This window comes from Diadema antillarum, unplaced genomic scaffold (assembly GCF_040938485.1).
Source record: "Diadema antillarum isolate AM-2024a unplaced genomic scaffold, OU_Dant_1.0 seq00001004_RagTag, whole genome shotgun sequence".
Lineage (NCBI taxonomy): Eukaryota > Metazoa > Echinodermata > Echinoidea > Diadematoida > Diadematidae > Diadema > Diadema antillarum.
Window position 1 is genome coordinate 875,936 of NW_027271842.1, and position 288,358 is coordinate 1,164,293.

Below are 288,358 nucleotides of genomic sequence, written 5' to 3' on the forward strand. Positions count from 1 at the left end.
CGTCTTTGTTTATTAATTCGTTTATGACTACAACACAAATTGAAGCGGTTTCTGAGACCTCATCTCATAAAATTTTGCAGGCTATACTGCATTTAAGCAATGCCCTTGAACGGAAAGGCGATTATTTCTGTTATGTTTTCCTTTGGTAAATCAACGTAAGTATGCCTACTACTGCCATGCTCGTCAAAACTAAGTGCCACCAAATGAAATATTATGTCATTATAGCGACGCAAGAGGATACGGGCAAAGTCGTTAAATGGAGAGTAAAGTCAAATTTATCAGACCGACCTCTTGACTCAACAAGTGGATTCCTTGTACATCCCTGGACAGTATGTTTATCTATCTTGTCTAATGCCCTCTTGCTCACTCATATACTGTATCTTACGAAAGGTAATTCTGTGATAATATCAATGGTAGGGTCCTCTTCAAGAATGGTGTGTTGACACTGAAACGGCACCGTTCAGAATGAGAAGACAGTATTGATATGACCATTGATATATATCATGATAACCCTTAATAGTATCAACATAATTTTCATTTCACTATGATTACATATAACTATTATTTATCTTCATGACTTTCGTCATGACATTGTCACTGTGATTTTCGTCATCATATTACTATGAAAGACAAGGTTTTATAGACAGTTGCAAAAAAATGAAATAGATTGAATTTGATTTTGTAACGGATGACAGCTCCCTGATAGCATTGATTAAATTCAATTCAAATAATTTATTTTTCATTCTCATTTTTCTTCCAACAAAACATAACACAGAATAAATCAGGAACTATATCAGAAGCATTCATATGAATTAGAATATTCGAAAGATAAACGATAATTAACAAATTGCTGAGGGTGCATCAATTTCCTGTATACATGGGACGTGACATCGAAAACAATTCGTTGGAAAAGACTCGATTATTGTTATCATGAACTGATGAGGAAAATAGATTGGTGTTGTGATTTCCTTTGAAGATGGAGGACAACAGATGACTGATATGCCACTAGGTTCATCACAACCAAATAATCACCATAAAAACCGACATAGGGCACCGTATAGCCAAGAAAGTGAGGTTGATGATATTCCCGAAACCCGGCGGACCATCCATATACCACTCGATCAATCGATCGCATTTATTGGGGTATAAAATAGCACTGGTGTACATAGTGGTTCGGGCAAGGGTGTGGTTCATGATACATTATCGGGAGGGAGGAACGGGGATGGAAGGGGAGGTCTTGTCTATGTACAGAGAAACGAATTCTGAAACAAAATAAAACTGACAAGCTGTCGAAACTGTCTCTTGAACATCGCAACAAAAATGGCGGAATTAATGATGTATTCATCATGCACCTCTCCTCTCTCAAGAACATGACTTGTATAACTTGATTTATATCTATCAGACTTGGCTTCCAAGACTTTTAACGCTACTTGTCAACCCACCCTTTAAAATGACATGGTGTTGGTCCGTCTCACTCTCCCTCTATCTCTCTTCTTTCACGGTTCATTTGATGAGTTTCGGCTCTCATTAGATGCTGCAAGTGACAGACATACATGACGTCCCAGGAGTTTAAGGGCTAGTTAATGATATTAACTGGTCCTTAAACTCCCAGGTCAAAGATATCATCTACTCCGCGTTCAGGTTGGATAAGCGCAGACAATAGAACAGAGAAAGTTCCATGAGAATCTGACACGAGGCAAGACAATCTTGGAATTATTTTACTTAAAATGATGTCATGACGCCAGTGATATACATGTCAGTCATTACCTAAAGCACAAATCCCCCTCTCTTCCTATTTAGTTCAGTTCAGTTCAATTCAATTTAATTTTTGTTTCCAACAACAACAAAAAGTTGTGACAAAATACAGTTTCTCTCTTTTTTTGCCCATAATACATGTGCGATATATATATATATATATATATATATATATATATATATATATATATATGTATATATAAATATATATATATATATATATATATATATATATATATATGTATATATATATACATATATACATATGGTGTGTGTGTGTATGTGTGTGTGCGCGTGCGTGTTCTAAAAGAAGAAATTTTCTTTACACCAAGCTGTTCCAAAAATGTATAGCAGAAAGGACGTAAGGAATAATTCAGAATATAGGAGCTATGTTACCATATTTTATAATACTAAGTATAATACAAAATGATAATGTGAGTGACACCCTATCTAACGTCTATGAATGACAAACAAGGACCTTCATCCATGACAACAATGATTATACCAGGGAGGTGGAAGCTCCACCTCCCCGATTTACACAATGAAACAATGGCTTGCCTGTCGTTGATTGGTTTTTCGAAGATCAATTAATAAGCCACCAGTGAGCAAATGGTATAGGATGTTCTGGTCCTGTTGCAATCGAACTGAAGTCATAAAATCAAACATAAGTCAGGTTTCAGTCAACCCGAATTGAGTATTTAGAGACTTATATTTGATTTTCTGACTTGAATGTGTCTGATCATTACTTTCATGCAACAGGACCCAGGACGCTCTGACAATTGTACTTAGAGGGATGGAACAGTTTCGGTTGAGATTGGGCTTCAGGTTTCCAAAGTTTTTTTGATGATTTTTTTTTTTAGGTAATGAGAAACCTCTTATGAAATATGAAAGAGCATATAATTCCAAGAGGAATTCAAAGTTTATTTGATGAAAATTTGTTTTGAAATGCATGGCTGAGATATCCAAAACAAAACAATCCTAGTAAAAGCCGGGACCCATCTTTTATAAGGATTGCTTTATTTTATTTTGTTTTTTGGATATCTCAGCCATTTCAAAACCGTTTTTCATCAAATAAACTTAAACGTGTTTGACTTCCTCTCAGAATTGTATGCTCTTTGACAGTTCAGAAGTGTTTTCTATATCGGATAAAAAGTTAAAATCTGCATTGCCCATCTCAGCCAAAAATAGCTTATTATCAACAGTATTTAAGAACATCTGAATTTGAGGTTTCATTATTGGTATTTTTGCAGAGGGACTCGACGTCTGAAACAGATTGACTGATTAAACGATCTGGAAAATCCACCGACCTCTTTGCCTCTTTTACCATATTTGTCGTTTTGTATTGACATTTATTTTATTATAACCATGGGGTACAAAACACACAATATTCTTATGATCATGTCTTATAAACATTGGTATAGTTAATGGTCTATTTTTGCTCAAGTCTTCAAACATAAGTCACTGAAGACGATTCATCAATTGACTTGAACATCCATGGACCCCTTTGGTATGATGTTCTCTGTTACTCTGAGCTTTACTGATGGATTGCGTCATTACCATTCGTCGGGAAGAATTCATAGAAAGTACAGTTATATATCATTGCATTCAAAATAGATATGAATAATAATGAAAACATATAGTCTTGAGTCGTGTAGTTGAAGGATGAAGACTGGTTGGCAAGAAAATGGGAAAAACGAATGACAGAGGAACGCACTGTTTGTCGTTGCCATGGTTACTGACATGCTGCTTAAGCGAAAAAGTGTTTGGATACGGATCCTATCTTCTTCTTCTTTACTTTGGAAAGGGTGATGTCTTTTTATTCATTTATTTATTTTTTTTGTTGCTCCAAGCACCCGCAAGATAATCTTCAAATCGCTCGTTTAAGGAGAGAACATTAAGGTTGCAAATCTTGCATTTTGACAGGATGAACCCTACACCTTCAAAGTGAGACAATAATACCCTTTCAACTGCTGGATGGATCCTGATGAGTGTTTGTGTGTGTGTTGTGTCAAATAGTTTAATACATTTTTTTTTTCTAACAATGATAACGCTCGAAAGATTAAATGACCTTCACAATAACGGGTCAATATCAGTCGTTTACATGGCAGTAATTCAACAACTAATGTCTAAATGACAAAAATCCGGGACTCAAGGGATATGACGATAACGTTAAATGGAGAATGAAAGTGCCGTGCAGTGACCCCCGGCTTTGTGTCAGCTCATCTTACTTACCGCCACCATACTTGCACTTTCCTGGGTTACCTTCACCAACATAACGCACTGGCTGAGGACGGAAAGTCGAATACTATATACACACATACACACCTCCCCCCCCCCTCCATGTTATGTGTTTAACCTGTTACAGAAGATCACATTGCGGTATATGTTTGATGTATTGTTATTTGTTTCTTTTTAAACCCAGAACGAAATTCCTTTTTATGAGATGAAAGTCGAGTCATTGTTACGCGATCTGATTGTGACATGCGCGACATACAGACAGGTATGAGTATCTCCAGAATAAAGCGGATACTATAGTAAGCACTTTCCCCCTTAACAAACCCAATAAAAGTTAAAGAGGAGGATGACAAATAGTTCACTTGGAAAGCGATAAACAGTGACAGTTATTGCTTTCTAGAGAATTCTCGGTTATCAGATTATGAAGTTGTATATAGTCAGCGGTGATAGTCAATCATTGATACTGACAATAATTGTATTCGATGAAATGTATATACATTATATATATAAAAGGAAAAGTATTAGAAGTTTCACACTCACAATGAAAGCAACAAGCATTACTGTCATTATACTGTTACTGTTTGCTATAATCACCAGTATATTACTTCTGTTAAACAAAATAAATAAATGGATGTATAATTTTCATTTCATTTCGTTTCATTTATTTTCATTTTCAACAAAGGGTATCAGCTATACTAAATGGCGTGAAAAAAATATGCACATTCTACATACATTGGAATATAACATAGACATATCAGATTGAGAGGGCTATAGATAATGTTGAAAACGTAGAAAATGTAGGCTTGTCTGTTGAAAACCATCATTATCAGCATCATCATCCATGACCATCATTAAATCGCCATTTATTGTGGAAGTCAGACAGTTGACTCCAGTTATAATGAAGTCCTCAGGACCGGCAGTTTTCTCTCATCATATCTAAATTCCGTTATAACGAACAAAAGTTTAATTATAGCCAATAGAATGGAATATATAGAGTGGATAATGTTGCGGCCTGAATTTTAATTATACTTCCTTGTAACCGGAATTTCGTTATAACCGTGTTCGTTATAACGGGAATGTACTGTAGTAGCAGACGTGACATCACAGCGATTAAAGTTCCATCATTTGAAAATGCCATCTTATAATCTATTTTTCTCGCTTTAATATGTTCATGCTTTGGAAGAATATGCAAACCATTGTTTGTGCAAATTTCTTCTGCGTAAATACGATTGATGGATTGCGTACGCCAACAGCCGTCCAATAACAAACGCGCATTGATACGCGCTGCTCAAAGGTACGCCTATTTTACGATTATTTAAGACCATGGTCTAAGTTTTACTAGGTTTAAACCACCTTCGTGAATTCGGGCCAATAATGCGATTTTTTCTCTTTTTTTGCAGGAAAATAAATTCACAATATGATCTGACCAAGTCGCATATTTTCATTAGTGAGAGGAATGTGAGCTGCTATCCTTTTTGTGGGTGTTACAAAACAAAACAAAACAAAACAAAGCAAAACAGGAATATGGTGTTTATACCATTGAACAAAATCTGAATAAAGAAAATATAAAGTGTGTGTGTATTCAGCGCACTTGTTAGTGGCAGGTAGTGTACATAAGATGCACATAAACTTACTGCACATTGCAGGCAACTAAAATCTTACGTGTCACATTTTATTGACTTTGCCAAAGATACGTATAATCCTTTCAAGCCGAAAATCTTTTCAAAACTTTCAAACAGCTTGGCGCGAAACCGTATACATCAGATGGATGGATTTCGCATATCTGTGACATGTCGGAGACTGGGAAATGTGAGCAGACGGCGCAATGTTTGAAGAGATCAGCGAAATTATTTCCCGAAAATGGAGGAAAACAGAACTTGGCAAAGCATGAAAGAAATCATCAGATACCATGGCATACCATGATGATGGATATGGCGATTTCCCTCCAGTTTTTCTTGAGTTTCATGGGTTGATTTAAAATGATGCAACAAAGAGTTCACACACACAAAAACCAGCGTGCTTTGAATCATGTTCTGCCGAGTGTAGTAAATTGGGACTTATACTACGGGACTGATGATTGCCAGGCATATGACATTGATGTTTACGTGTTGTCTTTGTTTTGATAGATTTGAAGGATACGAATGATCTCCGATATACTTCAGTTCAGTGATCGTTTTGCTATTTCTACTTCCAATTATATCTTGGTTTTTACTGTTTACTTTATTGACAGTCATGCCAATATGATTGTAATTACATAATCAATGTTATGTCATATTATGCCAGATGTATAATTTATGATATATTATATATCATTATATATCTATGGTTTATTTTTTCTGAAAAAGAAATAAGGTTCAATTTTACGAAGGTTCCTCAGAAGGCATCTATTTTCATTTTCAGATTAACAAATATCTGGCATAAAGAGTTTTTGTGTTTCGGAGTAACGAAGCATAGGAATAATGAAGATCACCCTTGTATGTCCATCTGCCTATCTCTCTATTACATTATATATTCATATATCATATTCATATATATCATAATTATGTGTATATATGTAATGATTTTTTGTAATCTATCTATATTTTGTAATGTGCGTATATGAAATGTATGTATGTAGTACGTAAGTATGTATGTCGGCCTATATATGCCTGTTACTCGATCTAGTAACATGACATAATTTTAGGAGCGATAATGAATTCTGCCGAGGATTCATCCTGTTTACATTATCGCTTAAATATCACTGGAAAAAAAAAATCATAAACCTGTTTTTCTTCGAGACCCCCGCGATGCGAATCAATAAGACCATCGATCGTAAATTCACGAATGTTTGTGATCCTCATAGCTTACATCCATCCCCTATGGATCGTTGGGAGGGGTAAGGTCGCCGGTGCTTATCCCGGTGACGCTTTCGACTCCCCCTATAGTCGGTTTAAAGTCTTCTATAGTAATAGTCGGTTATATGCTTCATTTTTAAGCGATCGATTTTTATGCCATTTTCGATTTGATTCACCTGTCCCTCCTCACCATAGTTACGAAATGAATCAATTGCACATAATGTAGTGGAAATTATACATCAGACCGGTCATGTTACAAATTATCGATGGAATTCATAGAATAAACATTCCTAATATTATAATGGTCAAACTGAGCTGAACATAAAAGAATTATACGCTTAATCAGATCTAGGGGGTGTTTCATAAAGCTGTTCGTAAAGTTACGAACAACTTACGAGCGACTGGTGATCAGTTCTGATGTGCTATACTTATCAGAATTTCCATAATGCAGCACAAGAACTGATCACCAGTCGCTCGTAAGTCGTTCGTAACTTTACGAACAGCTTTTTGGAACACCCCCTGGATACAAGGGAATGATGATGTTCTAATTACACCGAAATCTCGAGAACATTTTTAAACAGGGAATGGTTTATGTCGGGGAGGTCTCTTTCAAGCTCCCTGGTTTATTAAGTACCTGACTTTCATAATCGTATTGTTGGGCGCATAATTATATTATTGCTTAACTTCTTCATTGACGATGGCTACATGCTTGTATACAACATGAAAGCAGGGGAGCAATTTCTTTGGCAATATTACTATCAATGTCAGTGTCAATATCCATATCAATATCTTGGGACTAGTCATTCTACGTCTTACAAAGTAGGCCCATGAATCAAAACATCAATGATCTCATTCTGCTCGAAACCCTTGTTGACGATTTGCAACGATAGCAAGTATTATTAGTGTTGTTGTTGTTGTTGTTGTTTTTTGGTCATGTCAAGAATAACACTTGTATTCTTTGGAAAAATGATTAGCATCGTAGACTGACTTGTACAAAGATGGTACATTTGGCTACTCTGACATCATGGCCTGTTCCTTGGCCTGCTCAAGATCAAGATCAGTCTGAATCCGAGGGTGGAGCCTCCCTCGCCTCCCCCTCGACAGAAATAGCGTATAGTGTGACCGAAACACATTGATACTAATGATAGCTGTGATACTGGATGACCTTACCTTAGACGATTAACGACTCATAACATGGGTTATTCCACCGTAATCGGACACCACGGATCGAATGGTCTATCAATGCGTTATCAATCTCACGCCATTCTAATCGCTGTGATTGGAAAAAGGATGCGTGCACATTATTACGCAATATCGGATGCTGCAGTGTAAGTAAAGAGCTATCGAAACCAAAGACGAAAGCGGCAATTAGGTGCTGGGCGTCGCCCTCCAATAAAAAACCACAATCACCACAATCACTACTTGGCGTAAACTCTTCTTCATGTGAAACAAGTCATTTTAATATTACACATTGCTGTGAAGCGAAGGAGAAATAACACATTCTCCCCTGTGGCACAGATTTTGTCGATATCGTTTGCTTTTTGTTTGATTGTTCTGGTTGATTGTCTTTTTTTCAACATTAGGACAAGCATCATGCCTCTGCGTCTTTTGGTTTTTCTGTACGCAGGATTTACAAAAAGTAAAAAAAAATAGTGTGGGGAAAATTCCTATCAAACCAGGCCACCGACTCACATTAACTCTTTCCTGAGAAGCGTATATATAGAAATGTGCGTGGACAAAATACACATTGCTGTAGACTAGCAGTAAATGCAGCTTTGATAGTAATGTGGCATAATAGAGAATGCGGAGCACACATTATTCTGCTTGAAACTGCGATTGGATCCTAATATAGTGAATGACATGTCCTCCCTGATCTTATTTTTTCGTCCAAAAACAAAAACAAAAACAAAAACAAAAAAAAACCAAACACACGAACTTTAAATGTATTTTGACTGCAACTACCTTGGTTAGAAGTAAAAGCAGTGAAAGGGCATTGGCTACTTTAAAAGTATTTGCTATCGTCGTATATAAGCTACAATTGAATACAATGTCACCCTTTTCCTCTGTTTTATGTCGTGCAACAGGTCAATATCTAATTTGTGAACCATAAAACAAAGATTATTCCCTTTGAGTGTTAAGTGTCTGCTCTGACTAGAATCCCAGAAATTGCGAGTAGACAAGTTGCCACCGCCACGAAGGATGTAAAGACAAATGAAGCATATTAAAGAACATAAATATAGTTCAAAGCGACGACAGATGAGGTGACATAAAACCTTATTGATATTCCATGTTCCCATCTCGGCCCATGTGGTGTGTTGTATTGTGATACATAATTATATTGATGTTTTCTAAGGTATGAATGAAGAGAATTCTGATTCATGTATAAAATCATGTACAAGAAAATAAATCAAACAAGCGAATAAACTAATATTCTGTTAACACTGATCCAGGGGGTAAAAGGGAAATGGTAAATATAGGTTAGACGTATAATAAAAGCGTGAATCCTAAAGTCTCGATATTGTGTATAAAGGTACAGAGGGTAAGAGTATACAGAGATGTGTTATATTCTTAAAACAAAGATTCAGGTGGGTAAAAGATGCCGTGTAAAGTGGAGGGTGAAAAGAGGGTACATGGTGTATTCCAAAAACATTGATTCATAGGGTAAAAGCTGAAGGGTCAACCGTAAGAGTGTAAAATAGGCTGCATTCCTTCTATATACAACACCAACTGCTGATGTAATAAACGATTGACGCTGTATCTCATCTCGTGTGACAGCAGTACGAGTGAACTGAAGTGTTGGAATCTGATCTACCAAAACCAACTTTAAACAATTATTTATGAATTAGAATATCAATGCGCAAGGAACCTAACAGCATTTACTTACCGGAAACAGCTGTAATGAAACCGAATCCTGACATACCGTAAACATGATGGATGATTAAACTGCCCTTTGTCAAAGTGGGTTTCATGATTTCCAATGAAGCCTTCTGAAGCCACTCACTTTGTATGCAAATTGTAAGGCCTGTTTAAAGGGTTACAAACTGTTTTGATCGACATAATAATGGTGGGACCTCGATAGGATAAGCCACAAAATAATGTTTGCTGTGGCATACATTCAATTTCGAATAATTTCTCTACTGGAGAACCTATTGCATTCATACACATTTGTAAACTGTCCTCAGGGATGATTTGTCCCAATGGGCAGCCGACTGATTTCTATGGCCCATTAGCTTTTCTTTGACAGTAACTATTCTTCCATGCCGTTTGTGTGCTTGTAAGCCTCAAACGCAGACAATCAGCGTGTGCATAACAGTTACATTTTCGCGGACACTGCAGACAACGAGCTGCAATTCAGCTCAGGTTTCCTTGTTGATTGTCGTTTGGTGACACAACATTTGCTCCTGCGACAATTGCACCGGTCTTTATATAGTTATAAACTTAGGGTATGGGTTACGGTTGTGACATAGGGCTTTAGGTTTAGTTTGATGTGAGGATTAGGATTAGGGTTAGGGTTATGTTTGTGGGTAGACTTTGTGTTTGGCGTAAAGTGCAGATATTTCATGGGAACAATATTGTCGCAGAAGCAAATGTCATGGAGCCTGTTTGGTCAGACAAGAGAGATGAATGGATAAATGGAGAGAGGGAGAGAGATGGAGAGAGGGGGAGGGGGAGGGAACAGATTTAGAGAAAGTAACGGGAGGTCACGACTCAGAACTGTCACTCCTGCTGTCTGCTGGAATAGAGGGAGGAGATCAAAAAGTGTGTGGTATGTTCTTCTGCTGTTTGCTTTCATTCCATATATGTGCAATGAGCGTCGGACTGCATAATAATTATGTTATCAAATGTGAGAAACGCAGTTAGGTGTGTATAAAGCCACGTGGGGTTGATATGATTATGTGGGTATTAATCATGAAAATTGATATAAACTGGGGAATAACTCAAAGTCTCATATGTCTGTTTTCGTTTCATATGTATGCAAGATGAAGTTTACTTGACAAATTGCTCTTTAAGTTAAGGGCATAAGTTGTTCTGGTCCAAAATTTACGAAAGATTTTAATTGAGGGGTATACTTTAACAAATCCATTAATTGTAAAATGAGTTGGTTAAAGAGATTCCAAACTTACAGCAAACATGTCTTGTTTAGTTCCAATCGAACGTTTTCGTCGCACCATCATTATCGAAAGAAAACAAACGACTGGGATCAGTCGACATGCAGAGACTGCGATAATCGGATCCTGTGATGACGAAATGAAAAGTATGAACAAATCTGCACACACAAAACTGCAAAAATCCGGGGGAGATAGCCTCTTAGACTATATTACATCCTGGGTGTGTAATATTCTTGTCTTGATTAACAATGCTAGACACACTTTCATGAAATTCCTCCCGGGACATTAGTTTGTAGGATCGAGATCTGCAAAAAGCGTCAAGTACTCACCCATAGAATCGAGTCTTCACGACTAATCTTCCGAAATAACACGAATGATGACGTCAACACCAAAACAGAAGCAAGTAACACTAAGGCAAGAATCTACACGGCATCCATTCTCTATCTTTTATACCAGACGTCGCCGCGGCTCGCGGGTAGTATACTAGTAAGGTAGTAAGGTACTGACTTTACTTCACTTTCTGGGGTAGGCCTAGGTATACATCTGCTGGACCAGGAGCTGCGCAACGAGAGTGTCCCGTTTGTGTTCGGTGCGGGAGCGTTTTCAATGAGCGAAAGGAAATACGTATATCTTCCAGGCATTACAACTCATACTAGTACGGTGCCGTACGAGGTCAACCAATGATGTGTATCAGTGTGTAAAACCGCCGACCTCAAGCTTTTCTCATGCTGTCGTTCACCAATTCCAATCCTTTTTTTTTTCCAGTAACGCATGACAGAAGTAACTGGGAATCATATATCCATTTCATCTAAAAACATTCATATTATAGTGTCAATATAAGTAGATGAATAAAAGGATGAATAGACAAAGGAATAGATCAACATAATATATATAAAGTAATATATATGACATACGTTTATACGTATATGTTTATGTTTATACTTCGATTCAGTTTAATCAAGGAATCATGAAAAACTAAACATGAAAGCAAAAAAAAAAATAATATCAAGAACACACATTAACAAGAATGAGTAATATGATGTGAAGAACGCCAAGACAAAACAATATATTCATGGAAACAGCTTCAGATGTGTATATACGTATATCTCAATATGTGCATATATTTATATATCATTCATAGATATTACTGATATATACACCGCACTTGAGACTGATGATAGCCATGGTAACATATCAAACTATATTAGACTGTTATACTTCTGCCTCTCTCTTTTTATCTTCCATCTCTTTTCTCTTAATCCCATCATTTTTTTTCAGACCCTCTTCACTTTCACTTTCATCTATTTAATTGAAAGCAGGTGTAGGGCTAATCACACTTCTTTTACACACACACACACACACACACACACACACACTACCACATATATACACACACACACGCAGCTACGCACAAACGCATACACATGCAGTCGCAGGTATAATACGGATTCATGATGTATTATACGAGTGTATGTACCACAGGGTGACGTCAGCGCTGAATCAATATGCGTTAAAGCGTCAAAATACTACCACGGAAGTCATTCAACCCATATCTGCTCACTTATTCAGAACCAAGGAGCTTCGAAGCTCCTTGTTCAGAACCACACAAAGAAGGAGCCAGGAGTACATAGTAGTTCAGTCTGTGACGCACACTCAGTTTGAAAACGGGGGATTTTCGAAAGTAAATACTAGTACCTGAATAGGACATTGCAGTACTTAGTCATGAAATTAAACATTGTGCATACATGTGAGTACGTCAAAATGTGTTTGCTGACGTCAGCATGACAATCAATTCATTTGGCCAATCAGATTGAGAGAAAACACAACGGGTGACCGCCAAAATACAAAACAAACAAACAAAAAGAAACAAACAAAAAACCCCAAACAGAAAGGATGACATTGCCTCGTTGTATGGCTAATGCTACTGCATTATTCTTGTGAATGTGAGGTATTACAAAATCAATGTGCGTGTTTTTGTTTTTTTAGTGTCATTATATATTTCCATACAGTGACGAAATATAATAGTGTTTATGAAATCCGCGTGTAGAGAGCAATTCTGTTGATAAAAAGCAGTTTTTGTGTCACAGACACACAGACACACAGACACAGACACACACACACACACAGTTAATATCGCTGTAGGTCTTGCATGGTCACAGAGATAACTCATTGTAAATTGTTTGACGCGCGAACAAGGATTTTGGCAATGGGTTGCCAAATGGGTTCACTTAAAAACCATATCAACAAATAGAACCTACGTTCTACGTTCTATAAATAGAACCTAGCTCACGGGAATGGACCACTTCCGTCTGACACTTGACCTTCTGACCCTCTCGGAACCACTCTCGTCGAGATGTCACATTGACACACTTTTAAACTTACAGGTTGCCGATAGTAGTGACAGAAAAATCCAAATTATCTGAGATATATCACAGACCCGGCCTATCCTTTAGTCCTTCAGCCATCAGGTTGTGGAGTTGGAAGTCAAAAATACATGTAAATACATTCCTCGGTTTTGTTTGTTGAAGAAGGCAGGGGCGGGGAGAAAAATAATTGACCAAAGTTTGTTTGAATTGATGTGTAAAAATAATAATGTTAACATGCCGGAGAGTATTAACACGATCATGGGTAACAGATGATGAACTAAGAGAGCTAATCGATCATAACTGGCGGCGGTAGAAAATTCTGTCTCCCTAGAATTTACCTGGGCTCAAGTTATTGATACGACAGCACCTTCTATTTCGATGCTACAGTCGGATCAAAAGTGAGAAAAATCAAAATTTGAAATCAAGCTAGTCCTTTAACTTCCTCTGCAATACTTTCTTTTTAAAAACAAAATATGATTTCAGCAAATTAATGGAATCTGCGTAACCTCTAACCGTAGGTTTGGTTACTGATTACTTCCATTTCAATGATACTATATACAGTTGTGACGACAGTGACAGAAATCAGAATTAATCATGCCAGTTCTTCAACTTCCTCTGCCATACTTTCTTTTTAATGAAAAATGTGTGTCTCATGATTTCAGCAAATCAATGGGATCATCGTAACCTCTAGCCGTGGGTTTGGTTACTTGCTTCTTGATAAGTCAATCGTTTTCGGCTCGATCAAAAAAAAAAAAAGACAGACAGACAGACAGAAAGAAGTATCACGTAGAAATATCATCATAATGTGATAGTTACACGATATCGTTTTCATTACACCTTTGTCCACGACAGTAATTCAGACCGAGAACTTGGTTTATAGTATCGCCTAACATTCCTGTAGCCACGAGAGGGGTTCGCTGGTCCCTGGAGCGCGCTCTCCAGAGTATTACAGATACAAAGGGTCAAGCTGCAGAGTGAAACGGGAGCAGCAAAAAACAGCGTTGACAGTAAATGACGGAACAATCGATGAATCAATCCCAGGTTTACGGTCATGATGCTTCAGGCGACGGTATGCGAATAGGAAACAGATGTTTAAACTTCCAGGATCACATCAAAGTTGGCATCTTCAACGGAAACTTTCTTGAATTGGGTTATACAGGACAATGCGACGGACGGGGGATTAGTGTGGATGGATTTGGTCGAAAACCCCTTCAAGCTGAAAAGAATGCCTGAAGTTGAACATGATAGATTCGGTTATGTGACATTGTTAACATTTAAGAATACAAATCATCGCCTCATGGTTGTCCCAGACAGTACATACTCGAGTTTCCATTTCATTTTTCACTCTGCGCATAAAAGGTTCGTATGCTAGGCCCTAAATGTATATCGACCATGGACCGACTTTAGCTCAGCGCTGCCATCTGAGACATGTTTACATCTTGCTAAAATATGAAACAGGACTCCAATAATGTATAACCTAACCAGAATCTAGCCCTGAATGGCTGAAGACTTGTCTTCGTCGTTGAATTCTTTATGCCACGGCACCATGCCTTGTTTTGAGAAAATGAACGTTCGATTCAATGTATAATACATTATGTTTGCTGTCAATGAAGAAATGGAACACAAAACTTACCTCGATTTCTTATTGTTGCGTTTAAAATATTTCGTTTATACGTGAAAATTTCAGAATCGTCAGCCAAGTTCTCAGGCATTAAAAAAAAAGTAAATATTAATAATATGAAACAAAATACACTTTGTATTGAAAAGAAAATTGCTGAAAAGAAAGGTAAAGTGAGTAGTCATTTCAAGAATTGACCATAAAAATTGGCTCTCATTGATGAGGTGATATCATTTATGCAATCATTATCAGTTTTCACGAGTGAGACAAACCCCTCCCCCCCCCCCCCAAAAAAAAAAAAAAAACAGAAAAAAAAACTAGAAATGTCGCTATGGCGACAGGTATGCCTCCGCCATAATGCATGATTCTCCTAGTAGGTCTAGATATCACATATGGACAATGTGTGATTACATTTTCACAAAATTGGCAAAATAGTAAAATGACAAGTTTGTCACAAATGTGTTGAACGTTCACCTTCCTTGACCTAGGTTTAATTGAATGCATAGGAGAGCATGTATTTGGGGAATTAAGGACTTTGACCCATTCATACATTTACGCATTGAGTAATTTTCAAGGTATGGAGAAAAAGTGCAATTTCTGTATTGAATAGTAAATTGTTACCATTTTCATCTGGCCTTTGACCCTAAAATTCATTAGATAATCACTGTCAGGCAGAACATGTATAAATATGAATTAAGTTTCAAGATAACTTGAGCCACTTCCGAGATATGGAGGCAAAAGTTAACTCAGCACTTTCACTTGATCCTTGACCTTTTGACCTTTGAGACAAAAAAAAAGAAAAAAAAAACCTTCCAGAGAATTTCTATTACGTTACACTGTATGCGTACACCAAGTGTAAAAAGAAATATAATCCTGCTGGCATTGCATAAACATGAGGGAAATAGTAAAATTTTGAAGTGTTGCACTTGACCTTTGACCCCTGACCTTTGACCCCATGAACCCTACATTCTCTAGATAATCACTCCCAGTCAGTACATGTATATACTATGTTCCATGAAGATACCTTGAACAATTTCCAGGGTACGGAGGAAAAAAATGAAGTTTTAATATTTTTACTTGACCCTTTGACCTTTGACCTCATGACCCAAACTTTCACCAGATAATCTTAATTGGGTAATACACGTATACACTAAGTTTCAGGAAAATATCTTCTGGCATTGCATCGATATGGTGGAAATAGTGAAATGTTATGTATTTGACCTTGACCTTTTGACCTTTGACCTTGAGCATGTGCATCCAAAAATTGATAGGCACAACTTCACCCCCTAATACACATACATGCCAAGTTTCATTAGGATACCTCAACAGGTTTTGATAGTAACCTTGTCCACAATATTCATTACGGACGGACGGACGGAAGGACGGATGGGACGGACGGACAACCCGAAAACATAATGCCTCCGGCACCACTTCGTGGCAGAGGCATAAAAACAGAGGGCTTTCATCTCTTTACAACCTCCCTTTATTTTGTGCGCGCTATGTCCTCTCCAAACTAAAATCCATATCATACCAAACACACATGCAGACGCACATGCGCGCACGCACATACCTGCACACAAACAAACATACATTTTCATCCTTGCTCAGACTTCTCCCGCCATTAACATGGACATGGCATAGATGAAACACGTAACAGACAAACTTCGTCGAGACAGGCGTAAATATCGCAAGTTGTATTATTCACTTACAGGGATGACTTCCCACACTGGCACACTTTGTCTCAAGGATAAGTTACACAGATCATCATCGTACAAAATTAATACAATTATAGAATGATGCACATACATACTTAAAGGGGATGGCTAGTAACCGATCAGTGGGAATCAGTGGGAATGCTGAGGGATGATTGTTCCAATCCTTGTGGGATTCATTTAAGAGTACATTATATATCTATTGTTGTGTGAAAATTATTTGCTTCAGAACGGTCTCATATTCAAGTAATGTGCAGATTAATGCCCCGTCACTGACCAGGCACGATAACCTGGAAGCATTAAACTGCACATTACTTGAATATGAGACCATTCTGAAGCAAATAATTTTCACACAACAATAGATATATAATGTACTCTTAAATGAATCCCACAAGGATTGGAACACTCAACCCTCAGCATTCCCACTGATTCCCACTGATCAGTTACTAGCCATCCCCTTTAAACAGTGAATACACAGGTTTTTCACAATTTCTCTCCAGTTCCTTCACACATGTATTCAACTCTCAGATACTTGTGTCTTCCGCACCACATACATTTCAGAGCCTAGAAAAAAAAAAAACAACAAAAAACAACAATGCTTTTGGCGACACTTCATGGCGGGGGCATTAAAACACCAAAATATACTGACTTTAGATCATGATTTCCACTCAACAGCCACTCCGCCATAAAAGGTTTTATACAACGTATGACAGCAGTGGCATGATGGAGGCAAAACTCGGTTAAAATTTATGAGAAATCTGACAAAAAAAAAAAAAAAAAAACCCAACCCGAAACAAACAAAATAGCAGGGACTATGATATAAATAACGACAAAGCTGGTAAAGGCTGGCTACGCTTATCATGAAAAAAGAAAGAAAACTAAAACACCAAAGAAAATAAAGAACAAACAGAGAAGAGTACAAATGACAGTTTATCCAGGCTATACAGGTAAAGTCTGTCCACTGAGGGAGGTCAAGGCATAAATAAACATCCAGTTTGGGTGCCAGCAGTTTAGACTGTAACACCACAAAAGAAATGTCTTTTCATTATTATTCAGTAAACCATCATGGCTTCCATCTCCCTCAAAACAAAGATTAAAGGGATGGTATAGCATTGGTTGAGTTGAGGATTGAGCTTTCAACATTTTGTGAGATACATGTACTAAAAGAAACCATGTGTGAAATGTTACAAAGCATACAATTCTATGAGGAATTCAAAGATTATTTTAAGAAAATTGGTTTTGAAATGGCTGAGATGAAAAAAACAGAGTAAAACAAAGAGATCCTAATAAAAGGTGAGTCCCACCTTTTATTGGGATCCCGTTGTTTTGGATAGCTCAGCCGTTTCAATCCCATTTTCATCAAATAAACTTTGAATCCCTCTTAGAATACCATGCTCTTTCATATTTCATAAGAGGTTTCTCATCATCACACACACAAATGTTGGAAACCTGAAGACCCACCCCAACCAAAACTACACCATCCCTTTAACTCCATATTACATGTGTGAAGAAGACAGCCCATCCCACAACCCCCCCAAAAACAAAAACAAAAAAAAACAAAAAAAAAAACAAAAAAAAAAACCCAACAACAAAAAAAAAAACAAAAAAAAAACACCCACAAACGTCTGAGACAGTAATAAAACCCCTACAACATAAGACTTTTACTGGACATAAAACAACAACAACAACACTTAACACATAATAGAGGAAATTGTATGGGGAAAAGAAATATACCTATTCTTCCTTGGTCAATTCCACTCAGATCATTTTCATGTAACAGCACTTTTGTGAACTGAAAGCCGTTCTTTCTCTTTGCATGAATCAATGTACACACTTGTGTATACATATACCACATTCAGTGTATTGAAGGCTCACATGCAGTGTACAATATACAACATTCATACACAGTACAAGTATTATACACATTCATAAGTGTACACTGGCCTAATAAAGTACCGTTAAGTAGTATGACTGTACATCTGAGAGTACACTGTTCTGGAGCACAGTTCAAGTTGTATTATAAATACACAAAGGGTTAGATCCTCTACTTTCATATAATGATGGAAAGGTCCATGACATATTCATGAGTTTCCTTTTGTCCAATCTGAAGGACTCTGAATATTTTAGTGGCGATAACACCTCCATGGTTAGTCTTCGTTCAAGGCATTTGAGGTTGCAGTCCAAATTGCCAACTGACTCATTTTGGGAAAGGTCCACATAATCATCAGTCACTCTGTATAATTTGACTTGCGATAAAAGCTTATAAGTCAATTAGATGTATTAGATCGGGAAGTTAAAGAAATTACAGGCACATTCATGGGATAACGCATCTTATGGCTACATAATAGTGACGAAGATTCATCTCAAATGGTAACAAGTTCATACAAATCAAGTCTATAACTCAAGTGTGGTGAAAATTGTGAACCGAAGCTGAAATGATCTGCTGACTTCTGTGGACATATAACTAATAAAGCAAATTGTACATTAGGTTCTTCACTTCCCTTTAAAGCAAACAAACACTTGCAGGCACTTCAAAACATTTAAGTAACTCTCCTGCTGGAATAAATGCTAAAACAGATTCTTTTTACCAGCATGAGGGCCCTTTTAGACATGGGCACTTTTGCTTGCAAGTATCGCAAACATCTTAATGAAGAATGATGAGCTGCGACCAAGCCTCAAAAACTTTCTAAGCCTCATATTCCATTTCTACAGGATAATAGGCAAGAATGTACGAATGAAGACATTACAGATACACTAATGTTTACACCATGTATTTTGCAGGGTTTTTTTTCTAATATTTGTGAATTTTGCAAGTTGGGCGTTATTTGCAAATTTAATGACAAATAAAAATATTACCCATAACTCTATTCCCCACACGAATGCAATATGCACGCATATGTACACTGGTACGCAATACACAGTACATCAACAAGGTGCCTGTAAACTAGAGTTTAGTATATTGCAGGTTTATGTCTTGGCGCACCTACTGTGTGAACGGATTTGCAAATTTCATCTTGAAAATAGGTGAATAATACTGATTTCTGTCCATTGCTGTCACTCTTCAATCACAAATTTAACCCCTCACGAACTGTAGGGAAGTCGCATTTCGCAAAATATTGAACTCAACTACATTATGGTGTATACAGTAATCCTTTGATGAGAACAGATAGAGTAAACCTACATGTACTGGTTATACTTTGACAGAAAAAGGTAGGTACATGTAGTAGGTAGGTACCACGGGTAGTATAAGTATAAATTACATGTAATACTTCACTGCTTGCAAATAGTATACCAAGCACACAAAAATACAAAATGATGGCTGAGCTCTCTGAATGCAATCTCACTTCCGTATTACCATGCAGCTTGTGCAAAATACAGTACATTGATGCAGGAATATGATGATCTCAAACACGCCACAAGATGGCGCTCTTTGAGAAGAGAGGATGTACAGCAGTTACACAGTGAGTGATTTCAAGTCTGGTGCTACTGCTAGTCTGACTTCTCCATCATGTGTCAAATATTGAACAGTCATGGTTTTACTTTGTCATATTTGACTTGAACCAAATTCAATTACCCTTTCTTTGTGGATTTCTAGCAAGATCTCGCCGATTCTCGTGGTTTAATGTGTGGAGGTAACACTAGCTGGAGGATGGACAGCTATGACTGCTTTTACTTGTGCTAATCCAACGGTAAGTCAGTGTTGCAGCTCGATTTCACATACAGGTAGCTGTTTTGCAAAAAACACCAACACCAGCACATAATACACCCGAACGTGGAACTATAAAGTGTTACTGTGATCATTCCGGGAGTTGAAGGCTCCACACCAAAAGAGATAAACATGTTATGGATTTCTGCAGATAGAATATATTCCTTCTGGCCTCCTTCCACTGCAGAGGAAAGCATATCAATATTTCATTTTTCTGTAAAAATACAAATCATCATATTAAAGGCTCAGTGTGTTTGGACAGGAATATTAACGTGACACAAAATGACTCACAAACAAACCAAAGCTTTCACACTCTTGTACGGCAGCGTGTGCATCAATGGAAATTGAAACAGATGGAAACAAAACATTGGAAAATTGAAAAGAAAACTTACTTGAGGAGTGAAAGATTTTGAAATATCAAGACAAGTATTGAGGTTTAAAATGCTTTGACTTACGATATTATGCATGTTAACTCAAAGATACTACAGATATAAAATTAACTGCTCGATAGATTCAAGATGAAATGCAGCGCTTGTACACTACTGTTCCACACTGACCAGGAAATTACATGTAGTTAAATTCTATGATAATAAAACTTTATCTTATACACACTTCAGACTGATGCATGAGAAGACAACATAATGCTTCGTTATTTTTAAATTCTTCAGACTGTTCAACAGCCCCAACTATTAAAAATACAAATATCCAAAATGCCGCCACTTATTGTCCTTCCCAAGTCAACATATGAAAACTTTTATGGTTTTTATCTAGAAATGTGAGCTATAAAGCATGAGATGGAAAAAAAAACAACAACAACAACACAATTATAAATCAAAGCCAAAGAGAACAAAGATGAATGTCATTATATCTTTGATAATCTGAAAATGAGACAAGAAAAAAACAAAACAAACTTGAAAAAAAAAAATGCACTTTCCTATCAGGACAAGCAGTCGCTACACATACTGGTAATACAATTTTTACTTTGCTGTATCTGGCCAATTTCATGCATTACTTGTTTTTTTTTTTCTTTATTTGTTATTTTAAAGAATATTGAAAATAAAAACCAACAGAAAGGAACAAGTGCCATTTTATAATGATATTGAAATTGTCTAATGATGGACCAGCTCTAATGTTACATCTGAAATTCAATGATGTGGGTGATGAATCTAAGATTTTGTGCGCTTCTACTTCCTTCTGCAGAGCTACACCCTTTGCTGGGCCCCTGTTAGTTGAACCACAGGGATTGAACCACTGGGTGTAGACCAAAGAAGATGCATGGGACTAGTGTGCACACAACAATGCAGTCGCTCGGAGCTTGACTCCAAAGTTGGGTCCGTAGTGACACTCCTACGACACGCTTGTCGATAGTGGACATGCACACCATGCAATTGCTTAACCGAATCTGCCCACAAGATACTGGGCAGCACGAATCAAGCACGTAAGGAGAGTGGCAAGCGTATTAAATGCCACAAGGCATGACTGTGCACAGGAAAATGTTCACAATGTCAGACGCGATGGTGAGTGAGAGTCAGCTATCGGTCTCCTGCAGATACCGAATAAGATCGATCCGTTTCCTTGACGACAAGACAGAGGACGCTCCTCGAGAAAAAGACACAAAAGCATAAAATGGTTCTCTCTCTTATCCCTCACGCTCTCCATGGGGAGTAAGAGAGCTACTCCTTCAGTTCGAATTCCCATTCAAGCTTCTGTTGAACTCCTTGTGCAGTTCCTCTGTTGCAGACGGCTCGGTGGTGCCGTCCTCGATGTCCGTCGTCGTGGAGATGCACTGAATCCTGCTGTCGTCTCCGTCTTCCTCGGGTGCGTGCTGGCCGCCGGATGCTGCCTGCTCGTTCTGGAAAAGGCTGTAGGCTCCCGCTGAAGAGGCGCCCTGCTTGGTGGGCTTCAGCGAGTACACCAGGACACCAACCATAATCACGCCAAAGCCAAAGAGGTACAGGCCCGAGAACTGGAAAAAGAAAAAAAAAAAGATTGGCATGTATGCATCGACAGGTGTCTCAAATTGGCAACAATGCTGCTACGACTAAAACTGTACATAAGTATTGTACAACCAGAAACATTCGCGGCATGAAACTATTGCATATTGGAGCCGACCATCTTTTCTCCGGCATAAAACTTCTGTGAATTGCCACTGGCATTCAATGCATTGGTGTTGGCAAAGGCTTTCATGTGCCTTTTACTTTCTGCAAATCTTGGCTCCTCATAAAATTCATGAAAATTTCACACACCAAAATTTCTGGTTTTATAGTATGCCAGCATGACGGTCAAGAAACATCTTCGAGCATAGTTGGTGCAAAACTGAATCATTATCTGGTAATTATAGTGTTCAAAGATATTTAGGCCAGGTGAGGTTGTCTAGAACCCGTTTCCATGGCGATGAATGGCTGTGACCTCACACTTTGGTACTCTTCTAGGTAAATGAATGTAACACAGATCATAATGAAAGCAGTCACATGTACATGAGAAAGGTATGTCCATTTTTTGTTCGTGCTTTTGTGCCTTTTTTTGTGCTAAATTTGAACCAAAGATGTAATTTAACTCTTTATGTGCCACGTTCGCAAGTCCGAGTCGGTCGATGGCGTGCCAACTTCGCATATTCTGCTCAAACACACAAACCTGCCCAAACCGATCGATAAATCGCCAAATAACATAGTAAAATAAAAGCGTTTCTCACGATTCCATTCCTGTGGCATGAAGCTTGCATTTTACGTGGTGAATGACTATCAAGCAGTGTCCTACTGGATTTGCAAGTAAATTTCTGTCACTGTTTTGTGTGCGAAAGTCATGCCTTTACAATGATGGTCATTACTACTGGTCATTGGACAAAAAAGCGATCACAGATTTGTCAAAAGAATTTACATTAAAGCAATGCTTGACCCTTTTTCTACATATTTCCACATAGATTTGAAAATCAGAACGTTTTCCAAAGCATGACCTGCGTTGCTATCTCTGAATAATGTGGCACACAGGGGATTTACATCATGGCACATAAAGAGTTAAACTTTGAGAATTCAAGCATGTACGATTTCGGCAAAAGTTGTTAAGGATTGTAGAAGATTTTGATGAGACGAACGTACAGCAAAGTGGAAGACGAAGAGGCCAATGAAGAGAGTGTACATGTCGGCCGTGAGGATGGAGAGGTTGACCACGGTGGCGCTGCTCCACTCGATGACGACGGGGAAGAGGGAGTAGAGGAGGAACATGCAGGCAGCGAAGGCCAGAAGGAGGAGAATGGCCTCAATGTGCCACGAGAAAGTGGACAGCTCCTGCCTCTCCAGGACAACCCTGGCGAAGACAAAAAGGGTGATTGAGACTAAATAAATAACAGGGTATTTGAATATATATATATATATATATCATAATTACCTCCGCCAAGGGAGGAGGTTATGTTTTTGTTACCGTTGGTTTGTTTGTCTGTGTGCAAAATAACTCAAAAAGTTGCTCACGGATTTTGATGAAACTTGCAAGAAAGGTTGAAAATGACACAAGGAACAGATGATTAAATGTTGGTAGTGATCCGGAAATTTTTAATGGATTTGATGAAGGATTTTCGATATTTTGGCAGGTAGGGTCAATGAACTTGGGAGTTCAATTTGCGCATTTTTAAGGTTTTATATGCGCACTAAAGTGCATGCTCTAGTTTCTGCTAGGGTGAGGCGCGCCGCGCAGCTGAGGATTTATGACGTAACAAAGGCTTCTATATTGGGAACACCTGGGCGATTTTTCAGCATGGAAATCAGTGATCTCTATGGAAGAGCAAGATCATCGGTGGAAAGTAGCTTCTTGGCGGAGGTCTGGGCTCTAAGAGTGCTTTTCTAGTTTATACAATGAATGATTTTAATAGATAAAACTGAAACAAACAAAGTGAACAAAGAGATAAATTAGAAATTTATAACCAAAGACTTAAAATGAAATTAGCAATTAAATAATCAAATGAAAAAATACATAGATTTCTCTCTCCATTTCTCATCTCCCAGTGCAGGAAAATGAACTACCTAATCAATCTAAACAACCTGAGGTACTCAACCAACAACGTGAGGAACCAACTAACAGCCAGCCTAACTACATTGTATATAACCCAAATCAAACCCTGATGATCAGGCTGACAGTATCAGGCAAAAATTGATTCTTCTAGTTGCATAAGCTTTCCTTCAAAAGTGCTGCACACTAGCCCATTTTTTCTACTGGTCGAACCTGTCTGTCGGACCTGTCTGTCGGACCAGTAGGTCCCCAGTTTTTCCATGTTTTACTGGTCTATTCCTGAAAAAGTTACTGGACCGACAGTGATTTGCACTGGTCCTGGACCGTCGGACCAGTGACAGTGTGCAGCATTGCCTTCACTATGTATTTAATGTATAATGACAGGGGAAAATGTTCCTTTCTTCGATGAGGCTGAAATTTGAGACTAGGGGCGGTCACCATCTCAAGGCAAGGTTATTTCCTCCTTGTGCCTGAAAGTAGAAATTACCTGCATGCCTCAAACCCACTGACCTTTGCTCAGAACAATAGCAGTGCCCTGGTGTTCCGGAACACCGACCAAATGACACATGGTTATAGTACGGTGCACAGCTTTGGTTAAATAAGCTCATTGCATTTCCCACACGATAGTGGATGCATGCTTTATTTCAAGAAGGGTGTAACCAAGCAAAGAGCACTGTCTTCAAGAATCAAAGACAGTGACATGATGTCATTGGTGGTAGAGTACAAGTATCGGATCTGAGTGAAATCAAAACAGGCAGAAGGCTTTAATGCTTATATCACAAAATGAACATTAGGATATTGAAATCATTATAAAAATAGGTGTGAATCTTCACGTCGATGTGATGTCATACTGAGAAGTCCTCATATCGCTGGTTTTAAGCAATCTCTTGAATCTAATCTAAACTATTGGCATCACTTGCATTTCACATCAAATTCCAATCTACATTGTATACAGTGTCTCACTGTGCGATGTTTAAAGGGGATGGCTAGTAACCGATCAGTGGGAATCAGTGGGAATACTGAGGGATGATTGTTCCAATCCTTGTGGGATTCATTTAAGAGTACATTATATATCTACTGTTGTGTGAAAATTATTTGCTTCAGAACGGTCTCATATTCAAGTAATGTACAGATTAATGCCCCGTCACTGACCAGGGACGCTAACCTGGAAACATTAAACTGCACATTGCTTGACTATGAGACCATTCTGAAGCAAATAATTTTCACACAACAATCAATATTATAATGTACTCTTAAATGAACCCTACAATGATTGGAACAATCATCCTCCAGCATACCCACTGATTCCCACTGATCAGTTACTAGCCTTCCCCTTTAATGCAACCCATGTATTCAAGTGTGTGTGTGCCTAGAGTATCAATAGACACATTATTTAAACTGCTTGTGATTAGCCAGTTGTGATGGATGTGTTGCTGATGCACTGGGTAATGTTAAAAGTATCAAAAAAGTCATAAATACATTACCCTTTTTGATGACGTTTACAACTGAATTCACAGAGAAATCTCACATAAAACAATTTTTCTGTCCATTCACACTCTGACTGAAGATTGTAGTTCTAGTTTTCCCTCTTTTTAAAGCGCAAAAAGGCCAATATTCATCAAATGAATTGGAAATTGATGTTTGAACTTTTTCAAACTTTATAGTATTCTTGCCATTTATGGGAACAGGGATTTGCGCACCCCTTTGAAGGATACCATAAAGGAGATATGCAATCTAAATTGGATGCCGACATCCTAAGGTTTATGTCACGCTTGATGCCTCACTGTTTGCCGTACAAACAAGAGGGGATGTCGCCAACGAGAGAAAAGTTCCTGACATGGAGTGAACTTACAGAGAGAAAAAAAAATGAGTACAGTGTCATGCACACAATTGTGGTATTTGTTTTTTTTTCTTTCTTTTTTGCTCTTTTTAAAAGAAAAGAAAAAAAATTGGGGGAGTGCAAATCTTTACCTTCTAAAGACGTACCACTCTGCTCTTTGGCCCCTGTACATTGTATATTAAACACTTAAAATAGTCTTACTAACTTAAAATTACAGTCAATTAAGTCAAAGTCATGCGAAAGTCAACTTCAACTTCCTGAAAGAGCTTGAAATATCCATATTTTCTCCAAGACAAATCGGCTGGAATTAAAAAAGCACTAGGATCAAAATTATCATGACGACATCTCGAGTCAATACACAAGTCAGCAGGCACTGAGGTGCTTAGATTAGATTAGAAGCACACTGTAAATTCTCCCATAAAAGTGTAATGTTGGTAAACATCAAGCAGAAGCAGACTAGTGTTGGATCAGAAATTGCAAAATAACTATAAAGAATACCTGTTAGAATCATTATATAATTAGGAAATATTTCTAATGGAAATTATATACATCTTCTTTTCACTTTCAAATTCAAATAAGAAAGCATTGATAATGTTCCTTTAAAACATGTAGAAGAAAAACAAATGGCAGTGGTCAGGAAATCCATAGAATGTGAGCTCTTTCATGTGGGACCCAAGAAACACTTTAAGATATGCCCACAAAACAAAACAGGAAGCCATACTTACAGCTGTATGCCAGAGATAAATGTCCCGAACAGTCCGACCATCCCCAGGAATTCCGTACGGGTGTAGTGCCTCACGATGTACTCCTGAGCCACGTTTGAGACGCCATAGAGGCTCGCCCCGAGGATGCAGAATATATCTCCCAGAACTTTGTTGGGCGGGGCATTCTCTGGGGGAATGGAAGTGGAGAAAAGGGGTGAAAACAAAACAATGAAGTAGTAACAATTCATAATTGTGTTGATGAACAATGAAATTCATAATCATAGTGTTATCTTTAGCAGGTTGTTGAAATCCATTACATCACATCACTATAGTAATGCAGCTTCAATAGATATAACGAGGGGTGGAGAGGTACATCATGTGTATAAACAAAACAGCGATATTGTAATGATTCATAATCGTGTCTAGCTTTTGAAGGTTTAATGATTAACAGTGGGGAAAGGGGGATTTTATACAATAAAGTTGTAAAAATTCATGCCACACCTAGGTAGGATACTATGCAATTTGTAGCTTCTATAGGTATTATGGTGGTGGGGGAGGTGGGGTTGGAATAGATGATCATGGTGTGTGGTGAGGAAGGTTAAGTGTAATACCATCACACACATGTATGTAACTCGCTGCACAACATTGCATGTGACTCCTGGCTAAAAAAAAAAAGTCCAATATGGCATCAAGAATGTCTGATCTATTACACAGCCAGCATCCTTCATTTCCCATACAACACTTATTTACCCACTCTTGGCTACAGTCTCAATTAATTAAAGGCATCATTTACCATTTGCAGATGAAACAAAAACCCAGCTTTAGTGCTTCAAAATAGTTCTAAAATGTGGGTTAAGGATAGAAACAACTAAATGTAAAAATTTGAATCAGTATTATAATCAATATTGATATTGTGAAATATACAAAATGTGAACAATAGTTATAATAAAAATGTTTCTAGACTAAACCGTCTACAGTTATGGTTTATTGAGAAAAAGCGTGATATCTCCATATATTTAATGCTTTGTTGGGAAATGTTTATATGGTAGGATTTTTGTGATACAACTGACCTACACATACATGTATGCAACAAACGTAATATCTCGAACATTTTTTAAATCACTGCTCCCAATGGTAAACCGTACCATTAACCTGCACTTCAAACGTACAAGCTGTATCCAGCACATTGCATCTGAGGGGAATGATTCAAACAAGGTACATTGTAAATGACATCATCAAAACTTTAAAGAGTTATGGAACATCTGTTTCCATCTGTGTGCCTAACCCTGGCACCAATAAAGGAAATACTGCACTGTAAGTTTGGTATGTTAAGGAGCACTGAGGTTAATGACTTTGGAAAAAACAGTTTGCAACCTTGGATTTTTTTTTTTGGAAAAAAACATTGGCCGACCCCATACAGTGTAGGCAATCATACAAGGCGGATTTTTTTTTTTTTTTTTCAATAAGCATATATGGAAAATATATAGCAATTTCAATAATTTTGCCCCCTATAGCTTCTATTTGAATTTTTTTTTTTTTTTTTTGCTTTGTTATATGTTGTTCACCATGAAGCCTTACAGGACTTCTAATTACACCTAACGGAATGAGCAAAATGTAGAAAACTAGATTCATAGTTAAATGCTTATTTTGATTCTTCTCACTACTCATGTACTATCAATACAGGACATATGCCGATACTAAATGTACGCATGTGCTATACAGAATCACAATCTTAACCGGCTGAGGACGGACTGATTGTGCTACAACACTCATTTCCCATAGACATCTGCCTGAGTATTCTCGGGACTCGTCTTCAATGGGTTAATCAGCATTGGTCCCCATCAAAAAAAAAAAAGGTACATTGTATAAACTGTACCTCTCATTTAAGCCATTTCTTATGGAAAACATTTGTTTTCATTTTTTTCATACCACTGGTTGATCTCCCAGTTAGGGCGTCCGCGCCAATCAATGTTCCTAGCCCGGCCATGCAGATGACCACTCCAATGATGTGAATGATGCGGTATCGGACTCTCAGGATGAAGAACGAGAGTAGAATGACCACGGGAATGGTGATACAGTCCAGCAGCTAGTTCGGAAAAGGAAAAGAACAATGAATGAGATTTGGAACTCTTACAAACATTGCCAACGAAAATAATGAAAAAAAAAAAAAAGCATGGTGACCACTGATATGGTCCTGTACTGTAAGTTTCTATAACTACCACGTTCATGACAAATTGTAAAATCTATTGCTACTCCGTCCACTAACTTACACTTTACAAATGTATATCACCACTCGACACTCCTCCCTGACGTTACGACTGGAAATCACTGTTTTGGGGGGGAAGGGGGGGGGGGGAGTACAGGAGAAAAGTGACCTTTGACCTTCATCCCTGACCTTTCATCAATATCAAATTATCATGCATTCATTTTAACCCATCCTTTGAAATCATAATTCCATTGGACATTTTTTTTATAAAGTTAGAGCTGATCAAATGCTATTCCCAAAAAAAAAAATTTGACCTTCAAACTTTAGGAATTTGTGCCTACACTCTCATCTTTCCATCCAATTTGCCAATTTTCGTACCTACGCTACATGTAGGTACCAATGAAATCCACTAGATGACGATGATTTGTTATTTTATTTCTTCTTCTCTTCTTTTTTTTTTCAAATCAGGATAACAAAGTCTTTGCCGAGACTGATAGACAATCTGAAAAACATATCACCTTTGGCAACTTCCTTAAGAGGCATTAGAGTCCCGATTTGTTTTATACATTGTACATCTTCAGAAGACACCAATCACTATCACAGACCTCAGCTGAACATTACTCATAAAAGTTAAGTGTTAGTTGGCTCTGGAAGGAAGACGTTCTTTGGACTCTTCGAAAACGAATCCTCTGATATCCATCCTCTAAAAATCGCACTGACATAGTCAGTTACACACAGACAAGTTCCGACTGGTATGGTACTGATAAACTATAAAGGTACAGCCAGGCAAGGACTTTGTTTTTGATATACATTGTATGACAGATACATCACTCAAAAAAGATACTGTAAAAGTGGAAATTTTCGCGGTGTTGAAATTTTCGCGCATTTCGCGCAACCAGAAACTAGCCGGAAAATAAAAGCACGCGAATATTTTTGCTTGCCATATGTTCCTGTGCGTGATGTCTTGATTCCGCGGAATCAAAAACAGCCGAAACTCTTTTTACCCGGCCAAGCGTGAAAAATTAGTCTAGCGAAAATATCCACTTTTACAGTAAATAACAACTTTTTTCCTGTAAAGAATTACAACCTGCTACAGATCAGTGCAAGGGGCAAAATTTATGTAATTTTTGCTGGAATAATGCCCCGTGACGATACAGAACTCAATGTAATCCACGAACGTAGAGTGATATTTTGCCAACTCTGGCAAGCACCAAGTTGCAACAAACATGGGTGGGTGCCGATGGCTGCATGATAATATAGTTGGCCTATACAAACATGTACAGCATGTAAAAGTAGTATCGACACTTGGGACATAATGGACAGAAGCTACTGTATAAGCTTAAATGCAAGCATTACACGTATCATTAAAATGCACAAACAGAGGAAAGTCGTGCAAGGAAATCATAGCCATGCTCCAAACATTTCATTAGCATGTGTTTTTGAAGTAAAAACACAAAAAGGATTCCACAGCCTGATATTCCCCTTTAAACGACAAGGACCAATATGGCACCATGCAACCAGAGTACAGAGTACATACTTTGAACACACAAGATATCCACCTGACTGAACGCAAGTCCCTATACTGAAAAGCTTCCCTTTGTTACGGGATTTCATGTCACTCTCGCCCTTATGTCTCTTGCTCTTTTGTGGTTGATTACTCATCTTGAAGATTCTCAGGGTCTACGCAATCTCAGTCTTCCCTGCTGTATGTACACAAGTCTCTAAGCTTGCTGCACAGGTAGTGTAGTGACTACACAGGGTATATGCACGGCTGATAGTGTTACCCCTAAAAGGTACTACAGTAGGGAACCTGCAAAAGTGTATCTACTCTACACTCTATTTCTAAGGGGCCGTGTCGACAGCAGGTGCAAATAAAACTTTCACACAACAAGAAGCACTGTACACTCATAATTCCCTTGAGAATGACAATATTTACCAATTAAGTCCACCTGTCATAATTTTGGATGAATATATGGCTATAAAGACTGAGTCAAATTTGCAATTCAAGATCCTAAGATGCGAAGCTATACTACCTGATGATTAAAAATGAGAGGCAGTTCCCAAAATGACAACTGAAAAAAAAAAACCCAATTGGATAATATATGAAATATATATTTTTTTTGAACTGGTAATGCTTGACTCAAATGCAAAAATGGCAGACATTTTGAAGTTTTCACTTGGGTGCCTGAACCCATGCTCACAATTGGTTCTATAGGTACCATTTTTACAAGGAATTCTGAGGGGGAAGGGGGGGGGGGAGTTCAATAAAAGAAGAGCAATATGACATACACAGTGGATCCTCATCAGCACTTTAATAACACTAGACTCTCTGCCACATGTTTGACATACTGTACGATGACTCAAGTTTGCATAGCCCATGCAATGCTTACACATGACTCATAACCTCTCTTATGTCTGAACAATAGCATTCTTTGGTCTGGACAAAGTGTATGAGGCCATCAAGCTTCCTCTTAAAAGCAAGTTCTGAGCAATATATTACACTTGCTTGTACCTCATCTTTGAGAGGTATTTTACTCAAATGCAGTCCAAATTGCATCTTAAACAATTGCAGTAAGCTAAACGGCATGCATTGATCAAAGACAACTTTTATATCAGTTTTTACAACAGATTTTGTTAATTCTAAACTTTAATAGGGACTGACATGTGTAATCAGAATTAATACAAACATTTTAACAGCATCTTTTAAACCATAAAACAAAACAGACCAAAAGAAAAACAAAACATAATAAAGCATAATTGCTAGCCCATGTAGCAAAAAAAAAGAAGCTTCATAATAATAATCTGTCATACTGCCAAGAAAAAGCTTTTTAATACACAAATGGCTTCCTCTACTATTCACTGAATTGTGCAGTCTCAACATGAATAATTTTATCCATTTGATACAGCAACCATTTTCAACCTGGCATTCACATCAAATCTTATGAAAACTATATTGTATATGCCAAAAAAACTCAAGGTTTTCATTTTCGCCAATTTCGCGAGTCAGGTGTCATTCGCGAAATTAAAGACATGTGAAAATATTGACTCTGATCCTGATGTGGATGTGACGTACGCATGTACATCATCTCCGTTCAGCACAGGACTCCACGATCGCGAATTTAACCACTCGCGAAATCGTTGAGAATTCCCGATTCACAAAAATTTAGACTCGCGAAATATATGGCATACACAATCAGTACAGTACACCGTGTGTTTGTATGTCTCATTTACATGGTCCCTCCTCCAATTAAAAATGTACGTTTGTATGTGATATGTCACAGAAGTGTGGTATTCTCTTGTTAAGGCACTGCTCCTATCTATCCAACTCCCACTTGAATGAAAGCCACTGCATTCATATAGTTTGTACTCTAGGTACATTGTACTTCAAGTCAAATGACCTTGTTAATAGCTTTTCCATGGGCCTGAACCCTGTGAATCTTCTTTACTTGTAAACCGTTCTAAGGCTAAAAATATATTGATGCTTCGTTAACTATTGTCAGTATTGAGTTTTCACTGTCTGGCACTTTCAATATAAAACAACAACGCCACTTTAAGCAATTACTGTAAAAGTGGATATTTTCGCGCGACTAATTTTTTGTGCTTGGCCGGGTAAGAAGAGTTTCGCATGTTTTTGAATTCTGCGGAATCAAGACATCAACTACTGGGACATATGGCAAGCAAAAATATTTGCAGGCTTGTAATACTTGCGCTAGCTTATGGTTGCGCAAAATGCGCGACAATTTCCACTTTTACAGTACCAAACAACTTTAATGATATGTACTTGTTCCCTACACCATGCGTGCATATATACAAGGTATATGTTTAGTTGTTTATTTTTTTTTGGGGGGGGGGGTGGGGTATGGAGTAGGGGTAGGGGACGCAGTGCATTGACCTCCTCACTTCCCAATTTTACAACTGTACACTCCATCAAAAGTAATAAGAGTTACAATAAAGTTTTGCATCAGAATTTTAATACATGTTATAAAGAACTTTTAGTACAATGTGGAAAGTGTAGACAAGACATTTTAGGACCTTATCACAATGGAGTGAATCAGTGTATCACTCACAAATCATACAAGAGTTGAAATGTTTTGAATCTTGTGAAATTCCATTTGCCTAGATCCATACAAATACTTTCCATGCCAAAATACAACTGCAGATGCTATCTATCAGTCCAATATTGAAATAATCTATACCCACATTGAAGTTTTACCTTGGTATACCAGTTCCAAAAAAAACAACAACTATAAAAGCAGTGACTGCCATGCAAAAATAAAGAAATAATGGAATGAATATTTCCAAGTGCATTGAAAACAGAAAAATAATACTGACAATCAATCCACACCTTAAATCTTTTTTTTGTTTTGTTTTTTGGTTTTCAGTGAAAATCTGCATATATATCTTAAATGGCACTTTATGGCACCCTTTAAATTACTCCCCCCCCCCCCATTTTTCCTCTCTCTTTCATCTGTCCGTCTGTCTGTCTGTCTGTTTGTCTCTCTCTCTCTCTCTCTCATGGAATACCTGCACCAAATTCTTGCAGGATCTTAGGATTTTGGTGTTTGCATTTATCTTTCCTTTTTTTAAAAAAAAACTGTTAATAGCAGTCTAGTAAAACCCTCACCTGTATGCTTGTGATCGTGGTGTACTGATAGGCTTTGACCACCAGGTAATTCGCCTCCACGTCCACCGCTGCAATCAGAATATACTTCCACCATCTCTTGGTGAAGACGGCGTAGAAGTTCTTGTCCTGGGACTTGCGAAGGCAGAGGAGGGTGCAGTAGACCAGGGCCAGGAGCAGGTAGTTGGCGAAGCTCTGCGTTGTCGGGGCCGACACATGGTGCGAGTCGTTCAGGATCTGGCTGGTCACCCCCGTCCCGCAGATGAGCAGGGACAGGGCCTGGCCACCGAGGAATACCTTCAGGAAAGATCTAGCGGTGGAGAGGAAGTTCAACAAAAGCCATGGATGCAAATTTAAGATAGCATGGAAGCTTGTAGCTTAGCCATTAATACCAGTGTCATGGAGAGGGTTAATGAAAAAGTTGTAATTTTTGCGTACAGATATTTTCACAAGATGTTGTTTTCCCAATTTGACACCACGGCTATGCCATGGCAGGTGCATGCCTTTCTACCATGTAGACCAAATCTACATTGCGATATTTTCATGTGTTGTTTAATTTGTCGCCAACAGTGACTTGCGACCATCGAAAACATTGAATCCCCACAAAAATAACTGCTTCTTCAGCATTTCTTCGTTTAATCCTAGTACTTCGGAGTTGTAACAACCTCAATCCCGTCAATGACTTCAAGTTCAAATTTAATCTTACGACCGATTTGTTTTTTCAAGCGACTTTGTGAATGATGTGTGAGTCTGTGAATGATACCATTCATTGTGATAGGATGGGAGGTGCTAGGTGGGCACCTCTGAACATTTCTAAATATTTACAGATACAAATCTAGACCCTACTCAATGAAAATGCTGCTAGACTTCCATTATCCTACAAATGTCATTTTATCATCTTCATTTTCTGCTGTGTCTCAGATTCAGAATCAGAGACTTAACTGGTCATATGCGACGAGACTCGCACAGCTCCCCCTGATTAACTGAATTGTTTTCTCAAGTTTTTGTTTCTGAAAATTACTACCACTACTAGTTTTTAACGAATGTCAGAGATAAAAAAGGCGAAAATTGACAGAGCTTGGAAAACCATTTAAAAAAAAATGCACATTTTAATTTATGCAACAAGTTGAACAAAAACAGCAACAAGTTGAAAAAACAAAGAAACAAACAACGTGATGATGTTTGAAGCTCCTTGGTCAGAGAGAGGAGCTCAGCACCCTAACCCCCCCCCCTGCCCTAGCTGTCTGTTTTCTCTGTTCTGTCCTCACCCTTTTCGCTATTCTTCTTTCATCCCGTCTCTTCCACGATGTCTCTGCCTACTAGGCTAAACCTCATAACTTAACACCTAGGCCGATAAGACAACTAGAGGCGCCTGCCCCCGGGAAAGACCAAGACATCACCGGCGTCGGCGGGCGGGTCCTCCTCTACCTGCTTTGCCGATGGGAACGGCGTATCCCTGCATTTTGGTGCAGGAGTAGGCAGGTGACATCATTTCCAAAACCCTGTCCCCTTTCCTTCCTATGTAAATATATCACTTGTAAATATCAAAAATAAATGTGATTAGGTTTTTTTTTTAATAATTAGAAGTAGTGTAGGTTTTTATAATTGAATTTAAGGGTATATTTGAATAATTATATTTTTTGGAGCAAATTGCCCACCCGGCAGAGAGCTCCAGAAATCTAAATGAACAACAAGCTGAGCATCCCTGCCATCCATGGCATGGCCTGCCCTGCAATCCTATGATCCTACTAATTACTATTCCTACTCAGTTGACAGGGCTGGTCGGGGGGCCAGTGGTAGCCGACCAGCAGACGCCGCCGTGCCGTGCCCGATCACCACTCACTGCACTGCACCCGTTTACTGCCACTGGGCAGCGGGGGACCCATCCCATACCATACGCAACGGCGGCAAGGATTGCAAGGATGGGGCACGTGCGGCTTCGAAACACATGTCATTGCTGGCTTTTCTACTCACTTGGTGAACAATGGAGAAACAAGTTTCTTCAGTTTTGCCCGGTAGTTCGACGGTATCTCCTCCGTCGTACTAACGTAGGGGACCTCGTTCCCATGAACCATTTTGTCTCCGAGATCAAGTAAATTGCTTCAAGTTCTTTACACAATCTACAAAACTACACCATGTGTGTACCACGCCGTATTCGCTTTCTGATGATGTCGTAGCGTTCGATCTTCTACTTTTTGTTACCGTCCCCCGTGCGCATGCATGCGTATAAGTATGCGTAATGCATGAAGCATGCGGTGGCGCCGCGGTCGTAAAACGTAGTCGTCGTATGTGTGTAGCACATTTAGCGAAAAGCCACCAGCCAAGTGTATCAAGTTGTAAACGCAGATATCACGGCGTGATGAAGAGAGAGAGAAGAGAGTGATAGACAACACACTTTTTTGACAGGAAAGTTTAGCCTCTCAGGAAAACCCTAGCGCGACTTTTCCCCATTTTATTTTCGTACCCTGCACTGCACTGCAGTCACCATAGAAAGCCAAATATTTGTTAGGGTCATTTAATTAACTTTTCATCGTGAGAGATGTTGTTTATGTTTTATTTTGTTAGAGGTTGGTCCGATCGTAGAAAAAGAATCTACTCATTGGTCATTAGACGAAGTAAGGTAAATTCTGAACCAATCACAGTGGACGTATTAAGTCAACTACATTGGACCCGACCCGGAAGTGTATTGTCTTCATTTTTAAAGGTTCCGAATTAAAATTCTGACTGAGTGGAGCTGACGCTCGAGTGCACGGCTTCCCACACCGTGCACCGCACTGAACTGCAGTGCAGTGCCAGTCGTAGTCAGTCGACGGCGGTGTACTTATCGTGTGTGAACTACGGCACATTGTGCACGAGATACACTAGTCGGTCGATCCGCGCGTTTTACTCACAGAGCTGAGTGTGTGAACAGACTGTAATTCATCAACTTCGGCGTTTTCTTCTCGTAAATTTCCCGTCAGGAGTGTTTAGGATAATGCAGCTATGGCGACGTCTTCTGAAGAGTTAGCAGGACTACCACCAGAAGTGATTTGGGAGTACCAGTTTCGCTTGATTTTAGTCGGGGACTCGACAGTCGGAAAGAGCTCCCTGCTCCGTCGATTTTGTGATGGCAAATTTGTGGAGGTTTCCGACCCCACAGTGGGAGTGGACTTCTACGCTCGCTTGATCGAAGTTGCGCCGGGTAGAAGAGTCAAGCTGCAATTGTGGGATACTGCAGGGCAGGAGAGATTTAGGTAATAACATACATACCTTGGATGTGGGCGTAAAGTTATACTTAACTTATTTGCCCCTCGGTGTCGTCATTACATGACATTAATAACTTTTAGTTAGGCGCTGTGCAGTATAACATGGACAAAAAATATCCCGTCGGGGTTGTATTTGTTCTTGTCTTGACTCCAGAACCTCTCAAAGTTAGACTTGAAACTATTCACGGATGGGCTGTCGACTACAAATGATTGCAACTTATTCCACTCACTAATAACTCTTTGAGAAAAAGAGCACTGTCTCACTTTGGACTTTACAAATAAATAAATAATAAATACAGTGGACTTGTGTGGCGATCTAACTGTTAGACCATGTAATTAGACCCTAACTTTAGAGTAAAACTAACAGTTTTCGAACGCTTAAGCTTTTCTGCAATATTTGTTCAGCTCAAATAATAAATTTACATAAACTTTAATATAGTTGAATTACACAATTCTATAGTCTAACGCTAGACCCTATCTAAATTTACAACTAGCTTTTATCTCCATGTTGATTTTGTTAAATACATCATAAAATTGCACAGAATCCCAGAGAATATTATCACCCATGGGCGTCACCAGGGGGGGTGTGTTGGGTGCGAACGCACCCCCCTTCAGATCCTATTAAAAAAAAAAAAAAAAAAAAAAAAATCAGTCTGCGAGCGACCTCAACGCCGGACGCTAAATAATCATTCTTTTCTATTTTTTTTTTTTATATTTTGCACCAGGGACCAAAAAAAAGAAATTAAAAATTCGTTGGCAAAAACAATTCGCACCCCTGGTTCTGGCAGCAATGATTTTATACATATCTACTATTTATCGACCGTACTGTACTTCCGTACGATACGGAGCAGGGGATGCTCTATCTGAAAGTGCAGATTTTGGACATCCTTCCCCCGCTTGGTCACTTCGACGCCACCTCGCTAGTCATACCTCCCCCAGTCATGGACATAAACCGACATCCATGACTACCAGTGGCGGATCCAGGGGGAGGGGCGCATCGGGCGTCCCCCCCCCCCCTCCTCTTAATTTCCAAAGCGAAAAAATATAGCTTCAAACGGCAGTTTTTGGACTCTTAAATGTCAAAATTTTCAAGCTCGCTCGCTCCGCTCTCTCGCATTTAGTCGTAATGCCATTCTCCTGAAGTTGCTCCCAGTAATTGCCGGCAGTTGCACCCGGTGCGCCCCCCTTAATTTCCAAAGCGAAAAATATACCTACAAACGGCAGTTTGGGGACTGTAAAATGTCACAATTTTCAAGCTCTCTCGCTCCGCTCGCTCGCATTTGAATCTCTTGATAATCCACCAGAATCAATCAGTCTGCGCCCAGCTCCCCCTTAATTTCTAAAGCAAAAAACAGATATAGCTTCAAACGGCAGTTTTGGGACTGTAAAATGTCAAAATTTTCAAGCTCGCTCGCATTTAATCTTTATGCAATTCTTCTGATGTTACTGCCAGTAATTGTCAGCAGTTGCGCCCGGTGTGCCCCCCCCCTTAATTTCCAAAGCGAAAAAATATAGCTACAAACGGTAGTTTTTTACTGTAAAATGTCAGAAGCTCAGACACACGCTATCGTATTCAATCGTCAATTGACAATGTTGGCGTACAAGCCAGTTGGCCCAGGCCCCGCTTGATTTCCAACGCTGACTGTAAAATGCAGCTCGCTCCTTCGTCGGCGCAATCGTTTGCAGTTCACCTGATGTTTCATGCAGTAATTGGTACGTTGCGTCTGGTGCGCCCCGTTTGTTCCAAAGCGAAAAAATCTGGCAAGTCGGCACTTTTTGGACTGTAAATGTAAACTCACAAGCTCGCTCTCTTCGCTCGCTCGCATTTAATATGTAATTCACCTGATGTGCTGCCAGTAATGCCAGCAGTTCCCCGTGCCCCCCCCCCCTTATTTCCAAAGCGAAAAAATATGGCTAAGAACGGCCCCGAGCTCGCTCGTTCCCTTATAATCGTTAGCTCTCCTGATACTGCAGTAATTTTTTGCAATGCAACGCGAAAAAATGAAAGCAGACTGCGGCAAAATTCGCTTGATTATGTCCATAAAGCTTCACTGAAGTTTCATAGTTACTCACGAAATTTGAGCCAAATCGGTTTGGGGCATCATATGTCACAATTTTCATGCTCTCTTAAATGCGATGTTAAAACGATTCACCTGATGATTACTTGCTGCCTGTAAGTGCCAGCAGTTGCGCGTGAGTGCGCCCCGGCGGCGCGGTAATGTTTGAGTGCAGACGTGGCGACTGAGTACGGAGACTTTTCGTACTCAGTCGCCACGTCTGCACTCAAGCATTGCCGCGCCGTCATTCGCGCCTGGCGACACTCACGCCAGTAATCCCCGCTTGCTTTCAGCTATTCGCATCGGTCGTTTTGACATCGCAGTGTAAGAATCCATAGAGTTTATTTAGATATGATGCAAATTGTTCAATAACAATTTGCTCAAAATGTACTGATAACTTAAACTTGTGAAGCTGTTTCAAGTCGATAATCAAGCAAAAAATTGCATCAAATTGCACTACGAGTATTTACAACATCAAAATGCAAAAAGTGCTCACCGTGGGCTCGTTACATTTAGTGTCAAAACGCATTGAAAAAAAGCGTGACGCCCCTGTCACCTTGAATCTCTTGATAATCCACCAGAATCAATCAGTCTGGCCCAGCCCAGAATCCAGGCACGCTATCGTATTCAATGTCAATTATGGGCGTACAAGCCAGGGCCCAGGACGCGGCCGCTGAAAAATGCACCTCGCCATACCTTGTTGGCGCAAGGTTTATAGGTTTCATCAGGGACGTTGCGGCACCCGTTTGTGTCCAAATTCTGGCAAGTCGGCACTTCCATTCAACCCCTGCAGCCCTGTTAATAGTCACTGATCTGAATCAGCACCAACAGAGATTTTTTTTTTCTTTTGACTTTGTGTTTTTGAGGATGCCATCACCCTCTGACCTTGCTATCACGTAAAAGCAAAAATCTTGCAACAGAATGGCATATTTCTTGATTTTTAGCACTTTTTCGGCCTCCCTGATTCCTGATTCTTATCGTGGGACTTAATTTGGGTGCGCTTTGGAAAAGTTGCACCGATTCTGCATTTTTGATGGCGAAATTTGAGATTTGAGATGGATTTTTTAAGGTACAGGGACCTGAATATGTTCATGAAATACAATTTTGTAGGCCTAAATGGGATGGGTTTTAAGTTTCTTTTTGAAAATGTCAATGGAGGTAGTATGCTGTAGCGACACCTGTGTACAGTGACGGGCTGTTTATAGTTATGAAGGTGAAGCAGGACTGAATATGAGTAGGGTAGAGAGGTTGTTCCAGAGAAAGGGTCACAAACAGAGAAAGCGTGGTCACCATATCGATTGTGGGTGCGAGGGCCAAGTTTGAGCTGATGCCTGAGCTGTCGTAGTCTGATGTAGAGATGATGATCTTATGTCCATGACTCCACACGTTAGTTAAGCTGCAAACGCAAGTGGTGAGGATATGTCCAAAGAACTTCTACTTCTACTCTGAAAAAGTCTATATGTGGTACTGTGTGATTGATTTGGCCAGCATATACATTTTTTTTTTTTTCGTTTGGAGAAGTACAACTGTACAGTACAATTAGCTTAAACTTGTATTTCACTCTTACCGCAGGTCTATAACCACATCCTATTACCGGAATTCGGTCGGTGTGATGCTGGTCTACGACATCTCAAATCGGCAGAGCTTTGAGAACCTGCAGGAGTGGCTGATCGAGGCGCAGGAGAACGTCATCTACCCGCACAGCACCACCTACATGGTGGTCGGCCACAAATCGGACTTGAACGACTCACGGGAGGTGCACCGAGAGGAGGGCGAGCGCTTCGCCCAGGCGTACGGGATGCGGTTCATCGAGACCTCGGCCAAGGCGTGCACCAACGTGGAGGCCGCCTTTTCCGTCATGGCCAAGGAGATCTACGTGAAGCTCAAGGAAGGCGAGCTGCGCATCATGGAGGGCTGGGACGGCATCAAGGGCGGATTCACCGCACCCCGCGAGACCCTGCGGTTAGAGGAACCCATCGAGAAACCTAGGATATGCTGCTGAGGCAATGCACAGATGTTTTTATTTTGTAGTAGGTATTAGAAGAGAGAGAGAAAAAAAAAGAAACATCAAAGAAAGAATTTATCTTATTGGATGTTATATTGTTCGGTATATTTGCAAAGCAAATGTGTGTGCTTTATGGTTTCACATGCAGTTGTATGTACACACTTCAACCTTTATCAAACCTTGCATATCCAGTAAAAATTCTGTCCTCCGTAACTTCATTGTTACATGTGTGTTGACATGTTCATGGATGGATATGGTTGTTATTGTATACAACAAATCATTTTATTCAGTTTATGTTAGTTATGTTCAGCATCAATGAATGAGATATTACATCATTGCCAAGTATTTCACAATCCACATGCTGCTGATCAGGTGAAGTGTACATATGGATGTGTAGGTTACCCTAATAGATGATGATCGGCAAAAGCAGTGAGGAGCCACAATCATAACTGGCCTTTTTATTGCATCCTTTCGCTTCAATGTATGTTATGTTACATGCTGAAATCTCTTTGCCTAAGCTGTCATTGTCAATAGTGCATCCATTTAGATCTCCTTCATCTCATGATTTTGATGACAACGAGGGACAAAATGTACAGATACAGCACAGCGTATATTTGTGAACCCTGTGCTCTCATACCTTAATATAAAGTACTTATAATGGCTACATACTTGGGAGTGAGGTTTACGAACTGTTTGTAAATCTTGATTCTCATTCACATCTTGTTTAGTGTGGGCATGTTCAAAAGCTCAGCGATAGTGTGCCCACATGTCTTTATAATGATACATGATCTGTATCTCATAGATCCACAGCTCCTGTTTTGCAACCTCACTGGTGGCAATATGAGTGAAGACACTGATCCCTTTAGACAAACTTTCTCAGATAGGAATACGTTCCATGGGTACCTCTTCGAATATCAGATGAATGACCAGATATCCTGTTGAGGGCATCTCATGGTAAAACACATCAAAAACATGCCCCTTATAAGCTGAGTTGGTCAAAGGGGTGCAAGTGTAATACCACCTACAAACAGACGTCAATTTGCGGTTCATTTCGAAGGCGTGCTGTCACAAGTACTATGGTAAACTCTTTCTGCTGACAGTATTCCTTTGTCCCTGACTTTGGAAATTGTCATGCAAAGCCAAAACTACATTGTACAGATACACGTAAGGTCTTTATAGCTCCCTAAAGCAAACAACACCAACCAAAAAAAAAAAAAAAAAGCAACAACAAAAAAGCAACAACAAAAACAAGAAAAAAATTCACACCTCTTTCTTCTGATTTCATTTTTTCCCCTTAGTTCTATAACTTGGACGGGAAATGAGATCAATGCTAAGAAATCATTAAAGATTAGAGTATTATGTGTAATTGCCAAATCAGGTGGTAAACTACATGTGACAGGTCCATACTCTGCATGTTCATGTCATACCCGTGTTGTTTATATGATTTGCCTATAGATATTACACATGCCTTGTTATATCACATTTCAGAATTTAGCAATATTATTCGTTTGTTTAGTACATGTCACCTTAAATTAGCAGGGATGGGATCTGTTCAAATACAGATAATGACTTTTGATTATAAAAGAAAATTAAAATTGTTTATTGTAGGTGACATCCTTCTCACATGCTATGTACAGGTTGTACATTGTATTTTGCGAATTTCAGTATTGTTTTGACGAGTACTTGTAGTTTCCTTTGATTTTGCGAATGTACTTACTGTAATTTTCATTTGCATTAATTGTGTTCGAATATATGTGGTATATTTTGTCTCCAGGCATGTAAGATAGAATACAAAGTTAAGATTTATACTGTGTTTCTTTTATTTTCTGTAAATAGGTGTGATGTACTCTGATCTTCAAATCTTTTCACTCTTTCAATTAAGAGAACTGATTTTCTTCTTGAGTTCCCTGCCAGTGGAGAATTCCAATTGACATAAAAATTTGTTTGCATTTGCATGATTATTTTTTTTTTGTCCAATGAAACTGTGATAAAGAAAAAAAAAGAAAGAAAAAAGCAAGTCATGCCATAGGGTTTGTTTTATTACTGTACATGTACATGCAACTTTAGAGTGATTCCCAAAATGGTCAAATTGGTGTTTTGTATAGAATTCCTATAAAACAGTGAATGAGATGCATGTTACTCTTAAGCTTATTTTTTAAGTAACGTATTACAATGTGCAATACAAAACTTTGCTCAACTGCAAAAGAAGATATAAAGCAATGTAATATAGATTTTAGCACGAGAGGGCTGTACATTGTTGCTGTATAATTTATCCGCAGATGTTCTGGAACAATACGCCGTTCTCAAGAAGTTCCTGAGCTATGTGTAGGATCTTTGTGGATCGGCTTTGGAGTAATGCTGTAAATATTTGCCATTAACTGTATTTGGGTTTGTAGTTGATGTGCATGGACAATGCATAATTATTGTATCAAAAGCATTCATCAACATTTCTGAAGAGGCACTTCCTGTTACATATGTGGACATCGTGTTTCAGAGGTTTGTACAATATTGTCATCATAGCAGACATACGATGACTTGTATTTATTAGTTCCCAGGGAATAATTTTCCAACTCAAATTTGGGGCAAGTCCAAGATAAGGTCCCCTCAGAAGGCAAAATTTCATCTTTGCTCAATATTGACATGTTTGGTATCATTTTGAAGCTTATGAGTTGAAGTTTTGATTTCCGTGGAGGAAAAAATGATATTATGTAAATTTATGCAAATTTCAAGGGCTTCATTTGCATATATGTGAAACACAACGTTACGTATGGGACATTTATAAAAATTCATATTAATTCAAAGGAAAGCAAATACTATTTGATTGATATGTGGACATAAGAAGTTCATCACATAGTTTAACTTGGTATGAAAATTTAGGGATTATGCAAATGATTATGCAAATTAGCTCGTGTCCTATCATGCGATGTCCCATACGTAACAAAATGAGGTCATTTTTTTAGGTTTTTTCTAAAATTGCTAAGGTTATTTTAATGCCCTTTTGGAAAGTTCTAATTTATTGTTTAGAGATATTAAATACCAGAGAAAAAAGAAAAAAAAAGTAAAAGAAATATTTTTATTAGGCATTGAAATAATGTTACGTATGGGACAAATGCGTTACGTATGGGACATCCTCATACATATTGCATGTGAATGCATGTTGCTAGCTGGGAAGGTCTCTCAGTACACAAATGGTCAATCATCCTGAAGAAAGCATCCCAACATTGTAGCTACTTTTTGAGTTATAGACACTTGAAACAATACATGAACTTGACTGAACAATTTTCAGAAAGGGGGAGGGGAAAATGGCAAAATACACAATGAAAAATCAGCATTAAAGGGATGGTATAGTTTTTTTTTTGTAGAAATGGGGATTCAGTTTTCAACATTTAAAGAGATGATTGGAAACCAATTATATGAATTACTTAAGAACATAAAATCCTAAGACTAGAGGAATTCAAAGTTTATGTGATGGAGATCCAATTAGAAATGGTTGTGATATATAGAAAAAAATAAAAAGTAATGATTTTTTCTATTGCAAGTGATACACAAATTGTCCTTATTCAGTTCTCAGTAGTAGCCACAACAAAATTCATGGGTATATACATACTGAGGTGTGACTCAAATCAATGACCTGACTGCTAGACAGACATCATATATCTACTCGATCACTGGGGTTCCACGCACCAGGTATTGCTTACATTGTATCAAACTTAATATTTCTTGTGTCAAGTTGTTTTTTATTGAAACTAAATGGCAAACTTCCCTTCATCAATGGAAGTAAACACTTTAAACTATTCAATTTTTTAGTAGTAACTATCCTGATAAAAATAGGGCATACATACTCAGGTTGGTCATAAAAAATATAGAATATGACTGAATATGATTATGATGGTAAATATTTAGGGGATGTTGTTCCCGTGACAATCTGGATCAGTATTTGAGTAATTTCAACTGATTCCACCTCATAACTATAAATGCAAAAATTTGTTTATGGGTATTTTGCAAAATTATTTTGCAAAATACCCATAAACATGCTTCTCCACACACTAAACGAATGGGGGACAAAGGGCGTGCATACCCAGGTTGGTCAAAAAAATATAAAAATATGATTGAATATGATTATGATGGTGAATATTTGGGGAATATTGTTTCCTTGACAATCTGGATCAGTATTTGAGTAGTTTCAACTGATTCTACTTCAATAATTATGCAAAATACCCATAAACATGGTTCTTCACACACTAAATGAATGGGGGACAAACTGTCCCATACGTAACGGTCCCATACGTAACGCGTCATGTCTGTCTTTAATTAGAACCTGTAATTAGACCTTTTTGCCTAATGACATGAAACTTACCTGTGATAATCTTGAGTGTTGTGACTTTCATCACAGTGAGTTACAAGTTGTAGAATGATATACTTTCAGAGAGTTTTGAGGTTGAAAAAAATGTTCAAAAAAACAAAATTTTTCTGGTCCCATACGTAACGGCACATATTTTCTCTTCTAGAATATAATTGTCAAGGTCATTTTTCTCAATTTTTTACATGATTATACTTCTCCTAGATATCAATCACCATGATGAAGTTCAATATGATCAAAGGCCATTAACACTATTTTTCAGGTCATAAAAGTCTCTGAATGTCCCATACGTAACGTGCGCGTTATCTTGGACTTGCCCTTTGATTAGCAATTCCAGCTGATGAACAATATTTCAAATGGTATCATACTTCTGTGGAAGTAAACTGCTACACTAAAGATAGTTTGTGTAGCAGTGGTGTAAAAATGCATGCATAGCAAATTGCAATGCGATACCAGGAAAATTATTCCCTGGTTCCTCGTCCTACCTCTGTGTGATTTGCAATCAGAAGGGAAAATGCTTTAGATGTATTTCACCCTGTATTGGCATCGTGGAAACTGTGCGTTGATTATATGATGGTTTACCAATTTCCTCTGTATGTATGACGTGTCTTATTCTACGTACCGCTTAATATCCCAGATCACATCAGAATACAGATTATTGTACTGTACATACTTGCTGGAAAGTACAAGTCATCATACTCTTTGACAAGTGACATAGTCTGGATTTTTTGATGAGTAAATTACATCTTGTACTCTTGCAAATTCATCCAGTGATGCTTACAGTAGTTGTCAGTGGGGCTGAAGTGATATTTCTCTGCCCTTTAATGGCCACTTTGTGGTGCCAGAAGTGTGTATACAGTTGTACCAAATGTGTTGTCCATCCGTCCTCTGGTATTAGTGGTAATCTTTTCTTGTTCGCACGAATGACGCAAGAATAGATGAAAGTCTGTTTGTTTATAAGGAGCATAAGAAAAATTGCCTCTGTTTGAGTTAGAGATTTCAAGTCAATGGCTTCCTATGAGGTCATAAGGTCATGGTCAAAGGGCAACGTTATACATGTATACACTGTATTTTCCAAGTACAATGTACCTATATCTGAAGTGATAATTCAAGAGACATTAACTAAAATTTGATCAAACATCGTAGCTACAGAATATGAAAAGCATTCGGCTTGTTTAATCCATGGGAAGATTTGCTGCAAGCCAGAGTTGCATTTGAAAGTTAATAGTTAACTAATTTTACATACTACTGTCAGAACAGTTCACTGGATACACTAGGTTTCGGATTATGTGATAACAGTTCATTATCAAAACCATAAAGCATGTGATATTTGCGGTATATAGTAAGATTGTAAAATTATTATTCATGCTTACGATTATTCTGACTTATATGACAGATCAGTTCGTGTGACAAAGCTCAAGGTAAATATGCATACAATGTACACTGTACATAATGTAAATTCCAAATCAAGGGATTGATGGACAAGTTCAACTACCAATATTATTGTGTGTAGAGATATAAGTGATAACTCTAGAAAACACTTAAAAAAGCAGAATTATGATGCGATACTTGAATTATAAGTATGGGGGTTCAAACAGTTCAAACACTTGGAGAAATCATTCATTTTTAACTAGATGGGACTTGCTGTCCAGAAAGGGCAGAAATCATTGTCCAGAGGTCAGTGTACAGACTTTGTGGAAGAATTTCACTGATTGGCTAAACATTGTAGCAGGAGGGAATAAAACATGGGTGCTGTAGATCAGATTGGCCTTTGAGTTCATGGCCGTTCTGGAGATCAGAGAGATGGCATTTTAGTGTCCGCCAACTTTGTGATATATTCAATTTTTTGTAGTTTCCGGATATGTGAGGACTTTAATACGTTTGTTGTGTCTGCAATTTAGGCATTTGCGTCGACTCAAATGAAAGGCTGAAATTGCAATTTGATCATGGGCCACGCAGTGAGTGTGTCATCGAGGTCCTTCAAATTGTGAGAAATGAGGCTAATGACTGTTGTTGTTGTGAGAATTTGGCGCTTTCACAGATTCCCCTCAAGCGTCAATGGTCAAGCAAAGTTCTGACACCCATTGATTCTATAGAGTAGTTTTGAGATTGATAGTAGCTAGCTTTTCACAGAAATCGTCATCCCTAATCGCCATGTTCGTAGTGTACAATATATTTCCAAATTGCTCATCATGCACACATACAACCGTATTGTGCTTGTATACTCCATGCATACAGTATACAATGTACCAGTGAATTGTAATACATTCTAATGTTCATTGTATATTAAAAGCCAGATAGTATTATTTCTCTAAATTAAGAAAAATTCTATGTACAATGTACAAGATTTAAGGCTTGCGATTCACACAGGGTGCAGGGAAGTTCAATAGCATGGTTTATAGGTCTCATTGCAACATCATTACTTCCATTTATTAATACAGAACATATAAACAGAGCCTAATTGAGAATTAGATTCGAACACTGTACTATGTGATTCTGTACTATCTGTATGCACACCATGGAACAGAGAGGCAGCCGTGGACAATGTAAACACTGTCAGCGCTTTGATGCACTGTCCAGTCAGAATGGCCCTCCTATAACTGTAGGCCCGTTATCTGGTGAAGATAACAAGCTATTTGCCGAGTTTCTCCATGCGCTGTAGGGAGGCTTACTTTAAGCAGCTCTTAGGGCTCCTAATAGGAATAGCTCAAGATAAGAGATATGCAGACCAATCATACCAAGCTGTGGTAAGTGGATTTTTTTAAAGTATTGAAGACCAGTCAATTGTTGTTGTTGTTTTTTTTTTATCTCAGTTTGAACCTGCAACATTAATGGCCACCATGTATCAATGTCACATTTCAACAGAAAAAAAAAAAAGATTATATTGTGTGATGATCAGCCCAAACGACATTCAAATTAAGACACAAGTTACTTTTGCGACTCTAATGTTAGATATCCCAGATGTCTTTTCAGTGGAAGTTTGTGCACATTGTACACTTGAGAGTAAAAACTATGGATGCCATCTGATCATAGGGCATCAATGTGCCAAGAAAGATGATAGTTCTGAATTTCTTGTCATCATGTCCAAGATATATTGTGCCATATGCACGTAGAAATAGTCAAAGCACTCTCTATAAGTTCCTGTTTTGTATGTTGCACTTGTTTTGCTGCTCTTATGTACCTCGTATTATATGTGTTTATATGTATATTATACATTATTTTTCTCCATATCAGAGCACATGTTTGCCACTTGTGCTTGAATAGTCTCTCACGTTTGATTTTCCACATGGATGTGTTGTTACGTGTTCTTCTGTTAATCTGCTACATTCAGCACCATATGTCCCAACAGCAGCATCAATGCCAAAAGTGTATCCCCAGATCAAGATGTTGCTTCAGACATTTCGTTGACCGCCGTTCGTAGGATAATTTCTGCCTTGGCCTCGAGGAATCCAGAAGCAGAAATAAATTGGCATCAAATTGAGATCATTGTTTTTTAGTGGTTCACTGGTAGACCAGACCTACCAAGTCTCGTGGCTGTGGCATGAGTCTCACTCCCCAGCACTCATTTTCTCATGCCTCCTAGAGAAAAAAAAAAAATACGGCAGGGAGATCAATAGTAAACATTGGATGAGAAACCCACTTATGCTGGGTTGAGTCTACCTTCCTTATTCGCTTTGTTGGCTGGAGGATACCTACATGGTTGTATCTTACAGCTATATTTCTTTCTGTTAAACTAGATAATCCAAAAAGGTCTCTAAAATGTCAGTCATACAATCTAGACTCAATTTACCCTTGACCAAAATTTTTGGGGAAAAATGCTCAAAATGCTATCTTGCAGAACTATCTTCCATAACAAAAAGATGAGAATTATGATATCAGAATTATGAGTGTGTCCCAAATTGTACAATTTATTTCGTATTCCAAAATGAAAAAGCTCAATACAAGGGGGGGGGGGGGCATTCACTCCCCCACCTATTTGGTTACGTCGTTAAATTGCAGTTCCTCACTCCCAGCCAGTTGAGAAACTTCACATCTATGGTAGACATCCCATCCCTCCCCTACCACCTCCCCTTCCTCCACCCCCCCCCCCCCCATCTCCTGGAAAAAAGAGTATGTTCTTCCATGGACTTGATTAGATAATTTGGCCTGCATTGCCTGTAAATGAGACACTCATCAGAGAGAGAAAAAAACACAAACACACACACACACAAAAAAAAACACCCAGATACAACAAGAATGAAACGAGGAATAGCGCGTGAGATTGGGACTACCGTGTTTATGTTGGTTGTTGCCAGACACGTAAAGTACATGTACGTGTGTTGATAATACCAAACCTTGGGGCACTGCATGGCTGAGATAATTAATGGTGGAGAGAATTATATATCTCTCTCTTTCTGCGGACATTTCTCCAAAACTGGCCTGCGGGCTCTGTCTGCAGACGACCTGCAATCTGATTGAGTAACTTGTGTTTCAATAGTTTGTTCTAGCTCTCTCCCAGAACACGTTCAACTCTGGCTCTCTTCTCAGGTACATGTATACTGTACACGGGTTGGATGAACATCCCAAAGTAATACTGTGCACAGCAAACTAAAATTGTGTCGGCCGGTCGTCATATTCTGCAACAAATTTGCAGACATTCTCCTCGGTAGTACATGCATGGAGGCTTTGTCAAGTTTTTGTAGATGGAAAATGGTGTTATAATCAGCCGTGATGTTATATTGCCACAAGTCTGCGGAGTCAAGAGAGAGCAAAAGAGAGAAAGAGAGAGAGCGAGGGAGAGATTCTTGTTGCGAAAGACAACTTGTGAAGTTAATTGTATCTGGTCCGGTTTATGTCTTCGTGCTTTCTTGTAAACATGGAAATGTGATGACTTTTTTGTAAACCTATACTGTATTTATATCTCTCTGCATGTTGTGTTGACTTCCATGTGTGTGTTAAGCTTGAATAGAACTGCTAACTTAAATCTTTCTGACATTTGCACTGGTATAGAAAAATATAGATCTGCCACGAGCATATAAGTATGCACTCTTGCATCTTGTCTTTAAAGACGATTAGAATTAATCACTCTGTTTTGTTTGCTCTGTGTGAATGAATACTGGTATAGACAATGAAGCCTTTGGGTGACAGTTTGTCTGTTTTAGAATGATATATTACTGTCATCAACCTTGATTGCTGACAAGTGTTACAGTTCTGTGTTCAGATGAAATTGTGTGTGTAGTCGTAGTCTTCCTTCATTTTTTAGCACGACATATTTGTTTTTTTATTTTATTTTAATTTAAATCTGACATCTCCATTCTTATAAGACTTCTTGTATCCTTTCTTCTTGTGTGTCCCACATTATAGCAAGATACTTAGTCCAATGTGATAGGCAGAGGTCTCACTAGAAGTATTTGTTCATAATTCTTGCTGTAACAAGTGTAAATATACATTCATTTATGTAACAGAAACCAAAATAATTGCAAAGACAATGCATTATCTTGCCTTGTGGCAACCAAAAATGTAGAGGTGGGTCGTAGCAGTTGCAGTTGCTGTCAATTTTTGAAGATGTTTTTGGTATGTGAATTCTTAAGACATATATATGACTTCGTTTTATATTGTGCACAAGTTAGGGCATTAGCAGTTAGTTTTGTTCCCTCCTCACGATGATAAAACCCCCACAGACTTTGAACATATATCTGGCAAGATCCTTTAGACGATGGGTAACATGATTATAAGCTTTGCTTTGTACAAGTATCTTTGATGACATACATCAAGAACTTCAAAGTGTTATCATCATAGAATTTATATATTACGCGCGACAGTTCAGTATAGCCACAAATAAAAGATATTTGCTTTTTTCACGGCATGTGCGATATCATTAGACTTATGAGTACAAACACTCATGTAGGATGATATGAGAGAAGAGTGCATTCTCTTAGCATAATTGTGAATTCTTGCAACAGCCTTATATATCTATATATGCTTTTGGGATAATGGCAAGTAGGTTCGTGATGTGCTTTCCAATTCAACTCTGTTATGTGTTTCCAGCAGTACTGATTGATGGTATGTGATCTATCTGAGGAGAATACAGCTATATAGCTTCAGGCCTTTCTATTGTGATGTCATCAGGTTCACTGTATAAGCATTGTTGGTGCAGCTATTCACAGTGTACTTTGTTCAGTGCTGGAGGTGGCATTCGGGTGAAGTTTTCACCATTTGACATGTGACACCAAGAGGAAATGGTGACAATCCACAAGAAATATGTACATGTATATACACAATACCATGTGTATATATTTTCTTTGAAGGCACTGTTCAATATATCTTTCCTCTCTTTGGCCTGAATTCCCAAGAGACGCGTTTACATCTACTATTAGTCTCGAGATTACATGCAGATTTTGACTGCCCAAATGTGTGTGATGCATATATAGAGCATATACCCCAACAGACAACATTCATGAATGCATGCTATAACAGGCACATGCAAGGTACGCCAACATCTCGCTTGTTTCAGTTCATATGGTCTAAACCTTGACCATCAATCATGACCATGGATTTGATTCAAACTACCAGGTACATGTTTGTGAATTCAGACAGTTTTTCGGTCCAATTATGAATCCACACAAGCACCAACGAACTCAGTGTCGATCTAGTTACACCTTGTGATATTGCGTTGCTGTTATATTTCTGTTGCAATTGGTCGACTTCAGAGTCTTTGCAAAATGAGAACTCGGTCAAATAAGCACTGCGTGACTGTGTAGCAAGATATATCCTGGAATTTTGTCAGAGGGAGCTTGCAAGTCCAGGTAGTCCCCTATCAATGTGTTAGTTTGGATGTCCAGTCTCTACTAATTAGTCTGAGGTTTGCATGATTACTCTCATTAAATCCATCCACTGCTGATACCTCTAGCGCACACTCAACAGTCGATGTAATACATCCAATCACTTTAAGTAATGTCAAATAATATACACGTACACCCTCTCTCTGGTTTTTCACAGAAAGACTGAATGAACTTTGTCCTTTTTTTTTCTTCTTTTCTTTTACTTGTCTCCTATGTGTACACATCCAAAAAGTCATTTAAATTAAGATTTGAATCATAAAGATAAGTTATCTAGTATACTCTGTGATCATCTAAAGCATTTTGTCCTAGCTTCGAGATCTCCAGAGTGTGACTTACTGTTGTGAGATGAGGTGTCGCCTGACTAGGGAATTTTCACTTTCTCAAACTGATTATTGAGCCGCACAAAAATATATTAGTCTGCAGAGATCTGTGGGAAATTAAAGATTCTTAGGTCTGATTAAAGTACAAACTTGAAATTTAACAGAGAGAGAGAAAAAAATGATGTAAAAGCTTTGTGTTTGTCACAGCAACATGAAAAATGCATCAGCATGAGCACTGTTCCTTTTTCATTGGGTGTACAGTACGTTCCTGCAATCATGTCAGTCATTATGTCAGCAGTGACATTTTCAAAATATAAGCAGAATTCCAGCCATATGAGTCTATGCATGATGCAGCCTACACACATTGATTTTTATCTTTTAACCCCCTCTTTCTCTGTGATATCCCCTTGTACTGGTCTCTTAAACTGACTTTCATATCATTGATACAAGCATACATGTGTTTGTTGAGGTTAAAACAGCTCTATACTTCACAACTGTTTTGATTGCATTACCAATGCACTGGGCATGTGTTTGGAATAACAGTGGGCTAGTAGCCAATCATTGCATCAATTGCATATTTTTGTTTAAAAATCTGTTGTTATATGGTTTTGATGGACCCATTAGCTACATGTACAATGTATAAAAGGAAAAAATAAAGAAAACATACACACAACCCCCCCCCCCCCCCCCCCGCAAAACAAAACAAAAACTGAGCCAAATGGAAGGGTGTTTGACAATGTGTAAGCCCAGAGAGTACAGTGTTGTGTGCTATGATGGCTGATCTTCTGTATGTAGCGCTGCAAAACGACATAGATTTTTAACGGTGTAGATTTTCTCCACTTACCTGTTTGGTACTCCATGTCTGAGATCCTGCAGTTGAAACTACAGTCTGTATTTTCTATTCAGATGGAGAAAGCACAGTATTTTGCATGATGGCAAGTTCTTCAAGATCTAGAATGTTTTTTTTTTAAAATTTAACATTTCATCATTTGTTTTTGTTTTTGTTTTGTTTTTGATTTTACTGGGAAGTATGGCACTTCTATGTGATCAGTGAGTAGCCACCATGGAACCTGTGCACATCGCACAGGGTTGCCGTTAAATATTGGTATACATGTATGTCTTCAAATTTTTAGATTTTAAGTATGTGTGTAAGATGACAGTGCTTGTTATTGATGAGTGTTTTGTATGTATTTCTCTTTGCTTTCTTATGGCTTTGTAGCTCAATAATGCGACATTGAGCCAAACTCAAACCCTCGATCATTATTGTAGTCAGGTCCCGAGAGATGGCAATTTAAATGCATGATATTAAATATACCCCATCTAAGGTGTGAGGTCTAGATATTTTACCAGAGTATTCAAGCAGTGATAGATTTAGCACAAGGACTCAGGATTCAAGATTGCGCTGTTGGATTGCGTGATGGTTGCCTCCGTCTTCATTTAATACAAAGATGGACAATGTATAAAGACTAGTTAAAGCTTTTCATCAAAGTAGATCGCTGGTGCGTATTGCATGCGCTCTCTTTACGTTAAAGATTCAATAGATCAATTTGCTGTGTACACTGAACCAGGAACAGCCAAATCGAGGCAAACTGAGATATTAATTGGTATTATTTTGACCATTTTTGATGTACTGACCATAGGAATAAGTTTCATACAACCAATCAACCAACATACAACCAATGTACAACGAATATACGACCAATCGACAAATACAACTAATCAACCAATATACAACGAATATACAACCAAACAACCAATAGATATACAACCAATCAACCAATATACAACAAATATATTACCAATCAACCAATATACAATAAATATACAACCAATCAACCAATATACAACAGATATACAACCAATCAACCAATATACAATAAATATACAACCAATCAACCAATATACAACAAATATACCACCAATCAACCAATATACAACAAATATACAACCAATCAACCAATATACAACAAATATACTACCAGTCAACCAATATACAACAAATGTACTACCAATCAACCAATATACAACAAATATACAACCAATCAACCAATATACAACAAATATACAACCAATCAACCAATATACAATAAATATACAACCAATCAACCAATATACAACAAATATACCACCAATCAACCAATATACAACAAATATACAACCAATCAACCAATATACAACAAATATACTACCAGTCAACCAATATACAACAAATATACTACCAATCAACCAATATACAACAAATATACTACCAATCAACCAATATACAACAAATATACTACCAATCAACCAATATACAACAAATATACTACCAATCAACCAATATACAACAAATATACTACCAATCAACCAATATACAACAAATATACTACCAATCAACCAATATACAACAAATATACTACCAATCAACCAATATACAACAAATATACTACCAATCAACCAATATACAACAGCATCCTTTTGAATCCCTGGTCAGTGTGCTTTTAAGTTTTATATGTATCATGACATGCAATGCATTATCTTTTAGTAAACTGAAAAGGGGAATAAAGCAAACTAAAGAGTAACGTTATGATTGGGCATGCAGATATATCCACGGCATTGCAGTCTGTTCACTGAATTTGTGTTGCAAAAGCTCCATCATTTTCACTTTCTCTCTTATATATAAATTGCTCGAAACTTTACCTGTGACAACTCCAGAGCCTGCCGGCAGCTTGCCCCTCCTACCACTGATGTAGTGACTGCTTTACACTACAGTGTATATGTGTATTCTATCCTTGGAAAGGGAAATAGACAATTTGTATAATGGCTGAAATAAATTTGGCTAGTTGACAGATAGGCATTATGCATTGAAGATTACTGTATACATACATGTACGTGGATCTGCACTTTAAATTGAATATTTTGTGTAGGCAATCATGTCATTCCTGATTATTTGTGTCAGAAATTTGACTTTTTAAAAAACGAAATCATGAACACTAAATGTAATGTACGTATGAGGTGAATTCTTTCCCAAGGAGGGTGTTTTAATACCCATAAAGGGAGATTGACATTGTATTTCTTCAAATTGAATGGAATAAATAAAGCATAATATGACAGAAAAGTTGAGTGAAATGGAACAAATATTACAAATTCAAGTAATTTAAATTAAAGTAATGACGCAATGAATGTCTGTGTATTTAGAGTCATCCCGCGAGGTGTTCAGTGGGCACCTTGAAAGATTAAGCATCTTGGTCGTGTGATGAATGACATTGTGTGTTTCTCCCTGTTCATTTATGCTGAGGCATGTACAGTATACTGCGTTACTGTAAAAGTGGATATTTTCGCGCAACTAATTTTTCGCGCTTCGCCGGGTAAGAAGAGTTTCGCGTGTTTTTAATTCCGCGGAATCAAGACATCACGCACAGGAGCATATGGCAAGCAAAAATATTCGCGTGCTTTTATTTTCGCGCTAGTTTCTGGTTGCGCGAAATGCGCGAAAATTTCAACACCGCGAAAATTTCCACTTTTACAGCATACTAAGATGACAAGTTTCTTCATACAAGATGTGTTCATTCTACATAACTCTGTATGAAATATGTTGGTTGATCTTAAGCACTACAAACATTTGCGTCAACACAGCAGAAAGAATTAGGACACGTACTGTGATATACCTCTGTATACATCATAATTTTAGGGTCTGTTGCTGGAGGGTAATTTGTTGACTCTTGAGCCATTTTTTTGTTTTTTTTTGCTTCCTATCCGATATCAGCGCTGCTGTGATTCTTAAATGTACAACTGATTTCTGCCTGAAAATGTGTTGATCAATGGGATTGATTTTGGTGATGTCATTTGAGACAACTTTCTCAATGTGGTCAATGTCTATCTTAGATGGTGCTGATAATTCACCCAAAGTTAACTGGCCCTAAAGGCAGTTTGATACCCCAGGGGGTGCATATTATACATTGAACACTTATTAGCAAGGACAAGTTAAGCCACATGCTGTAATTTCTGCTGTACAAGATTTTGGGTGTGCCCGCGATGTGGTAAATCCCGAGTATTGTGAGTTTTCTGCTCTGTGAAACACACTCCAAAGTAGTTTGGTTTTGTGAGTTTAATACACTCAAGTACAAGTATCCAGTTTTGATGTCTTCTTCATCTGTGTGAAATTGAGCCGTACGTACATGTAGAGGTTATTTGGTATACTGATGCATAGACTTGACGAAAAACCAAGATGTGTACATGTTTCGGAACGTCCTGCCGTAGATATGCACGTATGTGGTGACCCACAGAGAAAAGTGGTTTAAATAGTGTCTGTGTGACAGTGTCGTGTGCATTAAAGTATTGTTCATAAACTTTATTGAAATAATTATGATACTATGTGTTTCCATGAATGTTGAGACAAGATTAAAAAATGCATTATTAACTTACACAATTGAGGTCGGTTACTGTGTCATTGCTTGTGTATTTCATAATTGATTTAGAACCTACGAAACTTGGGAGTACATTACTATTAAGTGTTGTGTGTATCACATTGAGAGCTATGAGTGAGTGTATTTTTAAGAGTATTCCAAGTGTGCATGCAAGTACTACTAGTAGATTTGGTGTTAAAGGGATCATATAGTTTTGGTCGAGACCTAACGTTGGGCATATAACATTTTTTGGTGAGATAATGAGAAACCTCTTATGAAATATGAAAGAGCATGTACTTTCAAGAAGGATTCAACATTTATTTGATGAAAATTGGTCTTGAAATGGCCGAGATATCCCAAAAAGCGATCCCAATAAAATCGACAGGCTACGACTTTTATTAGGATCTCTTTGTTTTACCTTGTTTTTAGATATCTCGGTCATTTCAAAACCAATTTTCATTGAATTATTTTTTGATTCCCCTTAGACTTGTATGCTCTTTAACATTTCATAGAGTGGTTTCTATACATATATCTTGCAAAACATTACAAGCTGAATCCTCACCTCAACCAGAACTGTACAGTCTCAATGTGTATGTTTGTCTGGTTAACTTTCTGATATGTGTGTTTTGGTATTACAATGTAGTAAAAGGGGATGGGGCTGTCATTTTGGACCGAGTTGCATGTCAATAACCTGCTCACTTAACTCCATTTCTTCTCCATATTTCCACCCTGCAGTGTAAATTTACAACTTTTTTTTTTTCATGCCCTTGTATGTCTCCTTCTCCAGGAATATTCTTCTTAGACTTAAAGACTTTTGATTGGCTGGAATGTCAGTCATTTTCTTACAGTGACATCAACAGTGTATCCTATTCAAGGTTTAGATCGAAGAGATTTTACAGGGGTACGAGAGTACGCACTCGCCATATGCGTGCATATATGCAAATGAGACGTCAAAAATTGAAGAGGGAGCGCATGCGCTTATCTGAGAAATATCACAGTCTACGTGCAAGTCATATCTTGTCATATCACATCGAGTGATTTTTTTTTGTTTTTATGACACATTTTATTGTTCAGAAATGCAATGTATTTTATTGTTTAGATATTAGTTTCTATGACAATATATTTCCTAGTGTCGAGACCTTTTTGTTTTTCACAAAATAGACAATGGGAACTTGAGAGTGGACCAGAAGATAGTTTCAGCGGTACGACATTTGTTTCGCACACATACTTTGAATGACGACACTATAAAATCAGACGGCAACAGCAACATGATGACATTTCAGCATTATGATTCCTTGAACATTTTGACGCAACTATAAAACAGCACGTGGCTGACTGCGTTGAACATTGAGTTGAGCATATTTAAATAGGGTGCTGCCACCTATTGTTCAATCACTGTACAGGATCCAGGCAAAACAAGTGCCCACAACCCAAAATGGCAGCTCCCTCGCGCAGCCTCTTTCCTCTGGACTGTACCCTCTAGCATCTGTAAAAACCTCTTTGTTTAGATAACTAACTCACCATTGATTTATTCATATATCACGACACTGCTCGATCACACACAATTTCTCTCTCGTGTCCGAAACTGAGATGGTCTCAGCGTTGTCTCTCAAAGCAAGTGAAGAACAGAAATCTCCTCCCAAAAAAACAAATAAACAAACAAATAAATAAACAAACAGACAAACACACTTATACACACACACACTTACACACTACTCACACCAAAACAAAACAGTCTCGCCAGTCAAGGAGTTTACATGAGACCATTTCATAGCCATTTATTTTCTGGAAAATATTCTCATCATAGTTTTCAAGTCAGGAGCCATTCAAATACATCAGACAGGGATACTGCTACATGATACCCACTAATACTGATCATTCAAAAAGGATACAATTAAAAAAAAAAGAAGAAGATCTTTAATTTGAGCCAATACATTTCATTCAGGTACAAAACGATTCTGGCAAAAGATATTATATAACACGAGTTGTATACTGCTATCAAAGCTAAGAACAGCTAATGTATTACCTTGCATTACCACCTGAGAACAAACACTTCCATGTATTTGTAGAAGTCCATCGTCAGCTGAGAACAAGAAGGGCGCTTTTGTGTTCTTAGATTTGAGGGAAAATAAAAACGAAACAATCAGTTTCCATGAAATGAAATGTTTCTTTAATCTAAGGTGGGTAGATTTTGATACAAGTTGTATCAGCATTGTTTCAAATACAGAGTGAAATATCACCCCTGTGGTTTTAATTTTTAACATTTTACTGAAAATGGCAATATTTTAAAATTCACTCCATAACGTAGATGAGATTGAGCTTTACAATATGATACTGTACCAATATGAAACTTAATACTCCTAAAAATTGCGATAAAGCCCTTATTGTTCTCAGCCGATGAAATGAACCTTGGCGAACATGAAACCAATTTTCATTTGACTTCATTTGTATGCCCATGTTTAGCTAGAAATGAGAACAAAGACACAGTTTTTTACAAACACCAGCTCTGTCACCTAATCGCAAACGACACACCAGAGGACTGAATTGATTAAATAGCATATAATCTTTGTTGCTGATACACGCGGATTACATCTACCATATCATCACGCCAGACTTTGGGGTTAATTTGATCCTAGTGGTGATAATGGGGGGGGGGGTGGAGGAGGGGTGCAGAAAAAACTTTCTTTTGATTGAGAAGACTATAAGAGCAGCAGGAGAGGGAAATGGAGTAAAATCCATCTCAAAATGACAGAAATCATACCCAATGCTCAATTTGTTTCCAGGTGGCAATTAGCTTCACATGCCATTAGTGTCAGAAGATTACACTTTCTATTTGCATACAAGATAAATGGTACAATAGCATGAAGAGATGGTGATGTCGACTTCGTAGCTTGTGGGTTACCGTCTATTATTGCCTATGAATCTATTGCTACAAAGACATTAGATAAAGTTGTCTTCACTATATGCTTTTCCCCTCGCTACAAATTAGCCTCTGACATAACAAAAAGAAACAAAGACTGGAATAATGGATTTGGGTACTGTGCATTAATTTTTGCATGTGACACATCTAACTTTATCTCTAACCCACTCACAGCCTTTCAGGATTTCCATTTATTTGTTATCTTCTTCCCTCCAAGCCTATACAGCTGTAACTGTGGGAAAAAAAAGAGACAAAATAACTACTTCGATATGATAAAAACAAATTTACAGAGGCAGTTTTACTTTTAAACATTTTTATGCTCTTCTGTAGGAGACCAACACATTGAAACTGTCTACTCACTCTTTGAGCTTGTGATGTGTGCCACTGGGACACAATACTGTGCACATGTTCGTGCAACCGGTCTTCAGTTTGCAGTGGGGACCAGATGGGAGAATCTTCCTGTTTACGATACGTTCGGGGTTGGAGTCTCTGAACATGAGGCATGTAAGACTTACAGTACATCACGGATAATATTATATCAATGCATGAAATCCTGTTTTGACTTTTGATATTTAGAAACTCGATATATGTTACATATGACTTGAGTTTTATATGTTCTGTGACCATTACTTGACATGTACGATACGATTTATTGCTTTGCATCCAATGCATGTGGGCTTATTGTAACCATAGATACTACTGTAGATGTTCTTAAAATTTGTACTATAGCACACCTACAATGGTGTTCTTTTATAAAGACAAGCATTATACATTCAAGATTACGTGTAGAAAGAAATAGTTTGTGAATTCTAGTGAGTACCCCATCACAAGCTGATACTCTACAGGTAATGTGTTGAGCTTTCAGGACATTTTGCATACTAGAGACTAGGAAAAGTTTTGGGAAAAGGATCAGAAAAAAAAAATCCAAACTATGACTTTTTGCCCCCTAGAATCCCACTGAAAAGCGACATCATGAACTGAACATTTCCACAAACTACTATGAGGGCAAACATTTGACAATCAAATCATTGGAATACTATTTCTCCTATATCTGATCATGTTTCATATGTGAAATGGATTATTCCAAACCAGCATAACTGTGTCCATGCTGAAATACTTGTTCTCATATGCTCGCATTAGTTGTAATAATATATACTTTCTTAATGTTACATTTTCTTCAACACTGTTGGATGTCCACACATCTGACAACGCGTAAGAATGTCAATGTTCCATTTTACTCTAAAGCTTATATGGCCAGGTTCTCTCCGATTATATTTCCATTATCAAACAAAGTTTTTCACAAAATTAGGAGCTTTGATGGGGATCAGCAGAACCAAGCATGTACAAGTGTATCTGAAAGCTCTACGACATCCATGCAGGCAAATTCATGAGCATATTGATTGGAGCATTGGGTGCAGGCATAGGTGTAGAAGTATGGAAATGAGATACATGCTCTTGTTAGTAAAAAATACATTATAGGCCTACAGATATACATCAATGTGACTTTCGATAGCAATCAATTCTACAGCCAATAGCATGATGATACGTGGGAATTTATTTCTAATACAAGTATTCACTGAGATTTCTGGGTAGTTGATATTTGATACATTGACTTCAATTTTTGTGCAATATCCCATGGCATCAAGTTTCATATCATCTCATTCCAGCCGACATTATGCTGCCTATTTTAACATAGTCTATCATTGTATTTCTATTGGCAGCACAGGAATAGGAAACCAAACAATACACTGTAGGTGTCATCTTTTGTTGGACATTTATTGTGCCAACTGGGGCAGGGCCTTTGTTAGCTTCTGGCCTTTTTTGTGCATAACAGGGTCCTACTACGGTCAATGAAACAGAGGTTACCGATTTCAGCTAGTAGTCTCAATAAAAACTCTCGTGGATCGAGGACACATTCTACACATTTTCGCAAAGAGTTGATATCAAAGATATTGAGGTTACTCCACTATTACAGATTCGAATTGTAAAAAGAACGAACCCATCAATTTGAGCTTTGCTAAAGACTGGGGCTTTGTTGGCACATGATCACGATGAATGGAAGGGAAGACGGTCTGTCCATTTTTATAGCTATCCCAGGACCACACCCAGCCCAGGGACCACACCCAGCCCAGGGACCACACCCAGCCAAGGGACCACACCCGGCCGATGGACCACACCAAGCTTAATACTTATGATTTAAAAAAAAAAAGTAATTTACAAACTGACAGATTTAGAAGCTACTATCAAAATGTACCAGACAGTCCTGTGCCTTTAATTCATGAAGGGGAACATGTTTCGCCTCTATTATACATGTCTCTAATCAGCACCGCTTGCAAGGACCATTGGCCATGAACATCAAAAAGCAAAGACTCAGGAAGCCTGTTAATATGAGAATAGCTCTACCTCCACCGAAGACACACAGTAGCTCCTGGTCCCACTGTGAAATAGTATAGACAGAGACAGAGTGTGTGGGTGATCCGTAGCATTCTGAACAGTTTGAACGAATAGTTGCAGAAGGCATGGGCAGCAGAAATCCTGTGCACACACTACAAAGGAAAGATTTCTGCACAAGAAACTGAAGTTAACGTTGCGTTGTTGTTTGTTTTGTGTGTGTGTGTGTGTGTGTGTGTGTCTGTGTCTGTGTGTGTCTGTAGGAGATTATATCAGAAAGGCATGTGGGCCAGCTGGATTGATTACTGTATACGCCATATACTTTGCGAGGCTTTTATTTTAACAAATTTCGCTAGTTGGGTGCTATTCGCGAATTTAAAAACACACGAAAATATTAATTCGATCCTGACATGAATGTAACATGCACACATACATTTCTCCGTTCAATATTGTACTCCACAATCACAAATTCAACCACTTGCAAAGTTGTCAAGAAGTCCAGATTCGTGAAAAATGAGACTCTCTGCATATATGGCGTATACAGCATTGACAATCTAAAGATCGCTCTGTGTACAACACTTACAGACCACAGGGACAAACTTTTCTCCAGAGGAATAGGAACACTATGGGGTTTAGTCATCTCTTGACTCAGTAGGGTTTTTGCTATGATATGATTCCTCTACACACCAGCATCCTATACTCTCCTATCACATCAACTATTCTATTCTTTATCACTTTTTATCGTTTTGTGGAATGATTATTATACTGTTCTGAAAACAGAAACATTAAAACAAGACAAAGGATTTCATAGAGCTCTTTAATTATCAACATCCACTACCAAACTCTGAAAGAGGAAAGAAAGAGAAAGAATAATCGGTAATAAAAGAAATGAAAGAGTTACAGATTGAAAGAGATCCACAATTTGCCTGCAGTCCCTAAACTTCAAAATGAGACATGCATTTCTGTCAACAGATGCACCATGACCAGCATTTACATCACGCATCTACATCAGATGCACTCTTACAGTTTGAATCAAACTGACTCATAAAAGTCCCCCTTTTTCAACTCCACAAACAAATTTGAATATATTTCAGCACAATCATTATCCCGTAACTTCACTCGTCATTTGCAAAATATGAGGAAAGTATAATTTTTTTCTTTAGTCTTTTCTGATTTCATTTGTTAAAAACATGAGAGAATAAACTTGATTATTTGAGATATTTCTGCATCATTCTATCCAATGCCACACTTTCACAGACCAAGGAAGATACACTACATATGAAAAGACACATATCTCCCCTCCGCTCCTCATAAAACTGTACATTAAACAAACCAACAACAAAAAAGAGACAAATTTACATCTTCATCACCATAGCAATGCGATTCTTATTCATATACACTCTGATCACGACAGATTATTTCACATCTTGATCTTGGCAAGTTAAAAACGAACACAGAGGTCATGATTGGTCAAAGAGGTGGAGGGTCAACTTGACCTTGACCTCTCCAGTGGACACTTCGTGGAGCAGGAGGCTCTTGATGACCGGTCCCCGGCCCTGTGTCTCCTTCAAGATGTCCGCGACTCGCACCTCGGTCCTGCCCAAAAAGTCTGTGCATGGAAAAACAAGGAAAAGTCATACAGCAAAATCAACACCACAGAAATAAAAGAACATACAGTACCCCTCACGACTGCCATGTGGAATTCATCTGATCAATTCCTTACCCTCTGACGATGGCGTCTGAGATGCGTTGCGAGGCGTACACCTGTATATATATCTATATCTTTGAGCATTACATTTTTAACAGGCCTTGCCGAACTAAAATCTGTAATAACATGACAGGAGAAGTTGGTACACAATCAAGCACTGTGCTCATCTTTGGTGAGACAAGTTTGCATATTTTTTTTTTACTAATTGCTGAGATTAATTACGGGAAAAATGCTGTGGATTCTCATGGATGACCACAACCAACAAGCAATAATCAGATCCCTTTTCAAAAGACAAGTAAGCGATTTCCAAACTTGGATACAATATTCGTGTTTGTGTTAAAAGAGGCAATATTTTCACACATTCTCAGTTTCACAGACATTGCCTGAGTAAAAAAGCATCAAGAAATATGCAATGTAAACATTCTTGTATAAAAATATGACCCGCAGAGTTTAACACACGCACGTATGCTCAAACACGAAGACAAATATGTAGGACTACTGTAAAAGTGGATATTTTCGCGCGACTAATTTTTCTTGCTTGGCCGGGTAAGAAGAGTTTCGCGTGTTTTTAATTCCGCGGAATCAAGACATGACACACAGGAACATATGGCTAGCAAAACTATTTGCGTGCTTTTATTTTTGCGGTAGTTTCTGGTTGCGCGAAATGTGCGAAAATTTCAACACTGCGAAAATTTCACTTTTACAGTATACACCAAACGTCTTTAATGCAAATTAGCTCTTTTACCATTCGGTGAGAAGAAGTCTCTGTCATAGACCGTGATACACAGGACATCTTCCTGCAAGTCGCGGACGATGAACTGCATGGACGAATCCCAGACAGGGTTGAGGTTGTCCGGCACCACTCTCGTCTTGTGCTCCTGCGACCCCATGCTGACCTCGCAGTAGGGGTCGGCGCGACCTGAGGTCAGAGTTCAGATATTGTTGTGACATTTGACTTGCATGGAACAAATTACTCTACCTGTATACAAAGTTCTCACTGCCCCCCCCCCCCCAATCATTGCTCTGTATCATTTGTTGTATCATATTAATGTTTTGATAGAGATCAGGGCCCCGTTTCATAAACTTGTATAATATTGATAACAAGTTACAATAGCTGTTATAAGCTATTTAACTTAAATTCTTGCATCTTATTGGCTCAGAGCAAATTTGTCATAGAAATGTGGCAGTTGTTACTGATAACAGGTTTTATGAAACAGGACCCTGGTACACTGCACGATCCCATGAATTCAATAACAGTCTGCTGAAGAACACCAATGCCAATATTAAAAAGCAGTGAAGCAAGCTGGCAAACACATTAACCAGTGAAAACAGTACTGAGTGGATTAATCGGTAGAGTCCAAAAACCTTCTGGATGACTGACCTGTGACAGAATTTGAAGGCTTGAGTTCGTAGCCCTCGATGATGACCACCATGAGACGACCGACGCCTTTACTCCTCTGCGAGCGAGCTGTGGACGTAAAATTCGGGGACAATACAAGTATGACACATGTCAGAGACTGTACTATTGGGAGCATTAATGACACTTCCCACTGAGCGGTTCATAAAACTATGGAGAAAAGGTCTCCCTTTTTAGAAAGCACACCCTTAAATCATCGTGGAGTGTCCCCCCCCCCCCCCCAAAAAAAAAGCAATCAAATTGTTGGATCATATCATGATACCCTAGCTTTATTACAAAGGAAAAAATGTAGCTACAAAGTGAATAGAGAGACTTACAAAACGGTTCAACATTAAAACTTTGAACATATTCAGATGATGTCGTATCCTTGTCAAGAAATGGAGCAAAAAAAGAAACTAGGAAAAGTGGGCAGACAGGGACTAGACATTTTTAGAATCTTTGGAATATATTCTGTGCAGACTCCAACACAGATTGTCGTATTTTAAAAGCGATGATCTCAGCATACCTCTCTGGAGCTTCTCTCGCTTCTTCTTTTCCGTCTCCACGTAGTTCTTGGATGCTTGCTGAATCCTCTCCTGCCATTTTGTCCTGTCGATAGAGAGGATGATGAACAGACATTGAGACCCCTCATTGCATAATTGATCGGAAATCATAGTCCTATCGAAAGACATAAATTTCCCAGTATGGAAGAATGTTCACTGATCAGTGACATCTCGAAAAACTTTTATCCAGGACTGTCACAGACACTACAAGCAATCAGTCATCTTTCATTAAAGATGTGGCATTTTTTTACAACTGTGCACTTTTTTTTAGAATCACAAAGAGTCATTAGAATATGTCGCACACATTTTCTTTTGACACAATATGCTTCCCCAAAGTTGACATACATGTAAGAGTGCTGTACATCCTTTTGAGGCATCCTCAAAACATTGTAGTATTGACTGAAGAATGGTGGTTCTTGATTTCAACATTTTAACACAATTCCTGTAGAAATGAAAGGGTCAGCACTTTTCTATAAAAAGAACACACACACAAAGTTTGAAATACTGAGCATCTTATATATGGGGTGGGGAGTGATATTTCCTTGATACTATCAACCTTCCACAACAGACTGGAATAATGGATGGATGGATAGACAGAGATATACAGACATAAAATGGATAGATAGACAGAAAAAGATCAATAAATAGATACATTGTAGACAGACAAATAGCTACATTTAGGCAAACAGATAGATAAAGATAGATAGACATAAAATGGATATTCAGATAGATGAATGGATATATAGACAGATATAGATAAATAGACAGACAGACAGACAGACAGACAGACAGACAGACAGACAGACAGACAGACAGACATGTAGTTGAGGACAGTGAAGGCAGAACTGAAGAGTCTGGGGCACACATGGTGGACCATTAAGTGGCTGGCCCAGAACAGATCTGAGTGAAAGGTGATCGTCGCTGCCAAAATGCCCGCAGGCATTATGGGCAGCACGATACCTAAATGAATAAATAAGGAAGTAAACAGATAATTAGCAAGAATGGAGGAGAGAGAAAGAAAAAACGGCTACATGCTGTGTACTTGCTGGGCTCACCTGTCTTTCTTGCTCTCTGCCTTGAGTGCGTACACCTTGTCAATGTGGTTGATGTGGAAGACAAAGTCATCTGGAGCCGTTTCATCCGGGATCTTCACCTCCACTTCATTCAGAAACAGTGGCTGTGGTGGTTTCGGGGAGAAGAGATCATTCAATATATGGACATTTCTGCCAAATAACTCAAGTATGCTCATTTTCAGAAACGATATGTGTAATTTTTTTTTTCTTTTATTGCAACTGATTGACAAATTGCACGACATCAACATAAATAAGCACTGAATTAATCAATGTTTAGTAGCTTGTAGATGTGTCTCAAAAAACAATAAAACTTGATGCATGAATTTGATTCAATCAAGTAAGCGTAATATGTAGCAAAATGCAAAACCCAGCAAAGAAGATGAAAAACACTATTAGAGCTGTACAAGCCTTCCAACTTATCGACAAATGATCTCTTTGATTTGTTCTTGTAACCTTTAGCATGACTCATTAACTTCCTGCAAACCACAAGGAATGGAATGATCCAAATCCACATGTACTAAGACTGTAAAAGAACAACAATAACAACAACATGACCAAACATGAAAAGAAAAATATCTTTGGCTATCAGGAATGATATTCAGTGAGCACGCTTACATGTTTGTACATCTTGTACTCGATGGCAATCTTGGAGTCCCCCGCCAAGAAGGGTGCGCGGAGCCCAGGCTTGACGGGTTGGGTGAATAACAAAAAGTCGTTGAAGAGGAACACATAGAGCTCCTTGTTGCTCTTAGCCTGGTGTGATGCGGGATAGAAGTTTGGAGGGAGATTTAAGATGAGAAAATAAGGATATTAATTCAATTCCATTCAATTCAATTCAATTCAATTCAAGTCAATTCAAGTCAACTCCATTTAATCCTATCCAATTCAATTCAATTCAATTCAGTTCTATTCCATTCCATTCCATTCAATTCAGTTCTATTGAACTGAATTGAATTGAATTCAATTCAATCCAATTCAGCTTTATTTTTTGTTAATATCAAAAAGGTAATACACAATACAAAGCATATAACTGTCAATTCATATCATTGTTGAATGATTTGAAAGAGATGATTTCATACTCTTTTTTGTTTCTTTTTCAAACCCTTTGCTGGAAGAGATGCATGCCTACAGTTCCTGAAAAGGAAAAAAAAATACAGTAAACCCCTATAAACCTATAATGGTAACTTTTTTTATATTGTATCATTAAGAGCTCTTTATTTCTATTATCCCCTTGAACCACAACAGAGAATTTTCATTAAAATTTTATAAGTGCAAAATTTAGATCGTTCACCAGTGGTAGAACTCTGAACTCATAACCCTTCCTTTGTACAGATGCGCTGTGGAAGTATTGGCATACATGTATATGTCACTTGTAACATGTTCTTAAAGTACGTGTATTTAATGATGTTATGCCCAAAATCAACCCACATTACAGCACTTGTACTTCTGCAACTCTAATGAAACATGACAGGTATGACCTTTGACCCTGATGAGCATAATCAATATGCATGATGTCATGTAGGTCATGAAAGTTGAATTAAAAAAACAAACAAACAAACAAACAAACTTTCCTAAGATTTATTTGAAGAATTTAATTTTGTGGTTTCATTTGATACAAGTCATGTCAAATACATAATGTGCATGAAGGCGCATGTGCCTCTATGTCCATGTGACTATTGTCCTTAATAACTCAGTATTCTTACTTTGACTCTGGCTAATGTTTAGGAAGACGCTGAACCTCTTCCACATCATCTTCATCAACAGAATACCCAGACCACATTTTGAACAGTCACGCTTTTGATGTAATTATGATTTCAAGGATACCACGAAGTATGACCATTTAATCACCACCTACCTTGCCAATGAAATTTAGAGGCATTTCGTCGAGGGTTCACAAGTTTGAAAACAAGGGGAAGGGGGGGGGGAAGAGAGTATGTGTGTGTGTGTGTGTGTGTGTGTGTGTGTGTGGTACATGCATACACGCCTATTTGTGTGTGCATGAGTGATTAAATAGAGCAGCAATAATGTCATCGTTTTGGCAGTTGTTCATGCTGCTGCAAACAAAGTCCAGTCATGTTACTCACCACTTTCAACTTGTTCTTGCAGTGCATCTTTTGACCCTAATTTGCATGAACAAGATGACTTTGTAGAATGTGGGCAGTACTACAAAAGTAAAGCAGCGACCCGATAAGAACTTTTAATTTCTCTATCTGTACAAGATTGGCAGTGTAGTGTATTTTGGTTGTCAGGGATATTGTAATACATGATACAAACAAACGGGCAATTTATGTGTGTTGTGTTTAATGATAGCGTGCGTGTGTGAGCTAGACTGCATATGTGAGTTCTGCAATTTGATACATGAGCAAGGGAATTCTTGCTGTCGCGACCAAAATCAAAACTTTTCACTTGCCAATTCAAACACAGCTTTCACGTTCTAAACGCATCTGCTGATACAAACTGTGAATGGCGTAATAATGCACACTACAGAAAAAGCAGGTCATCCAATTCTGACTTTTGCGGGAAAAATAAAACATTCATCAAACACACACAAGAGTGTGTGCTTTATCATAAAATGGACAACTTTTGAAACAAAGGGAAACAAAATCAATACGTTGTGTGAAGAATAGCTTTATCATGCTACACCAGCAATGTGGAAATTTTGGCATGCAAGCAAAATGAAATGTGGACAAATCAATTTGAAAATTTGGTGTAATAAAGAGCAGCTTCACAGCTTTAGCAGCACTTGCTTATTAAGGATCAAACTGAATAATGCTACTCTGCCCACATTTAAAACATAATCTTTGCCTCAAAAAATTTCATTATAGTTGTGAGGTTCTTGAAAAGCAGAAATATGGTACCTAATCCTTTGATACATGTATTTCACCATTGCATTCAAACATACAGTCAACCTTGCCTAAAGTTGAATCTATCTGGACTGAAGAAACAGCTTTGACTTGACTTACGAGGGATTAAAATCAACAGAATATAAAGACCTTTGACTTGGGAGATTTATTATTTGACTTATGTGAGGTTGACTTAGGCAAGGTTGACTGTACATCTACAATGAAGTGAGATTTTGAATACCATTACATAATCCACTGAAGATTTATAACTTTTTCAATGTTTCTAAGAAATTTTATCATAAATTGGTGAACATGTCACAGAAGCAAAGTAGTCTCTATTGCATTTAATACAAACTTTTCACAAGACAATTACTCTCAAAAAGATTTTCCAAATTTGTAGAAAATGTCTGCTGGGTTTTATAAACACATTCTATATTTTCAATGAACAGCAGCAGACTGTTCCCTTTTATTTTTGGCTTGAATGCAGTTAAATCAATCAAGTTTGGAGTATTCACCTATTCGCATGTACATATATTTCAATCAAAATGTTGGCCCTATTATTCTAATTGTACATTTCAGCTGAAATCAACCAAGACATCTTCAACAGCTTCCACAACTGCCACATCCAAGACACCATCAACAATGAAAGTTCACATATTGATTTACAAAATGGGATCACAGTGTTGATTTTCTCCACACTGGTGCCATACAATCATATTTGAGATATGCAATGGACAATTTTCACTCCAGAGGTAACAGAATTTACAACTCCTGAAAAATTATGAGGTCATACATACAGTGATGCATATGACCTACAACATATCTATGAAACACTAATTCCCATTCACTTTTCCTACATAATCATATTTCGGATCACTTCCATGAATTTTCCTCAGCAATTTGTTGGTCGCATCTATTAAACAGCAGCTGTACCTTCCAAATTTGCAAACATGCCTAGAGTTTTATCATCATCCATATGCTCCTAAAAATCCTAGCTACTACAGTGTATGTTAAAGACAGGAAACATGAGAGCAAATGTACAGTGGATTCATTGTTCTGTGTTCATGAGCATAATTTTTTTTTTGAGTAGAAAATGAAGTACTTGAGTAGTGTTATCAATTTGTGATCATAATTGTACGCTGCTTCAACGGCAGACATAAATGGCAGCTGTTTTGAAAGAACCAATCAGGAGTGAGCACTCTCATCGTTCCCATGGTAACTGCCACCTACAGGACTGCTGCCAACATTTACGCATCTTGACATCCAGGAGGTTCAACAGGAGCAGTGAGGGAGATACTAATATATTATATTTTTAAAAAACCAACCCCAAAACACAACCACAAAACCACCATCCCCCCCCCCCCCAAAAAAAAAGTCCCAAATTCAGGGAGGAATTTATGTTCTCTTGTTTAGAATTGAAATACATTTTTTATTTTTTTTTATCAGAGATCCTCCTGAGAAATCAGGTAGACTGGGAAGGTACATGTAGGGGGCTTTGCTGCCATTATTGCCAATGAGAATGATTGCAAACATCTCTGTGTTATGCAGTCCATATGAATGATTCTTACTGTACCTTGTGCAGCTTTCCAGAGTGTAGATATTTCCTTGGGCCAAGGCAATTTGTCAGAGAGTTGAATATCAGCTCCTGCATGGACAACAACAATAACAAAACAGAACAGCATTGGTTTTGAATAGTCCTCAGACAATGACAATCACAGAATTTGTAAAATGACCTTTGTTTTTCTTCCTTTGCTCATTATGTTTGCTATCAAGTTGTTCCCATGGTAACTGTCATCACAGGGCCACCAACATCCATGCATCAAAATCTGGGCAGTTACTGGTCTTACACACGTCTCAATGGGGTGAAATATATTCCATAATCTGAAAGTTTTCATATCATTTCGTAGGGATGATGATGATGATGATGAAAAGCATATTTCATAAAACCCCATTTAACGTCTGAATAAATGTCAAACTTCATACATTTCACATACAAATGTTAGTTACCTTCTTTTTTTGCAATTTTTTTCATCTATGGATCTGCGACTTTACCACGGTAGCACAGTGAAAGGTCAAATACCTTTGAGCCATGTCAGTCAAATGCTGACATCATGGTGGTTACTGTTGTCATGCCAACAAACACCTCTACGCATATACAATATATACCTCGGCGAGTCCAGTGCAGTCCACATGGTTTTGAAGCCACTCCAGCTTGTCGGAGTTCTCCTTCTCCCGCACTCCCTCGTTGACCTGCTGGCACAGCTCCTCCGCTTTCTCCGTCGCCATCCTGATGTTCCCGTAGTCGGCATGGCCCTCAGGCGTGTACTTCAGGATCTGCATACAGAGAACGAAAATAGAAACAAGGGTCTTATTTTGTGTTAATCACTTTACCCATTCACTGTAGTTGGATTCCACCACTCTGTCACATTTTCCCCAATCAACAAAGGGAATGTGGAGTGTCTTAACTTTCACAAGCACAAATTTGGGATATGAATTATAATTAAAAAACAAAAAACTGTCATATAACTGATTTGTAGATGATCACTTTAATGTGGTATAATTCTGAAGGGCAATCGGGGCCCCCGCAAGCTCTTTGAGGTCATTCACATTTGAAAATTAACAGTAAAAGTCCCACTTATTATAGTGCAAAGCCGTGTTAGTGTAGTGAAGCATGTGAATGGGCCAGTTCATTGGGTGATGGTCAAAGTCCCCTTCAACACAATATCAACAACACTTTTCTTTACATATTGTTTCATATGGGTACATATTCAGTCACAAAACAGGGCCAAAAAAGGTAGACACTTTCAAAACAATTACCTTCTGCAAGCAACTTGTAATATCTTATGAACAGATTTCATTCACTTTAGTCTCTATTATATTTTTCAACAGAAACTTTTTTTTTCAATTGTCCATGAAAATTTGCCTTTATGTGACATCAGGTGACTGTCAAACTACATGAAAGGCTAGAAAAAAATATCTCTGCAGCGAAAAGTAGCCCAGTTGCAAGACTTTGCAGGGCGGGGGGAGGAGTTTAGCTACACATCATGATCAGGTCTGTCAATATTCACACAGCAAAGTTGGGAAGATTCAGATTGAAGACTTTCCAAGGAGTTACTGATGTGCTATAATAAAATGTACATTTCAACAGGCGAAGAATAATTTCTAAACCAGGGAGACTTGCATACTTAATATGCCATATATTTCACAGGGTTTAAATTTTCACAAATTTTGCCAGTTGGATGCTATTCACAAATTTTTAAATGTGAACAGCTATTAACGCTGATCCCAGCATGAATGCTATGTGCACACATCCATCACATTTATCATCCCATTGTTACATTCCGCAATAAATGAACCTCAACGTAACCACTTGCAAAATTGGCGGGAAGTACCGACTCGCACAAAATTATTTTTTGCTATATATATGATATAAAGAATAGTACTCTTTCTTGTCAGGTGGTGCAGGATAAAGAGAGACTTGGCAGCTCTGTGCGTTTGTCATGGTGATGCGCCTGCCTGACTTGCATGAACGGTATGTCACGCATGTCCAGAAGAAAACTATCAAAGTGGTGATGAAAATGGATAATCATGCCAGGAAGGAGATTTTCCTCTCCTAGAGCAGATGAATGTACAATTGGTGTACACAAGGATTTGAATAATGATATTGATTGCATTTTGATATACGTCGCTTTATACGGGCACTTTTATTCAGCGCACTGGTGCTACTGTATGTCCGTATATCTATTTTGGGTTGTACAAACCTTCTGGACCAGTAGAGGGTATCGCGTGATCCGCTGCATGGGTTTGATCAGGTAGCTACTGACCGGCATTCCTTTGGTCCGCTGGTCTGAGGCGAGTTGCTGGTTGGAAGAAAAAAATTGTACAAAGAAAAATTTGAGCGTAACGGCCGGCTGACAATCCGTTGAATACTGCTAATGGCATATTCCATTATAAAACTATACTCATTACTCATTGTGGGGGCGTTAAATTGTGGAATAGTGGTTAAGTCCACTCCCGACTTCCAATTGGAGGACCCGAGTTTGAATCCCGCCCAGTGCTCACGTCCTTGGACAAGATGTTCTTACCAAAAATGTCCCTCTCGACCCAGGTGCATAAATGGGTACCTAGCAACACTTGGGTAATAATAATAGCAGGGCCCTCTGGTAGAGCAGTGGCAACATGGAAGAGGCTGCCCTGGGTAAATAAGACATTATTATCATTATTATCATTGTTGTTATTGTTGTTGTTATCATTATTATTCTTATTATTCTTATTATTTTTATCATTACTATTATCATTATTATTATTATTATTATTATTATCATTATTATTATTATTATCATCATTATTATTAGTAGTAGTAGTATTATCATTATCATTATTATTATCATTATTATTATTATTATTATTATTATCATTACTATTATCATTATCATTATCATTATTATTATTGTTATTATTCTTCTTCTTCTTCTTCTTCTTCTTGTTGTTGTTGTTGTTGTTGTTGTTGTTGTTGTTGTTGTTGTTGTTGTTGTTGTTGTTGTTGTTGTTGTTGTTGTTGTTGTTGTTGTTGTTGTTGTTGTTGTTGTTGTTGTTGTTGTTGTTGTTGTTGTTGTTGTTGTTGTTGTTGTTGTTGTTGTTGTTGTTGTTATTATTATTATTATTATTATCACTATTATCATTATACTCAGCAGTGCATTGGAAAGCTGACAATTATCCACAGTGCTCACTCCACAAGCCACAAATTGAGGATATTATATCAACCATCCTCTGGACCTTACCTTGACATACTCCCTGAAGTCCGGGTCATTGTCGATCTTCTTGGACAGCGTGCTGGAGGCACTCAGCTGACAGCTGCAGAACCGAATATACGGCGTCATCCGAGGCAGCTGTGGATTGGGGGTTTTAAACAGCATGCAAAATTAGCTTGAAAACCATCTTTACAGGTGAATTATCCATTATTTTTTACTTTTCAGATGGGAAGACCAGCAATATGGGCGGTGCCATTGATACAAGGTGATCAGAAATGCAACTTTGTGCCCGCAAAAAGTCTATATGTACAGGGGGTTTACCATACTAGAACATTTTGGTATAACAGAAGTGCAAAAGTCACTGCATACAGTATACTTCAGAGAATTTTTGTCTGCAAATTTCTCAAATTAACTGATACCAAATAAAGGACTCACAAAAATAATGCCTTTCATATCACCGATGCGCTATCATCGTCAAGGTGAACATCAATAACTTTTGAAAAGAGATTCATACATATTTCTCATTCCGCCATTGTGGTTCTTGATAGCAAATTTGCAATGATTGGTGTATTGTCCCACTAGTCCCAATTCGCATATCATTATGCACACAAGTGTATAGCATTTCTTGAAGCAGCATACTGTAAAATGAGAAATGTTCACATGCATTTTAATTTTGCCAATTTTGCAATAACCAAGATTCGCGAAATTAAAATGCACACAAAAGTTCTTGTCTACACTGTATGCATTGAATGCCATTGGCAATTCGCAAAAAAATTTCATGCCGCGAATATATCATGTTTTACAGTAGGTGGAACAACATATACTACATGGGTATATTGAATGATATTTCCACATTCTATAAGCTAAGAATGGCAAGTCACTTTCAACATGTAGTTCCCACCATGGACCTTGGCACATGCATTTCACTTCAAGTAGCTCATTTCCATACAGGCATTTGCATTTAGATTTAGGTGCTCTAAAAACGCATCTTGAGAAGAGGAACGAAAGAGCCACAAGTGAGAAAAATTATTGCGAAATGACAAACTCTGGAAATTAAGGTATTTTGAACACATCTCTGTAATGCAGAAAAAAAGGAACAGTGAAAGGAAAAATTAACCAGTGTTTTAAATCAAGAAAATGGCCAAAATATGGAATTAACTGTTTCTGCGAGGGGAGTTTAGTGTGTGAATGTGTGTGTGATGGGGGCACAATATGGTATAATATATGAGTCACTCTTTGATTTTACTTGTCACTTACTCTTGTCTGTGTGACAATAATAGCACAATCAACTTTTGCAAAGTCTACAACCTCAGCATTCATGTAAAACAGGGACTACTTTCCAATGCGATGCAGCGATCAGATAGCAAGATGCTTCGATGGCCAGCTGCTTTCTGACAGACTGACCTGTTCACACAAGATATCGCCAATCATGTGGACAGGCTGCTCCTCACCGCTCATCTTTTTCCTGACTCTCAGAGCTCTGTAATGAAGGCATGAATTCATTACCATGAGAAATAATCAAAACTTGGCGTGCGTTCGAGCGCTCTCCTAAAGTGAACTGAATCGTACCGTACCTGCGCCAGAGGAGCACTTGAATGCTCCGAAAGTGTACTGTACTGAACCGAATTGAGGCAAAAGTGGAACACTTCCCGATGTGCTCCAAAAGGGTACCAAAAGCGAAACCAAACTTCCCATATGAGAATGTGTGTAACATGCACATACGTCATAATTCAAAGAGTTCATTGTGTTTGTTCGGGACATCTGTAAGTAGTGTAAGTGTGCCAGGTGAATAACCTTCTTGCTACAAAATGCGTGACCCCCTTGAAAAATAACTCATGAGGTATGCTTTCTCAACAAGAGCGGTCGGACACTCCAAATCTGGCCCAGTTCAGTATGGTACAATAATGTACGCTCTGGCTCAGTTCGCTTTGGTTCGATTTAGAACGCTCGAACGCACCCAAAACCAATGTCACAGAGTGAATGCTGCCTGGATTTCTACATAATGTAAATCATATGAAAACAAACAGAATGTGGTCAATTCATACTCGGAACTCTAGAAATAGCAAACTCTTGAATAACCTTGTATGGATAGTAATGTAACGTGCACTCCATCTATTAAAGGGGCTGTACAGTACTGGTTGAGGTGGGGATTCATGTTTTTTACATTCCTAAGTGAGAAAATTAGAAACCTCTTATGAAATATGAAAGAGCATGTAATTTTAAGAAGGATTCAACATTTATTTGATGAAAATTGGTTTTCAAATGGCTGAGATATCCAAAAAAGTGATGATAATAAAAGACTACAGGCCACAACTTTATTAGGATCTCTTTGTTTCATCTTGCTTTTGGATATCTCGGCCACTTCCAAACCGATTTTCATCAAATAAACTTTTGATATGCCCCTTAGAATTGCATGTTTTTTTACATCTCATAGAGTGGTTTCTGAATATCTCGCAAAATGTTATAAGCTAAATCCTCACCTCGACTAGAACTGTACACACCCTTTAAGCTTGGAACAAATGAGTGGATCACTTTGTGCTACAAAATCAAAATCTCGTGAATTCGCGGTGCCCGGTGGACATCACCCCTTTCATAGCAGCTTCATGCATGGAGGTGGCACCAATTAACCTTTAATACCAACTTCAGGGTGAATTTTTGTGTGAGAAAGTGGAGCAAATGACAGCAAAACTGTGACAGAGTGAAGTAAAGGTAAAAACCCCTCACACATTTTTGTGACATGCTGAAAATGTTGCAAAATTATCAGTAATTTCCGGTGATCTGAAAAATGTATTACCGGTATTGTATTTGAAACATTACTGTCTATAAAGTTGAAATCATCGTCAAAGTAGCTTAAATTTTTTTTTTATTATCTTTCCCTTATTGCTGAAAATGAAAAATATGTTAATTCAGCAATCCCTCTTGACTGGTAAGTTGAAAATAAGAAGGGAAAAATGAATGCAAATGTTGATTTAGCATGGGTGAAGTGAAGTCGTGTCTTACTTGAGTAGTTTGGTATTGCACTGAATGAGTTCCTTCCAGTTGACGAACACCGAGGCCATCTCTTGGACCGACATCATGCCGGAGTCCAAGATGGGTCTCTGGAAGACCTGCGTACATGACACAGATAGAGACAGAACATCAATAGAGCCTTCACGGTCAATCAGCATGCTCTATTTTAACTCGGGAGTTTCAAAGGAAGAACTACTGTGGTTCTCACGACAGAAAATGATTTTCCACTGAGACATGTGTTTGACATATGACGTCAAAAAATTGTGTAAATTACACAAAAGATTTCTTTTACTCGACTGCTAAGAAGGCACAGAATGGGACCAACAACTTTTAAAGGCTAAGTTTACTCCAAAGGAATAAGCGATAAGGATAAAGTGCCTTGCCTAGGGGCACAACCACTGTAGCCAGGGGACTTGAACCATGGACCTTGTGATTGAGAGTCTGTGGTATCAACCACTGAGCCATGACAGCTCCTCACTTCTGTCCTGAAATTTGGGTTGTTGTTTTTTTTTTCTGATGAAAATTTGATCACAGATTATACTTTCATGACTCAAATTTTTTGTAACTCAAATTCACATAGCATACTCGAATATGCTATAAATACCCACCATAGTAATATTCACTTTGTGAACAATTACACAACCAAGCAGAGTAAGACTATTGTTAACATTAAGGTGTTTTCTTCACGAAGACTAAAGTGTTGTGATATGGATAAAACCCTAACCCTTCCTATTTTCCTATTGGGTGTGCAGTGTGATCCACTATAGAACCATACTTATATAGCTACCTTCCTTCTTCACAATACAAACTGTAAATGAAAAGACAAAAAAAAAAGAACAAATAAAGAATGGGACTCTTCTTAGGATATCTTTTTTTTTTTTTTCAGTACATTACAGCGAAGACCAAATGGGATGGACGTACAATTCTCATATGTACAGTGGATGTGTGTGTGTGTGTGTGTGTGGGGGGGGGGGTGGTTTATAGGCGGCGAGAGTTCACTGACCTCCACGGCGAGCTGCATGTCGTCCACGTACTTCTGCTCCGTCTGGATGAGTTCGTGGATGCGACCCTGGCGGTGTCTCTCCATGTCGCTCATGCTCTCCAGGACGTGGAGGTCGCGGGTCCCTGGATCGAGACAGAAAGGAGGGATTATATGGCGAAAAGAAGATTGCATTTGGAACGTTCTAGGGGGGATCGAGGGTGAGAACACCGCGGGCCCACAGGGTGGAAATTAGGAGCATGGCAAGAAGCCTCTAGTTAAAAAATGTCACATACATAGAGAGTGACAGAGAGTTGGGGGGGGGGGAGGTGAGAGCAAGAGTTAAAAAGTACCTTGAGGAAGATAGTTGATAGACAAGTGTTTTTTGGGTTTTTTTAAGTTTTAAAAAAAACCCACCACAAATCCCTTGAAATTGGTTACTAAAGGTAATGGATAAATTGAAGAAAAAAAAAGAATCGAAAAAACAATAAACAAGGGGTCGACTGGAAAGAGAAAACAAAATCTTAATATGAGTTCATGAATAAAAAGTGATGTATGAAGGGTATTTTTCACCTTACAGATAGCAATATCTTTAACAAAATCTCTTTCATGGGGCTTGAAAGGTTTATGGTACATGGATGGAAACTAGAGAATTAACTTGGGAGTCGGAGATGTCTTGATCTCCAGGTTGAAACAGGAGGAATCAAAAGTGGTGGTTTTTTGTTTTGTATGATAAAACAAAACAAAAAAAAATAGCCAAAGTGGGGACATTACAGATAATGGGTGTCTGGATAAAAAAATACAAATATGTAATTGCGAATGTAAAACATCTTGTGGTGTGGAAAGTTTTGCCTTTTTCACACCATGTGACACCAATTTCAAAATACAAAGGTATTCATATTTTGCTTACTACACTTTGCACCTAGCTGTCAATGCCTGTTCCTAGTAATGGGTCAATAGTCAGTGGAACAAAAAAACCATGCAAAAAAATTATGGAACAAGTTCACTTTATATTAATAGGCAGTACCCCTGTATGAAAGATCTTGGTGGAAGAGGTATTGGCGAAACTTCAAGGCCTCATTTCATTAATAAACAGTTGCTATGGTAGCAACTCTTGCTAGAATGGCAAGTGTCATGGTCATATTAAACAAGAATTCTGCTTCCTGATTGGCTGTTGCTAGGAGAAATTGCTTTAATTTCTAACAAGAGCTCCTATCCTATTACATCTTTTATGAAATGGGAAAGAGGCATGAATTTGGTCAGGATTTTTTGCTCTCCCTAAAGAACAGCAGGAATTAAGAGTATTTATACTGACTATGTCCTTGAATACGCAGTGCTACAGTGCTTGATCTGTTTATGTTAATTTGGATTCTGACCCTTGATCTTTGAAAGATGTCTGTAATAATGATAATTAAAACAAATCTCCTTGGCTTGTGAAAAGCACTAGGTTGGAAATGTTAGCGATACAATGCACTTTCTGCAGAAATTCACTGGACAATAATAATGTGAGTGATGTTCTTGGATTTCTGTACCTACAATGAAACCTAAATTGAATGTCTGCTTGTATGAATAGTGTAACCCTACCTCTGGGAAGTGAAATGTTGTGAAGTGTGTTAACCTTAGCGTTGACTGATATATCCGAGTGTGTGCTGCTGCTTTAAAAGTACCCAAGGATACACATACTGTATTTCTTTTTTTGGTTCAATAGTGCATGTACACACCCACACCCACCCATCCACCCACACATATATATACACACACATGATGCACACACATAATAATAAACACACACACGTAATCTCAGCACGGTAGTATCTCTTTGTATAAAAACAAGGGACATAAAAAAAAAGTCATGATCATGACATGAGTTATTTCCACACTGGCACCCAAGCTAATTTGGTTTACAGACAAGAGCCCATTCAAACCACATATATGCATGGAATGGTGTGTCTAGAAACCTGGCTTTCATACAACATAATGAAAATTTGTTGTATGACAGAAGATAATACACTACATGAAACCTCAAAATGGAAAACATGGCTCTAACTCTCTATGTGCATTAACAGCAATGTGAATATATTGCACAATTTACAATTAATAACCAAAGTGCCCCTGTGCTTTAAACATTATCCATGATAATCTGTTGTTGTTTTTTCCTCTTTTTGAACAACAGATTACAAAAAAGAGGGGCTCACTGTGTACATGTGTATGATTTAGGCCCAAACGAATCATGTAATACATTATGACCAAAAATTGCTGCTTCAGCAAAGATATAATCAAATTCAGGGTGGAAAGATTTCATGTCTAGGTACACTGTAAATACATGTGCGGCATAAACTGTCATAGGCAACATGAGATCAATAACCCTGAATGGAATTTGTGAGGCAAAATCAAACAAATAAACAAACAAAACAACAAACACATTCATTGTTTTCGTGTTTTTAAGAGCATAACCAGTGATGGTACAAAGACATTGTCCGAGAAGGAGTTCTTTATAAACATGTTCCTACCACATTCAACACGTATTTGGGAAAGAATCCTTTTCAAGCACACACATCGCTTTCTTAATCATTTCATTTTAATCAAGAATTGTACACATGATGACAAAATTTGTACATGCACACATTAGCTCATCATAAATCACATAGAGAAGAATTTTTCTACTCATTTTTTCTTTTTCTATAATATACTGTAATATACTAAACATTTTTGTATATAATATGTAAGTATAATATATTCATAGATTTCCGCATGCAAACATGTTGGTCAAATCTGGTTCAGTTTTCGTTAGAATACATTAAAAACTTTCTGCTGCCGACAGCAAAAAGTTACACAGCACCGTGAGATCAAGAGTCGTAAATAACGTCACAGTTCACAACGTAGACACGACTGTTACACGAAAACTCCATGCAGCACATGTTTTACCGCTCCTTCCACGGTACACGACAGTAACGATACCTGGTGAACTGTGATACTGTTTTGTCATTACGCTGCACTGATGAAGAACGTTCTATAGGCGCCCTATCATTTCACAAATCTCTACAATGCCTTTTTTAAGTACTAAGTAATAAACTGAAATCATTTGGCCAGCATGCAAATCAAATACTTTTCACCAATAACAACATTTTTATGGGGACACCAACCCACAATGAAAAATATTCAATATGATTTATCACTACAAGCCTTATAATCATGTTGGGATGGATTCAAAGCTCAGACACAAGTACTGAAAAAGGAAATGAGGCAATATATGCAAATTGTATTTGATAAAATGTCCCAAAAAATGTGTGCAGAACAACCACACCTACAGTCTATCTCCTCCATTCACCAGGTCAACAATGCTATACCACAAACAAATGCAATCAGTGGTTTTATAGAAAAGAAAAGAGGTAAAAGGCGATTATTTTTAATATCTAATACACAGCCTTATCTGCTTAAAAACAATGGCTAAAATTTCATCTTAAGCTGTGGCTTTTGTCAGGGACTTTTGCCGGGAGCTGAGCATTCTGATTTTCTGTCTTTATTAGTTTATTTTCAATCTTTAAAAATTTTAGAAACATTCAGTTTGTTAGTTTGAAGAAGACACTTATCAATATAAAAATAAAATATGGTTAACATGAATATATAATGTAAAAGTACAATAGTATATGTGTATACAAATAACAACAGATGCTCATTTGTAGAAAAAAAGAAGAAGATTAAATCCCATTATGGACCGGGGGAGAATGGCTACAAAACCTTGTCCACTTTAAATCCCAGAGCTTATAGTCTTTGACTTGTATTTTAATACTATAAACTACTATTCATATTATATGAACTATGTTTATGAGGGGGAAAAAGGCAAAAAGGACTTATTATCACCACTGCCAGATTTCTCCAGCAGACTTAAAACAGGATAAATGTACTTCATCTTTTTAGACTGGAGAAAACATGAAATAATTTAACATAACGAATGCACATGACATCGTGTATTCTGTAGCGAAAGGTCAAAAAATAAACATCCATGTCTAATACAATTATATTTATTGTAGCGGTTATATTATATATAATGGAATATATGTTTTTCCCTTCCAATAATCACTGAATACCAGCCAGGGTGTATAGCATAGACGATCACATTACTCTCTCTGGGATACACAACATCTCACTGAACTATCTCAATGCTAGAATATACCACGATTCAAATGCTAGCTATCACGAATACCAGACAAGCAAGACTTCTCCATAACGTTTGCTTGAAAAGGCAGCGCCTTTAAGAACATTTGTAACGAAACTACGGAGAGAGAGATTATATGTCTGCAATCGGCAAAACTGGCAGGAAAACATACACACAGTATTGTAATACCTACATACGTTGTAATATATCACACTCACACACGTACACATCATATTAATGGTGACGGACATAAGTCGGAAATAGCAGTGGCCCGGGATCACTTCGTCACAAGGTTCAAGCTGCACGACACTACTACAGAGTTCACGAGAGGTTACACCGTCTACACTGTAAAGTCCCAGAAAACCATTTTGGGGGAGTTTAGTGCTGTGTCTTCCACAACAATTTTAACTAACCATTGTTTTCACAAGGAAAAGTGACATATTGTTCATTTGGGCCCTTTGTTGTTCATGCATTCATATTTGTTCTCGTTGCAGAATTTCCAAAGGCTTCTTTATTGCTACAGTATCTCCAGAACTGACCATAGGATTGGCTAGGCATCTTAGATCAAAGACCCTGTTTCTCTCAGAGATTTTTTGCATTCAATATTCCGATTCTGTACAGATTTCATAGAATGGTCCAGTTCGTAGAATCTTTCTCCAATATAACTTGTGCTGTAAAACAAGGAGGTGCCAAATGAATCAAATGACAGGTTGATCATATCTGCAGCGAAGTTCCTTCCCAAGACTACCCCATATATGGCTTTGAGCAGAACAATACTTTTCTACATTGAGGTTTAAAGTATGCTTGTCCCTTTTGTAACCCTAAAAATAAGATCCCTTTCATAAGCTGGTGTATTGTAGAGGTAGGTAACTCAGACTTTTCCTCAGAATTATACAACTGGAAACTCCTTTATAATGTTCAAAAGAAATTTTTTCAGACCCATAAAAAAAAATGTGAACCGTTATTCTTCGTATAAAAGGGGAGTATATTCTTAAGTGATATGGGGGTAACCATTTTTCATTTCTTTTTTTTTTTAAATTGTTGAGGTATCTTACCATAAGATTTCATACATGATATTGGGAGACATAATTCTTCAACCATGCAAGATATATGACCTTACGAGCTACTATTTGAAAGGGAAAACAGCTTACAATAATCACATTCACGTATGGACCCAAGTGGCATAGTGTATGTACTGTTTGTAATGCCATTACTACCTCAATATACTGTTTCGAAGCAAGTTCACTCATATATTCAACCATGAGCATCGGCTGAAACTAAATGTAGTTTCATTCCAGACACTTCACATCGACATCTTCTAAATCCCATTATCTCACTTACTATTCTCATATTATCCTATTTCCCAGTGCAATTTAAAAGCTCACAGAGCTTCCATCTGAGCACGAGTGCAGTGCATGAATGCTTGAAAGTATCTGTGGTCAGACACCCTGAATAACATTAAAAGTGAGTTTAAGAAAGGAAAACAAAGTCCATATCACACCACTCTGGTTGTGACAATCTAGAATAGTGCGTTCATAACCACAAAGACATGTTATGCGTCATATCCCTCCTCCATTGTCTGGATTGCACTCGTTTTCTTTATTTCCCTCCTTATTTTTTAGTTATTTTTTTTTCCCAGAAGAAGTGTGGCAGTGTATAAGTACTGACCATGAAATATATTTGAAGTGAATACATAATTCACAGATTATCCCACTTGACATTTGGATTTATATTATTGCATCCTAAATTAAGACACTTGACTATGATTAACGATGATATATCTTATTTGATCATATTTGCAAATTCTGCACAAGTCTGAATAATAATAAGAATTGCCACTCTTCTGGTCCAGTTTGCAAATGGCTGACTTTGAATTGACAAAAGAAAGCAACAACTTTCAAACCAACGTTACACATCTCTTAACCCCATTCATTACGGAACCTAGTGGCTTGTGTATTAAGTCTATGGGGATTTCGGAATTCAGTATGGAACGGGTTAATCATCCAATCTATTCGGAAAGAATTGAACTCAACAGGACGAGCAGCAACTGATGTTTGAATTAACAAATATACATACATGTAGTGTACGCCTGGCTGAATATAGCGAGCTTTAGAACTGCGGCGCGAACGCTATTAAAGACGACACCAATTAGGCCAAAAAAGGTGTTCTGCAAATGCCTGAGACAGCCGTTTCCATTGTCTAAACCTGGGAGGCTGCGTCCTCTTTAAAATAGCGTTCACATCACAGATCTAAAGCTCGCAATTTACACTATCACACATTTGACATATAATCCACTGTGCACAGTTTGGGGTTTCAGTGATGCCATGTTTTTTTCCTGCTAAAAAGTGTGCCCCATTTTATCACCACATCACACAGGCCAAAACAATGTGATTTCCTTGATTCAAGAGGGAGTTGGGGGTGGGGCTGAATTTTTGCAGCATATTGGAAAGGTCTGCCTCCTGGACACCCTATCTCTCCATTCCAAGACCGGAGACGGGGGAAGGTATCAATGCCGGGCATCAATGCCTGCCAGCTCTTTACGGCTCTACTTATTTCAGAAGTCGTCTCAACTACAGTAGACGTAATCTAAAACTACAATGGTTAGACTTCAGTTTCACTGTTTAATATTACGATGCTCCAATTTACATATCGCACACACTGCATATTTTAGGGTGGTTTCTACGAAGTGAGAATTTTTGTCTGCCGACTAATATTTTTTTTTTCTGCGACATGGACAACATGACAAAATACCATCTCCCGTATTGAACACGTGGTTATGATATATGCAATGCATATAGCTGCCAAACTGGGAAATCACTAACTTTGCTTTTTGTTTAAGGGATAATACTCATTTCTCATTCTGTCCCTGAGGTTGTTGATCGTCAATCTAACCACTAACAATTTTGTTGTTCATGTCCTGATTTGAAGAATAAATCGTGTTCATAAAATATATGATACATACATACATATATAGAGAGAGTATACCCTTCTAGACACTTGTGAATGCCATGCACCCCCTCCCCCCAATAATTTGGGAAAAAAAAAGAAGAGAATGATTTCTGTGCTTTTCCTGTATATAGTAAGAAATAAATACATGGATATGTATACAAAAAGATAAACAAAAAAGACAGGCATCTCTCAAGGAATATGAAGTAAAATTTCCTGTTCATTGCTATGAGCTATACCACAAACCATGTACTACGGATTCTATTATCCTTAAACAAATGTGCACACACAAATTCGAAATACCCTGTCAATATATCAGAATCAAGATCACAAAGAAGAATAAAAAAACAACTTTGCAAATCAAAAGATCTCAAGGCATTACTGATTTGCTGTTTCTCCTCTGAACTAGAAAACCCTACACAGTCACATTAATAAACCATGCAGAATCTAAGGGATGTATTGATATCATATAGATTAACATTAAAAAGCAATTAAAAAAAAAATATTGAATCACTGCATTGTCTTAAAAAAATCTCTTATCCATGAGGAAATGTGGTTTTCAAGTGTAACTTGACCTCTGACCTATAAAACTTAAGAGACTATACCCCAGGTCAACAAACTCTCTAAACGCATGAGCACTGAATTGATCAGTGTTTTTGTAGTAGCCAAATTAAAAGATAGATTTGTCAATCAGTTTCAACGGAAACATCTCGACGGAAGAATTTCGTGAATTTGAAAAACTCTCTAAACTTGATCGTCACATCAGTGCGTCAAGTTGAACGAGAGGACACTAATCAAGCTTTTGCGGACAAATACATTTCAAACTTCTGACTCTAACTACTACCTTTATGCTGCAAATCGAACGCATAAAAGTTTAATCACATGTGCAAACCCACGTCAACATGTTCCCTTTCATTGGAATGCTCTCATAACTACATGTGATCTGTCCATTCAGGATGCAAATCAATGACGCCAACTACACTATGCACTAAGGGCCTACCAACGGCGTATAAAACTTACAAAATACTCAATATTTGGGACTAGTACAAAAAATGATGGAAGACAATCATGCACACATTGAAACGAAGAAGAGTTGGCCTAAATGTGTCAAGTACGAAATGAAGTGGAAAGATGGCAGATCAACTTTGTTTTAATACTTGCTACAACATATCCTGTATAGAGATGCAAAACCATTTTAGCATCAAAAGAGTGTGCAACTGCATTTTCTCCTTGCAATGAAGTCAGGTTGGGGCGCGTTTTCTCTTATTTACGGTGTTCTCGACACCAGATTTGGCAGTATTGTGCAATTAATGCCAGCATTATGGATTAAGATTTGTAGTGCCACTGTAATAATGTTGTTGTTGCTGATTTTGTGGGGACACAAAAAGACACAACGTATTAAACATGGAATTGAGGACATCACACAGTGCATGTGCAGGGGGCAATTTTTTATTTTTTTTCCCCGAGAGAGGTCCCTACAAGCAAATTGGTGCTCCCGATTGTTGTGTACACCTGTGACATGGGTTTCATTGAGATACAACTTTCCTTGTCACTCTGTAAATTGATGGGTGGCAAGCATCCATGGCTATGACCTCGCGTACAATCGTACGGTGCATACGGCAGTTAGTGTCTATCAGTGACCCGTTGTCTTATGGCTGGGATGAACAGCTGGCGTCTTCCTTCGTGAGAACATAAGTACGCATACATTGTACGAATGTCACTCCCCCCACAGTAAACACATCTCTTTCCAACGTCTCAACATCACATGCTTGCCAACAATACAAACCTGGCAAGCAGTTTGTCCATTTACCCTTATATGTTCTGACATAAAATCTCTGAACAGCTTCTCAATGAAAACAAAAAAAAAGCTTCAAAGAGTATGCATAAATGATTATCATTAGGTTTTTTTTTTTTTTGCATTTAAGCAGTCTTCCTTGGTGCACACATTAAAAAGATTGTGAACACACGATCGAAAGGATGTCGACCTGCTAGAAGACATAAGAAGAGGGCTAACAGCTAAAAACTAGTACAATCATTTTGGTATGGTCAGGTTTGTCACAGTCCCATATAAACTATTCTACTGCAGATTATACTGTACATGCATTTAATATATTCATATCAATATATTATGTAAGAGAGAAAGATAGAGAGAGAGAGAGGAAGGAAAGAGAAAGAAGAAACATCCTGATTTTAAAAAAAACAAGATTACTATCACAGTTTGTACTGACATAAAGCAGTGAGTTGAAAATCAGTCATCGACTGAACAATGTATCATCACCTATTGCATCAAGATCGTTTGTGTCATTTGCACATAATATAAATGAACATCTCCATGGTAACAAACACACTTACAGTGCTAGCTAGCCTCATAAACAAATAAATATTGAGACTTTACCAAATTCTCATCAGCTGAAGGCAATCGATGGTAGTGGGTCTAGCGAGCTACTTCTACAGGTAAAGATTTCAGTGCGTGAACTTCAAAGAGTGTTAGGCAGTAACAGCTTTATAGCAGACTCTCACCCTCGCATGAAATGGACAGAGAAAGCAACGCCTTGCATCGTTTGGGAGGGAGAAAAAGGACTAAAATGTTTTGTCTACGATCTAGCGTACGCACGAGGAAGATTGAAAAGAAGCAAGTGAAGACCCACTACCAAAAGCTGCCTGGTCCATGCGCCACAGACGCAAAGGAGCCCGCGTTGCACAAAGTTCCAATCAAACAGAAAGAACAGAAATATGGGATTCACAAATCAAAGACCGCCTTGTCCCAGCTGTTTAGACGAAGCTCCCTCCCTATCAAGGCGTCCATCGCTACGATGACTTCTTGACTTCGGGGGGCCTCGTATCCGTGGCAAGAGTGACGTGAAATCCAGATCTCTGTACGACAAGCAGCGCCCGCGAGAGACTTTTTTTTTTCAAGCGAGTCTTGGCTTGTCGACAAAATTTGTCCATGGTTCAAGCAGATTTTGGTAGTGAGTCTTAATATGCTTTTTGTTCTTTTGCGCTTCTTTGGAATAGGCTTATGCGAGGTCCCTATACCAGTGTCTCTTGGTTCTACAGAATGTGGGAGAAAAAAAATTGGAAAGAAGGAAAGAAGAAAAGGTTGAGAGTGTGGTTCATACGGTGGGGACTTACAGAATCACAAGTGTGCAAAGTGTTAAGGTGGACAGCTTGAAAGGGTGTATCTCACTTACCAACATCCTACACTATCTCGAGGGACATGATAAGCTTCAGTTCTATCATGTTCTCTTCAATACTACTCGCAAGGCCTTTCATAAATTCTTCTCTCACACGTCCTTTGCAATTAACACCATTGGTGCATAAAATGTTCTTGGTTTTTCCCGTTGTCTCCTGTTATTACAGTTCGACCTCGATTATCCGGCCATATCGGTACCGGCGCTCATCCGGATAAGCGAATTGGCCGGATATGGGGGACACAGTGTTAATGTACATAATAGCTGCCGTCCAAGCTGCCGTCCCAGTGCACTGGCAGCTATAGGCAGGTACATGTAGCATACCCCGCAACAGTGGTGTAATCTATGCTAGCCTGCGCAAAATTGTAGTCCCTTCTTCACAAAAATAAAGTATATCTCAATGTGAAAATCATACATGTTTTACCTAATCAGATATTGAGAAATATATCATGCACATCTTATGAAATTAGTGAAACAGATCCATGAAAAGATGGATAAGTCACTGCTTTTTCTCAATTTTTGGATGAAAAAAAAGTCCTTCACTGCGTGAACGCGTTCGGATAATAGAGATTTCCGGATAAAAGGAGGCCGGATAATCGAGGTCGAACTGTACAAGTTCCATAGTGTCTCAGTATGTAGTGACTGCTTTGATGGGAACCTGATTATTGAATACGTACTGTGACATTCATTCAGCAAATGCAGCCACGAAGCATGGCAGACAGACTTTGAATAAAACAAGAGAGGAGGCAGGCATGACAATTTTAAATGTTTTGAGAATCATGACTTGAAAGACAAATTATGGGAGTGGTTGAATTCCTGATTGCGTACCCACGGTGAGCAAAATAAGAAGCATTCTCCTCTTTCGGGAGAGAATTTGAGAAAAAAAAATGATTTCCCCTTTTTTGCTTTTCATTCAACAGCATATTTCACTCTTCCAAACTTAATGATTTTGCAAACACCAGAAGACCTGCCAAATTTGCAAACTATATGGCGCATACAGTTTGTCCCCTGATAAAGGCCACATTACCACACACAAGCTACATTGTATCTACCTGCCTTCCCTGTTTAAAAAACAAACAAAACCCCAAAACAAACAAGCATACAAACAAGAACAAACAAAAGCCAAATGGATTGTACATATATAAGCACCTGATTTCCAATGCCAATCAAACACACTCTTTACCCAACCACTGACCTGTGCAACTATGTCAGCTCAGCACTTCCTCACGAAAAAAAAAACAGCATTCACACCCTCTCACACTCTTAAAAGTGTCTTCTTGTTTTTGCATGGATTGAAAGAGAATCTAGCTGCATTTTCAACCAAAAGTTGTACATTACCTCTTTTCTGCTATGAGGACGAGTGGGTACAAACAAGCCTCAGCAAGATTCCTGTCATCTTTCATTATTCTTTCTCTCTCTTCCCATTCAATCCTCAAATCATCCGCTGAGAACCAGAAGGGCTTTTATCGTAATTTACCCCAAATTCGGAACAATGCTTATAAATCTACCGACTTTTGATTAAATCTAACTTTTATTTCACGAAAATTGATTGTTTTGTTTTCATTCATGCTCAAAAACTGCCACTGCTCTCATCGATGGATTTCTGCTCCCAATTGCAAAAGCAAATTTTAAACACCGAGTAGCTTTTCACCGCAACTGCAAAGTGAGAGAAAGAAGGAAGGAGAAAATCGTAGCACTACTCACAGTCCGTCGCCGGCCCGCTCTTGCTGTCGCCGATCTCCTGCACGTAGTTGGACGGGAAGACGCCCTCGGAGCCGTTGAGCTCGCCCCGCCACCAGTCGGGGTCGTCCTTGTTGAGCACGTTGATTACCATGCCCTTCTGGAAGCTCAGCTCGTCGTCGTTCTGCTTGGCGTACTGGTAGAGCGTGATCACCTGGCACACTGCACGGAAGGAGGGCAGCAGAGAAAAGAAAAATTACGACAACTGTTAAGGCCATTGTAATGCCTCCCCTCCCATCCGAGGGGTACAATCCAGTTCGCTTACTGCATACACCACATCCTCCCTGTGGTGACAAGACCAAGTATCTTGATCGGCATGTGAATTATATCCAAAAACCTCCTGACTTAATTTTGCATATCAGAAATACTGAGTTGAGTTTTAAAACATTACAATCATTTACTGTTCTGCAAACAGTGTTTCTAAAATTCAAATTCTTGACAATACTTACAAAATAGAAACATTGAAGAGTATATGAGGTATACAACATGCATCAGAAAAACAAATACAGGTACGACATGCTACTCACCCATATCAATGCCTGGTGTCAATCTCTGTTCTGCTTGCTGAAAAAGCAAGATATAAAGACGAAATTACAAGATTAGTAGGAAGTGATCACTTTACATAAGAAAATAATAATGTGTGTATGAACTAATGGACTGCAAAAGTCCTTATCTTGGTACAAGTCTCTTTGATAAAGACACTGGAAGTTGTAGGTCGCAATAGGTGTTGTTACCACAGCAACAAGAGAACCTGAATGCTACAAGCTGATTGGTTGTTTCATGGGTTGTAGCAGGGTTGCGAACAATATTCACACTTCGAAATCCATGAGATTCTAAGGAGCAATCACGGAGCTACTGTACTTGTGTGATACACGCATCTCAAAAGGCAAAAACAAATCCCCAAATCAGGAAGATCTTGGTATTTTCTTGTCAGGGCATGAAGAGATATTATATTTTTCAGGGAGTCTCTTGCCGAATCAGGGAGACTCAGCAGCCCTCCTGTTGCCGAAGCAAAAACTGAAGAAAATCACAACTGTCATCATGAAAACAGGCCCCTAATGAAATGTTTCCTCGAGGTGTCATACTGACCATTCTTATAAAACACTCATTTCTCATAAATAGCCAGAATAACAAAAGTATTCAATAAAGAGCCTCGAAAGAAAATGTGTCTATTTTCTGAATGGTAGAGCTGGAAAACACTGATTACTCCAAGGAAATGACGTGTCAGAGTTTTTGAACGGCAAACTGAATTTGGTGCACAACCCAAAGGCGCCCTGAATAAATAATCAGTCTGTGGTATTCAAGGGAGATCTGTGGTGTGGGATGTCTGGCATACTGGGGATCCCATCTACACGAGTTCATCAAATTCATCACTGCAGCATTGCATTACTTATAAATCTATCACTGCAGCACACTCTTATTAAATTGCTGGAACTGATTTGAGCTCTTACAACTACAGCACACAATTTCAGCCCTCTTACTAAGGCAAAAATTTCCAAACACTCACTGTACAGCAATGACACATATTCTACAAGACGGTGGTAGGATAGCTTACAATGATGAATCAAATTTTACGGCCCCATTTCATGATCACCGAAGTATGCATGCATCATTAGACATCACTGATGCAAGGGAAGAGATTCTCAACTTTTCTGTTCTTTCTAACACTCACCGAGGGTGCGGCTAGACCCAAGTTTGGTGACTTGCTGGGGTCGCTGGGGGTCGGTGTGAGTCTGCCTCCCGACTCCATCAGCTTGACGTAATTTGCAGGGAACCAGCCCATCTGACGCTTTTTGCCCCTCGCCTGGGAAGATGTAACAATGAAGTCGTGTGATGCAAGTGCATGTATCATGAATAAAATCACTTCCTCATGGTAACATTACACTTGAGAGTTCACAGGCTGGTGAAATATTCACATAGCACATCCATCATCCCTTATATTAATCCTCATTCTTTCATTTTTTTTAAAAAGTTAATGCTGCTTTTTTTCTAAACATAGTTTTGATAGCATAGAGATAGATACTTAGTTATGGGCTTCACTCCGATTGGTCTTATTTGGGCTTATCATAACATCTGCACGTTATCATTTCCTTCAGTATGATGCATTATTCATTGTCAATCTACAACCTCATCTATAGCCTTTGCATTCCCACTTTCACAGATGACTGTGCTTTGGTGTTGACGATGTAACACGTAACTATGCTATATGGATGATGATTATAATGAAATGGCCTGAATTCATGAAAGAAGTTTAAATCAATACATGGTTTGAATTCAGCTCATGGACTAAAATAAGCATGAAATAGACATACTTTCCAACAAACGAGTATCAATGCACACTCATTATTGCATATCTGCTGACACCTTTATGCCATCTGTCATGTGCATTTAAGCAGAAGAAATTTGCATAAACCAGGGACTAAATGTAAACTCCCTTCATGAATTCCAGGCAATGGTCATGTTAACAGAAGATCTCTTGCATCCTTTAAAGAGGAATGTGCGTCGTGGGTTTTGAACCTATAACCTGCAGAAAACACCCAGACCACAGGACCATTGTGGATCATCATCTCACCTGCAGCTCTCCCTGCCACCATCCACTGGGGCTCTTCTTCCTCACCATGATGAGCTGGCCCGCCTCCAGACTCAGCTGCTCTGTCCCAGTGGCTTGATATGAGGCTATCACCTTAGCTATCTCTGTTTGGGGGTGGGGGGGGGGGAACCAAAAGGCAAACTTTGGTATAGTATACAAATAATGTTATGGTCACGAGTGTGATGGTACAAGATTTCGCACGAGGTGACAGATAGAGGCGCTCTATTCAACGGGGCAAAGCCAAGTTGAATAGTGCTCCTCATCTTTCACCGAGTGCGAAATCTTGTTCCATTGCACAAGTAAAGACCATACACTGTTACAACACCTCGATGGTTGACAGATGTGGTCCACACAGATTCTTGAATTTAGCACAGAAATGGCAACCATTTTTTGTGAAAGATGAATGAGTAGCAGCACAGTCACAGTCACTGTGTACGTACATATGCGAAACCATACAGACACCTGCCTCAGTATACTCTGGATTAGTCTCCAACAGGCTAAGGTAACTTGTAAGTCCTCTCTCATGAACAAAAGTAATTACTGTGTAGGCTACAGAGTAAAATATCCTGTTTAGACTGGTAGTCAACCACGGTTAGCAGCAGATACGCTTACTGTGATACATTGTATTAAGATGTGATGGCTTCTGATATGATCGTTCTGTGAAAATGCCGCAAATAAATTCTGAATTCATTAACTTCCCTTTGTTTACATAATTCCTATCTTAATGGTTAGTCAAGCTTGCCATTCTCTGCAGCTCAAAAAACATATCCATGCACTGTGAGAACAAACACATTTCTAAGACAAAATTGACTTTTGGCTTATAATTGGAAAATTGAAAAATATAAACCTCGCGAAATATTCAGCGTATACAGTATTAAAGCATACTGGAACATGGTGCAGGGAATTAGACTCCAATGTACCTGGCTTCTTGGAGAGAGAGCCCGTCTTGGCGGCCGTCTCAGCAGGGACGATCTGGGGGGCTGGAGGGGCCAGGCTTTTGGCGCTGGGCGGCGGCTGACCGGTGGCTTCAGGGGCCGAGCTCAGCCGGACGTAGTTGGACGGGAACATGCCCTCCCTGTCCCCGATGCGACCCGTCCACCACTCCCCCTCCTTCTTGACCACCGTGATGGTCTCGTCCGCCTCGAAGATCAGATCCCCCGGCTCCTCCGATGAGTACGGGAAGAGCGACACGCAGACTGAGGGATGGGATGGCATAGGGTGACAAAGAAGAGATACTGTAAAACCAGAAATTTGTGCATGCATTTTTAATTTTGCAAATGTCGCAAGAGCCAAGATGCATGAAATTAAAATGCATGTGAAAGTCCTTGTGTACATTACTAAATACATTGAAAGCCAGTGGCGATTCCCAAAGATTTCATGTCGCAAAAAAGGCTGTCGGCTCCAATATGTGAAAACTTCTGGCTTTTAATACAGTACATAACATTCGTTTCGTTTGCACGGGCTAAGGAATCAGCCACACTGGTGACATTGGAAGGTACTTGTTTTTTGCATGAAGTACAGCTGTATAAACAGAATCCAGCTAAAAGCACCAAATGTAATCATGTTTATCACAATGTAAAATCACTATGAGCGCCATGGCATAGAAGATGGCACTTAAAAAAAACGTGTTTACAGTGTGTTGTGTGTGTAAAGTGAAAAAAACAAACAGACAAACAAACTGAAGGATATAATCCACCATTGAAAAAAAACAAAAAACAAATTGAAGGATATAATCCACCATTGAAGGAATACATTAATGTGTGCATACTTTCATACGACTCTGCGGATACAGTCTCCTGTTGCTGTGGAATGTTGTTCTCTTGCAGTTGTTGCGAGGGTGATGCAGATGCCGTTGCCACTGGTGGTGGTGGTGGCTGTTGCTGCTGCTGCTGCTTCTGTGGTTGTTCAGGCGGCGGGGTGGGCTGCTTCGTGACCTTGGGCGTGTTGGCGTACAGGGCAAAGGCGGACTCCTGCGGCGGCTTCGGGGTGTTGGCGTAGATGGCGAAGGCCGACTGGTCCTTCTCCTGAGTGAAGGTGTGTGTGCTACCTTCTGGTGCCACACTGGGAGAAAACCAGAAAGACACAACATTCATCTTAAAAGGGAATTCTAGCCTCGTTGAAAGTTAGTCTGATAGCAAAGAGGAAGATTTTATGCACACATCAGTCAAAACCTAATCAAGACTGGATAAAAATTAAGAAAGTTATGAAATTGTGAGATTTCTCTAATTTTCATAGAACAGATCTTAAACATTCAATATAAATATTCAAATGACTGGATGATGTCATCACCTCTCAACCTGCCAAATACAGTAGTTTGTACACAAAATCTTGAAATCATCAGGGGGTTTTGTTGTTGTTGTTGCTGATATGCAATTATGCCAAAGTCTCAAATCCTAAAATATCTGACTGATCATCATTTTGGACTGGACATGCCTATCTACAAACATGGAATATGAATATGACACATACAATGTATGTGTACCTATAAGCCTCACATCATATGTAACAATTAACAACATACAAACAAATGGACAATTGTTTAATAAACACACAAAACAAACAACAAACGAACGAAGAGATTTAGCAAGTGAAAACAGGTGGGGGGGGGGGGGGGGGGGGAGTGGGTGAATAGAGGGGCGGCAGACTCACTCATCCAGGAACTGGACGTGGGCCTTGGGGAACCAGCCTCGGCGGCCGTCGATCCTCCCCAGCCACCACATGTCCTGTTTCTCCAGCACCGTGATGACGTCGCCTGCCTTGAAGGACAGGTGGTTCTCTTTCTTGGCATCCCAGTCGTAGAGTGCCTTGACCTCCGTGCCCTCTGGCTCCTTGACCCCCTGCAATGTAAAAGAGACAATGTAGGCAGGCTCCCTTTGGATGCATTTTCTTCACTCTTTCTTTTAGAGTATGGCATAATGTTCTCTGTTAGTCCTGTATATGATTTCATACATATAAGGTTTAAAAGATGAATCTTTCTTGTGAAGCTATTAGAAATCAAGCTTTTAAATCAAATTTGGTTTTTTTTAACAGTTCTTGCCAACATAGTTTCTAGCATGATGGAGAAGTCATTTACAACAGTCTGCACTAACTAAAAGCAAGCTGGATGTGCCTCTCCCTTTGATTTTCTTTACAAAATAAAAGAAATAAAGAGAAAAGGTGAAAGGGGAAGGGTGCGCCCCCCACTTTAATTCTTTATAAAAGTGGCACCAGAAAATTGCGCTTGAAGCCCTTTTTCTTGCTTGTCAGATGATAAAACCTGGAAAAGGCATCAGAAATATTTTTTGTGCCCCCTTCCCTTTACGGAATTCCTAGATCTGCCCCTGAACACACAAACACACACATACACACACACACACACACACACAAACACAAACCAAGAGCAAGTGGTTTCCATGGCAACTCCTCCACCCACCTGATTTGGAATAGGTGATGATGTGGGACCAGACTGGGGCACGACCTTGGTGAATGACGAGGCACTGGCCGGCGCTGCTGCTCCCAGGCCAGGAGAGGCGTTGACCCGTGCTTCTGCCTTTGGCTCTTCCGCTTTCTGCTCCTCCATCTTTGGTTCTTCTGCTTTTGGTTCGTCTGTTTTCGCTTCTTCCACCTTTCGCTCTTCGGAAGTGTCTGTGGGCGCAAAGATGGGTTTGGGCGAGCTGACCTGCGGGACGGTGCTGGCTTCCGCAGCAGCCGTGAAGGCCGCCGCCAGGGCCGAGACGGAGTGTTTACTGGGTTCGCTCTTCGGCGCGGGTTCGGAGGCTGGTGGCCCTGGGGTGGGCTCCGGAGCGGGTTTGGGAGCCTGTTGTGGGACGGGCGCTGGGCTCTGTTTGAGTTCCTGCCGGGGGGCCGGGACTGGGGTTGGGGTGAGGCTTGATGAGGCTGGAGGGACAGATGCAGCAAGACTTGGAGAGGGGGCCGATTGCTGCTTTACCTCTTCAGTCCTGACAGGAATAAGACAAGGATGACGATATAACATGCAAAATAATCTGACTTCTTCTCCCTCCTTATTTTCCTTTAACCATGCTGACTTGTAAATTAAAATTTGCTGCAGTTAACTGCACTGATTGGTACTTCTTTATATATGATCTGATTTCTCACATCTTTTCTTTCTTGTTGTCTTCTTCTTCTTCTTTTTTTTTTCAAGCCAGAGAACAGCTACTAGAGTTGTGACGATGAAATGACTGGTAAAATTGGCCTGTGTCTTCACCACTCTAGTATTCATCGCTAAATGCTTGCCATCTCAGTACTGCAATGAAGAAATACAAGAGCTTTCTTTAACCCTAAAAGGGTGGGGGGGGGGGGGGTCCGCCCCCTTGATGTTTCACACAATAATTCTGTAAGATGACAGATCTTGCCGTGAGGTTTCTTGACATTTTTTTTTCAAGTCTCGCGCAACTTTTGAAACCAAATTTGTAATGTCTGTGTGTACCGTTATGAAGCCACGTCCATTTCTATAACGGCATGTCAACCCAAAATGGGCACAATTTTGGGATTCTGTGTACATTTCCTATGGAAAACAGTACTCTGTGATGAAACTCACAAAAACCTGACTATTTTTACTATTCATCAGTTTGATTGATTAATTTTATGCTAATTATGGTAGAAAAGTGGTCCATGACAATTTCCACTGAAAAAAAAAAGAAAAAGAAAAAGTTAGAAACAAAGAAATACATAAGAAATTCCAAAAACAATAAATTACGTAAGAATTTAAAAGACTTTTGGAAGTTTTTATAATGTACAATTGTACATCTCAACATCGAACACAATAGCCCTCCCGGTGCTCACTTCTTGATCTGCTGCTCGAAGCCGCCCCAGCTGGGGACGTCGCTCGTGCCGACGACCAGACCGTTCTCCGCCGGGGGCTTGAGAGGGGTGGTGGGAGGGGAGGGGAGCTTCTCGGCATAGTTCTCGGGGAACCATCCCGTCTTGCCGTTGAGCTCTCCGCCCAGCCAGCCGGGCTCTCCATTCTGGTTTTTACCCACCTGTGGGCAGCAAGACAGGAGTCAAGTCCATAAACAGGTATCAGATCTGACTGCAGCAATCACTTTTAATAGCATTTAGACAACATGCCTACATTAGGAAGGAGGATTGTCTGCGATGACTATAGTGGCTCATCAAATAATCTTTCATTCATGGTGATTTTAGGACATTGCCTTGGTTTAATAGCTCAAATAATCATTGAATAGGTGGGCACACCATGGCGTTTTCACGACATGTCGCGAGTTGCATAATAAAGTTACCACTTCACATCATGAAATCAATGCAGCATTCCATACACTGGATTAGCTTGAAAGTGGCCGAGAGGAACGTGTATGTATTCGATTCGCATAAAGAGACAAAGATAGGTAAACTGTACCTGCTCAAGACCATAAACACCCTTAACAGGCATGCCACATACAGCTGTACAATATCATCATTCAGTTTTGATCATGGTTTGTTCCCGAGAGCAGGAGTGGCCGGATTTACCTCTTTCTATCAACAACTACACTCATACCCTCTCACCAGATTTGGGGCATCCTCCCACATTGTGCCCATGTGGCGTATCTGTCAATTCATTTAACAAGAGTGAATTACAAAGTACTGTTAATCCATGTCATCTTCATTTCACATGCCAGATCCTGATGCTACAAAATTACATGGGTACTTCAGTCACCTTCAATAGACACTGTTTTAAGTCATACTCTTTCAGGCAAGAATTTCAGAGGCAGAACAAGCATTTGTTCAAACTGTGCCATGGCATGAATCTAATAGAAGATAGAGACGGTGTTGTTGTTACCTCATTATGCCTATGTTGCTTTGTTATTATATCACAACTGGCAGATGATGTCTGTGACAGCTAACACTCACCAAAATAATGTCTCCCGGTTTGATTGACAATTCGTCCGGCCCTTCCGCGTCAAACTGGTAGAGGGCCTTGTACTGCGACAGAACCGACTTCACGTTCTTCGGCAACGGCAGCACTGGCGACGGACTCTGATTGGTCGCGCTCTGCACGGACATCGCTGTCGTCGACGCTGCCTCCTGGTTCGCGGCGGGCTTGGACTCCACGGCGGCCTGCAGCGAGGGTTGCACGGTGAGTGGACTGGGTTGCAGGGGCTGTGGCGAGGTTGCTGGCTGCGGAGTTGGGGTGAGGGAAGTGGCAAGAGTGGCAGAGGTTGTTGCGGCAGGCGTGATACTACTGGAGGAGGTTGCTGCGGTCATCTTTGTCGCCGAAGACGACTGCTGCTTGAAGCCCGAACTGAAGTCGAACGTCGAGTTGGAGAAGTCTGGACGATGATGAGAATGTTGCATTGAAAGAGAAGAAGTCATCGAGAGACACAGCCATGTCACAATATACTCACAAATAACACATTAGGGCTATGCATCACATGTTCAAACCTGCTGACCTGAAACAAGAAGAATGACCATGTAAATGATGATGACCATGCAACAGGACAAAAGTATGTTACATCATGCAGGTTCCAGACAATACCAAGAAGAGTGCCTCACCAGCACGTACCGAAAATGGCATCAATACGCTACAGATTTTTTTTTTTTTCATGAGAAGAAAAAATACAACAAAAGCTAAACCCTCACAGGTTGGTTGCTTCATCTTGTATGTAGAAGCATTGTATGATAATAGATTCAACATACTAACTTGTGTAGTAGTGCAAACACACACTACAAAATCTAGCAAGGTAACTCATACAGTACCCTAATATTGCAGGGATAGGTAATGGCACTACATTTATTTTTGCTTGTTAGTGGCTTTCATAATTTCTTGAGAATGGGGGTAGGGGAACGATCTGCTAGTGCCAACCATGTTTCCAATCTGCTGGAAATGACTGCACTCACCAGCGAAAGCTGCGAAGGGGTCCTTCTTTTCAGTGTCCGACTTAGCAGGCTGCGCTGCTACACTACCAGCTGTGGCACAATGGGTAATAAAAAAACAAACAAAAGAAGCATGAGATTTAAAAAAATCCTTGCATTCATATGCAGATACATCGCACTTGGATTTTATTGATATGTACATTTTGTTTGTCATGCAGGATGTATCTCTACAGTACCTGTTGGCCATTTCGTGCCATTTTTTAGCCTTTATTTTCAGCAAAGTTGCCAGTCTCATAAAGATCTATGTGCATGAAACAAAAAGCCATCACAGCACTTACTTTTTTCTTTTTCTTTTTTGAGGTTTCTGTTGAGGTTTCTACCTCTTTTTTACGAAAAAAATGAATATTTACAGAAAAGTTCAAGGAGACATGCAACACACAGCAAATAATATCACAGTACACTGTACAACAAGTCACTTTCATGCTACATAGGTCAATAAAACATCCAACACTTTGCAACGGGGCGTGAAAAGTCATCCATCATCATTTTCACTTGTGGTACTGTGAATCGACGACAAGAATCTAATACAGGAGGTAAACACAACCTTCAAGAGGTGAAAGTGGAGGTATTTTCACCTGAGAATGCAGCGAAGGGGTCACTTGGATCACTGGACGATGCCGTTGTTGTTGTTGTTGCACCACCACCTGCAGATACAATCATGGATACTTCCAATCATTATTGCATGAAGCACATACTGTAGTAATAGTCATCCAATTACAGTCAAGGCATTTGTTGTTTAATCATGACTTTATTCAAGTTCAAGAAAGTGTTAGATTAACATGTATACAAAAGAACCAGGTCCACCGTTTCATTCAAAACAAATGGCAGGTTTAGACACGTACATGGGGTACAAAAAACAATATTGGAGTTTACATTACTGCAACAATACAAAAGAGGGTGATTCGCACACTAGCAAAATCATCAATTTGCAAACAAATTCAGAATGACAGAAATCTCACCTGAAAATGCAGCAAATGGGTCACTTGGATCTTTGGATGTTGTTGATGCACCATCTGTACCGGAAAAGAGCAAAATTTGAAATGTGAAATGACTGCATTTTTTTTTTCTTAAGGGCACGACCATCTTCATTATCAAACTCTCTTTACAGTCACAGCTTCTAGTTTATTTTGTCTTTCTACTTACAGATCTATATGTGAGATAAGCACAAGCTAAAGCGTTATATAAAAAGCGATTCTTCTGCTCAAAGAATCTAATGTACAGAGAATTATCACTGACATACCACTTTCCATATTCTTGTTGTCTTACTACAAAATCTTCAGCACCTGGGGTGTGATGGCAGATATCAACGAACACACAAAGCAACAGCACCAACAACACCAACAACACCAACAACACCGTTCATACTTACTATCAAATGCTGATGCTGATGTAAAGGGGTCACTGGCACTTGATCCTGTACGCAAATAAAATGAATATGAGTCGAGTATGATTCTTACTGGGATGGGGAACAGCCGCCACAAGAAGTAAGAGTGATCTTAGAAAATGAAGTTGTAAAAAACAGTCATATCATACTAGTCTCTCCATGGTAATACATTGTATCTTCATTGCCTAGACTTGCAAGTTCCAGTGTTGTTGAAAAGTGTTGCTTGATGAGAATGTACTACTAATAGAAACTGACCAGCATTTAACTACTTTGCAAAGTTTATGTCAGTCACGTGGTTCTTTTTGCTGCGAATGTGAAGTGAAAAGGACAGTTTGCAGTAATTATTTTATTACCAGGGAATGGGGATTGTGTTTTTCCAAAACTGAACATGGGCTTTGACGGTGTGATAATCTTTGAATATACGGAAGAAAAGACACAAGTTGTACTTTGATATTGTTCTAAGGCTTCTGGTTTTGAGACTGAAACTTGACAGGAAAAACAAATAAATTAACAATATCACATATCAATTAACTCCAGTGTGAGTACTTGAGTCAAAGTAAAACTGAAATTCAACGGCCTGGGAAAATAGAAGTGGGGGCAAACAGACTTCTTGCCTCCTTTGCTTTCATTTCCTTGAGAATTTCTGTCCTACTTCTGGATTAGAAAAGGGTGAAGTCCTTGGTAGAAGGAGGGATTTAATTATAATATTATGCCTTCTTTGCAAAGAAATATTGTTTGGGTTTCCTTTCCAGGGGTTCAAAAATGTTTGGAGTGCTGACGCTTCCGCTCGAGAAATGAAAACAGGAAATGACATTTGAGCCATCCTCCTTGCCAACAATTAGTGTGCATTGCAGGGTACCATTACTGGAGTGCAGTCTCAAACTGATACACATAAGGAAAGAATGCCTATAGCTACACTTGTACCTACAGGAAAGAAATGTAACAGGACTAATGAGAAAATGCAACATTACATTCAATGTGCACAGTTTTACCTCGAGCACAAGTCCGGAACACCTTGAGGCATACCCCTTTTGCAAACGTCATAAAATTTTGCATGGTTGAAGAATAATGTCTCCTAACATCTCATATGAAATTATGGAGTAAAATACACCTCAGAGTTTCTTTTCTAAAGAAATGAAAAAGTAACCCCATGTTCACTGATGTCATTTGAGAGTACGCTCCCCCATTGTACCAAGAAAAATGGTCCTTTTTTTTTCAGTGTCTGAATAAGTTCACTGGTAATTTCTAGTATTTATTACCTCCTCCAACATAAAGGAGTTTGCAGTTTTATTACTTTGAGGAAAGGTGTGAATTACCTAGTACATGTATTATTTCAAAATACCAGCCTATGAAAGGAATCTGATTTTTAAGGTTGCAAAGGGGACACACAAAACAGCTACACGTTATCGGCTGCAAGTATCAAGATGCAATTCACTCAACTACATGTACCAAGAAGTTCATATGTAATTCACTTGTTTAATGTTGCCTTTCTTGCTGCTTAATGGACTGGTAATTTAGCATAAGGTGAATGAAAATGTGACATCACAGACTCACCAAATGCAGCAAAGGGATCACTATTATTTGCACTTGTTGTTGATTTCTCCTCCCCTTTCCTCTTCAGCTCCTCCTCCTCCTTTCTCCTCTTCTCTCGTTCTTCCTTCTCTCTCTCGGCCTGCTGCTGGGCTATCCTGATAGCCTCGAACTGCTGGGACTTCTTCTGCTTCTCCTCTTCCTCTTTCTTCTTGTGCAATGTTTCATGTCTGGGGGGGACAAGACACATTCAGCATAGCATGACCTACGAATTGTACCATTTTGCTCTACAGCCTTGGACCGAGGCTATCGCATGTCGTACATTGCCAAGTCCTGCCAACATATACAGACTATGTATACACACAGAATGGAACTAATTGGCTATCTAAACAGAGCCATTAAAGTTGATGTATATCGCCCTTGAGAGCAAAATTTATTGGACAGCATGAATTAGGTCTAGCAGCCAAGTATTGCTTGTTGAGGAGTCAAGAATTGCAGACTGGAGAGAGATCGTGACACCAAAAACTTTCACTGAAACCTCTACATTAGGTCCCACACAGCAGTACTGAAAACATGCCTTGGTATATGATTAATGCAACAGCTGGGAAACATTCACTGATGCATTTCTCACAATATTTCTGTTTTTTCAGAAGTTATAAATATATATATTTTTTTTTTTTTTTTTTCTAAAGATTCTCTAATTTGGGAGTAGGAGAGGGAGAGGAGTCCTGGGGGTATTATGGTGCCCGTTTGAACAAACTGAAATCCTATCGCCCTTTGGATGCTACCTGCCAAGTTTGTTTGAAAATCTGTCATGGGATTTGCAAAGAAAAAGCTTAAAATATAAAAAGTTTATGAACATTGTACGCCGGATGATGAATGATCCCAACAGCCCACTTGAGCTTTTAGCTGAGGTCAGCTAAAAAAGGCATTTTAAAAAGAATGATCTCGAGTCAAAATCTAATGTCAGCTCACGGACAACACTTCCGCAATGAGGCATGGGAAAAACAAAACCAGGGCCCCGTTTTATCAAAAGATATAATCGATTATAAATGTCCTTTCCACACAGGCTGCCATAGACTTACCATAGAAATCAACTTTATAATCAATTATACTGTATACGCCAAAAATTTCGTGAAGTTTTTATTTTCGCGAATTTCGCAAGTCAGGTGCTCTTCGCGAAATTAAAGACATGCGAAAATATTGACTCTGATCCCGATGTGGATGTGGCGTACGCGTGTACATTTCTCCATTCAGTACAAGACTCCACGATTGCGAATTTAACCACTCGCGAAATTGTCAGGAATTCCTGATTCGCGAAAAATTAGACTCGCGAAATATACGGCGTATACAGTAACTCTTCATGAAACAGGGCCCAGAAAGAGAAACATTTTTTTTGTCCCCTCCTCACTTGATTCTCTCGTTCTCCCGATTCTGAGCCACGGACTGCTTGAGGAGGGTTTGCCTCTTCTCCTCCTCCAGACGCTTCTTGGTCCTCTGGTAGTCACCCATCTTGGTCTGGTACGCCCTCTTTAGTTGGTCAAGCTCCCCTTGCTCCCTGGCTAGACTTGCCTTCAAGTCCTGCAATGAGAAAGTGAGGGGGGGGGGGTACAAAGGATATAAGAACAAAATTAATTCATAATTTGTGTTTCCGTTGTCACACTAGGGCTTGTGTCACTTTCACATTTCGAATGTAACAATCGCAGGGATACCAACCTAAAGATTATTGCAGTATTCTGAGGGCCGAAAAATTATATTACTGTATACACACTATTTAAAGGTATTCTCACACAGATTTCGCAATATGCCAACAACACAGGATTAATCACCAAGCAATGCACTGGCAAAGTTACAGCAAACTCACCGAAAGTTTGGAGTGATTACTGTCCGTGTCCTGCAGGCTCTGCGCCGTCTTCTTCTCCACGTCCCGGAGGGCCTCCTTCAACTTCTCCAGGGTCTTCTGCTTGTTGCTGTAACTCGTCATCACGGCGGCGTAAGTGTCGGCTTTGGGTGTGGGGATAGAGAGACAGGCCATAGAAGCCATCTTTATCACACTGAGATGTCACAAGATAGACCCATGCTTTCAACGCAGGTTCTTATGATTCTAGGGGAATTACCCCCTGGGCAATTACCCCAGACCCTTCCCCTGACCCTAACCCTAATCCTGAACCTAATCCTAACCCTAACCCAAACTCTAACCCGAACCCTAATCTTAACTCTAACCTTATCATTTAGCAGCATTTAGCTGGGAGGTAATTGTCCTAGGGGGATAACTGCCCTGATACAGGTCCTCACGCATATACTGCAACGTGGACAATTTCACAATTCATGTGTTTGCCCTGGGTCAACGTCAGCAAAAGCCTAGTTTGTTCACGAATTCGCCAACAAGAGCATTTCTGTACCATATCAACTATCTCTGGAAAGATCTATGTTTTTTGTTTGTTTGTTTGTTTGTTTGTTTGTTTTTTAAGACAGAACAGCATAAGTTCTGCAACAAGGCAAGACAATATTGACATGTCAAGTTTGGATCTTGATACTGAAAAATAAACACGGCAGCGAGCATGTGCGCATTGTATGACACTATTGTATCTCTTAAAATTAACCAAGAGTCCAGTTTGTAATTACACACAGCAAAGTAGCTAGCCTCAGATTGACTCGAAAATAGCACAAAAGTTTAATAATTACAGACGTAAATCTTCTAATATTGCAATCTCCTTGCAAGGACGGTGACAACTTTATGTGGGGTACCAAAACAAGTCAGACTTATAAATACTGAGTGTGTGCAGAAATTCTGAACTGTTTCACGTCAAAGCATGCACACCAGTACAAGCTGTTGGAGACAGTCAATGTGGTAAAATCAAGAAATACAGCAGAAATTCGTAGATTGCTTGTGGATGGGTTGAAACTTACAGACTTGTAGATTGATGTTGAGTTTCTTGGCCTGCACTTGAAGCTCTTCTTTCTGCTGGGCTCTCTGCTGCTTGAACTGTCTCAGCTCCTGTCATGGGTCAAAAGTCAAAGGTCCGTTATTACCATGTTCTTCATCTCTTTTCCTCTTTTCTACGTGAGGATACAGGCTCTAATACACCACTTCCACTAAAATGTAAGACCAAACACACCAGGTAGAATATGCACAATAAACTAAAAGAATTTTTCATGCAACCTGTTCTAATTCTTAATTTCAAGATTAAGTTAGATAAAGTTTGCCTCTGTTTTATGTTGACACATTATCAGTGATAGGATAAATGAACAAAGACAAAATAACCAAAACACACAAACTATGTCACTTCTGCATACTAGATAGAAGAAATCATATGACAAGTCAGCAAAGAGTCATAGGCCTCATCATCACAGTACATTAACCATTTTGTGTGCGCAAGTGTGTGTGTTTTGACCACATCAGCATTTCTCCGCTCTTTTATACAGTCTGACCTCTTCTATCTGGCTTCCCTTTATCCAGATTTCTCTGTTATCCGGACGTGATCTTGACATGTTTTTTTTTTCTCTCTTTTTTCCCCCAATCTAATAACTACCGGGAAAAGGGGGATTTCAAACTCAAAACAAAATTCCTACACAAACTCACTTGAATTAAGTATTATTCCCAGCATGAGCAACATACATTTGCAACAAATTCATCCAGATGAGCATTGGTCCCGACACGTCCAGATAGGAGAGGTCTGACTGTCCTAGAGAGGTGAAGTGGGTTCTTCAACTTGCATAGGATATGACTCTCTGACACACAGGACCAATGACCTGGGGGTGTTTCATCAATTTAGTGAGCGCTGACAAGTTGTCAGTCACTGACAATTTCAGCAAAATCCTTGGTTTTGATTGGCTGAGATGCTCTGGTCACTGACTGTTACTATGGTTACTGTCAGAGACTGACAACTTGTCAGCGCTGACTAACTTGATGAAACACCCCCCTGGAGTCTCCTCCAAGAGACTTGGCTATGAGGATAAAGTGCCATGCCATAAGGTACTACAGCTGGGCAGGGACTCTAATGTAACCTCATGTATATACAGAAGACCACAGTCTTATCCACGTGGTCTTAAACTGCCAAGCCACGACAGCTCCCCTGATAATCAACGCTAATAAAACGAATCAACCATGCAGCTCTACATTCATACAAAGACTGAATCAACTATGCAGCTCTACATTCATACAAAGACTGTGGCTCAAGGCAAGACAGACTTCAAAGTGACAGACCTGGATTTTCTGCTGCAGCTGGTCGATCTCCGCCACCTTGGCGTCCCGGTTCTGAGACAGGAGGATGATGGAGGTCTGGTGCTCCTTGACAAAGCCGTTGCTCTCGTTGATCTTCTTGTTCAGCTCGTTCTTCTTGTCCTCCTGGAGTATGAGCAGAAGTCAATGAAGAACAGAACGGATGAAAAAGAGAGGGCCACAAAATGGAAAGACTTGAAATGGTTGGTATTACATACCTGCTAACCCTACAATTCAGTTAATAGGAATAAATGGGGAAAAGTGATGGGAGTGTGGGAATTTTTACCATCACCAAAATATCACTATTAGCAGGTGCTGACAAAATTAGGAACACAAGGTTGAATGAAGTTTCTTTTTCCCACGAAATAGGCATTTTCCTGTTAAATGGGAACAGTTGGCAAGTACGTCAGGTAAGCACAGGGTTGAATTTCATGTTGAACAAACATATGTCTGAAACAATCTCCAGCAGCTACAGCCAATGAACTAAGCAAAGATTGGGTCTTTAGAACTGTTGCTATTGTGTTATGTTCAGTGTTGTGGTTGTCTAAACACAAAGACACTTTACTATATAAAGTAGAGGAACAGGAGAACTGCAGCCCTGAAGTTTCTGTGCGTATTAGTCAGATGAACTCATGTGGGATTTTGTCGAGTTTATCACAGGTCTGAATGCTAGAATCAAATGTATCTGAGAGCAAGTTCAGATGCGTGCTTGAAACTAATGTCCAAGATTTTACCTCCGAGCATTTCTAAATATTCAGTCATACAGGAAGTCTATTGTCACTTAGCTAACTTTTTTACTTTCAATTTCATTATCATTACTTGCTTGCGATTCTCAAAAAAAAAAAAAAAATCAAACTCTTACTCAATTCTGTAATGTCCGCCTACAGTGTTATCTCTAATCACCAGAGTATTGCTAACTATTTTTTGATGACTAACAAATAACAAAATCATCAACTGCAACTGATTGAAAAATTGCCCTACATTTGACATTACAATAAGAACAGCTAGACACAAGAATTTCATTAATTTGAATATAATCATCAATGTAAAACCAATGGGGGATAACACATACAGTCAACCTCGCCTAGGTGGAATCCAAAGGCATCAGAGATATGACTACCTTAAATTTTGACTTCAACAACTGAATTAACATACATTTATATCTATTGGGGGGGTAAATTTTTTTTGAGGTTGACCTATGCGGGGTTGACTGTATATCAAATCGAATGCAGGAAGGCTCTCACCAGAGTTTCTATCTCACAGGCTAGCGTCTTGCTGGTGGCTTTCAGGTGGCAGACTTCCTCCTGTGACTTTATCCTCTTGGCTTCAAGCTCTTGTCTCTTCTGTCGCTCGATCTCCAGCTGGCGCTGCCGCTCCAGTTCCCTCCTGGCAGCCTGGACGAGCAGATTTAATCACACAAGCAGCACAGTGTCACAAACCACAGTGAGATAAATTTTCAATCGCACACGCAGCACAGCGTCACCGACCATAGTGAGATAAATTTTCAATCGCACAAGCAGCGCAGTGTCACCAACCAAAATAAGATAAATTTTTAATCACACGAGTAGCACAGTGTCACCAACCACAGTGATATAGATTTTTAATCGCACAAGCAGCACAGTGTCACCAACGACAGAGATTAATTTTTAATCGCACAAGCAGCAGTGTCACCAACCATAGTGAAATAAATCTTTAATCGCATAAGCATAGTGTCACTAAACACAGTGAGATGAATTTTCTTTTCTTGTACCCTACAACTTCAAACCTTTTCGGATCTGCAACCTTTTGAGGAATACTGGTCTCAACTACTGTTAAAGTGGAAATTTTCCCCGTGAGGTAATTTTCGCCCATTTCGAGCAACCAGAAGCTAGTGCGTAAATAAAAGCAAGCAAATATTTTTGCAAGCCATATGTTCCTAGATTTCATGTCCTGATTCTGCAGAATTAAAAGCATGCAAAATTCATCAAATAAGGCCTAACGCAAAAAAAAAGAAGGAATTACTCCCGCGAAAATATCCACTTTTACAGTACAAGAAGTGTGTCCAGCAAAGGTTGCCGGAGGTACTGTGGGAGAGTTAATCTACATCACATGGTGTTTAAAACCCTTTCTCTGGAAAACAAAGAGTATATTCTTAAGTTCCACATCTTTCACATGATAGGTCCGCTTCAATGAAACCACCTCTGAATTTTTTCACTTAAAAAAACAAATATTATTTCTACTTAATCATTACAGCCACCTGTTGTGAAATTGCACTTTTGGGGGGACATTCTTATTCAAAAGTTACTGATAAAACTCCCGGAATTCTTTTCTTGTGTTAGTCTCATATTCCTCTCTAGCTGTACATAGTGTGACTCAGTGGGTGATCCACACAGGCACGATGTATGCATTACATCATTCTTTGAATAATCATGTGGTTCTCAGGAGGTCTATTCCAGGGTTGCACACCGACTCATTTTTTTCTACTGGTCCGACCTGTCTGCCTGACCAGTAGGTGCCCAGATTTTCCATGTTTAACTAGTTTATTCCTGAAAACGTTCCTGGTCCCACAGTGATTTTTACTGGTTAGAAAGCATCAGACCAGTGCCAGTATGCAGCCTTGTCTATTCCCAAAGAGCATCACTATGGCAATGATTGACAGAGAGAGAGAGAAGGGCTAGGGTTGACTGACCTCCCTCTGTTCCTCCATCTTCCGCCTCTGGGCCTCCCGCTCGGCCTCGATCTCCCGCTGCTTCTGCATCTGTCTCTCCAGCTCCAGCTGCCGTCTCCTCTCCTGCTCCATCCTGCCAGAAAGAGAGATGGAAAGGGCTAATATCTCAAGCAAGCAAAAATGGGTCAATTTTTGTGGTTTCTGACATCTCAGCTTGAGTTGCAGGCACGCTCAAATATTAACCAACTTTTCTGGCTGGATATGGTGCCTATCAGTATGAACCGTTCAGATCGAGTTGCCAGTATACACATTCAGTACAGCTGAAGAGCTCAACATTAAATGGGAAGAAGGGGTCTAGGGCAATTACCCCTGATCCTTCCCCTAACCCTAACCCTAATCCTGAACCTAATCCTCACTCTAACCCCAATGCAAACCCTAATCTTTACTCTCACCTTACCACTAACCAGTATTTAGCCTGGGGGGGGGGGGGGGGGGGGGGGGGGGGGGGTAATTGTCCTCGGGGGGTAATTGCCCTGATCCTGATATGAGGAAGAAGTGTTCAAGAAAGGTAGAATCACAAGTAGAATTCTACATTCAATCAGGAAGAATTACCTTATCCTGTCTTTTCTTTCTTGTTCCTGCTTCTCAAGCTCTCTCTGCCTCTCCTGAGGACAAGAAAAAAAAAGAAAGAAACAAAGCAAATGATAATTACAATATATCACCAACAACAGTTCAAAACACCAAGACCATGGGTGTACACAAAGCAATGGCACAATTTTTTTGTCATTATTACTATATTTTCAAAGTTGGTCATCTTTTCAAATGTGATGCATGTTGTGCAGAGCCACACTGGAAATAAACACCATTCATGACTGAATTACTACCTCATCTCAAATGAAATCACTGCGACTGAACGTACTTGTGAGTGAGTGGGAACCTGAGAATATCAGGGGGTGTGTAATGACAATCCTCTAACGTTGCCAGTGCAACAGTGACACAGGTCACGAACACAGACGCAAAATGCATAGCGGTAATAATGGCTCCACCTCGTAATTCTCCCTTTTTTTGTGTACGTAAAAACTACATGGACGCTTGTGGCCATTTTAGGTCATCTTATCACAAAGACAAGTCCAACTTCATTTAGCAATCACTGTTTCACTGTTCAGTGATTGTACCTCGAGGATGATTTAATGCGAAAAACTCCTCACTCTTTTGGATGAATACATAAAGATAAAAACCTTTTTATGTAAGACTCCTGAAATGATAACATCATCACTGCATCTAATTTGCATAAATGTGGGTGTAAAACAACTGATACTTAAACATCTTCGAATCGTGTCATTTTGGAATTTTTTAGAGTCTGGATGAAACCTTTACTATACATGTTGCGTGATTTGACGTTATCCATCTCAGGTAAGGAAAACAAGGCGAGAATAGTTCCTTTCCCATTTTTATTTTTTTCTTGAATCAACCCCGTTGCCAATGGCAACTGTGTTTGTCTTACCTTCTCTCTCTCCTGGACCTCTCTCAGTGCCGCTCTCCTCCTCTCCAACTCCTGCTGACCTTTCTCAAAGTTCATCCGCTTCCTGTCCTCAAAGGTCACTGAAAGTTGGCAAAACAACGGCAAAAGGTTTCAACTCGCTTTAGGACCATTCACAGATGTGGCTGCTTCTATTCACGACAATATTTTTAATTCAACAAGATCAATAACTGAATTTTGTTCCATTCCAGTTGGGAAAGGGTAATACTTAAAACCTTTATACTTGTTTTTACTCTATCCTAAAGACTTGTAGGAATTTCCAAAACATCAGTTTTCTTGTGCACATGTATGCCCTTCAAACCTAGTGCATTGTTCATTACATCATGTTCCACAGGTAAATAATTGTTTCTACATTATCTTGCAACATAGATAATTAAGCAACATGTATGATGATATTTTTCGAAAATTTAATTCTTCTATTATGGCCTGTCTGTCAAGATTTTCATACATATATACATGTAAGTCACTAAACTTCACTCACTGTGCATTTCAATCTTTCAATTCTCACAATTTGTAGCACTTCGTAGAATACTATACAATTTTCCATGTCTAACAGGGTGAAACAGGCAGAAAAACCATGAATTACTTCAGCTTGAACATTTGGATTATCCAATGCGATCCAGCAAAAGTAAAAGGAATAATTACATTTTGTACAAATACACGAATACAGAGTTAAACATGAGCTTGACTATTTTGCGCAGTGTAAAATGAGATTAATGAATCATGTCTACAGCCCTACCTGGGGTAAACTTCTTCTCTTCCTCCGCCGGGGGCTGCTGCTCATCTACACTTCCCTGCTTGGCCATCGACGGAGACATGGGCATCACCAGGCCCCCTACACCTCCACCCATTGCCGGCATGCCTGGCATAGCACCCACGCCAACCCCGCCCATCATACCTCCCCCCATGGGAGCGCCTCCCATGGGGGCACCTCCCATGGGGGCCCCGCCCAGTGGAGTGGGTCCCAGGGGAGTGGGCCCCAGGGGAGCGGACCCCATGGGACCGGCACCCATGCTGGCCATCATGCCAGCAGTGGGCATGGCGGGCGCGGGGGCCGGGGTCGGGGGTACCCCTACTGCCGTGAGGCTGGAGGAGCGGCCGCGCCTGTACGACGGAGGGACGAGGTCCGGCGGCAAGGTCTGGGGGAGTGTCTTGCCCGACTTGACCATGTCCACCAGGTGCAAGGCCAGGCAGAACTCCTCACAGGTCAGTCGACCATCATTATCAACATCGGCCAGACCCCTGCATGTAACGAAACAGTTTGTTATTCCCCTGTATTGTGTACTTTAGATTACTCACTAGTATGAAGTACTATTTCAGTTATACTCATCATATTGTAAGAGTGGAAATTTTCGCGCATTTCGCGCAACCAGAATCTAGCGCGAAAAATAAAAGCAAGCAAATATGTTTGCTTGCCATATGTACCAGTAGTTGACGTCTTGATTCCGCGGAATTAAAAACACGCGAAACTCTTCTTACCCTGCCAAGCGCGAAAAATTAGTCAAGCGAAAATATCCACTTTTACAGTAGTAATCGTCAAAGAGATTGCCAAAAGACAAATTGCAATCACTTGCACAAAACCCACAGTAAAGCTACTGAATGCCACTATCATATACCACTTTGGTAGACTCACATAATGACAGAACACCTTCACTAATGCATTTTCTGGGCACATCAGGCTCCACAAGCTGACATCATTGACCAAAAAGAAGGATTTCACATTAGAAGTATGATACAGAGGACTGCCACACTTCAGGGAATGTTCTATAAGGAGCACTCAGAGAGATACTTGTGTGGTATGTACATGCAACACAATGTGCAAAAAGTCATTTCAAAATCAGAATGGCTTTTATCATCTTTTGTCAAGGCTTTAACCCTATTCTAACTGGGGGGGGGGGTCAATTTGACCTCCCCCCTCGACATTTCGTGCCGCAAGTCCGCAACGTGCATAGATTTTGCCGCGTCGTTTCATGACTTTTTTCTTTGAAGTCTCCCGCATATTTTGAGACCAAATTTGTGATGTCCGGGTACACTGTTCTGAAGTTTTGTGTAAGTAATGTTTTGCGTATGCATGTCAACCCGAAAATGGCTCAAATTCATGATATCGTGTGCAAATCCAATGCAAATTGTGTTTATTGGTTAAATTGATATAAATTAGATTATTTCAACTTTTAACCATTTAAATTAATCAATTTTAATGTAGATAAGCTTGAAAAAGTGCCTGCAACAAATTTTGGCCAAAAAACAACAGAAAACAAAAGGTCAAAAAACAACGAAATACATAAGAAATTAACAAAACAATAAAAAACAAAAGAAAATGAGTTTGATTGCGCTATTTTTTTACAAGAAAATTGTTCAATGTGTCTTGAGGAACTCTTACACCAAAATTTAGCAATCATTCAGTCTTTTTAATGGAGTTTGCGACCATGTAATCTTGTAGTTGACATCCAGCTCTATATTCAGGCAAAATTTTGCGGCGATCGCGTGATCGGCGGCCGAGATCTGAAGGGGGGGGGGGGGGGGGTCAAATTGAGCCCCCCCAGTAAAAACTTGGTCTCAAATAGCCCAGTTAGAATAGGGTTAAGAAATGGGTTTTTTTTAAGTTTTCAGGGGGTCTCGTGCCAAATCAAGGGAGATTTGGCAACTCTGGCTGATGCCTATGTACTCACCAGATCTGAGCAAGGTGTGCCTGGCCCAACCCAGACTGGACCAGGACGTTCCTGGCTTGGGCTCCCGTCAGAAAGCCGCTCCTGGTCCTGTCCTGGGTGTTGAACATCTGGGTGAACTTCAGCTTGGAGTTGTGCGGGACGCTCCATTCTCCGCCGATGGACGACGACCTACCCCTGCTTGGTAAAGAGGAAAGTCGAGGTGAACTACGATACGACACACAAAAACGTGGCATTCGTTGCACACGCTACAGCCTTGGCATACCGGATGGAACATTACAGTGACTAAAATCTACCATGCCAGCAGATGGGATTATGAAATTACGCTAGTGGAAGATGACATATACACAACCTAAGATGATGCAGCCACATTAACAAGAAGAAACAGATGAAGAAGAGATCCATGTGCATGGTGGCTTGGAGCTTGCACTATCTATCAATATATCATTTTTCACTGTAAGGCATAGTCATAAGGCAATTATTTAACCATGAATGAAAGGTGATGAAAATGTGCAAGCAAGACTGATGAAATGAAAAAAAAGTAAACAAACTGTATCTTAACCTGTTGAGGATGAGTCCCGAGTGTACCCGGGCAAGCGTCTATTGGAAATGCATGTTATAGCAAAATCAACCTGTCCTCAATGGGTTAATCTGCCTGCACTGCAGATGCCATATGAAGCATTGTGGTATATAGATATGTTAAACATTGAAAATGAAATAGCTCACAGTTATAATTTTTTTTTTTAAATCATCTACAGTGAGAAAGAGATAATCTCTTCTGCCAGTAATGGACCTACATTGTAGCAATGTACTGCTCTTTTCCCCTGCAGAAAATGGCAATGGAACTGATAGCCTTGTTCAGACCAAGAATGGTTATAGCACATCATTGTATAACCTTTCTTATTCTTGTTGTTGCATTTAATAGTGCCCTACATAGTCGTTTTTGTGGCTTTGACCAGGATAGCCTTTCCTCTTGTACAGGTATCTACAAAACACAAGGGGGAAAAAAGTCTAGAGACTTTTGAATACATAATTACGAGCATTATCTGTTCAAAGAAACATACCCAGCATTTAATATCCCGAACCATGTACAATATGACTCTCCAGAGCTAGGCATTCAATACCTTAGAAAATCATAGAACATCCATGAGCTTTGTGTCATTACAATCATTAATTACAAATTTGTGTATACATGTGAGCAGTTTATTTGTTTCATCCATATCTGGAAGCGTGAATCACTTGATTTGCATGAGGAATGAGAGATGGTTTGTTGATGGAATGAATGATTGATAAGGGTGAGCTGCTGAGATGAATAAATGCGGGAGGATAATGAACGTCAGTCAAATGAATGGAACAGCCACTGCCGAGTGTAAAGCGGTGTTAAGATGGGAGAAACAGCACAGCTGGTTGTAACTAATCTGTGCTAGTTCTGCTCTGAGTCACTTTTTTTTTCTTTTTTTTTTTGCAATGACAGACAGCGGTTTCCAAGACAACAAGATGCCTCAAATCCTCAAGTCATGGCAGTCACTGTCGTGCAACCTGGTGTAGGCCTCGCCCACTGCTCCTTAGGATGCAAATATCCGTGCACCAATCTGGCTACTTAATATGATCCAGTGATGCAGTGCACGCATTCGTTGCTGAATTAATCTGTCAGTAGCTAACGTTTTTTTCCTTCCTGGCTTTGTAAATTTTTTTATTTTTTTTTGACAATACCTATTCTGTCATCTTTTCATGCTGCAAAATGCAATAAAGAACCCCAATATTTCTGGAAATATACATTTCTGAAGTATGCTGTCATTTAGTATTCTAAAGAAAAGAATTTGGTCACAGGCAGTATTTAAAGCTGTTTAAGAATTACTCATGCAGTGCAAAACGTAAAATTGATCTCAATATATAAGGTGAGTGAAAACAAAATTTTTATGATTCTCTCTACACGTGTATATAAGGAAAGCACTGGAATAATATAAGGCAACATCATCACAACCTCATCTACTTTGCATATCTAGGATTGTGTTTGAAAGCAAGTGCTTTTTGAATGCATGTGGTAAACTCGAATTTCTATCATGTTCTGAGATTTGTCCCCATTTCTAAGGAACCATCACTGATCTGCCTGCTTTGACTTTTCTTCTCCAATCGAGTTTAAATTGAACGTTGGGAGGGGGAATTCCCTTATTACATCACTAGAGTAAGCCAAGGAATATATACTATATGTATACTAAGGTGCAGTGGGGAGACCAAGCAAGGCTACCTTGGGTAGTAGTAATACATTCTTGTGCTGCCGTAACCACCCAGGGTCAGGGACCGAAACATCCTGGCACAAATGGTGGAAAGTTTGAAACACACACATACATGTGCGATGGGTGTACATTCCACTGCTGTTGCATTATTCACACACTCGTCTAAATGAGAACAATGAACCTCACAAAGGAAGAAAGCTTCTGACACAGTATGAGAGAGAAATCACAAAAAGGCAACACACTTTTTCACAAAACTTGTAGCTACGTATATATCTAATCATGATAAAATGTGGATCAGGGGGATCATATGGTGGCATTATCCCTCTTCTTTTTTTTCCTTTGCTTTAACAGTATAAAAGCAAAATTGCTATTGATGCAAGGAAACAATGCTAGTGGGCACAGGTGTCATGTTGTTAATCCGTCATGATAGATTAGCATTTTCCTCTTTGCTACACAAAAACAAATAATGCTTGCAACAAAACTCTAGCCTTCGAGCACCTGAGGTGAAATCACACTAACATATTCACACAGTTTGAGTGGCAAGTATTCACTGGATGAGATTGCTCACGGTAATGGCTGATTTTATTTTTTGTTTTAGATGGAAATTTCTGCTTTACGCTGCTACTACAAGAACAGCATTATGTTGCATACTGTTATGTGTGTAAACCTTTGAGCAACAAAGACAAAAATAGTGATTATGACATAAGTATACTAGTTAACCCTTTATCCACGACCATCTACGACAGAATAATTACACTTAGTTGTACATTCATCATATATATTTGTAAATAATGAATCAAATTCAAATTCAATTGAAATATGTACACACAAAAAAACTGAGCCACATTTTCAGGGTAGGCAAAACATTTACCTGATGAAATTTAGTATCTATTAGTGGAAAATTGAGCAAAGAAAATGGGATTCCATCGGGATTTAGTATCAAAACAGTATGACAATTTTTTAGATCATTTCTGCCAGTTTGGCAGCAATCTAAGGCCCAAATTCACAAAGGGTGTTTAAATTCAAGTCAGGGTTTATGCAAATTTCTTCTGCATGAATACGATTGACAGACTGTACATATGCCAACAAACATCCAGTAATAAACACGCACATCACTTTAGATGTAGGTACGCCTATTTCACGCTTAATAGTCCATGATTTGAATTCAAACCATGGTCTAAAATTTAAACCACCTTTGTTAATTTGGGCTAATGAGTCTAAAAATTTTCTTTGCATTTACAACGTTGTATCCCTGTCCATCCATTAGAAAAGAATTGCCATTTTTGGCTGGGTTTGTTTGTTTGTTTGTTTTTAATATTTGTTGGGAAATTCTCTTTGTCAGACACCATGGCTGCTTGTTTAAAATCAGTGCTCTACGATAATACAGACAGCCTTCAGACAACTGAAAGCTAAAAATGAGGTTTATACAGAGGCAAACAACTTGTTCAATTTCCAAAACTTATCACTTGGGAGCTTTCGTTGAAATGACAGGACGATATCTTAGTATAAAAATGGTAGTATGGAAGAAAACAAGAGATTCATTTATACCTTTCTGGAGAGGACTGCACGGAGCTGGCGCGAGCCATGACGTTCTGCTGAGCAGGAACGGTACCGAAACCTGAATGTTTGTGCGAGGAGGGAGAGAAACAATGGACTATTAAAGAGGAAATCCATAGGGGTGAAAATGACGGGAGCAATTTACTCTTGAAGCAAACAATGGCACAGTGGAACCACTGAGTCTACACAGATTATATGAAGTCAACCACCCCTAGGTCAATCTCACACGAGTCGAAAAACTGGCTTTTAAAGTCAAAGAGAAATTATACCGCAGAAGGATATAAACATGTGTCAATTCAATTGTGTCAAGTGAAATGAGTAAAAGTCACAGGTTTGTCATGACTGAACAAAAAACAAACAAACAAATGAACAAATGCTGGTTTGTACCACAATGGGGCAATGCAGTACTGTAAATATGCAGTCCTACAGTTGAGAAATGTGTGTATTTCGTGTAATATTAATGTTATTTATTGTCATCATTAAATATCAAAGTTGACAAACAGATTTCATAGGAGTGTGAAGAATAACTCAAGACAGGACGACTGATGAACTCCACGAGGACAGGTTACACACTTTATCACATTATCTCCTTCTGTGCCTAGGACTTTGGATAGTGTCACTGTGTACAAATGCTATATGGGGTTTTCTGCACAAATCTGCACTCAAAGCGCACAATGGGTTAAAGCCCCAAAGTACCAACTCACCTCCGATGCCACCTGTCCTGCTCGGCAGAGGGTTAAAGCCCCCCGGCTGCACCCCGACTCCACCCCCTTGCACCCCCATCTGCATCCCCGGCATGGCCCCGAAACCAGACATGGGCCGCACCATACCTGGAAGGGAGAATTCAAGGTGTCAAACATTCATCACTCGACCTTGAAAATGGATATGCCACGCTGATCAGAAAATTAGGAGTAATTAAGAAATCATTATTATTTCACAAGAATCTCATGCCTCAAGTGTCAATTCTTGAGGCGCTGATGATTATAGACGACACCATCAGTGATACCCCCTCCACATGAAAAGTTATCACTGTTTGGTTACAACAATACAACAATTTACTATGATGCGAAAGACACATATTTTTTCATTTCTATATCATATCAAAATGTGAATTCAGTGAACCTCTGAAATCCTTGTACTTGTGATGTGTAATTTTGAATAAACATCTATTATTCTGTTTGTGCGATTTTAGTCTATCAAGCAAAATTACCTTGAACATGGGAGTGGATGCACTTTAAAGGAAAATTCTCACCTGATATTGCAAACATTAGACCACAGACAGAACTTACTCGCTGAGAAAGACATACAAAAACGTATTTTCTCATCACTAACAAAGAACAGGTCTGAAGAAAATTTTTGTCAGAACAAAAACTAGAATTGATTACTTTTTTTGTGTACAAACCAAGTGGAGAGCTGTGCAATACCTACATCACACAGAGATGCCAATTTGTCTAAACTATTAATCAATATTAAACTATTAATCTATCTAAACTTTTACGGTTCAGTCTTTTTGTTCAAAAATTTCACTGATCTACTTCTCTGGTTTTCTTCATACAAAGGAACAAAATATCAGCATGGAATTTCCCTTTAACTGTTTGCAAATTTCAAGTCAGCCTATCAAAAGCAAAAATACAGCTTCATCACCCGCATCATACACATCTTGCTTAAACTGCCAGCTACAAGTAAGAAAGCAAACTCCATGCTGGTGTGCGATTTTGAAGTGACGTGAAATGAAAGTGGGTGCGACCTAGTGTATTCATCATCTTACCCATCGGCTGAGCACCAAAGCCCCCCATGGCTGGGGCTGGAGTCTGCTTGAGGCTCTGGGGTAGGGCCCGGGGCAGCTCCACCCCGCTCAGCTTCTTCTTGATGAGGAACATGGCGATGGAGAACTCCAGCTTGTCCAGCTTGCCATCAGCATTCATGTCAGACAGAGTCCTGGAGGGGAGGGGAGGGCAAGAGGTATCATTCAGAGGGGCTTCTTTAACCCGTTGAGGATGAGTCCCGAGTATACTCGGGCAGGTGTCTATTGGAAATGTGTGTCATAGCAAAATCAGCCAGTCCTCAACGGGTTAATAGAGCTAAAACACAGTTCTCAGAAGGGCTAACTATTCATCTTATCACCATTTGGAATTTACTTGCCATCCGTCAGAAGGCTCTACCCGAGAAACTTGTCTGGCTGATATGATTTGCTGGGATAATGAGTTGTTTTGGAGTATTTTTAGACCAAAAGTGGGTATGCAGAATGCTGCTAGTGAATCATGCTCTAGGTAGCAATAGTGTTGAATCACACATATGCAGCTATATACATGTACCAAGCTGCATGCAATTCACTTTGGCATGATGGATACAGCTATGACCTGATATACTGCAGTCAAGTAATAAAATATAAAACATTAAGTAACAACCATGATTGGGTATGCTCTGAGACTGCATTACTTGTGGTGAACCCTTTTGGGTAACATTCACATTTTCAATGCCGCCCAAGTGAAAATGTGTCATTTTAGCGTTATTTCACACATATCCAATGCACATGTATACATTTCAAAGCAAATGATTCCTATATACCCCCTTCAAACTTCGTTTGGCGGGGGTATAAAAAATCTACAGTTTTGCAGGCAATATGTGAACTATGTTCTACCATTAAAAAAGAGATTGCCCCAGGCAACATTTTGTCTGTCCCTCTAATACCCCAAACACTGCCTTCATTACAGATAGCCACATTTTCTCGGGTGTGCATGCAATGGATATCACTGGTGCTTTCTTTGTGTTAGGCGTTCGACATCTGGAGCGTATTATGAGACAGGTATTGACATACACATCACTACAACCACATGCTGGATGTACCCCACCCCTTTATAGATTTCATGAGCAAAAACCAGACTGTACACAGATAGGCACACAGAATTCGACCAGACAGCCTTGTTATGTTTTACCATAAAATTTGTCTCCAACTCTTTTGCCTACTCCTTTTAAATACAGGGATGGTATAGTTTTGATTAAGATTGTGCTTCAGGTTTTTAACATTTTGCGAGATAATGAGAAACCACTTCTGAAATATAAAAGAGCATACAATTCTAAGAGGAATCAAAAGTCTATTTGATGAATATTGGCTTTGAAATGACTGAGATATCCAAAATTAAAGAAATCTTAATAAAAGGTGGGACCCATCTTTTATTGAGACCACTTTGTTTAACTTTGTTTTTGGATATCTTGGTCACTTCAAAGCCAATTTTCATCAAATAAACTTTGAGTTCCTCTAAGAATTGTGTGCTCTTTAATATTTCCGAAGTAGCTTCTAATTATTTCACAGAAAGTTAAAATCTGTATCCCCCATCTCAACCAAAACTATACCATCCCTTTAATATTTATGATCAAAGCTGCTGCATGTATACTCAAAACACTGTACAAAAACAACTATGGCTGTATTTGTAACAGAACATCACAAGAAATGACATACCAGATATGGCCGAGGACCTGCTGTGGCAGGCCTGACTGAAGGAAAAAGCCCCTTGCAGCATCGCCTGAAATTTGAAAGGAGAAGAACAAACCATAAAGAAGAAAAAAAGAAAAAATGTGAAAGAAACATTTAAAAGTTATAAGTAACTTCAATGACTATTCTTTTTTTTATTTAACCTATACTGAATCATTCTTCCCCTGATCTGCTGAAAATTGGCATTTTGCAGAATGGAATTCCAGCTATGATTAAATAGGTGTATCCATATGGCTGCAATGACCATGTACAAGGTTTTGTACATTGTAGTTTGTAAACAAACACATCAGCAATGTTCTGGTAAACACATTGTGTGTGCTTTACCATGCAATTTACAATATGTCTGTACACTTTGCAGCTGCAGGAGAGAAAAGTGAGAGTTAGGTGAAACCAGCACAGGAAATCCTCTCATGATCTGATTCTGAAACAGTTGTGTCACATGATGTCAAGGTTGACTTCGACAGATACAATACTAGACTCACATTGCACTAATCAGAATGGTAGAAGTAGCATACATTACACAAGTACGCTTTCAACGAATGAGAAGCGACGTAGATGTACAGTGTACTATGCATTTACTATTTGCACACATTCAAAATCCATTTACCACCTTGTCCCGTCTTTTCGAATTTACTACCACCCAGCATTCCACATTCATAATCTAATACGACACTTTAAAAAAAACAACTGAAAATATTTCTCCTTGGTAACTACTGTACAACGAAGAATGTTCACATGCATTTTAATTTAGCAAATTTCGTGAGAAAAATGCATGTGAAAGTTCTTGTCTACACTCTATGCATTGAATGTTACACTGTACAGGCAACTCACAAAAATTTCATGCCATGAATATATTGTGTTTTACAGTAGTTTTAGTTGATCTCACACTTTTGATCCAACACCTGTGATTAACCATCCCACCTTGGCAGTTTGTTCTATTCCTCGGTATAAATCAACTCTTTTCAATCTGGTGGTCCCATCTCTGCAAACTTATCATGGCTTTTATAAGATACATTTTTTCTTTCGGTTTGCTACACTTCTTTCTTTTTTTCTTTCTTTTAAATAGCTGACATGCTAACCACTTTATGATCGTGACATAAGTCATCCAAATAAAATGTCAAGTGTGAAATATGCTCTACAATAATGTACTTCACTTTAATTGCACAATGTACATGTACATGTACATACATGTATTGTAAACACTGAAGGAAAAAGGACAATTCTTATGCTCTCAGTGATACTTGAACAAGTAAGCTGCAATGATTTCAATTACATCGATAGCCAACACCTCTGCTGAAGGTATTTGAAAAAAAAAAAAGTCAGCACTTTAGAAGTCTTCCAGCAGATACATTAGTTACTGTTTTACCACAAATGTAAATGTTGGCTATCAGTAATGAATGTTCATAAAATTATCCCCCCCTCAAAAAATACTGTCACAGAACATTTTCACAACACATCTTTGGTTCTCTTTAATTGGAAGGAATCAAATTACATAATTGTACATATTTTATGTGGAATTTGACAGCAAAATGAGTTAAGTGCCACTGTAAAATAGTTAATAGTATAAAAAGTCCATCATCAGATAGAGCAAAATAAAACTTTTCCAATGATACAATACATGAAACTTCTCTTGAAGATGTGATTAAATATACCCCACACTTTCTTTTTTTAATTTCTTTGGTTTTTATTGTTTTAGCAGCTTGTTAAAAATTGCAAAATATCAAAAATGAAAGACAATGGAGTTAACTCATTTTGTGACCGAACTCTTGATACATACAATATATATGGCCTTTCTACTCTATAGAAAGGTTGACAATCAAGGAGTGTCTCGTAACTGTTCATGTTACGTACAGGACAGAGTTTCACATTATTATATTAAATGTGTATTAACCCATTGCTGGAAACAGGGAGGTGGGAAGCAACTGTTCACTTGGAAGGGTGTGCCATAAAGTCTGAAGTAATTGCTACTCCATTCACTTTAAAAGAGCAATTATGTTTGTTGCTATGCATGCTACTGCAGACATGTGAAACACCATCTACATGTACACGTAGTACCTGTATGTCTATTCAAACCCACATTCAGTCTACATAGCACTTGAAATACTTTCATCTACACTGTACATGTCTGCATACCTGAGTACACAGAATACACCCTGAATTGATGTCAACATTTAGCCTTTATGTCTGATACCAAAGACTGATCTACAGTATGCCTGTTTGCCTCTTGTGAAACTATGCATAGAGGACTGTAGTTTCAATAGATTTGAAAACAAAACAAAAAAAATTTGACAAAACAAAAAATGACAATAAAAGGCATTTTTTATGATGTGGTATCAAAAAAGAAAAGCTTTTGTGATCAGTGTACATACACATGTAGTAGAAAGAGGGTTTTACTGTAAATTACAGTATATTGTATAACCTTGTTTTGATATGGTACAATTGTATACAATCCTTCAAAGGATTATCAAGATACAACTGTATATGGATATAAAGAAAGGTGAGCAGAGAGTATAAAAACGGTATTCGCTACATTGCAGCTGCAAATTTGTTCTCAGCAAAACTAACAGAAAGTCAACAACAGGTGAAGAGAGAACGAGTGAAAAGTTAAGAAGAAAGTGTTTTTGGTTGTGTGTTTGTTTTTTACTTGATATCTAAACCCTATTACCAGAGCACTGTACAATGTAACTGTCACTGGATATTTGAGAGCCCTTCTCAAAATTTTCAATGTAATTGCACGTGATGGCCCAGACTTCGGCCACGGCGGGACGTCGCTGTGAAGTTCTCGGACGGCCCTCGCATGCAGTCTCTGCTAATAATAAATGGTTTCCTCTACTCTGCCAGGAAAGAGCTGAGGACGCGGGCTGATAATTACATCCGGCTGAGCCCCCAACAACAGAGGTTGGGGATGGGGGGCTCTTCAGGTGTCTGGATGACGAATCCAGAGGTGACTTCTTTTGGCCGTCACTCAGACAAGTGGATAGGGAAAAGGGGAACCTTGTATTAAACTACAGAGTGGTGTCTCTCTTGGGGTATGCTTGTTCACATGTACAACGATGCACATTATACCTGATTTGCACTAAAAATAAAGATGGAGCTACAAAGTGCAGTTCAGTCATGCTTTGTGGCAGCTGTTCAATAAATGTCAGTGTCTACCCACTACGCAGTGTTATACTGTTCCTGTGTGAAATGCATTAGTCAACATGGGGGGGGGGCCTTCTATTTTTATGCAAGGTCATGTTCAAGGTATTTACTTTAGCAACGCACAAATGACACAGCGTTATTAATAACAACAATCTATTATATTGTGTAAGTAACCATGGCTTTGACAGAGAATGTCAACAGCCATGCTAAAATTGTGATACAGATTCACAACAAATGACAATGGTCACGATAATGCTTCAACATCATATGAAGCCCTTAATTGCAAAAACCTATGATAAGTTTATTGTTACATTGTACATTGTACTCTGTATTTAACTTCCCTAAATATTTTTTTTTTCTGTTAGTTATTTGTAGTACAAAGTAATTCTGATTTTTCCTATGATTTATCTTAGCATTTCATGACTGCCTTCAAACTTATTTCATGTTTATTGGACTGTATGATCAAATCTATTGCAGATTTAAGGAAAACGATGTGATTTCACTGTACACACATTTATAATTACATGTATTTCATATATTCAGCAATATACTAATGTAAGAAAATCACTAAATTAATGTTATTACGTAAAAGGCAGTGAAAGTAGCCATGGCAACCGATAGACATCTCCAGAAGTATTCTGATAGAACATCAAAGCACATTTATGATACAACTTGTAAATCACAGAAAATATTGCACCCTGGCCTGTTGTACCATTTTTAAAGACTACTGTTAATATTAACTGGCAACAAAAGCTCAGCACTCTTCAAAACATGTTCTCTGATATCTACGTAGTATCTGCTGTTGTGTATTCACTGTTAAAATGTGTGCTTCTCACACTCGGCGACTATCAAAAATGTATTGATTACTGTTCAAACTTCGCCACCTGTTTCACACACACAGATTTTTGAAGAGCTGTATGAAATTCACTTGTTATGTGCCATAGGCACACTTGCCAACGGCATTGGAAACTCAATGCCAAGTAGAGGAATAATTGTATGCCAGCAAAATGTAATTTTTTGTTGCAGGCCTGTTGACCTGATTACACACATGGAGAAAAAGTATGGGTACATCATTTTTTTTTTTCTATCTTGATTCTCTATATCCATATGGCTCATGCATAAACCGAGGCAGCATTGTAGACCAAAATTTAATTCTCCATTCATCAATTTATTCAGTTAGAAAAAAAAAGGCTTTAACCTTAATGAGTAAAGCAGCAAACCACCATTGTCATTACTGTGCATGCATTTAGCATGCCTCGGGCTGGGTGATGAACGGAATTACGCGCTGGGTAGGATGATAATTGAGTAGGCTCCCTGTGCATTCAGAAAGCATCAATCCACGTTTCTAAGGGCAGGCGGCAGAATGTGTTAATAGCCATTTTGATACAGTTTGTACATCATACTCTGAAGGGTACTGCCGTGTACACTGTAAGGACTATTTTTTTTGTGTGTGTGTGTGTGTGTTTTTTTGTGGGGGGGGGGGGGGGAGGTCAGGGGCTAATATGATAGATCATGTTGAACACTGCTCAAGATCATGTATTACATCTATTTTCATCACACAAATTCGTACTGACCCCATAAAAGAACAATTTTTGTGCAATCTTTTGCCATGGATGTCGCAGGGCAATGATACAAATTTATCACTGGCCCCTAATGTGCATCAACTCACAACCACCATGCGTGAACGCATGATAATTTAACGACACATTGAAGAATATACTGTACATGCATGCCTGTGCCTTGAAGCACTATCTGTAAAAAAACATGCTCCTTGAAATTCCCTGTGTCTCTGCATACACCAGGATGTACAATATGACTCGAAAGATTGTTCCCGTTCACATAACCCTCTTTACATTAAATTCAGCTTGTGATTCCCAGTATAAAAATGATTTAATAAAGAAATGACGGCCTGGAAGTGAGACTAGCACTGACCTGAGATGTAGCCACTGATTGGTTTGAGCTGCAGGAACTGAGCGTCATGTTTGGCCCGGTCTTCTGCTGTTATTCTCCATTCTGCCAAAAGAATCAGACGAATAGATACGGCTTGCTCATATCACAACCTGAAGGCCTATTCACTGAAAACAACTGATAGATACGTGTTCATTACACAGATTACTTTGTACAATCATGAGAAAATCAAAGGCAGATACTTATTCCATAATCTTGTATTCTATCATTGTTTAAGTATCTGTATACACTGTACATTAGGCATTGATTTCTCTTCTAAAAGAGATAGCACAGTTGTATGTAATGTATATGAAGCATGTTACAAACATCTGCTACACAATCTAGCAATTGAGACTATTTCTTTTACATGATCTATTTCAAACAGTCATGTCATTCATGTTTTAAATCTTTTTTTTTCCTTTTTTCTTTTTAGGGGTGGTTTCAAAACCACAAAAGCTGAAATGCAAAAACTACATGTACACTGTTTTATCTTATCTGTGAAAAACACTATTTGTGGTTTATACATTTCCATGAACTATTAAAGTATACATAATGCAAGAGTTCAAGTACTAGTACACTGGGCACACAGCAGGATATAATATCGGAGCCTGTGGCAGGCTGTCTAACGTGGTACACAGATGACATTTCATGCACAATGTAGTCTGAAGTTATATGCCACTGAGCGTACAATGCGATAGGTTGATATGTTGTACAGTATGCCCACATCCATGGATGCCCTCCAGAGGAATATATTTGCCCTCAGAGAAAACAGCATTCTATGTTACTTTTAAAGTCAGTGGTGCGGGCAGAGGAGAGAATCTTTTATCTTATGTTGCATGACTAATAACTAGATCTAGATATAAAAAAAATACACAAACAACAAAATGGCATCTATAGACACACTATTGCATTACAGACTAGTACTTCACATGTTATGGTACTTAATCAGCATGACAGCAACCGTGATAAGGCACTAGATTTTTTTTTTTTAAAGCATTTCTGCTTGGTAACCATGAGAGCTACCACTGGTAACTTTGTTGGAAGTTACAATTGTGGTACCAAATGGTAGTATCTTATCATGTGCACAACATGGTGAAGCTGTTGATGTTTTTGTTATGGGATAACATTAGGAGTATTCTAACAGGGAAGTTTATATTCAATTTCATGACAAAACAGTTTAAATAATCACACAACTTCAGAGGCATCCTATACAGCAGATGAAATATCATATTTAAAAAAGACCTTGATCTTGTCAGTGGCATGAATTTCACCTAGAATCAATTTCCAACATTATTTAAAGTCAGCATTCTATTATATGGCAACTTAGTACCTCCTTTTGCCTGCATCTGTAAATATCTACAGTACCTACATGTACAGACACTTGAGGATTTAAAGGGTGTGTACAGTTCTGGTCGGGGTGAGGATTTAGCTTTTAACGTTTTGCGAGATATTCAGAAACCACTCTATGAGATGTCAAAGAACATATAAATCTAATCGGTATCAAAAGTTTATTTGATGAAAATTGGTTTTGGAATGGCCGAGATTTTCAAAAACAAGGTGAAACAAAGAGATCCTAATAAAGGGTGTGGCCTGTCGTCTTTTATTATTATCACTTTTTTTGGATTTCTCAGAGATTTGAAAACCAATTTTCATCAAATAAACGTTGAATCCTTCTTAAAATTACATGCTCTTTCATATTTCATAAGAGGTTTCTCATTATCTCACTTAGGAATGTTCAAAACATGAATCCCTACCTCAACCAGTACTGTACAGTCCCTTTAAAATGTTATACATCTCTTCTTTCCAAAACGTAAGGGATAAAATATCCACTTACCTTGATGCATTCCGCCTCCTTGCATCATCCTGTGGCGATAGAGTTTCCACGTTCCTAGCAAGCACATGATAAAATAAGAGAAAGAACGGTCAGATCACGGAATAATGGTTGACTCCGGGCCAAACTGCAGACTCGCACACGACAAGAGTGGGCAGTCTTGTCCGTTTATAGGAAGGTAATGGGGCTCCCGCTATACACACAGTTGATAATCCTCGAGCTTGCCGGCGGAATTACCCACACACGATCTTGTGACTTTTGTGTCCAAAGCAAGCGTACTGTTTATGTCACCTCCCGCGAATGACTAAAATGTGATCGTCATGGGATGTGAGGTCTCAGTCCCAAGAATACACCCAAGAAGGGCCTCCGTATTTATAACATTTACTGGGCCATCCCTGGGAATGCCAAGCATAGCGGATGACTACATGGTATATTTCTCCTGTGCCTATCACAGGCGTTTACAACAGCGCATGTATGCTCTAACACAGCACTGGCCTGGCAAATGTACAAGAGTCACCCAGAATCGGTAGCAGGGTAATCCTTCTAATGCTGACAATATGGGTAGCTCTGAACTTCATCGGAGGGGAACACTTGCTAGACCTCCGCTCAACAACAGGTGTTGAACTTGTTTACGCGAGGTAATTAGTAACGCTCATGCCACCCCAGGAACTGCAACACTGCTGTAAAGTAGCCTAATTGTAGCTGCGGGGCGACACTTGAAAAAAAGGGGGCGACGAAACTACGTATTAGCACCCCTCGGTCGATGATACACGCTTGAATGACAACTTATGAATCAGCAATGTAACAGCGAGACTCATGTACATGGAAACATGAATTGTGCAGTAGTAATGAGCATAAAGACAGCTTATGATACTTCAACAGTGGCTGATCATAATGATGCTGAAGATAAAAGAAATAAAAAATGTAGAACAAATAAACCAAAATGGGTGACTAATACTTTTTTTATGTGTATGGTGAGGGGTTATCACAAATTTGCAGGTGAATCTTTGAGGACATAAGCACTTAAAGTGAGTGTATCAGAAAGAAATTCCATTACAGTAAACTGCAGTTTAATTATCATGCCTTGAGTTGGCAGTTTAACAACATCCTGAGTATTTTCCCCAACATCTTGCCTCAAAGAAAACAAAAGCCCAAAGGTAAATGTGGATTGAGTGAAAGCAGCAATAGAAGTGTTCATTGCACATCAGTGAAAGTTTGACGGTACGCGGGCAAGCGATTTAAAGTTACAAAATTTCAAAGTTTTGATGCCTTCACTGCTGGAGAAGACGACTGCTACAGTTCATGATGTCATTTTGGACAACAATATAGAGATTTTTAGAAAACTACAGAGAATTCCACAAAATTTCAATTTTCATGAAAAGTACACATGCCACTGACTTGTTACCGACATAAAAATGCAAATTTTATTCCCCCTGATTTTTAAAAGAGATAAGTCCAGTGCTCTTCATTAGACTAAAAATGTGAAAATATGTTACATTTTCTCTCATATTTTTCTTTGTATTGTTGTCCATATGATGTCATGAAGTGAACCAGTCTCCTCTAGCGATGACGATACCAGAAATTTAAAAAATCATATCTTTCGAAACACTTTTTTTCCGGTTTTCCTACAACTTGTATTTTGTGTATCATGCAATGCTTTCACTCAATTTACATTTATATTTTGGCTTTGGTTTCCTGTAATGTAAGATATATTTTTGTTTTAAATGCAGGAAATTGAAACAAAATGTAGGGACTTTCAGTAACTACAAAGGAGAACAGGAGAGAACGTGACTTGACTCTGTGGAACACGATGGGGCCAGTGTCTGTTGATGGCTGGGTTTGGAGCCCCCGTGTGGCGCAGCGTGCATTTTCATTCAGGAAGGAAGCGTCTCAATACTGGGTTACATGAGTAAGCTCCATGATTCCTCATGGGATAGCTCTAAGGAAAGTTGGATGGTACGCACGATGGCATCGTTTGTATATAACCCGACAGTATCAATGCCTACACAGATGACTACATTGTGCCTCAAGAACTTCACCTTTGAATGTGCACAATGCTGGCTGTCAGTATTTGTTTTTAATAATAGTATTATAATACCATGTAATATGAAAATCAGTCTGCACTGATCACATGTCTTCTATTTTTGTCATCAGATAAAAGCATCATAAAACTATATCCATCTGTCCATATTTCAAGTGCATTTTTTTTCTTCTCTTTATTTCTTTTTTTTTGTGTGTCGAAACTTTTTCTTCTCAAGCCAAAGGACTAAGGGTGCAGTATAAAAGTATTGTCATGTAACTTTGAATCATTATTGGACAGAAAACAGAAAAAAAAATATTGGAAATTTTAAGAAAACAAAAGACTATACTTGTAAAATTGGTTTTAAAATCACGGCCCCATTTAATCAAAAGATATTTAATCAACTGTAAATTCCCTTACCGCACAGGCTGGCATAGACTTGTGATAGAAATCAACTACATGTATATAATCAATTATAACTCTTCATAAAGCAGGGCCCAGAATGCAAGTCTAAACTTGGCCTGAAGAGCACAATGCCTGGAGGGTATTCCAAACTTTGATTCATGTTGTGAAATGCTACCACTTGTGGTATGAAAATACAAAAATATATGTAAGGTACAGTGTGCACTATCCAGAATCAATGCTGAGGTCATGATGTGCAAGGATTGTGTCCTGATCAACTACATGTATGTGTATAAAGTGGCCACGCAATGCTAAGTATAATCCAGCCCTGTGAATTCTGCACAGCAGCCAGCCAGGCTCAGTAACACACACAGTTAAATTCAATGATTACATATTGTACATTCAACATCAATGGCAACTACTTAGAAGTACAAACTGAGAATAACTGTATCATTTTCACACTTTATGCGTACAGTAAATAGGAAAGAAACGTTTATTCATATCCTGCACGAACAAATTACATGATTTTGATATGAATACAATATAAACATCAAGTCTGCTGTCCATGTACAATTTGTATGTACTGATACTACATTCTAGCATTTGAGACAACAATGCATATATATACTGTAGGTATGACACATTTTGGTTCTGGTACACTGTAGAGGGAGCTATTTGCCCTCTCGCCATGCATGCCATTCCCATCTGATAATACACAATGGGTCAGTAAAGTGCAGTGAAAGTGAAGTGCAGTGTCAAGGGAATGGAAGGGGAAACAACTGGACTTAGGACAGGAAACACACCTGATGACTCAATGGATGACACTATTAATATCTGTCTTTAGAAACTAAAACCCTTCACATGGGACTAAAATTGTAGTGCACATTTTCTAATGATATACAGTAAATTAGCAACTCACCAGTCAATGGAAATATGCCATTGGTACAATGTATGTACACAGCTCTCTGGACAGATTTTAAGATCATAGACAGGTACAAAATTGTATGGGTAAATGACATAAGTTGTAAATTAGATGGACAAAAAATAAAACTTAAAACATCTGGAATTTAACAGTGAATGGACTAGACTGACATACATTGTACATTGTACAATCTCAGTTAATACTACAAGTACAGTTGGATAAACTTACACTGCACATATGCAGCACTAAAAACCCCAAAGTTCTCAGTGCAATTTCAACTTATCAATTCAACTTCTCAAGTCATTGAATAGCAGATGATTGGGATTTGGCCTTGACCACTAATCTCTGACCATTATCCCTACAATCTTACAAAGTATTGAATTTGACTGTCCTGGGCCCAATTGCATTTAACAAGTCCATGGTAACTTTTACAATTAACAGTAACTCTGCAACTGATCAATGGAAACCACCATACCTGTAGCAACACTATTCCATAGCCAACCAAAGCCGAAAATCACTACAGTGAACTCCCGTTATAACGAACACGGTTATAACAAAATTCCGGTTACAACAAAGTAAAAATTCAGGCCGCAACATAATCGGCTCTGTGTTTTTTTATTGTCTATTTGTTCGATTTATGCCATACCCAAATAAAGGAAAACTGACCAGATATGAATATAATTTATTAGTGGAATATTGAGCAAGAAAATGGGATTCCATAATAGAGAATTAAGGGTTTCTACAGGAGGAACACTGTATTAGGGCTTTCTATAGCTCAGTCAGTAGAGCACCAGGCTAGCAATTTGGAGGTCTCGGGTTCGAATCCTGATGAAATCCCATTTTCTTTGCTCAATTTTCCGCTAATAAAATTTTATGCTGTGAAAATTTCATGCTAGGTGTTTTTCACATTTTTTAAACACTTAATTTTGAGCATGTTGCCAATATTCAAGGATGTTGCACAGCATGTTGCTGGCTTTTGAGGGTGTTGTATACAAGAATTTGAGCATGCTGCTGGCTTTTAACCCATTGAGAACGGACTGATTTTGCTATATAACACGCATTTCCCATAGACACTTGCTCGTCCTCAACAGGTTAATACGGATGTTGCACAAGAATTTTAGCAGGCACACAATGACATGCTCAAACCCCTCATGGACCACCCTGGCCCAGGTTGAGGGATAACAGGAAGTAGGGACTCATCTTTCACAAATGTTTTGAGGTGAGGAGGATTCTATTATATGTGATCTGTTCCTGTCCTGTTTTTAGTCACTTTCATAATTCATGCACAGCCATTTATGATCGACTCTACTAAAGCACTGTTGGTATAATCATATGGCTAGCACAAAAATATACACTCTGAAAGTCTGGCATGGCCCAGGCCTCTCTAAACTAGGGCCAAGCAGTGAGATATTCTAGCTGCCGCACAAACTTCTCAAGAACATAGTCTCTAAAATATGTAGTATGATTACCAGTACCTGCCACAGTACATGCAAGATTCCAGCAATCCAGGGGTTTAAGGGTCATTACTGGGTCAACACACAGTTTTTAACTCAAAATGACTGTAAATGATATTTTGGACGACAGAATTATATTCTCACATGTCTTTTGAGCATCTCTTCCATGTTATTACAATGCAACTTTGGCCATAAATAATGAAATTATTGCCATAAACATTTCCGAGTGCATCACATGTACACAAATAACGAATACCAGTTTGAGATTCGCTCGCTTCTCATCGCATGTACAGTTTGTATACCTGGTATAGGAACACGTTTTGCTGAATTGGCCAGCAAATACACGGATTGAATTGTCCCGAGTTTAACCACTACGCTACACTCGTGAAGCAGCGATGCATTGGAGAGCTTTACTGAAAGTTTCCTCAAGAATTTTCAATGGTACCCCCTATCGTATTTGCTGTATCTACATAAAGTAGATACAGCAAACACGCGAATGGCAAATTTTCATCATGTGAGGGCAGCATACAGAGTATTTATTCACGATCAAAGACAGGCGTGTATTGCGGCGCGGAGCCCGGCGAGTTAAGTTGGTCACGAAAATTATCAATTTTACCTCAAGTGATTTCTTGGGCATAAAGTACACTGGACTTATATTTTGCCCCTCTGCCTTCTCTTGAGACTTGCTGCAAGTGTTATTTGCACTACTACTGTAAACGTGGAAATTTTCGCGGTACATTAATTTTTGCGGATTTCGCGCTACGTTCGGCTAGCGCAAATCCAAAAACGCGCGAATATATCTTCACAATTTTCTATGCACATTTTGAACGGGATGAACTGTGTGCGCTTCATCGATGATACTGCTACGTAGTACAATGTACAGGCATGTTTACGCTACTAGTACTGTGCGAAGAGACGATAGATTGCTGTGTATTATAGAATGGGTAGCGAGAATCCTGCTATCTGATTGGTCGAGAGCTATGTGTTGATTTTTACTGGCCGCACGCTACGTACGCTGAGTCACAGTGGTAAACATGTTATCGCGCACTTGTAGCAAGAGTATGCGAACTTGTAACAAAGGTTTGCGCACTAAGCAAGCGTTCGCGCACTCAGGTTGGCCATGCGTCCAGTAAATACTGATGCATGGCTGGCCGTGCGTCCAGATAAACTGGTGAAAAGAACCAAGGCAATGGGGTAATGTATATTTCATTTTTTATTGTCACTGTATTTATGATGGAAATTTACCCATGGTTTATTCGTGAAGTCGCCGTATGTGGCAATAGGGAGTTGTTCGTGATTCTCACTTTAGCGAAACTGCGAGGTAGCCGCCAGGACCCCGCCGCAACGCTGCACGTTGGGGCTGGTCGCAGTTAGCCCATGATGTGAGTTTATACAGATCCTCCTGTAGATTGTTATTATCGGACTCTTTGTGTCGTGAGGCATACAGTTTGGTGTCGTCGGCAAATTATTTAACCGTGGAATTTGTAGATCTCAAGTAAGTCAGTGATGAAAATAATAAATAGGATTGGGCCTGTAACACTTCCCTGAGGAATTCCACTAGTTACTATACTTTCATGTGAGCTGGCTCCTTCTACCACTACACGTCGAGTACGATTGAGGAAAAATGCTTTGATCCAGTTCAAGATTTTCCCTCTGATTCCATATCCATAAATTTTCTTGAGCAGTCTTGTATGTGGTACACAATCAAAAGCCTTGCGATAATCTAAATAAATACAGTCAACTATTTCTTTGACATCAAGAGCAGCACTCCAGTCGTTTGTTACTTCAAGTAGTTGGGTAGCGCAGGATCTGCCCCTTCTGAACCCTTGTTGATGCAATACAACAAGCTTACAACAATGGAAGCAATATGACGGCCCTTTCTGTGGAGATTATGAATAGCGACTTAAAAGGTACAATAGGCTGGTACAGGTGACGTTAATCTAAGAATATCAATACGAGATTACGACAAAAAGTCACTGTTAGTCAGTGTCATTAGTCAGTGTCATCAGGTCATTGCAAGATCATTCATAACTCTCAGTAGTGCGCTAGTGTGTGGCCACTGAACCCCTGCCCTGGCTGGATTGCCAAGATTCCTTTATACACACAATATATCCATTATCATCAATATCAACATGCAACATGCACACACCCACTAGTAGGGTGTCTGAAGGTAATTTACAATATTGCTTTGAGATGTCTTTCCGAGATTTTGCTTACATATTTGATAAGAGATATGTCTAAATACGAAATGTGCCAAATATCATGGCTTATAGATGTTTTAATCACGAGATATAAGCTTCGAAAGTTGATGCCAGATTAGACTATTTTGGCCAGAATCGCGTGAAAAAAGTGGTTCACAGCGCGAGTGCGAGCACGTAAGATTTGCCCGCACAGCCCGGCTCGCGTGCGATCAATTGATGAGCGTACAGAGGCCATTAATACGCAACCTTCCATAGCGATTCCCGGCTTGGATACGCACTCGTTAAGTCCCGCCCACTCTAACGTACGGCGCACGTTACGATCTGCAGTGTGTACTGTATACTGGACATAAACACGGAAGCTGTATGAGCTATCTCGCCATGTAACCATCCATCGGCCTGGCCTGCATCACTGGGGCCGGGGCCGCCTAGGGATGGGCCTGCAGATCGCGCCCGGTCGAACGCATACTGCCGGCATTAAACACTTACGAAGAGCCTGAAATCAGCGCTGATCAGATCGGAAAGGGTGTGTAAAGTGAGTATGATCGATATTGAAGTATAGTTTGACCTAAATTGTAAAATCAAGAATTCAGAGTCGGCGGTGTCTACCTTACCGATATGCGTTTTGATTCCACTTTCATACACGTGGCCGGCTTCTACATTGCTCAGTGTACGTTACGCGCACATGTGTACCTGTACAGCAGTACGAGTACCGACTCAGGATTTTAGCTATTATTGCGTTGAAATTTGGAAGCGCAAGCACGAACTTTGCGCAGCTTTTTTTTTTTTTTTTGGTCATTTTAAACACTTCTCTACATTTTCCTCTTTCCGTTTAACAGTATATTTTATTGATTCTAGTGGTCTATTATTTTTCCCGTGAAAACTGTACTGCTCTGGTAATGCTTTTTCATACATGTATTCCCCCTTTCATTCATTACAAGATATGTTTTTATCTTATTTTGTTTTTCCATCTTTTTTCATCCAAACTCCATCGCCTATTTGTAGCTTTCCTCACTCCTTCATTGTCTTGTTTTTTCTTCCAGGTATGCTTTTGATTTCATCAAGGTTCCAGGCTCTTGGTTTTCATCACATCTCTGCAGAACGGAACACGCAGACCTTTTTATAAAACGGACATTTTTTTTTAAATTTATTCCATGATTAACATTTTTAACGAGTGTTTCAATATGCATGTTTAGTGAAATACACGTGAATAATCAGCCAGTCATGTAACTAAGCTTATACATGTATATTTTTGTGAATTTGTATTTGCTTCAAGCACTCAAACAATTACATCCACGCTGTGAAGTTTCACGCTATGAATAACTTGTCTCCGCATTAAATGTTGAATGGATGTAAAATTCAAAATGCTAAGGCTTCCTTGTTATCTCATCCCTGTATTTGTATGTCACTCGTTGAGATTTATAAAACTTAGAAATACAGGCAAAACGATCAATTCTTCATAATTTTGACGAGAAACAGATAATGAAATATTCACATCCTCGTATAGGCCCTATCACACACATTAATTGGTGTACTCTTGTTGCAAAATATTGTACAGTGATAAATTTTTGGAAAGAAATAATGTGAGAACAGTAATATGTCCATCATCGCATTGTTGCTGATCGAGTATGACGTTCGATTTTCGTTTGCTCTTGGGTATAATTTGTGAGATATGGAATCAACATTTACGGAAACGGAACGCTGTTATCGACTACCGTTATCGCCGGACAAACGAGTGTCTAAAAATGAGAATATCAAATATGATTATGACTGGAAATTAATCAGAATAAAAGCAAAAAAAAAAAAAAAAAAACCGGAACAGATAGTTATGAAAGAAATAATTATTGCGTCTTTAGGTTGATTTGTTGTCTCTTGTTTTACGTCGCGACGTGGTCGAAGCAGATGATTATGAACGGATGTAAACGGAGAATAATCATTCCTTTATGCGTATTTCTCAGTTGGCGTGAGTTTGTGTGTGTGTGTGTGTATGTGTTTGTGGGGATTTATTGTGTTTTGTCATTGTTTATCTTTTGATCAGTGCTACATGATATCGCAACTCCATCCATGTGTGTCATGAAAACGTGATGCCTCCGACTTTCTAGAATATGCGACAGTCATTCTTCCGCTGGAAGCAGTAAAATGTATATTTCGAACAGATAGTAACCATCGTTTGGAACCGTGAAACTTGACTTCGATGTAACAGAAGTGGAGAGGTAAGTTTTTTTTTAACCTATTTTATCAGGTTTCCGATTTCCCGACACACTAAGAAAGCAAATGCAACGGAAATTTGTCTGCATTGAGCTGTTCATGCGATTGAGCGACACATTTGCGCAAGAAACAATTGTGGACAGATTCTCTCTTGAAGGAATAAGATTACACAGATTACAAACGTTAATCAAAACAAATACCCTGATTTTTTTTTCTTTCAATTAGTCATTAGTTGCGGTTGAAAAACGTTCGCATTAGCGTATTATACAAATGCTTTCAAAAATAGCATAAAACAAAATAAAAACAACCCTTGTGTGCGCAAAGTCATGCGTATGCCGATAAGGGAGAGCAAAATGACAAATATAAGATATGCATTAAATTATCTACTTTGTAAAAATATTATATTGACAAATATCAAAATTTGACATTTGATTAAAAAAAAAACCGGAATCCCAGGCGGAAACGAAAACTTGAGAAAACAAGACTTCTAAAACGTAATTCTTGGCAAGCTAGTTTATTGTTGATCGGCTAAGTGCAGTCATGAGGAATGAGCAAGTATTCATAATAATAGGGTGTCTGATCGCGCACTGCTAACCCTCGACCAAAACGCGCCCCTATCTCATAACACGCAAGTCCCATAGAATGCAATGGAGCCGCGCGCCTACGCCGTTTTGACCCAGCATTTTTGAGCAAAATTTCGCCTTTATTGCCAAATCCCCAGACCATGCCATTAACGAATCCTAACAAATTTGGTATCATATGAAAGAGGAAGTTTTTCTCCATATCCTATCAGAACGGCGGTAATGAATCCGACGATAAATTGATGTAAAAATCGATAGAAGCACATCTATCCCCATATCTCAGCGTCTGCTTCGGTATTTGTATTGCCGTGAGACATACTAGTAGTTGAGGACATGCTGAATCCGATGGTGCCGCTAGTTTTTCGCTAGCTCCACGCCTAGGTGTGGGGATATCGCCTTGAAGATACCCCTTGCAATAATTTTTTGGTCACAGCGAACGTTTTAGGCGGGGCTTCGTATGCAAGAATCCATAGTAACTTCGCGCGAAGGGGCTAATGCATATGTAAATTTGATTACGCATCGCCGTCTAAAACCACATGGCCTCTACGGTTGTGTGGGGATGGATCGCGTGTGCATGCGGCGCGCGCCAGATGCTGCCAGCAGAGCTAGAGAGCTACCACTGTGTGTGTGTCACTACGTTTGTGTGTGTATGTGTTGTGTATGATGTGCATATCACGAGGCAGGAAACTGGGCTGTCGCTTGCGATAGCTCCTACAACACGCATCACATAGCGTGCACTCTGTACTGTACATATCGAATACAGTCACGCTCACAAATCACGTACGTCTTGCAAAACAACCAGACTCTACTAAATTTCTGTCTACTACTATTAGTTTACTTGTGGACTGGTTATGATCTTATCGTTGTTCATTTATATTTCGAAAGTGCACTCGCAATGCTCGAGTCACTGGCACTAAGCCGAGAAATCGGTTGTGAATACAATCATGTCCGCTTAGCCAAGTGCGAACGAAGTAGGCCTTAGCTAACGTTACTGTGGTGGTAGCGGCAGCGGTGTATTACGAACACCTGATCGACAAAAAGGGCGTGGAAAAGATTTCGGAAGACTCTTATTTGGCCATTTTTGCATGTACGAATAGTGGTAATGTGGCATCAATTCCAAGCCTGTGGCTGTAGAGGTTGTAGCTTGTGCATTTCACGCGAGCTGCGTGCACCTGCTCTCGACAATCGATTGCATATTTCTTCGAACCATGCTCGCCATGCCGGCTCCCCTGGCCTACAATCGCGATGCTCTCCGCTCGGCTCCCCGAACTTTACCGGCGGGGCTGCGCTAGCTGCCTAGCTGCTGCTAGCTAGCTGCGCCTGCATACATACGCGGGGTTCGTACGTGTTGTAGGGCGCTCAATACGGTACATGTGAATCGAATGTAAACTGAATAACGAGCATGTACGTACGCACACAGCGCACACAGGGTATGACAAGACATAGGGGGAGTGGCTTCTGCGCTTGTTACGCGTATTTTCTAACCGCTGTACGCTCATTATCTGATCGCTGGAGATCCACACGCGAATGCAGCTTTTCGGCGTTGTTTGCAAACATGATTTGGGTCACATTTTCATGCGTGCTCGTAAAAAAAGGGGGTGATATTGCTGTGATTTCAAAGTTAAATTTCTCAAGATAGAAACATCATTTCGCCATGAAATTTGAAATATGTCTTAATGATGTAAGTCTCTTTCATATGAAATAATTCACAATTCGTTTCTCACAGCATTTCAAAAGTTACAAAAATGCTCCAGACACCCTAATAATAATGTGAAATGCTTTAATAATTAATGAATTTATTATTTTCTTTCATTTTTCAATGTTTTATTTCGCGACTATTTAACCTCCGTTACCTTACACTTTTGATGAGTGCTACGTGTGCTATGTTATGCATGTCAAGTACTTCACACGTATCGGGCGGGCCGGCTCTGTATGCATTACGCAAAGCACGTGCGGGCCTAATCTTCGCGCTGGAAGCGTCATTGTGGCTTGTTTCGCGTAAAATGCATATGCATCAGTCCGCTTTACGCGTTGTCGCGCTGAAGTGATGAATATGCAAGCCACGCCTCCTCCGTTCGCTGAGCTAGGGAGTGAGTGATATGGGTACTTTCAGCACACTTTTATAATATGATCCCGTGGGCCGTGGAGCTAGCAAAAAACTAACCGTACCAATGGATTCCGGATAGCCGAAACCTCTAACACTCAGTCAGCATTGCAAATAACGAATCCGTCTCGGAATAACAGCTAAGTTTATGTTTCTTTTGCCGATTTTCCCCAGAAATACTTCGAATTTTGAAATGCTGACTGAGGGTAGTATGGAGCAAACTCTGCCCTTTCAGATGATACCTAACTTGTCGAGATTGTTGATTGGGATCAACCTAAGAAATTGCTGGAAAGGTGATTTTTTAGCGGAAAACCGTGACCACTTTTTGATGCGCGCGCTCGCCATTCATAATACACGCAGCGCCACGCAAAACCTATGGGGAGAGATTTAGGGCGACACAACTCGGTGCGCGATCTGACACCCTACCACTAGAATTCTTCTACCACAATTACCCCCACCATTGCACCAGCATTCAATTCCCAGCAAGCAAGCAAGGCCAACGTAAGGCAATCATTGCATTGGCAAGGGGTATTCCAACTCAATTCAACCCATGCCATGCATTGACCGTGGCGAGGAGGTGGCGCTCGTGAAAACGCCGAGGCTCACTCATCACAGACTCACAAGAACATCACGCCTACTGGTACGTGTACCGTACTACGATCTTCATACACGCCTCGCTGGATCGCCTGCGGTCTACACTACGAAACATAGGCCTACATACACTTTATACACACCCAGTACGTTACGAGTAGGTTCTATAAATCTAAAATTTAGAATCGTCTACATGTCCACTTCAATATCGCAAAAATGTACCTACACATAAATCTATAAGGACTATACACACCTTGTCCTCTAATATATCCGCATAGACATAACTTCTTGGGTAAATCTCAGCTAGGTTCCAGTGCAGTGTTAACGACAGTTGTGATCACTCATGAAACTCCTTTCCCACGGACTCGCCCATCGGGCAGACAGGAAGTTGTAAGGTGAGAACCATTTCTTTTATTGTTGTCATCTATTGGTCAATACCCAATTACATTTTTTCGTTAACGGTTTCCTCAGATCATGAATTTCCAATCACTTTCCTCCAAAATATGATAAACGTCATTTTTTTGTAATTGTCAAGTTGTATTTATGTTCAAAATTTGAAAATTACTCTTGCATCGGGGAAAGAATATGACGCGTAAAACGCCCTTCCCATAACTGACCAATTAAATTTACTGTTTGATAGACACGGAGATTGAAGGGAATTATGGGTAGCAATAACCTTTGACATGCGCCAACTAATTTCGTCTGCTACCGTCTACCCACCATGTCAACGGAGCTGTAGCTGTGCTGAGATGAGCGGAGCTGAGGCTGAGTAACTTTTAGTTGAACTTCTGCATGCTCCAGGCTGTATTTCAGAGGATCTAAAGGCTTGAAATCGTTATTTTCAAAGAGTAAAACATGAAAGCAGTGTACTGGTCTTTGGCGGCAGATGGTGCATCTTTTCACAGAGATTTACTTCTTATCAGCGATGTGAGTTGATCGACACCTGTTGTCAGTGTTGAGAGCATACCACAATACAAAACCGCCGACTAGCTAGGCATGGCACAGGCTGCAAGGCCAATGGCAATGCAATGGCATGCTGTGCTGTATTTCGGCGTGTAGTGCATGTGCAGCGAATTATTCTGTATCTGTATGCCCGCGGTGGAATGCTACTGACGCTGTGCAGCTGTGGTGGTGCTGATATTCCAAGTGTTACACAGCTCACATTTCAGAATCAGAGACCTAGACCTCTTCTTAATTGATGTCTTGACTTATGAAATAAGCAATATGCAATCTAGCAAATCTAAGAAATATTCGAAATTGTACAAAGACCAGATGTAGATGTACGTACATGGCCAGCGTGGGGTGACAGGTCTTCTGTTCACACAGTGTGGGATCCTCTCTCTCTCTGGAAGACGTTTTGGACTCAGCCTTGAGGCCGAGGGTCTACAAATTCATGCTAACTTAAAGAGACTGTACAGTTGTGGTTGAGGTGAGGATTTAGCTTTTAACGTTTTGTGAGATATTCAGAAACCACTGTATGAGATGTCAAAGAGCATGCAATTCTAAGGGGAATCTCAATCAAAAGTTTATTTGATGAAAATCGGTTTTGAAATGGCTGAGATATCAAAAACAAGGTGAAACAAAGAGGAAAGAGATCCTAATAAAAGGCGTGGCCTGTCGCCTTTTATTATTATCACTTTTGTTGACATCTCAGCCTTTTGAAAACTGATTTTCATCAAATAAACGTTGAATCCTTTTAAAAATTACATGCTCTTTCATATTTCATAAGAGGTTTCTCATTATTTCACTTAGGAATGTTTAAAAAAACCTGAATCCTCACCTCAACCAGTACTGTACAGTCCCTTTAAAAGCTATAGTATAGTATCCCCTCAAGTTGATTCTTTTGGACAGTCACCAAGGTCACTGAAACACATCTATAGAGGTTATGTTATTATTAAATTAGTCAATAACTTCATTCCTTCTTTCTTTCAAACTTAACAGAATCTTTCTTTCCTCCATTTCTTTCTCTCTTGAGTTTTATGGCATTATATGCTGTGTGAGAGATTTTCGTGCCCTTTGAGTGCTCAGACTGAGTGCAATGGTTTGCCTTTTATTAATAAATACCCTACTATATTATTATTACCTCTGCCAAGGAAGGAGGTTGTGTCTTCATCGGCATTTGTTTGTTTGGTGGTATTTTTGTCTGTGTGCAAAATAACCAAAAAGTTGTGGATGGATTTGGATAAAACTTGCAGGAAAAGTTGATAGTGACACAAGAAAGAGATGATTGAATTATGGTAGTGATCAGGGAATTTTTATGGATTTTTGAAGAATTTATCTTTTTGTAGATAGGGTCAATGAACTTGAGAGTTCAAGCTGGGTGTATTGTTTATTTTGAGATTTGCATACGTAAGCGCTCTATTATGTGCTCTGCTGCTTGGGTGAGGTGTCGCACAGCTTGAAGCTGATAACGTAAACAAAAGGCTTGTCAATTTGACGATTTTAACTCTAATTTCAGCATTTGGCACTATGGCACTATGGGTGGAAATTAGCTGCTTGGCGGAAGTCTGTGCTCTCACAGTGGTTTTGTCATTGTTATTATCATTATTATTAGTATTATTATTATTATTATTATTATCATTATCATCATCATCATCATCATCATCATCATGATTACTATTACTATTATTATCATACTGTAGTGATTTACACAGAAGACTGGATAAAGGTCAAACAGGAGGATAATATTGGAATATATTGGGAACTCTGGGCATTACCTGGTAGTGAGTTCTAGTATGTTTTCTTTTTTTGCATTTATTTTGTGAGGTGTGCAGTGGGGTGGTATCATTTGTAGAGTATGGTATCCATGGTAACCAGTCATTATTAGACAGCATTTAACTCTAACATCACTGTCAGTTCAATATGGTGACAATAGAAGCATCAGAAGCTTAAAGGGTTGTGTAAAAATGTAGAGTCTAATATTGATAAATTCAGAATGTGCTGTCCAGAATGCTTTAATAACTGGGGAAGCTATAGGGTATAGATCTAATAATGAGTCACAACCTTTGATTAAAATGACTCTTACTGATAATTTAGGTTTTAATACACTGGGTTTACAGAAATGTGTTGGTACATGTGCATGTTTCACTCAGCTTCTCAACAGTGTCACAGTAAATGACACCCCTAAAGTCCTGGATTGCCTAAGATATATGCAGTAGCTTTCAGATTCTAGAGGTAGGGCCTATATTGGCCAGGACCCAATTTTGAAGGCAAGCATTTGAAGTAGTCTAGGTGCATGCTGTTATCAATTAATTGACCAGTCCTGAGCACATCCTAGTTGCTGAACAGGCTTTGATTAGAAGCACCATGGAAGTAGAAGTAGAAGTAGATCTAATGCCAGGTGGGCCAAAATGGATGAAGTGTAAATGTATGCAATGAAATTTTAGAGCAATTTAAAACTCTAGTCTAATGTTGACTTGTGGCGAGTGGCAGTATGCTTTGCAATGAAGCCATATAGTTGCCATGGCATTTTGCTCAGGTGACTGGTGAACTTCACATTGTTATTGGATAAAGCCCATAAGGAACTTGTTACTCTCAGGTTCTATGCCTTCTCCTGAGCATATTCTCAAAAGATATTCTCTTTATCTTACTGAGGTGGAGACATCTTGACCGCACCTTTTCTACAATGTCAGTGCATAGTGCATAATAATTTAGCTGGTGGGCTCCAGAGCATAGATGCCTGACTACATTAAGGACTGGAATAATGGGGGAAACTCTAGACTCTTCAAATCTAATGAAACAGTGTCTTACGGCAAACACTCGTTTTTAGTTTGTTTTAAATATATGCAGCTACACATATGCATGAATCGGCTGAGTTAATTGTTGAACACAAGATCTTTCTGAATGGTTATTTCTTGCAGGTTGATGCTATAACGGTATATTTTATTTTTGTAGAAGGAGAACATCACATTTCATTTACATACAATAATTCGAACAGCCACTATTTGGAATATGCTGTAAATGCATGTGCAATGAGCTTCAGAGTTAATCTGGCAATGATCGTTAATTACCACTAGCATACATTTTGGCGTACAATCGTGTGTATGTCAGAAATTGTGTCTGGTGTACACCATGAATATACAACAGAAATAGGATTGAGCCAAATATTGATCCCTGCAATACACTGCTCTTCATCTTTCTCCAGGACCAAACTGTTTTTTATATAAAATCATCTCTATTCCTGAACTCTTTGAAGAGTATACAACTCAATCCAAATTTTGAGTTACTGACCACAATTTCTGATAGTTTTCAATTGATGCTTAAATGCATTATAAGGTGAAATGAAACTACTATACTGGTATAGGACCATATTTTTATTACGGTAAAGAATATCCCTGCCTTTATTCTGACGAATGTCTTTTTCAATCTGTCAATCAAGGGTTCCATCCCAGAAGCAGAAGGGACTAAAGTCCTGGTTCGTGTCAAGGCGTGCGGCCTGACGGACATTGATGTGGAGCTACTCCAGGAACTGGGTTTATTTCGGCAAAAACTTCCTTGCGGCACGCAGATTTCTGGAGTGGTGACCAAAGGTATGTTGGGCGAGACAAAAGTGCCCATACTTACGATATTCTACAAACATGAGTGTATGTGTTTGTTATGTGCCATGTTGTAAACCCTGTCTATGCCACATTATTCTTTATTCTGAGACAGCGACGTAGTCATGCTTTGAGAAACATTCTGTTTTTCAAATCTAGGATGTAACTTTCCTCGATTTTTGATACCCTGGACATGTAGTGAGCAAATTTGTAGAGAAGTAGCCAAGCTTTGCTTTGATGTAAATTGTATGACAAATCTATGATTGCTTTTCATTCAAATGACCAGTAGCTACATTATTGTAGAGGCATGACTTTTGCACACAAAACAGTGACAGACATCTACTCGCAGATCAAGCAAGGAATGCGGCTTGATAATCAATCACCTCATAACATGCAAGCTACATGTGACAGGAATAGAATCGCGCAAAGTGCCTTCATGGTACTGAGGCATTTGGGGATATATCGATTGGTTTGTGGTGGGTTTGTGCTTTTGAGCAGATTATGCGAACTTGGCACGCCATTGACTGAGTCGGACGTGTGAATGTGGCACATAAAGTGTTAAGACGAACATATTTTTCGTGGAGTTGAAAAAAAAAGGGCCTCCAAAAATGTTCTCAAGTACGAACTTGTGCATCATGGCCCCATAGTATAACCATCAATTTCAGGAATCGTATGAGTTGAGAGTAAAAGATATCGTTGTCCTTTCACTGAGGAATATTGTTCATCCATTGACATGGGAGAATATGTTTTCCAGTTAAATAAAGAATAGGATTTCTTTTTTTTTAACCAAAATGTGTCACATATGTATGTGATTTGCATTCCAAATTGAGATTGATTCATGCAACTACTCGTAGAGCAAGTAAAACTTGATTCAAAAGTAAATCTTGATTCAATGCTATGGTTTATAATGAATGACCATCTTATTTCTTATGATATTAATGTTTTGTTTTATAACAGCAATGGTACAGAGTATTACCGTGGTTGGAGGCAGTAGTGCTTAGGGGATTATTGGTAGTTAAAGGGATTCTTGTTACTGTACGAGCTGAAATTTTCGCGTACAGATATTTTCGCGAATTGCTACATGGAGGACATTTTCGCGTGTTGTTAATTTCGCTGTTGCAAGGGTCTAACTGAACTTAGCTATTCGCGTGTTTTTTTTCGCGTGTTGTTATTTTCGTGGTTCAAAGGCGATTCGCGAAATTCGCGAAAATGAAACCATCGCGAAATTCGCGAAAATGAAACCACCGCGAAAATTTCACCTCGTACAGTATATCTTACAGTGATGAAGAGCATGTCTCATTTTATGGAGAAACGGAAAGAAATTGACCAGGAACTAGTTGGTTTTAAATTCAATCTAACTTGTTTGATGTCTTAATGCCAGTTTTATATATTTTTATATATAAAATGACATTTTGTAGAAATCCATTAATGGCAAGAAAGGAGATGAATAATAGCCATTAGTTTTTGATATTTGAGCAGTAAAGGTAATGAAGACTATGAAAAGATCATCAGCACTTTTGATCACTAGCTGTGACATCAATAACCAGATTTTCATCAGCAATAATCTGTACTCACAATTTTCCTTGTTTTGTTTCAAATGTTTTGTTGTTGTTTGTTGATGGTGTTCAAATCAGAGATTACCTTTTCCTTTTTTTGTTTTCATTTTTGTTTCACTCAATTTTAAGAGCTTTGTCTGTATGTTTGGCTCTTTTTGTTTAAACTCATAGTGTTTAGGCAGGATGTTCAGGTTATAACAATCCAACCAATCCATGTATTGAAATAGCGCCCTCTTTCTGCTAATTGCATATAAGAGCTGGACACCTTTGTCAGAGCTGCTGAACAGTGATGGTTGCTAGCAATGTAAAGCATTATGCCTAAACTTGTGATGTCACTGTCAGTACGGATGTGTATCTTGGCTAATTTGCATACATCTGTCTTTGTCATCTACCTCTCTATCTTTTTCTTTTTCGCCTGATGTATACCTATAATATATATCTATCTAAAACTCTCCATAATCTGTGTATCCGTCTATATATTTTTCTCTATTATCTACATGAATTTGTTTATCAACTCCTGTTCATCAAACTGTCTACCAATAAAACCTTTTATCTAGCTAGCCAACCATCCATGCACCCATTCAACTATATAGATCTATCTATCTACAGTTGTATCTATCTATCTATCTATCTATCTATCTATCTATCTATCTATCTATTTATCAATCTATCTATCTATTTATATATTTATCTATGATCTATCTATCTATCTATCTATCTATCTATCTATCTATCTATCTATCTATCTATCTAGATCTATCTATATATCTATTCATATGTCTCTACCCATATACCTGCCTATTGTAGATCAATATATTCATCTATGTGCAGCTCTATATATGTGGCATATTATTTCATGTTGATGGGTATTTGAAATTGGATTAAATTTGTGTTTTCTCTGGTTATATGCATGTGTACTGTTTCAGTTGGCTCAGCAGTCACACGGTTTGCTGTGGGAGATGATGTGGTCGGCGTTCTTCCACTGGACACAGAGTACGCAGGCTGTGCAGAATACTGCCTTCTCGAGGAGTACAATCTAGGTAAAATTCTGCCCACAATGCATCAGATCAGACCTCGCATGTTACATCCTGTTATGTTACACAATGATATGTTACGTGATGGTATGCAACATTTTGCTGGTTTTGCAGGGGCATGTTGTCACGAGAGAATCGAATAAACAGAGTGAGATATATGTTGCATCAAGAAACTGTGTACAAGAACTGGGAATTACTGAAGCGCGGTTACAAGTAAAAATGCAAGCGGAAACCTGCTATTAAAATTATGCTGTCAAAGGTTTCCTGTATAGTACGTGCTTTTGGCACATTGTGTTCAGACTCGGTATCAGTGTCTAAAGACTGATATGGCCCAATGATTTGTACCTTTGTTCTGAGACACAATGTCAAATGAATAGATCATGATTCTTTTCAGAAGGAAAATACACCAAGCTACATGTACCATTGAACCGCACAGCGTCATCCTACTTTAAGTTTGCTGAATTATTATTCAAAGACAGAACTGGGTTAAGTTCTCTGATTATGCTTCAAAGTATGCAAGTTTCCTTACTGTGAAATATGTTGATGTTGTTGTTATTATCTCTCATGAGAATACTTCTTTTGTTTGGGGTTTTTTTTTCGGGGGGGGGGGGGGTTGTTGTTGTTGTGGCAGTTCATTCCATTTACATCAAAGGAAGTATGTGCTACAAATACATGTTGACTTGTGCTGGTTCATGATACTCTGAACACCACTTTACTTGTATGTGGCAAAATGAATATGTGAATATGTGTCATTAAAAGTGCTTGTGTTTTTGATCAGATTACTTGGGTATGCCCACAAATAAAACCTTCTACAGTAAACTAATGTTCTGTCAATGGCCTCACTTGTCAATCACTGCTAAAGTACTAAAACGTGTTATTTTCTGAACAAAGCTAGACCTTGGAATGCACCTTTCCCTAAACTGAGCAAGAGTCTGGTGATTTCTATGTTACTAATATGTCTAACAAAAAAAAAAAAAATCATTTCAGGGAACGTGCAAGTTATGCTCAGTCCAGAGCACGATGCATTTCAATGTCTTTTACTATTCATATTAGTACTTTACAAGTGATTGACAGATGATGTCATTGACAGAATTTGGTTTGGAAGGTTTTCTGGGTTTTTTTTGTGTGTGAACATATCCAAGTATTAAATCAGAATAGTAAATAGCGGACAGAGTAAAGACATAGGGCACATTTTTCTTTTGGCCCCATAAGTGATGATCACAGTATTATGAATCAGTACAAGTCAATGTGCATTTGCATTGCATTTTCCCTCTGAGTAAAATGCTGATGTCTTCAAGATAATTTTGCCAAAAAAGTTATTCCTGCACCAAAATAAAAAAAAGGAACAAATTGCTGCACGAAAATTGTGCACCAGGGTTCGTATTTCCTAGGTCTGCGTGCAGTTTGCGGCGCCAATTTGGAGTAACAACTCTTGTTGCAGAATAATTAAGATAATCGTCACGCGACGTCAACCGGATGTTTGCATTCTTCACAGAAGCCGGAGACAAAACATGCAGCTAGCTTCCGAGGCTATTGTTTGTATGAATGCCACAGTTTATATGCAGCAGACTGACAAGGCAATCGTGCATGCATGTTCTACTGTGACAGTACTTGGCTGAAACATCTAAAGGGCTTTTTACACTTGCAAATTTTTGCTTAGTCCTGTACCAACGGTGGGGCTAAGGGGGGGGGGGGGGGGCCTTAGCCCCACCGTTGGTACTGGACTAGCCCCACCGAAAGTCCCATACTATCTGGCCCTGCAAAATAGCGGGGTTAGCACCGCAATTGCGAGCGAGTGTAAACAGAACGAAAAAATAATTTGGGGCTAAGTGATGGAGACGAAGTCTGACCCCCACTGACCAATCAGAAACAAGGAAATCAAGTGCTGCCGGTGCATGCATGTACGTGTACAGTGGACAGCTTAATCATGAATATTCATGTGGTTTGGAAAGTACCAGACTAAGAAATACGAGTGTAAAAATGTTGATTTTCTCCTTAGCCCTGGACAAGAGCTTAGTACGGGACTAATTGGCGAGTGTAAAAAGATGAAAAGATTGGTACGGGACTAACGATAGTCCTGGGTCAGAGAAAGTACGGGGTTAAGAAACACAAGTGTAAAAACGGCTTAAATTTTCCTGACTGGGATAACTTTTGGATATTTTGTTTTGTTTTTTGTTTTCACTGCAGTGTGAATGGCAAGGTCAGACATGGGGATCTTTAATGTTACCTTTACGGTGAATCCAAACATTCTTCCCTATATTCAGTGTTTTCTTTCCTGCCTGAATTAAAAATAGAAAGATCATTGGCTGTAGTGGTTCAGGTATCACAAGTCATCCTTGCCCTTCCCTTATCTTGTGCTCCCCAAAGGGAGAAAACGAAACAAAAAACAGAGAATAAAAACACCTGATGAAAGTGCTTGATAAAGTCTATTCAGTGGCTTGATACTGTGACCACATTTCCATTGTCATTCATACAGAGTTTTACCAGATAGAGATGTTGATGTGACATACATTTGTGACCCGCTACAACAAAATGATCCTAAAGTCGGGCGAGGTCGATTATTTGAAAATTGCATGACACAATTCCCTAATCTTTCTGCTTCAAATTGATATATAACATGTCTTATAAAAATAATCGGTTCCGGAGATATCGATGTTTAAAAGAGAGCATGTCAAGACGTCTGGAAAATCACTGTTTCGAGAAAAGCGCCCTAAAAGTTCTCCTTGCGACGCAATCACAATCAAGAGACACGGAAGTCAGTATTCACCTCCGGACAATAGAAGTTAAGCCCTAGCAACCCCCGAAATGCTCATTCAAACACAGCGTTGGCGGTCTCCTCACCGACCAATCAGTGACCAGGATGTCAGGAGAAGCGGCTAGGCATAGCGCAACCCGCCCGCACGCACCAGTCGACTGGGCAGTGTGCGAGCTTCACGCTTCGGTTAGCGGCAAGCAGCAAACTGACCAATGAGATCACTCTGGTCGTTGTTAGGGGCGGAGCCTATGTGTGGCGCTCAATCCAAATGTTCGAACCAGTTTCTGCTTCGTTGAAAAGCCAAAAAACATGGCCCAGAAAAACGCTTTTTTTTGGTCTTTCCTTTCATCATTTTGCTTCAAAATTTCGACAGATGATAGAAGACATGTCAGACTCTAATAATATGTCAAATTCAGAAAATCGTAATTTTTATGCTCTAACTTCAAACTCGATTTTCACGGCTTCGACCGTGCGCGACTTTAGGACCATTTTGTTGTAGTGGGTCACATTTGTAAAAATAGTACACTGGAGGTAGCAAGGAACAGTTGTGTGTTTATTGCTTTATATTAAGTGCTTCAAAAGATATTTGTAACTCATAGTGTGCGTGAGGAGCAACTGGCCACAGTGCACAATCTCTCATGCTGTAAAAGTGGATATTTTAACCTGAGTAATCTTGCACGCTCGACCGGGTGAGATGAATTTCACATGTTTTCGAGTCCGGAATCGCGGAATCAGGACATTACTGCACATATGACAAGCAAAAATATTTGCTTGCTCTTATTTTTGCATTAATCCCTCATTACTGTCATTTTATGGTGGTCATCGTTCTGTACATGTATGTTTCTATTCTTGATACCAAAAATATCACCATAAGGTATTAATAGCTGAATGTATGGTGAGGACAAGATACATTCAGTCAAAAGTACAGAGTTCTTTAATACCGTTGATCCTTTTGCCACCCCACCCCCCAAAAAAAAGAAAATCTGTTTGTGTTTATCATTTCTGCCAAATCACTCTGATATTGGGCAGTCCCACCTTTAAAGATAATAAAAAGTTTTGGTACCTCAAAAGCTTCCCTGAATTTCCTTGTCTTGGTTTGTGTTTCAGGTTAAAGTACGTTGTCTGTGAGAATTACTCGCCCCTAAGTGCTCTCATGTCTTAGTAATCATGCAATAATGGTTTCGTACCTTGGTACCAGAGCCGACGCTGTACAGCGTCGATAAATATTGTACGAAACCACTGACTGCGACCAGCAGCGTGCAGCCCATCGTACGCATAGCTAACTGCGACCAGCAGCCCCATACGCATAGCGTGATGGGGCTTCGCATTGTAGCATTCAGGATCATGACAGAATTAGTATCGCGGGTAAATGTCAACTTAAAATACAAAAATTTCTTCGATTTGAAGACTTACCAATTAAGTTGAAGTATTGAAAACAGGCTTCGAACAACGTTTGGTTCTGCCAGTAGTCCCTTTCTGTTCGAATTGATGACTGAATGTGACTCGGTCGAGAGGACCTTGGGAGAGCTACATACACTGGATACCATGGCCAGCGCATGCGCACACAAACATCTTATCCGTTCGTGGATTTGAAATTTGTGTGCATGCGATGTGTTCGCATGCACTGGCTGTAGTATTCAGTGTACTGTATGTAGCTCTCCTAAGGTCCTGTCGACCGAGTCACATTCAGTCATCAATTCGAACAGAAAGGGGCTATAGGCAGAACCAAACGTTGCCCGAAGCCTGTTTTCAATACTTCAACTTAATTGGTAAGTCTTCAAATTGAAGAATTTATGGGATTTTAAGTTGACATTTACCCTGCGATCTGGTACTAAATCTGTCATGATCCTGAATGCTACAATGCGAAGCCCCATTACGCTATGCGTATGGGGCTGCTGGTCGCAGTTAGCTATGCGTACAATGGGCTGCACGCTGCTGGTCGCAGTCAGTGGTTTCGTACAATATTTATCGACGCTGTACAGCGTCGGCTCTGGTACCAAGGTACGAAACCATTATTGCATGATTACTAAGACATGAGAGCACTTTGGGGCGAGTAATTCTCACAGACAACGTACTTTAACCTGAAACACAAACCAAACCAGGTTAAAGTACCTTTCATATAACTAACACTGTGAGACTTACTCGCCCCATAGTGCTCTCATGTCTTAGTAATCATGCAATTAACTGCGACCAGCAGCCCCATACGCATAGCGACCAGCAGTCCCATACGCATAGCGTAATCGGGCTTCGCATTGTAGCATTCAGGATCATGACAGATTTAGTATCGCAGGGTAAGTGTCAACTTAAAATCCCATAAATTCTTCAATTTGAGGACTTACCAATTAAGAAGTATTGAAAACAGGCTTCGGGCAACGTTTGGTTCTGCCTATAGTCCCTTTCTGTTCGAATTGATGACTGAATGTGACTCGGTCGACAGGACCTTAGGAGAGCTACATGCAGTACACTGAATACTACAGCCAGTGCCTGCGAACACATCACATGCGCACAAATTTCAAATCCATGAACGGATAAGATGTTTGTGTGCACATGTGCTGGCCATAGTATCCAGTGTATGTAGTTCTCCCAAGGTCCTCTCGAACGAGTCACATTCAGTCATCAATTCGAACAGAAAGGGACTATTGGCAGAACCAAACGTTGTTCGAAGCCTGTTTTCAATACTTCAACTTAATTGGTAAGTCTTCAAATTGAAGAAATTTTTGGATTTTAAGTTGACATTTACCCGCCATACTAATTCTGTCATGATCCTGAATGCTACAATGCGAAGCCCCATTACGCTCTGCGTATGGGGCTGCTGGTCGCAGTTAGCTATGCGTACAATGGGCTGCACGCTGCTGGTCGCAGTCAGTGGTTTCGTACAATATTTATCGACGCTGTACAGCGTCTGCTCTGGTACGAAACCATTATTGCATGATTACTAAGACATGAGAGCACTTTGGGGCGAGTAATTCTCACAGACAACGTACTTTAACCCGAAACACAGACCAAGACAAGGAAATTCAGGGAAGCTTTTGAGGTACCAAAACTTTTTATTATCTTTAAGATTGTCATTTTTGTTCCGATTCTAATTACATTCGTAACTTGAACGAAAAATAGTTTCCCTGTATTGGTGTAGCCATTGGTGACACAACATTTGCTCAGCTGCGACAATTGCTCCCGTCTTAATTTCTCCATGGACTTGTAGGGTTGAATAGGGTTTTAGGTTTTATAGTTTGATGTGATTGTGAGGATTAGGATTAGGGTTAGCATATCATGTCTGTTGGTAGAATTTATGATTGGCTTGGTGTGCAGATATTTCATGGGAGCCATTGTTGCAGGAGCAAATGTTGTGGAACCATAGCCAGAACATGCACAGTAGACGCTTGACAAATTTATGATAACTATTACACGGAGGCTGTGTCAGTCATGATGTCAGATGTGCCGATGAGAAATATATACAAAGATAAGTAAAAACGTCCACTGCTGTAATACATGTGTTGCATGTAGTGCCAAGGGACAGCCTTATACCCCGTTTAGAGTCCTCGAAAAGAGGGCACAACCTCTAGAAGTTGCACCATGTTTACCTCAGACGATGTACTCTAAACGGTTACGGCACAAAGCACAAAGCTTGAGTCTGGAGTGAGTCTGGCGTGAATGTCGTTCTAGGCAGCCTAGCACGAGTCCGGCACAACCTCTAAAGGTTGTGCCATGTTTACCGCAGATGAAGGGTCTCGGCATGAACACGGCATGCAGTTCTGGTATAAACCTGCACTGTTTGTGGCAGAGTGTGCATATGTATGTGCGCACAAGGAACTGCCCGGCTCTCTCGAGGAGAAACGTGCACCCACCAGTACCGGCTGGTTTCCATAGGAACATATGCCCACCCCTTGCTAGATGACCTGAAAACAAAAACGAAAAGACCTGTTTTTACCCAAAAAAAAACACAGCAAAAAAACGCTTATTTCCGTCTGGCGTGTCCTCCAGATGTCCTCCTAGTACGGGGCTCTAAGTAGGGTATTGATCTCCTAGTGCCCTTCAAAAGTTCTGAGGGTGAGGTATATCAAAGGCACCATGTCACAAGATTGTTGTGTGGGCAGAAAAAAAAAATGTCTGTGATATTCCTATTGCTTTATTTTGTCTCACAGATTGTACTCGGGAATGCATGGAATATTTGTCATGTTTTGTTCCAGAACAATATTTCGAAAAAAGGATCAGGCACCTCCTGGCCCCCCAAACTTGAATAGAGCAGTTTGTTTAGGTCCTCATAGTACAGACCCAATAATGGTCGCGATGGAGGCTGTCAATCTGATCATCCTGATCATATTGTATGTGTGATCAGCCATGGGATGTTTTCTGTATGACGTTACTCGTATCCGGTGTTGTCATGACAAGTAGAGCAGGGAATTCATAAGAGATGCATAGTTCCACGTCTAAAGTGTGTCAATACCCTAAAAAATTAACTTTGTGACATATGGAAGAGCAGTGTTTTAACTCTTTATGTGCCATGGCGTAAACCCACTGTGTGCCACTTTAATATTCTGAAACAACAACATATGTTTACTTTGGGAAAACATTGTTTTTCAAATCGATGTACAAACTCTTATAGATTTTTACCGCCCTGGACATGTAAAGAGCAGAGTTGTAGAGAAAATGGCAAATTTGCTTTGATGTAAATTGTATGACAAATCTTAGGATACCTTTTAAGTGCTCTTCCATGACACAAAGTTCATTTTCAGGTTATGGAGCCACTACAAAGGGGAACTTACCTCAAAATATATGTGTGTGGACTACTGTAAAACGAGGAACATTCGCATGCATTTTAATTTCGCCAATTTCTCGTGAGCCAAGATTTGCAAAATTAAAATGCACACGAAAGTTCTTGTCTACACTATATGCATTGAATGTTAGAGGCAACTCACGAATATTTCATGCTGCAAAAAAAGGCCGTCGGCTCCAATTTTCGAAAATTTCATGCCACAAAAATATCGTGTTTTACAGTATTAAAGTGACAGCAGCAGTATGAGCAGAACATATTGATCAGTGAAGTTAGAGGACAATGAAACAATCTGTTAAAAAAAACAGAGATGCCAAACAATACAATTTGATAGTTGTGATTAGTATAACAGAGTGATATACAATAATGCGATATGGCCTCTTGAAAGTACAACTTTTCATCTTTCAAATAAAAAAAAAATGAAGCCCTTATTATAGACTGTAGAAAACTGAAGAAAATGCTTTATCACATAGAAAGATGTTTTACTAAATTCCAGCAACCACTAAAAAAATGTTGGATGATGAGCCTACATGGACAGGAAATATGTGGATGCTTTACAATTTTCTCATCAATGTTGATGAAGTAGCAACATTTTACTTGCTTGTTCTACGATACTAGGGAAACATTTTTCAGACATTATACTGGCCCAGTGCCAATGGCCTAGTTGTGATGTCAAGATAAGAAGATTTTATTTTCCTCTCAAAAATCTTATTTTTTAACCATATTCCATTAGCTTTTTTTTTAATGTTATGAAGTTGGCATTTCAGAAAATAGTTGGGTTTTTTTGTTTCATTTTTTTTAAAGTTTCAGTACCAGTATACCACCTTCACTGGATAGAAAGACAACAACAGTTTGTGATGTCACAGTAGGACAAAGAACCCTACAGAAGTGAAAGAACTATAATATGAAATGTATGCTTGAGATGTTAGAATATCTTACATACAACAAATTTGCACTATGATACTCAACATTCTTTCCATTGATAACCTGCCAAAGTCTGGGGGAGATGTACAGACAACAAGATATGCTTTATAGTCACACACAAACCTAATCCCATGCCTATCACAATGGGCACTCACAACAATTTTATTTCATTTTTTCATGTGACATCGTTGGATGAACTTATCGGGGTGACAATTCCAGCTCATCCAAGCCTACACAGACTTTAAAACCTTTAACTGCGCTTTGTTCACCCATTTTTGCAAACACTGGAGTGCTTACTTCGCCTAGTGGCTCATCAGGGCCCCATTTCATAAAAGATATTAGGATGGCAACTCTTGCTGGAATGCCAACTCCCAAAAGCAACAGCCAATCAGGAAGCTGGATTCTTGTCGTTAACATGACAATTGCCATTCCAGCAAGAGTTGCTATCATATCACCTTTTTATGAAATGGGGCCCTATCAGATGTCTGAAAACTAATAGCCAACAAAAAGAGATTACCTAATCCTCCTAATCTCTATTGTGGATCATCATGGCCTCCCTGGTGAACTTGGGGGCACATTTTGTACGCATGGGTGGACTTGCTAACTTTCCATCTAGGTCTAGGACCCCCATTTGCAGTGAGTGAAAAGGCCGGGCTTGGCCCAGGCCGGGCTTGGCCCGGACCGAGCCTGGCCTTCCTTTCGCTGTATATGCTCAAAAGGCCAAATGCAGGACCCAAAATGGTCATGCGTTTGGCCAAGCTCTGGAGGTATAGTAGTCTTGGCCCGGGCTCAGCCTGGGCTCGGCCTTGCCCCCATAAATTTTCTCACTGTAAGCACAAACTGGGCCAAATGTGGCTCCAAATTGTGACCCCACAAGTGCAAAGATTGTGACATGATGTCGAAACCTCACATTTAGCAAATTTCTTCGGCCACATGCTATAGAATCATCATCATTACCATCTCAGTACAAGGAAAGGTAGCATTTCCAAACTTTTGTTTAAAGATTTAACTTATCATCGAATCATTGTAACTGTTCTGCATCGTTTCGTTCATCGTTGTCTGCATTTTTTCATTCTTGTGCGTAGAAAACAGATAATCAATAAAAGGAAAGAGCAGCTGTGAGCATGATGTTCGCCCTGTATAAAAACTGAAGCCCTTTGTTCATCACGAACGGCCCGTGCCAGCGCCTCCACACTATGCTCCGCCGCGCTCCCAAATAATCATTTGTTTCTCAAATACGAACAGAGCGAATTAAACTACAACAAAATATTGAAAGGTTTGAGTTTAGCCCTGGCCGAGCCCTCCACTGTAAATGTACAGAATTGCCGGGCCGAGTACCGCGATTGAGGCTGGGCTCGGCCCAGCCCTGCACTCAAAACAAGGTCTAGGTCAAGTGTGAATGTATTGCTGAATGCCGATGAAAAAGCTTGGCATGTTGAAGCTAAGCACCAGGGCACATAGAAGGTTAAAGATTATTACACCCCACCCCAGTTTGGTACACGTGCGGTGTATACATGTGGCACTGTGAGCTTCAGGTTGTCACGGGCAGTACACATGCTGTGCCTCACACCTGCCCGATGTTTTAAATACCGAGAATGCGAATCTGAGAATGCTTCCAGCTCTGTTTGTGTGTTTGTTTGTTTATTTGTTTGTTTGTTTGTTTGTTTGTTTGTTTGTTTGTTTGTTTGTTTGTTTCATTTCTATCTGAGAAGATGTCTGGATAGCCCATATTCAGAGCTGGTCTTCCATTGGGTCCAGTTGGTTGTGAGGCGGGACCACTTCACGGCCGTGTTAAACACCCTGCTCTTTGCGATGAATAAATGAATCAGGATCCTTTACGTGCATGAATTGTTACTCTCTCACACACGGCGAGAGACAGAAGTTCAAATTAATGGTACTGATGGCGAGTTGCTTTTATTGCAGCCGATTGACAAATTGTTTAGATTGTTTACATCAACAGTAGTAAACACCAGTTATTCAGTGTTTTAGTAGCAGCCATGATAAAAAGTTACGGGCATACATACTCAAACCAAACCTGTGATCATTGTGACGTAAAATTGTAATGTGAGATCTGTATCAAGACTTACACATTCACGATGTGGTGAAACACATTTGGCCCAGGCTGTTAAATTTCTGGGAGTATATTTCAAAGTAAAAGCGATTGGATTTTCCCTTAGATCAAGTATCAGATATTTGACTGCAGTTTCAACTCAGCCAAAAATATTTTTACAGATGAATGCATGACATGAGGGCAAATCTGGACTTACTCAGGCTTTCAAGGCAATTTTTGGCTCATGCACCTACATTGTATACAACTCGGGTTAACTGTGAATGAAAAAGTTAGTCGTATAACCATGCAGTATGTCAAATCTTTTTTTTTTTTTAATGTCTTTGCCTCTGTGGGGGCCAGAGGCATTATTTTGATCTTTTGTTCCCCACAAAAAAAAAAAAAAATTCTCTGATTCCATGAATTTCACGCTGAAGGAATGAAGCGTACACTGTACCAACAGAATCAAAGCTTGCATCAGTGGTGCCTTTGACCATGGAAGCATCCATCGTTGCTTCATTGGTCGAAAGCTGTGCCCCGGGAAACGAGAGGCCTGAATATCAGTTGGAAGTACCATTTAATGAGAGAAATCACAATTTGCACAGAAAAAAAGATAAAATATTGTGAAGTGAGAAATTTATACCATAAAGTTTTCTGCCACAGTGATGTGTACGTATAAGTTGTTTGGCAGTATGCTGCACGCTGTTTCCATTATGATTAAAGAATAGCCCAGGAGGCTGCCTGCATTCTTTGTGTTAGCAGGACTGGAATCAAATACTGTATGTATACGCCAAATTTGTTGCAATGTTGTTATTTTTGCCAATTTTGTGAGTCCGGTGCTATAACTTCATGAATTTAAAAACACACAAAAAATATCAGCTCTGATCCTGAATTGAATATGATGTTCACACATGGATTTTTCTCTTCAGTATTGTACTCCACAATCGCAAATTTAACCACTCATGTAATTGTCATGAAATTCTGATTCGTGAAAATTCAGACTTGCTAAAGATATGGCATATATACAGTATCAAGTAGCAGTCAAGGGACAGCTGTAATCGCAATTTTTCCAAATTGAGCAAAAATGGCATTCTGGTTCTGCAATTCTTGCAGTGATGTTTTAAATGGATACATTTTGGCACAGTTGCCTCACTGCTTTCAGCAAAATGTCACAGTATATCTAAAATTGTGATGTTCGCAATCATAGCGTGATTTTTCACGAGCAGTGTGAACGACCCCCTCAGAGAAGGTCATCGCGGAGAGCAACCCCCTTCAAGGTGGCCCCTAGCTGGCATATTAACATCGATCCCACGGCAGGTTTTCCACTTCGCCAGTCAGCTTTATGCTTGCTTTCAGAGTGTAACATGTTTTGAAATGTGTTGACTGTTTGATATATTCACTGTGGATCCTCTCATGATGCCCCCCCCCCCCCTTCTTTTTTGTTTCTGTTTGTGTTCTGTGCAGTCAGTAAACCTCCAAAGGTCAGCTACAAGGCAGCGGCAGCATGCATCGGAGAAGGGGTAAAGATGTACACGGCCCTGAGGTACCTGGGCCATGTTTGTGGGGGAGAGACAGTACTCATCATGGATGGAGCTTGGGTAGGGACCCCTTTCACACTTTAAAACTTCTGGTACCTGTTTCAGATTCTCTGCAAAGCATCTAATGTAATGACATTGATCTATCCCTTTCAGACTCTCTGTTGTACGGCCCAAAGTGGGTCACTGGGCACCACTCCCCCACCCCCATCTCCATTTCGATTCCTCTATTCATCTCTTGTCTCTTCATACTGATAATTTAAGGTCTGACATCCATTTTATGGAGCTCTCTGCAATTGTAAAGTGTGACAATTATGATTACTACAGTGCTCAGCAACTTAACTATCACTGATATGTTGTGTCATATATGACTGCCACCACACAGCTGGCCGCAATTATTACAAGATGGAATAACTTCAAGCCTGTTGATGAAATGGGCCATTAATAGGGTACTTTGCATTACTTGAGACCTGTTACCATGTTACTGCAAAACCGCAGGCATCAAACATGTTTCTTTTTCAAATCCTGCAAAACAAAGTGACATGGTTGAAAGATAAACAAATATAATAAGAATGAACAAAGCTAATTTTGACATTCTTACTTCCTCCTTTTGGGCTTTGGAAGACTAAGGAATTATTTTTATGCCCTGATGTGACATTAGAGCATCACAAATAAATGTTCCAATATGCTGATTCAATTTAGGTGAGACAAAGATAGGCAGTGTACTGTAAAGTTTCAACAAAAAAAATAAGAATGATATAAATAAACATATAGCTGTTGTTGTATCTAGTCATAGAAATATACCAAGTGCCATCTGGTTCATGATTCAGTGGTTGTCTTTGTCAATTTCTATTTCCAATTAGTGCCGAAATGTTTCTGACGCAGTTATTTTTGTTATATTTATAATTATAATAATAATTGCCAGTGCTTATATAGTGCATAACACATCTAGTGATGATGTGCCTATGTGCTCAAAAAATGGAACGATTATACAAAAACACACAATTTTAATTGCAGTGATGGTACCGAGTTTCATGTTAACAAACAAAAAATGTGTTTTTCAAAGCAGACTTGAATCTATTTTTCAGTGATTAGTCGTCGTGTCTGGGGTAAATTATTCCATAGGTTAGGGCATTGAAAGCAAATGTTCATTTTCCATAAAATTGTACAGTAATACCAACTTGAAATGTTGTTTTTGGTATCATTTGAATGGGAGTGAATAGATATTGATGAAGAAAAAAAAAATTCCGGTCAACAATCTCTATTAATTGCTCCTTGTACAGTGTCATGAATCTGTAGTGGTATGTAATGTGACATGTTGATTTTTTTAACTTAGCCTGCAGGCTTTATAGGAGTACAGTTGGCCCAAGAGTGGGGGTCAAAGGTCATTACCACTGCCTCATCAGAGACAGCGAGAATGGTGCTGGAGACTGTCAAACCAGAGATAGGTGGGTATGGGAGAAGTAGAGGGATGAGTTTGGTACCCAGTCTGTGCAATGATTCATTCAATTTTGCCAAATTTTTCATGAAAATCTGAACTCCTTGTCTTAATCTGAAGCTCATCTTTCTCATTCCACTTCTGGCCTTCTTCAGCTGACAAGCAAAAAAACAAAACAAAACAAAAAACAAAGGAAAAAATAGGAAAAGAAAAGAAGGCATTAACTGCTAGAGCAAAGCCAATGCGTCACACTTCAAGGTTTCTATCTATTTCTTTCTAAAGCGGTGACACCTTATGTATTCCTTTGTATGGTGCAAAAATTAAAAAAAAAGTGTTGGGGCCTGAGCCCCCCTGTTCCGCCAGCCATGAGTTATACGTGTATGCTGTGTGGGTGAGCGTTTAGGTGTTTGTCTGTACGTATTGCTGATTGTATTACAGAAAGTTAGACCTGCAGAACATAGTTATTTATTGGTGGATTCAGGAACATTATTCTGACAGTCATGATGTGCAGTATAATTATGTTTCTGTTATTACATCGACTATCATAGCTACGTTGTTGTTTTTTTCCTCTAAATATTTGTTTTTATTATTCCAGCTCACGTGGTTGATAGGAGTGAGAGGAAAAGATTTGCCATCCTCAATGAGTGCCTGGAGGACACCGGAGGACTGGGTGTGGACTGCATCATTGATGATGGAGGTAGGAGATACCAGGGTGTGGCCCTTCATCCCAGGATTCTTAACGGTGCATAGTCCCGGTAGTGCAGAGGTAGTGTTGATGATACTGCCAATCACGTTAGCATTGATATGAAGATTATCAAAGTTGAGCTGTCATCAAGAGTAAAGTGCGTAGGTGTTGCTAAGTAACGTTGCCTTCGTTGTCTTCTTTGCGCATCACGCAGTCTGTAGTAATGCCAGGGCGCGTGCATATGTGCTTGTTATTATGACATCAAAAAGAAGTTTGCTAAAGCTGTCATCCCCCTCAGCCGAATCATGAGCCGAACTGTGATCGGACCACTGACTACAGTGAATCGGACTTCTTCGGACTCGGGGAAGTGGGCCAAAGCGTAAGCGCTAAAGAGGAGTCGATAGCGTAGGTCTCTATAGGAAACTTGCGCCGTGCGCCCGCGTACGCATTTGACTAAAACACCGGGACCATGCACCTTCAAATGTAACAACCCTATGTGTGCTTTGAGTCACACATTGTGCTGTTCCAAGAGCATTAAGTGCTAAACTTGAAAAAATCAGACCCATGTCATACCTTGACACAATCCACACTTCTCTGTTTAATACCACTTAACCAAATTATTGGTAAGATGTTATAGTTTTAGGTCCTTAGATACATTGTAGCTTTCAGACAGTAATAATCATATTGAAAGCTATCGATGTGAAAATCTGATTCCAATTTTGTGAGGACTTGCTTTATGTGATCCAGCATCACAAAGCCAACAAAAAGTCACCATACATGGATTTTTAGTTATGAGGAGCAGATTTTGAAAGAGCAGATTTTGAAAGAGCAGATTTAAATCTTTGAATTGATACATAACTCAATGCAATGGACTCTCATAACCTATCAAATAATGAAAATAAAGCACACATGCTGGAAAAATCTGTACTGAGAAAGGAGGTTCTGAAGTGCAAGGTCTGTTCAAGCTCCTAATCTTGTACCAGGCTGTGCTCCTTGCAATGATGTGAAATTCCATGGCAACAACAATGAAGGGATTATCAGATTAAGCTGTACTTGATCATGCTCTATTAACACATTCTATCCATGACTTCATGCTCTATTAACACATTCTATCCATAACTCATAAAGATTTCAAAGCAGTAGCATTAGCCTGTACAAAATCATTAGAGTTGAAAGTAACGAGTGTGTAAAGGGTTTTCAAGAAATGAAAAGGGGACTTGAAGACACACCTAATAACACAATTCTACACAAAAAAGAAGGTGTACAGGAAAAACTGCTAAAACACAATTTCCCATCCATTTTGTGATCCAAAATTTTACACTTATAAAGAAGAAGTATTGCTCTTTCAGAAACTAGGAGACACTCATTATTGACTATGTTGACCAGTTTGACCTACTTTGAGTACCCACGCAAAATCAGTGAGTGTGACTTTTTGTTGGTTTTGTGATGCACGTTCACGTATCAGTGGCAGATCCAGAGGGGGCGCAAGAGGCGCATGCCCCCCCCCCCTTTATTTATTGTTTAAAACAAAAGAAATAAAAAGAAAAAAATGAAATGAAACTCGGAAGTGGCACCAGAAATATTAGTTGCACCCCCCCCCCCTTTACAGAATTCCTGGATCCGCCCCTGCATATGGGACCAAAAAAAAAATATATATATGCGTTTGGGTAAGCCTGCAGAAATTATTGCATGGTAACTTCCATGTAAATGTGGTTAGACAGGCTTCATGCAGCACAACAATAGGCAAAGTACTCGATAGCCTGACTGGCTTTATTACTATAGATTCATTCTCAATTTGTCAGTTTGCCACAGGTAGTAGTACTGAAATCACATGAGCAAGATTTAATGTGTTTTTTTTTGCAATGAGAATTCTCACTACAAAAATCACAATGGCAAAGTTCTAGCAAATTTCTTAAAATCATTCTCCCATGAGCGAGTTTTCTCCGTGATTTTTTTTCCCCCTCCTTTCCGTGGCTTTGTTTGGGCACAGAAGCTTGGCAACCGAGTCAAAAGGTTTCTAACATGGTGCAGTTCCATTTATTTTCAGTGTGGATGACCTTATTTTAGAGATACAAGATGTACTTGTGGCCCATTTCCATCATGTGGAATGGATCTTGTATCCAAGCGTGAATGATATGTTATGCTCTAGTATGGAGATCTTCCTTTTCATAATTCATCATCCATTCAAGATTAGTGCTTAAAATAACCTCCAAAGCTCCACATATTGTCACAAAATTTCAAGTGTACTGGTCCCAAGTGTGAATGATGCTTTGTGTGCAGGTGGGAATATTTACTTTTGCAAATAATCCCTGTGCTCATTCAAGATGGGAGCTTAAAGAGATAGTATAGTATTGGTTGACAGGAGGATTCAGCTTTCAACTTTTGGTGAGATACACACACTCTATGAAATATTGAAGGGCATACTATTCTAAGAGGAATCCAAAGTTTATTTGATGAAAATTGGTTTTGAAATGGCTGAGATATCCAAAACCAAAGTAAAGCCAAGTAATCCAAATGAAAGGTGGATCCAACCTTTTATTAGGATTGCTCTGTTTTTGATATCTCAGCCATTTCAAATTTAAGCCAATTTTCATTAAATAGACTTTGAATTCCTCTTAGAACTATTATGCTCTTTCATATATCGTAAGAGGTTTCTCATTATTTAAAAAAAAAACTCAGCATCAAAAATCATGTGAAACCTGAAGCCCATCTCAACTAAAGCTATGCCAACCTCTCGGCTTGTAAAAAAAAAAAGAAAATGAGCTCAGTACCTACTTCCCTCTCCAGGCTCATACACGTTTTCCGTGAAAAACGTACATTATTTGGTATTATGAACATTATTTCAGAATGTGCAATGCAAATGCATCGCATAGTACCTTGTGAAATATATCGCTAATACTATGGTATTTAGGGCAGTAATTCAAACTTTGCGTGAAATATGCAAGCTAGTTTTCGGTGTGAATCGTGTAATGCGATATCACCCACCGCACTGCACGGATACACCTGCTGTCTTCCCCAAAAGGAGATATGCATAGACACAGTGCTTATCTCAAAGATGCATAGGTACTTTCATGCCAGAAATACCGTGGTATTGTAGTGGTAAATGAAAACAGTACCATCTGAAACAACACGGTATCTGATACGGTGGTACATGTAGAATGCCAGTGAGAACTGTGGTAAACAAAATACTGTGATATTTAATGCTACGGTAATTCTATTGAAAAATGCACCTTCTGTCAACCTGTCTTAATGTCGATGGATGTTTACGTTTTATGTACGACACGTGCAACCGACCTTGAACTCCACAAACAATGCTGCAAGCTCTCCGTAGCCCGGCAGAAATATGTGGGCTTTCGTTTTCCTTTACCTCTTTCTTTTTTTTTCTTTCCCTTTATGTCTTTTGTGACAGCTCTTGAAATGGTATGAAGTTTTGTTTGTGTGTATTGTCTGACGTGGAGCAGGTTGTCTTTTTACTTGTGTTGTGGGTGTGTTTGATTTCTCTTCCTTTGTACCGTGACAAGTCATGTTTGAAAGCAAGCGGAACCTTGGAGTGTAAAGTGCGTGAATGCCTTCGACAGCACACTGTCAGTCTGATTGAGTGAAGAGTGGTTCTGTTGATAAATGAATACCATACAGTATGTCCCAAAAAAATACAATCTGATTTCCACATTGATTACTTTCAATATGATTAAACTGCCTAAATGCTATTTCAGGGTCTAAAAATATAATATCTTTGATACCTACATGTATATTTTGCAGAAAACCCCTTTCAATTTGGTTATAAAGTGGTCACAGAGAAATGTGGATCGTCATAAAGCAGGTGGTGGGTCTGATTCTTCCAAGTTTAGCACTTCGGTGCTCTTAGAGCTGCATATTAAAGGTAGGGGATACCTTTTACAGACCTCCCAAAATACAGCAAAACATTAAATATGAACCTCAGGGGACTTGTTTAGGCCACTGCTGAGAAATTTGGAAGTCAACAGTTATCTACAATTTGAATAATGCACAAAACTCAACTACTCAGTAGTTCTGTGTGTCAGCCACACTTAAGCCTTTTTGTTGCAGTCTTCTGTATTTTTTTATCTATAAACACACATCTAAAAGTATAAGAGCTGATGTAATAACATATAGAGTGTGTGGCAAGAATGTATATAGAAATGTTTGTAAGTTTTGATGAACTTTCTTCACAAAATATACATGATAGACACACATGCAGTGCATGGGTCTGCAAAGGTAGCCTAGTAATGTACTGGAATTTACGGTGAGCCCTGAAAAAAATTCAATTCAAAATCTAACGGTCAATAAAAATGTACTAAATGTTACCTTCCACTTTCAATACTTTATGGGAGTTTCTAAAATGATACTCTCTTCAACATACCACTGTATTTATACAACTCTTCATTTAAGGCATGCAAATGGGATTCCCTACCTTTAATGTGTGAACACAATATTGACAGAACTTGGAGGGAAGGGATTCCTGACATGCTCTACAAAGATCCTAACTTCTTTTTGACCACTGAAGCAAATCAGATGGGGTTTTCCGTAAGATGTAGGTAATAAGGAAATTGTATTTGGATTGATTCTCTATTTTTAAAGTTATCATTGCAGAGGGTCCCATTTTGTAATTTTTTTTTTTTTTTTTGGGGGGGGGGGAGGGGAACCTGTTGTATATTGGAATTGATTGACAACTTGCCCTTTATTGCTGGTAATACACACCAATTATTCAGTGCTTTTGAGTAATATACATTGTATTAAACCATGATAAAAATTATGTGCATACATACTCGGGCCGAGGAATTTGAATTGACAGCTTCCTGATTATCGGACAGGTGTCATAGCCACTAGACTATACCAAGCAATATAGAATAGAATAGTAATAAAGAATAATTAATTTGAATACTAACTATTTCTACAATGTGTGATATATGTTTGGTTATCTACATTATGTATGTTTGTCAGAGTCAAATAATTTTTATGCTGTTGCTATTGAATGATAGCAATTTAACATCAGGTTTCCCCTTTGTAATCTGATGTTTTCTTCATTTCTTGAGGGTAAATGCTATAACTCATTAATACTTGCAACTGATAAACCACCAGAAACAATTAAGTTCCAGTATGTGATTTTGTATCAGTTTAGCCTCTACGTCAAATTCGGTAGCATGCAATGATGGCAAATACTGGTACTTCATTCAAAATTGATCAAGCATTACCAGAGTCCCTCACCTGTTCACGTGCCAGTTTGCCAAACTATTTCAGGTTGAAGATGAATTGCATTGAGCGAAATGTATCTTCAAACAAACCTGTGTGGATGTACATGGCACATTTGGGGCTACACATTCAATGATTTTCCTGGTGCTGTGTTGCACATTGCAGTGCATGCTTTTTCAAACTTGCTGCACAATAGGCACAGTCATACTGGCAAAAGATTGAGAAGTTTAAGATCGTGAAGTCTTCACGATCTTTGGTCGTGCAGTTACACTGGCAAAAAGATCGAGAAGTTTGGCTGGAGCGGCACAGGGGGAAAATATCCCTAATTGGAGTGCGAAGTTTAGGGGGAAGTTTTGCGGAATGTTTTACGGGAAATTTGCAGTCACGTTGGCAAAACTTCGAGATCTTGTGCCAGTCTGACCACTCCTAAAGAGTGAGTTGTTTACTACCCTTTGTCCATGCACTCGTTTACATGCTTTAAAGTGCCACATCACACCATCTGCAAGTTGACTTTTGATTATGAAAATGAACTATACAATGCAAGTGCATGTTTACTTGCGTTGACTCATGATACCCTCTACATCATTTACATGTATCTGGCAATATATCTAAATACATGACATATATTTATGACAATTTTTTTACTACTTTTCTTCAGATTACTCAGATATATCTGCAGAGAAACCTGCCAGACCAAGATTCTGTCAATGACACAATCTGTCAGTTATTGTTAAAGTAGTATTACGCGGTGAACAAAAGACAATTGAATGTGCTTTCCCCGTGACCTTGCATAACTTGGATGTTTGCCTGCAATGTGTTTTGTTGAGAGGAAAAGGACCATTTCAATGTCTTTTGTTAATTGTAGATAGTACTTCAACAATGATTGACACACGATGTCACTGACTTTGATGGTTTTATGTGGGCTTAAAGAGATGGTATAGTATTGAGTGAGATTAGGATTCAGCCTTAAACTTTTTGCAAGATGCTGTAATAGAAACCACTTTATGACTTTGAATGTAATTTTAAGAGGAATTCAAAGTTTATTTGATGAAAGTCGGTTTTGAAATGGCTGAGATATCCAAAATAAATTAAACAAGACCATTTTGATATTTAAAAAAGTTTGGTCCCGCCTTTTGTTAGGATTGCTTTGTTTTGGATATCTCAGCCAATTTTCATCAAATGAGCTTTGAATTTTTCTTAAAATTATATGATCTTTCATAATTCATTAGAGGTTTCTCATTATCTAAAAAATTATCATAAAAAAAATTGGAAACCTGTAGCCCCATCTCGACCAAAACTGCACCCAATTCCTTTCAAAGAATCTTGTGAGTTGATTGCTTATCCTTTGCCCTGCTAATTTGAATATACATTGTCACCTAGGTTTAAAGGACAAGTTCACCCTCATAAACATAAGGATTGAGAGAATGTAGCAATATTAGGAGAACACGTCATTGAAAGTTTGAGGAAAATCGGACAACCCGTTCAAAAGTTATGAATTTTTGAAGTTTTTGTGTAGTAACCGCTGGATGAGAAGACTACTGCAGTGTATGAATAACTTTATGTCACATGCGTACAACAATATAAGGAAAATATAAAGAGAATTTCACAAAATTCCATCTTTTGAAAAAAGTACATATTCCCTTGACTCGTTACCGACATATGTTAGGGGTAATATTATTCCCCCTGCTTTTAGAAAGAGACAAGTCAAGTGCTCTTTTATTATGCGAAAAAAGTGAAAATATGTTGAATTTTCTTTACATTTTCTTTATCCTGTTGTACGCATATGACTCACAAGCTGTAGTAGTCTCCTCATCCAGCAGTTCCAACACAAAAATTTTAAAAATTCATAACTTTTGCATCGATTGTCCAATTTTCCTCAAACTTTCACTGATGTGTTCTACTAATATTGTTGCATTTTCTAAATCCTTATGTTTATGAAGGTGAACTTGTCCTTTGAAAGCATAATAGCATGTCACTATAACTCACCAGTTTAAGGCCTCTTTTTGATTACTCATTTTTTTGAATTCTGTATGTTCTTTACCTCCTTCACTTTCTCTTCCTTTCACACCTAGAGCACTCTACAGAGTGGATTTGGTGCTATGTAAATCATATCAATTATTATTATTTATTATTATTTCTTTGAAAGCAGGGGAAACTCCCAAATCCTGTAACCTTTCATGTTTTAGGTCTGAAATAATGAAGCCATCGTCATCACCTGATTTCTTTCACTCCATTGATCTGAACTTAATTGATTGTGATATATGAACTTTCTCTTGGAGCTCTTGGTTGCTGGATGGCTTAGAGTACTTGTCAATATTGGAGTCCTATTCCATTGAACTGCCCCCCAAAACAAAAACAACAACAAACAAACAAACAACCTATATTGTATTTACCACAATGTACAGACATATGGTTTAATGAATCTAAAAATGTATAGTATTGTATCTTCACCACGTACACACATAGTAAAATCATCCACAAACTCCAAAAGATATCAGATATGGCTTGAAAAAGCTTATCATTCTCTGAAATACATAGTGTAGGGCCTACACATCTAGATGAAATGAATCATTTGAAGAAATAAGTACAGGATAACAGTATTACACAATCTTCTTTTGCCCCTAGCAATGAGGCTGTACAGATTCATTATTCAAACTTTTGAACAAATAGAGATTAAAAAAAATTACATTAGTTGTTAAAGGGAAACTTTACTGGAAGGAAGGAGTTACTTAATGAGTTACTTTAATACTGAGGGCAGACTGATTTTGCTACAACATGCATTTCCCATAGGCACCTGTCCGAGTATACTCGGGACTCATCCTTTACAGGTTAAAGGTGCATAGTCCCGGTAGTGTAGAGGGCGCTGTTGTTGATACTGCATATCACCGATAGCATTGATATGAAGATTACCGAAGTTGAGCTGTCATCAAGAGTAAAGCGCGCAGGTGTTGCTATAAAGTAACGTTGCCTTCGTTGTCTTTTCTGCGCATCACACAGTCTGTAGCAATGCCAGGGTGCGTGCATATATTCTTCTTATTATGACATCACAAAAGAAGTTTGCTAAAGCTGTCATCCCCCTCAGCTGAATCATGAGCCGAACTGTGATCGGACCACTGACCACAGTGGATTGGACTTTTTATGACTCGGGGGAAAGTGGGCCACAGCAAAAGCGCTAAAGAGGAGTCGATATCATAGGTTTCTATAGGAAACTTGCGCCGTGCGCCCGCGTACACATTTGACTAGAACACCAGGACCATGCACCTTTAACCACAGCTGCCATCACGCATTGTTTAGATCCAATCCCATAGTCCACTGTAGCATGATAAGTCTTTGTGCATTCCTTGCTTCAAATCTCACAGTGACCATGTACCCTAACGAGGTGGAAGAGAGCGGTCAGTCTCCCAACGGGGACATTTCCCAGAGCAAGAGGTCACTACCTGAGAAACATGAGGTCATCTCAACCCTGGGTATCGGAGGTCGATGGGTGACCTCCCAGAGGAATCTCCAGGTGTGTGCACAGTGAGCTTTTTTTTTATGCCTCCGCCACGAAGTGGTGCCGGAGGCATTATGTTTTCGGGTTGTCCGTCCGTCCGTCCGTCCGTCCGTCCGTCCGTCCGTCCGTCCGTCCGTCCTTCCGTCCGTCCGTAATGAATTTTGTGGACAGGGTAACTATCAAAACGATTTGAGGTATCCTAATGAAACTTAGCATGTATGTGTATCAGGGGGGTGAAGTTGTGCCTATCAACTTTTGGGTGCACATGCTCAAGGTCAAAGGTCAAAAGGTCAAGGTCAAATGCTTAAAATTTCACTATTTCCCCCATATCTATGCAATACCTGAAGATATTTTCTTGAAACTTAGTGTATACATGTATTACCCAATTAAGATTCTCTGGTGAAAGTTTGGGGTCATGAGGTCAAAAGGGTAAAGGTCAAAGGTCAAGTAAAATGTTAAAATTTCACTTTTTTCTCTGTATCTTGGAAATTGTTCAAGGTATCTTTATGGAACAAAGTATATATGCATGTACTGACTGGCAGTGGTTATCTAGGGAATTTGGGGTTCATGTCGTCAAAGGTCAGGGGTCAAAGGTCAAGGGCAATACTTCAAAATTTTACTATTTTCCTTGTATTTATGCAATGCCAGCAGGATTATTTTTTTAAAAACTTGATGTATGCATGTATAACCCACTAGAGATTGTCTGGGTTTTTTTTTTTTTTTTTTTTTTTTTTTGCCAAGAAGGTCAAAGGTCAAAAAGTCAAAGATCAAGTGAAAGTGCTGAACTTACTTCTTTCTCCATATCTCGGAAGTGGCTCATGTTATCTTTAAACTTAGTACATATTTATGTATGTTCTGCCTGACATTGATTCTCTTATGAATCAAAGGCCAGATGAAAATGATAACAATTTACTGTTCAATACAGAAATTGCACTTTTTCTCCATACCTTGACAATTACTCAAGTGTGTAAACTTATGAAAGGGTCAAAGTCGAAGTTAAAGTTCTTAAATCCCCAAATACATGCTCTCCTATTCATCCAATTAAACATAGGTCAAGGAAGGTGAACATTCGATACATTTGTGACAAACATGTCATTTTAATATTTTGCCAATTTTGTGAAAATGTAATCACACATTGTCCACATGTACTATAGACCTATTAGGAGAATCATGCATTATGGCGGAGGCATACCAGTCGCCATAGCGACATTTCTAGTTTCAACATGATGTAACTATGCATACTGTAAAACATCATATTTTCACGTCATGAAATTTTTGCGAATTGGAGCAGACGGCCTTTTTCATGGCATGAAATTTTCGCGAGTTGCCGCTAACATTCAATGCATTTAGTGTAGACAAAAACTTTCCAGTGCATTGTAATTTCGGGAATCTTGGCTCTCACGAAATTAAAATGCACGCAGACATTCCTCATTTTACAGTACATCCCCGTATTATAAAGTATTGTGACAGTTGTTATCATTGCTGTTGTTGTTATCATCATCATTGTATTATTTCTGTTTACAAAATGTTCTAAAAGTGACAAAAATTAGATGTGACATTTTGAAATTTCACCTTTCTTCAGAAAACGCTTCTTGACCAGTCCTTATAAATATTCAAATGAGCAAGTTGATGATGTCATGCCCTCACAATTTTTCATGTATTTTATATATGAAATTCACACACACAAAAAATAAATTGCTAATACGGGTAAAAGCATATTCCCATACCAAAATAGATCAGATTTAACATTTGTTTATTTTCTGTCCTGACTCAGCTGGATCCACCAGACTCGCGCCTCCTACAGCTGAAAGGAGCGAGCGTCTGTTTCCTCAATGACGCCACCTGGACGCTGGCTTCTCACAAGCAAGGGAAATACCTTCGTATCCTTTTTTATGATACTCACAGACTTCTCCCCTCCACCCATTCCCCACCCACACCTGCCCTCTATACTCCCCCCCCCCCCACTCCTTCAACCTACTCCCCCACCCATCCCACACTCCTGAATACACCCACCATGTCCAAAGTGGTAGATCCAAAGATGCTAATATAATGATTCTTCTTTTTCTTTTTCTTTTTTGAGTGATATTCTATTTGAGACTTTACTTAACCTGTTGAAGACGAGTCCGGAGTATACTTGGGCAAGTGTCTATGGGAAATGCTTGTTGTAGCAAAAGCATCCCATCCTCAACAGGTTAAACACCAACAAAGGAACAGATGGCCATCAGCCACATCAAATGTTTCTTCCTTTTCTATTAAGTACAGTATTTCACTCAAGTTTGCTTTGCTGTATATGTATTTGTCCAATTTTTCATAAGTACCAATCTTTAGAATGACTATGTTCTGTTGTACTTCTGTAGGTCTAATATCTGTCGCAGGCAGTTTCAATTTGTCAAGTCCTTTTTTTCTTTTGTTAATGTGATATATTTCTCCTGGTAGCTGTCATTAATATTCATGTCACAATCAGAAATCCTGAAAGAGAGATGGAGTGCTTGATCAATCAGAAATTTGCTGTTTCTTTCCTGACCTGTTGCCATATATTAGATATATTAAGAGATATCATGCAAAAGTTGGAGAAGGGAACACTCAAGTAAGTAAATGTATTGTTTCTATCTGTCTCTCTCTCTTTCCTCTGCCTAATGATGTTGATGTTTGACTAGCTTTGGCGTTACCATGGCAATGATGATGTTGAAGTTGAGAAGATGGCATTAATGTGTGGGACAGGGAGGAGTAATATGATGGGCCCTGCAGTTGATGATGTAGATGTTAGTTGCTGTTTACTGATGGCTGTTGCAGGAATGGCAGTTCATTCAGTAAATTTTTGAAGGTAGTGGAAATATACTGCAGTTATGATTATAAAGCTACTATTCAAATTGATGTACAAATGGTCTTTGTGATGGTACATGTAGGTGTTGAAGATGACAATAATGATGATGATGCTGATAATGATGATGGTGGTGGTGGAAATGGTGATGGTGATAATGATGATGATGATGGTGGTGATGGTGATGGTGATGGTGATAGTGACGGTGATCATGGTGGCGGTAATGGTGATGGTAATGATGGTGGTGGCAGTTGTGACGGTGTTGGTGTCAGTGACGGTGTTGATGTCAGTGACGGTGATGGTGATGGTGGTGGTGGTGATGATGGTGATGGTGATAGTGATGGTGGTGATGGTGGTGGTGGTGATGATGGTAATGGTGATGGTGGGGATGGTGATGGTGGTGGTGGGGACGGTGATGGTGGTGGTGACGGTGATGGTGGTGGTGACGGTAATGGTGGTGGTGACGGTGATGGTGATAGTGACGGTGTTGGTGACTGATGGTGACGATGATAGTGATGGTGATAGAAGTGGTTGAGAGGGTTGATTCACTGAGGTGACTGGATAGTGTTGATGTTAAACTTGTTGGTAGTGTGTTGACATGTTGCATTGATGAATTGATGATGCTATGTAGAAAAATTACTGAACAGTTTTCCATAAATAAAAGATATAATGTTATTGTATATCCAGTAGAACATGAGCCGTGTGATTTTGCATACATGGCAAGGTCAGTACCTGTTGACTGTACCGTACTCATCTAGAGGTACAAGTTGTATGCATACATTGTTTGTAGTCTGTTCACCTGTGCAGAATGAGATAATAGAGTGTTTGTCTAGATGAGTTGCAAGGAATCTTAAATAAATGTTTAAAGTAGAGCCCCCCCCCCCCTTTAAGATCTAGGGTATGCAAATATGACACTCAAAGTGTTGTCTATGAGATGTGATGTTTGCTGCTGTTTTCTTTTGTAAGAACCAAAAATGTTGGCTTGAATTCAAGGATGGCACGAAAGGCAAGAACAGTTTTAATTTATAGCTTATTACAACGTATACGTACCCTTCTGGTTCTGTAGGTGGAATCCAATTGCAATGCAAGTATTAACCCCCCCCCCCCTTCAAATCATCCTCTCTTTTAGTTCTGATGTTATTAAAGTATATCAGTCACTTAGAGAGAGATTACTAGAGAGAATTGCAAACTTCCAGAGCAAGAATTATGCACTGATAAAGTTTCATTTTAGATTATCAGTTAATGAGACTTCATGGAAAATGAAACACACTAGTGGGAGACCTTTGCCTTTGTTTTGCAGAGATGTCTAAACTCCCCATCTTTGTTAAATTTCTTTGTGTTTATATGTTTGTTTGTTGCATTTTTTTTTTATTTTTTGTAAGCGGGGTTGGTTTGTAGGTTGGTTGCTTGCTTTGCATGTGTTTGTGTTTGCATTTTGAGATGGAAACATAGAAAGGACTTGCCTTATATGAGTTGTTGGGTCTTTTGTGTGTTTGTTGTTGTTGCTGCTACTACTACTGTTATCTAAACCCACTATGTGTTCAAGGGACTTCTGACAGTGCGTACAACCGTATGGGGTTTTCTGTGCAAATCAAAACACATAAAGAGTTAGAGTACATTCTGGTTTGTGTGTTTTCTGATCCTTGCATGGAAGGATATCTTCCTCCTCTTCGTCCCCCCCCCCTTTTATTTTTCGTTGAAAACAAAAGAAATACAAAGAAAAAATATGAAATAATAATAATAATAATAATAATAATAATTGCATTTATATGGCGCTTCATACTGACGTTTCTAATAAAACCCGGAAGTGGCACCAAAAATATTAGTTGCACCCCCCCCCCCTTTACAGAATTCCTGGATCCGCCCCTGTATCCCAATATGTGTACCAATTTGGTTACAGACCTGCAAATAGCGGTAACTCCCCTTTGACCCACGTGTAAAAATAACCAAGGAAAAATTATATGAAATATGTCTAAAAGATACTGTGTGTTTCATGTCACATATCTATGTAGACCACCTTTACTTCAGTCATGAAATTTGTAATGACATTGTTTCTGCTTAAACTTAGCTTTAGAGGGCCTTGGAGAAAGACTACAGTTTTACCATGCAAAAATTTCATGTGTTTTCTGAAGCTACTTCAAATCAAAAATAGTTTCCCTAAATATAAACGAAAGCATGTCCATCCTTCAAATGAGGCGTAATTTGTAGAGAAGTTCCCTCTCATCAACCTATCTTATTAGTTTTATGCAGACTTGTATTGCTTAATATTTTCTGTGATATTTTCCAGATCCGTATCTTAGTACCTTTAGTTTGAAAAAAAAAAATAATGGGACTTGGGCTGGTCCACTCACACAATACAGGTGCAGTACCTTCTGTGAGCAAAACTGGAAACTTGAATAGTGCCCTCTACTGATAAGAGAGAATAAAGCATAATAGAACTAATGGCATGAATCATGTGGTCATTCTTTGCCAGCCAGTGGTCAGTTGTTTTCATGGTCAAGAGCCTAGCCCGACAGCGTTCAGCAGACGTGCCCTGCAGTACACATATGCAGCTTCAAAACTTGTCTATGTCAATTTTTCCAGTGTGATTCTTGCACCCTAGGAAATCCTGCCACATTGTATACTTACATGTAAATATAAAAAAGGAAAACAATAAGAAAGCAGTAGGAAAACAGTAAATTTTGCAGTTTTCCTTTGAATACCATGGATTTGCCCAATGGCTGCTCACTGGTAACAAAAAGAATCAGGTAATAAAAGCAATCTGTGTGCCCTTTCTCACGTGAGTTTTATTTTGCAAATGCTGTGTGGATGCATGTGAGGAAAAGAACATTTATACTTGAAAGGAGACTAGTCCATTTTATTTTGGTGTTGTGGCATATTGATAGCTAGTCTTTGTCAAAGGTGCAATCTGTTACAAATCCAAAAAAGACATACAGTATGAAACACCATGAATGATAGTAGGAAAGCACATCCTCCCTACCTCATATTATTCTGTACTGCTTTGTCAGATAACACCTTCCCCATAGAACCAGCGAAATACAGTAACTGTGGTCACCAGTCTGAAGCAGATTTGTACAGATAGTGTCTTTCTCGACGAACATGCTGGAGAAATAATGGGACTATTTGCCAATTTTTCTTTAACAAACAAGAGTAGCACACAAAAGGTTTCAAGCTGTCTGATCAAGACGCCCTCATGATGTTCTTGCAGAATGCAGGAGAGTGAGTCACACACATATACATTTTACTTTTTACAATGTATATGCTGAGTATTACATGGTTGGTTTATTTTTGTTTTTTTTCCAAGACTTTTCACAAGGGGACAGATATTTGCAAAATTAACAACTCACAAAATTATTGCCTCCATTACCACAAAAGCACTGTGCATCATATCTAAGGTTGGAAATGGTTTATTTTCATTTTATTAAAACATATTCAGGATTGCTTGATCAGCATGAGCTGTTTTTCATCAAGGTCCTGAAATAAAACATAAAAATGCAAACAAAAATCGAATCATTACAAAGAATCGTCATCAGTATAAAATCCAAATCAACTGCAGTAATTGAAATAACAAATCAAATAAGTAGGTAATCATCAAGAGAATAAAATTCATATCTTCAGATTTGTTTTTGCAAATCCTTCACCTAGAAGACTGCAGAGAAAGACAAAGAAAAAAAAATCAGAATCTAACATCAGAGGACATGTTGGCATAAATGCTGGGATGCATTAACATTTTTCAATGGCAGTAAATGACTATACGCAATTTAGCACACACAGTCATGAGCACACATATCCACCCACTCTCGCACTCACTATACAAGCCTACATGTTAGTGTATACCATATTTTCATCTTCAAAATCGATATTTTTTTTTTTCTCACCCTGTCAATGTGGTTATTTCTATGCATGCATGTACTTGCATGCGCCATCAAGGAAATGAATAAGAGGCCCGGTTCTGCTCCGACTCTTCTGCACCCATGATCGAAGGAAGCTGGATTTCCAAAAAAAAAAAGGCTCCAAAGCCATGACTGGCCAAAATTAATAGGAAAAATACCCCTAGGAGAAACATGATTTAAGATCCAAACAAGTCTTTTCTTTGTCTGACACCAGCAATACTGTAATTTGTCTTTCTTTTTTTTTCTGACAATAGTGTGAGACAGATTTCTGGGAACATACCTGGGAATCCAAAAGTTATTCCACATTGATATGTTTGATGCCTAAAAGAGAGAAAAAGAAACATTATTAAAGGAGGATGCCTTTGTAGAGAAATACCTGATATGCATCGATTTCTTGGGGCCAATCACAAATGTCATTGTGTTCAGTCCATCAACCAGTATATCAATGTCAAGAGTCAAGAGAGCTATTTCACTACTGTGTGAGAGCCCAGATTTTCCTGGTTTCTAGATGTACAAAAAACAAACAGGAAAAAGAGTTAATGAAAAGACGAGAAGTTCATCTGTTTTCATAGCATACAGCATGCCAATTTTATGTTTTTGCAAGCTGGAGAGCAATTCCATGTTTTACATATTTATGATATGATTTCTCTGAGAATGGAAATGTTGAGACTGATTTTGTTGTTTTCATCAGAAATTCCAGTCATTCCCCCATCACACGGGCCTTAAAGGGACACTCCAGACGATTTTCATAATTTCACATCATGTAGTACATTAATCGACTACTCCCTGTATAAATTTGTGGAATTTATTGTGGTTCTTGAGCAGAGAAACAATACTTTGAAAAACCTTAAATAAATTACACTGAACAAGGATGATGACATAGAAGGTTCACATATTTCAGAAATGATAGCAGTGTAATTGCATTACAATACCGCTTGCTTGCGAGTTCACCTGTCTATAATCTATGCATGCCTTATTCTTTTGTTCTGCTTCCTTGAGCCCCAACTCATGCATTATTATGGTGACTCTGCCATGTCATCATCCTTGTTCATTGCAATTTGTTCTATTTTTTGAAAATATTCTTATTCTTCATCCCAATTATCACAAATTCTGAAACTCTGTCCTCAGTATAACTAATTCATAGTTGTACAAATGTAAAAATCTGAGAATCACCCGGAGGTCTCCTTTAAAGGGCTATGTTAAAGGTCTTGTTGGCCTTTGGGAGCAGTGATTTTAAAAATATTCAAGATATCACATTTCATGCATATGCATAGGTTTGTTGTACCACAAAACATCCTACCATATAACATTTTCACAATAAAGCCCAAAATGTAAGGAGATATCAGTATTTTTCTCAATAAACCGTAACTGTAGGTGGTATAGACTGGAAATATTTTTATTATAACTATTGTTCACATTTTGTATACCGGTATATAACAATACTTTACCTCGATTTCACTTATTCAAAGTTGTATAGTGGTTTCTATCCCTGACTCATATTTTAGAACTATTTTAAAGCACTAATTCTGGGTTTTTGTTTCACCTGCAAATGGTAAATTATGCCTGTAAAGGTAATATAAATTGTAAAAACAAACCAAAAACATACATTCTCTTTTCTTTTTTTTCTTTTTTTTTGGGGGGGGGGCAGCTGGGAGAGACCTCATGAAGCAAACCAAAGGTCCATGATGAGTTGATCTATCACTTGGTCTACTCCCACTTTGTCTAATAGCCATTTACTCTCAACTCACATGGTCTAATCCTGTTTCATCTACAACCAGTTCATCTGATTACCATTTTGTCTGATGCCCGTAGTTTATCAGACAAAATATGGAAAAAATCAAAGGAGTCAAAATTGCAAAATTTAGACCATCTGATCATTAGAGGAATGATAAGCCAAACTGGACATTAGACCAAGTGAGGATTAGACCAAACAGGCATTAAACAAAATTGATGGTAAACCAAATGAGTTTAGCTGTAGGGATGTTAGGGTAATAGATCCCGTTTACAGTGAGTGAAAAGGCTCAGTCCAGGCTCAGCCTGGCCTTCCTTTCACTGTAAATGTTCAAAAGGCCAAATGTGGTACCAAAAACAGCCGCGCATTTGGCCAAGCTCTGAAGGTAGTCTCGGCCCGGACTCAGCAGGACTCAGCCTGGCCTTTTCTCACTGCAAACTGGGCCAAATGGGGTACCAAATTGATTGTGACTGGCACGCTCCCAAATGATTATTTGTTTACAAGCAGAGTGCCACTATAACAAAATATTGAAAGGTTTGAATTAAAGGCCTGGGCCGAGCCCTCCACTATAAATGCACAGTGTGTTTTTATTTCTGCATAATCAAGACATCAGGCCCCTGGGAGCAACTTTTTTCACAGGGGTGCTGAACCCCTGCCCCACCCGTTCGATTGCCGGATCATATTAGCAACGTTTCAGTAAATGGGGGAGGGGGGGGGGTGGCAGGGGAGGTGAAGGGAGGGGGGTGGGGACATCGAAACGACGTGAGAAAGCCCTCCACCACACAGGGAAACTTTTCCACTCTTAGTGAAATTCAACACACTTTATGTGGTAAATTTTGAAATTCTTCAACCCCCCCCCCCCCAAAAAAAAAAGTGAATACTCGTGGACTATGTTCATGGATAAGTGACTGTTGAATGAGGTATCTGTTATCTCTTGATTTGTGTATGTGTGTGTCTTCACTTTGTATAAGTCCACGGAAGGGGACCTACGGGGGAGGGTATGGGAGGGGGTATCCCCCTCCCACACTGGAGAGATTTTGAAATTTCATACCTGAAATTCAGCGATCTGGTGCACACTTTTAGTGAAATTTCTTAAAAAGTATGAAAATAAAATATTCACAGAAATGTGAATGACCAATAAATTGGGTTACAATCAACTCTTGTTCCGTGTGCGTCATCACTGTGAAATAACTGTATGGAAGTTGATGAGGCGGGGATGGGAGGTGGCTACCACGTGTGACAGAGCTTTTACATATAATACAACGATTATGATGTACAATCTTGGTGGACTTTCCCCATATTTGTATCAGAGAATCGTTTGTTGGTCTTTACTTTGTATAAGTCCATCGAAGGGGACCAAAGGGGGGAAGGGTGTAGGAGGGCATATCCCCTCCCGCACAAGGGAGATTTTGGATTTTCAGACCTGAAATTCCGCGATCTGGTGCACACTTTTGGTGAAATAAAAAAAAAAAGTATGAAAGATAAATAGGACCCTATATTCACAGAAATGTGAATGTCCATTAAATCAGGGTATGATCAGGTCTTGTTCTGCGTGTGAACTGCATGGAAGTTGATGAGGCGAGGATGGGAGGGGTATAAGCCAGGCCCCTTCCACACGATTGAACTTTTGCATTTTTAGAATTGCAATACAATGATCTGATGCACACTCTGGGTGGAATATTTCGAAAGTTGTATCAGTGTTCATGTGTGTGGATCTTCATTTTGTATAAGTTCATGGAAGAGGACATAAAGGGGGAGGGTGTGGGAGGGGGTATCACCCTCCCACACGAAGGAGATTTTGAAATTTCAGACCTGAAATTCAGCGATCTGGTGTACACTTTTGGGGAAATTTTTGAAAAAGTATGAAAAAATAGGGCAAAGTGATGTGTTTGCATACAATAGCTCCCATCCAATATTTCTATTCCAGGATTGATGCTATTTAATACGAGGAAACTGTGGCACTTTTAGAATCCAATTGACATTATCTCGCAAACACATTTTGGTGGAATTAGGGAAATCATCAATCCACAAAGTGTACTGCTATACTCAGGCGTCTATGGGACGTATGGAGTGGAACTAAGCACGGAAATGGTTAGGGCCTAAATGAAAGGAGGATATTATATTCTCACACGAGGAAACTTTTGAATTTTTTGAACAGAAATGCAGCTCTATTGATGAAAGAATCATTCGGAGATATGTCAATCTTATGGGAAAAGACCAAAGGAGGGGATGTGGAAGGGGGTATAAATCCATTATATTTTCAGAATTGAACTGCAACAATGCCTTGCACAGTTTCGGTAAAATATTTGGACAGTTTTCCATCACAAAAAGCAAGAAAATCTCCGACATCCCAAAAATCACTGGGAGGGGGGTAATATCATGGCAACTGCCCGGCACCCCTGCATACGAGGAAGCTTTTCCATTACCGTGGTACTCTAGAATAGAAAGGAAAATATTGTGAGAGGGGGTATTTCCCTTCAATACGAGGGAGATTTCGCATTTCAGAATTTAGTGGTGCACACTTTGTGTGAAGATTGGGACAGTGTCGAATAAAAAAAAATCCACATCTTGGAAATTACTGGGGGGGGGCAAAATGATATGCTGCCCCCTCCATCGACGCTCTCCTGAAGGGGGTACCCTCTCCCTAAATGAGGGAACTTCTGCATTTTTAGATTTGAAATTCAGCAATCAAGTGAGCCCTTCAGGTATTATTCTATTAAAAAGAACTGTGATCAATAGAAAAGTAGGAAAAGCAAAATATCCAGGAACAATGAAAATGCTTTAATAGTGCTGTTTGCATGCACTGTAATATAAGCTTGGTCTGCGTGGGAGGGGTATCCCCTTCCCACGCTGTGGAGATTTCGCATTTTCATGAAGTGAAATTCAGCAATCTGATGCACACTTTGGGTGGGATATTTGGACAATTTTCTATAGAAAAAAGCAAGCAATTTTCCCTGCAAAAAGATATAAGCTAGGGGTGCAGAAGCACCCCCAACTTTCATTTTTCACAGGGGTGCTATGCCCCCCTGCTCAAAAAGTCAGGGGTGCTGCAGCACCCCCAGCACCCCTGGCTCCCAGGGGCTTGCAAGACATGAACTACTGGAACATATAGGCCTAGCAGAAAAGTTCATGTGCTTTTATTTTTGCAGTGGTTTCTAGTGTCACAATATGCACAAAAATTTCAACACTGCGAAAATTTGCATTTTTACAGTATGGCTAACCTTCCTGTGCCAGGGACTTTTGACAGTGTGTGTAATACTGTGGAGTTTTCTGTGCCTATCAGCATTCAAAGCACACAAGAGTTAAACAGAAAAGAAACATACATCATATTTGGAACGCTGTCTTTGGGTTCACCCTTACCAGTGCTACCTCGAACAGACTGGCAACAGCTGACTGTGGTGATTTCTGCACAGTGATGACGATAAATCCCATTCTTCTCACCTTGAACAGGGCCGGCTGCGTTTACTTGGTTTGATGGAAAATATCGATCAGATTATATGATACATCTTTTGATTCAATCATCTGTTAGTCAGCTATCAAAACGATGAGCCATTTTTTTTTTTACCTGTGGAAGATTTTTTTTTCTTTTGTTTCTCTTTTTTTTCTTTTGTTTCTCTTTTTTTTTCTTTTTTTTCTCTTTTTTTTTCTTTTGTTTCTCTTTTTTTTTTCTTCTCCAGGGTAACTGGTCTTAACCGGATGATAACATTTCACAGAAATGTAAACTTAATTGAGAAAGTTGGGGGGGGGGGGGGACCTCTAATCCATCTTTAGACACATGGTAAGACACGAGGTCAAAGCGACCTAGATTTAGGCAGATTACGACTTCATGATTTTAGCGAAAAAGCGCTCGACTATTGATGGGAGTGCTTTTGCAAGGCTTGATCTGAATGCAAGTGGAATGTGCCTTCGTAGAAAAATGAGACCAGGATATAGGCGTGTATGTATATTCATAACGACATTATTCATAGGGCAAGTCATGAAATAGGCCCTGTAGTGTGAGTCAAAAATTTTCTGCAATGTCCATTTTCTGTTGGATTTTTCTTTACACGGTTTGGGTCAAGCCGGTCAGTTGGCAAGTGATTTATGGTCAACTTGTGGTCAGGTCTTTGCTGTTACAGCACTGCTAACTGACATCTAGGGGAAAAATATATCTGTATCATTTTAGCATCTCTTTCGTGGCTGTCAGTTCAGGAGCTGGTGTTGTATTTTTTTTTGTGAGAAGAGATTTTAAGCACTGCTCCTACAGTGCTCCAGTTTTGCTAGTATTGCTTTGCTCCCAGACACTTGGCCCATTGATATGCCCGAAATGAATGGTTTTCAAAGACTGATTTTTTGCAACATGATGCAAAAACAGCTGATTTTTGTTCGTGAACAGACACACACACACAAACACACACACACACACACACACACACACACACACACAAAAGATCACTAATTACAGTGCACCTCCATTATAACAAACACAGTTATAACAAAATGTTGGATGTAATGAAGTAAAGTTCACGGCCCAAAATTATCAGCCAGATATCTTCATTCACTTTATTTGTTCGAATGTAACGAAATGTGGACACAACGAAAGAAAACTGCTGGTCCCACATACTTCATTATAATGTGAGTTGCCTTTATCATAATCTGCATCAAGTTGCATGAATCAATCCATCCTGATTTTGTTGATTTTTTTAAAACCCTTGCAATGATTGTCTTGTGTAGTTTGTGTAAAATGCACATGAAAAAAAAAAACTCCCATGATGCACCTCACCACACTAGGTTGATGTGAATGTCTCTAGTGTCATGCTCAGTTCATTGTTAAGGCATGCACAGCAGTTTAGATTGCAAGTATTTTCGTTGTTGACTGCATGATTTTTTATTACCTCTGCCAAGGGAGGAGGTTATGTTTTCTTCGGCATCGGTTTCTTGGTTGGTTTATCTGTGTGCAGAATAACTCAGCCAGAAAGTTGTGAACGGATTTGGATGAAACTTACAGGAGAAGTTGAGAATGACACAAGGAACAGATGATTACATTTTGGTAGTGATCCAGGAATTTTTATGGACTGTAGGAAGGATTTTCGGTATTTTGGCATTTAGGGTCAATGAACTTGAAAGTTAAGCTGCACATTTTTTTTTTTTTTTTAGGTTTGCATATGTGCACTAAAGTGCATGCTCTAGTTTCTGCTAGGGCGAGACACGCTGGGCAGCTGGAAGTTGATGACATAACAAAGGCTTCTATATTGGGAAATCAGGCAATTTTTCAGCATACATATGTGTGGTGGAAATCACTGATATCTCTAATGGAAGAACAAGATCAGTGGTGGAAATGAGCTGCTCGGCAAAGGTCTGTGCCTTCAGAGTGCTTCTCTAGTTTATTTTTGTTATTCATGTGTTTGCCATGAGTAAACAGTGGCAAACAAAAGCGTTTTTCACTTTGCAGTTGAAAAACCAATGACTCATGTGTGCGAATGTCCCTTTTATAACAAATATTTTTGGCTCTGGACAGGTGTATTGAAAGTTCTGTGCCAGCTGTACTCTATGTCACCACACTTACAGTGTGAGGCAAGATTGATATCGTTGCTATATGTTATAGAGAGTTCTATTTAGGTCAATATTTCTGAAGAAGAATGTGAAAGATATCATTTTAATCGACTGGGAACTGGTAGGAGAGGGTGTCAGTAATATTTTATCACATCTTAATGAGATCAAAACACTTTCTGTGAAATTTAAGGCATCATTGTCCAGCTACCTGTCTATTCAGGATGTGGTTGTCTAACTAGATCACTTTAATCTGGTATTTTAAAATCCTGGAACTGTTTTCATATGCTGATATGTTTCCCATTGTCCTGGCTATGGGAGAAACAGCAATATCTTGGGCTTTGGGGGTCACAGCACATTCATTATGTGGGGAGTGGCATGCTTTCCTTGAAATTGTTTTATTTCTCACATACCAGGTATGTGAGAATAATTGCATAGGTTTGTCACGGCTTTTGTTCGTAATTTCTGTATATATTGCGTGGGTGTGTGTGTAGGCCCTACGTGTTGCGCTGTCATCGTGTTACTTGCAGAAATGTTTTCCACTATGTTTTTTTAGTTATTGTTATTCATTAAATAGCCAGTGTGTGTAGGTAGGGAGGGGAATTTATGATTATTACAGTTACGAAAATCAGCAAAATCTAAATGCTAAAATTGACTCTGACTGCATTTAACTCGAGAGAGAGAATCATGTTTCAAAATGTGTTTCGAATGGTGTTTACAAATAAAACGAGCATCCTCCTTTAGTTGTGTGAAAGACCCCTCCCTGAATTAAATCGGTGGAACCTTAGGTTCATGGTTATACTGGGGTTCCCACTGCCGCGTGTTCGTGGTGATCATATCAGATCGTACCAGATCTTGAGGTCAGTCATGGCAATCACGTTAATTGTAGACAATTTTCTTTTTAACTTTTCTTCGGTTGCCGCAATTGCCGCTACTGACCAGTCCTTTAGATTTGATATGATCTGGGACATTTACCACAATTACTTCTTGATTGATAGCAAGACTTCTATCGCAGCTGATATTGTGATAGACATGAATGAAAGTTCCACGATCAGCTACTAACGGTCAATCATGGCGTGCATAGTGGATTGTGCGACAGTGGGAAACCCAGCATCATATTGGGAGCTACACGAGACTCAACGGGCTGTCAGCTTTGAACGAGCACAAAGCTCTGATCAGTGCTACTTCTTACTTGATTTTCAGAGGAGAGAAGGATCGAAATTCTGTGCAACAACTTGCTTTGTCTTTACAATACCCTGGTTATGTTCATATCCCAAGCAGCTTTTCTTTTCTCTCTCTCTCTCTCCATCTCTCTCTCTCTCTCTCTCTCTCTTACTACAGTTTATTCCTCTTTCTGCTTTTTCTTCTTCTTCTTCTTCTTCTTCTTCTTCTTCTTCTTCTTCTCATTTTCCAGCTTATCTTAAAGTAGTACTGTTGTGAATTCATCATGGTCACTTAATTTTGTCACATTTTCATCAGAGTATGTAGAGATGTGATGCTAAATTATTTGTTATTGAAAGAGTACAAATGTGACCTAATTTTCTCGTAGTGAAAGTAGCAGCTATAATTCCTGCAGTCATTGTAAGATGAGATGTGTGAAAGGTCATAGCCTATGATGGGATTCAAGGGGGAGGAACTTTTAGCTGAAACTAAACTAGCAAGAAGCAAAGATCTGTGTGATTTTGTTTATGTCTGTTAATCCCTAAATGTATAAGAAGGCATCTGCAATTTTTATTTTTTTGAAAATGGAAACTGAAGTCTTGTTTATCGTGTTGATGCTATTTTCTTACCAAGAACTGGAGGTAATTTATTTATCCTAATAGTAATTTTGAAGTATAAAAAATGTTGATTCAATTTCAAGAAAAAACAGATAATGATATGCAGTTAGATTACTGCCTCAAAAGAATGCTGATTACATAATATATGATTAGATAAATGTACTTCAGTCAGCTTCATGTAACAGCATAATTTTGTCCCTTACCAGGTGAATTTTGTGAAGGGGGTTGGGTATGGTATGGATGACATGAGATCAAAGGTCAACCGTAATGATGATAATAATAGTAACAACAACAACAATGATAATGATTATAATGATAATAATAATAATAATAATGATAATAATAATAATAAAAATAATGTCAATTATAATGATAATGATAATAATGACCATAATAATTATTATTTATTTTTTATTTACATTATTATCATTATTATTTACATTTTTACCACACTTAGTACAGAGTTTCTCAGCACCTTACAAATACTATCATGAATTTTACCTATTCTACAGAGGCTCAGAATTACATTTTTTTTTTGGCGGGGGGAATGGGTCTGGACCTGCCAGAATTAATTGCAGTTGCAATTACTGTGGGGCTGTGCTCTAGTTTTGACCATGGAGCAGTAGAAACATTCCGTCCTCTTCTTCCCCATCACATCTCTAGTAGTAGTAGCTCTCTTTTTCTCCTTTTTCTATCCCCTCCTCACCCCCCTCCCCCCCCCCCCCCCCCCCCCTCTCTCTCCTGGTTTCATTCTTTCCCTCCCTGTCTTTGCTTCGTCGTCAAGGTTGAGGCAATTACCCAGCCGAAAAGTTTGATTCAGTGACAATGGCCGTGGATAATTGAATACGGTCTCTGGCAGACCTGGGATATTTTGCTTCCCTCGGCTTTCGGTGAAAGATCTGGTTGTGGAGAGTAAATGGATTTTGTTTTTGCTCTTTTTTTTTTTTCTGGAGCCTGGTGAGAACAATGTCATAAGGTTACTGGATTATGGTGATACAGTTTTGTTTTCTTTTGTTCTGGTCATGTGGATGACAGCCACCTAGATTTTTTTTCTCTCTTCGACATGTATATAGATATTTTTATCTCTCTCTCTCTCTTTTAAGGGTGGTGCAGCAGTCAACGTGTCCCCAGTCATTAAACTGTACACATGCCCCTTGTGTGACAGCTTTGTAGGAAACAGAATATCATGTAATGGTATACTAATCACAAGAGTCTGCAGCTTTATGTTCCTCTTTTTCTTTCTTCTGTGATGGGGAACCAGGTAGGGTTAAGGGGGTTAGGGGCAGGTATTATGGTGGAGGGGAAGATAAAAGGAGGAATTTTATGTGAGGTGAACAACAGGGGGGGGGGGGGCTGTGATATGTGCTCTCTAATTCCTGTCTTCTGTAATCAGTTAAAAAATCAGCACAATGCTATTGTACTTTTAAGTGAAAAATGCAGTGATGTAGGAATGCAAAGCCATTTATCTATAGTAGAGATGAATGAAATGAGAAGTTGGTTGGCATTAGTGTCCCACACCCCATACTGCCCCTGAATTTTATATACTCCGTATCCATCCTTCTGTAATAGTTAATGAATGATGAAATTCAATTATGATTTGTCTGTTACATGGCTGCTCAAAGTCGTCAAAGGCAACCACAGCAGCCAAAGCTTTAAAGAGATGGTATAGTTTTGGTTGAGGTTAGAGGGATTCAGATTTTTACTTTTTCCGATATAGTTAGAAACTTCTTCTGAAATATGAAAAAGCATTCAATTCTAAGATGAATTCAAAGTTTATTTGTTGAAAATCAGTTTTGAAATGGCTGAGATATCAAAAAACAAAGTAAAAGAGGTAAGGTGGTCCTAATAAAAGGTGGGTCCCACCTTTTATTACGACCTCTTTGTTTTTGGATATCTCAACCATTTCAAAACCAATATTCATCGAGTAAACTTTGAATTCCTTTTGGAATTGTATGCTCTTTCATATTTCCCATTTTTCTATTTCTCATTATCTCGCAAATAAAGTTTGAAACCTGAAGCCCCATCTCAACCAAAACCATACCATCCCTTTGAAGTCCTTTCTCCTCCCATTTATTAGGATCAGCCACAGATATCACTGTAGTGCAGCTGCCTTTAGCAGATAGAAATGCAGACAACTAGCCCAGATTCTGTTAACAGTAGTCATGAACAGACAAAGGAGTCATATTTTACAGCTTTTACTCGCAAATCTAGTTTTGATAGAAACCTGTGAATTTTCATATCTCAACCTATTACATGCTAGATTGGTTTTGTGAACACTAAATATTAGTGGTGAGCAGTAGCTCAAGGACTTCACCATTGTCCGATAGAATTTACTTTTTAAATTCTTGTCTTGGCTTTCGTCACAGAATATGATATGGTCTGCAGAAAGTAGAGCGTAATCATAGTGTATGATTTCGAGTGATGTGCCTTCCATGAAAAATTAGTGATAAATGTATTCCTTGTTTTCTTTCTTTTCTTTTTCATTCAAGATTTTGTTTTTCAAATTCTAAGTCACAATAATTCTTAAGTTTTTAGCTAATACATGTATGTTTACAGGTACCGGTATTTCATTTCTTTGCTGTCTGTGTTAATCTCCATGGTATGATGGTATTGCAAAAAAAAGAAACCCACATTAGTAAAAAATAAAAGATGAGAGCTAAGCACTGCAGTTATTAATGAAGATGTAAGTTCATTAAAAAAAAAAAAACAGCACCGTAGGCCGACTATCCAGCACTAGCTCTGGCCAGGACTGTTACCTGTAGTATAGGCTAATTCTCGTATGAATTACTTTGGAAAGACAAGGAAACTCAAATTAGTAATATCGTGTCTCTTTTGTAATAAGTGAAGAAGTGTTTTGTTTTTGTTTTTTCATTTTAACCTTCATGAGCTAAGGCTTGCTCTAAAAACATCAAATCAACAAATCACATTTGCACAGTATCACTGATGGTGAAGGTGCACAGAAACATCGATGGAAAGAGTAAAGGCAAACAGGAACATTAATTGTAAGAATGGAGGTACACTGGAGCATTGATAGTGAGAGTTAAGGTGCACAGGAGCCTTGATTGTAGAAAATGAAATGATGGTGCACAGGAGCATTGACAGTGAGAGGGAAGTTGCACAGGATCATTTATTGTAAGAATGAAGGTGCACAGGAGCATTGGTTGTAAGAATAATGGTACACTGGAACATTGATGGTGAAAGTGAAGATTCACAGGAACAGTGATTGTAAGAATGAAGGTGCACAGGAGCACTGATTGTAAAAATGAAAGTGCACAGGAGCGTTGATTGTGAAAATGAAGGTGCACATGATCATTGATGGTGAGAGTGAAGGTGCACAGGATCATAAAGAATGAAGGTGTATAGGAGCATTGATTGTAAGAATTAAGATGCACAGGAACATTGATGGTGAGATTGGAGATGCACAGGATCAGTGATTGTAGGAATGAAGGCGCACAGCAGCATTCATGGTGTGAGTAAAGTTGCACGGGGTCATTGATTGCAAGAGTGAAGGTGCACAGAGAAATTGATTGCAAGACTGAAGGTGCACAGGATCATTGCTGGTAAAAGTGAATGTGCACAGGAGCACTGATTGTAAAAATGAAGGTGCACAGGAGCATTGATTGTAGAAATAAATGAAGGTACACAGGAGCATTGTTTGTAAAAATGAAGGTGCACAGGAGCATTGATTGTAAAAATGAAGGTGCACAGGAGCATTGATTGTAAAAATGAAGGTGCGCAGGAGCATTGTTTGTAAAAATGAAGGTGCACAGGAGCATTGATTGTAAAAATGAAGGTGCACAGGAGCATTAATTGTAAAAATATATGATATCTTTTCATTTTTGAAGCGCCATGAGCACTGAAAAGTAGACCTGTGCGCTATACAAGTATCATTATTATTATTAGAATGAAGGTGCACAGAAGCATTGATTGTAAAAATAAATGAAGGTGCACAGGAGCAGTGATTGGTTGTGTGAATGTTTGCACATGCATGTTTGTGCTTGTACATGCATGTGAGTGAGGGTTTTGTGTGTGTCTATGTGTGTGTAGGAACATCCGCCATTCCTAAGACCATTTTCACATAGTACACCTTTGTCTCTACTTGTTTTCCCTCACCTTTCATCTGCTCCATATCAGGCCACCTGAAACACACTCTCTCAAACTGGATGAAGTTAGCACCAAGTTAAAAAATCTGCTCTCATCACCCGGGTACCAGAAGATCATCATGGAGATGTGAGAACTTCAGTCAATGGAGTCGATGGAGGTGCCTTCACATTGCCATTTTTCTGTGATGATCACATAGCTGTGGCAGGCTGGATATTGCTGCAGTACATCATATTAAACACTCCTTTGAAAACTCCTTCAATGATGAGACCAATGCATTGATACATGTGTACATATGCTGGAATATATTATATACATGTACAGTGTATATATTATATCAGGGCTAACATTAGCAATGTTCTGGTGGTCGGTGGTTTGAGCCACTAGAAATTGCTGTCAGGCCACCAACCTTTCATTTAATGTCAGCTTTAGGTAGCCCCACTGGGCAACTTATATTCAAATTTTATTTCAGGCCACCAAAATTTCAATTTGTTTAATTTTAGTAGCCCAAATGGACCACCAGAGTAAAAAAGTTTAGTGATGAACCCTGATTATGTATATTCTGTATATGTGTGTGTGTGTGTGTGTATACATAAATACATTGTATAATTATGTATGTATATATATATATATATATATATATATATATATCTATATATCTATATATACACATTGGCATTTTCCATCAGTGAATGTTTTCAAATTTTTTCTCTTTAATTGCAATTGCAGACCAAAAGCTCATGTTTTCCTACCCCACCCCCATGAAGGTTAATGCATGTAAAATGCTTCAAATGTACTGTAATGTGTACATATATGCATCTACATTATTACAAAGAGACACATATTTGATAATTCATTTACCATGAAGATCATCATAATCATGCTAATAGCTGTTTCTTTTTAAAAACACTTTTCAACCATGCAATGTCATTTTTAGGATTAATGAACCGTAAGAATAACAGACCTTTATTTCAATTTAAGAATTCCGAACCTTAGGAATAACAAACATTCAGAATAACGAACTGTAACCAACCTCAACACCTACGTACATGCAAACACACACACACACACACACACACGCTACAAATGATTAAAGATTCATTATAATGCCTGATTCAGAAAAAAGTCATTTATTACCCTTTTTCATCTTCCACTCCCTGGCAACTGGTGAAGAGGGCTTAACTTGTTTTCTGTAAACGATTCGGTGAAGTTTTGGCTAACTCCTGATAGGGTGTCATGTTTTGTTTTGTTTTTTAGCCATTTTATTCTTTGTATTGTATTTCACATTCATATATGCAGTGCACTCCCATTTTAACAATCCTCAGGTCAATTGTTTTCTTTTGTTACTCTGAAGTTTCATTGTATCTGAGCAGAAAAGTTTGTAAAGATATGTAGATGATGATTTTGGGACAGTCTCTGAATTTCTACTTCATTGTAACATGATTTTCGTTGTAACCATGCTAGTTGTAATGGGAGTGCACTGTAGATGGATATACAGATATATATCTATTTTAACTTCAAGTCAGAGTCACTGGTCTTTTTGCCATGCATATGCTAAAAAGAGATTGTTTTCATTTATATCTCATGTAATATGCATTCCATTATGTAGGAGGTACATGTAACCACACTTCTCTCTGTCAGTAACGTAAATAACTTTGTTATTCAATGCCAATAATGTAGTCTAGTATGTCTGTGTTTGGACAGTTTTAGCATAAAGTTGTGGGAAAATAAACAGCTTCTCCATTGAGCACATTCATCAGAAGGTGGGCAGTTTGCAGAACATTGCTGTTGTCCGCGCGCATGCCCATATATTCAAATCAATGAATATATGATTGTGGTTCTCAAAAGGTAAGATAGCATAACACATTGACTTGATTTACAGTTTTGTTTTTGTTATGTTTTTGGTAACGCAAAGAGAGTCAAAGCACACAATTCAGCATCAAGTTGTGGGGGAAAAGAAAACAAAAACAGCTTTCTAGTTGAGCAAGTTTATCAGAACAAGGGCTGTTTACAGTATTTTCACTGTTGTCCCAATGATATATATATATATATATACACATTAGATGTAGATCAATGAAAATATAATTCTCTTCTCCTTGCTGGACAGATGGTCCAGTACTCTGACAAAATTAATGTTTTTATGTTACACAAAACATAGCAGCACTTTTGGGCAATAGAAAATAGACAACTTATTGTAATCCCTATGGATTTGCCTCTTGGATATGCAGGCTTGGGAAGGTTAGATTTGCCAAGAATATCACTTCGTCATGACTGTAAATCAATTTCTCACCATTAATTTGTAAGCGTTTGGTCCATTTCCATGATGATTAATACACTTGATGAAATGCTTACATGGTAAACAAGCTGTGAATTCTCTAAACTTTTTTTTTGGGGGGGGGGGGGGGGGGGGGGAACAAAAAAGACTTAGATGGATTGCCAGAGAACGTGCTTCCAATTTGTGTCTTTATTAAATTCAAATGATTTAACTCCTCCAAACAGGTTTGTATGATGCTCCGAGTCTTCAATATGAAAGAAATTACCATATATTATTTCATCTTAACAGGAAAGAAGGCAAATTATTTGAAGCTGAGAGCAATTTTTTCCTTTCAAAACAATTGTTGTTGCCTACACATGCATATTTTAAGGCAGAAAATGTATAGTGGGAAAAAAATGGCCCCGGCAATTTTTTTGTGTAAATATAGACTTTTTAGGTAAACAAGCTTGGAAGCATAATCAAATTATACAAATGTATGAAGTAAGAACGTCCTATTTTTGGCCAGCTGAGTTTGTTGCCGTTCCGTTTCTTCTTTCTTATTTTTAAATCAGCTGGTTTTCAAATCCCTTGCAGTTACATCAAGAAGCCCACATGCCAGTATTTATGGAAAATGAATCCCACTGGCATTAGCATTGATTCACCCTCCCAAAGTACCTCCTACGTGTGAAGTAACTTGCCTGAAATTTGCCCATCATGAGTTATTTATCATGGTTTGGGGAAGAAAAATAATTGCAAATGTCAGTGAAGTGGCAAGTCCGTATTGTGTCTCTATCTCTATCTTTTTGTGCAGATATTGTAAAGAAAAAAATTAATATCGATGTATATAACATTTTTATTGATATAACATTTTATAGAGAAAACAGGCACAAAAATGAGTTTATTATTGCAAATGATTTCTTATGTTTCATTGGGTTTTAACCCTGTGGAGTTCTGGGTCATGCTGTTTGCAAAAGGAAAGAAGGTGAGTTGAAGAGCCTTATTATTTTGTTATTTGTATTAAAATGTATACAATGTGTTATAAAGATGTCATTCTGCATCTCTGCACACTGTATACTCTGGAGTAGCTGGCCTGGCTGGTGCTATGAACAGTATGTGAAATTATGAAGTTATGTTTGAAAATGATTGCCATTATTAATTTCCACGAATAAATACATACGTATCTTTTAAAAAATATTCATCTAAGTGCTGTCTGTGTATTGTGTGCACATTCTTGGAGCAGAAATATTGTCAGTATAATCGATATGTTTTATATTTTGAGGTGATAATTGTGCTTGTCGATTCTAACCAGATAGACAACATTGAACAAAATTAGGCCCTACCCATAATATTTTATTTTTCCTAGCTGCATGTTATTTGGTATTCAGCTACAAAGCTTCCTGGACTGATAAAAGGAACAAAAGGAACAAAATATAGGAGCAACTTAATCCTCAAATAATGGACATATGGAAAAAATTAATGAATTATGGGTACAGTATACATAAACACTGCATTGTTTTGCATGGCAATCATACAGTTTTAGGTATAATATTATGAAATAATGATTTACACAAAATGAAACACTTTATACGTTGCAATCATTGTTCTAGGTATAATCATATAAAAATACGTGAGTATGTTACACAATATGAAACACTTTATACGTTGCAATCATTGTCTTGGGTATAATTGTATAAAAATACTTGAATATGCTACACAACATGAAACACTATACGTGCAATCATTGTTTTGGGTATGATCATAAACATACATGAGTATGTTGCACAATATGAAACACTTCATACGTTGCAATCATTGTTTTGGGTATAATCATATAAAAATACATGAATATGTTACACAACATGAAACTGCATACGTTGCAATCATTGTTTAAGGTATAATCATAAAAAAATATGTGACTATGTTACACAACATGAAACGCTGCGTACGTTGCAATCATTGTTTAAGGTATAATCATATAAAAATACATGACTATGTTACCCAACATGAAACGCTGCATACGTTGCAATCATTGTTTTGGGTATAATCATGAATATAAAAATACGTGAGTATGTTACACAACATGAAACACTTCATACGTTGCAATCATTGTTTCGGGTATAATCATATAAAAATACATGAATATGTTACACAACATGAACCACTGCATACGTTGCAATCATTGTTTTGGGTATAATCAAAAATACATGAATATGTTACACAATATGAAACACTTTATACGTTGCAGTCATTGCCTTGGGTATAATCATATAAAAATACATGAATATGTTACACAACATGAAACTGCATACGTTGCAATCGTTGTTTTGGGTATATTCATAAAAAAAAATGCATGAAAAAATTATACAACATGAAACACTGCATACGTTGTGATGATTGTTTTGGGTATAATCATATAAATATACATGAATATGTTACACAACATGAAACTGCATACGTTGCAATCATTGTTTAGGTTACAATTATATAGAAATACATGAATATGTAAGACAACATGAAATACTGCATACGTTGCAATCATTGTTTACTCGTATGAAAATACATGAATATGTTACACAACATGAATCCTTTCATACGTTGCAATCATTGTTTTAGGTATAATCATATAAAAATTATTTACACAAAATGAAACACTTTATACGTCGCAATTATTGTTTTGGGTATATCATAAAAATACATGAATATGTTACACAACATGAAACTGCAAATGTTGCAATCTTTGTTTTGGGTATAATCATTAAAAAAATGCATGAAAATGTTATACAACATGAAACACTGCATACGTTGCAATCATTGTTTTGGGTATAATCATATAAAAGCGAAGAAACAGAAAGTTTAGTCTGCCAGCAAAGACTGTTTGTGCCAGAGACTTTGTTCTGCTATGTAACACATTTATTCTATTTTACTTGTTCACAGGAAATTAGTTTAATATCAATACATGCATTACTTTTGGTTGTCAGTGAAATAGGAAAAAGTGCGAAAATATACAAGTATCTTGATGTGTACACACATCGTCTTGATATAAAAACATCATATTTCTCATTTTCTGTCTCCCTGTGTGACTGTCACGCATTGAATATCTTTTCCTTAATCTTTCTATCTTTCTTACCGTCTTTATGTTAACATACTTCTTGACACATTCATCTGCTCTTCACATTGAAGTTTACTCTCCAGGTAGATTCGGTTCCATGACATCTGCTCCTGCGACAGTTGTTCCCATGAAATATCTTCACGCTAAGCCAAACATGAATTCATAAAACCCATAAAACCATAAAACTCATAAATATAACTCGAGCTCTAATCCTATAATCTTCACATCAAACTAAACGTAAAACCCTATCACAACCCTAACCCTAACCCTATAGGTCCTTGGAGAAAATAATGCCAGAGCAATTGTCGCATGAGCAAAAATACCGTGTCACCAGATAGATTCATTTTGCAGAGTGACCTTGTCACACTAATTCCCATAAGTTGTTATTAAACTGTTTTCAATATTTCAATAAGCATTGATTAAGTATTTGTGAATACAGTTATTAAAGTGTTCACTATGTAAATGCACATTTAAAAGGAAAGAAGATTATCAATCTTATGACGGACACCGTTCTTGTTCTTTTTAAATCTTTTTTTTTTTTATCTTTCGATCAACGAACTGCCAAAACATGGTCAAGATTACGGCACACTTTTGGCTCGTCCAGTAATGTAGATCGGGTCAGTACCTTATCATAGCCTTTTTAAAAAGCGATCTTTTTTTGTAATGCAACGCAATGGAATCCAGGGTCCACGTTAGCAGGTCACTTCTACTGGTCAGCTGGTCTGGTCACGTGTAATGCATGTCCATCTTCCAGACCTGTAACTAGGATTTATATGGGAGGGTTTGGAATTTGAAAAAGTAGATCTTCTTGTTCAAGTTTTTGTTCCACATGGGGGGGGGGGGGGGGGGTATGTACAATGTATATATAATATTCTGGTGCCACTTCCGGGTTTCCGCAGAAGCATTCTGATCCATCTATAGTTACGGGCCTGATCTCCTAGCCATCTTGTGAAGAGAGACGGATGCATTACACAGTTCCAATTCCCTCGCGGTGGCTGGTCAAGGGTGCATGGCTCTTGGGACCACGAACACCCAGGAAGAATGAAAATGAGACAAAACTTCAGTTTTTATTTCATGAAGAATGAACATGTGACTTCAGGATCCATGATAACTATCATGAATGTTTTCGTTCCATTATCTGAATTATTATCACTCATTAGGAGCCCTTTAGCTTTGGAAGCAGATCCGTGTGATGTCTAGTACTTTACCAAAGTTTGGTTAACATTACGGCCTGTTGCGGGAAAAAATTACTTGTCTTCATAACTTATTCTTACCATTTGTCTTCATTGCGTAATAAATATAAATCTCACATTATAAGACTCACAAAGATAAGATGAAATGGACGCTTAGCTTCCTCAACACTGAAATGCAGGCATAGCAAAGGTGATATGTCTATACATGTACCAGTAGTCTATGAAAAAGAATTGTCTTCAGGTTACAGCGAGAGGACCGAAGCTGTCAAGCGACGAATGATGAAGAAGTTCACCATAGCTTGAATTGTCAGCCTGACGTTTAGTCTCATAGGAACAGCCTGTGATAATACATGTCATGTACCTACATTTTGTTGCCTGAACGGAAAATGGTAAAGATATTGTACCATTATTAGAGCCGGCATGCGCCTACGTTAATGTACCCCGCGATTTAAGATTCGATGGCGGATCCAGAGGGGGCGAACCGGGCGCGCGACCCCTCTTTTCTTTTCTTCGGTTTTTTTTTCCAAATGAAAAGAAATGAAAAGAAAAATGGGGGAGGGGCGTGCGCCCCCTTTGATTTTGTAAAAGCGTCTCCACTTTATACGGAATCCCTGTATCCACCCTGAGATGAGCGTGTTAAATCAATATCCATTATAATGTTTCTTGTGATTGTAACAAAAACGTATCATTATGGATATAGTGCAATATGTAGATCCCTATTCATTTTACATAAATTCTTTTAATAATAAGATATCCATCTGTTAGAGATCAATGTTACAATCATACGCGCATATCTTGAGCAAACGAAAAAAAAAAATCATGACTCACTTTATGTTATTCGAATTTTATTATTATCCCTTGCTTGCCCGTGTTCTGTCTCTTCATCTGATGGAAGTCATGTAGGGTCCCGACGATGTTTTGTCCTTTACTAATATATCAAGTAGTCATTATTTCGATCACAGCCATATACCTTCATAATATACGGCAAACGAGTCACCGACTCAAAGCTCTATAGGGCGAGCCTCGATCCCTTGGCGGGCTCCCATGTTTTGAGGGGCTGTCTTTTTGGCATGTCGAGGCCGTTTTATTTTTAATACTAAATTGTCCTCATAGCGGCAACACGCTCTCTTTCCGTAAGATCATGCACTTTATCGTTATACAGAAGTCATCATTGTATTGTAAGCGTTTACCACGAGCTATATTTGACGGGGACCAAAAGAACATGACAAAATGATTGATAGTCCAGCAATTACAAATAGGCCTTGAACTGCAATTGCCCCTGAAACTGCCCGTAATTCCACAGAAAATGCACGGTTGGATATATCAACTCTAATCCCTGTCCTAATTCGTGTTCCAAGACGTTGTGATTCAATGTTTGCGAAGGCAACGTAATGTAGATCATGAAAACGCTTAAAGTGTATCAGGAAGAGCGAGAGCGTCCGGGGCATCACATGTGTATCACACAAGTGCAGTGGCGGATCTGGACATTGGCTTGGTATGGCGTGGTGCATGGTGCTTTTGACGCATTGTGATGGCACGTGGCCCAGCAAACCATGCCGCAACGCAGCGACGCAAAGTCAATGACGCGATATCCTGGTAACGGTTTGCTTTAATCAAGGAGGTACTCCGATACTTATATAGGCTCGCCTAGTACCTCCTTGCTTTAATTATTTAACACCGTTGCCGGACATTATTATGCCCCTTTCGTTGCGTTGAGTCCTGATGAACCCGTAAGTGTTTGTGTGTGTGTGTGTGTGGTTTTGATTTGTTTTGTTTTGTTTTGCTTTGTCGTGTTTTTGCATCGTACATTAGCTAGGGATTTCTAGGCCTCAGTTACTAAAGTGTATTTGGGGTTACCGACCTAGTTTGACATTGCAATGATAATCTCTTCGCAAAATGCATTCTACTTATAAATGAAAAATGCCCCCCCCCCCCCCCCCACCACCACCACCTCCGTACCTGGGAAAGTGATGACACGAAAGCAGCCAATCAGAGAAGACTATGGAGAGAAACCCGACAACAGGAAAAATGACCACTATTAAAAGCATCTTGGAGAATCCTTTCATGTGTCATGGCCAACATGATGGCGCTATGGGTGAACCCATTCAAAGTACCGCTTAGGTCACGAAGCTGTTAAAAGTGCACAAAATGCAACATCTTTTTTTTTTCTTCAAAAGAACGCTTGATGGTCAACTGCCAATGTAATGCATATACGCGAGCGCACGCGCGCACACACACGCACACACACACATATATATATATATATATATATATATATATATATATATATATATATATATATATATATAGATGAGAGTAAGGATGAGACGATAGACGTAGCTTGAATCCTCACAATTTGATTTTTATTCTCGAGTTTTCGGGCCCTGCCCTTTATCAAGACTGAGACAACTGAAAACACACCTTTCACACTCACTGTATATATATATATATATATATATATATATGTATATATATATATATATATATATATATATATATATATATGTCGGGCCGCCACTTTTAAAGAAATGATATGTTGTGAGTGTGTAGGCCTGTATACGTTTCTGTTCTTTTATCATCTATAACTAGGGGATGATAACTCGCAAATCGGTGCTTGATAACGGCACGCATTTCAGGGTTGCCTGATCGCCTCTCGTCCTCATGGCCAAACACGGTCTATTTTACGACCAACTTCCGCCAAACTGATTTCTCTAAATCTAATTTATCCATAAATACATCTAGGTGTGTACCCCTTTTATATAAGATTACTATATGAATATGTGATTTCATCGAAAAAAAATTCATGTTTATGCCTCAATTCAGATTTAGTGAACTTTGTCAGCCGCTTGTAGTATTTGAAGTCCTTTATCGTGCCTGCCAATTTTCAAAAAGGATCATGATTTTATCATTTATTTTTTTTCACATTATTCCATATTTTTATATTTCTTTACTTTCGAGGGCCATCAAATTTCGTTGTCGCGCCACCAAAGGAAATTTCATGACATGTGGTCTAAAGCCTTTAAAATGCTTGTAACATGATTTTTGAAATACTTTTGAGGGACACCTTTACATCATGTGCGAGTGTGGTCTACCCAGGTTTGCATCATTCCTTTTGTTTCTTATGTAAACCTAATGTGCAATATATGTTATGTCCGTGTACATGTATTTGTGTTTCTTATACTTTTTTGCATGTGGAATAAATAAAATTGAATTGAAAAAATATATATATACTCGTCAGCTGTGAGCCCCAAATTTGACATATGCAGTGCTGATTCTAAAAGTTGTATATCTCCTCAAACGGGAGGAACATTCAGAAAAAATTGATAACCTATAAGTATACAAAATATAGGTCAATGAACTATGACTTCTGTAAGTCCTGTCAGTCTAGTTCTGGCAGGGTCTTCGTGCACTTGTTTGAAGCCAAGGGTGTACGCAGAAGTAGAGAGAAAAAAAAAGGATTTTGTTCTTTCCCCTGGTTTTTCCCCAGGTCTGTTCAGCGACGGTGCTTATCAAGGCCTACAGCTAACCTACCTTCAGCGAAGTAAGTCAGACACACGATCACACTATGAAAAGGCGTTGGTAATCGGGCAACGGTTGTTAAATACTGTCCTTGAAAGCCTATATTGTACAACTTCGTGGTTCAAATGGCAAGAAGAGAAACAATATCGAATGCGAAAGGATATGGGGAAAAAGAATCGCCTGTGTCTTTGTGCAGATTTGTATTTATCTTAGACGAGGGCAGTGGGACAGGACTTCGATCGGCTCATCAAGGAACTTGTCCAGCGCGGAAGGATTGACCTAAATATATATCGTCCAGCAATGTCCAGTATTAATAGACCATATGACAGGGCTAGCTCGGTTTACAACGACGCTGAGATAAGTTATTGTTATAGTCACAGCAGACGATGCATGTATATATACACGTTGAAGATATTTAGAGTGGTCACATGTTGGCTGTTCCCAAGCTACGACCAATGATGACTATTCTATATACACTGGGATTGAACGTTGCAATTTGTTGTAACGTAAAGTTTGCCGAAAAGTTAATCCTGAAATGAATAAAGATGTTCATTACTTCGAATGTACTTTAATCCGAAAATAGAAAAAAAAAAGTGCGGTATAGCGAAGGTTCATTAATTTGAAAAAGAAATCGGTTCGAAATTCCGAAGGTTCGTCAGTATGCACCTTCTGTTTTTGATTTCAGACGAACGAACCTTCGGAAAAACGAACCTTGTTTCATTTTTGGTTTACATAATAAACCTCGTAATAGCGAACCTTTCGAAAAATGCCAAAAACAAAATAATAGTCGGAAGTTTAGAATAACGAACGCTATTTCATTTTCGGATTAACGAACATCTATGTACAGGGTTGTTGTTGTTTTTTTTGTTTCGAAAAAAATGAGCATTCGGAATAAAACAAATCTTATTTCATTTTGGATTAACGAACCTTCGGAATAACGAACATCACCCGCTAAAACAATGATAATTGGAGTTTATAAAGCCTTTATAGTGATAGAAGACTGCATTTCTCAAGATTCCTCAATTTACTACGCAAATCTTTGATTTTTACACGCGGCAATGCATTAGTACACGGTTTATCGACATAATCATTGTGTCGATATTATGCATGCATATATATACATGTATCGAGATATTTTCGTTTGGAGTTTGTCGTTGATGCACTACAACTTAAAATCGTTACTCAATTCCTGTAGTACCCTAAGTTCGTTGGTAGACAATTATTCATGAGATTACACAATCATTACTCCACCTATAATGATTCACATCGTCTCATGAGAATGCGTGAATTGGGTTGGTTTATTCAATCCTGGAAAAAAAAACACATAATACTCACTCTTTGTAAGTATATCATGCTCTAAATCAAAAACATCAGGCGCCAGTGGTTTCAGTCTTGTGCTGTACTATTTTGAGAATCAGATGCTGAATGAGAACTCTTTCCAACGCACTTCCTATACCAGCCGCTCCTGACTACTAGTATCTTCGTCTAACCTGAATTCCCCATACCTCTTTAAAGCGCTAACATTATCAGATGAAACAAGAAACAGCTTTGGTGCTTCAGAAATAGTTCTAAAATGTGAATTAGAGATAAAAAAACAATCAACATGAAAATGTTAATCAGTCTGTTTGTAGAATAAACCATCAACGTGACGGGTTTTGAGAAAATTAATGATATCTCCTTATTCGACTTCATTGAATTTTTTTATTAAAATGTGTAAGATGTTTTGTGATGCAACTGAACTATACACATGCAACAAATGTGATAATTCTAACACTTTTTAATCACTGCTTCGAATGTTAAATGGTGGCTCTAAGCTGAAAATATCATTCATTATCAGTTGGACTGCACTGCTCTTTAATACTGCTAACATGCACGTTCTCTGCTCACTGAAGTCTTTCCCAAGCTTGTGTCTGCTTAAAGGGACATTCCAGACGATTTTCATAATTTCATATCATGTAGAACATAAATCAAAAACTCCATGTATAAATTTGTGGAATTTATTGTGGTTCTTAAGCAGAGAAACAATGCTTTGAAAAAACCTTAAACAAATTACACTGAACAAGGATGATGACATAGGAGGTTCACATATTTCAGAAATGTAGCAGTGTAATTCCATTACAATACCGCTTGCTTGCGAGTTCACCTGTGTATAATCTATGCATGCCTTCTTCTTTTGTTCTGTTTCCTTGAGCCCCAACTCATGCATTCTTTTGGTGACTCTGCCATTTCATCATCCTTGTACATCGCAATTTGTTTTAAATTTTAAAAATATTCTTATTTTTCACCCAAATTATCACAAATTCTGAAACTCTATCCTCAGTATAACTAATTTATAGTTGTTCAAATGTAAAAATCTGAAAATCATCTGGAGGTCTCCTTTAAGGTTCTGACTCATGTACGGAAGACCGCTACAGGAGGCTTCGCCGAATCACTCAATTAGCTGCATTGTATACCACTAACCTTTCCTTTTCTTGGTTAGACAGAGGTTCAAGGTTAGGTAAGAGAGTGGACGAAGTAAGTTCGAACAGTGACTTGACTTATGTCAACATTGTGGCAGAATGTTTTGCCACATTTTGACAGGTCAATGGCTGAAGAAAAGGAAGCAGAAAGGTTGAGAGCGTGAGAGGGGGTGAAAGAGTGGAAGAAAAACGAGTCGCTTATCAATGTAATGATGTCCAAGCCGTCTCGAGGAACAACGCTTTAAAAATACTAAAAACAAACATGAGCCGTGATCTCGGGCGACTCACATAGGGCCCTCTGTCCGCAGAGCTTTCCCTACCACGAATAACACAAAGCAGCGATCGAGGTCGACGGGACTTCCTTCCCGGTACCGTCAGCCTGCCTCTTCGGGGTATTGTACCACGGTCGGTTCTCGTCGGCTGCAAGGAGATTGGAACGGCCGGTTTGATCCGCCGGCGTCGTAATTCTAATGGCCATTCACCCCTGCTTTAATTGCTGTTGAACAATGTTTCTACTTTTCATAGGGCCTACCGACAAGTTGGCAACAGAAAGGACGACAGATCATTAATACAGAGTTAAATAGTGTAAGACAATTGGGAGAAAGTGATATTATACAGTAACAAAATTGTAAAGACTGTTTTCCATGTTGAATCGTTGTCATCTAGTTCTGTTATCGTAAAAAGGGATTGAACAACAACCAAGAAAGATGGGACAATTAACGGTAATATTTGCATGGTCATTTTTGAACATTGCTTACTGGAAAACGTGCGAAGCTGAGAGAGATTTTCGGAGCTGGACTGACAAAAGAAGTGAGAAAAGCACTTTCTCCGTGTTACACTTAATTTGGACAACAGTCATACTTAAATTGCTCTTAAAGTGTCCAACATCTCAAAATCAATCAGTGATGTACATAGATAGACATGAATGGACAGGTTTTTAGATGGTTTCTTACTTGACTTTGAACGGTATAATTACTTCTAAAACCTTGAAGGTTTTATGAAAAGTATACACTTTCCTTTGACTTGTTACTGATATACGTTAATAATGTTGAAGGTACTCTTACTCCCTCTTCTTTCTGAAGGGAGGCAAATCAATTGCACTTTCATTATGGCAGAAAATGATTTTTTTTTTAATTCTATTTTCTTTCTATCGTTCTTCTCCCGTGATAGAATTGTAGTCGTCTCATCCAGCGAGGGCCGCTCCGAAATTTTAAAAAAATGCATGATTTTTTTTTTTAAACGGATGGTCCGATTTTCTTCAAACTTCACTAATCAATGTGTTCTACAAATATTGCTGCTTTCACTCAATCTACATACATACTTGGGGGAAGTTCCCCCTTAACCTATTCCTACTCAAGGTCATGATTATGAACTGTGTAATAGCAATGGGATTTTAAGGCAGTGGTTCTGAATATTGCCCTACTTTGGCAAAAGGAGGCAAGTGACAAAAGTGACATTTCTCGTAAAAGAGCAAAATGTGTCTGTCATTTACATTGACGTCAGTGGACTATCATGATGTCTTATCTAACATATCTCTTAGTAGGATGAGTGTTTCTGCATGAAATTTGGCCTGGAAGAAGAGCTCATTATGTGAGTTATGAAAACATGAATAACTCAAATTCGGATGGTATGTCACTTGCTTCCTTTTGCCAAAGTATGGGGGCAGAATAGGTTAAAGGTGCGCATTTTGGTGGAAAGGACATGACCGCCGCTGTCTACGCCCCTGTATAATTGGTGCAAACACAAGTCAATGACTGACAGTTATCTGCGGTAAATGGTTATATAATATGGCTATGACACCCTTTTCCCTTTGGTCTAGCTATCTGCGTAAGACATTACATGGTCTGATTTAACAATGTTAGCCTGATGCACCACTAACCATAGATGGTCATTGGTTTGGTTAATGTCTACATTCGATCAGTTTTTGCTGCTAGTGTGGTTTCGTTTTGACATCTTGAATGACCACTGTACGAATTGATTAAAAAGAATTGACGTCATGTGTTTACATTGAAACAATCATCATTTACCAGCAATGTCGATGACATTGTTACTTCCAAGCAATGCTAATGATCTTGTGTAGCCATCATTTCTAGAATTGATAATGATCGTCAGTGGAAAAGATACACGTCTAAATGCCAGATTTCGAAAGTCCAAATATGCAAGGGTTACACGAGAAACACCCTGACATAAACTTTCCGAACACTGCAAAAAGTCTGGTGTTAAATATGAAACACCGAGCTGGTGTTAAATTTCCGGTGCTCATTCATGGTGTTAGATTAACACCTCCGGGTGTCATTTCAAAATTTAAAATTGTTTTTTGAATAGTTTCTTAGTTACTGCACTTCTTGTTAATTTTGAACTTTAACAAGACGATAAAGAATTTTCCGATAAAGTACTTGATTTTTGAGAAAAAAAAATCTGTAAATACATTTACACCACAGAAACACCAGTTGGTGTGGTCCCCTATTGAGGCTGGACGGGTGTTATACCATTGCAATTAACACCACCAATATTAAATCAACACCATGCGGTGTCATTATTGAATTATCTCTAGCGCAATGTCAAAAATATCACCAGCTACAGTGTCAAATTAACACCACGAAGTGCCAGGCGAACACTTTTTAACACCGTCACAATACATTTTCTACACCTGTGGGTGTGGTCCTCTATTGAAGTTTGATCGGTGTTAGATTCAACACCCATGGTGTTAAATCTAACACCGATGTTTTTACAGTTAAGAAAGTGTTTCATCCATCAATAAGTATAAATTATCAAAATCGTGACTTCACGTATACGCTGAGTTTTAGTTGGTTTACCTCTTACGCCATAGTATAACTATTCTATAAGAACAGGAAACCTTTGAATCTACATGACTTTGTTCATCTTTATTAATTTCTTGTTATCTATACTAAGTCTCATACCGCACACACAACAAAATATTAACTCCCTCCCCCAAGCAAAAATTAACTTTTTGGCGAAAAAAAAAGTTTTCGGCAAAATGAATTGCCAAGGGTATTTCTACTTTATTCACTAACTTTAAGTGAAAATTAGAGTGATCTGTTGCGGAATGCACGAATGAGCACACTTTTAAGACAAAATTGTCATTTTTCAAAAGTCACCGTATAGTCATTTTGGGGTGTCTGTGAAACATGCTGTTTCTGATGTATGTTCGAGTGCTGTAAAGTTGTTATTTGACCGCCTCACACCCACTGTATAGCCTGACTTTTGGAGCACAATTTTGCTGAGTGAGCATGATTTTAGGGGGAACTGACTGTGTTAAGCCCTCATAATGTAACTGCAAAATCCAGATTATTGAAAGAGATAACATGAGAATATTAGTCGTTATGTCATGGTTGAGTAAGCACACTTTCAAGATGGAGCAAGAACTACTAAAATGTATTGTATACTGTTGATATGGCATAAGGTGCTCAAACAATGGATGATAAAACAACAGCAACCTTTAAATATTCGACAGCAACACAAGGCTTCACAGACCCACAAATGTAACTTTTGTGACTTTTTAAAAAGTTACTGTTTTGTCTTTAATATTGTGCCAACGCATGCATGATTAAACAGATCACCCTTATTTTCATACAGAAGATAGACAATAAGTGTACAAATAACACTTTTGCTCAAAAAAAAAATTTACAGTTATGATAATTCAATCTAAGGGGATACTTGTCCTTGTGTGTATGTGACATGATTTGATAAAATATACTGGAGTATAAATTCTCGTTACTTACCGGCGTAATGCCTGGACAATGGCATCTTTTATAGGGCAGTTTGATCTCATTTTCGGGCAACTGTTAATATCCTGTTTGCACTGGTCGTCTTCATTGATTAAAATCGTACTCTTATGCTTCGATTTTATCCTCTCTCTTTTTTCCCCCTGCCTCTTGAACGAGTGGGAATTATGAGTCATGATATTCAGTCGAAAAGTTCACTACGAACCAGAGTTTCTGCTAAAACTATTAACGATCATCCAGTTAGTTTGTAAGATTTAACATAAAATAGCACCTCACATTCATCACTTTGTTGGTGATTCCTGGAGTTTTCCCCCTTTCAATCCGGAGTGTGGGAGTTGATAAAGCGAAAAACGAGTTGATAAAGCGAAAAACTCAATTTCGACGAACGAATGACGTCAAACATGACTGCAGGGGGCAGGGAAATGCTTGGGAAACGTTAAATGTAATCATTCTCATCGCGCGTCATTCATGACCGTGAGTTGTGCATGGACTGGAGAACGGGAATTGACGGAGTACTATAACAGCTGTGTATTCTTGGGATTACGAACAAGGTCATTGTGAATTCTATACCTGCGAGACGATGTCTAGCACATAATCGAGTACACTCCTTTAACATGAATCATGCTCTCAAAGTCCAGTTTTTCTTCTTTCTTTTTTTTTGCTTGTTTGTCCTGTGTTACATTTTAGTTTTTTAAGTACAATGTACCTGAAATGGACATTATGACACGCAACTGAATGACATTTTCAAATTGGCTACTCGGCTGCTCAATCTCCTAGGCCTATATCTTTCAAGGCTTGAGAAACAGGTTGTATGATTTTATTAAAATAGATGGATTTGCTTATATTCCCAGCATCCTGTGAGATACGAACAAATATCAGTTGAGTTAAGCCAGTTGTGTATTAACAGAAAATAATTAAGAATGGGTAAATCTATTGAATACATTACATGATATACCACTTGATTTGTTTCTGTTTTGCTTTGTTTTTGTGTGCTGGTTTGCTACCTTATTTTTGTTGTGAATAATCGCGACGCTCTTGAAACCATGACACCAAGAAAGATGATGTATTCTGAAAAATGTAACCCGGTGCGTAACCATGGTAACCCGGTGAAGTGGGTCATCCCAAGTACGTACGAACGGACCGCATAAAGGCTACTCTCTGCATCCGTAGAAGACCGCAACTCATGCAGCTGAACATGGGCTATTCAGCCCTCTTGCCCGATGGAAAATGAAAACAAACAAACATACGTAGCAATAGGAAAATGCTGATTTCTGCATATTATTATAAGGCTATACCCAAACTTAAACTTACTGCCCATTTGAAGAGAGTATTAAGATAGTCCAGTCAAAGAAGAAAGGCAGATAAAAAGCTGATTCTAAAACTTGAGATGACGCGCTGACAATGAAAATGACAACACTCTATTGGTGAGCTGTTGTTACACCGAGAGAGAAGGCTGCTGCTCCCACATTCCAAAAGCTTGTGACGTCATGAAAAGAACAATGGGAAGCCAAATGAGACTGATTACATTCTCGTTGGTTGCACCGCGTAATGTTTTCCACGAATGCGAAGAATAAGTATGAAGTAATGGAAGTGAGAGAAGCAGGGGGGGGGGGTGTAACGTCCTGTGCCTTTGGGACAAAATTGGGACTAAAAATCAAGTTATTTCTTTGATCTTCAGACTTTCCGACCCTCGACGATCCAGAAGTTTTGCAGCTTACAACATATTTCATAAAATCTATGTTTCTTCTGTCATTGTCATATCATGACTGTATTCCTTTATCATATACTGATGATTTTGCGATACTAAATTCAACTCTTCAAACATGTGACTTCTTACCACGAAAGTATTCTTTAACGTTTTTACTTTTCAAAGATATAATACGAGATGTATGCGTGTCACGCGTCCCAAGTATACTTATACCCTACGTCATATCATGAAGGCATCTGAAAAGGCGGTACAGAGAGAAGAGAGATTGTGTCTGCCTATATCTCTGAGTTTGCGTGTTTATGTTGTGTATACAGAGGTGAGAGTGGTGTTTAAAAGCAATGGACTCTCACGTAATGGCTATGAGGACAAGCAGCAGTACGTGATGCAATGAACGAGCATAAAATGGCGTTTTAAATACATGTAGTTGTATATACAATAATACAGCATATATTGATATTATTATAGCATACTATCAATATAGCATAATTGAAGATGAGATGAGGAAGAAGAAGAAGAAGAAGATGATGATGATGATGATGAAGAAGAAGAAGACGAAGATGAAGAAGAAGAAGAAGAACAAGAACAAGAAGAAGATGATGAAGAAGATGATGATGATGATGATGATGATGATGATGATGAAAAAGAAAAGGAGGAGGAGGAGGAAAAGAGGAGGTCATCGCACTTCCAGCATGTATGCACATTTGAACGCTAATTCAGTGCTGGCCTCACGGAGATATCATGAACTACAGGTGCGACACCTGCAGGATTTGAGTCAATGGAGAAATCACAACTGCTCATTGTATATCAAACTATAAAACAGATACTCCTTTTGCGAGGGTTTGGAATAAGTCTAGAATTTTGTAGGTACTTGTAGATTGCTGTGACACTCAACGACCGTAAATACAAGCATTCAATCAAAAATTTGCTCAATTTTAGTAGAACATTGATTTAAATGCAGATGTTGAAAGTTGAAGACATACAACATATGGACTACGAGTGTACTAAATGAGCGAGTTATTTAAAGATTTGTGACTAACTGTATAAACGTAAGTTGTCTGCCATCTATCACTAAATATATAGGCCTATATTCTGAATGAGCTAAATGTGGAAACTTACGATCACATACAGAACAATGATGCTGTACAAGTAGGCCTATAATTTCCATGCGGAGGGATTAAACGCACTGGCATCATGATAGCAATTCTTCTAAATTTCGAGATTTGACAGTGATAACAATAAATGCTCATTATGACAATGACTGGTTATGTTATCATCATCATAGTTGTTTGTTGTTGTTTTTGTCAGTTTTAGGTGTTTTCCCATTTCAAAACCCTATTCCACGCGATGAAGGAGAGCTTGAATAACATGAATTGCGTGTAGCCTACATTTTTCCGCTCTACTTGTTCCCGCAAACTGCCATTTTGACTCTGTTCATTTTGAGAACTATAGGCCTACTGATTAACAGCACAGTGAGAACAGCATGGGTCATTGCTCTAAGAATAAATGACTTTTATGTATCCGACAAAATGAACAAAGTCGAAAAAATACACTTGTTTGGAAAAGTAATATCCTCACGTGAAACATTCCATCACTGAAGAGTGAATAGAGCGGGTTGTCACGCGAGTGTGACGTTTGTGTGTGTTCCAGTTGCCTTTTCCCTTCCTGACCTTTCTTATACTTTTGCAGTGAGAATCAAAATGATTATCAAGGCAATAGTCATGATTTGATAGTAGCAAAGTGCTCGTGCTACGGTGAATTAATACGAGTTATGTGTGGTCGCCATGAACACGTTCCACTGCATAAGAACGCAATACAGGAAACAGAAGACAATGTCATGCAATACTACAGTCACGTTCCGCGAACAGACGTCCAGAACTTTACCACTGGATTTCATCTTTCTTTCTTTCTTTCTTTTTTTCTTGGTCACCGATTATCAACCGTGCTAGGACAAATAAAAACAAAACAAGAAAACCAAGTACATGTGTACAGTCGCGGCGCCCAACGCGAACATCTCCGATTGCGTAATGTTTCTCGGGGACGGGAGTTTTTGATTTGCGTGTTGCGATTCCATTAGAACACCGAAGCCCGTCGTAAACATTTTTTACATTACCACCTCGCTATTCAAAGTAATATAAACACTCAGGGTTGCATGTGACATTCTCCACATTTCACCACGGACAAGAAAAAGAGGTAAGCCTATAGCCAGACAGTCTGAGCTATCGGATAAAACCGTCAAATTCTGCACAAAGGATGTCTGTCTCTTTTGTTCGAGATGAACAAAAGACATGTTTATTAGTTACACTTCAAACGACGGGTTTTCAATCCAGTAAGTGATAAAGGTCTCACACATCACCTGCTCATGGACAAGGTAACCTGCGTTGAATAGAAAATGAGGGTGATAAAGACAAAATGCCGATACCTTTATGGTGTTGTGTGCAACACTTGGCAGAAAGCCAGCTGTATATATAGGCCTAATGAACGTTAGACAAAAATGCAAAAAAATTGTCTAAAGCTTTGCTGTCATTATTGGGACCGGTCAATAACTTTTATTATGCATCAACTTTCTGTGAAGTGTTACAAGCCTTCTGGCATATCAGTATTATCATTAGGTTTATAAAAGTTCATGTATCCGTTTGCAACCCTAAAAGAATTGGTATATTGTAGAGGTAGGTAATTCAGATCTTCCTCAGAATAACTAATCTGGGAGCGGTCCAGTCAGCATCACATATAAACGATCGAATCATCCCAACCTAAAGTTTTGAAACACTGCTTAGGAAGGTCAACATTTTGGACAATCACAATGCATGTCTTCGCAAGATTACATACCGCAGGAGAGACGAGGGGGGGGGGGGGGGTGAGGTATATCAAGAAGGTTATACCCAAAAATAAATGCAGTTGCATAATAACAGCAAAGAAATATAGTGCTTCCTTTCTACAGCGACCCTCTTTTTGCCAGACAGCATTGAAAATGGCTTACCGAAGGATGATGTAAGGTCGAAATTTTAAAGCGTTGCGAGATTGCCACGCACAATCAATACTATGACCCCATGGCGATTTGCAAGCACTGAAGAAGACTTGAAGAAGGTTATGTAGAACAAAGCAACTAAATAATCCTACAGACATAAGTGTAAGATTGTGATTGCTCGGACATCAGGCCCTAACCGCTAGATTTTAAGCCAACGCTTTACCCCTGGAAATGTTATTGCACCCTGTCCAATTGATTCAATTCTTTCTTCCTGTGTTTTTTCTTTTTTTTTGTCTACATCAACGACGTTTGTTAAGCAGGTATCTCACTGAGCGGCGAACGTTTGCGAACGAAGCGAATTTGAGATTCGCCATCTTTTCTGACGAGTGTTTGCGAAAAGTTAGGGTTCGCTTCTGCCATTAGCGACAGTTAGCGACTTAAGACGATGTTTAGCGACAATTGGCAATGCTTGAGCGAATGTTTGCGAAAGTGTTTGCGAAACACAGGTGGCAACTATTAGCGACTGTTAGCAAATGTTAGCGACAGTTTTGCAAACATTAGCAACTGTTTGCCAATCTCTTGCGACAATTTGCGAATGTTTTGGGACTTGGACAAGTACCAGGCGATTATGTATAGTCAAACCCATAAAAAAGCATACGACCCTCCACTGCATTCAAATCTTTTGTGACCACCGTTCAAGATTGATTTCCAGAATATGGAAATGAATTTCTGCCAAGTAGAGGCTGCTATCCTCGAAAAGCTGCTTTGAATGGCTGCTGCTACAGCTATTATGCAGCGTAAGAGAAAGAAAGAAGATGAAGAAAAACAAAGAAAGAAAAAGAAAAGAAAGACTGTTTGGGTCAGAGAGTGGTTGTTGCAGAGGAAAGACTTTGGTCAACATGTACTATGCTTATGCAGCAATTACATGATGGAGTTGTCAAGAGCTTCAAGAACTTTCTATATAGCAAATTTCTCTCAGGTGGGTCAATTTTATATAGGAACCATATGGTTACTTGTTCGCTAGCAGTGGCGAATCATTAAAAAATGTTAGCGACACCGTATTATGACCGTTTGCGAATTCTTACGAGTGTTTTGCGAATGTTTGCAACCATTAGCAAAAATACAAATTCGCAAAGAAATTTTGAACATGTTTAAATTTTTTTGGCGACAAGAAAAACTGCTTGCGACAATAAAAACCGTTTGCGAACTTTCTTGCAACAGTCCTGTTAACGAACCTTTTGCAACCCTACGAACCCTGGCGAAATCCCAAATTGCTATACGGTCGCAAAAGTTCGCCGCTCAGTGAGATACCCCCTTTAAGGAAAGAAATAAGATTTACTCGAATAATCAAGAATATCAGTGTGAAGATCATTAGTCATCCGTGGTGGCTGAGAAAGGTTGAATTCCTCTTCAAAATTGTCTCCCGGGCACCAGTTTTTCCTCTTGGTGTAGTGACAAAGTCTTGTCCAAAAGTATGAAAACGGCAATTAACTGTGCAGTCAGGCATTACAGGTCCCAGTGCGTTCAACATTCAACGTTTTTAATTTTTACTCCTATGATCAATATACATCCAAACAAACGCGTCAAACACAATGACTCTCCTTGCTACCTCTATGTGATTGCAACTACTGTATAAGCTGTTATTTTTGCGTAGAGATAATTTTCGTGAGTAAGGAAGTCACAGACATTTTTGCGAGATGTTGTTTTCGCGAATGATACTGCGGCTACCAAAGATGCGCTGTTTCCCTCGAACAGCGCATTTGCGATATTTTTGCGTGTTGTTACAGACGCGCCCCAACTGTGATTCGCGAAATTCGAGAAAGTGATAGTTTATAGTACACAAATACCTCCGGTGCCTTAATCGGTGCACTTGCTATACGTTTCGTGTTTGCAAAATGCCCCGAAGATTTTGGAATTCTTCCCTCTCTCCAAAACAACAACAGCAGCAGCAGCAGCAACAACAACAACAACAACAACAACAACAACGAATTAACAGAGAATAGCAAAATGCCGGTAATCTCAAATTTGTAACCTGTATCTTTATTCAAGTCATGTGATGACTTCGGTGATAACAACACTTAAAGTCAGCTTTGAAGGCTACAAAAAAAAAAAGTAGAAATGTTCCTGACCCTCTCTTTTACTTCTTACATTTCTTGTTCTTCGCAACAATCCCTAGTTCTATCTTCTTATCTATCTACCTATCTTTCTTTCTATCTATATATCTACCTATCTATCTATCTATAATAATAATAATACAGGGTGCTTATAATGCGCCAATTCCAAATAACTGATGTGCTCAAGTCGCAGTAGAAAAAGTGAGTTATGAAGTACAAAAATCATTACACAAATATGCACATGAAAATTAATGACACAATAATGATGATGGAAAAAAAATCATAATACACAACTCTATACCTTGTATACTGGAAAACAGTTACAAACAAATGAGTCTTGAGGGCAACTTTAAAGGAGTCAACATTCGAAATGTAACCTACCTACCTTTCCACTCGTCCTCGCTCATTGTACATCGTTGTTTTTATGTACTTCTGTCCTCATTTCTTTCAATCATATTGAGTCTCCCTCCTCCTTGATAACCTAGTTTCCCTCCGTCTACTCTTGTCTCAATATACAGGTGTCAGAGCAGTCGATTTTTACAGCGATTATGTCTCACCGTTAACCTTTGCATTTATACCATCATTATTTTGTTTTCAGTTCTATGAGTCTATTGACATCGATATTTACCCCGCTTTACGTCTTTGCTTGTCAACGTTTTGCGCTTGTCAACGTTTATCTTATTTATGGAGAGCCGCATTAACCTGATTCATTTGCAGTGTTTGCTGCCGGAGCGAGATTACTCGCGCAATTTAAGATTCCCATTGTGCAAAGAATGATTTGGGCCATGGTTATAAACGTGATTGTCTGTGATGTCATAAAGGGTATTACGAATCAACAACTGATATGAACGATACGGCGGCATGCTTAAAAGACGAACTTCATGTCACTTCAACCCGTCACGTCCCCCAAAACCACATCTCTGTGGCTGTCTGGCATATTCTCTTCCATTTAAATTCTTTGGTGACTATTATTATTTGTCTAAGTTGCGGAAATTTAATGAGCCTCTCAATCTCTACATGTGATTCTTAAATTGCAATATGAGTCAGACGATTTCAATTCTTGTTTCTCTCTCAAATCGGCGAGCATATTACACTGATCGCATGTGCCAGATTTCAGTTCAATTGCTTTAAAACTGAGAGAGAAGTTTGATCCGCAACATTTTGTGTGATTTTTATGAAATGGTGCCGTTGCCATGGCAACGCATTACACTGTCCTAACTAAAAAGGTGTCTTGCACATCTATCTGTGATATCAGTCACACATGTCAAATTTGGGGTCAATTGCTCAAATCCTGAGGGGGTTAGGTCAATCCACATATTTTTATATGATTTTTGTGTAAAAGCTGCTGTTGCCGTGGCGACAGATTTCTTAACACTTAAGAAAAAGGAGTAATGCACAACTACATATTACATTAATGGCATGTGCCAAATTTCAGCTCAATTATTCTACAACTGAGAGAGAAGTTCGATCCACAACATTCTGTGATTTTTATGAAAATTTGCCATTGCCATGGCAATGCATTTCGCGATACTGACGAAAATGATGTCTTTCACATCTACCTATGATAGAGGTCACACATGCTAAGTTTTAGATAAATTCCTTTAAAAAATGAGAGAGTAGTTTGAGCCACAACATTTTGCATGATTCTTTTATGAAAATTGGTAATGCATTTTACTCCAAAGCAGCGCATTTTGCGATACTGACGAAATGGTGTCTTGCACATCAACCTATGATAGCGATCACATATGCCAAATTGTAGGTCTATTGCTGAAAAAAAAAATGAGAAATTAGTTTGAGCCACAAGATTTTGCAACGGAAAAAACCGACCGGCCGACCGACCTACTGACCGATCGACCGCCTGACCGACCGACAGACCAGTCGGTGGGCCATCCGACCTGAGAGTGATGCCTATGTAACCCCATACGTAATATGTGTTTGTGGGGGTATAATTAAACAAAATGTAAAACGCTCCGATGGATTGTCTAATTTGGGGCAAATTTTCACGGAGTGTTACTTGGTATACAATTCTTTTAGTTCACTAAATTCGAATTTATGTTGGTGGGGGGGGGGGGGGATTTCTGTACTGACAATGAACATGGTATAGTGCTTCAACCGTTCTTACATCAGCCCATTACTAGTCCATTTACTCTATGAAAAAAGGCGTATATGAGACGGGAATATGACAGGTGGCAAATGTGACCTTCTGATTTGAACATGATGATGGTTCAAAATGGATTTGACAACGTCAATCATTTCAAGAAAACCAAGCCATGAATAGGTAGAGCATGGTGAAATGCATGTGACACCTGACTAAATGTGACCTTGCTTCACAAACAAATGCCACGATCAAAGGTGACAGATGAAGTGTGTTACTTTACGTCAATTTAAAAAAAAAAAAGAAAATCATAGCTATGCAATGATTAAAAACACATCAACATTGGTCGAACCCCTCTTAACCTATGTCACTAATTGATAGAAAATTCAACATTTTTTCTTTATAGCAATGCTACTTTTTAGAAAAGGGGTTTTGAACTAAAAGGTCTGGTTAAGTGAACTGAGTCTCTAATTTGGAATCAAACAAGTCAGATTCAAAACTCTATGGCAACCACTGTAAAGGGATAATCATATTAATCTAAAACTGACTTAAACTGCACATACAACATTCTTTTCATCATAGGATACTTTGTGTTTTTTCAGTTTCCGTAAGTTAAGATATTGTCTCACTGACAAAACGCATAGGGAGAAAAGCAAATTGAGACACAGAACATCGCCTAAAAAATACAAGAGCAAACATGTACGAAATTCTGTACGTTCAAAGTTTGCACTGGGAGCAGAAAGGAGGTAACACAGAAAATGCCATTAACCCAAGTTTCAGCCGAATTGCCCCAAAAATGCGTATTTCAGGCCTCCTAGAAAATCATTTACCGCGACATGTTTTGTTTATATTGGTATGGAGTATTTTAACACTCAAAAAATGGTCAGAATGAAAGGGGAAAAATGGAATCCATCGTCCGCAAAGATAGCGGGGCCCCAAGAGGTCTTCAAACTTTGTTTCTAACCTAGTATGAGTTCACCAGCCGGTCTTTTATTGACGAAACATTAGTAAAGCATATCAACAGACAAATATTTATTTGCCTCAAATGCAAATGATTATGCATAGACTCTTGGCGATAAGTCTGCCAACCAAACGTGTGCAAACAATATTCAAGGGCTGTTAGGACGTTGCACGACACAGACAAACATTAATTTTTTGATGTGCAACATTTTAGCTGCCATTCGACTCCGCTTCATGGGAAGTGAAGAGAAAATAAAGGCTGTGTGCTCAGACTAGAAGCGCCACAGACGGGGTAAACATCGTGATAGTGACGTCATAATTTTGTCATGTCACAGTCTCATCACGTGGATAAAGTTCACTCACTCCTGCCTGGTGGTGCCGCTAATTTACACCCAGTGAACTTTTTGAATTATAGGGGTTATGAGACTTTATCGAGCATGATCACTTACACACATACAAACACATACACACACCACATTCTTAATACGGTTCGCTGCCCACACAGACGCGCATGAAAGGGGGGGGGGGGCGGCTAAAGGGAAAATTAACAAGAAAAAAAAACCTTCATTCACGCTCGGATGTACAGAGAGATCACCCCCCCCCCCCCCCCCCCCCCCCCAAAAAAAAAAAAAATGCAACGTCATCGTCCACACCGTGACTGATTGGTACCAACCACTTTTTTTTTCAGTGAATATATCCACAATACATGCAAAAATGTGCACGTGTGTTGATGCACGTAGTGCTTTTTTGCCCTTAATTTAGTACTTAAAGTTTACCGTCCAGTATAATGTGCATAATATTTACAAATACATTATCATATGACTGTATTAGCTTTTGTCACTGATATGCTGTTCAATGAAAACGAAAGAAATCGGTTAATTTCCATTTATTTCTATTTGTTTCTCTTTTTCATTTATTTTTTCTCATATCATACCCAAGTCAACGTTAGCGCGAAGTGGAGTTTACCTTATCCACGAGGAAGCACAAGCACAGAGCACTCGAAATTCGGTTACATTCGTTCAGGAGTACCTGGAACATTGCAGTAAGCCAGTTCGTATAGTTCTACCTTGTGCATGAGCAGAAAAAGGTCATTCGTACCAAGATGCATGATGTTTTTTTAAATTTACAGAGATATAAAGCATCTGTCATATAATGATTATTCATGCAATCCTCGTGAATGATACTTGCCAGTACATCCGGCTGACATGCAACAAACCTGGTATCTGGCAATACGAATAAAAACGTGTTTTAATGCATTCAATGCAAAAACAAAGAAATGAACGCTCCCCCCCCCCCCCCCCCGGGGGGGGGGGGGTTGTTTGACCCGCGGTCGTATCGAAGAGGTGTTACAGAAGGAGAAGAAATGAAATTCTTTCCTTACACCCATTCTCCGTGCTGCCGAGAAGTTATAATGCGCTCAATCGAAGGTGTTATAGGTTGCTTCGATGAAAGACATCACTTTGTTTAAATATGCATCATTCCTAAAATACAACGTACCTAGTCAGCAGCAATTTGCTGTCCCCTTCAGTATTTTCGGCAGAGAATGTTCAGTGTGCAAAGAATATAGAAGACACGCGAAGAAAAAAAAAAGGAATTGTACTTCCTTAAAAGTGAATTGCTTCTAAACAATTAGAAACACAATTCGAAATATTTAGCGTTCGAATGCTTAACGTGACAAACAATATCATGCATAAGAATAACATGCACGTGATGGATTGATATTAACCTAATTAAACCAATTAACCTGGGATAATCAATACTCATTTTTCAGTCCGGGCATTAATAACAAGAGTAGTTGTTCCATACAAGATTTCCACCAGGTTTCATATTCAGCATTTTTTCTGAAATACAGCTTAAAATTGTTAAAGGTAGGGAATCCCATTTGCATGCCTTAAATGAAGAGTTGTATAAATACAGTAGTATGTTGAAGAGAGTATCATTTTAGAAACTCCCATAAAGTATTGAAAGTGGAAGGAAACATTTAGTACATTTTTTTGACCGTTAGATTTTGAATTGAATTTTTTTTCGGGGCTCACCGTAAATTCCAGTACATTACTAGGCTAGCTTTGCAGACCCATGCACTGCATGTGTGTTCATCATGTATATTTTGTGAAGAAAGTTCATCAACGCAAGCCTCATTTCTATATACATTCTTGCCACACACTCTATATGTTATTACATCAGCTCTTGTACTTTTAGATTTGTGTTTATAGATAACAAATACAGAAGACTGCAACAAAAAGGCTTAAGTGTGGCTGACACACAGAACTACTGAGTAGTTGAGTTTTGTGCATTATTCAAATTTTAGATAACTGTTGACTTCCAAATTTCTAAGCAGTAGCCTAAGCAAGTCCCCTGAGGTTCATATGTAATGTTTTGCTGCATTTTGGGAGGTCTGTAAAAGGTATCCCCTACCTTTAAGATCGAGAACATCTTCTTTAGGCTACATATCCAAACTCTACGAAAGAGTGGTTTTGAACATGGAACATCAAAGTCAGTGAACTCCTGAGCATTGTTATGCTGTAGAACCTACGCATAAATTTGCACGAACTGCGAAGAGATTCCGCTCCTTCTCTTAACACCTCCCCGGTCGTACGTACCAAGATGGAATGATCTGCCACGAAATTAATTTGCTCAACAGATCCTCACCCACCCCCTCCCCTCCGCAGGATCTGCAGGGTGAAGGACGAAATGGAATGTTCCACCTGTCACCCGACCTACTTTCTAGTCATGACATTGTCAGACGACAGGTGAGTAGGCCTAGTAGTATATTGGTTTGCAATACACTAGACATGCTTTCTGGGGCGTGAAAAAAAAAAAAGAACGGTGTCTTTCATAGAAATTATGCCATATGTCTCTTTGTGGTTGTAGCTTTCCTTTTTTTTTTCTCAGCAGTGAATATTGACATGTTGACGCAAAGCCGTGGTAATCATGATCAAATAGCCGCCACAAGTGGAAGAACAAGTATTCGTCATCAGTCGCCAGTTGTTCAGGGTACATAAATTCTGACCTCATTCTAGTTTTCACTCCTCGCCTTTTGTTTAACAAAAAAAAAAAAAAAAATCTGAGTTGCAGTCCCTGATATGCGTGAATACAAAGTTATATAACAATAGGAGGAGGGTGTCTGTGAGTCATTTTGATTCACTACACCCTTTATGTCCCTTCATTCAGTGAACTTTTTATTGTTTTTTTAATGATAACCTATTTAGAATATATTTATGGTGACATCATAATATTCAGTGTAATCAGTTTCGTGCATTTCATGATAGTATATCTTTCTGTTATTTACATTTATTTACATCTTCATTTGGCTGAAGGGATTTCTATGCTGTCAGTTTTAGATACAATCAACCAATCTTTACTCCTACCCTGTACTAAACTATACTCTCTAAAAAAAATCGAGTTGTGTGTGTGTGTGTGTGTGTGTGTGTGTGTGTGTGTGTGTGTGTGTGTGTGTATTTGCATTTAGGATATGGTTAGTGTATGTTTGTGGGTAAAATTTATGTTTGGCTCAATCACCTGTCTACCATAAGCAAGTTCATGTTTAGTACCTGTGTCTTTAGAACATTTTCTGGAACATTTCAAAGGCAAGTTCTCTATGTCGCTGACTGGTATTTGTCCATTAAGGTAAATGAAAAGTAGTTCATAGAACCATTTCATAAAACCAATAATGCACAGGTTTAAGTTCGGGACGTTAGTGGAGCTCGGCTAAGCACAATGATGAGCAACATGCACTCGACTGCGCCTCGTGTATACGCCTACACCATTGTAAATATCCTCAAGTGCGCTGCATCTCCACTAGTACCCCCCCCCCACTTGTGCATTACTTATTGTGAAGTTACCACGATTTAATGCTATTATATAAAGGGGTCATTTTATTATCTTCTAGACACCTCCAGCGCTTCAAGGCGGGAAGGCAAGATGTGAAATTTCACTTGCCTTTTCGGGTCAGAGAAGGTAAATAAAGCTGGGACTATAATTTATGATATCTCGTTTTCCCTCGTTTTGGTTGATAATGTTTGCAATTTATTCAAACCCCGAAATAATTCCATTTTAAATAATCCTAGGTTACAGTGTTATGAATCTCAGTTTCCCTCATCTTGTCATGTGTGGTGTAGGCTTACCATTGGGCGATTCCTTCGGATGTAAGCACAGTATTCCGTCGACCATTTCCAGATAAATTTTGTACCTGTTGACTGTTCCCTCGACCTCGGATGTCTTATACGTAAAGTTGCATTTGAGTATCAATGCCATTTGACATACTACACCCACACACGACATACACAAAGCACAATGTTTATTGTCATAGTGAACGACAAAGAACAATGTCCTGGTATGCGATTGTCATAGTCGAGCAAAGATCTGACGCTTGCTATTGTTATGAGTATTCATGCTTGTCTGCCTTACAGTCGACGTTACATTCAACGTGTTTTTTTTTTAATTATTACATTGTGCATTTCACTTGAAATTGAGCGGGGAATGTAAATAGATAACTGAGAAAATAGAAAAAATGTATCAAACGACGGAAAACGTGACTATATTTGTTTGACGCGGAAATCAACGTCAGACATAAGTTCACGTATATACTCTGAAACCACATTCAGCCGTATCGATGCTTTTATATTTTTCCAAGGCTTATCAATTAACAAAGAGCCGGAATTCCTTTAACGCCCACAATATCAGTCGCCTTAATTCGCACCTGTTGACAGTGTGCATTCAGATCGACAACATAAAATTATAATAGCAGATAGGGGTGAAAATAGTGCAGACATTTGTGAAAACGGTGGATGGTTTATGCTACTGACAGCACAAAATTCTCTTCAGCCAAATGAAGACGTACAGCAGAAAGAATTAGACTTATATGAGACATATTACTGATTCTATCAATTTGATTCTCACTGTTACATCTATACAAAGGCACTGTTTAACATTGCCATGACCGACTTAAAAAAAATGTGTAACTTTATTCATTGTACTGTATGAGGAATTTCAAGTGCACAAAAAACCCATTAAACGTTTCGAGAATTATCTTGTCCCTATCAAGCAATTTCGAGGAGATTGTCATTCTTAAAAAAGAAGAATAAAAAGTCCACTGAATGGGTTATTCTGACGCACACTGTTTACCAGACTTAGTAATCATTTATGTGGTGAACGCGGTCACTCATGGATTTTATACCCCCTTATTTTTTCCTTGTAGCTTTTGTATTATAAGAGACGGCGTCTCAAATTTTAAAACCGGAGTTATTGGAAAGCACTGCCTTTTGGCCGGGGTCAACCCACTAGACCGACACCCACGAGTCATACAGCCCACGAGTTCGACATTGAAAACAGGTCCATGAGTCATACAGCTCACGAGTCATACAGCCCATGAGTTCGGCACTGGACAAATAAAACCCATGAATTCGACACTAGGTAAAAACAGCCCACGAGTTCGACAGATACAACACGGGGCTTAATGTGTCGGTCTCGTGGGCCTTGTTAGCTTAGTGTCGAACTAATGCGCTGTATGACTCGTGAGCTGTATAACTTATGGGCTGTATGACTTGTGAGCTGTATGACTCGTGGGCTGTCTGACTCGTGGGTGTCGGTCGCGTGAGGTGCGCCCCTTGGGCCACACATCACAATGACATGAAGCAAAAGCTTAAATTGAGTAGACATAATTGGCAGTGCTCATCTCATAGCACCCACTTTCCGACATGACAAACTCCGTACAGGCCTAGGGAGGCCTATATCAAAGTATCGGATAATACGAATCCAGTTTTAATGCCACGTGCTGCACTTTGCTCGACTGGGCGTTAACAATCTGGAAACCATTTGAAGACGAAAATGATTTAATGGCTCAACAAAGTCATTTCTCTGGGGTCAACCCACGAGACCGACACCCTTGAGTCATACGGTCCACGAACTCGACATTGAAAACGGTCCATGAGTCATACAGCCCACCAGTTATACGGCTCACGAGTAATACAGCCCACGGACTCGAAACTATAAGGCAAATAAGGTCCATGTTTCTGACAGCAAGCTGATAATGCAAACGAGTCCCACTCCAGGCTAAAATGGCCCATGAGTCCGACATCGGGCAAACAAGACCCACGAGTTTGACACTAGGCAAAAAAAGGCCCACGAGTTTGACACTAATAGGCAAAAAAAAAAGGCCCATGAGGCCGACACTATGAAATGAATGTCGGACTCACGAGATGGACTGTACGACTTGTGGGTGTCTGAATCGTGATGTGCACCCGTTTCAACATCCCTGACGTTTCTATGGCAACATGTCATGGTCTTTTGAATGAGTATATTCTTCTCATTTTCCCTCTAGCTGCATGTAATGTTTTCCTGCTGATTACTGACTGGTAAAGCTGTTTTTCATTCTCAGTCCCCCCACCACCCCCCCCCCCCGTCCTATCTATACACGTCTGCTATACGTCCCATGTCTCTCTTGTTATTGTTATGTAAGTTATGTTCACGCACCCGTCGCCAATGTCAATGGCAACATGTACGTCTTTTATACCTTCGCATTGTATCTTTGTCTCTGTTCGTCCTTGTCTTAGTCCTAAAGCTGCGTTTACACCATGTTCCCGGCAACCACGGCAGATATTTTTAAACAGTCAAAAAAAAAAAAATGCCAAGGCAGTCCCGGTGCTAAGAGTAGGAATTTTGTATGCCGTGATTAAACGGGGTGATCGCAACGAAACACGACGGCGCGTGATAGACCGTAACAAAACTTGAATGCAGTCCCTGGCGGGACGCGACGGGAAATATTGATAGTCTATAGCATGATCAGACGTCGTTATAACAGCGTCTGATAGTTATATTATGTTCGAGGACTGGAACGAGCAAGACTGGAATGCGAAGGGAGAAAACATGAGAATGTCTCATCTACCCAAGGCATACTGCGTTTCGGGCAAAAGGGGCTGCAGTGGCCACCGGGGGACATGGTGTAATCGCAGCTTTATAAGTCCCTAGCTCTGTTTCTATTACCTTCATCTCTCATAATTCCGTAAAATCACTGCATAATATTCATTCATGTTCAAAGCACACGTTACTTTAATTCTTTAGTTTTAGAGATGCGGTCCCAGCATATTCGAAACTATCGCATCATTTTTTTAAATTTTTTTATGGACTAATTTTACTTTGAGGCGGGTTAAACACTGTAGCCGCGATGGATACATTTCTACCAGCACTTTGATAATTATGTACAATAGAACATGGATTGATATTCTACGAAAGTGAAGTTTTACAAATCATAGCTTTCTTGGTAAACCATTTCGTGGTGATGGCTTATGTAACAAAACAGCTCAGCGTTTGCCGCGAAAAGTACAAAGCATCGTGAATTTCGAGTGCGTAATCTTATTGCGAGAAAAGAAACAAAGTCGTTAACGCCAGGGAGGTACCTCCCTGTGCACCCACACTCCCTGTATAAGCTGCTTTACTTTGCCGTCTCATTCATTCTCTTCTACGAAGCATCCAAATCAAAGGAAATTCAAAAGGGGTGTTGTTTTGAGCCCCTTGAATTATGCAGTCATTAAGACTCCATATTTGTGAATTATACTGAGAAAACGGCTCCCATGTGGAAAGTTAAAGTGGCAGGTATGATATAGGCCTATGCCTTGCTCACAGACAGTGCGTCTTAACAAACCTCAGAATTACGGACCTTATTTCATTTTCGGTTTAACGAAACTTCGGGATAACGAACCTTTATCATTTTTAGGATTGACGAACATTCGGAATAACGAGCTGTAACCAATGTGGCCATCATTGTCCGGTGTCACAGATGCTGTTGGTAACCACTAGGGCCTATCTCCTCCCCGAGGTTGCAACAGTGTAACCTATTTGCATACTTAATGTGATTTCTCTGGAAGTTCTATAGGCTACTAATGATCTCTACACGTATAGGAGGTATCTGGATCTCTCATTGGCCCATTCGCGCTGTACAAACATTAACAAGTGAAGCTGCCATGCCGCCATCTTACCAGGCACACACTACGGGGATTTACACGCATTTACTGTCACCGTGATCACAACGTGATCACGACGTGATGTCATGAGCTCTGTACACAAATTAGGTATGGGCGATGTGCGTGGTAAGATGGCGCCGTGGTGGCTTCAAAGCGATTGGCCAAGAAGATGTCCAGGTGCCTTCCGTAGCTAGAAAATCAGTGGTGTATACCCATACGATGGTAGTGACACGTATGCTGGTCTTAGCCTATTTTGGCGTTCGACGCTCGTACGTAAAGAAGACAAGAAAAAAAAAAACACGACAGAAATTGACAAAATGAACACGCACTTTGAGGAAATTAGAAAATATTAATAATACAAAACACAAAACCACTAAACAAAACGAAGAGTGAGCAGTGAAAAAAAAAAAACTAGGACGAGGTCATAATGAACGTGCCTTGAACGACTGACAATGATGAATATTTGCTTTCCAACTCGTGGCGGTTGTTTGATTAGGCATGATTCTGATTATCAAGGTACGGCTTTACGTCAACATGTCAATATTCACGGAAGAGGAAAAAAAGAACAAGAGGCACATGACATAATACTATGTCTATGAAATTCACATCATTTTGTTTTGATACGCCCCAATAGGAAGCATTTCAAGTGTATCGCGAACCAAAGAGTAGAGCCTTTATAGTCGCCAATCGTCTGACAATGTCATGACTGATTAGAAGTAGGTCGGGTGAAGTCTGGAATGCACCAGATTGCATCCACCAATCGCCTAATCCTTCGAGTCCTGTTGTTCAAAAGGGGTCATCCCATGTACCCGACACCCACAAGTCAAACGGTCCACGGGTTCGACACGGAAAAAAAAAATCCACGAGTCTGTCACCATCATGACTATGAAAAAACAAAACTAAAAAAAAAAAAAAGAACGTATATTCAGCATCATGATGTATTGTCGGTCTCATGAGCCTTTTTTTTTTTTTTTTTTTGCGAAGTGGGCCTTGTTTGCCTGGGGCCGAACCCATGGGCCTTATTTGCCTAGTGTCGAGCTCATGAGCTACATGAGTGGGCTGTATGACTCGTGACATGCACCCGCTCAAAATGCTGTGGTGGCAGGACATCCCATTTTAACACGACAAACACATGTAAAATGAAAGTAAAATTACACTCTTTCATGAGCGTTTTTTTTTAAATCCTTCACTACGTGTTCGCATTAATCAATGTTAATTAAATGCCATTGTGATGGCTGTACAATATGAATTGTTATCATATCATCAAAGGTCTAGTCCTCAGGCCCAGGAGTGGACTATATCCGTATGTCTTGAGATTGTTTTTGTAGGCACTTTGCTATTATTACATATACAATATTAAGCTTCTATCTACAGAGCTGCTTTCTCATCATTCAGATAATAATCGTGGGAATAATAATCATTATGTACTCTTGTACATTTTTCATCATATTCGTCCACAGGTTCTCTCTCGTATTAAGTTATCGGGTGTCTTTTTTTCCTGACGTGATCTTACAAGGTTTTCTCTTTGCCGAAAAAAAAAGGACAATGGCACTCAAGAAAATACGGCGTCGTCCAAAAAAACAAACAAACAAACAAACAAACAAACAAACACACACACACACACATACACACACAACGGTACTTTGAAATTTCATGATGTAGAAGCTCTATTCTCTGAACCCCCTTATAGGAATGAATTGATGATGTGGGAGGGAGATTCAGCTAGCTACCCCTCTTCTTTGGCGTCATCGGATTTTGGGGTCAGTCAGCTGTTCGCATTCCGGGAAACTTCCGCGAAGCGAATCACCGGTTTTGCTTCCGAGGTACCCCAGCCCCTCTATTCATCCGGCGAAGTCCTAATTTCACGAATGTCTGAAGTCGTGCAGGAGAGCCGCACGGACAAAGATGAAAAGACAAAAGAATTACAGAGAAAGAGAGAGAGAGAGAGAGAGGGGGGGGGGGGGGGGGGAGGCAGGAAGAAAGGGCAGATGGGGACAGAGAAAGGAGAATCGAGGTCATGTGGCCCCCAGACAAGGAACGTAGGGATTCAGTGCTGAGAATGCGTGTTCTTGGACGAGGAGGGGTTAGATGAGACAATACTATGCCAACGTTAATCGCACTTTCCTGGCATGGGAAACAAACAATGTGTATGGGAACTGGAAATTGGACGTAATCACAATTGAGTGACCAAAATCAATTCCCCAAGTCTCATGGACGGATTATAGTGGGTTAATACCAAATCTCTTTAATATCCAGTAACGTCCAGTATTGTAGAAATGTAGTAGAATGCTCTCGCATCTGGGGACCACTGCTTCGTTATGTGAAACCTATACAGTGCGTCTAAGTTATATTGTGCATGGAACTATCAAATATCGATGATTTTTCGTACCACATTATTTGAAACTGCTCTCTAATGAACAGAAGTATGGATGTCTTTTTAGCACACCAGTTTTGCTATTCTGTCATGAAAACAACATTTGTCTACAACTTATCTGTCTATGTGTCTAATTACATTATGGTGGCCATTCATATCGCCCGTTATTATTTTACAAAGGAAAGAATCATCAAATCAACAATTTCGTATACACAATGAATGTGTTTCTCTTTTTTTTACTCGGACAGCATTATAAGATCGTGGCAATATTAATCAACAGTCCACTTCGCCTAGGAAATATTTTCAAATTTGAAAGACATTTCAGTGGGTCGTATTCGGGTGACGCATGAAGATCAAAAGAGGGAAATAATAATTACATGTATGTACCAACACAATGGGCGTTCTACCTCTTATCTCTTGAGAGTCTGTATTAATTTTAGTAACTTTTTAAAGTTCTTTGAAGGATAGTTTCTGTGCTTGGTACCTATATCCAGGGAGGTGAGAGGTATTGTCTCACCTCCCTGCTATATCATATTCATTCTCTTTACCACCCATTAGGATTCAATTGACATCCGACTGTCCGAATACGAAGCCCGCAGTGTCGCTTTTATCTTCATTGTTATCATCATCACTATCATAATAGCGTATTGATAATAATGCATGGAGTGAATTTAAGCTCCACGATATTCTCCCCGCATGAAAACCAGCAGAGCTTGTAATCTAATAGAGTTTCCTGGAGAGGAGTTAAAGCGACAAGAACAGGGAAAGTGATGTTGAACAGATGACGATGCATAGACCACCGTGTCCTTTGTTCAGAAATTGGATGGGGCTGTCAAGGGTGGCTATAGCTGATGACTTCCGTTGCAAAGATTAAAGATAAATTCTACACTACGATCATTCGATATGATCTAAGTAGGAGGTACTTTATGTCAAGCAAACATCGCTGTATAAGAAATTTGTATACTTTAAAGTCGAACACACGAAACCCAAAGTGAGAGAGTTGCAGAAACTTTGGAAAAGTTTGGGAAAGCTTCACTGGTTTCGATGGACAGTCTGTGTAGCATCGGTCTGAATCATGCAGTGTCGTGTGCAAGTGAGAAGAGATTATGACGTCATCACCCACAAATCTCACATTGGTTTGTGCATGAAGGAGTCATGTACAATATAGGCCTATGCCTACATTTGCTTCTCGAAATCCCTCAAATTTATCGTGAATAAAGTTCAACTTACGTAAATTATACAACGCGAATAATGATGTGATTAATTTTCTTTTCTCAGAAGAGAAGGAAGTTAATGAAGAACTGTAAAGTGAATGATGTTATCATTTTTCATATCATATTCAAACAAGTGATCGCAATTGACATCCATCGCACGTTGTAACTTCTTCTCTTTTCGATTTTGATACAACTTCCTCTCCTGTATTTCTGCGATATTACTCTTAATGCATAGAAGACAGAACATGGAGTGGTGTTTCCCTTTAAAGGTGCATGACGGGAGGTGATTCAAGTCCTCGGAAGGCTCACCAGCTGACCTCACATCGCCCGCCCGTCACTCACCTTCCAAACGCACCCTGACTTACATTCGTGCGCGCGTTTTGCCTCCTTAATCTCCTATCGGGCGGAGCAAAAGCTTTACTATTAACTTTGTTCCGTGTGTGGCGATCGCGGGACCAGTATTCGTGATGGGACAATCACAATATCTCCGGGATTTCCTAGAAAAGCTAACGGTCCCGTGACGCCATTCCATCGTCGCTGGATCTGATTCAGGTCACTTTGAGGTCAATTTTGTCTAAATGACGCGAATCTAGGCCAGGCCAAAATCCCGACGAAAAATCCGAGCACACACTTACGGTCAAACTGTCACAGACGATCGCTTGTGGCTTCAAGCACAGACAGACAGGCCCGCCACCCCGTCATTTTCATTCATAAATTGTGACGTCGTCGTAGGTCAAGGGTATACAGCACGCGTGGAGAGACGAAGTAGGTCAAAAGTTGAACGTCCTTATAAAAAAAGTCGGAAATACAAGAGGAAGAATATCGCTGTATGCATGCAATAGACAAGTTCCCCCATAAAAAAGGCACTGTGCACGCAGCTGCTGTAGTTTAACCCGCGGGAAAACTGGAAAATTTGGCTGGAAAACAGTCGAGAAAGCTATTAAAAGTACGCGTTCCAGTCTTTATTCCATTTCTCTTTTTTTTTTCCTTGTATTGAAATCAAACTTTAAGGTTAGTGATATTTGACAGCTAGGCAGCCTATCATTGTGTATATCATAGTTGTGCGTGTATGTGTGTGTGTTTTTTTTCGTCCTTTGGCCTTTGGTACGTGTAAAATGAAGGTTCTGTGCTTGATCGCCGTATGTCTCGAGCCAGGAGTAGAGCTCTTATTCTGATGAATAGTCCATCATCGTAAGTGAGGTCGTGAGATGATCTCCTTTTGAATTATGCTGAGGTAAGAGAGGGAGAGAGAGAGAGGGGGGGGGGGGGGGATGGAGCCAAAAAAAAGTGGTGCTGGTTGAGATTCATTCATTCATTCAGGCGTATGGCACAGTGTGTGTCTGGTTGATACCGTTTGCTGACTATTGCTAGTCACCTTTGGCGAACCACGAGGGGTCGACATCATTCGCCCGTTTAAATGAAATGGGATAAATATAGAAAATGTCCTTCAAGCAAACAACAGTGGAATAATGGTTATAGTAAATTATAGCGATAAAACATGATATATATATATATATATATATATATATATATATATATATATGTGTGTGTGTATATATAGATACGTTGCGAGTTATTCGAAGTCCACGTCCACAATAATATCAATGATAGAACAGAACTCAAGAAATGTATCATGCTGTCAATAACAACAGTTTATTTGAAGAACACAAATTTTCGGGCTCCCCGTACGTTCTCAAGTGATTTTGATTCAAAATTTTTAACAAATATGATAATGATAATAATAATATTAATAATAATAATAATAATAATAATAATAATGATAATAATGATAATAGTAATAATAACAATAATAATAATAATAATAATAATAATAATGATAAAGAGATTACTACTACTACCACTACTACTACTACTATATACTACTACTACTACTACTAATAATAATAATGATAATAATAATAATTAATGATAGTAATAATAATAATAATAATAATGATAATAGTTACAATAATGATAATGATAATAATATAAAATCTTTAATATAACCAAATCAGCTATTGATATCAATACACCTTGGTCAAGAGGGGACAGTGTGCGTGCTGATGAGAAGAATGAATTAAAAAAGAGGTTCATTGTGAAATTGCCAAGTAGATCCTTGAAGTTTTTATGTTTGCCTCCTAGTAGTCTTAAGACGAGACGAAAAGAATTTCTTTAAGATTTGTGTGATGTGTTTGTGACAAAAGTCTTTTAAATCCACGATGAAATTTGCGTTCTGAAGGCTTTACAAACTTTGAGATGTGTGACAATTAGGATATGTAGAAACTATATTCTATATCATTTCGTTACTCCACGTCTCAGACATTGCGGAATCTATATTATCATACATGTAATGAAAATGTAATGGAGGGTAAAAAATAAACACGCATTTCCCTATAAACATCCTCTCCTGGGGATAGACGTCGAGAGTTGTCAGAAATTGGGAAATCATTCCCAAGCAGTCGCTGGAATTAGTTTTATTTTCGCGAGAAAGACAGACCCTAAGGACGAGTAGCTACATCCTTGTGTGTCGCGCGACCTTTTATACCTGTTTGCACCTTGCAAAGACCTCTGCGCTCGGTTCCTCGGTACGTGGTCATAAGACTGCGGACAAAATCAAGTCTTAACAAAGGTGCCATTTCAGTCATGCAGTTTACAGGAGTATGTAAAGATACATAATATATAATGTCCTACATGATTTTATATATGAATACTTCTTCATCAAACAGCTGTAGTTGCTACTTTGATATGAGTTTGACAGATTTCTAGAATCTTATCAGACGTTTGAGAATGTATACAATCATCCTGATATGATTAAAGCCATTGCTTTGCCGGTATCGGGCCAAACGGTAGGTCTCGATTTTAAATAACAAATTCCCCTCTTTCAGATGTGGCTTCGACGTTTAACGCCATTTTTCCCTTTGTATATATCATAGTATACATACAATGAGCTCAATATTGATCCTCAGTCTTTTCTATGCCATTTAATAGAAAAACCCGTTTTTCAGTTCGTCTTGACTTACGTCGACTGAAAAAGGAAACCCCTCCCCCAAAAAATAGACTTGTAATATGAAAATTACCATGTAATCACTCAACACACACACACACACACACACACACACTTACACACAGTATAATGTATTGTATATGATTTGGTAAAGTGTCTCATGGTCGAGCCATCGAGGTACCGATGTCACCCAACCTGCGGGGGATGGCGGGTTTACAGATACACGAAATGCGACCTACTTCTGCTCGATGATTTCTGGGTAGAAGAGCACACATGATGGTCCCCGCCTGTGTACCGGTCGGAGCAAACACTCGACACAGAAATGTTGTAAGAAAAAGTAGAAATAAAAAAGACTTATAGTAGCTCTCCAGCCTCAAATCAATATCTGGGTTACTCGAACACCCTCAAAATACATATACTACATGTGCGATCATTAATTAGATCATTTTAAAGAAATCATGTGCCAGTGAAAAGGATAACAAACAAGAAACCAAGAAGTAGGGCAACGTCAATCGACGTGATAACAGCAGACGACCAGGGTCGGTCGGGGAGGCAAGAACAAAACCCGACAGAGAATACCTATCACGTGTATTTCAGTATTTACAAAGTCTCGGTCTATTTCATTCAGAAACGTCTGTGCCAGGCTTTGGCTTGTCGCGCACAGCACAAAGAGAGCGGCCTTCCCATTGGACAATGATGAGCAACCGGTAGACTGAGTATGAAACGTCACTTCCTATTGGACGCATGTAAGAGGGGTGATTTTATTCGATTGTAGGGGTGCATAAATGTTTTTCTTTGGTCTTCCGGTCACAGAACTTGTGGCATCACCAATAATCATGGTTCGAGGGAACCCCGCGGCTCCTTTTTCAGGGCGTTCAAAACGATTGTTAGTATACAAGCTTGGAGAATCAGTTAGGGTATGATTAGGCAATCTGTCAAATACCAGTCTCGAATTGGGACAGAGCTTTGTATAATTGGTTCTGGAGCAACATATTACATACAGATGTGAGTATATACCCGTATATCTGACTTCGGTAGTACAGTAACTACAGACTGACACTTTATTTATTCATTTTTTAATACAGCAAATACATAGCATAACAACTTACACGAAAACGCAAATTACACAGTAACGTTCTTTGCTCATTCTTATGCTTGGATGGGCGACATTGGCTCAATGAACTCAAATCATTAAATTTTCAGAAAAACTTAAAGCTTTATGCAGGACTATGCATTTATATTACTTTACAACATATTTCTTTTATTTTCTCTAATTCAAACAAAGAGGCACATTGCTTGGACAAAATTTGGGAGACTTCCGTATCTTCGAGCAAAAATATAATCACATTGTATCGCGAAAAGTCATACTTGAGTTGAGTCGCTCATAAGTCTCTGCCTCTCCTGTACTTAACATATTTACCTTACCTCATTGCCAATTTATTCTTATTCTTTTTATTAATCCATTATTTTTTTTTTCGGTACAGGGGATATGACTTTATGTAGGAGTGATAACTAGGTTGATTGTGGCCCAGCCATGAACAATGCGTCTGGGTATAACTGGGCTAAGCAATTCCAAATTGGGTCAGCAGAGATAGCGGCCAAATTGACACGCCTCCTGATGGAACCGTGTTGGGCACGTGTGGGTCGGACAAAGGTGAGATACATTTTGGCGAGAGAGGGAGAGAGCGGAGCAACAGCAATTGTGTGTTTTTTTTTTATGACTCATAGAATACAATCAAGTTTTGGTAAACATTGAGCGCGCATTACTCGCATCTTTTCACAGCCTGTGTGTGTTTGTTGTGTCAGTGTGTCTTTCACAATCCGTCTTTGGCCTTTCCTTCCCTGTAATATAATTTATTTTTCTCTCTCGTGAACTGTTTATATATTGTTTTATCTCTCCTTTCTTTTTTTGCTCTCAACTTCTTTTCGTTTATCTTGTTAATGTCATCCTTTTTCTCTTATCTATTCTTCTTCCTTCCTTTCTTTCTTTCTTTCTTTGTCTTTTTAGGTACCACTCTAGTGGTTATCAAGTGTAAGAGCTTTGACACGCCGGAGGAGAGTTTCAAAATGTCTTCGTGTTTTTCTTGTTAATGTCACTCTTTTCTTCTACAATGCATTTGTTTCTCTCTTCTTCTTCTTTATGTCCCTGTTGTGTAGATATCACTGTAGGAGGCAGCAGAAATCTTATCGTTATAAGCGCGTTGACACTTCGATGCACTGTCATCCGTTCTTTTGTTCTAATTCGCTTTACTCTCTTGATTATCATGATGAATTGATAAACTTGGCTTGCCCTTTTCCTTCTTCTTCTTCTCCCTCGACAAGCTCTCCTGTTTTCGTTGTCTGCACTGAATCTCGACTATTCTCCTACTTTCTTTCTTCTTTCTGTTCTCTTCTTCTCCCCATTCTCATCTTTCTTTCTCCCTTCTTCTTCTTCTTCGTCTTCTTTTCCTAGCACTGCATTGACTCTCCCCACCGTTTATTCTCTCTATCGATTCCACCTCTTCGTAGTAATAAGGAGGTTTTGAGGATTATGGATTAAACAACTGGAGCAAAACATAAATGATATTCAGCAGGTTTCCCCTGAGAAAAACTGAAGACTGGATTATGATGATAACCATTTCCTTCTTGGATTATTAAGAGGACCAACCCTGTCAAAGTCGGCAACAACATTACTGAAAGTTACGATTCTTACCATATCATTTCCAAGCTAAAACCAAACAGAATGAGTTGAAGCTACCTCTCCCCTACCCCTCCCCCCCCCCCACCTTCACACACGCATAAACACATACATTCACACCCCACTTACATGTATACATATACAGTGAGAGAATTGGGACGGCAAAACTTACAACTAAAAGAATTATTGCCTGCTCCGTCAGTCATATTAATTTTGGATGAAAGGCTATGAAGTAGGTCAACAGAGAGCCGTCACCCGAATACATGTGAATGACATACTTGACACAAATATTCGAGATAACACTGCCAAAATCAACGTAATCGGTTATCGTACAAACAGATAAGGAAATGACAGAGCAGTCACCGTGTCATTCTCGTGCTGGCAGAATGGAAGAGTCTATCATAGTATGTGTCAAAAGCCGACCAATCAGAAGCCCCGCATAACAAGTGGGCGTGTCAACTATTCGACCTAATTTGACCGTGTCACTTGTAACGGAGAGACGTCGCGGCCCACGTGCGAGCGAAATACTCGCATTGTTCTCGAGCCCGGAGCCCCTGGGCAACAGGTAGTCGTCGAGCTACGACACTATAAATTGCCATGAATGAGGGGCACTTTAACACTATGCTCTCAGATTTCGACATGAAGAGGATGAGGACCCAAGTCCTCGAAGGCAGCAATTAACGAGACAAGCTCTGCTCGGGACGAAACCCTCATTTCTCGGGACACTTGTTGTTTTCGCTGCAAGCCGATCGTGAAGAAGAAACAAAATTCGAAAGTGTCGCACATCTTCCCGAATCTCCTTTGCAGGCAGCGATGCTGCCCGGACTGTTGTAGGTAAGATAATTTCCTTTATGATATTCAGGAGAGCAGCATGAGGTTTTTTTTTAAGTTTGGATGAGTTCGACATTAATGTCATTCGGTTTGTTTTGAATGATGTCAGTAGTCTTTAACAAAAGAAGTGAAGATGCGCAATTTTGATTTTTCTTCTTCTCGGTAAAACTGAAGTTTTTTTTTTCGGGGGGGGGGGGTTGAATGATAACGCAAAGTGGTTTTCAAGAGGAAAGGCAGAGAGCAAAGATTAGAATTGAAAAAATAGACTGAATTCTTTAGAAGATAACTAAATCTGAGATGGCTGCTCTGTGAACAGAACAAAAAAAAATGTATCCGATTTCATCTTGTCACTTTTGTATAGCTGAAGTGGGAATTTTATGACAGATCATTATTTTTCCCCCAATAAAATGTCTTAATATTGAGCTCTGACCTTAAGAGTAAACTTGGTTGTTGGTATACCACGGCATATACGATGTCGTTGACATTGCAGTGTATCTATTGCCCCTGGTATTTACGGCGAGACTGGTAGGTCTTGCCAGCTTCTGCCATCATGCAATGCAAGAGTGTTAGCAGCCGGATGAAATATTGACTGGGACAATATTAGAAATGCTTTTCACAGGTCATTTGGGCTGATATTCCTTTTTTTCTGCCCATGTTTATGAAACACCTGGTTGGAGAAAAGGCGGCTTTGAAATTAGTCGAAGATCAATCGTATTTCTTGCGTGTGTTTGATATCATGAATTTGCGATTTAAAAATGACATCGAGAATTAATCTATACATAAGATGTATGTATATATGTGTATATTATATATGAATATATATCATTAGCATCTAGATGCTTGAATGATAATAGACCAATCGATAAAAGCTATCCGTTTTCAATCTATGCAATCGAATTCCTCTGCAACATCACGGTCCTCGAAACTAAGCAGTATTTTGGCAGTAATATTTGGCCTCTTATAACATGTACAATCCTTTATATACTGTGACGTGGTATAAGTGTATACATTTTGACTCGATCCCGGACCAGAAGGTTACAGGTTCGAATCCTATATCAGTACATATCACTTTTTACCCCTCGCGGCACGATTTCCTTTCAACGCTGCGCACCATGTATAGCAGTGCAATTAACAGACATCTTATGAACGTGTGTAACAATCGCATTTCTATCATGACTGACTGCAAATTTCTGCCCTTTATAAGTCACTGTGGTATTTTGAATTGACATACTGCTCCAACAACCCGAGACAGAGATAAAGTGTCAAAAGCCGAAAATGATGTCGACCTCTCAAGTATCAAATATTTGGATGTTGACATTGACAAGAAGAAGAAAAGAAGAAGAATTACCAAGGACGATAAGAGTGCAGAGTCGTTGTCCTAACTTTGTTATGTACCACTTTTTAGAGTTGTTAAAATGGAGATAGCGGGAAGTGGCTCGTTAAAGGAGGTGTTCGAGGTTCATCAATAATATCTCTTTAAATCTGTCTGTCTGTCTGTCTGTCTGACAATCTCCATTCAATGGCGCGTCATATCTGTTTGCTTACCTATTGGCGCGTGACATTCCTCTCTGACACTGACAGCTATGGTACGAAGCATTGGTTTTATTGTTGAACATAGATTACAAACAACCCGACGTAATGCAAATAATGGTTGGAGAAATATGCTTTGCATATTATGCTTTGCAGATTCCGAGATCTGAAAAGCTCGCCCTTTGACTTGCGAAGGAATTATAATCAAACCATCGACGCCTCCACCGTATCCATACAGAATAATAATATTTGAAGGATCTTTGTTTTTTCTCCTTTTCTTTACTGACACGACACGTGCGACTATATACAAGTTATACAAAGATGAAATGCGATTTACGTTTTGGTTTTTAAAAAAGTAGGTTATCGTTTGTCATTGATCGAGAAGTGTGGTTTGTCTCGCAGTGGAACTCTCGGGGAGAGGTGATGTTTTGTCAAAACGTGTTCTATAAAAGATGACACCCTCACAGTGTGGCGGCGGGGGGGGGGGGGGGGGGGAGGGGGGGTTAGATGTGTTGTTGTAGTTCCTCAGACCGTTGTTTTGGAATACGGTTAAAAGTACAGGCCGAGAGGGGACCCCATTGGTATGACACAAAAGAAACACCGATCCTATACTCCGCCGAGTTTGGTTACCGTATTAACGTATTGTATGCAACATGCATCGGTATTACGAAATGTTGCTGTTTCGTTGTGAGGCTTTTGTATTACCAAATTAATATCAAGTTTAGAGTCAGTTTACCGACTGACAGGTGGTAGGGAACTTATTATTATAGTCCTATATTGGTACACATTAAATATAGATTACGAATATATTTCTATAGTTTATATGACTCCAATGATAAGTCAAGATAATCAATAACTCTTTGTTATTCTCACCTTGAAAGATCAAATTGGAAAAATAGTAATACATCTACTGATATTTCTGTCTACATCACTTATCTGTGAACGATCTAATCATACTCATTGAGAGCAAGCTCTGCTGTAACTGACAGATTTGTAAACCATGTCTTATAGTCACTTTATAACTGGTACCAAAGCGTCCAGAAACTATGCCTAGGAAATACTTTCAAAATTGGTGACATTTTATAAAAAGAGTGACTCTGTATTATGATGGTTCCCTCTTTTCCTGCCTAAAAGCAATTTTGTCATAGGCTGTCTAAGTTCACCTTACTTTTTCAATGGCAGATAAAGAAACCCTCTTCATTAAAAAGAAAAGGAAATCGAAGCGTACGCACTCTGATGATATTGCAAGAGGTTGAAAAAATCTTTAAATTGTGTACTTGAATTACACTTTATACTTGAAAATAAAAAGTTGCAGAAATAGATTAAAACTGAATTGAAAAGGGAAATTGATAATGAAATTGAAAATAATATGCTCTATTTCAAGTGCCTTCTGAGCTTAGATGCCTCCTGCGATATTGATATACCAAATATCTTTGACTATCCGATGCTTTAAAAAAAAAAGTTGATCTACGACAATGATCAGAATACTCCACACATTGGCCCTAATAGTGGTGCTCTTTCTGAACAAACATCAGCCCTTATATATGGGAGAAAGTAATTTTGCTGAGGTAATGACGTCAGAATCCTACCACTGATCATTTCCATTGGACCCTCTTCCATGTTCGCAATTTTCATTGAGATTCAGTGCAAATCATATTGTACGTGTTTTAAGGACATCTTTGAAATATTGCTGCCGGAGATAACCCTTACTCTATCTCCTTTTTGAGCAGGACACCTTGCCCATGTAATGCATGATTTATGTATGTCTACCTCACGATCATAATTACCCGTCAAAAATTTTGATAATCGTTACGACTCCTTTGGTAAAACATCTCAAGTAAACTACGTAGTTATCATCATAATTGTTATTTTCATCATCATTATCATGAATATAGAAGTACACAGTCGATATATCAATCATCATTCTTCATGTGACAGTCAAATCTATCCGTAGACAAGCTGACGAAGAACAAACAGAACCTTTTGAAAGATTATGTGGTACAATATACAAACGTCATGTAAACCTGCAATAGAAGATAAAGCAGCGCTGTTTGTCCATTACTTTAGATTTTCTATCGTTTATTTTAAGAACAGATAGTCGTTTGACCACGAAAATTACATTATTCATGACCATCTTCAAGCCCATGCACGAGGAGCCATACATGTCAAGTCACTTCGCCTCGTAAACGCTCAAACCCTCAATCTTCGCACCTGATGCTGTAGTTTTTAACCACTTCTCTTTTTTAACGATTCAAGCAATCCAGCAGATAAGAGAGCGATGTGGTTTCATTCACGCAATAATTCCACCCACTCTCCTTTCGTGCTTTCGTTTATAGTACAAACAAAACCAGCAATAGCGATTTGGATTTAAACGAGCTATTTGCATCACATCTCGAGACTAAAACATGGACAAGATCAGGTGCCTGTGGTCTATGCTCTTTAAGGTAACCATGACAACAGGCCTGAAGCTGTAACATTGGACGGATAAATGTCGTAAGAGAGGTTTTGTGACGTTAACACTAGCAGCTCTGGTAATCTTGTTAAGACCATGAAAAAAAAACCCCATACAAACAAACAAAATACAATACAGTGAGGTCCCGAGAAGTCGTTGGATGAATTAATTCATCCAAAGGAATTTCTAAAACTCTGAGTAGGCCTATATACGCTCTCTGTTGGCATTTTGGATAGTGTATGATGGACTAGAAATTGACCAATCCTCTTTGTGAAGCACGTATAACTACATGCCTTTCATCTTCATTTTATCAGATAGGTACTATGAAGTAGTGGTTCCGTTTTTGTTTTTGTTTTGTTTTTTGTTTTGTTCAATTTTTTTAAAGAAATCTAACAACATTGAGTCAAACGAAGTGATGGTCCTATCGAAAATGACATGTGCTAAATGTTTTCTATAACATTCCTTTGCTTCAGATTTAAAGGAATAAACGAAGATCATGCGTGTATGTAAATTTTCCATAAGTTTTCTTCAAATAAGTTTACTGCGTACCGCGATGTGATGTATTTTTCGCCTTTAAGAAATTTATTTCCTTGAATAAGGTAAAGGTTTTAGTGGTAAAACCATGGATACTCTCCATTGTGTGACCCTGACTGCATTCCTGTTCAAGAACTTCGTGCAAATGAAAACTACTATCTTCTACACAAATGCATTATTTCTTGGATACAAGAGACATTAAGTCATTGGTTCAAGGACACACACATTACCTAATATCATCCGATTCCCTGTTCTCTGTTTATCCGCAGAAGTAGTCCGGTAATAGCCAAAGATGGGCGGGGCTTGTAGCACTGCGAAAAGTGATGTAGGTGTTACGGACCAACAAGGACTTGGCAATGGTGTCCTGCAACCGCATATACTCGACCCAGACTCCGTCATTCTGACCAACAACAACTCCACAATCAAGGCAGCCATGGTGCCGCCCAAAGACGGACTCAAGAGCGCCATGAAGGACTTGGAGAACGGCAGCATGCACGAGTTCGACAAGGACGTAGTCCCGTCGCTCGGCGGGAAGACGGCGGTGACGCTGCAACATCACGTCCCGCTGATGGACCCCAAGGTGGTCGATATGCTGGTCGAGAAGATGAGGCAAATGAAGGAGATGAAGCAGCTGATGTCGATGAAGGGGCCGAACGCGATGAACAATGGAAAAGGTGTCGCAACAGAAGGGGGGATGCCCAATGGCACCACCTTGGATGGAAAGTTGCCTGCAGGTGGCACCCCGCCCCCAGTGGGTCTGATGTCCCCAAGTGGTATGGCACCACCCAACGGACTAATGCCCCCAAATGGTATGGCTCCACCCAACGGACTGATGCCCCCAAATGGTATGGCACCACCAAACGGACCGATGCCCCCAAATGGTATGGTTCCACCCAACGGACTGATGCCCCCAAATGGTATGGCACCACCCAACGGGAAGATGATGTCCATGCCGTCACTGCCCAAGCTCTTCGGGAACGTAGAAAATGCCATCACGGTGGTGAGGCACATGAAAGCGGTGTTCAATTCACAGGAGATTCAGGATCTCTGCGACGAGAAGATGGACCCATCAGAGCGGAATGTCATGTTCAAAATGATGGTGAGTTAATCATACCTACGACCCTGGACAGCCTTCGAGTCTTTAATTAAAAAGAAAAGTTGTGTTCGAGAATGAGGTTGGGTTTCTCACTATACATTAGTACAATGTAATTCTTTTACAGATCACTTATTCCGATGTTTATCGTCAATATAAACCTAATCGGTAATCCTGTAAGAGACAAGAAAAAAATGACCTCACGAAAATGCATATCGATTCTGTTCACACTGACAAACATCTTTGAGGACACTGCTTCATCGTTGTTTAAACTAAATATATTTAAGCAACATGAGTTTAGACGATGACAGTAATTGTTTCCTTCTTCTCTTTCTTACGTACCTATCTACCTATCTCCTCGGTGAGAGCAGCAATGTAAACTGGCGATGGAGTTCAAGGTGCTCCACGACCTTGGTATGCTTCACCTGGCCCACCTGCTCGCCACGGGGAAGCTTCCACATCTCCTGCAGCTGGTCCTCATGGGATACCACGATGAACCAGAGGTGTGTTCCCTTTATTGCACGAAGGACAGGACACCTGGGATGAAAGAGGAGCGGGAAGGGAAGGGAGGGGGCATTGGGGTGAAGACTTTGAGGGCTGCAGGGGCTGCAGCCCCCTCCGTCCATTTTCCCCCTAAAAACAAAGTGAACCAAAAAAATATCAAGAACTTTTTCCTTCTTTTATTTTTTTGAAGGGGGGGGGGGGGTGGTCGGCTTCTGGATCCCTCCTACGAATTTGTTTGTTTGCTTGTTTGGAGGATCGATCAGGAGTAGTGAATGGACCCCTTCCTCTTTGGGCCGGGCATATATATTCCGTAACCCAGGTATATTCTCATGCATTTGTTGCGCTGAAATAGAATAAAACAACTTTGGTGGGATGTGGCATGAGCTGCGTTCCTGAAAGCCTTAATTGTTGGCGTCAAGCAGTTTGTGCATGAGTCATTCTTAGAGAGAACCATTTTTTCCAGTCCCATGAGTCAATCTAGCTGTTGTTGCGTAAATCGTGTTGACCGAGGGGTTTTCCGCGAAACCATAGACGTAGATGTTTGAAAATTGACTTGGCATTGGGCAAAGGGATGTAATGGCAAGCAAGTTGTAGCACACGTCGATGAATTGCTTCATATCTATGAACTGATCTCTTCTCTCTAGGTCATGAAAGAACTGAATTTCATCGGTCCCCTAGCTAATCTACCGAGCCACGGCGTACGGACCGGGGATCCCGTGCCGAACATTGCACTTAAAACGTGTGCTGGAGAAATGACGTCACTGAGTGACGTACACATCAACAAAGACCGCCCCCTTGTGGTCTTTGCTGCGTCGTCATCCTGACCTCCACTTCAGGTTAGTAATTGGTTGGGTTGCACTTTAAAGTTACCAGGACCCATAGAGTTGGATTATATAGCTCTATGCCAGGACCCGGAAAAGGGGGGGGGGGGGGGGGGGGATCTAGAGGCGCTATTTGATGGCGTGAAAATTGTTGCACTCTTTATAACAAAGATCGACAATATATAGTTCGTAGCTCTCAATCAAAGTAGATCGCATAATTTCACCCAAGTTCCCATGACTAGCAGCTACAAAGCAGAGAAACGTTGTTTTCGGAGATTCGTATATAGAAGGCGGAATCAGCCTATAGAACATTGTGCCGACTCTCAGAGACAAACCGAGATGTTTGTGTGTTTTTTTTTTCGATTATTTTCGACATAGGCACGGTACGAATCATTGCTATTAATTAGATAGACGTGCAGAATTTGGAAGATGCATAAACGTTGATCAAGAGCGCCCTCTTTGATTCCCAAGTCCATGTACCTTTAAACTCCTCGGGACCACCATATTGAACATGTGATCTAATCTTAATGAGCAATAGCTGCCCTTTCTTAAACATTCTTGCAGCGCACATCTACAGTTGTTTCTTCGTGGAAAAAAAAAACATTCTGCAACATAATGACACAGTTTGATATACTTGATCTATCGATAGCTTTTCTTATTCTCTCTTTATTTTATCATTTATCTGTAATCTCTTTTCTCTTTTGTTTCGTTCTTCTTCAGGCCTGCGTAGTAGGCGGAACTCTGTCCGAGCTGACAGAGGACTTCCGAAACCAGGCAGAATTCATCGTAGTTTACTTGGCTGAGGCACACGCCAAGGGGGAGTTTGGGATGGGGAACAAACTGAGTCGGAACTTCAAGCACAGATCAATTCACGACAGGATCAACGCAGCAAAGTAAGTAGGAGAAGCGTCCTATCCCCCGCTCATTTTCTTCTCCACCTACAGTACGTAGTGTATAATGAAACACACACACACACACACACACACACACACACACACAAATAATCCAGAATATTGTATCCAGGGTTGCTTCCTAACAGCACGGAGCAGTAACTTTGTGGAAAGTGCAGAAATTTGAATGCTCTTATATGCTCTTTATGTAATGACCATGTTACCATATCTGCTACCACCTTTGGTATACATCTTTGTAGTGTTTCATATATCAGCAGGGAGGGGGAGTTTACCCATGGCAATAACTTTGAAATTTTGAAAAACAAATTAGCAAACTGACTTCGGTGACTATGTTTGATAGGTCAGTAAAACGAAGAGATAATTTGTATACACTGTGTGTAGAATAAACTTATCAAAACAATACGCGTGCTAATGTCGCTGCGATTTCGGCAGAGAGATATTTAACTGAATATCTTCTATTATGACAAACTTTTCTCTTTGATCCACAAAGAAAAGAATTAGGAAGTGCTACTGTTGTAAAGCTATCGACGTATCACAAGAATGATACACCTGAGTATAATGAACAAACTCTTGTTTTCAGGAAAATCTGTTTAATATCCGAATCCTAGTGCGTACCCCACTGCAGGCTAGCATGGACAAGAGAACTCAAGAGCAAAATCCTAATCCCGATTCTTATGCATTATATTCACAGGGATCTTGTATCCTTGGATAGCGATAACTACAACTGTATGAGTGAAGACAGCCGTGACGCCAGCAGAGTTCGCGTGGTCGTCGACACCATGGACAATTCGTTCTCGTCTCGATTCAACGCATTTCCCGATCGCGTCTTCATTTTTCGCGGGGGCAGAGTGGCGCACGTTGGATCGGACATTATGGACCAGATGGAACATCCCGAGCAGCTGATGACGGACGAAGTTCGCCATTGGCTAAAGCTTAACCTATAGGTTTGTAAGAGACTCTGCCATTGGCACAAGCTATGCTGGGGGCTTGTCCGGGAGCTCCGACGACGCTTTATGGCATGTGGGTGCTTGCAGAGCGTGGCAACATTTCCGCACGTGCCCGCGTTGGTTATGTGTCTACGTGATGGATGACGAACACGCATGGAGAGGATGTATAGTTACAACATTCGCACACTTGTTTCCCACTGCTAGTTCACCCATAGCGTCACTGACACATTGTGTGCCTTTTACAAGCACGCGTCTCAACTTTGACTGGGACCATATTCGTTTGTCGGCATTTCTTATTCGTCATTAATTTAAGAGTAAGATTCAAATATTTGCAGCTGTAGGATCCTTTACTTGCCATTCCCTGTGTGAGTATCAGGAGAGAGGACTAGATACTCTCTTTGTGATACCACTGACATTTCACATGAAACATTTGGCTGTACTATCTCTAGCTGACGTCTTCTTACTTTGAACAATGCAATCAAATTCTGGTTTCCCCATGTCAAGACATGCCTTGTACGTCCTTTTGTCGACTTTTACTCAGTAGTGAACTATACTGCATGTCAGTTACAAAAATAATAGTAATAGACAAACTGTAGCCAGACAAATTACCTGTGCAGTGCATTGGTTTTGTTTGTTCCATCCCCCTCCCCATAGCCCCCCCCCCCCCCGAGATTTGTGTCATGTTCAACAAAGTTGATTACTTTTCTTTTATCTTTGCAGAACTTGGTGATTTCTCTAGCTATAAACGAAAAAGAATGTTTGTCACGCACGTTCTATTACACTGATTATTCTCACTCTCAAGTCCTGAAAAAATGACTACTGTGGATTTACTATACGATTAAGACATACGTCAATGCAAGACACATCAACAGTCATTTCTCGTCAAACTCTTCGTTCCATCGTCATGAACAGACATGCTGTTTTGCAAAGTAAACCACTTTTCTTCTTTTCAAATTCTTCTTTCAAAGTTTAAATCTATGCTATGTTGAAGTTTACCTTCCCAGAGTTGAATAGGAACAGAATATAACAGTGTAACTTTCATCAATATATGACCCTCTAAACTATAGCAAATAATTCTGAAATCTCATTCGTTTTTACCAAAATAATCTTCTTGGTAACAACCACACATGCAAACTTTCTGAAGTGATGCTGACTTCGACTCATATTTCTCCCATTGGATCGTACACCAAAATATCACAAAATCATGTTTTGGGTCGATTATTGTGTACTCCCCCCCCCCCCCCCCCCATCCCATCACACACACGCACACGCACATCACCAACAAAAACAATAACTACAAATGATAAGAAGAATAGGCTACAGTTTCTATTCTCAATTTCATGCCAGATATCAAAATAGACATTGTGTACATAAGTGGAAGCTTTTGGTGATAGACGATCAGCTGTAACGCATTGTCTTACAGAACAATGTCCCTGGTAACAAGAGAGCCAGGTAATTCTTATTATTACTGATTTTGGTTGTTGATATAACAACAATCAGACATGAACAAATAACACACTCCTGGTCCCATGGACTTAGAATTCCAAGTCCCAAGGTTGTCCTTGCATATACCTTGAGTCACGAACTATTTCGATGAATTTTTGGTTCATCGTCATGTCTGATATATCTTGCATTTTACTTGTGAATCCGAACTATAGGCTCACATCAATCAAATGTATGTCTACATTCATTCTCGCAACAACCTTGACAAACACACACACACACACACACACACGCACAGACAGACACACATGTACATACTTACATAAACATATGTTTATGGAGTGCATATATATTCACCCCCATACCATTGTAGGAAATATACACTCACAAACACCAATACACACACACACACACACACACACACAAAGAATAGCTACATCTGTCTTTGTAACTGACGCTGTAAGCGACTACTGTAACAAGTTTGTTCCCGTGTAGTTGACACCATGGTTTCAAGTCTTGTCAGATATTTTGAATGTACTTAAAATGGATATATGTATCATGTTTGTCATATCATACTATAATCATGTGTGCAGTTTAATCTGTCAGCTGTTCGTTGAAATCGAGTAGTGGTACCTTATCACAGCGATCAAGCACTCCTTATTCTATGATGGAAGTCCACGATTTTAATCATTGCATTTTTTGGCACCTTGTGCATAGAATCAAACACTGCTCAGTCAAGTTGACATGGCTGTTTGGGTACTTGATAGAGTTCTTCTCTATTATTGTTGCAGTTTACTCTTCGTGTCTCCACTGTATTAACTCAAAGCCAAATGAAATAGTTCCATTCATTCCAGACAACACGTGGGTGGTCTCGGAGGGCTTGGCAATTTCATTGTTTTCACCCCATACAATCTCGAAAAAGAATGTGGCAAAATCTCGCATTCCTTGCAAGAACAATTCATGCATACAGCACACTCTCAATGACAAGTCACGTCAGGGGGGGGGGGGGATAGAGAGAAAGAACAATAACAACAACAAACTATCAACAAATGGAAGAGAATACATGTACATGAAGCCATTGCATGTGTTCTCTGTTGCAAACATCACCATACAGAGAGTCCTGGTTGCCGCGGTCACACTGGCAAAAGATCTCGAAGACTTTGTGATCTTTAACTTCGCGATCTTTTGCCAGTGTGACAACAGCTACTGATAGACATTTAAGCAGACAGAAGCATATTTGTACACACAGTTACACCTTCACACACAACACAAACATAGTTATAATCATGTACATAACATTGTAGCAATACATAAGTCCTGTTTGTCATTGTTTCTGCGTGTGTGTGTGTTTTTTTTCATCTGACCATATCCTTGACATTTCTGAAGGGCATTCTGTAAAAGCAAGCTTTTACGTGGTACGCACATTTACATACTTGTTCAATTCTGTATGTGGATAAGACAGAAAAGATGTATATTAGCATTGTATGATGGAAAATGAACATAGTCCAATGATATTCATGTGTGTAGAGAGCTGTATACATGTATATAATATCATAGTTGCTATCCAAGAATGTACTTAGCTTACCTCCTTTTCTCAAGGTGACCTTTCTTACATATTTTGCAGCTGGATTGGAAAATGGGCATTGAACACTTCTCATATTTAATATGTGCAAAGTGCAACAGTAATCAGGAATGTTTGGAAACAAACTTGTCTTTTTATACCCATGATACTTAAAGTAAAGAAGTTTAATCCATATTTAAGCTACAGTATGGAACTATATGTTCTGCTGAAAATTATATTTGAGCTTGTGGAAAAAAGGTATTATATTTATGTACTATATTCCATGTTATATTATTCCATGTAATGAGTTGTGTATTATTAACAGAGTATGTATTCAAATGTGGTATGACTTCGTGTTTCAGACTTTTACTAGTCAACATAATGTGGCATTACATATCCTGCGTGTCCTTAACGTTGGTTTGATTTGAAAGATGCATTCAGGATCAGAGACGGGACTATACGGTTGACATTAGGCTCATGAAGACCTCACATTAAAGGTACGCTGATACCAGTGTTGGGGTTGGATATCACTTCTCTACTCACAACCGTCGATTCCCTTTTCTCAATGAAGCATTCTCAATCCAATTTCTTGTCCTATCATTCCACGACATGGAGATGTTACTCAGATACGTTTAACGTACATAAGGGCACTCATGTTTGTTCTTGTATTGCACAATACAATCTGGTCAAAGATGTTGGAGAAGTTAGTGAATAATAAAAAAAATAATAAAAATGAAAACTTGTGACTGATGCATGATTTGTGTATATACTGACTAAGAACCCTTTCTATCACTGAAACATGTTAAAGAGCAAAATGATATGGCTGGAATGATAAAACATGCCTTTTGAGTTTTGTTGACTTATATTACACTCCTGGCACACAGAAGTCTACTAGGGTGTAACCCATAAACATCACGTTTGTCTTACATTACAGTATACAATAATCATCACCAAACTCACTCCAGAGAACATGAAAATTAATGCACATGACACACTCAATTATGCTATCAATTTGCTAGCTAGCATATGTGTACTCAATCATAACTACGTTCATATTCCTCTCAATAATTTGCATTCCCTGAAATTCTGAAAAAAGACAGACGTATGAACACATTCAGTTGTTTGTTGTTGGTGTTTTTTTTTTCAGAATAATTTAATACCTTCTGTGCATCGCATAGAAAACATTTCATGGTGTTTTATCACAATCATACAGTTTATGGAAAAATATATTATTCCATTACCGGAAGACTTGCGATGAACGATAAATAATGATAAATGATGCCAGGTACTGTAGTACTTTGTTGTATTTGCAATTGACTGTCATTATCAGCTTCTTACTGAATGTCTAATATGTGAAGAAAGAGTACATTGCCAGGCTGTGACAAAATGAGGGCTACAATTCCAATACTGAACATCTTCACTTTTGCCTTCCACCTGTACAGCTGAAATTGCACACACAAACTGAGTTGTAGACTGAAATGCAAACTGCTTGAGATACACAAACAAACAAACAAACAAACAAACGAACAGACAGACAGAATATCCTCTAAAAATCAAATTTTGGAGAGTAAATATGATTTTCATTAAATCTTGCCAATACCACCAGCCTGTTGGCCCTGAACCAATGAAGGTCAGAAAAAATGTTTTCCTGGTCAGAACAGGTAAGCATGTTGCTACTTCATCAGCATTGATCAGAAAATTGTAAAGCATCCCCATTTTTCCTGCCCATTTAGGCTTGTTGTTCAACGTTTTTGTACGGGTTGAAGGAATTTTAGTACTCCATCTTTCTCCACGATGACGCTGTTTTCCGCAGTTTTCTGCAACTTATAATGGCTTCATTTTCTTTTTTATTTGAAAGCTGAAAAGTTGTACTTTCAAGAAGCAATATCGTATTATCATATTTCACTCTGTTTATCATACTTAATACCATAAAATTGTGTTGGTTGGCATCTAAGTGTGAAAGTTGCGCTGGTTTTAAAATACAGCTATGAGAGAAAGTGGGTATTGCTGAGTGGGGGTAGAGGGTAGAGAAATGGGTGCAATTCATTATAAAAAGGTGCACTTTCTTCAGGTAATGCAATATTAACAGGAATTTTTGGAAATACAAGAATGCACAGTGCACTCCAACTATAATTAACACGGTCATAAACAAAATTTTGGATACAACAAAGTAAAACTTGGGGCCCAAAATTATCAGCTAGATATCTTTATACACTTTATTTGTTCAGATATAATGTAATCATGATATAATGAAAGAAGACCAAGTGAGAGCAGCTCTTGACTATAAAGTAACCAAAATAATCAACCAAAGTAATCCCAATCTAAGTTTGTCCACAAGCTTCTCTAGATGACTGCTGACATCCTGAAATACAATTTATTTCCATATAGTCAACCAGGGCTCCGTTGTCAGAACATTGTGTTCAAACGCAACTTGAGAAATCAAAAGTAAGGCCTACAAATCATAAGCAAGTGCACTGCTAACAGCACATGCATTTGATAACGATTGCAAATACTGAACGCAACTTTCAAGAATAAAATGCAACTTGATTCATGGTCTGATTCATGATTACACGCAAAATTATGGGCAATGCTTTTGTTTGATCTCATGTGGTGTGTAATCGCAAGGAGAATCTCAAGTTGAGTTGCCAAATGAGCTTTATGCACTTGTCAATGTAATGACGCACCCCACTACCCCCGGACATGGGTGCGTCATGGTCATATTTTGACTGACCACACGGGGTTTTTGACGGACACCACAGTCACTTTTTTGACGGACATAACGCTGCAAGTGACGAACACCACAGTCACTTTTTTGACGGACAACACGTTGAAAGTGACGCACACCTCGGTACATTTGACGCACCCCCGTAAATACCGAAACCCCCCCGAAACGATTTTTGCATCCGTTTTATTCAAGCAATTTCATTTTCTTTTGGTTCGTACACATAATTTGTAAAAGTTTCGGCAAGTTTCCCTTACCATGTAAGCACCGTATTGTCATTCACCGTACATCACGCTGCTGCTACGATATTCCGAACAGTAGTATGTATTCTGTGCATGCAATCCATATTATGACAATCACATATGTGTGCAGAATGCGCTGTGAGTGCGCGGCCATTGCTAGTGCGGTGGATGCATACTGCTGCAGCGCAGGTAGGTACACACCACGCCACGGCATTCATATTCCCGCTCGAGTACTGCGTAACTACAGCCTAGTCGCGGTACGTAGAGATTCGCACAGCTAACAGCGTCGCGCGCGCGTCTGGCCAGCTGGTCGGGCTATCCCGCGAGCAGAAAATAGCATGCGGCAGGCAGTTCTTCTGCTGCCGTTTCGACAGGAAAGATTGAACTAAGTTGTTACATCGCTGAACAGTCCCTGGTTTGAGATTGAGTATGCATGATTTCATGGGTTTGTTGGAGGGAAAATGTAAGGAGAAAGGGTGGCTTTTAAATTCTTTGCTTGCCAGATTCTGGCAAGCATTTTTTCCTCTTATTCCAAAACGCTTCCCGACTTTGATTTTCACTTGCCGCGGGAAAGCGCTCACTGTAATTTCACTCGCGGTACGTGTATCCGGCGGGACCGGTAGCGTGCAAAAATGCGTGCAGTTTTCCATAGCCAAGTAACGTACCATGACGCACCCCTCGGTTCAAAATAATGCGTGTTATTTTCCATAGCCAAGTGACGTACCATGACGCACCCCTCGGTCAAAATTTTGACCGACAATGATGGGATTTTGACGCACCCCGCGGTCAAAAATTTGACGGACAAAGCTGGTAAAATGACGAACACCTGGGTCACAAATTTGACGGACCAAACGAGGAAATGACGCACCCATGTCCGGGGGTAGTGGGGTGAGTCATTTCATTGACAAGTGCATTATCATAGATGCGTACACAAAGACGCAATGCATATTAATTTCAGCTCCAACCTAGCATCTCCAGATTGCACAAACAATTTTCACACACTTACGACATCAGAAAGAGGATAAGTAAATTGATGGAACTTCTAGAAGAGAGATGTTTTTGTCACCTTTTCTTCGATGATCAAATCAAATTCTGCAAAAGCTGTGACCCTTATTCTGCTCAATATTACACCATGCGATACTGATCAAGCGCCATGAATCAGAGCTCAAGTAGTACCTGAAACGAAACAGCAAGCAGCCTAGTTTATGTGGATTCTGAACATGGACACAAAATCTGTCACTGGAGTTGATAACATCGCAATCATCTTTAATCAACCTGGTACAAAATGTATGAATTTTTACCATATTTGTGTGAGGCTACAAATAGGAGGCCCCCTTCAGGGAGTGTCGGAGGTATGTGAGTTCACTGTAGAGGGGATAAGTACAGCTGGCTCTGGGATGGATGAATGCCCTTGGGTTGGTGGATGTGTGCCTGTAGTATAGCTTGAAGAACTGATGAAAGAAGATGACTGTGGCAGGGCTGCATGGGAAGACATGGCCGAGGTCTTGCAGAGAGAAGATACACCACCTCCTCCTCTCTTTACAGCTTCCAATCAAATTAAGATACCCGTTTTAACGACTCTCGCTCTCTGTAACAAATCCGCACTGATAACGGCATAGCTGTCTACAGTACGTCAGGGCCACGCAGCACATAGTCCACTTTGTCAAGTACATGTGCATTCGGCAATGATCCTTCAGACAGCACCACTTCCGCGAGACTTTGTTCGTCCACATCCACATGCACCATGTACACCGGCCAGTCGGATGAGGTACTGGAGGCGGGATCTAAAATGGGCTCATGGCAACTGCGGGCGGCCAGGAGATCCTTCTGGAAGCGCACCTGAAAGCCTGCGATTCTCGTGTTCTCGCCCACCAGGAAGATGCGGCCCAGCATCTGACGCACGGTGGCGGTGTCCAGGCATGACAGGATCTCCGTCACCATGGAGACCAGATCGAGGCACCTATACATGTACTCTGTGGCGAAGAGCATCATCAGCTCCGACCTCCGGCACGTATCATCCCCTCTCAGGACCCCTACAATGCTGAGAACGAGGATGTTGTAAAAAACAAACAACAGAATAACAATACAGGAACAATTTCCTTTCAAATGGCATTGAGAAGGCCTTGGAGAGGACCGATTTTTAATACACTCAAAACTTATGAGGGAAATATAAGAGCCAATTATAACCTGCAGCCCTTTATCACCACTTACACACTGCCAACTCAATTCACCATTTAGGCTACATGTTTGACAAGATGAAAACAGAATGGTTGTTGCAGAAAGAAGACAGTTGACGACAACAGTGGAATATGATGAATACCTGAAGACACACAACTCCTATTCTCATGAGTGGACTGACAGAAGCTCTTCTCCACTGAGATCATTTGTTGTCAACATTTACAAACCAAAATCAGGGAGGATCCAAAGAGCAAACCATGGAGATATATTTGTGCTACAATCATCACAAGCAAAATTATCATCTATGTAGGACGTTTTAGCGGTGCACTCGCATATTGTTGTCTGCTCAATTTTTATTGTGCAATACAAAAGCTTATTAAATGAAATGCATTGAGCCAATGTATTAATTGTCATTTCTAGATATGAAATGAATAAGAAATTGTGAGAGCATGGCATCGTCAACTTGCTGATTTGAATATTCATAAGGACCGGTCAAGAAATGTCTTCCGAAAAAATGTGACATTTCAAAAAGTTATATCTCTATATTTCTAAACCGATTTTTATCATTTTTGTATCATTCTGTAGGGAATATTTTTCTCTTTCTTTTGAAGTTTATTTATTTTTGGGTGGATTTCCTCTTTAAGTGGGTATCCCATTAGGCTAGAGACTGTTTGGCGACTTGGGCCCCATTTCATAAAACTTGTTATCAGTGACAACTGCCACATTTCTATGACAAATTTGCTCTCAGCCAATCAGATGCAAGGATTTCAGTAGCTTGTCACATCTATGACAACTTGTCATTGATAACAAGTTTTATGAAACGGGACCTGGTGATGATTCGATTCTCCCAAGTGGCAGAGATTATCTCCACAATGTCACTGCGACCTCTCCGCGAAGTCTCCTGGAATGAAGCTGATTCTCCACGGAGCCATGAGAGAATCAAGCATGTCTTTTTTTTTTCAGAGACTCTTTCCAGTCCCCAGCTGATCGCTGGAGGTCTTTGCGACGCCTCCTCCAAAATTGCAGAGACTAATTTTATTCACAAGATCACTGAGACATCTCCACAACTCTGCAGAGACCCACTGACGACTCACTGGAAATGTCTCAGAGATGTCGCGGCGATGTCTCCATGACTTCTGGAGGAATAAAAACTATCATCTAATTTGGAGACGTCTGTGATGTCGCCATGAAGTCGCCTTCTTGGGAAGAGTGCAAGCCATTTTTTTGTCTTTTGAGTCACACAAGTTGCGGCGACTCAGACTGATCAGTCGCGGCAGTCGCGGCAGAGTCTCCTCCAGTGCAATACGGCCTTAAGTCTCCACTATAGAAAAACAATTCATCGGAAATAAACAATCATGGGACCCACAATCTAAACTCCGGAACAATAGCTGCCTGCATCAGACTTGATACGGCAAAGATGGAATGACAGAATATCCCTTCTTACCTTTTAAACGATTCAAAGTTCTTGGTACCATCTTTGAGAACACATGGTGAAATCAAAGAATAAACAAAGAAAACAACTAAACCAAAAAGACTTACCTGTCTTTCAATTGGATGGCAGTCCCATAGTGCGTGTAACCCAAGTAGGAATCATTGGAGTAGGTGTAGGCTTGTCTGCACTCCCTGCGATACGCTGCCCTAATGGCGTGCCTGGGGGCTATGGCAAGGTGAAGCCGCTCCGGGTCTGTTTTGATCTGTAGGCAGGATGTGCTCACCTGGTTCTAAGGGAGGTCGCAAGGGAACAAATATGGGTACATGGTGAGTATACAGCAAGAGAAAGAGAAAAAAAGTGGGAGAGATCAAGCAATCATATTGTTACAATTATCATAACCATTTTTTTCTGCATGCCACTGATATCATATGTTTCAATTACATTTCATGTGTGTGAAAGTGAATAATGATAATACACTCAGATGTAGACACAGGAAAAGGCTGATGATGTACTCCACAATTGCCTTTGCATATACACCGTAATATATCAGTTTCATTTCACTTCAGTTTATTCTAATATTACTGAAAAAAAAAAGAACAATACATTGAACGGTATAACCAAGAAACAGTCTCGCTGATGTGATTGTGCAACCGTGTATGTTAGAGATGGGCTGTTTGATACCATTGGTTATGAGGGCATTTCTCCTTTTTATCAGAAAGAAAATCGACATTAACCATGAAAAAAAAAAATGAATAAGATGAACAAATGAACGAGAGTGTGAACAATTCAGCTTCAGTTAGGCACAACACGTTATACACGTATCATATTCCTTTGGGATTTCAACCTGCACCCAAACATGAGCTATTCAATTGCTAGGCAGGTACGCTACCAACTGAGCCACCTCACTGCCATACTACTCGTTATTCACTGCAGTAGAATTTAAGAGCCAAATCTCTGTGTAGTTGTATGGATGCCACACTGCCTTACCTCACCAAAGACTGCCCTCTGTCCATTAATGCTCAGCACGAGATAGTCCAGGACGTGTGCAAATCCAACCTGCCTATGGCGGACCAGCTCGGGGAGTACAACCCCATCCACAACGGGTGTGACCAGCGTGTGGTGTCTGTAGCTTTCGATCACGAGGCAAGTCTCAGCCTGGGCCCGCATGCTGACATGGAGGGCCAGGTTAAACATGGTCAGCCTATGGCAGGATCAGCAAACAAGATACCAGCTACAATGTGTAGAGTGAATGTTTCATGGAATCGCAAAGAACTGAACAGATGTTGCAGGTGCTCACTGGACTCCATAAATGTTTTGATAACTTATGGGCAGAATTGGAGACAATAATTTATTTCATGAGTTCCCATATGGAGACTAATATAACATTATTTGTTTTTGAAAAGAGCTCCCATGTGGAGACCTTCTAATTTTTTGTATGACCTCCTCAAGTCTACATGTATGAAGACAATTATTATCATGAGCTCCCTCATGGAGACATTCTATGAGCATAGTTTAAATAATATTGTTTGATTTGTTAATTATATCATTTGATCTGATATCAGGAGTACCTGGCAGAAATTTATTTCTGACGGGACTCCATTTTTTTGTAAAAACAACAAAAACAATTAGAATAGGCAATATTTTGTAACACTTTGCCAATATGATTTAGCAGTTGTAAAGTTTTGTCTTCCTGTTTCAATGCATCCATGGGATGTGGTTCTCTCCATGAGATACATTTTTCACTTACTGCCTAAGACTACAATCTGCTCGGCAACCGGTCGGCCAGTTTTTAGCCAATTTCGGTTGGAGACCAACCGATGACCGACCAGTGACTAATCAGACACCACTGATTTTTAGGGCATCAGTTGGTCGCCGCTGAAGTTTTAACACAAAGTTAATATTTCAATGGCGACAGACTAGTTTCATTGTCCGAGCGGCAACCGCCCAGGTACCAACCTAATTGAGCAGTCCCCGTTCAGCGATTTAGGGAAAAAAATACTAAAGACAAAAACATGCACGAGTATATGTGACCCTGTATCACAAAACGCACAGAAAGTCGCCAGACATGACATTTTAGTTAAGAGCATATTCTAAAAGAGCAGACTTTAAGCTTTAAAATGATGTATAACTCAAATCAAATGGACTCTCCTAACCTATCTAAATATTGGAAAGAAAGCTCACAATCAGGAAAAGTGTCAACTGAGAAAAGAGGCTCTGAAGTACAGGGTGTATTCAAGCGCTAAATCTTTACCAAACCATGCTGGCTGTGCAATGAATGGGACAAAAAACAGGATGTAAACCACCAGAGTAATACAATGACGGAATTATCAGATTAAAACTGAAACTGAACGTGCTGTATTAACACATTCTGTTCATAATTGGTGCCAACTTTCAAAGGAGTAGCATCATCCTTTCAAAATTTATTTGAGTTGAGAGTGAAGTGTACAAGGTTCTTATGAAATGAAAAGGGGACTCTAAAAACACACCTAATCACACTATTCTACCAAAAAAAAATGTTCAAGATAAACTGCTAAAAACACACTTTCCTCCCCATTTTATGATCCCAAATTTTAGCATAATGTAGACGAAGACGTGCTCTTCAGAAAATATGTAAAAGTCAAGATCGGTTAGGTTGACCCATTTCACCTATTTTCAGTCCCCACACAAAATCAGTGTGTGCGACTTTTTGTTCGTTTTGTGGTGCACGGTCACATATGATATTTATCCCAGGGTGCACTGCAAACTCTGGCTCACTTCAGTGCACAATTACCATTGCACTGAGTTGCAAAGACTTTAAATCACGATTTCTATCATAACACATAGTCATACCTTTCAAATCCCATTACATAGAAGAAGAGGTGCAGCACCCATTTCAACTCTTCTGGTCCCAGCTGGAAGGGCGATTTGAAGAACGTGTTTGGCATTCCCTTGGTAACGAAGACTCCTGGTTTCAAGAGTTCAATGACCCTGCAACACAGTTCATTATTCGTCTCTCCGGACTGCTCAGCAGTTTCTCCAGCGGAAATTCCAGTGGCAGCCAACCTCCTCTTCAATCTCCAGCCACTGCCCATCAGGCTCAGGGAGCAATAGTCAGGTGGCATGCCGCATGACTTGCTGGGCAGCTCCGACAGGCAGTGTTCGTTGAAGTCTGCCTTCTTTCTCATCATCATTGGCATTCTGTGCCTGGAGAGAACAGCCTTTAACTTCTTTTCTCCAAACGGCCACAGCTCCTGCCCTTCCGGGGCGACGCTCTGCCTCTGGAGAATCGCAAAGTCTGTCAACGCATCCACGGCACCGCCCCCGGACTTGCGGATCGGCACGACGGTGGAGAAGGTGGAACGGATTCGGATCGGACGCGTCTGATCGACCTTCTTCCGCAGCCGCGTCGAATCGAAGAAGGAGAAGCAGCGCAGGTTGTCGACGATGTCAAACCCCTCCAGCTCGCCTTCCGCATTCACGACGAACCACTGCTGGGCGTAGCCCCTGTCTCTGTGCGTCATCACCAGTCGAAAGCAAAGATTCTCGTACATGCGAGGGATGGGAGTTCGACACTCCAGCTCTCTCGTCTTCTCTGTCTCCAATCCATGCTTCAGGCAGAGTTGACTCCATATCGTCTTCCTGAAAGGTTATAACAGACTGAATCAAAAGGATCTCTTCTCAGGTATTTAAGAGACATAAATTACTTTACATATTATATTCTGTAGTATGACAGACACCAATATCTATTATCATTATAATGGTAAGAAAGGAACTTGCGCCATTCAGCCACGCACGAGGGAGATGTGGATCCTGAAAATACTGTATAAAATGTGGTGTCAACAATTAACCATCAGATTTACAGAGGTTCTCAGACATACTCTGTACCAGTTACTCTTTGGGTGGGCACTATCCCGCACAAATACTACATGGTATGACAAAATTCATCAGTTTATGAAGTGATACTGACTGATCAATTTCTTTTTGTACAGTTCTCTTGTAATCATGTTGATATAATACCCTTTCTCCTTCTGTCATGTACAAAATAGTGTCTAAACACACATTCTTCTTCATCTTCTTAAATAAGTACAGTCCACCACTAGGTGCCGGTGTACGTAGTACATGCGGTGTATAGTCACACTATTTGGCAGGTCTGGTGTGGTGTAGGTGTGGTGTGTACGGTAACTTTTTAAAAACATTCCTACATCATATTACTGGCTTAAGGCTTTGTGCAGCTAAAAACTAGAACTATCACTCATTGTGATTAATATACCCCCACCCACAACTGAGGAAATTAGCTGAACCAGGATTTTTTTTTTAACTTTTTAATGAAAAAAAAAAATTACCAAGGCAATGCACTGTCCAACAGTAAATAAATGTATTGCTCACTGTTAGTCAAATGTCCCACATCTCAAGTCAAATGCTCAAAAACTGAATGAGCAAGATAAATAAACTGACGATTTCTATGGTTTTTATCAAAAATTGTATAACCATGGTGCAACACAATGTTGGATAATAAGAAAAAAAAAATGAAGTTTTGCACAACTATATATCATAGCCATCACATGTGCCAAATTTCAAGCCAAATGCTAACAGGATGAGGGGCTTAGTTGAATTCACAATATTAGTGTATCATTTTCATTGAAAATATACTGTTACCATGGCAACACATTTTCAACACTGACAAAAGAGTTTTTGCACATCTAGGTAATGTAGAGGTAACATGTGCCAAATATGAAGCCAAAATGCTCTAAACATAGAGAGTCAGGATCTAATTGAAATGTTTGTATAATTTTCATTCAAAATGCACTGTTACCATGGCAACATATTGTTCAACAATGATGAAATACAAAGTTTGCATATCTCTGTACTACAATGGTTGCATGTGCCAAATTTCAAGCCAAACGCTCAAAGACTGAGGGAGTTACCTGAATCCACAATATCTTTATATTGATTTTCATTCAAACTATGCTGTTACCATGGCAACACAATGATCAACAATGACGAAAGGTTAAGTTTGCACATCTACATACCATAGTGGTCAGGTGTGCCAAATTTCAAGCTAAATGCTCAAAGACTGAGGGAGTTGGTGGAATCCACATGCTTTTTGGTGAAAAAATGTTGTTACCATGGCAACGCATTGTTCAACAATAATGACAGATTAAGTTTGAACATCTATATGCTATAGTGGTCACCTGTGCCAAATTTCAAGCCAAATGCTCAAAGACTGAGGGAGTTAACTGAATCCAAAATATTTTTAGCATGATATTCATTAAAAATATACTGTTACCATGGCAACACATTGATCAACAATGACCAAAGACTATGTATGCTCATCTACGTACTATAGTGGTCACATGTGCCAAATTTCAAGCTTAATGCTCAAAGACTGAGGTAGTTACCTGAATTCACAATATTTTTGTATGCATTTTAGTGAAAAGCTGCTGTTACCATGGCAACCCATTGTTCACCACTGACGAAAGATTAAGTTTGCACATCTATATGCTATATAGTGGTTGCATGTGCCAAATTTCAAGCCAAATGCTCAAAGAGTGAGGGACTTAACTGAATCCACGATATTTTTTGTATGATTTGCATTCAAAATATGCCGTTACCATGGCAACGCGTTGATCACCACTGCCGAAAGATTACCTTTGCACATCTACGTACCACAGTGGTAATGTGTGCCAAATTTCTAGCTAAACGCTTGAAGACTAAAGAAAGTTAGCCGAATCCACAATATTTTTGTATGTTTTTTGGTTAAAAAAAGCTGTTACCATGGCAACGCATTGTTTATCACTGACGAAAGATTAAGTTTGCACATCTATATACTATAGTGGTCATGTGTGCCAAATTTCAAGTCAAATGCTCCAAGACTGAGGGAGTTAACTTCATCCACAATATTTCTGTATGACTTTCATTCAAACTATGCTGTTACCATGGCAACATATCGATAAAAAATGACGAAGTAGTAAGTATGCACATCTACATACAATAGTGGTCACATGTGCCAATTTTCAAGCCAAATGCTTGAAAACTTAAAGGACAAGTTCACCTTCATAAACATAAGGATTGAGAGAATGTAGCAATATTAGTAGAGCACATCATTGAAAGTTTGAGGAAAATCAGACAATCCGTTCAAAAGTTATGAATTTTTGAAGTTTTTTTGCAGTACCCGCTGGATGAGAAGACTACTGCAGTGTATGAATAACTTAGATGTCACATGCGTACAACAATATAAGGAAAATATAAAGAGAATTTCACAAAATTCCATCTTTTGAAAAAAGTACACATTCCCCTGACTCGTTACCGATAAATGTTATGGGTAATATTATTCCCCCTGCCTTTAGAAAGAGGCAAGTCAATTGCTCTTTTATTATGCGAAAAAAGTGAAAATATGTTGAATTTTCTTTTATATTTTCTTTATACTGTTGTACGCATATGACTCACAAGCTGTAGTAGTCTCCTCATCCAGCGGTTCCAACACAAAAATTTAAAAAATTCATAACTTTTGCATCGATTGTCCAATTTTCCTCAAACTTTCACTGATGTGTTCTACTAATATTGTTGCATTTTCTCAATCCTTATGTTTATGAAGGTGAACTTGTCCTTGAAGGAGTTAGACTAATCCACACATTTTTGTATGATTGGTAAAAAAAATTCTGTTGCCATGGCAACAGATTCATCACCACACACATCAAATGTGTTTTGCACAAATATACATTACATTGATCACATATCCCAAATTCAAACAGAATTGCTACAAAACTAAGAGATTAGAGCAATCCACAACATTTTATAAGATTTATATGAAAATCTTCCGTTGTCATGGCAACGCATTATGAAATACTCACGAAAAAGGTCTCTTGCACATCTGCCTGTGATAGCGGTCACACATGCCAAATTTCAAGTTGATTGCTCAAAAAATGAGAAAGTTGTTCGATCCACAAGTTTTTAATGAAAATATGCCGTTGCCATGGCAACGCATTAAGCGATACTAATAGAAAAGGTGTCTTGCACATCTACCTTTGATAGCAGTCACACATGCTAAATTTGGGGATAATTGCTCAAAAAATGAGAGAGTAGTTCGATCCACAAGTTTTTACGAAAATATGCCGTTTCCATGGCAACGCATTATGCGATACTAACGAAAAAGGTGTCTTGCACATCTACCTTTGATAGCGGTCACACATGCCAAATTTGGGGTCAATTGCTCAAAAACTGAGAGAGGAGTTCGATCCACAACATTTTGCTAGATTTTTTAAAAATTTGCCGTTGCCATGGCAACTCATTATGCAATACTAACGAAAAAGGTGTCTTGCACATCTCCCTTTGATAGCAGTCACACATGCTAAATTTGGGGATAATTGCTCAAAAAATGAGAGAGTAGTTCGATCCACAAGTATTTACGAAAATATGCCGTTTCCATGGCAACGCATTATGCGATACTAACGAAAAAGGTGTCTTGCACATCTACCTTTGATAGCGGTCACACATGCCAAATTTGGGGTGAATTGCTCAAAAAATGAGAGAGGAGTTCGATCCACAACATTTTGCAACGGACCGACCGCCCGACCGCCCGACCGCCCGACCGCCCGACCGCCCGACCGCCCGCCCGACCGACCGACCGACCGACCGACCGACCGGCCACCCGACCTCAGGATGATTCCTATATACCCCCCCCCCCCCCCTCTACACACTATGTGTGGGTGGGGGTATAACAATACTCCTTTAACAGTCGAATACATTGATGTATACCATGTTGTGAACAATCACCTTTCTGTCTGTGAGTTTCTACTAAAATCAATCTTTTGTCTTACTTAGTAAAAATATAATTGCGCTCAAAAAAAGGTCTGAATTCTCTTCATTTTGCACTGGTTGTCAGGTAAACTAATTACACAATAACAAAATTTTCATTCATTCCGACTAGACTAACGACCTACCTACACTCTCCGAGTCTACACCAACAGGCAACACCACGGTTTTTTAAAGTTCTTTTTTGACACTTTGTGTGGTTGTAAAATAGTTGAACTTTGATGTCTTTGTTTTTTAAGTCCATACACCGTAAGTTTAGATGACAACTGATAATACTAGGCTCTAACTTTGCAAACTGTGGTGATAGTGTGCCATTGGCAAAGGCGGTTACCTCGACGAGCGTTATTGCTACGTGCAGAAAACAGGAAAACAGAAATCTTTTCATCACAGTGACAACACCCACAGCTGCATAGCCCATAGGCAGGCATACACACTCCGCTTTTCGGCGCAGTCGGTTCTCCATCACTATTGACGTACATAATATCAACATTCGCTCACACTGCAATTAATGACAATGCTTACCACACAGAGTTGCTCGACAAAACTTCGTTCAGATATTTACATGTCGTCCTTAGTTTTCCTATGCTTGCCACAGTACAGAAAGATGCAACATGGATCCATATACTTTGGATAGCCAAACTGTTGTCATCCATTGCGACGGATTCATAACATTTCGTCGAAGTACGCGCAACTTGGCGATGGATCCAGGCGATCGTATTTCATGTCCGAGCTTGTGTTGCTGCTGATGAATGGGCCGTAGTATGGCAAGCCTGTTTGACATTTATTCCATTTTCGTGATGTTTACAATAATTATATCAAGAAAGTTTTTTTTTCTCAAGGAAAACAAAATGTTCAATACCATGAATTTAATTCTTCTAAAAAAAATCAATCCTCGTGAAGACGAGTATTCTTAATACCAAAAATTCGTATTTATATCATGAAATGCGTATTATTAAAAAGGCTTGCCATAGAATAGACCTCGAGAGAGTTGATCGTGCGATTTCAATAGGTAAATATTGCGCAATAGCCAGGTTTAAAAAACAAAAATGTACACAGTGTGTGAATTTTCCATTTTTTTTCTAAAGCAGTATCTAAATGTATTTTAACAGAAATGTAGAAACAGATGGATAGAGAAATCAGATGGATTAATGAAAAGTTATATGGATAGATATATAAATGCTAGTAGATGGGTTATTATACAAATAATTAATGTTTATGAGTGCAATGGACAGAATATTTCATGAGGTGAAAGATGAAATGGTCTATTCAACAAGGCGCAGCCGAGTTGAATGGATCAAACATTTCATCTTTCACCGAATAAAATATTCTGTCCATTGCATGAATGAAAAACATTCACTATTTGTTTTATATAACGGCTAAAAATAGATCCTTGTCATTATGTTTTATGAATTTAGAAACAAGAGAAAATGTGCAGGATCCGAGATCGAGAGAGTGCTCACTGAGCGCTTTACGCTAGCGCGGTGTCGCACACACACTGCAAATGCATGCGTTTTACATGCGTATTGTGCCTGGCTCTCAGAGTGCGTGCAATGGAGCAAATCGTATGGACCCAAAATTGCACGGTAAATGGAGCCACAACTGCACGGATGATGACGTCACAGTGAAATGAAACAACCAATCCAATGACAAGGATCGATTTAGGCATTATATAAAGACAGACATTAAATTTGAACACAACAAGTAAATGCATGGATGGACATAGACAGATGTATACGCAGATGCCATTTTATGTTGGAGTTTGAATTCAACATTGATTTTGACGACATTTAATATTTGTAACATGTATTGACTATTTACCAGCCTCCTAGTCAGGTAGTCTTGGACATTAAATGATAAGGTAGTACATGTAGAGTGTGCACTGGAATATTATTTGTACTATCAAGGTAATATGGTATCAATTGCAGGTACATGCATAATTTTGATGATTACATTGCAGCTGTTGAGTTAAAAATCACATTAATTTTGCACATAGTATGTCAGGTTTTTTTTTTTACAATAAGATGAAAACAGTCTTCCTTTCCATTTGCTGAATTCAACTTTACAAATATGTTGTAAAATGTCATCCTGTGAGGCTTGGAGTGTGCCTATGTCCACTTCATCTATCTCTGTTTCTTATCACTTTTGCATGACATCAGATCATTTCAGCCATTCTTCTAACAGAACATTTCAAATCTGACCACTTTTAAGACATACAAGAAGACTTTTCAGTAAAGTTTGATGAGTAAATCTGAAATTGGTGTAATAAAAAAATAACAGAGAAATATACAAAGCAACAGGTGTCATTTTTATGATAGTTTTTTATTCCCTTGATTCTTTTCAGCTTTTTTTTTAAATATGGCATAGTTTCTTTTTGATGTTGTTCATCCTTGATGTGTTGTAAAATATGAAAAGAAAAAAGACAAATAAAACAGTCATTTGAAAGAAGAGGAACTACATCCTAGCTTTCTGTGGTCTTTCAGCAATTGACACAGCTTGAGCTATCAAAATTGTACAATTTTATTAGCAGTTTTAACATGGAAGAGAATTCCAATAGTTCAAGTATTATGTTAGACACTGATAATAGATGTTACTGTACTAAATTAAGTGCATTTTTCCCGTTTTTCTGTGGTCGGTGTTAAAGTGGTACATGTTCTTGTTTGGCATCTGTGTCGTTTTCATGCATAAAATATTTACAAATGTCCCTTATCGAGAGTAACAAATACAACAATGGCAATTTAAGCTCTCATCCTTACAACTGTATGAATATATATACACACACACACAGATCAGTGCACACACACACACACATTTACATATACACTGAAACACACACTTGTGAAAAGAGCATATGGCGTAACTTCATCACATCAAATCAATTGTCTTTACTACTTGCATTTCAGGCCAACTGATAGAAGATACACATGAACTATTCTTGCTCTATAGTAGAAGCAGTTCAGCACGACCAGAATATGATGAATCAGAAGTCGAGAAGTTTTAGTTGAGCAGGGCAGCCCCCCCCCCCCCCCCACTGGCGTAGCCAGGGGGGGGGGGCGATGGGGGCGATCGCCCCCCCCCCCCCTAAGATTTGGACCGGGGATTTGGGAGGCGGAAAAAAAAAATGAGTGTATACTGTATATGCATGCACATGAAGCGGGTCTCCTTTGCAACCTTTCATCAAATAAGATATTTTTTGAATATTTCACTCAAAGTGTGCACCAGATCGTTGAATTTCAATTCAAAATATGCAAAATCTCTCGTGCTTGGGAGGGGGATACCCCCTCCCAAACCCTCCCCCTCTGTGCCCCTTTCCCTAGCTTAGTACACTTTTTAGATTTACAAAAAAATTATGAATAATTCTGAGTGCACAAGACTTATCACTTACATTCCGAAAACTCAAGGTTCCTGTCATGTATAAGGGGAATTTCCCCTTTTAATCGACCCTTTCCTCCCTCAGCCCCCTCCCCCAATCAGTTTTAACACTCGCCCACGCCTTCTCCCTGCTCCCCCGCCCCCCCCCCCCCCCCCTTCCACCATGCATAAAAGTATAGACTGTGGCTATACCCAGATCGCTTTATTTCAATTCTAAAAACGCAAAAGCTCCGCGAGCGGGAGGAGGAATCCCCCTTCCTCTATATACCTCACTAGACTTTATACATACACACAGATGGTGCACATTCGGAATAAGAGCTAAATTCCGTGATTTTATCACTTCGATGAAAAAGTATTGCACCAAAAATTTGCAACAGATCGCTGAATTTCAGGTCTGAAAACGCAAAATCACCTTCGTGTGGGAGGGGATATGCCCCTATCTACACCCTCGTGTGCATGCTTTTTCTGTTTGACTGCTGAACAGACGGTATTCATGATATTCAGTGTAAGAATATTAATACAAGAAGATTATCTAAATGATACCATTTTATAGGCAAATTGTTCAATAATAATATACACTAAATTATACTGCAACTTTCAACAAGTGGGACTGTTTCATCACGTTAAAACACGCAAAAACATGCATCAAATTGCACCATTTGCAACATCAAAATGCAAAAAGTTCTCACCGTGGGAGGGGGTACACCCCCTCCCACACCCTCCCCTCCCCCTTCACTCGCTCCACTCGCTCGGGTTCAGTCGCGTTCATGATATTCAGTGAAAAGAAGTAATACAAGAAGTGTATTTAACGTATACCATTTTATAGGCAAATTGTTCAATAATAATCTACACTAAAATATAATGCTACCTTAAACAAGTGGGACTGTTTCACGTCGATAAAACGCGCAAAAACATGCATCTAATTGCACCATTTGCAACATCAAAATGCAAAAAGTTCTTACCGTGGGAGGGGGACACCCCCTCCCACACCCTCCCCTCCCCCTCGCTCGCTACGCTCGCTCGGGTTCAGTCGCGTTCATGATATTCAGTGAAAAGAAGTAATACAAGAAGTGTATTTAAATTATACCATATTATAGGCAAATTGTTCAATGATAATCTACATCAAAATATACTGCAACCTTAAACAAGTGGGACTGTTTCAACTCGTTAAAACACGCAAAAACATGCATCAAATTGCACCATTTGCAACATCAAAATGCAAAAGGTTCTCACCGTGGGAGGGGGGACACCCCCCTCCCACACCCTCCCATCCCCCTTCACTCGCTCCGCTCGCTCGGGTTCAGTCGCGTTCATGATATTCAGTGAAAAGAATTAATACAAGAAGTGTATTTAACGTATACCATTTTATAGGCAAATTGTTCAATAATAATCTACACTAAAATATAATGCTACCTTAAACAAGTGGGACTGTTTCACGTCGATAAAACGCGCAAAACATGCATCTAATTGCACCATTTGCAACATCAAAATGCAAAAAGTTCTCACCGTGGGAGGGGGACACCCCCTCCCACACCTTCCCCTCCCCCCTCGCTCGCTCCGCTCGCTCGGCTTCAGTCGCGTTCATGATATTCAGTGAAAAGAAGTAATACAAGAAGTGTATTTAAATTATACCATATTATAGGCAAATTATTCAATGATAATCTACATCAAAATATACTGCAACCTTAAACAAGTGGGACTGTTTCAACTCGTTAAAACACGCAAAAACATGCATCAAATTGCACCATTTGCAACATCAAAATGCAAAAGGTTCTCACCGTGGGAGGGGGGACACCCCCCTCCCACACCCTCCCCTCCCCCTTCACTCGCTCCGCTCTCTCGGGTTCAGTCGCGTTCATGATATTCAGTGAAAAGAGTTAATACAAGAAGTGTATTTAACTGATAGCATTCTATAGGCAAATTGTTCAATAATAATCTACATCAAAATAAACTGCTACCTTAAACAAGTGGGACTGTTTCACGTCGATATAACGCGCAAAAACATGCATCAAATTGCACCATTTACAACATCAAAATGCAAAAAGTTCTTACCGTGGGAGGGGGGACACCCCCCTCCCACACCCTCCCCCCCCCCCCCCCCTCGCTCGCTCCGCTCGCTCGGGCTCGGTCGCTTCGCTCCCTCGCAGACTAACCGCCCCCCCTAAGATGAAATCCTGGCTACGCCGTTGCCCCCCCCCCCCCCAAAAAAAAAAAAAAAAAACCCAAAAAAAACCTAGAGATTGTAATTTGTCATCACTGACAAATTAAGGTGATCCGATTTTTTCTTTTATCAATGATTCGAGTCCTGATCGCAATAGGCATGACCATACAAGTTTCATCTGTGTTTAGAGACATTGGCCGTGTGATGTTTGGATTCTCATTTAGCAAAGGGACTCATATCTGCCATGTTTGGTACCAAATTTTGTATACACTATAACGAAGAAACAGCAACAAGTACATATGACCTTTGTCCCACCTTTACACTCCCAAGATGGCATCTGATGAAATAGTGGTTATTTTGTGAAATGATTCTTGCGACATCGTCTATACGTGTGAAAAATATGGGAAAGATAGGACAGGTATTCACCAAGATACAAGATGAAACATTTGTGACCTTTGACCCTAATTTACATACCCTAGATGTTGTCCGATTAAGTGGTTGTTATTTTATGAAATAATGTAAGTGACATGAACTAAACATGTGCAAAATATGGAAGTGATGGGGCATGTTTCTTTTGAGTTATTGCAAAGAAAGTTGCAGAAAGAAAGAAATATCTCAATACATAGAAGATAAGATTTATTTTCAAGCAAGTTTTTTAACCTGATGCTGACATCGTATGAAAAAACGAAGGGCAGAAAATAATAGCGCAAAAGCTTAGCTACCACATATTAAAATCTGGGAGAAATTCACTGAAGAGTAAGTGAGCTAGTGCTCGATAAAGACAATCATGTCCATTTTCACATCTAGAAAAATTTCCTCCCATAGAGATAACACGTCATAACGAAGATACAGAAAGAATTACATATGACCTTTGACCCCACTTTGCACACCGAAAATGGCATCTGAGCAAAAAGTGGTTATTTTGTGAAATGATTCTTGAAACATAGTCTTTGCGTGTGCAGAATATGGGAAAGATACGACATGTATTCACCAAGATACAGCATGAAACATTTATGACCTTTGACCCTAATTTACATACCCAAGATGGTGTTCGATTGAGTAGTTGTTATTTTATGAAATAAAGTTCGTGACATAAACTAAACATATGCAAAATATGAGGATGATAGGGGCTGTTTCTCTTGAGTTATTGCAAAGAAAGTTGCAGAAAGAAAGGAATATCTCAATACATCGAAGATAAGCTTGAATTTCAACCAAGTTTTTTGACGTGATCCGGACGTCGTCTGAAAAAACGATAACAATAGCGCAAAGTCTCAACTGCAACATCTGGGAAAATTCACGGAAGGGTAAGTGAGCTAGTGCTCGATAAAGATAGTCATGTCAATTTTCATTTTCAGAAAAACTGCACTCCCGTGGAGATAACACGTAAACTGGTCAAATTTGACAAGGTTCCTTTTAAATCATTTTCCGAGGTGATGCAGTCATCCAATCAAATTGTGACGTAATAATAATGAAAGACCATTTAATAAGCTTCAACATACTGAAATCTGGGGGGAAAGCGGCAAACGATAAGTGAGATACGCTCGAATAAACTTGAAATTTGATGACGTCATTTTGAAAATTCCCTTTTTTTATTTTATTAAGAAATTTGATATCTTTTAAACATTCTTCCAGCATCTCCAACCCATGAAATGACATGTACAACTCATTGGCTTTTAGAATGTGTAAAGAAAATGGGATGTCAACGTCCATTAATTCTGACGAGTAAAATCGGATTTAAAATTGGCGGTTATTTCCAGAAAAACTGCACTCCAATATATAGAGCTAACACGCAAATGGGTCAAATTTGACAAGGTTACCTTCAATCAATTTTTAGGAGGTGAAGACTTCATCTGATGAAAATTTTGATTGATCAAAACTTATAGAGCATTAAATTAGCTACAACATACTGATATCTGGGTGAAAATCGGCGAAGGATGAGTGAGATACGCTCGAGTAAACTTGAAATTTGATGACTTCATTTTAAAAATGTACTTTTTTATTTCATTAAGAAATTTGATATCTTTTGATCATTTTTTAAGCATCGCCAACCCATGATTTGACATGTTCAACTCATCAGCTTTCAAAATATGTAAAGAAAATGGGGGGTCATCGTCCATCCTGACGAGCAAAATCGGATTTAAAATTGGCAGTTTTTTGGCATAGTTACACTGTATATCGCCATTCAACTTTGACGGGCCCTTATGACGTCATATTGAGTCGGATTGACTTGAAACTTGGTAGAAATATTCCTTGACATTTCGGACATCCGATCCGATTGAAAAAACGGGGAATTTGTATGACATATGTGCTGTGCGTGCGCATATGTGCGCGCGCGTACGCGTCCGTCCAATTTTTTCAATTTTTCAAAAAATACTCCAAATGGTCTGAAACGTGTGCAAAAAAATTTTGAGCTCGATTGGAGCATACAAATATTTCAACGCGCGCGTACGCGCACGTTTTAAGAGAATATATGAATTTTGAGAACATGAGTAAAATGCGCATAACTTGAAATATATGTGACGTAAATTTCATTGAAAAATTCTATTCCATTAATGAGATATGATTGAGAATGTGTTTTCATATAATGACGTCATAGTGACGTCACGGTCGACTGATCACAATGATACATTAGATTTGTCGTCTTTGGGACATGATGCATACATGGTATAATTTTGAAATTGATAGGCAGCGGACTTTCTGAGCTAACCTCTACACAACTTTTGGGGAGAAATAAAGAAATAAAGAAGAAGAAAGAATCCGTACAGATACAGAAGGTGATCCGAAGGATACTCGGATCACTTAAAAAAAGTGATTTTGTTTTTTCCCCTTGTGGTCACAAAGCATGTTCATTTGAGAGCTGCTAATACATTCTAGAGAGCATACACAAACACACATTCACACAATCAAAATCACTCTCTCAACATTACACATTGGACAACTCCCTCGAATATCAAACACTGGTAAAGACTTCTGAAGGAATTGGACATACTGTAGACCACAGAGTGTGCTGAAAGTCGGCTGCAATGTACAATCTTTTTCATGCTTCTATTTTCTCTCTATCTCTCATCCATGTTCATCTCTTTCTCTGAAAAGGAAAGTCTACACAGGATGCTTTTGTCAAATTTTAGTTTCAATTTATTACAATCTCTGCTTGTACACAAAAGGAGTCAAGGGGATGAGGTCCTTCACAGGAGTCAATCTAGTCAATTCACACAATGGTTGCACTCACAAAATGATGGCTAGCAAGCTGTGAAATGTCCACATATTTTAAATAACATGGGGCTGTTCAATTTCATACAAAAATGGTGTAGATGAGGTCTTGTGTGACAGACTAATATTTCTAGATACACCATAATATTAGTGACCGAGATCAAGAGAGGTATTGAATGCGAATCGGAAATTCAAGATTTGGGGCTGAATGAGATTTTGAATGGTGACATTCAGAATATATCTTCACTGGTATGTATGCTGATAGGAGAAGGAACATGCCTATGAACACAAAAAGATGGCCTTGAAAATATGGTCCTGCCCATGCAAGACGTCTGCTGCCACTGTAGTCGAGGCGCAAATCAGTCCCAAATATCTTCTTCTCATGTAGTGCTACTCCCAGCATACCGGTACATCAAGGGCAAAATAGAACACATCAATATAATATATACTATCTCGTAATGGGGATGCTTGGTCAGGTAACACAGCTGATGCTAGACTGCCTCCTTGATTAGATTTGTGAGGGTCTTCACTTTGGTTGCCGTCGACATGTCCACGTACTTGTCCCCGACCTCGACAATCATGCCTCCGATTATTGAGGGATCCACCTGAGGGTACAAGAACACAATGATGGCAATAAATCCCTCCCTCCGCGAATGGATATAAAGATTTATTACAGTCTATAAAATTGCAGCACATTGTTGATTTGGCTCGTATTTTGGCACATCCAAAAAATATCTTATTACAATTGATAATTTCATACATGTGCAACACACACACAGTTTACCTTGTAAGTTCTAATGAGAGAGTTGCTTTAAAGGCAGAATTTACCATTTGCTGATGAAACACAACCCAGCATTAGTGCTTCAAAATAGTTCACAAATGTGAGTTAGGGATAGAAACAACCAATGTAAAAATTTGAACCAGTATAATCGATGTGAAGTACTGTTAAACATACAAAATGTGAACAATAGTTATGATAAAAATGTTTCCAGACTAAACCATCTACAGTTATGGTTTAATGAGAAAAACAGTGATATCTCCTTATATTTTAGGCTTTATTGCAAAAATTTTAAATGGTAGGATGTTAAGTGATGCAACTGACCTACACATATGCATACATGATATCTTGAAAATCTTTTAAATCACTGCTCCCAAAGGTAAACAGGACCTTTAAGACCAAGTTTCTGGTGATAAAAGTACAAATATAAGGTACTTTCATGCATCTAAAATAGTACTCATAACGATGATGAGCCATTTGCATATCAAATCTTTGGTCACATTTTTGCTTTGATTAGTAATAATGATTTTCATTTAGTAAAATCACAAGGAGTTTAAGTACTACAGAAGAAAAATTTACGTCAATCAGTGGTCTACCTTATCCATTCCCATTATTGATAGTATATTATTGCTGATGACATCTTGATGAATGCTATTTTCATACTCCATGCCAATACAAGACTAATTGTGTGCATGTGTACGAAAATCCTGCATCAGAATCAATATTATTCTCAAGTTGTGGTCAAACAATGTGGATAGGTTGTTACGTCATCACGCGCAGGACAAGAGAACATCCCCCATGAAATACATACAATTCTTTCACAGTTCTTTACAATAATCTCCCCACTTCCTGGAGCGCTGGTGAGGGAGTCGCGTGCAAGCCTTGGTACTTACATTCATGTTGAGCTGTAGGGACTCCCCCTTCTTGATGAAGCCTTTGAGTGCCTCCTGCACTTGTTTCTGTTGACTGGAATCAAGTGTCTGGAGGGTGAGAGATGGGAACAGATAAATACATTACATCTACCACACTTCTGGAATGCAGAGACTCTAGCTCTCCCACTTAAGGCCATTTTCGTAAAATCTCCCGCTTGAGTTTGAATTTCTCTCGCTCTAGGCGTGTGCATCCCACTAAAAAAAAAGTATTTTCTCCAGCTTGAATTTAGCTTTCTCCCACCCAACTTCTATGTGCTCAAAAATAAGGGAAGATGGCACTAGAAAGCATATGAAGCCATCTATAGAGCTTCCAGGGCTGATGAAGTGGAATCCAACTGCAAGGGGTGTTGTGTTTCACGCATATTCTTGTGATTAACGCCTCCAATTTGCTAGGGGCCAGGAGGGAGCATCTTCAGTTTCAAACACGCTTGGCGTTGGAGTCTCTAGGAATGGCTACATGGAGTTTTATTTCTAACATGTTGGGCAGACGGCTCCACGACAACTCGAATGCATTCTGCAGTGAGGTGACAAACAGACTGACTGGATGCATGTTAAAAGAGTGATTAACCAAACTTTTATCATGTGGGGACCTACTCCAAGAACAGGGGAACGTCGTTGTAACGGGGACCTAGAAACCATGACAATTACCTCGTTCTATCAGGTTTCTCACTTCATGAGGGTAAAAAACACCAAGAAATATAACAAGTTGTTAGTCAGTTGGGACCTGCAAAACTACCATGTCGTGAGAGGACTTTGATATTATCCGACCTCTTTATAGCAATGTTTCACTGTACTTGGGTTTCGGATCACCACCTAAAGCAGGATGTCTGGCCAGCTGTATGTCCTACTGAGAATCTACCTCCCTAATCACCCCTAACATGGGTTTCTCTTGTCACGCACCTTTGCAGTGGTGACATTGCACACGACCTCGCCCCTGTGCGCCGCCATGATCCTTCGCCACGACACAAAGACTTCCTTGACCTTTCCCAGTCTGCCGTTGTCGGCCAGCAAACCGAAGAAGTTCACAGTCGAGGTTGAAATTTTCTCTCCCTTCAGGACATCAGTCAAAACGCCTACAAATAGGGCAAAAAATGCAATGCAAATGCACCAATTAAAACCTACTACAAGGTCATCACCTATCAGTTAATTATAAGACAAAAGTGGGTAATATAGTGCCAAGAAGAGAAGAAAACAATGCTTATGTTCTTCTTCTTCTTCTTCCTGTATTGTGCAGAACCTCTGGATAGAGTATACTCTCACATTTATGGTAGGCTATCACACATAACAGACACGAGACTCAAGGATAAAAAGTGCACATAAAAGTATATAAATGTTTCTTAAAAGTTTTGTCCTAAGTTAAAATCTTCTTTTCTGCCCTGGTGACTACTTAAAGGTAATATATTTGATCTCTGATTTAAAGATATCAATTGTCATTTATCAAGCAGCATGTGTTGTAAAGAGTGCAATTAAACTCTCTGCAACTGTAACAATGTATCAAAATAGAGGTTACTGTATGTACAGTTACCCAAGCATCTTGATACTATACACCAGTCAACGGTGCGTATGCGACAAAAGTTCTACGTAGAGTATCCTGCACATCAGAGCCTAACAATGTCCTTGAAGTAAATTTTGATAACTTACATTGATGCTGATATTAATACTGTCATAATTTGAAATATATCGTTAAAAACATAATATGCGGCAGTGCTTCCATTAAACATTTTGTTGACAGTGACTATTGTTGGTGCAGCCTTACTCTTGATGGGAAAAAGACTTCCATGAAAAAAACAAAAAAATAAAAACCCCTGAATTTTTTTTATTCATCTTACACGGTTTTCAATCAAAACTACCTATTCTGCACAATTCAATGAAATTTTTTAAAAAATGTCTTTTTCTGAGAAAAATTCACCCCAAAATACACACAAAGAAGTGGTCCCTCTTGGATAGACTACTGTAAAACACAATATATTCGAGGCACGAAAATATCGCGACATTGAAGCCGACGACCTTTCTCCAGGCATGAAATTTTTGCAAATTGCCACTGGCATCCACTGCATTATTGTGTAGGTAAGAACTTTCCCGTGCATTTTAATTTCATGAATGTTCCCGCTTGCAAAATTCGCAAAATTAAAATGCAGGCATACATTCCTCGGTATACACTATGTGTAGTACCAAACCCTGTCCAATCAAGAAATCTAAAAACTTTTCATTTGACAAAAGATGACTGCAAGTGTACACATGAATTAAACAAGGATAAAATCTATCATCTGACCATTTTTTTTTTTACAGTCTGAAATAAAGGACTTGTACCAGTGGGGATACTGTAAAACATGATATATTTGCGGCATGAATTTTTCGCGAATTGGAGCCGACAGCCTTTTTCGTGGCATGAAATTTTCGCGAAGTGCCACTGGCATTCAATGCATATAGTGTAAACAAGGACTTTCGCGTGCATTTCAATTTTGCGAATCTTGAAGCTCGCGAAATTAAAGTGCACACGAAAATTCCTCGTTTTACAGTATTGTACTTTTTAGCATGCTTTGTTCACACTTACTCATCTTTTGTTGCTTCTTGATGGTGGGATTTCCCATGAAGTCACCGAGTGCTGCGCTTTTGCCCATGAGTGCCTGCAAAGGGGAAAAAAATACATACAGTGATATTTAATGCAACTGGGAGAATAAGAGAACTCATAATCATGACAACTCATCAATTTGGCTTCAGTTCTGAATGCTCTGCAGATATTTCAGTACTGGGATAGTACTGTTATGCAACTCAGGATTGGCATTCCAAATATTTGTTTCTTCATAACATGAAATTCCTGATATTTGTTTTAACAGACATGGGATATGTACATCATAACTTCAGAAGTACATGATCTACAATTTGGCAACTTCCTTGTTGTTGTCATTTTTTTTTTAATCTAAAGGCAAATGTTCATTCATTTATGCCTGTCAGCAACTTTATCTGGCTATTAAAAAGTCAAAGCACTTTAGCTGGCTGACATATTCTGACTGGTCTAAGGTTCAAGTTGCATTCCCTACATGTACGACCGTGAGGTTGCAATTTCTACCCACAAAGTTGCATACTATATTAAATGAAGTTAAGATTTATATGGCAAGTGTATCACAGAAGGATATTCATTCCTGTTGTTCAACAATTACACAATAAACCAAATGTTTCATCTCTGGGTACACTACTTGCCATGAAGATATACAATGCATTCTCTTAGTTGTGGAGTACAATTGTGCAATTTTATACAGAAACATTGTGAAGGCTTAATTCTTGCAGATACTTGGCACAAAGAATAAAATCATAACAGGATTCTAATTCAAAACAGAATTTGGTAAACTTTGGAAGGGATTGCAAAAGAGTTAAGAACCATTTTTACATTGTAAATCCACTGGATGAGTTAGAGATGTACATTTACAAGAGTGGAATGCTCACCTCAACACTTGACATGTCTTTGTCTACCTGGTCCAGAGCTTTTTGTTTGCTGGCCGCCGAATAAAGGGCAGTGGCATAGCGTCCACCAACACCATACACCTGGACGGGTGGCTACAAGACACAAATCAAATAGAACAGAACACTGAATTTTCACTAATGAATGTAAAACAACAATGTTGTGTAGCTAATGAAGCTATGGTATATTAATAACAAAACCAAAGAATTCATAAACTTAAGATACATTACACAGTCATGGGCTCACACGGGTAAATAATTCCCCATAGAGACGTGTGTTAAAATTCAAATTTCAAAAAAATTCTGTAAAATAGCTGGGAGAAATGAGGTGTTTCATCTTCACTAACCTGGATAAGTGAGATATACCCTTTCATCCACCAAATTTCCAGGGTAGGTTCTTCTGCTCAAATTCTGTCCAAGGGTCTGCAAAGCCAGACTATGAATTCTTGTCACTCAAAAAAAATCACCTATTTTCTGTACACGTACCCAATGAAATATAGTCCCCTCAAATTCCATCAGAAAAGCTTTCATCTTCCAACCAAAATGCAGTTTGTAGAGGAATTCATACTCAATATCTACAGCTATTCAGTTTTTTCCCAAACTACATCATTGATTTTTGATTAATTTTTTTCTTCATTTATTTTGGTATCTTTGGTACGAATTTGTGAAGGGGCCTGGGACAGTTCATTTTATTTACAGGTGTGAGCCCTTATGATCATACCCATTTACATGTTATATTCATATAGATACTGGGAAATACAGGGGTGGTGAATGGCATTTTATTTCAGTGAATAAGCATGGAAGCTGATTTCTTTTGATTGAATTTGAAAAGTTGTACAAGAAACATGGTTTAATTACCAAGGCACTTCAATTATTTCATGGGGGAGGGGGGTTAAAATAGGTTGTGACATTTAGATTGGTGTACATGTATTATACCAAAAAATAATAATTTAATAATAATAGTGACCTACATATATTCCTCTTTTCTGTTTTTCTTTTTTTTTTTCTTTGCACGTGTGGATATGGCATTTCAATAGGTCACACCTGCTAAGTAGATTTGCTTTTCATACAATATTATTATCAGCTAAATGTAAGGATTGTGTATGCAGTTTGAAGTATTAAAGTAGTAAAGACATTGTGTATACACTCACCTTCACCATTTGAGCACCAACAGAAGAGGTGCTGAAATGACGAGCCTGTCAAAGGAATAAATAGAGGACAAATATTGCATTAACATCAACACAGCTGAATTGAACAGTGGCCATTTTTTTCCCTTTTTTTTTTTTTTTGCAAATACTTGTCTATGTTAGCAAGAAATGCAGCAATGAAGTCAATATAGTATCACACCTACTCCTTTACTTCCTAAGCACATAGGCCGAGGCCATGGAAATTATGGACTCAAGGGGCACAAACAGTTTCAATTTGCAAGTGGACTGTCGTCTCGGCTAGAACATAATGCACAACTGAAAATAAAATACAAGATAGAGAGAGAAAGGTTGGGATATGAGGAGAGAAAAGCCTGATGGTATTAAGTCGCCAGAAAAGAAAAGAAAATAAAAATCCCAAAAGAAAAACAGAGATTTATATTCTCTATGAGAAAAAAAAAATACATGTAACATGTGCCAGAATGTTAACTAAATCATTTTTGCAGCAATCATACAGTTACATTTGTATCATCACAATTGTTACAGTACTTACATTACTACTGCTCACTACTCACATAGACTACAAATATTCTGCACAGAAGTAGACAGCGAGGTATGGGTAAACATGTTCAAAACATGTTCACAGCACGGCAGTGAGCACTGCGATTGATCTGAATGTAGCAATCTCATAGCTATCACAGCAAGTTCTTCTATGGTATCTTTAAAAAGGATAAATTTGTTTTTCTGCATTTCCTTCAGATTGTACTGAGTCTTGTGGTGTAGTGATTGAGCTACTGTAAACGTCAATATTTTCGCGCGATTAATTTTTCGCGCTGAGCGGCGCGAAAACGTATTCGCGGGTTCTTAAATTCGCGCTCCGCAGCAGGTTACTTTACTGTAGTACACATTCACTGCTTTCATCCAAAGCCTCTGCTACGTAGCTTGCTATGCCAGCGTACGACAAGCGACGTAGCGAGCGGCTCGACTGCGAGTACAAGCACTCAAATACGTAGTACAGCTGTGACTCTAGTACCGTAGTCACGGGGGACTGTAGCATCGATGCGTGCGGTGCACACATGCATGCTACAGTACACAGCAATCTAGGGTATCGTCTCTTCGCACAGTACTAGTAGCGTAAACATGCCTGTACATTGTACTACGTAGCAGTATCATCGATGAAGCGCACACAATTCATCCCGTTCAAAATGTGCGTAGAAAATTGTGAAGATATATTCGCGCGTTTTTGAATTCGCGCTAGCCGAGCGTAGCGCGAAATCCGCGGAAATTAATGTACCGCGAAAATTTCCACGTTTACAGTACATTGGGGTTGTTGCTTGTGTTGTGTGTGTGTGTGGGCGTGTGCATGTGTCTGTGTGTGTTTGAATGAAATGAGGTGGCGAAAAAAGTAATCTATTATAAAAACAATGGTGATAGAATATAAAGAGAAAGGATGGGAAAAAAGGGATATGACTGAAAAGATACTAAAATTAGTAAAAAGTCTAATGTGAGAAATATTAAACATTTACAAAATAGAAAAAAGCAAATAGGAAAGCAAAATAGAAAGATTAAAAAACAAAATAGTAATAAAAATGGAATAATAAAATGAGAAATGAATCAAAACTGGATGAAAGGAAAGAATAGGAAAGAAAGAAAGAGAATGACACCAGTAAAAAAAAAAAAGGAAATCTTAAAGAAAAAGATACATCAAAAGGAAACATAAGAAAAATATAATCGAGTGGAAAAGAAAAGGAAAGGTTGATGGAGGGAAACATACCCAGAAGGAAACAAAGAACAGATAGAGGCAGAAAAATGAGATTGAATAAATTGAAATTGAGAAAAGTCAGACAAGCAAGAGGAAGCCCATAAACGAAGGAAAGGGAAAATTAGGAACAGTATCTACTTGAAAATCAAAGTAAATGGAAACAATCAAAGAGAGAAAAGAAAGAGAAAGTCAAAGAGTAAGATACATAAAATAAAGGGATACACACACATAAATTCAACCACTCTGTAAAACCGTTTCCACAAGACTTGTTCAAGACAAGGGAAAAACAGATTTTGGTTTTTCAAAGACACCATAGAAAAAGCCATTGTGGTACGTGCTTGTGATTACTACATTCAGATCATAGTCATAATACATTGTACTTGCATGCACTGTACTTGTAGTTGTACTGTTCCAATTGCTTGTGTGGAGAGCAGTATTTCAAGCGATCAAGGTTTTCCAACACTTGTAAAAGCGTTAAACATAACTTCTATCCGACTTTAGTTTAGAGACTCAGATGCAATTATTTCAGCTTTAGATCTACTGAATAACTAACGTTAGGACAAGTTAGCGCATGTTTAGAAATAATTTGAGGAGGTGCGAAGAAAGTAGATTAGTGCCGATTGTATTACCGACCGCAAATTTACAGGAATTCAGAAGTTACTATGAAGAGGCCATCGAACAAGAGGCAGATTTATCGGTCAACCCTTTAAGTTAACAAGGCAAGTCTCGGCTAGTCTCCAACATCTACCACCTGCATTCATTGGCAGACGCACTATACCGTACAGTAGACCCCAGTTCTACTCTGCCCCTCCTGTACACAGTGTATAGATCATCAGCTCAGTTGCAGCTGCCGCTGCTCTCCTCTGCTGGCTCCCTCAGAAGCCGGCAAAGTGGACGTGCCATGCATGCACATTACACATAGATAGTGTAGATGTTCTAGACAGACAAGTCTAGACACTCTTAATCTTAGGCATTGTATTACACAATATCAAAACTATCGCTTTGCATCAATGGACAAATTAGAAATTTGAAGAATTATGGATCACATATGACTACAGACTTGTGATCAAACCGTAGACTAATTGGTAAAATTAGAGAATACTTTCCCGAAACTTACCGCGAGTAAGCATCTGCTGGCAGCCATGATGAACTACTGACAAACCCTAACGTAGAGGGCAGCAAATGATATGACTACAGTTCTACTGAGTATCGGGGATTAGAGATTGTCCAGCTTAGCTGCAGGCCATAGTTCGTGATAGCTAGAATAATGATAGAAAATAGTACCAGTTTGGACTCTATTCTCTTGACTTTGGACTATTTTCACCTTTCTCTTTCTCTTCCCCTTGTATCTCTTCTTCCTTCTCCTCTTCCTCTTCTCATCCTCCTCTGAAATTGTGAGGTGATGACATCATCGCCTCTTATTGCTCAGGTGGTAGTGACCAGCATCATATTTTGTTTAAAATGGTTGATATACCACAACTGTTTTGATTCATATTTTTATGTATGATTATAATAAATAATGCTACACAGGGCCGGCGGAACCGGGGGAGGCCGGGGGGGGGGGGGGGAGAGGGAGAGAGAGAGAGAAAAAATGTGTGGGGGGGAGGCGACACCCCCCCTCCCCCCCTACACATTTTTTTTTTTTTATCATCAGCTTCACGCTGAACTCCTGGGTACCATTAACTATTAATCTTGCTGTGATCATATATTTCCCCTGAAATCGACATTTGAATGGGATTTATGAGAAATTTAATCAGTATAATTTGCTTATAATGATTTGATACTTTAAACTCTTTTTTTGTTGTTCTCTCTTGTCAATGTCCGACAGGACAAATAGGCACCACACATGCATTTTTTCTTTCCCTCCTCATGTTCCTCTCTTTGTAAATACCCCCCTCCCCCATTCATCATTCAAACTATTTGCAAGCATATAGATTGTGTGCACGGGGGTTGCAACGATTTTCAAGCTTTAAGCTTATGTTGCAATTCCTTTGCGTGTTCGTTACCTTGAATAATGTAGCTCTCTTAGAGTTGTATACTATTTCTGTAACTGCTTCTTATCAATGTATACTTATCGTATATATTCTGTCTTGGCTATATGAGATGTACTTGCATACATTTTGTATGCACTCCTATTTTGTGAACACGCATGAAATCTTGAATAAATTAAAAAACAAACAAACAAAGGAATACATAAGGTGTCACCACTTTGGGCCCCCACTTTTTTTTTACCCCGGAAGCGCGTATTAAAGTGGCACTAGAAAGAAATAGATAGAGACCTCGAAGTGTGAGCGCGGTAAGGTTATGTTTTTGCGCTGAAGATTGTTTGATTTGTTTGTTTGTTTTCGTTTTTGTTTTTTTGCTTGTCAGCTGAAGAAACCCGGAAATGGCACCAGAAGTTGCGCTGAAGGCCTTTCTTTTTTTTTTTTTGCTTGTTAGCTCATGAAATCCGAAAGTGCCCCCCACTTTTAAAAACGCTCCGCCAGCCCTGTTACAGTGTAGTTAGTACTATAGATTTATCAAAATCACTTTGAGTTGGCTTAAACTTGCTTTTGTGGTTAGACCATGATAAATTCGTTCCAGAGTGACAACTTTGGCAAGAAAACACTGAACATAAAACATGATGGACAGGCCTCAATATCCAGAAACTCTGTCCTTTCCAAACTTGGTTATGCAATGTTATTGTTGTCGTTGTTTTTGTTGTTGTGGTTGTTGTTAGTTGTTGTGGGTTGTTGCTGTTGTTGCTGTTGCCTGTTTGTTGTTGTTGAGGCCGACGTTTGGAGTTTTGCACAATAAGTTTTTATACCTAAAACAACACAGTGAATGAAACACATACAGTAATATTGGCAGAAACAAACAAACAAGCGAACAAAAATCCTTCCTTTTGTCATTTAATTAGTTGCACATAGCAGTAAGCCTAGATAAGATACGTGATGGCCATTTTTATCAGGACTATAGCCACTATATATCTTATAGAGGATTGTGTGGTTGTGGGGGCTTTTGCATTAGGCCTATCGATATGTATTGATTTATGTATTTTATTCATTTGTTCATTTATTTATGTATGTATTCATTCATTTATATATTTCTTTATGTATTCATGTGCGTGTAAGACCCAAAATTGTGTCCTTCTCCCCATTCCTCACTTCCCTCTGTAAACGTCCTTGCAGTGCATTATGACGCATGACGCACTGGTTTATTTGGAAAGTGGTCAGTCCCCGTTGACCCATTCCACCCACTTATTATGTGCCCCTTTCTTTTAGACTTCTGCCCAAACACTTGACCAGTACACTCCATTGTGCTGACGACCACTACAACAGAGTAGTGAGTTCATTCATAAAATCTCATGACCGTATGTTATTATATGGTTTAAGAACTTTCCCTTTCCCATGTGTTTGGATTGCCCTTCTTAGAAATATCCAGCATATGCGTTAGTAAATAATAATCTCCTCTCTCATTTTATGCAAAGTATTAACCAAAGATAATATATTCACACGTTTAAGTACAAATGTTCTTGTAAACCCATGTTCTTGGTTCTTGTTCAGCCCAACCACTGGTACTGCCAGTCACGCCAGTCCTCTTGCCACCCGGCAGACGGTTCATCCGCGACACACTCCAGCCCCGATTGGGAGTACAACAGGGAGTGCCAAGTGTTTTAATCAATATTGTACTTTCACCACGCATTTCTGTATTTCGACTAATAAAAGACGTCCTGGCTGAACTGGACTTCATTCGCGTCGCTTTGCATTATTATCATCGTGACTGATCCTGATACTATATAATTATACTTCAGTAACACTCAGTATGAAAGTGTTATATCTGGTGGCAACTGCACAGTAACACTCGCCTTCAAGTCCACACTTCACCAACAACAACCAATCAAAATAAGAGTGCTACATAATTATGTATGTGTATGTATTTATTTATTACAAGTGAAATTTATCAATCTTCGACACACTTTTGATTGGATAAATTATTGGCAAAATGTTAAATAAAAAAGTAAGGAAATGAATAGGGCTTGTATATTGATAGTTCACTAAATCGTGGTAGGCCTATCTGAGTCTGTCAGGAGAGGCTGATCATCGACTATTTTATTTGAGTATGCCTGGTCAAGGTCCTACAAGATCCTTCAATGTTAATCTAAAGTTACAGACAGTATGTGGATAGCATACACAGAAACAAGTTTAAGGGAAAGAAGGGGACACATACACCAAGCAGTTTTGAATGGATCAAACTTCATCCGATGTTTGCAAGTTTTCATTGTCCCCACGCATTGCATGTTAAGGCATATTAGAAACAACTTTGCTCCATCAATTATTTATCAAAATGACTCCCTATGTTAAGAATGTAATTTCAATTTTTCTCCTCGTTATACGGGTGTAGAAAATGTTCATATGATGCTCTCCCTGTTTAAGGTTGTAAAAATAAGCTTTTTATTAAATAAGCTAATTATTTCTCTCCTTGTTTAGGGTATCAAAATGAAGAAATACGACTCCACGTAGTCGACTGGGATGCCTCCGCCTCTTTCGCAGTCAATACCGCCATAAGTAAAGGCATTCCTTGGCTATTAGAGTATCAACCCCAAAACATAATACTTTCTGCATCCTATGGGGAGGAAGCACGAAAATAAAACAATAAAAGGTTGCCATAGCAACGCACCATTTACCACACACAAAAATGTCCCCATTATTTCCATGTACCTCATGTCAATCAATTTTACCAACTTTGATGGGAATGCCTTCAAATTCATGGAAGGCTTAAGCCTTCTTTACATTTAGCCTAAAATCTTTATTTGCAGTTGCCATGGCAACATACAACTCAACATTAATAACTAGAAATGTCGCTATGGCGACTGATGCCTCCGCCATAATGCATGATTCTCCCAACAGGTGTATAGTACAATGTCTTCACAATGTGTGATGACAGGTTTCACATAACTGGCAAAATATTGAAATGACAGGTTTGTCAGAAATATCTTGAATGTTCACTATCCTTGAACTGGGTTTGCTATAAATGTCTAAGAGTGCAGGTATACACATATTTGGGGAATTGAGGATTTTTATTTGACTTCTGGCCGACCCTTTAATAATTTAATGTTGAAAATGAGTAATTCTCAAGGTATGAAGAAAGAGTGTAATTACAGTACAAAATTGATTTTTTTCTTTGCATTTAAACCTGGCCTTTGACCCTTAACATTTGACCTTTGACCTTCTGGCTGGAAATTTCTCAGCGAATCTCCATTAGGTAATACATGTATATATTAAGTTTTAAAACTAATAATGCAAGCATTGCATATACTAGTATATGAGGGAAATAGTAAAATTTTGAGGAGTTGACCTTGACCTTTGACCCCTTGACTATTGACCCATGACCCCTAAGTTCCCTACATAATCCCTGCCAGTCAGTACATGCGTATGTACCAAGTTCCATGAAAATACAATGAACCATTTGCGAGAAAAGTGAAATTGTAACATTTTCACCTAACCTTTGACCTTTCGACCTTTGACCTTATGACATGAATCTCTCTGGAGAATCTTTATGCAGTAGTTCATGTCTACACTAAGTTTCAAGAAAATACCTTTGGGCATTGCATAGATATGGGGGAAATAGCAACATTCTTAGCATTTGACCTTGACCTTTGACCTCTTGCCAATGTCACTAAAATCTACACAGCTAATTGCCGAATCATACATCATCCTTGGACCAAGTTTGGTGAAAGCTGCTTCATCCAGTTTTGAGTTATCACGTAAACAGATAAATTTTAGGATTTGACCTTGATCTTTGACCTTTGACCTCCGTCCGATTTCTCTAAAGAACTAATCAAGTAATTTTCCCATCATACACCATCCTCCAACAAAGTTTGGTGAAATTTGCTCAATTCAGTCTTGAGTTATCGCGTAAACAAATACAATTTCATGATTGGACCTTGACCTTTGGCCTTTGGCCGATTTCACCCAAAATCTAATCAAGTAATTGCCCCATTATACTTTATACTTGGAGAAAGTTTGGTAAAATTCCAGTTAATATTACTCAAGTTATCGCGTAAACGAATGCAGACGGACGGACAACCCGAAAACATAATGCCTCCGGCACCACTTCGTGGCGGAGGTATAAAATGTCTTAAACCTTTCTATACATCTATTCAACTAATTGTTCCAATTGAATGGGAATTGAATCACTTCCAAACTGTGAAAGTTATGATATAGCCTCCTGTAAACTTATAGTAAAAACCTTAATATTGGGTTGCCATAGCAATGTATGAATCAACAATTATATTCCACCCCTGCTGTGTTCTCTGCCTACCTTCTCTATAACTTTTGTATCAAGTTTTATAAAAATTGGATCTTCCTACTTGGAGAAATAGGCAAAAACATATTTTTTAGACAAAGTTCATTGACCTTTGACCTTTGGCAAATTCAATCCAAATTTTTTGAAATCATTTCCCTTGTTCTCAATATTCTTCCTGCCAAGTTTTATGCAGATCGGATATTCATGACTGGAGATATAGCCAGAAAACCTATTTTTCACATAAAGTTCATTGACCTTCGACCCTGGGCGAATTTGGCCCAAAATCTAATTAGTTCATCTACTCATCTTGGGGTACCCCTGGGGTAAGTATGATGTAAATCCATCCAGGGGATCTTTAGATATCGCGGTAACAAGATATTCGGATGGACGGACGGACGGACAACTCGAAAACATAATGCCTCCGGCATCCTACGGGGGCGGAGCCATAAAAAATTATCCCTGTTTAGGGTATCAAATTCACAAAATCTTAATCCTCGTTTAGGGTACTTTTTCGAGGGTCAAGTGCGAGGATGCTGTACTTAAATGGAAGATACCCCCTCCCTCGGGAATATTTGATACAGTTTTTAGGACTAAGCTACAAAGAAAATCATTAAATCTTTTTTACCTGGCTGGATAGAACATCTACATTGTTTCCATTATAGAGATGGTGACACCTAGATCATGAAATTTGGTTAAAAGCTTTTTGATTTTGTAAATTTTCCCATCCATGGAATGGCATTTCCTGGTTTTGCCAAGATTTCAGAGTTCCTCAAGAGCCCCACTTGAATTATATTGCATTTCAAACACTTATTGTCCACTATGAGTTTCTCCTAGAGCCACATTCATGCTTGTAGCAGGACTCAAAGAGTGAGGAGCAGCAACTCGGGATCTCTTGGTTGCATGAACTCCATGAACACGCTCCTTCCTTGTCCTTGAGTAGTCATGCTCTGCCACAGCTGCACGTTTAGAAGGGCGGCCAGATGTCCGATGTCTCCTCCCCCCCATTGCAGCTTTTCGCCGCCCTACTGCAGTTGGTTGTCCACCAATACTTGGGCCGTGTGACCTACGTGGTGCACCAATGAACTTGCGTGGAGCCAAGTTAGTTGCACCATCTTTTCCAAACATGAACATAGCTGATATGATGTTGCTATCTGTCATCTTTTGGAATGTACCGAACATTGCATTCACTGGCTCTTTGAAGGTTTCTGGGTCATGTTGCAGCTTGCTCTTTAGCGTATCAAACATCATGGCCAGATTTGCACATTCTTGCGACGTGTCAGCACCTGGGGGTTAAAAAAAAATTAAAAATATGATAATCGGATTTTTTTAAGAAACACAATAAATCATAAAATAACTAGTTATATATAATCACTTACTTTCATAATAATTCAATTTCATTTATTTTTGAAAATGTCCATCTGTGATGCCATGATCACAATCACCAACTTTTAATAAACCCCCCAAAATTATCCCGTGTTTATCATCATCCAGTTTGTGCCTTATGAAGATATCAAATGAATTTGAGAGAACAAGCAAAAATAATCTACAAGCTATGGAAAGGAGAAAAATTACTGGTTCTTTATAAAACAAGATTTATACATGAACAGTTTAGCGATTTATGTACAATTGTTTTCTAGATATTTTCCAGCTGGAAATTTCAGAAGTAAAGATAAGATCTTAAGGAACAAATGCACCTAATTGAGTTTTTAAAAGATGTTCTTCAGCAACATTAATATAGGGGTATAATTTTTAGAGGTGATTTGTCTGGAAGTGGACCAATATGTTGCTTATATGAGAGGGAGAGTACGAGTATTGTCTAGGGTCATTCATCAAGAGGTAGTTAGTGTGTGCAGAATAAATAATTGAATATATCATATAACTTCCTCTTCCTCCAAGAAAAATTAAATGAATTAAGAGGAAATACAGGAATAAATGAATACATACATGAGATGCTTCCATTCAGTCCCAGTCAGTTTCCCAGAAATATACCCATACTTTAAATCTAACAATAACAAACATATTCCCCTTCAGCCCATATTGCAAATCTAGATATGAACTCTGAACTGTATGTATAACAATAATGAAATAATCATAATAAAATGACAATAATAATAATAGTAATAAAAATATACAATAATAGTACTAATAAATACCTATAACACAAATCGAATAAGCCTTTGCAATTTTCATCGGTTCTAGAGAAGAAGATGAAAATGGTAAAAGTTTACGCACGACAGACGACGGACAAAGGACGGACAAATTGCACTCGCAATAACTCCCCATCTCATTTCTTACATCTCTCCCTTACATCACATTACCTGTTATTCAAGCTCTGTCATTAATTCTTACCTTGGACATTAGCTAATTATCTTTAAAGGGATCGTACAGTTTTGGTTGAGACCTAACTTCAGGTTTCTAACATTTTTTGGTGAAATAATGAGAAACCTCTTATGAAATATGAAAGAGCATGTAATTCCATGAGGAATTCAAAGTTTATTTGATGAAAATTGGTTTTGAAATGGTTGAGATATCCAAAAAAGAGCAATTCTAATAAAGTGTGGGACCCACACTTTATTGCGATCGCTTTGTATTACTTTGTTTTTGGATGTTACAGTCATTCCAAACCCAATTTTCATCGATTAAACTTTGAATTCCTCTTAAAATGGTGTGCTCTGTACTATTACATAAGTGCTTTCTTGGTATCTCGCAAAAAGTTAAAAGCCCAATTCTCATCTCCACCAATACTGTACCATCCCTTTAAATATTTGACAATTTACTATTTAATTGATAGCAACAAAAAATAAAAATAACCATGTGTGGAGATTACACGTAGTTCTTCCAGCGGATCATTCCAGCATTCTGTGGGCTGGCCAGTGGTTTCCTCAAGGAAGGGGTCTATCTCTTGTCTTTCTCCACTGTTCACATCAGAGGCCGTACCATCACCTGGACTGTCCTGTTGGCCTTGGAGTGGTGCAAGCCAATCAGCTGGGAAGGCAGTAGCATTGACTTTAAAGATACAAATAAATGGTTCTTGTTATATTTCACTGGCAGATATACCCGTGTGTGCAGATTTGCCTTATCGCATTTACTGGAGAACGCACAGTGATGAGTGTGATAGAAATGAGGTATCACAGAAATGTTATCATGAGAGATCTGCCAAGGAATAATTTGAAGCTTGTCTCATTATATTTTCACAGGAGTATACATGCAGTTATTTGCATGTAATTTTTTGTTTGTCCACATGTGCAGAAAACTGTAATTAAAGTCATGCGGGTGTTAAATTTTAGTGATGTTTATTGTGATTAGTGTTTTCTTTTTGTTTTGTATATTTGTTATTGGTTGTCTCAAGCATTGAATCACATGATAACACAAGAATCTTTGCAAACATTTCAGAAATAAAACAATAAATAAATGATTTTTTTCATGAGCTACATCTTTTGAATCTGTAATTATGTTTATTGCTAAGGCAAGACATGTAGAATATGCAGAATCAGCGATATAGGAAGGTTAGGGTCAGCAGGGATGTGTCGAAATTGTTTTTGTGATGAGTAAGTTGTTTGGTGGAGTCATGGGCTTTCAAATGGATGTATTGTGATAGGGGTAAATGTGTGGTGATTTTTGTATGTATGGGTTGGAAAGTTGTTTGGAGGAGGGGGGGGCATTGTAAAACAATAAAGCAGTTCTGAAGATGTCATGTTTTTATTACCATTATTATCATCATCACCCTCAACTTTTTTTTTTTTTTTCCTTTTCTTATTTTAGTCATTGACACAGACTGGTCATTATCATCATCACTTCATCTTGGGATTTTACAGTTTTGGATTTATGATGCCATAGCTAATGATCTTTGATATATATTATTTATGAACTGTTATATATGCTTCCTTTCCTTTCTTATTCTTTTTCTTTCTTTCTTTCTTCTCTCTACCGCTGATCCTCCCTTTATATATATATTTTTTTTTCTTCCCGGCAAGTTGATGTACAACTACAATGATTATATTTGTTAACATTATTATATTTCAGAATTTGGGAAATGACTTTGTGCAATATTGGTGGACTTAGAAAGAAATTTATATGATATGATGATATAATCACTGATATTGTTTCTGTATGTGTTGATTTGTTTGCTGTGTTGTATTTTAGTGCGAGTTGGTTTGGGTTCCAGTCTATTACGGGCTGACGGGGAGGGGGGGGGGGAGGGGGGGCTGATATTGGGACGTAACAACAGGGAAGGTTTTTGAAGTTTTTAACATCATGCCAATGGAGTCCGTTTTTATGCAACGTTTTTATACGATTGTACTTTTCAGTTTAATTTTGCATACATGTCCGGTTATTTATTTATTTGTCAAGTGCTATTCCGTGTTGTTCTTTTTTTTAATGTA

At 39.0% G+C, this 288,358-nt stretch overlaps 8 protein-coding genes across 8 annotated transcripts in view; 3 read left to right on the plus strand and 5 right to left on the minus strand.

Annotated features, from left to right (window-relative positions):
• Positions 1-21,911: 21,911 nt before the first annotated feature.
• Positions 21,912-36,046, minus strand: LOC139742552 (solute carrier family 35 member F2-like). Its single transcript, XM_071653083.1, has 6 exons — positions 35,680-36,046; positions 33,709-34,015; positions 28,811-28,964; positions 26,900-27,065; positions 23,431-23,638; positions 21,912-22,301 (listed from the first exon to the last, which is right to left on the minus strand). Exons 1-6 carry the CDS (start codon positions 35,778-35,780, stop codon positions 22,017-22,019), a joined length of 1,221 nt encoding a protein of 406 aa, XP_071509184.1. The 5' UTR covers positions 35,781-36,046; the 3' UTR covers positions 21,912-22,016.
• A 546-nt stretch (positions 36,047-36,592) lies between these two features.
• On the plus strand, positions 36,593-41,643 carry LOC139742553 (ras-related protein Rab-39B-like). Its single transcript, XM_071653085.1, has 2 exons — positions 36,593-36,938; positions 40,580-41,643. The coding sequence occupies exons 1-2, from the start codon at positions 36,688-36,690 to the stop codon at positions 41,007-41,009; spliced, it is 681 nt and encodes a 226-aa protein (XP_071509186.1). The 5' UTR covers positions 36,593-36,687; the 3' UTR covers positions 41,010-41,643.
• Positions 41,644-62,451: 20,808 nt separating this feature from the next.
• Positions 62,452-141,061, minus strand: LOC139742529 (intersectin-1-like). Its single transcript, XM_071653060.1, has 47 exons — positions 140,950-141,061; positions 128,220-128,273; positions 126,371-126,451; positions 121,265-121,328; positions 119,573-119,742; positions 118,509-118,634; positions 117,796-117,865; positions 116,259-116,321; positions 114,944-114,995; positions 114,014-114,258; positions 112,084-112,586; positions 111,309-111,406; positions 110,417-110,469; positions 109,826-109,937; positions 108,402-108,551; positions 107,143-107,283; positions 105,846-105,933; positions 104,800-104,939; positions 104,347-104,516; positions 102,960-103,165; positions 101,391-101,435; positions 100,981-101,034; positions 100,597-100,665; positions 99,986-100,054; positions 98,999-99,417; positions 97,937-98,133; positions 96,567-97,092; positions 95,804-95,991; positions 94,923-95,215; positions 94,190-94,350; positions 94,075-94,126; positions 93,137-93,258; positions 92,254-92,368; positions 90,529-90,726; positions 78,556-78,677; positions 77,544-77,650; positions 75,948-76,023; positions 74,574-74,681; positions 73,554-73,652; positions 71,959-72,126; positions 71,366-71,437; positions 67,565-67,702; positions 66,932-67,053; positions 65,840-65,922; positions 65,299-65,385; positions 64,663-64,836; positions 62,452-63,818 (listed from the first exon to the last, which is right to left on the minus strand). The coding sequence occupies exons 2-47, from the start codon at positions 128,245-128,247 to the stop codon at positions 63,670-63,672; spliced, it is 6,573 nt and encodes a 2,190-aa protein (XP_071509161.1). The 5' UTR covers positions 128,248-128,273; positions 140,950-141,061; the 3' UTR covers positions 62,452-63,669.
• Positions 141,062-141,471: 410 nt separating this feature from the next.
• On the plus strand, positions 141,472-190,664 carry LOC139742530 (quinone oxidoreductase-like protein 1). The gene is made up of 10 exons (XM_071653061.1): positions 141,472-141,623; positions 145,075-145,225; positions 147,714-147,827; positions 159,783-159,916; positions 161,190-161,301; positions 161,887-161,988; positions 170,544-170,692; positions 172,452-172,557; positions 173,219-173,264; positions 190,565-190,664. The coding sequence occupies exons 1-10, from the start codon at positions 141,552-141,554 to the stop codon at positions 190,662-190,664; spliced, it is 1,086 nt and encodes a 361-aa protein (XP_071509162.1). The 5' UTR covers positions 141,472-141,551.
• A 48,855-nt stretch (positions 190,665-239,519) lies between these two features.
• Positions 239,520-241,648, plus strand: LOC139742531 (uncharacterized). The gene is made up of 4 exons (XM_071653063.1): positions 239,520-240,124; positions 240,185-240,326; positions 240,692-240,823; positions 241,469-241,648. Exons 1-4 carry the CDS (start codon positions 239,520-239,522, stop codon positions 241,646-241,648), a joined length of 1,059 nt encoding a protein of 352 aa, XP_071509164.1.
• A 9,446-nt stretch (positions 241,649-251,094) lies between these two features.
• LOC139742532 (uncharacterized) lies at positions 251,095-261,587 on the minus strand. The gene is made up of 5 exons (XM_071653064.1): positions 261,395-261,587; positions 255,911-256,699; positions 254,069-254,282; positions 253,189-253,370; positions 251,095-251,512 (listed from the first exon to the last, which is right to left on the minus strand). The coding sequence occupies exons 1-5, from the start codon at positions 261,523-261,525 to the stop codon at positions 251,095-251,097; spliced, it is 1,734 nt and encodes a 577-aa protein (XP_071509165.1). The 5' UTR covers positions 261,526-261,587.
• Positions 261,588-269,655: 8,068 nt separating this feature from the next.
• Positions 269,656-278,832, minus strand: LOC139742533 (ATP synthase subunit O, mitochondrial-like). The gene is made up of 7 exons (XM_071653065.1): positions 278,806-278,832; positions 275,933-275,977; positions 274,767-274,877; positions 273,877-273,949; positions 272,223-272,395; positions 271,284-271,370; positions 269,656-270,217 (listed from the first exon to the last, which is right to left on the minus strand). Exons 1-7 carry the CDS (start codon positions 278,830-278,832, stop codon positions 270,104-270,106), a joined length of 630 nt encoding a protein of 209 aa, XP_071509166.1. The 3' UTR covers positions 269,656-270,103.
• Positions 278,833-284,783: 5,951 nt separating this feature from the next.
• Positions 284,784-288,358, minus strand: part of LOC139742554 (uncharacterized) — a 12,257-nt gene continuing 8,682 nt past the window's right edge. The window contains exons 5-6 of the mRNA XM_071653086.1: positions 286,788-286,982; positions 284,784-285,259 (exon numbers count right to left, since the gene is read on the minus strand). Of these exons, the coding sequence (XP_071509187.1) occupies positions 284,784-285,259; positions 286,788-286,982 (671 nt within the window). The remainder of the gene's footprint in view (positions 285,260-286,787; positions 286,983-288,358) is intronic.

Bases quoted from the DNA above. Each gene is read 5' to 3' on its own strand.
- LOC139742552 (XM_071653083.1), bottom strand. From the start codon at position 35,780: ATGGTTCATGGGAACGAGGTCCCCTACGTTAGTACGACGGAGGAGATA. The intron at 34,016-35,679 runs GTGAGTAGAAAA...CTCCACCGCTAG, and splicing joins GTTTCTCCATTGTTCACCAA to ATCTTTCCTGAAGGTATTCC. The intron at 23,639-26,899 runs GTAAGTATGGCT...TGTCTTCGCCAG, and splicing joins TTTATCTCTGGCATACAGCT to GGTTGTCCTGGAGAGGCAGG.
- LOC139742553 (XM_071653085.1), top strand. From the start codon at position 36,688: ATGGCGACGTCTTCTGAAGAGTTAGCAGGACTACCACCAGAAGTGATT. The intron at 36,939-40,579 runs GTAATAACATAC...CTCTTACCGCAG, and splicing joins GCAGGGCAGGAGAGATTTAG to GTCTATAACCACATCCTATT.
- LOC139742529 (XM_071653060.1), bottom strand. From the start codon at position 128,247: ATGATGCAAGGAGGCGGAATGCATCAAG. The intron at 104,517-104,799 runs GTGAGTTTGCTG...TTCTCATTGCAG, and splicing joins GTAATCACTCCAAACTTTCG to GACTTGAAGGCAAGTCTAGC. The intron at 63,819-64,662 runs GTAAAAGAGCTA...TTCCATGCACAG, and splicing joins AGACTTCTTCTCACCGAATG to ACTTTTTGGGCAGGACCGAG.
- LOC139742530 (XM_071653061.1), top strand. From the start codon at position 141,552: ATGAAAGCAGTGTACTGGTCTTTGGCGGCAGATGGTGCATCTTTTCAC. The intron at 161,989-170,543 runs GTAGGAGATACC...CAAATCTCACAG, and splicing joins CTGCATCATTGATGATGGAG to TGACCATGTACCCTAACGAG. The intron at 170,693-172,451 runs GTGTGTGCACAG...GTCCTGACTCAG, and splicing joins CCTCCCAGAGGAATCTCCAG to CTGGATCCACCAGACTCGCG.
- LOC139742531 (XM_071653063.1), top strand. From the start codon at position 239,520: ATGGGCGGGGCTTGTAGCACTGCGAAAAGTGATGTAGGTGTTACGGAC. The intron at 240,125-240,184 runs CGGACTGATGCC...GTCCATGCCGTC, and splicing joins AATGGTATGGTTCCACCCAA to ACTGCCCAAGCTCTTCGGGA. The intron at 240,327-240,691 runs GTGAGTTAATCA...CGGTGAGAGCAG, and splicing joins ATGTCATGTTCAAAATGATG to CAATGTAAACTGGCGATGGA.
- LOC139742532 (XM_071653064.1), bottom strand. From the start codon at position 261,525: ATGGATGACAACAGTTTGGCTATCCAAAGTATATGGATCCATGTTGCA. The intron at 256,700-261,394 runs GTAAGCATTGTC...ATAACCTTTCAG, and splicing joins TTGTCGAGCAACTCTGTGTG to GAAGACGATATGGAGTCAAC. The intron at 251,513-253,188 runs GTAAGTCTTTTT...CCTCGTTCTCAG, and splicing joins GCCATCCAATTGAAAGACAG to CATTGTAGGGGTCCTGAGAG.
- LOC139742533 (XM_071653065.1), bottom strand. From the start codon at position 278,832: ATGGCTGCCAGCAGATGCTTACTCGCG. The intron at 271,371-272,222 runs GTGCGTGACAAG...CTCACCCTCCAG, and splicing joins GCAATGTCACCACTGCAAAG to ACACTTGATTCCAGTCAACA. The intron at 270,218-271,283 runs GTAAGTACCAAG...TTGTACCCTCAG, and splicing joins CCCTACAGCTCAACATGAAT to GTGGATCCCTCAATAATCGG.